This window comes from Neoarius graeffei, chromosome 3, assembly GCF_027579695.1.
Source record: "Neoarius graeffei isolate fNeoGra1 chromosome 3, fNeoGra1.pri, whole genome shotgun sequence".
In the NCBI taxonomy this organism is placed as follows: Eukaryota; Metazoa; Chordata; class Actinopteri; order Siluriformes; family Ariidae; genus Neoarius; species Neoarius graeffei.
This window is the reverse complement of record NC_083571.1, coordinates 88,419,326-88,653,770: the sequence shown is the minus strand read 5'-3', so window position 1 is coordinate 88,653,770 and position 234,445 is coordinate 88,419,326. Positions and strand designations below refer to the sequence as shown.

Genomic DNA, 234,445 nt, shown 5'->3' with positions numbered 1-234,445 from the left:
TTTTTTGAGCTCTTTAGACTATGCAAAATAGCTGTGGCACTCCCAGTGAGATCTGCCTCTTGTGAGCGGAGTTTCTCCACTTTGAAACTGGTGAAGACCTACGGTACCTCCGATCCACCATTAGTGAGGAGCGTCTAAGCAATCTTGGTGTGCTCAGCATTGGATCCAGAAGGTCCAAGGCTTTGAACCTTGATGCATTTGTAGACCGTTTCTCAAGGAGTCACAATCGCAGAATCTTGTTGTTGTAGTGTTTCAGCCTGCTGTGAATGCTATAGGGTGATTCTGAGACCACTGTATGTGAATTTATTTTTTCTTTCTATTTTCCCCCCTGCTGTACATAAAGAAAGAGTGAGATGATGACAGTGTGATTTAGATAAAGATAGTGATTGTACATTCAAGTCTCATGCTGTGAAAAAGAAAATTAATTCATGCTGTGAATTTAAAAAGTGTCATTGGACAGATAAAAGGTTCATTGTATGCAAAAATAGAAATCTTATTTTACAAAAAAGAGAAACATGGTTTTAAGATTTATTGAGCACAATTTATGTTTAGGCTATTGAGACAGAATGTTTATCTCATTGTATTTATGCTCAATGTATTTTTTTGGTTTTAAATAAACTAAACAAAACATTTTGAACGCTTAAATATTGCCGTTTTTTCCTTATGTGCCCCCCTGAAAAAATACTGGCCCCACCTCGGCCCCCCTAGTAATTTTGGTCTAGAACCGCCACTGGAGGACGCCATTTTGTAGCGCTGTCCGAAACCTTAATGAGGATTATTTACACCCTGTATAGTGCGCTCAAAGTATCCTACGATGCATCACGAAAAGTAGTGCACTAACCAAGCAATATATACACCATCGTGGATTGCGGTCACGCTGAAAGAAATCAAATTAAAAGTCTTAAATTTGATTTAATAAAAGGCAGCGGCGGGCGGCACGGTGGTGTAGTGGTTAGCGCTGTTGTATAACGCTTTTAACAATAAACATTGCCGCAAAGCAGCTTTACAGAATTTGAATGACTTAAAACATGAACTAATTTTATCTCTAATCTATCCCCAATGAGCAAGCCTGCCATGACGGTGGCAAGGAAAAACTCCCTCAGACAACATGAGGAAGAAACCTTGAGAGGAACCAGACTCAAAAGGGAGCCCATCCTCATTTGGGCAACAACAGACAACATGCACTGTAAAAAATGTAACTTGCAAAATTGTTGAGTGAAAAAAGGATTCTAAGTTGAATGAACAAATTTCCCTTCTAATTGTTCAAGTAACTAAAATAGTTGAGACGCCTTTCCTTCGCCACAAGTTCATAGGAATTGGAAAATTAAGTTAAGTGAACTTATATATTCAAGTGCTGATTGACGCCCCTTAACCAATGCCACTGCGCATGCGCACTTCACAAGTTCGAAAGTTTCAACGGTCAGGTGGAGTGAGAAGTCCGTGGAAACTGACACGAGACGTTGTATAGGAGTCTAGACTAAGCTTTCCTCAACAGAGGCCAGGGAATTCCCTCCTTGTGTCGGTATTTGTTTCTGTTTGTGTAAAGTGAAGTAGAACTTAAGTGTTGAGAGGTTTGTGTTAACTAAGAAACGTAATGCACACTAAATCTCATCATCTCTAGCCACTTTATCCTGTTCTACAGGGTCGCAGGCAAGCTGGAGCCTATCCCAGCTGACTACAGGCAAAAGGCAGGGTACACCCTGGACAAGTCACCTGCATAGACACAGACTACCAGTCACACCTACAGTCAATTTAGAGTCACTAGTTAACCTAACCTGCATGTCTTTGGGGGGGAACTGGAGCACCCAGAAAGACCCTCACCAGCCACAGGGCTCAAACCCAGGACCTTCTTGCTGTGAAGCAACAGCACTAACCACTACACCACCATGCTGCCACGCACTAGATCATTGTTAAAAAAAAAATAGTCAAGCCAACCTAAAAATGTAACGCAACCTGCTGCCAAAGGATTTTGAGTAAACTCAACTTAGAACCATGATGTGCCAACTTGCTCTTCTAAGTTAATTGGCATTATTATTTCAATTTATTTCAACTAACCAATTTGTTGGACTGAACTTCTAAAGGCAAGTCAAGTCAAGTCAACATAAAATACTCTTCTATGTGAACTTAAAAGAACGCGTTGTGACTCAGGTGGATAAGGTGCTATGCCATAAATCCAGGGACCTGGGTTTGATTCCGACCCGAGGTCATGTCTCCTGCTCGTCTCCTGTCTCTACACTGTCCTATCCAATAAAGGTGGAAAAAGCCCCCCAAAAAGAATAATTTAGGATAACTTGATGTTTTTTTGTGCCAACTTGCTTTTCCAAGTTAATTGGAATGATTATTTCAATTTATTTCAACATCACAATTTGAATGCACTGAACTTGCTAAATAAAGTAAGGTCAACATAAAATACTCATCTGTGTCGACTTGAAAGAGCAAGTCAGCACAACTATTTGGCCCGGAGTTGAGTTTACTCAAAATCCTTTGGCAGCAGGTTGCGTTACATTTTTAAGTTGCCTTGACTAATTTTTTTTTACAGTGTAACAGTTTTAACATGAAGTCAGTTTCGTTGATGTTATAAACTCTTCACTGATGGAAACTTGAGCGCAAAACTGTTCATGACAACTGCAGTCCTAAAGTTAGCAAGTCAACTGTAGTCCTCAGCCATAAAAGCATTACTGTAAGAGTCCAGAGCGTCCTCCAGGTGTGACTTTCAACTGTCCATATGGGGCCGTCCTCCACAGGAGCGATGTGATGAGACTCCAACCAGACACAGGGCACCAGGATGGATCAGGCAGGTCCGAGGAGCAGAAGAGGTCAGCATCTCGATCTCAGGATTGACATGTAACTCAGAGGGACAGATGGTGTGTGTGTATATATATATATATATATATATATTAGGGTTGGGCGGTATCCAAATTTTGATACCTTTAAACCGTCTCTGTGTTTTCCCGGGGTATACGGTATTACCGAGAAAAAAATAATATTTTGTTTCGGCCTACTGTGTAACGTGCGCCTATGCCTCAAATGTACTACTTAAAAGCAGCATAGCGAATTATGTGCATTGTGGTATGGATTAAGCAGCAAAGCGAATTTTGTGCATTGATGAATGGATTAAGAGATATTTCAAAGCATCACGCAACTCTTCCTTCATCTTGAAAATAGCATTCAACTGTCGTTTACACATGTCTGCGTTGAAACGCCATTTGCAGCACTATTTCACCTACTCCATCAAAAAAAAGTACACGATGAGCAGGATCATACCCTTTCAAGCATGGGAAATAAAAAAAGAAAAGAAAAAGAATCAACCAACACCCAAGTCCGTTTAGACTGCGCGATAAACCATATTCTTCAGCGCAAATGAGGCGAACCTAATTCAAATGCGTGATACCTGCACAAGGCAAAATCATATGGGCCCACGTCATGCCATGGCGGGGAAATTAATAATCAAATGGCCTTACCTTGCTTAAAACGTTGTCTTGATCACATAACTCCTTACAATTATTCCACTTAAATCCATACGGTTTAACACACCCAACAAAGATAGCAAGCGCATTGCTAATTCCCACCAGAAACCGAACAGTTTACGCTACGATGTTTTCTTCCGTTTCTTCAGTAGATGACATTTCAAACATTTATTACCCACATCCCAAATGTCATACGTTATATTATTTTACCTTGTTGTTACTCATGTAACCTACTCAAAACACAACTCATTGGAGAGATCTCGTGGAAGTGGAGTACCCCAGGCTATGGTGTGCCTTAGGGGACATATTAGATTTTTCGTTTGGTTTGAAACCAAAATACTGCCACACTGCCGATGTTGTATTTTTTTTTGCCACTAACTCGTTATCTTGACTTGCCATCTTTCAACCGCGGTCTTAGCCTCTTTTTTTTTTTTTTTAGATAGGACAGTATATGAGCGGGGGAGAGAGAGACGGGATCGGGAAATAACCTCGGGTCGGAATCGAACCCGGGTCCCCAGATTTATGGTACGGTGCCTTAGCCATCTGAGCCATGACACCCCCAGTCTCAGTCTCTTGCGAAGCTTTCTGTCAGACTCCAAAATGTCACGCAGGGTTGCCATGGTAACGACATAAACAACCCTGCACGCGATGAAAACTTCTTTAGGAAATTGATAGAATTAGTGAAAATACGATCACACAGTTATTCGGGATGATCTTCAATTTATTATTTTATATTATGACCTCATGTACTCCATATTTATTTAGATATTATATATTTTTTTAAAATGACGGTAATGAGACCGATACCGTTGGTACTTTTGGATACCTCGGGATACCTTCTTACCGTAATACCGCCCAACCCTAATATTATATATATATATATATATATATATATATATATATATATATATATATATATATGCCATATAGTGTACATGGTAACCATTGCTAAAGAACTTAAAAATAAAGCATACTTGCCAACCCTCCCGATTTCGGCGGGAGGCTCCCGATTTTAGCCCCCGCTTCCCGATCGTATTTGTTAAAAACCGGATAATCTCCCGGTTTTGGGAAATCCCTACAGCCAAGTTCAAAATACTCTTGATTATGTCCAATCAGAATCGTATGAGAAACACTGCTGATGTCAACTGATTTTTAACCAATCAACGAACAGAACGACAGTCACTTCCGTAATGTAGGATTCACCCAGGCTATCCGACATTTTTTACAAGCAGTCATTCATCATGGCCACTAAACCCAATACCAAATGGCAAATTATAAATGCAAATGCCAGGATGCATGGGAGAATGAATTGCCATGGATAAGTAAATGTTCGACCAGCCAGTTACACATTTTAAAGGATATGGGACATGAAACATAAAAGCACGCTATATCAGTTTCTTTCCATTAAAAATATGAATTAATTGCATCAACAAATACAAAATCATCTATTAAATTCAGCAAAATCGTTATATTCGTGATGATTATATGGCATTTCTGCTCGACTTCCAATATGCATTTTTTGCAACCGGAAGAGCCGCTGTCATGTGATCATACGTAACAAAAACTTTCGGGCACAGCACAAGCGGGTAGATGAATGGAGAAGTGGATGACAAGAAAATTGTTTTATAGTCTTTAATGTACATTGGACATCATACATTGGACATCATGGTGTATTGTGCTGCTTATGGTTGCAATAATTCCAATGGGAAATGCCCTGGAGTAAGTTTTTTTGCATTCCCCAAGGACCCGAAGCTGAGGAAAGTGTGGGCTCACCTGCGCATGCGCAGTAGGCTTCGCGCATGCGCAGTAGGCTTGGTAGGACAAATCCAAGAGGTAGGATAACTTTACAGAACACCTGTTGAAAAAACTTTGCACCTACTGTTTCCCACAAACTGTGTTTGGACCATTTCACTGAGGATTCTTTCAACTTTAATACTCAGGTACTGAGCGATATTAATTCATGAAACATGAAACAGGAAGCATAAGGATGAGAAAAAAAAACAGTTTAAATCAGGAAGCTGCGCACATTTGCGCCAGGCTGCACAAATGTGCGCAGCTTCCCGATTTAAACTGTTTTTTTCTCATCCTTATACTTCATGTTTCATGAATTAATATCGCTATATATATTTTTTAAAATCGGATCTGCGCGATTCAGCCATGAAAAAGGCGGCATCCGCCGAAAGGCGCGCTGTTTGCATCCCTGCACGGAGGCCAAGGGACAGGGCAGGAATATTTTTGTTGATATGAGTGATCCGGTGCGATTTCGCGACCCCCCTGTTGAAGACCTCTGCGCTAAGCGACTGAAAGCCGAGGTAAGGATTAGTATTATAATTTTGGGTGTATCAATTATTGATTATCATAATTCTGACTCGTTTCGCCATTTTGAATGTTTTCATCTTGGACTCTGGAAGCATCCAAGATCTCGAGATTTCGAGATCTCAATCAATCTCGAAAAATATCAGCAAAAAAAAAACCTAGCTTGCAATGGACTTTAGCTAGCTCTATGATGAACTTTCAATGTATGCTACAAAAATAATACTTCTTTCAACAGATCATTAGCCTTTGAGCAGAATTGTTTTTAACTTACCAGGAAGTGTTATCCAGCCGACCGCTTTCAGTTTCATGAGGGCTGAATGAACTCTCACTCTCAGAATCGTCTGACCCGTCAGAGTAAAGACAAGATCTATGTTCATGTGAATTTCCAGCTATCGGTTCGAATTGATAGGGTCTAACTTCACATCTCTGTGAAACATCGGGAATGTCACTGTCGATGGTGTCCATTTCGGTAACCTGTTTACATTAGATTCCCAAGTGCTGGCTCCTTGGAAAGTTTTTGTTGCGTCACGGGTCACGTGACCACCTAGCTCATTAACGAATCCTTGTTTTACGCTGATGTATAAAAAAACTTGAATAATGTGATGATTTTCACATTTTTGACGCCCTGCAGTGATTTAGATGGCATTTCTTATGTCCTTTATACATAATTATGCCCAGGTAAAAATCCATGTCCCATATCCTTTAAGGTAAAGATACCTTAAATCAGAATATAATGGGCATTTGAGTGTGAAATTAAACTAGTAATTTCAGAAACAAACTGGACAACTTCTAAAGTGTTTAGTGAAATTTTGCATGACAGAGAATTTATTTGGTGAGTGTATTTGAATAGTGTGGTAGTGTCTTAGTGCTATTTTGAATTTATGTTTGAAAGTTTTAAGTGAATTATCTGGAAAGTGATTGATTTTGATAGAGTTTTGAGGTTTTAAGTGAAAGATTACTAGTGAGTGTATTTTGGTCGTACTAAAATGTTGCATTCGAGTGAATTTCTTTGCGGAGTATATTTTGATAGTATGGTAGTATTTATAGTGCCATTTTTAAACTTTGTTTGAAAACTTTCAGTCAAAGTTTGCAAATGAGCAAATTCCTTCGATGCATTCCGATAGGATTCTGATAGGATTTCTAGTGCTTTTTAAAAATTCTGTTGGAAAGTGTTTAGTGAGAGCGATGCATTTTAGTAGTACTAAGACAGTGCAGTATTTATTTAATTGAGTTGTTACTATTTTGGTTATATCTTAATAAAATTGTATTTAATTTATATATGGTATTATAGTTCTCTGTATTTTTACACGAGCTTACAGAAGGAAAACACATTTGATGCAATCCAATAATACTTTTATTCACTGTGACTATTTTAAGAAATGATAAACATTCTTCGAAAGCATCACTTGTGTTATTTTCTGTGGGTCTCTAATATTCAGGCATGAGATTTTTCAGCTAAAAATCTGATTTAAGCACGTTTCCCTTTCATTGTTATTATATTAAAATTCAAGATGAGTATTATTTCAGATTTTTCACTCTGCGCTCTCTCATGCCTGATACATGAATCCCATAACCTATAGTAATTGAAAGAACAATATCAACAATTCAAAAACTCTTTAATTGTATAAATTTCAAATGGTTTGCAATTAATTGGGATCCACTGGTTTTATCATTTCAACCGCACATCATACCCTAGTCCAGGGGTTTTCAAAGTGTGGGAGAGTCAGCCCCCCCTCAGAGAGCAAATAAACAACAGCGCCCCCCTCTTGCAATTTTTGTTGTTGCTGTACTTAATGTTCCATTCGTATTTTTAAAAAATGGTTGTTGTACACATTTTTCTTTTTCACATTTTAAACATCTGTGCTTTTTAAAGCATCTTGTTTTACACATTTTTAGCATCGTTAGCTAGCACCTCTTGGCAGACAACACACTGTGGCAGTGGAGCATCTTCAGATCCAGTCCATGAAAATCCAAACTTTAAATAATCGTGGTCATACTTCCTTCTTTTTTCAGTCCCCCCAGGATTCCGCGGGCCTTTTTTGTGATTGTTGCGGGCTGAAATGTCTGATGTTGCGGGGGGTTTTCCAAAAAATTGCGATGAAAATTGCGGTGTTTTTTAAGTTTTTGTTGCGATTACATTGCGGGAGGAAGTGAAAGTTGCGAGAAATTGTTGCGATTTTCTCTTTTTGTGATTAAAATTGAGTGATATGTTAAATATTAAGTTATTACTGAAAAACTATTGATTAAAATAAAACAAAGACACTGAGAAATGGTCCTATAAACATCTTTACTAATATAAAAGATTACCAGGACTACAAAAATGCAGAAAAATAGGCTTTACTTATCCAAATGCACCTGTTGGTTCAAAAGTTAAAGTGCAGAGAACCTCACAGCACATGAAGTTACCTTAAAATATAATATAAATGCCTCAGCTTTCATGTAAGAAAAAAAAACTATTAATACTAGTACTGTGTGCAGGCAGTCTCTCCTGAAGACTAAATTAAACAATAATTATAAACTAAGAAAATAAATGGCTCAGGCTTTATAGAAGAAAAAAAAAACAATTTGAACAGAATCTCACAGTATGATGCTGAAGCTGCCTAAACAATGGAAAATAAAATACCATTTTGGCAAAAATGTTGGCATCCATTAATTTCTTGTATTAAGTAAAAAAATAATGTAAAGTGCACACAGTCCTTCACTGTAAACATAACACACTTTCAGTAACAGAATTTAAGCCTACATAAATACTGACTCGCACATGCAGTGTTGCCAGATACTGCTGACCTTTTCCAGTCCAAAATATGTTCAAAACCTGCCAAAATGCACTTGAAACAGCCCAATCTGGCAACACTGCGCGCATGCTGCTTCTCTTGAACGTATACACGTAAGTAAGGCGGAAGGTAGTTTGTCGATGTCACCAATTGGTCAAGTTTGCGGGAAAGTTGCGGTGATTGGATATAATTGCAACACCGCCCTGAATTCGCGGGGATTGGTTGAATTTGCGTTGAAGTTGCAAATCGCAACATCCTGGAGGCTCTGGGTTTTTTTTTGCTTGGTCCAGACTCTGTCTCCTCACTCACTGTAGCTTTAGGTACTAAAAATCGATCCATTTTGTCTCTGGTAAAGGCTAGCTGAAGTTCGCTAAATGTCCGCAATAGTAACTTATTCTGGTTTATTTTTCCTCACTTTGCGCCCCCCCTGAAGAACTCTGGCGCCCCCTAGGGGAGGCACGCCCCACACTTTGAAAAGCCCTGCCCTAGTCCAATTGAAAATGTTGTTCATGCACTTTTCTCCCCCATGAGAATTTTGAAAAGTTGGCAAGTATGATAAAGAAGTAAATAAATAAAAGTCCAGGCAAGGAAAACTCCTGCAGAAAGCATGGATTCATAACAATCATAATTACTTTTATAGCCACCCACCCTGTGTGTTAGGGGCTTTCCGACATGACAGCCCAGGGCCCCCATCTAGTGGTGCCTACAGTTTGTGAAAATGAAACTGCAGGGGTTGCTATAAATAAACCTGACAAACACAATTCATTTGAAATATCTGTACCATAATTAAATCAAATAAAACTAAATTAACAATTTGGCTTAATATGGATACTGAAAATACTTTTTAACGCCCTCTGACCTCATCCCCTTCATCTTGCACTTTATTTATCATGTTTTTATTTTATTTCCCATCCCTATTTTTATTGTTATCTAATTGTTCTATTTATTTTAGGTTTTTTATGGTTATGACTGGTGGAAAATTATTGTTTTTTTAATGAGCTGATGGATATTTGAATTTCCCTTTGGGAATAAATAATACATTATCTATCTATCTATCTATCTATCTATCTATCTATCTATCTATCTATCTATCTATCTATCTATCTATCTATCTATCTATCTATCTATTAAAGCAGTTGCTTTTTTACACTGCGCAACAATTTTTATAGAGAGTGAGGCACTTAAGCTCTCTCCATAAAGCTTGTCCTGATCTGTAAACTCTGTAAAACACCGAAAGATACCAGTCAGATGGGTTATTATCCGGCAGGAATAAACTCTTCAAGTCAGGCACAAAGGGATTTTTTTTTTAAACCAAGAAAGAAAGTCAAGGCATGTTCCCACTGTCATGTTCAGTTTATACTGGTTTTCTATGAAGGTTTGTTAACCATAAGGTTTCACTTTTGAAACTGAAAGCCATTAATGATCAGAAACACCTTGGCAATGTTGGGAATTACTTCAGCAGAAGGAAGTAAATTTCTATCTTCATGTAATAACGTGTCTGGTTATTTTGCATTTGGGACTTTCTCTTTCTGTTTGTGTCCCTTTTCAGACCAACAGTAAAGATACGCCCAAACATATCTATCATACAACCTGCATGGGGCTCTATAAGGAAGTTGAAATGTTGTTCCAGAAAGTGACGTCACAACATGTGCCTTAAGCCACACTCTTATACACTGACTTTGTTTTTTTGCTTTCAGTTAGGACCTGAAGACTATGGACAGCACTACGGATGACGACTGCCCTGTGTGTAGGGGACCTTTACAGAATCCTTCAGAACCAGTTCCTTGCTGTAGGAAAGTGTAAGTAGAAAGTTAATAATATCCTGGATATCCTGGATATCCACTGTATCCTGCGAGTAGAGAGAGATTCTGTGCTCTTCCTTCAATATGAAGACTCCAGCTGAGTATAAAATGAAGAATACTAAAATACAGGAAACATTTAGACAACAATAATATGTAGACAACAAAAGGACGTGTCAGAGAAGCAACACTACTGGGCCATTTTACTGTAGTAGGTTACTGAGTTCTCAGCACAGGTTTAGCCTATATATGTAACTGTATATGTATTGTATATAACCTATTAATAAGCTATATTAAATGTCAGATCAGTTTGCTTGAAATATATGACGTGTCAGTAGCACACATGGAACCTTTGGTGCAATAAGTACATAAAGAAATGGTATAGTTGGTATACTTAAGAGAACAAAAACACAACTTTTATATGCTTCAGTTCAGTCAATAACTTTAGACATAAAATATGATCTTATCTTATCTTATCTTATCTTATCTTATTGTCCAACTATGTGTACCACTAGATGAATTAACAGCTTTAAGATCTTCAAGTATCCTAAAAGTTTACAAAATGCTAAATTTCAGTGTATTTACTGATAACTTTAAGAATTCTTATAGTATAACTTGAAGTGACTTTCCATGACTTCTCAAAGATAACGAAATGCTGTTAAAAAGATTGTTTGCCACTTAAAGTTACTAATTTTAACATTTAAATATACTTAAAGTCCCTACTACTTTTAAAAATACCAATAAAGGGTCTTAAAGTTACTAGTATATTTCATGAATGTAAAAGTTCAGTAAAGGTACTTACATTTACTCCTAAATTTAAGGGCTGGTCTTAAAGGTAACTTAAATACACTCCTAAATTTAAGGTTTCGATTAAATGCAATTAAATTCACATTTTCACCTCGTGTACACATGCAGTACGTTTAAGCAAAAAATGTTTGTTTCTTTGGTATTAGCTTGTAATATTTACTTATAATGCACCCCTTGTGAAAGTGGACTTTCACCAGTAGTTTGGGGAAAAGAAAGAAAGAAAGAAAGAAAGAAAGAAAGAAAGAAAGAAAGAAAGAAAGAAACTTCATGTCTGTTTCATTAAAAAGAATATTGAATATGCTTCACAAACGTAAAACATATTCAGTATTGCTTGGTGCTTAACCCTTTCAGACACGTACACAGGATTTCTTTTCAAAGCTTAAATTCTATTAACATAAATGTGGCATAAATCCTTAATATAATTTTAGAAGGAATGACTTCAGCTTAGGGTTATATAATATCTTGGGAATGATTGCACTGAGTAAGGCGTGACTGAAAAGTTTAAGCATATGACTTCTTGTAAACGCATACAGCAGTTTTTGGCAGGTGCAAAGTGAAAGTATTTTTCGGAGGGTAAATTCCACTGCATGACAAGTAAACATGCTGACAGCGATGGCATCATATCTAATCAGAGTGATCAATTTTTATTATTATATAGTGGTGATAGACAATTGTCCTCCATCTTGAAATAAAATCATTTTATTTCATCTCTCTCCCTCTTTACAGGTTTTGTCAATCCTGCCTAAAACAAGCAATTTTAGCTCGACCCCAGTGTCCCTACTGTAGAACCCCCATAACCAACCGTGCTACTCTTGCCTTTAGGGTAAGACCAGACAAGATTCGATATGGATATAAATATGATATAGATCTTTGTTTTTTTGTTTGATGGTCTATTAGAAATGAATTTTGTCACATAGACTAAAATTCAGCATTGGTTCTAAGATTATCTCCTTTTTTCAAATATTTAACAAGTTACTACTAGGCTGCACATTTAACATTCCTCTGCTCTTTCCTTCAGTCTGCCATACGCACCATCAGACTGTCAGATGACTCCCTTCGGACCACACGAACTGTTTCCCCCAATTTACAAGCGTAAGTTGTGTGCAGATTTATGAACTCAGGATACAGACATGGTATACATACAAAATAAAAACAGTGAAAATAAACTTAAGTAAAAGTTTGTGTACTGTGTCAAAATCTTACTCAATTCATCCATCCATCATCCATTATCTATGCTGGGGGTAGCTGGAGTCAATCCTAGCTGACATTGGGCGAGAGGTGGGTACACCCTGGGCAGGTCTCCAATCTATTTCAGAGATGAACAACCATTTGCACTCACATTCACACTTATGAGCAATTTAGGGTAAATTATGCTTATGCTGTATTCGCGGTAAAATGCCATCTGTATTAAGAGGCGCTTACGTGCCACGCACGTAATACATGCCAGTCCCTGGCAATTAAAAAAAATTTTTTTTTATGACGCAACAGTTTGGAGGGACCAGAAGCAGACTGCTTCAACTTTGGAGCTGCTGCTGACTATTGGGCATCAATGAAAAACCACCACATAGATATGAGTTAGATCTGGATAGTCATGTATTGTAATTGAAAGGCTGAAGCTGAAAATAAAGCTGACACTTGGTGAACATCAACTGGTTGTTTTATTCTTGTCACTAATATAGTTAAATATTAATGATAATAAGTCTTCAGTCAAAAACAATCACAGCAGCTTTTGGAAAAAAAAAATCTCATTAATATGACCAAAAAATGGTGACTTTCAGGGAGGCCTGCAAATGCTAGGAAATGCACTAGAATGCATCTTCGAGCATGTAGAACCCATGAGCTTTCAGGGGCCGCCTTAAGCCGTTATGACTGGTGCCGCTATGCTGATATTTTGGTTTAGTTAGAACCCTGTCATATACAGCAAATGGACTATTTTTGACTAGGTGTTTTCCAAAAAGTATAACATGTTGCAACATCTTACTGTATTTCTCTGCTTATTGGTCTCCAATTACAGTCTCCTCAACCAGCTTCAAGCGGCAAATGCTCGGTCTTCACGAACAGCTAGCACTTCAGATGTAAGCTTGTCCAATCAAGATGATTCAAATGCGCCTGTTCAAGGCACTGGCCCTTCTGTTATCAGACCTCTGAGAAGGCCAGTTCCCACACCAAGAGTCCAAACCCATATTCAGGTAGCTCCTGCTGCACCAGCCACCACCCCAGCACCAAATCCAATCAGTGTCCAAGCAAACACCAGTCCTCAATCAGACCTCCAGCCAGATAACCAGGATTACATGTGAGTTTACTTTATTATTTATCTTCATGTTTAACTTATTGAAAACTAAAACCTATATCACACTATGTGTAAAAGTATTTCGTACTACACTAATGCATGATTTACTTAGAGAGACTGGCAGATTCAAATTACTGTTATGGAAACTTCATCTAATACAGGGTAAATAGCCTCAGTGACATGAATACACACACACACACACACACACACAAGCTACCAGAACAGCTTCACTGGGCCTTGACATAGATTACCAAGTCTCAGGAACTGTACTGAACACCATTCTTCCTAAAGAAATTCCCTCAGTCACATTTTGATGATGGTGGTTAAAAACGCTGTCTAAGGAGCCAGTCCAAAATCTTCTGTAGGTGTTCAGTTGGGTTGAGATCTGGTGACTGTGAAGGCCATATCATTCAGCATAGCACATTATTTACTTCGTTTTCATACTATCCAGTCAACCTCTGGTCAGGATAGAAATGTTTCATCATAGGATAAATGCTACAGTTGTGGTCAGAAATGTACATACAGTGACATGAATGTCATCTTGGATATGAATGTCATGGCAACATTTGGGCTTTCAGTAATTTCTTTGAACTGTTCTTTTTCTGTGGCAGAATGTACAGCATCCGTCTTTTTAAAAAACACTAGAATTTGGTGCACAAATTTTCATTTTCTTTGGGTTTCTGAAATCAACACAGGGTCAAAATTATACATACAGGGTCAAAAATATACATACAGCACACCTAATATTTGGGTAAAATGTCTCTTCGCAAGATTCACCTTGACCAAACATTTTTGTTTACCATGAACAAGCTTCTGGCAGAATTCTGATTGGATATTTCATGACACTTAATGGTAGAATTCAATTAAATTTGTTTTTTTTTTCTTGGCATGGACTCGACTTATAAGCAAGGTCCATATACTTTCAATAGGGTTGAAGTCAGGACTTGTTTTAAGCTTAATGTTAGCCTGCTTTATCCTCCACAACCAGCTCTGATGCATGTTTGGATTCACTGTCCTGTTGTAAGTCCCAAGTCGTGTTCAAGTTTCTGATGGTTTATGCTGAAGAATTCTGAGGTAGTCCTCCTCCTTTATTATTCCATCCACTTTGTGCAATGAACCAGTTCCACTGGCAGCAAAACAGCCCCAGAGCATGATAACCCTACCACCACCACCACCAGCTGGTACAGTGTCCCTCTGTACATGGTGGTCATTGTGGCCAAACGACTCAATCTTTGTTTCATCTGACCATACAGCTTTCCTCCAGAAGGCTTTTTCTTTGTCCGTGTGGTCAGCTTCAAACTTTAGTTAAGCTTGAAGGTGTCAATTTTGGAGCAGGGAGTTATTTCTTGGATAGCAGCTTCTTAGTCCATGGTGATCTGAACTGTAGACAGTGATCCATCAGCTTCCAGTTCATGGCAGGGCTGTGCCATGGTGGTTCCCAGGTTGTTCCTGACCATCCAAACCAATTTCCTTTCAGCTGAGGGTGACAGTTTGGGTTTTCTTGAAGCAAAGTAGCTTGGCAAAGTGACTACACCTCACAATAACTTGGATACAATTGTTTGAACTGATCTTGGAATTTGCAGTTGTTTAGAAATGGTTCCAAGGGACATTCCAGAGTTGTGTATATCTGTGATTTTCTTTCTCAGATCTGCACTGAGCTCCTTGGACTTTCCCATTTTACTGTGTGTTGGTCAATCCAGTGAGTGCTGTAAACAAACCCTTTTTATAAAGGCACAGAGAAGCTACTAGCTGTAGTCAATCATGATCACTAACGGGAAGTTAAGAGACCTCGGCCTTGGCAAGATAAGAGACATTTTGGAAGTTTCAGCACCTCTGAATTAATAATCGAAGTGAGCGTATGTAAATTTTTGACCCTGTATGTATAATTTTGACCCTGTGTTGATTTCAGAAACCCCAAAGAAAATGAAAACTTGTGCACCAAATTCTAGTGTTTCTTTTTTTAAATTAAAAATGTATGCTGTACATTCTGCCATAGAAAAAGAACAGATCAAAGAAATTACTGAAAGCCCAAATATTGCCATGACATTCATATCCAAGATGACATTCATGCCATTGTATGTAAACTTCTGACCACAATTGTATCAGTCAGAATAACTTCGTATTCATTTGTATTAATGCGCCTCTATGGTATAGGTATGAAACTCAAACCCCACGGGCCAAATTCACTCCATTGCCCATAGTACTTCATAAGCATTACTTAATATTTTCACACTGGGTCTGAACTCACACCAGACCCATAATATATTTACTCACATCTAAGAAGGCTGATTACATTTGATGACTATCAGAAATCCAGTGGTTAAAGAAAAAGAAATGGTGCTGGAGAAATGACCAGACAGATGTGAGACTAAGGACATAGTACATGCATATGTTCTTAACAGATATAATCCCACATGAGTTATTTGATATTTTCATTCTTAAGAAAGCAGATATAAGGCCAGTGTACTGTACGTGGACTATATAAGGGTTGCAAGACTATTAGACTATTTGACTGACCTCAGGAGTGGGAAGTCAGAGTTTAGTCAGAGCTCCAAATGCATGGAGATAAAAACATTTTTTTGGGGTCTTTTTCCACCTTTATTGGATAGGACAGTGTAGAGACAGGGAGAGATCGGCAAATGACCTCAGGTCAGAATCGAACCCGGTCCCCAGAGTTATAGTATGGCGCCTTATCCACCTGAGCCACGACACCCCCAGAGATAAGAACATTATTTTTTATCTCCATGTATTTGTTACAGGTGATTTTTGAAATCAGGTGAATCTGGATTTACCTAGGTGAATTAGGTCAACATTCTTAAAAGGATGGGTTTTATTTATTTATTTAGGGGGGGGCTCATTAAAAAAGGGGGGGGGGCTTGGATTTTTTAGGGGATTCATAAAAGAACAAGAACACTTCAACAACCATTCTCTATTCACCTTTCCCCCTCGTTTCTCACTCACTCCACCCTGTTTATATCTTCTATCTTCTAATACCTCTCTGCCCAGAATTACACTTATATACCTGTCTGTCTGTCTGTCTAATTTAATTTTCTCCCCCCCCAACTTTTTACTGTCCTTACTGGGAATCGAACTCCAGACCTTCTGCTTTGAATTCTACTACACCACGGAAGATTCAGTTGCAACAAAGAAATTAAACATTCCACTAGATTACCCAACCCTAACCCTAAATCCTAATTCACCGAGGTAAATCTGGGCTCAGCTAGGTGAATCCAGATTCACCTGATTTAAAAAATCACCTGTAACACATTCAAGGGACAAAAATGTAGGGAAAACAAAACAAAATAAAACATGGATGCATGTTTGTCTTTTGTTAGCACAAAGCTAGCCAGATTTTTTTTTTTACCATGCTATATATCTGCATTTCTTTACCATCTAACTTCCTGTTTTTTGACTGCTCAAACAAGCACAGTAATCAAACAACAAACTTTAATAATCAATAAACAATCATTATTTTTTTCACGGTCCGATTTCCATCAAATCCTGCGCTCTGATTGGTTGGCAAGCGGGTCTGTATCCTACGATACGGACCCCAGTTATGGACTTTGGTTACGGACTTCTGGCGACTTGCTTGTTCACAACAACAACAAACATAGTAGCATTTTTTGTCAACATTTATCTTTTTTTAATAAGATTTATTGATAAGATTATCAAAAATCTTATACATTTTTGCCAGCATTTCTCAGGAGAATAGCATTAATTTTACAGCATGGATAGCGATAACGACAGTGTTCATACCGGTAGCGAAAGTGAGTTTTACTTCTCTGAGGAAGAAGAAATAAAAGAAAACATTTCAGGAGAAAGCTAAAAACCTGTAACTGTTGCTAACGCTGAGCAAAAACATGGCTGAATCCTCATTCATTATCTCTAGCCGCTTTATCCTGTTCTACAGGGTCACAGGCAAGCTGGAGCCTATCCCAGCTGACTACAGGCAAAAGGTGGGGTAAACCCTGGACAAGTCACTAGGTCATCACAGGGCTGACACATAGACAACCATTCACATCTACGGTCAATTTAGAGTCACCAGTTAACCTAACCTGCATGTCTTTGGACTGTGGGGGAAACCAGAGCACACCCATGTGGACAACATGCAAACTCCACACAGAAAGACCCTCGCCGGCCACGGGGCTCGAACCCGGACCTTCTTGCTGTGAGGCGACAGCACTAACCACCGTGCCACCCATGGCTGAATCCTGAATGACTCAATTTTGTATAAATAGGGGACTACATAGGCGGCAAAATGTAGTTTTTTTTTCCTCCCATGGAAGTGCACTTGTATACTGAGGAGGAAGCCATTTGCATTACAGCCGTGAATGAGGATTCAAAATGGTGGCTTGCCTCGGCTCGGTTTTCCCTTTCGGGTGCTCTCGTTTTCTGCTAGAATTTGGTAAAGAAAAAAATAAATATATTATTTACCAGCTTAAGGTCGGTCCGTATGGTGAAATACCGTGACCTTGGCCTTGAATACTGACCTCGGCCCAGAGGGCCTCGATCCGTACTTTCAAGACCTTGGTCATGGTATTTCATGATACGGACCTCCCAGCTGGTAAATAATATATATATATATATATATATATATATATATATATATAAAACAGACTTCATGTTAAAACTGTTAAAATCATGCTATCTGTTATCACGCAAATGAGGATGGGTTCCCTTTTGAGTCTGGTTCCTCTTGAAGTTTCAAACATCAGGATGGGAAAAATTGTGACTTCTGTGACTTTCACTGTGGTATGGGTGTTGGTCCCAGATGGACTGGTTTGAGTATTTCAGAAACTGCTGATTCCCTGGGGTTTTCACACACAACAGTCTCTAGAGTTTACACAGAATGGTGCAAAAAAAAAAAAAAAACATTGAGTGAGCGACAGTGTATTTAATAACTAATACATTAAATTTTTTTGTTTATGGTCCTCCATGAAAATAGCAATGCTCTCTGCATGGGGATGGAGTCATCTTAGAAGAGAGAAGAGACCCCTCCCACTGAGATAGATAGAAATGTTTCATTATCGGATAAAAGTGATCAGCCAGAATAACTTCGTATTGATTTGTATGACACGTCCCTTTAAGAAAACACGTTGATCCAAACAATGCCAGCAAAAATGCCCCAGCATAACAGTCACTGTTTTTTCACTGTTTTAATCCTTTTCAGTACTGTGAAATAATTAATTGCTTCCATTCACTGTTTTCTCTTAGGAACATCTTGAGAACATATGATTGTCCATACTGTCAGGAAGGTGGCCTGGATGATCTGGATCTGCGTGATCACTGCAATAACAATCATCTCAATGACCCCAGACAAGTGGTGAGTAAGATTTAAAAATGCGGCTTAAAAGAGTCTTCGTACTGATGTGCAATGCCATGACCTCTAAGACGATGCAAGAAGAACCCAAACGATAGTGACTGAAATGCAACTCTGTTTGTGTGTTCTCTCACGACCTCTAGGTTTGCCCCGTGTGTGTATCGCTGCCTCATGGTAACCCACTTTACACCAGCAGGAATTTCATTGGCCATCTCAATCTCCGCCACAGCTACTACATTGATGACATAACTGTAAGATCCATACTCCCAGTGGCATACATTTATTGAAATACAGTACTGTACAAAAGTCTTAGGCACATGTAAAGAAATGCTGTAGACCCAAAATGGCTTAAAAAAATAATGAATTGAAATGCTTCAACATAAAAAAAATGCTATAAACAGTAAGCAGTAAGCCATAATAAATGAAACAAAGTCAATATTTGGTGTGAGATGACCCCTTGCTTTAAAAAAAATAGCAGTCTCAGGTACAATGAGTGCAGTTTGATAAGGAAATGAGCTGTAGGTTTTACTGAGCATCTTCCAGAACCGGCATTATGTTTTCTTTTTTAATCTGAAAAGTAGTCTCTTATGTAATATGCTGCACAGATACAAGCTTGTTTTTTTCTGTAACATTTAATTTTTGTGCTGGAAAACGAACATTTGGACTCTAAACTGTTTTTGTACTGATCCAATAATGTAGAAGTCTATCCATTCATCCATTATCTGTAGCCACTTCTGTACCGCTGTCCTACAGGGTCACAGGCAAGCTGGAGCCTATCCCAGCTGACTATGGGCAAGAGGCGGGGTACACACTGGACAAGTCGCCAGGTCATCGCAGGGCTGACACATAGAGACAAACAACCATTCACACTCACATTCACATCTACAGTCAATTTAGAGCTACCAATTAGCCTAACCTACATGTCTTTGGGGTGGCACGGTGGTGTAGTGGTTAGCGCTGTCGCCTCACAGCAAGAAGGTCCTGGGTTCGAGCCCCGGGGCCGGCGAGGGCCTTTCTGTGTGGAGTTTGCATGTTCTCCCCGTGTCCGCGTGGGTTTCCTCCGGGTGCTCCGGTTTCCCCCACAGTCCAAAGACATGCAGGTTAGGTTAACTGGTGACTCTAAATTGAGCGTAGGTGTGAATGTGAGTGTGAATGGTTGTCTGTGTCTATGTGTCAGCCCTGTGATGACCTGGCGACTTGTCCAGGGTTTACCCCGCCTTTCGCCCGTAGTCAGCTGGGATAGGCTCCAGCTTGCCTGCGACCCTGTAGAAGGATAAAGCGGCTAGAGATGATGAGATGAGACATGTCTTTGGACTGTGGGGGGAAACCGGAGCAAACCCACGCAGACATGGAGAAAACAAACGAACTCCACACAGAAAGGCCCCCGCTGGCCACTCGAACCCAGGACCTTCTTGCTGTGAGGTGACAGTGCTAACCACTACACCACCATGCCACCCTAATGTAGAAGTCTCATCTCTCTCATTATCTCTAGCCGCTTTATCCTGTTCTACAGGGTCGCAGGCAAGCTGGAGCCTATCCCAGCTGACTACGGGCGAAAGGCGGGGTACACCCTGGACAAGTCGCCAGGTCATCACAGGGCTGACACATAGACACAGACAACCATTCGCACTCACATTCACACCTACGCTCAATTTAGAGTCACCAGTTAATTTAACCTGCATGTCTTTGGACTGTTGGGGAAACCGGAGCACCCGGAGGAAACCCACGCGGACACGGGGAGAACAATGTAGAAGTCATAAAATAGAAATCTATAACAAAGTTTGTATGAACCCCCCACAAAACGCTGCCTAAGACTTCTGCACAGTACCACAAACGAGAAAGCTACAGTACATTTATAATAACTGTTTGTATTTTGCTTCTTTCCTTAACAGAATATCTACCAGAATGACGATGTTAATCTGCAGGATGCCCTACTGAGGTCATGGCAAATTACATAAATACCATGTTTTCCCCACAAACATGAGGAAAATATTACTTTGTAAAGACTATAATAGCATTAAATGATAAGCAGTGATGTCTGATTGTGTACGATGAAGCACAAAAGCATATAATTAACTGTAGAAACTGATTGTTATTTCATCCATCAGGGAATACTTTAATTATACTCATTAATTAATATTACAGTATTTCATTGATACTGATAATCTGATTAATTTGGATATGAGATATTTCTTTTTGTAAAGGAAGCCTTTCTTGTAATAATATTGGCTAAGTCGAAGCTCCCTGACATGTCTGGATTATATCACATCTTATTTGAATACTTTTGCACATTCAGCAATTACTGCACTTTTTAAAAAAAGCTATTGCTATTAATATGTAGTACTCCTTACATTAACACTTTACATGACCTGTACTTTAAAATGTGTACAATAAAAGTCTTCAAAAAACTTTGACGCGCAAGAGTATATTTGTGAACGTAAAGTTTACCAGCACAACCAAAAGATTTGCTATTATTCATTTCATCTCATCTCATCATCTCTAGCCGCTTTATCCTTCTACAGGGTCGCAGGGAAGCTGGAGCCTATCCCAGCTGACTACGGGCGAAAGGCGGGGTACACCCTGGACAAGTCGCCAGGTCATCACAGGGCTGACACATAGATACAGACAACCATTCACACCTACGGTCAATTTAGAGTCACCAGTTAACCTAACCTGCATGTCTTTGGACTGTGGGGGAAACCAGAGCACCCGGAGGAAACCCACACGGACATGGGGAGAACATGCAAACTCCACACAGAAAGGCCCTCGCCGGCCCCGGGGCTCAAACCCAGGACCTTCTTGCTGTGAGGCGACAGCGCTAACCACTACACCACCATGCTGCCCCTGCTATTATTCAATTTAAAAAATTTCTTATCAGAAATCAGAAGTCATCTCATAGTGTAACCAGATGGAAAATCTACCTGGCGTTTTTATGACATAAATATGATATGGCATTATTAATAACCTCATTTACAGCAACAATATTGATTAGACGTCTTATCACGACCTCTTCCTTATCACAGATCACTGCAAACACAGCACTTTTTCTTCTATTTAGAAGAATATTTCTTACATAAACACGTATGTATGCAGAGTGTGTAACAGCAGCATACACACAAGCGTACAGCAGCAGCAGCAGCAGCTATGGCCTCTTATTGGACATTTCTGTTTGTTTGTCTATTATGTGCTGAGGGACTTTACTCGGTAAGTCTTAAGCAATTTCCTTGTTAATAATTCAAGCACACATCTGTGCAAACAGATATATGAACAATACAGGATTTCTTACTGTACAGTATATCTTGTGTAAAAAAAGGAATCTTGAAATATGCTATGAATAGAAAGCAAATTTATTTATTTATTTCTGTATTTCATAACTGTTGCTTTCAGGATTTTTTAAGTGATAACTTTGCAAATACGATAACTTAAAAAGTCATACTTTCATGAATATAGGTTAATATATAGCTATGGAGACAAAAATAAGAGACCACTTTGAATGCTGGTTACCATTAAAAGTGGGATCTTAATTTTGTCCCATAGCTGTGTCAGGGTGAACCAAATGAAAACCTTTCTTGATACGTGTGACATAAATAAATAACTGGAAGTTTTGTTTTTTTTCCTAGAGGAATCCGAACATTTGTTCAGGGATAAAACACTTGCACTGAATGAAATGGAGATTATATAGAAAAATTATATACATTTGTGCCATAAACAATGCAAAATATGCAAAAAAGGTTCTGATTTGACTCACTCTTGTACATTGCAAAACATGATATAATAATAATAATAATAATAATAATAATAATAATCCTTTATTTGCCTCATGCATACAGCAAGTGAAGATATTTTGAACAAGATATATTAATAAATCTGTCTCAAACGAATCGATGGTCTTGCTATTTAATACTCTCATTATGAGACATACTATTAGATAACCTTTCCTTATTTTGCAGTGTACTTATGTAGTATTTCTTATTACTGTATGAGGTTATTATGAAACAAAATATTATTCAACATATTATCTCAACATTTTTACAGAAGTAAATTTTACTTCTTTCTAGAAAGCTCGAAAAGAAAATGAGAATAAGAGAACAATATGAGAATATTAGAAATATAACTTGATGTCCTGTTTGTCTTGTATTCAGCAAATGGTGCAATAATCTCATACATGTTCAGTAATCTAGAAAGAGCAAATATATATATATATAAGCAGTGCTGTTAAACGTTATAGTGATGATAACGATCTGCTAAAAAAATCATATTATGTCTTTCTCTTATAGTCAGTTTCACCTCTATCAGGTAAGACATTATATCTATATACACCGATCAGCCATAACATTATGACCACTGACAGGTGAAGTGAATTTTTTATTTTATTTGTTTATTTGTCAGGGACCATGTACAACAGAATCTGAACTCAAATATATGAAAAAAGATGCATTGCAACAGAGTATAGCTATTAGCTAATTTCCATCTGTAGTTCCTGCAACAGGTACACACAAGAACAATAGGTACAGTAGGGTAGGGCATGTAGACACAAGCAAAATACTATACACTCGGAAGGGTAGGTAAACATAACATGGCAGAAAAAAAGACAACAACTCGACATCACAACAACGCAAAAAATACAATAGAAAAGGTAGAAAATATAACAAAATAACATAACAATACCCGTCACCCTATTCCCATTTCCTGACATTTATTATCTCATTGCAATGGCACCAATCCCACAGAAAAGCTACTGTAACACAAGCTGCTGAAAAAGTTATAGCTGACACCTTTCTGTTTTCACCAGCATTAACTTTTTCAGCAGTTTGTACTACAGTAGCTCTTCTGTGGGATTGGACCATATGGGCTAGCCTTCGTGCCCCATGTGAATCAATGAGCCTTAAGAAGAAGAAACCTTTATTTGTCACATGCACACTTCAAGCACAGTGAGATTCATCCCCTGCATTTAACCCATCTGAAGCAGTGAACACACACACACACACACACACACACCCAGAGCAGTGTGCAGCCATACTACAGCACCCAGGGAGCAGTTAGGGGTTAGGTACCTTGCTCAAGGGCACTTCAGCCCAAGGCCACCCCCACGTTAACCTAACTGCATGTCTTTGAACTGTGGGGGAAACCGGAGCACCTGGAGAAAACCCACGCAGACACAGGGAGAACATGCAAACTCCACACAGAAAGGCCCCTGCCAGCAGCTGGGCTTGAACCCAGAACCTTCTTGCTGTGAGATGACAGTGCTAACTGCTACACCACCATGCCGCCACTTAGATACCCATGACACTGTCACCGGTTCACTGGTGTAGCTAGTTTGGTAAGTACTAACCACTGCATACCGGGAACACCCCACAAGGTGTCCACAAGATGTGCCATTTTGGAGATGCTCAGACCCAGTTATCTCACCATCACAATTTGGCCCTTGTCAAAGTTGCTCAGGTCTTACGCTTGCCCATTTTTCCTGCTTCCAACACATCAGCTTCAAGAACTGACCGTTTTCTTGCTGCCTAATATATCCCACCCCTTGACAGGTGCTATTGTAATGAAATAATCAATGTTAATAATCAATGTTCACTTCACCTGTCGGGTGACACGGTGGTGTAGCGGTTAGCGCTGTCGCCTCACAGCAAGAAGGTCTGGGTTTGAGCCCCGTGGCCGGCGAGGGCCTTTCTGTGCGGAGTTTGCATGTTCTCCCCGTGTCCGCGTGGGTTTCCTCCGGGTGCTCCGGTTTCCCCCACAGTCCAAAGACATGCAGGTTAGGTTAACTGGTGACTCTAAATTGACCGTAGGTGTGAATGTGAGTGTGAATGGTTGTCTGTGTCTATGTGTCAGCCCTGTGATGACCTGGCGACTTGTCCAGGGTGTACCCCGCCTTTCGCCCGTAGTCAGCTGGGATAGGCTCCAGCTTGCTTGCTACCCTGTAGAAGGATAAAGCGGCTAGAGATAATGAGATGAGATGAGACTATGTGCATGTAATACTTGTCAGCTCCAGGAAAATATGTTTTGATGAGATAATTTCTGGGATGTTTAATATTAGGTTTGACAGAGGTGGACATCGATGATGGAAAAGACTGGGATATCGTTGACATAAATGAAGGTAAGAATGAAAGTGTGTTGAAGTGTATGTCTTTGAAAATAACACAAATACTCTGTGTTTTATAAGCATACCATGCTTGCACTAACTGACCTCAAATTTCTGTGTAACAGAAGCAGGACTTGATCTGGTAGAGGGAGACATAGAGATTAAAAAGGTCAGTGCATCATTTTATGAACCGTTTGTTTGCCAGTTTTCTCTAATGTCTGGCACAATTTTCCTATATCAGTGTTCATCAATGAAAGGTTAATTGGCAGTAGTCTAAATGTCACTCTTCCATGAATAAATCCGTGGTTAACAGGGAGATGGCAAGAACAGCATTTTGGGTGAAGAGTATCGTTGGCCGACCACTGTGCCTTACTACCTGGAGGACAGCTTAGGTAAGAACCTGCCTTCACCTCTTTTTCAATCATTTGTAAAAACAATATTACAAAAACTGATAGTCTAAGAAGTCTGATAGACAAATCCTGGTCTGATAGTCTAATTCCAGTAATGTCACTTTTCCATACATACATAATCATCCTCACCATTTTGGTTGTGTGCAGAGATCAATGCTAAAGGAGTGATCCTAAAAGCATTCGAGCAATACCGACTCAAGACTTGCATTGACTTCAAACCCTGGAGTGGCGAGCCAAACTACATTTCTGTATTCAAAGGTTCTGGGTAAGGAATATCTGGGAATTCACTCACTTTTTTTTTGCACTAGAACCCAGGGTTGTGTGCAGAGAGAGAGAGAGAGAGAGAGAGAGAGAGAGAGAATTCATAACATTTGGTAGATTTTGAAAACCGGATGGAGACCAAACAAACCCCTGGTCCACCTGAAAATAGTGAGCTAAGTTTTGCTTCAAATGATTTTAGATCTGAAGGTGAACCAGTCAGTGTCAAATAGCTTAAAATGTCCTGCTTTGGTGTCACTATAGCAGGAAAGTGATGTTGTGGTTCGTATAGTCAAGTCAAGTTTATTTGTATAGCGCTTTTACCAATAAACATTGTCGCTAAGCAGCTTTATAGAATTTGAACGACTTAAAATATGAGCTAATTTTATCCCTAATCTATCCCCAATGAGCAAGCCTGTGGCGACGGTGGCAAGGAAAAACTCCCTCAGACGGCATGAGGAAGAAACCTCGAGAGGAACCAGACTCAAAAGGGAACCCATCCTCATTTGGGCAACTACAGACAACATGACTATAACATTAACAGTTTTAACATGAAGTCAGTTTCGTTGATGTTATAAACTCTTCATTGATGGAAACTTGAGTGCAAAACTGTTCATGACAACTGCAGTCCTAAAGTTAGCAAGTCAACTGTAGTCCTCAGCCATAAAAGCATTACTGTAAGTGTCCAGAGCGTCCTCCAGGTGTGACTTTCAACTGTCCATATGGGGCCGTCCTCCACAGGAGCGATGCGATGAGACTCCAACCAGACATAGGGCACCAGGATGGATCAGGCAGGTCCGAGGAGCAGAAGAGGTCAGCATCTCGATCCCAGGACCGACATGTAACTCAGAGGGACAGATTTGGGGGGGGGAGAAAACACAGGTTGTTAGGTATGCCCAGTGTCACCTGAATAAGGAGACATGACATTTCCCTGATACTGCGAAGAATATGCACCAAAGAAGACATTTAAATTCAAGTGGCTTTAATTCATAAAAAGACATAATTTTGCACAGTAGAAATGTTGCACAACATTTAATCTTGATTTGGAATGAATCCAAATGATCCCAGAATCAATCTGGGATATCAGGCCAAGAAGAATTAATGCACTTGGATAATAAGGAAGTGAACATATACTATATAGCTGCATATTCATTAAAAAGAATTCTTTAAATCAAGATTGGAACTGAATTACACATCAAGAACTCTTTTAAAACCTTTTAAAATCACACTGATTCATTGATGGATGTTAATGACTTACAAGCAACACTGAATAACTCGCTCATGGGCCCAACAGCACCTCTCACAGTTGTTTGTAGGCAGATTTTCTCAGCACTAGCCCAGAAAGTTAATATGTAACAAGCATGAAATATGACATATCTTCCCATCCTTATCACCATTATTAGGTGTTTTTCGTCTGTGGGGAATCGTCATGTAGGGAAGCAGAGGTTATCAATTGGCAGAAACTGCGATCGCCTTGCAACTGTCGAGCATGAGTTCCTGCACGCGCTAGGTTTCTGGCACGAACAATCCAGAGCCGACCGAGATGATTATGTCAACATCATGTGGGACCAGATTGAAGCTGGTAACTACACTACTGGGCAATCAATTTAATATGTTAAAATCCAACTGGCTTTATATTTGAAATTAATATAAATACTCAGGTGATTATAGAAAATCGTGTGTGCTGACTGGTCGAGAAATTCAGACTACTTCTCGATAATCGCCTCAAGCGACTCGGCAAAATGGCGGCCGATCGCTTTGCCATCATAAGTGAGGAAAAATTACAAATTATGAACGAAAATGCTGTTCCTAAAAGCACTAAAGATGCTATGAAGTTTGGTCTAAACTATTCAAAGGGAAGGTGGAATTGTAATTTATTTTATCTTTTTCAAAACATAGTATTTTATGTGACACAACGCTGCGTGCGGGCGGCACGGTGGTGTAGTGGTTAGCGCTGTCGCCTCACAGCAAGAAGATCCAGGTTCGAGCCCCGTGGCCGGCGAGGGCCTTTCTGTGCGGAGTTTGCATGTTCTCCCCGTGTGCGCGTGAGTTTCCTCCGGGTGCGCCGGTTTCCCCCACAGTCCAAAGACATGCAGGTTAGGTTAACTGGTGACTCTAAATCGACCGTAGGTGTGAGTGTGAATGGTTGTCTGTGTCTATGTGTCAGCCCTGTGATGACCTGGCGACTTGTCCAGGGTGTACCCCGCCTTTCGCCCGCAGTCAGCTGGGATAGGCTCCAGCTTGCCTGCGACCCTGTAGAACAGGATAAAGCGGCTAGAGATAATGAGATGAGATAAATACTCAGGTGATTATAAAAAATCGTGTGTGCTGATTGGTCGAGAAATTCAGACTACTTCTCGATAATCGCCTCGAGCGACTCGGCAAAATGGCAGCCGATCGCTTTGCCATCATAAGTGAGGAAAAATTACAAATTATGAACAAAAATGCTGTTCCTAAATGCACTAAAGATGCTATGAAGTTTGGTCTAAACTATTCAAAGGGAAGGTGGAATTGTAATTTATTTTATCTTTTTCAAAACATAGTATTTTATGTGACACAACGCTGCGTGCGGGCAGCACGGTGGTGTAGTGGTTAGCGCTGTCGCCTCACAGCAAGAAGGTCCGGGTTCGAGCCCCGTGGCTGGCGAGGGCCTTTCTGTGCGGAGTTTGGATGTTCTCCCCGTGTGCACGTGGGTTTCCTCCGGGTGCTCCGGTTTCCCCCACAGTCCAAAGACATGCAGGTTAGGTTAACTGGTGACTCTAAATTGACCGTAGGTGTGAATGTGAGTGTGAATGGTTGTCTGTGTCTATGTGTCAGCCCTGTGATGACCTGGCGACTTGTCCAGGGTGTACCCCGCCTTTCGCCCGTAGTCAGCTGGGATAGGCTCCAGCTTGCCTGCGACCCTGTAGAACAGGATAAAGCGGCTAGAGATAATGAGATGAGATGAGAATGCTGCGTGCATTACATTTCCATGCCACTTCTGAAGTTTGAAATAAATTATTGTTTAACCCGATTTTTAAAAAATAACCACCTGTGTATTTATACTAAAACAATTATCTGCTTCAGGCTCAGTGAATATTGGTGAATAATAATCTCGACTTCATCTTGGTTATTATTCACCAAAATTCACTTCGCATTTAGTGAATAATTGTTAATTAGGGCACCATAGTGGGAAAATGTTCATGTATGATATTCTATGTATTATGTATGGAGTGGTGAGTCAAAGATTCAGGGTAGGATTGTAAACATCCCTAATTTTGTTTTATTTCTTTCTAATTTTACTTTCCTATAATCAACCTTTTTTTGCATCATGGTTGACTCATGACACTGCATTACATGTAGGTAAAGAGCACAACTTCAAAACCTATGATGACACAGTCTCCAGCGCTCTCGGATTTCCTTATGACTACACCTCTGTCATGCACTACAGTAAGACTGCCTTTAATAAGGACACCAAACCGACCATTGTCACTAAGATTCCAGAGTTCCTGGATATGATTGGCCAGCGCATGGAGTTCAGTTCCAGTGACGTGGGCAAACTAAACAGGCTGTATAACTGCAGTAAGTGCAGCCCTTACCTTCATAATTCCTTGCTTATAATATCAGTAAAACACTACCTTGTCGTTAATCTTTGATATTTGTTTTATTACACTCTCTGATTATATTTATGATTTAAAATGTCCTATAATAAATGCATTATTAAAGTCAAGCTGAACTCATGGCCCGAAGGAGAAGGATTGTTCTTCCACCTTCCTCTTTTGATGATTGTGTTTTTGTTTTTTTCTTTCCAGCCACATCATCTACCTTCATGGACTCCTGTAGCTTTGAGCAGCCCAATATCTGTGGTATGATCCAGGGACAGGATGCAAAGGCAAAGTGGGTGCGTGCGAAGAGTATGGCCGGAGGTGCAAGCACTGACCACACTAACATGGGCCAGTGTAATGGTATGAACATTATTTATTACAGTTGAAAACAGTTGTGTAACTTTTATAACTCTTAAACTGTACTCTATTGATCATGACCAACTACTGATAACACTTATCTCTTCTCAGATAAGATTAAACTAGGATGAAAAGTGAAAACGCTACTATTTCGCCTCTTTTTTTTTTTAATGACAGCACCACACGAGCATTTTGATCTTTACAATCTTTAGATATTGTAATGGCACACAACACCAAAAGAGTTTCTTACTGAATTTATGCCGACCCAATGTGATTATGTAACATACTAAAATATTTAATGCTAAAGTTGAGAATTTGCAACCATTTTCATTTATTTAAAACTAATTGTTTACTTTTTTGATCACAGGTATAGGCTTCTTTATGCATTTTAGCACAGCCACTGGGAACCCTGGAGATAATGCTTACTTGGAGAGTCGACCCTTTTATCCGAACAGAGGACATCAATGCTTGCAGTTCTACATGTATAACAGCGGGGGAGCTGATGACCTGCTAAACATATGGGTTCATGAATATAACAATGACAGTCCTAATGGAGTGCTGAGACTCATTCAGACATTCCGTGGTAATTTATTCAGTGATTGATAACTTGATGCATGATTCAGAGTCACGGTTTGAGTGGTTAGAAAGAATTAGGTTCTTCTTACACAAGGTTACAAGTACAAATTCTGCATTGTGGATAAAATATTCTTTTTTGAGACAGGTGGCCAGAGAAACTCCTGGGAGCTCCATCATGTGACACTAGATGCGTCTCAGAAGTTTAGGGTTGTGTTTGAAGGGGTGAAGGGAACGGGCATGTCCAAAGGAGGCCTCTCTTTGGATGACATCAACCTGTCAGAGACAGAATGCCCTCATCATACATGGCACATCCAGAATTTCACCAGCCTCCTCGCTACAACACCTGTTGGCACCAAGATCTACAGTCCCACTTTCTTGTCTCGCGATGGCTACTCTTTCCAGATTGGTCTGTATATTAATGGGAAATCGAGCAGTTCTACCAATATGGCCATGTACTTGCACTTGACTTCTGGTCCCAATGACAGCCAATTGAAATGGCCATGCCCATGGAGACAGGCTACTGTAGCACTGATGGACCAGCACCCAAATATTCAGCAACGTATGGATAATCAAAGATTGATCACCACTGACCCCAGCAAGACCTCCACTGATTGTAAGAACAAAATGAATTATATAGAGTTAAAAACTAACACTGAGTAAAAGCAGAAATAGCTGGACCACACTACCAACTTTGAATAGCTAACTTGTCTTGGATGGAATACTCCTATTCGTATTTTTGAATTATCTAAACTTCTAGGCACAGAACTTGCATGCTAATCTAACAAAATCAGAATTATGGCCTATTTTGACACGTGAGCCAACTGTTAAATAAATGACTAAGAATGACGAGTCCATACATGTCAACCTTTGGTCAATCAAACCTGTATAACCAACCTCCAAAATCCGTATTTCCCTTATAAAATCCGTATAAGATGCAAATTAAAATAATTTACCTAAAATTTGAATGATAATTAACAATGATATATCCCAGTTACTTTTTATTCAATATTAATAACAATAAACCTTCAGAATGAATACAAAGCTCCACAAAGTGTTATCAGCGTAGTTACGAAGGAAATACTTCGTTGTTTGGAGACAGGTTTCACCGAGCGGCTATTATGCACGAGACTTCATATTAGCCACAAAGTCAGGAAAATCTGTTCGTAAAATTACATTATAATGACCAAATACAATGAAAAGTATTTTTCCAGTCTCACCTGTGAAAGGTAATCCCATGTGATCTCGTTTGGACGGTAAATTTGTTGGTACAGTTAAACGCAGCACATGAATGAGGCATCTTTATTCTCGGCTACTAGACGCTATACCAAAGACGGTTGAAGAATCTCCACTTTGCCACATCCAATATGGCGGCGAGGATGACGTATGATTCTACACAGAAGGCGGCGTCTATGTTTATATGTCTATGACTTCCCGGTTGGCGGGATTCTCGCAATGCGGTGTGCGCATGATCAAAAGTGGAACGAAGTCTCGCTACCACAAGATAATGCGCGATTTCATAAGACTCTTTACTGGCTGTTTGTGCTTTCTGTGGTGTACAGTATGTTTGTAAATGTTATGCGCTCTTATCATCGTGGGAATTGATTATAGCTCTAAATAAATATTGAAGTTTTTTTTAAAGAATCCGTATAACTATTTATACGCCCATATACCAGGGGCGTCACTAGACCCAAGACCATACTGGGGCACAAAAGGGGCACAGGAAATGTATGCGAGCGCGCGAAGCGCGCGAGCTAAAAATTTTGCACTATATTTATATTTATATTTTTTATATAATATATATTACATTTTATGTAATATATATATTATATTTTATGTAATATATATTTATATATTGATATTTATATTTAGAAACGGCCTGCTTAAAACTAGTCACTAGAGCTGTAAAACTCAAAATGATTACGAGGACACTGAATCCAGGTCAATCATTTAATAATAACAGTATGAATATTTGCAACATTTGTGATAATAGCAATGTAATACTTATACTGTTGGTAATATTGTAAAAGAACATATTAACATACAATACAACACCGCCGAGTTTTTAAACTCAACCAAGAGTACTTAATGGCCAACAGTATTCACACTTGATACCTTTTAAATCACCAAACATATCTTTGTAAGCACACGCATTTTCAGCATTGAACATCTCTAAACACAATCCAAAAGCCTCTAAAAGCACCACTGTGTGTGTGTGTGTGTTACAAAAATGACAGTGGAATTACTGTCTACTAACCTGTAAACAGTTGAAAAACACGGAGAGATGGTTTCCCCTGCTCTGAATTTCATTGCATCTGAGGGCTGCTGGAGTCTGCGGTCCCCATAGCAACCAAGATGTTACTCATGTCACGCGCACACTTTTTTCACATTGCTTAGTGTGCGCGAGGCCAGCCAAAACTACCAATGTAAAAGCATTGTAGATGGTCTTCTTCGCGCATCGGTTAGCCTACCCCACGTTATGAATTAATTAAATTGCAGCTATTCCCAAGTTTAAAATTCAGAGCGTTTCGTCACTGGATTTTTTTTACTGGGGCACTACAGATCTATACTGGGGCACGTGCCCCAGTAAAATACCCCTGGCGACGCCGATGCCATATACTACGTTTATTGAATCAAATCCATATAAAATACGGACATTCCGTATAGGTTGACATGTATGCGAGTCCAATACTAAAATTACAGCTTGTGGTGAAGTCAAACTCATTTACTAGCATAACAGTGACCCAGTTGCAAGATTAGCTATTTGGGGTGACAAGATGACAGGGTGGTGTTTCTAAACTCGTACATTCAATTATACATTTTTACTAAAGATGTAAATATGTTCCTAATCAATTTGTACTAGTTATTTGGGCATTAAAGTATTGAATTATTTATTTCCTACAAAGACTATTTTAATAATTTACTATTATATTCAGGGAGACTATAAACAAAAATATGAGAAATAAAAGGGTGCAGAAGTTACAAAAAAAGAACTCAATAGCATTAAAGAAGTAGAATTAAATTGAAAGACTTCGAGCCTTTGAAGTTCACCATTTTGTCCAGATGTAACAGTTAACACACCAGCTGCTTAATATTCTGGTTATAACATTGAGTGATGGCTTTCCTTCCTGAAGCTCTGGGCAACGTGGAATATTTCTGGGATGACCCACGGAAGGTGGGCAGTCTGGTACAAAATCCAGACGGCACCTCATACTACAGAGGACCAGGTACTGGCACCAGCTCTTTCATCACACACAGTCGTCTAAGAAGTCGAGATTTCATCAAAGGAAATGTCATCTTTCTCCTTAGTCTAGAAGGTAAATTTGGAGCCAATGTTAAAGAAAACAGTCAACCTTTATTGCTATTAAAATTCACTAATTACAATCCTGTTCGTACATATACCTCCACTCAAATATCACACAGAGCATAATTGTTTTTATCTATCTGCTTTTTTTTTTGGTCAGATGTGACTGGACTTTTGGAGACTCAGCCTGTACCGGTACCACAGCCTGCTGCCTAAGTGGCTGTAAGTGACTATTTAAAAAAAAAAATAAAAATCCATGACCATTTTTGGTATTAATTATGGTTATTTCTTTGCAGAAATGCTCCAGCTGGCTCAATTGATACTGAAAAATTGTCTTGGCATCCAACGGCTATGCATTTAATCCAACTAAATCAGGTGTACAAGTTTTACAATTAAACAGAACATAATTACTTATGCATTTGTCCTTTATTCAAATACATACAAAAAGGAGAAACTTTGTACTCAAAGTCAAATTCACCCATGCTTTTCAGTCAAAAAACCCCCTCCAAACTACTCCATAAGTACTATTTATTAAAGACTAAACAACATACATAAAAGGACATAGAATATCACATCTAGAGACATCAGATGAGAAAGACCACATCCTCAGACACCATGACCTGGTTATTATCTTGCATGCGCTGCAAAAGTAATCGCACCTCCTGCTCATCAAATTCATCAGACTGGCCTTTGTTAATGTGAGTGAGAAGCTCAGGAATCGGTACAGACTGAGACCTGGTCACCCTGAATGCTTTCAAGAGAGCTGCCTTGAAAACCTTCATTCTGAAACAAGGGTCACACCAGAAAATGAGTTCAGAGTGAAGCAGACCATAACCAAAATCATATAAAAATCCTTTGAGGAGTACAAGCCATTTGTTTGATAACATGCATAGTAGTGTACTTTGAAGATTCTATAGTAAAACAAGGGGACGAGGGTGGGGAAATTAAATTAAGGGGGGGGGGGGGCAATTGCAGCATGGTGTTAAAGCTAGATGGCCTTTCAATTTCATAAAAAGGGTCAAATTTCAGGAGGGAACTAAATTTGTCATTGTGACATGTTCATTTCTGTAATATTCCCCCCAGGCCATTCTATGGCTGGGAAGTTATTTAATTTGAGTAGATTCCCTGGCAAAATGTGCATGAAATCACTTGCTTCACACAATCAAACAGACTAAGTCCATGTGCGCATGCACAGGTTTATCTCCTTCTTTTGGGCTTTACAGCAACTGGCTGTTTAAAAAAAAAAAGTGGCCCTACATTCATTAATTAATTGTTCTCATCTCATTATCTCTAGCCGTTTTATCCTGTTCTACAGGGTCGCAGGCAAGCTGGAGCCTATCCCAGCTGACTACGGGCGAAAGGCGGGGTACACCTTGGACAAGTCGCCAGGTCATCACAGGGCTGACACAGACACATTCACACCTACGGTCAATTTAGAGTCACCAGTTAACCTAACCTGCATGTCTTTGGACTGTGCGGGAAACCGGAGCACCCGGAGGAAACCCACGCGGGCACGGGGAGAACATGCAAACTCCACACAGAAAGGACCTCGCCGGCCACGGGGCTCGAACCCGGACCTTCTTGCTGTGAGGCGACAGTGCTAACCACTACACCACCGTGCCGCCCTATTAATTGCTCTATTAAAAGGAAAAAAATAGATAAATTGAGGTCTGTGATTCGAATTCAGTAACTCTGTCCACTAAAAGATGGGGGGGGGGGGGGGGGTGTCAGGGAAAATTCTTTTTAATGACCTAAACTTAAAATCTGAAAGGCAGTCTACCTTTTTTTTTTGGGGGGGGGGGGAAGAGAAGGAGAAGAGAGAAAAGTTACAAAACTCAACCTGTCTTGACTGATGTCAGCCTTCTTCCTTTGGCTACTCCTCTGAGACACTGGCCTGGTTGTCTGACTGGGTTTAGCTACGGTTAAAGAAAAAAAAAAAAAGAAAGCACAACCAGCTTTAAACAAAATGCTGGATATGTAAGAGTAAAAATGATGGAACATGTGTGGTCATGCTGGCAAGTGAGAGAAATCTCTGACTGTTTCCATCCTCTGTGAAGTCATACGGGTCATCAGAGTCTTCTGTCATTGTTGAATCAATATCTTTAGATAGACGAGAATGTTTCCTGTGGGCAGTATCAATCCATAAGTCAATCACATCAGTCTACTACTATTCAATATACTTTAAGCAGTCTATTTTTCTATCCATCTCTCTCAGACCTGATACTTCTCTGGCTTTGGGTCTCTTGGCTCCGAGTCGTATCCAGCTCACCATCTTCAGGAAGCTGCTTCCTCTTATTCTTCTCCAGAATCTAGACAAGCCACTTATAATCAGCATTTGGTTTTAGTAGATATTTTATTTTAAGCTCTTCATACTACAGTATTACCTTTTTGAAGTAGGCAAACTGCATGAGCTCCAGAGCAGCCTCTGCATCTCCCAACTCAATGGTTTTACTCATGCGGGCTTTAGCATGGGCTGTGGCCAACCTGATCATAGTCTCTAGGGCACGTGCTGTGACGGGCATGGTCTGTAGCAAATGTTCAAAACCAAATGATTGAAAGACAGGACATAAAATGTTTTGGATAATTACTAAATCTCAAGTCACAATGAACTACAAATTGTCAGTGAGATCCTGGATACATACCCTTGCCAAGTCATTACTGACTTGGTCACGGCTTCTCAGTTTGGTGTACTCCTCGGCTATGTAGTCCGAAGCCTCCTGAGTTAGAACCGGTTTCACTAGCTTAGCCACATGGATGTATTTTCGGATAAACTCCATGGTGACAACCTTTTCCCTGAAAGTCCAATTTTGATAATAGGTTTACTAAGAGTGTAATTAAAAAAAAAAAATTTATACATCAAACCATATACCTTTTATGGTTTACTACTTCACTGAGGAGACATTTTTGGATGTGAAAGCAATGACATTTAGGCTTACTTTTTCTTCTTGTGCCCATGGAGGACATTGTCCTTTTTCTCATAGATCTGCAGCTCCTGTTTAGTGGCCTCAGTGATGTTTGGGTCCTTGGTGGCAAAAACATCCACGGCGCTTCCTAATGGCATTGCTATTGTTGTACACAAAAGTCTTAGTATATAGTACACCAAGAGACATGTATTGCCACCTGGACAGAATTATAAGCAATTGACAGCTGAAACAGTACAACATATATAAGCTCTACATGCTGATCTCCATATAGCTCCCAGTGTAGTAGAAAATTTGTTTGAATTTTCTGTCATTTTCTCCAACTTCAGGCATTGCCAATTCCCAACTGACTATCTAGAAGGCCAAAGGCTAATTTCACAAGCACTGCTGCTTATGCAGTGTACTTAAAGTACACCATCCTTCCAGGGATGATTATACCCTTTCAAGCTCCTGGCTCCAGAACCCATAGCATCAAGACTCAAACATTCAGTAATAGGGAGAAAGCCTTGACACTTGCACCAATTTCCTTTCCAGCAGGTTCTATTAATTTCCACCATGAAATAGCAGCCTCACCTGCTCCTTCCTGCTCCCCTGGGGGTCTATATCTGTGCATGCGCAACACATGCTCTGAAATCTCATGATCACTCTCCAAATCCATCTGATCCAGAATGATGAAGAGCAAATCAAATCGAGAAAGTAGGGAATCTTGCAGCCCAATATTCTCCATAGGGGTTTTATACTGGTCATACTGGCATGAACAAAAAGAGACAAATACAACCCAATTAAAACACCAAACGCTATCCAATTTATCTAACTGAATGGGGGAAGTTTAAAAAAAAAAAAAAGCTGAAAGCACTACATAGCAAGCAAATTAACATACCCTAAAACTAATATCATCTTACCCTTCCATATACTGGATTAGCAGCAGCCAACACACTACAGCGAGCATTCAGTCTGGCCTGGATCCCAGCTTTAGCTATGGTGACTCTCCCCTGTTCCATCACCTCATGAATGGCTGTGCGATCCATGTCAGACATCTTGTCAAACTCATCAATACACACAACCCCTCTGTCAGCAAGGACCATGGCACCTGCCTCTAACCGGCGCTCACCTGAGAGGCAAACATTGAGAAGCTAGCAAAAGTATATAAAGATTTAAGTCATTTTCCTGGTGAACTATTTTACCCCTCTCTTACAAATACCCATGTCGACTAATGTTTCGAATATTAGAACAGCCCGCATTATACTGTACGTTATGGCCCTTTTCCACTACCCTTTTTCAGCTCGCTTCAGCCCGACACGGCTCGCGTTTCGACTACCAAAAACCAGCACGACTCAGCTCGTTTCAGCCCTGCTTAGCCCCTAAAACTCGCACCATTTTGGAGTGGGGCTGAAGCGAGCCAAACCGTGCCGACTGAGGTTGGGGGCGTGAGCAGACACTCCCCTGTGCACTGATTGGTGAGGAGGAGTGTCCTCACATGCCCACACACGCCCCGCGAGCGCGCTGGGATCTGTAAACACCGCAAACCCGGAAGAATAATAATTATGAATTACGAGAATTTCTGAAGCCTTATGCGCCTCGCCTCATCTATACGCTCTTGCCAGTATCTGTTGGCGTTGTCGGTGACAACAAGCCACAGCACCAAGACCAGCAACACTAACGACTCCATGTCCTCCATGTTTATTGTTTACTATTCGGGTCGTGAGACTACCGCTGAAAAGCTCACTGAATCAGTGACATACAGAGCATCGTGCACGAGTTCGCGGAGCGCAAGGCTCGTCGTATGCCCTTCAAATAATGCGCGCAGTAGGCTATTGATGTTTTATTATGAGCCATGTACAGTATGTCGCCTAATGTTTTTTTGTTTCTGAGTTACATGTTCGTTTGAAGGACTTAATGTACAAAATAACATAGTTGCACCCCGTAGTGTTGAAATTGGTAAACACAGTGCATTCAGTGAGGTTTGCACCGCCCTCCTTTTATTTCTGACTCTTCCTGTCACCGTTGCAACCTCTGAGCGCTCATTCGTATGCCCTTCAAATAATGTGCGCAGTATAGGCTATTGATGTTTTATTATGAGCCATGTACAGTATCCTAATGTTTTTTGTTTCTGAGTTACATGTTCGTTTGAAGGACTAGATGTACTAAATAACATAGTTGCACCCGGTAGTGTTGAAATTGGTAAACACCGCAGTTGCGGACATTTTGTAGCCTAAAATGATGTTATGATAAGCTTTAATAAAGGGCCCGGTCATTTGCCCCGCCCCCGCTCTGACTTGTTCCGCCACTGTCACTGATGTCACTGTTTGCGCTGCTTAACGACATCACGTGACGTCCACCCACTTTCGCTAACTCCACCCAATGTGTCCACCCACTTCCAGCCAGCACGGTTCAGCGCGGTTGTAGTCGAAATGCAACTCCAACAGCCCCGCTCAGCTCGACTTGGCACGGCACGGCTCAGCCGCGTTTGTAGTGGAAAAGCGGCATTAGTCACCTGTCTCTTGATCAGTGGTAACCGCTGCAGTTAGACCCACCCCAGACGAGCCTCGTCCAGTGGTAGGAATGGCTCTTGGTGCTGTAAGCAAGACGTACCTCAGCAACTGAGATTTAGCAACTGATGGGTCACCTACAAAACAAGCACTTGATTCAAATAATTTAGAAGATGCATTAGTTTGTGAAAATTACAGTAGGTGCATCATCCCAATGTTTCTTGTATACCAATTAAGGAATTACAAAGTACATGCAAGCATATTATGCTAAACAAAGAAGGCAGAACAACCTGATAACCTCATCTCTCAACTTTAAGAATCTTTTTGAAGAGTTTCATTTCCATTGAGGTTTCTTTATGAATCAATTCAAGGTCACATTTAAAATTATTTATATATATATATATATATCACACACACACACACACACACACACACACAGTTAGGTCCATAAATATTTGGACAGAGACAACATTTTTCTAGTTTGGCTCTGTACATTACCACAATGAATTTTGAACAAAACAATTCAGCTGCAGTTGAAGTTCAGCCTTTCAGCTTTAATTCAGTGGGTTGAACAAAATGATTGCATAAAAATGTGAGGAACTAAAGCATTTTTTAAACACAATCCCTTCATTTCAGGGGCTCAAAAGTAATTGGACAAAATAAATAATTGTAAATAAAATGTTCATTTCTAATACTTGGTTGAAAACCCTTTGTTGGCAATGACTGCCTGAAGTCTTGAACTCATGGACATCACCAGACTCTGTTTCCTCCTTTTTAATGCTCGGCCAGGCCTTTACTGCAGCGGTTTCCAGTTGCTGTTTGTTCGTGGGCCTTTGTCTCTGAAGTTTAGTCTTTAACAAGTGAAATGCATGCTCAATTGGGTTGAGATCAGGTGACTGACTTGGCCATTCAAGAATATTCCACTTCTTTGCTTTAATAAACTCCTGGGTTGCTTTGGCTTTATGTTTTGGGTCATTGTCCATCTGTATTATGAAACGCCAACCAATCAGTTTGGCTGAATATGAGCACACAGCATGTCTCTGAATACCTCAGAATTCATCCGGCTGCTTCTGTCCTGTGTCACATCAATAAACACTAGTGACCCAGTGCCACTGGCAGCCATGCATGCCCAAGCCATCACACTGCCTCTGCCATGTTTTACAGATGATGTGGTATGCTTTGGATCATGAGCTGTACCATACCTTTGCCATACTTTTTTCTTTCCATCATTCTGGTAGAGGTTGATCTTGGTTTCATCTGTCCAAAGAATGTTCTTCCAGAACTGTGCTAGCTTTCTTAGATGTTTTTTAGCAAAGTCCAATCTAGCCTTTTTATTCTTGAGGCTTATGAGTGGCTTGCACTGTGCAGCGAACCCTCTGTATTGACTTTCATACAGTCTTCTCTTTATGGTAGATTTGGATATTGATACACCTACCTCCTGGAGAGTGTTGTTCACTTGGTTGGCTGTTGTGAAGGGGTTTCTCTTCACCATGGAAATTATTCTGCGATCATCCACCACTGTTGTCTTCTGTGGGCATCCAGGTCTTTTTGCATTGATGAGTTCACCAGTGCTTTCTTTCTTTCTCAGGATGTACCAAACTGTAGATTTTGCCACTCCTAATATTGTAGCAATTTCTCGGATGGGTTTTTTCTGTTTTTGCAGCTTAAGGATGGCTTATTTCACCTGCATGGAGAGCTCCTTTGACTGCATGTTTTCTTCACAGCAAAATCTTCCAAACACAAGCACCACACCTCAAATCAACTCCAGGCCTTTTATCTGCTTAATTGAGAATGACAAAGGAATTGCCCACACTTGCCCATGAAATAGCCTTTGAGTCAATTGTCCAATTACTTTTGGTCCCTTTAAAAACAGGGTGGCACATGTTAAGCAGCTGAAACTCTCAAACCCTTCATCCAATTTTAATGTGGATACCCTCAAATGAAAGCTGAAAGTCTGGACTTTATGTCCATGTCCATTATATAACTATAACCTGAATACGTTTCAGTAAACAGGTAAAAAAACAATTTGTGTCAGTGTCCAAATATATATGGACCTAACTGTATATATCATACAAATCTAACCTATAAGCAGGATGTTGATGTCGCCTCTAATGCGAGTGCCGTTCTCCAAGTTGGTCTCATTGCCTCCCAGCAGCAGACAGAGGATGGCTTTCTTTATGTACTCATGGCCATGGATACTGGGAGCTAGTGATCGACTTAGGTGCTCAAAGACATCCTGAACACACACAATCTACATGTCTACAAGCTTCAAGAAGACAAGTCAGCTCACAGATATTGACCATTAGAGTAAATCCACAAATCTGCAAGGTCTTTTGTTACTTACTTTCGAATGAGTTTTGCAGAATTTTTTGATCTTGGCAACATCATCAGCAGAAAATGTGGGAACAATTTCTTTACTCATCAGCATGACATTGTTGGCTAGAAGTATAGTTCTGTACAAAACAGACATTTAACCTAAAGCTACGGTACAAAGTCTCTAAAACGGGGATTAACAGGAAACATTGGTAGTAGTTCAATTAATAAATCTTCACTTACCTGAAGGCTCCTGAGGTAAATCCTCCTTGTTTAGCAGGTAAACACCGGTACACACCAACTATCTGTACACGATCTCCTGGCTTAACTTTGTCTACAAGATCATCATCAGAAATTATGTCAACTGAACGGGGAAGCTGTCCAGCAGGAGCTTTTTCTGGCATCTCCTGGATGGTCAGACTCTGGTGATCCTTATAGTAGCATAACCCAAACTCTGTTTCCAATGGATTATTCTCATCATCCTATATATTCACACACACACAATCAACAAGCATAAACTTGACATTGTGATTGATTTGACAAAATGACATTGGCAGGCTTTGTTCACCACTAGCATAAGGACACACACCTTGGTGGGGTAGATGGCACTAGAAGGAAATGCATCAAGTGAAGTTAGATCGGTATATTTCCTTTCCAAGGTTTTCTTAGTGGCAGGACAGTAATGAACACTGCGCATGATCTTTGGCCTGACCAGTGAACCTATAACAAACCAGTCAACCCACCCAGATTTTTGAAAGTTACTATAAATTTTACTTAACACACAATCTGTGGAAATATAAAACATAAATTTCTCTTACACTTGGTAACAATACCCTCCACACAAACAAGATTTCCCAGAAACCGAGCATTAAGAGTACGAGGGGAGACATGTTTATTTCCAAAGCTACCCTCAAAACCAACATGGAACTCATCAAACTGTTTAGCATAGGTTGCATCAATGGAGGCTACCAAGTCCTTCAGAGCTCTCTGGAATGCAACCAGCTCACTGAAGGCATTCTTCAGAAGTCTGTAGGAAACAAATCAAAAACCATTCCATTATTTAAAAAAAAAATATTATATATAGCCAACCAAATATTCTCAACAGCTGACAGACATACGAATATTAACACGAAACAATCCAGCCAATAAAACACATTATATAGTCTTTATTCTCACAAAACCTAAAGCAGGGTTACTGACTCTTTAGCTCGCTTTTCGTTTCTTCGACGCAGATCATTAATGTTGATTATGAGCCGAGACTGGCCCTCAGACACCATACTCTTGACTTTCTCATGATACACACCCTGGTCTTGCTGTAAAAGACACTCAAAGTCAGATCAGTGTTATCTGTTTGACATTACAGACATTAATTGTTTCAGTAAAAAAAAAGCCACCATGAAGAAAGATGTAGAAAAGTGATACAACTACCCATGGTGGTCTAATAGGCTTTTTTTTTTTAGATTGAAAATAAGAACTAATTTTCTTGTGTTTACATTGTCATCCAAAAAGTCCAGGTATTCTCTCTGTACTTCTCGTAGCTCAAGATCCTCAAACCCATCATCCATTTTCTCATAACATTACACCTCCAAAACATTAAAAAAAAAAACATTTAGTTCAATACCAGCCAGCCATCAACAACAATTTTAACTCTAAATACAAAGATGGATAATGTTTCTTGTTGTACTCAAGTCATGTGTGGACACACATGAAGAATACTTACAAAAGTACAGCTCATAAAGCACACCATTTGGTACTTCTCTACTACTCAAAGACAGAGACATCATTTTAGACCACAGAGAATGCTAGAGTTTGCAGGTCTAGGAACCAATCATCTGGCTAATTGGACAATTAACTGAAAATGGGCAATGGCATGGATGTTCTTTAGATCCAGTTCCAAATAATACCAAAGTCTACTAGTGCATCTTGAAATATTAGAATATTGTGAAAAAAATCACAAAAAGGTAAACTTTCATATACAGTGTCTTGCAATAGTATTCATCCCCCTTGGTGTTTGTCCTGTTTTGTCACATTGCAAGCTGGAATTAAAATGGATTTGGAGGATTAGCACCATTTGATCTATACAACATGCCTACCACTTTAAAGGTGCAAATTGTTTTTGTTTTTTGTTATTGTGACACAAACAATAATTACAATGAAAAACCAGAGCTGGTTCAACCAATTCACTTCATAAGTCACATAATTAGTTGAGTTAAGATCCACCTGTGTGTGCAAAGTGTCACATGATCTGTTACATGACATCTGCATAAATCAACCTGGAAGGACCCTAACTCTGCAATACTACTAAGCAAGTAACAGGACAACCAAGGAGTACTTCAAACACATGGAAGAAGAGTCTCTAGTCAGATAAAATTTTACTTTTTGGCCATCATGGGAAACACTATGTGTGGTACAAACCCAACACTTCCCATTACCCTGGGCAATTCTGGAGGAAAGCCTGTTTGAATTAGTCAGAGCGAGGAAGGTTCATGGTCCAGCAGGGCAATGAACCTAGACATTTTGCTAAAGCTACACTAGAGTGGTTTAAAGGGAAACATTTAAATGTCTTGGAATGGCCTAGTCAAAGCCCAGACCTCAATCCAATTGAGAATCTGTTGCATAACTTGAAGATTGCTGTACACCAACACAACCCATCTAACTTGAAGGAGTTGGAGCAGTTTTGCCTTGAGAAATGGGCAAAAATCCCAGTGGCTAGATGTGCTAAGCTAATAGAGACATACCTCAAGAGACTTTTAACTGTAATTGCAGCAAAAGGTGGCTCTACAAAGTATTGACTTTTTTTTTTGGGGGGGGGGGTGAATATCTATGCACACCCTAGATTTCTATTTTTTCATGTTAATTTTTTTTGTTATGATAAACAATTTGCACCTTTAAAGTGGTAGGCATGTTGTGTAAATCAAATGGTGCTAACCTTCCAAAAATCCATTTTAATTCCAGCTTATGTGACAAAACAGGGGAAACACCAAGGGGGATGAATACTTTTGCAAGACACTGTATTCTCCATTCATTACATGTAAAATGAAATATTTCAAGCCTTTTTTGTTTTAATTTTCATGACATAGCTTATGAAAATCAGAAGTCCAATATCTCAAATTATTAGAATATTTCATTTCGAGTTTGGGTAAAACAGTATAAATACCGTGTATATCTCTATCTAATTCAGTCCACACAATCGCAATCATGGGAAGACTGCTGACTTGACAGCTGTCCAGAAGACTATCATTGACACCCTCCACAAGGAGGGTAAGCCACCGAATGTCATTGCTGAAAAAGCTGGCTGGAAAAGGTGCACAAGCAACAGGGATTACCGCAGCCTTGAGAGGATTGTCAAGAAAAATCAATTCAAGAACTTGGGAGAGCTTCCCAAGTAGTGGACTGAGCTGGTGTCCATGCATCAAGAGCTACCATGCACAGACATCTTCAGGAGAGGGGCTACGACTGTCACATTCCAAATATCAAGCCATTCCTGAACCAGAGATGACATCAGAAGTATCTTACCTTGGCAAAGGAGAAAAAGAAGCGGACTGTTGTTCAGTGGTCAGACAAAAGTAAATTTTGCATCTCGCTTGCAAATCAAGGTCTGAGAGTCTGGAGGAAGAGTGGAGAGGCATAGAATCCAAGGTGTTTGAAGTCCAGTGTGAAGTTTCCATAGTTTGTGATGATTTGGGGTGCTATGTCATCTGCTAGTGTTGGTCCACTGTGTTTTATCAAGTTGAAAGTCAACACAGCCGTCTACCAGGAGGTTTTAGAGCACTTCATGCTTCCATCTGCTGACAAGCTTTATGGAGATGCCAATTTCCTTTTCCAGCAGGACTTCGCACCTGCCTACAGTGCCAAAACTACAACCAAATGGTTTGCTGACCATGATATTACTGTGCTTGATGGGTCAGCCAACTTGCCTGACCTGAACTCCAGAGAGAACCTATGGGTTATTGTCAAGAGGAAGATGAGAAACACCTGACTCAAAAATACAGACGGGCTGAAGGCCATTATCAAAGCAACCTGGGCTTCAGTAACGCCTCAGCAGTGCCACAGGCTGATCGCCTCCATACCATGCTGCATTGATGAAGTAATTCATGGTAAAGGAGCCCCAACTAAGTACTGAGTGTATAAATAAACATACTTTTCAGAAGTTGGACATTTCTGTATTGTAAATCCATTTTTTTTTATTGAGCTTAGGAAATATGCTAATAATTCAAGATACTGTGTTTGATTTTCATGAGCTATAAGCCATAATCATCAAAATTAAAACAAAAAGGGTTTGAAAATTTCACTTTACATGAAATGAATATAGAGTATATGAAAGTTTACTTTTTTGTATTAAATTATTAAAAAAAAGAACTTTTTCCACAATATTCTAATTTTCTGAGATGCACCTGTATTTTGAGGTACCGGTAGGGAGGGGAAACTAGGGAGCCTGGAGGAAGCCTACAGAGACATGGGGTAAACATGAACAGAATATAAGCACAGAAGGTAACCAGAGCTCAGGATAAAACTGGGAACCTTGGAGCTGTGAGACGACAAAGCTACTGTATGTATCATGCTGCACCACCATGATACTCAAGATAAGTCGTGTATCTATAACAGACTCTATGGTGAATCAGCATTTAGTTCATTTCTCTGAATTCCAATCCTAAAAAAAAATGTTTTATTAAATAAATGTTCTGTGTCTTGGAATGACTGGCTTCATACTCACTACTGATGATATTCACCAAACATGGCATGACATTTAACCAGGAGGGGAATGGGCCATTAGAGTGGTAGGCATTATGAGATTTTGAAATTTATTCAGTGCTGCAAGTAATTTCAATATGGACACACTCGCAAATAAACAAACTTATTTCTTCCTTCAAAACATTCCTGTCACCTCAGCAACTGCTGTTCTTTCCCCAGCTATGCTCCTCTCACCAGGGAAGAGAAATGGTAATTCTAGGAATACAAGACAGCACAAAAGCATCATGTGCCCTTTACTTCACTAAACAGCTCTTGAAACAATTTAGACAGAGTGTAAATTTTCAACTGACTGACTCTTGGATCTATAGTGAGCTAAACACCTCTATTTAATACCTTAGGTAGTGTCCTAATAGGTATGGAAGCCTGTTTCCAGCACCATAACTAGAAATGCACTTGGTAGAGTGCCTACTTCTGCCAAGCCACATATCAACATCAAAGTCAAATCACTTGAACCTAGGACAATACTAAAGCTGTACACCAAATTTCATCAAAATCTGTTCACTACTTTTTGAGTTACATTGGGAATGGACAAAAAAAAAATCCTGGATCCACATATGCTGTCCTGCCAAAAAAAAAAAAATTGGACCACGTTTAGCTTTGATTACAGCATGCATTCACCGCGGCACTGTTTCTATAAACTTATGCAATGTCACAACATTTATTTCATTCCAGAGTTGTATTAATGTTTCACTGAGATCTTGTCTTGATGACAAGAGAGTCAAACCACTGCGTAAAGTGGGTCAGCCTTGGGCTGAAGTGCCCTTGAGCAAGGCATCTAATCCCCAACTGCTCCCCGGGTGCTGTAGCATAGCTGCCCACTGCTCTGGGTATGTATGTGTGCTCATTGCTCATGTGTGCATGCATGTATGTGTTCACTGCATCAGATGGGTTAAATGCAGAGAGGAATTTCACTGTGCTTAAGTGTACATGTGATAAATAAAGCTGTTTTTCTGTTCTTAAAGTCGTCTCTATCACACCCCAAAGATTCTCTCTGGGGTTAAGATTGGGACTCTGTGGTGGCCAATTCATGCGTGAAAATGATTCCTCATGCTCCCTGAACCACTCTTTCACAATCTGAGCTCTAATTTTATGCCTGTGTGATCAGGGAAGAAAAAAATTCACTGATGTGATAACCTGGTTATTCAGTACATTCACGGAATCAGCTGACTTAATTTTATTGCCACATAACGTTGCTGAGCCTCGACCTGACCAACTGAAGCAACCACAGATCACAACACTGCCTCCAGAGGCTTGTACAATGGCCATTATGCATGATGGATGCATTGCTTCATGCGCTTCCCTTCTTACCCTGACACGCCCATCACTCTGGAACAGGGTAAATCTGGACTTATCAGACCACATGACCTTTTCCCATTGCTCCATAGTCCAATTTTTATGCTCCCTAGCAAAGTGAAGCCTTTTCTCCTGATTGCTCTCACTAACACATGGTTTTCTTATGGCCACACAGCTGTTTAGTAGCAATCCTGTGAGTTCTCATACCATTGTGAGTGTGGAAATGCTCTTAATTTCACGATTAAACATAACTGAGTTCTACTGTTGATTTAAAAAAAAAAAAAAACGATTTGACTTCACCAAGCATTTAAATGATCTCTGATCATGGTCAGTCAGAATCTTTTTCCAACCACATTTTTCCATGAAGTTGATGGCTCATCACGATCCTTCCAGGTTATAAGAATGTATTGGACAGTTCTTAACCCAATTCCAGTCATTTAAGCAATTTCCTTTTTCTTTGCTTAATGCAGGTCAATAATTTGACCCTTCTGAAACACAGTAACATCTTTTTCATGACCATGGGATATGTCTTCCAACTTGATATAGTCCATATCTATATCAAGGTCCGATCTTATAATATGACTCTCTTGTGCAATACTTATAATATGCAATACCTCATTCCATAATGTGAAACACAACACATACGCCTCAGGACTGTGCACTTTACACCCTGTGCAATACTTTATAATGTGCAATACCTCACTCCATAATGTGAAACACAACACATACGCCTCAGGACTGTTCACCTTACACCCTGTGCAATACTTTATAATGTGCAATACCTCACTCCATAATGTGAAACACAACACATATGCCTCAGGACTGTGCACCTTACACCCTCACTTTTTTTTTTAATTTTATTTATTATTATTATTAATAATTTATTCCCCCCCCACACGCTGTTTGCACTGTTATTGGAGCTGCTTTTAATCTCATTGTACATGGGTATAGTGACAATAAAGGCATTCTATTCTATGTCTGTTTAAGAAATGAGAAGCTACTCACTGCATCAGTTAGGGTTAAAAGAATTGTTGCCAGCTGAAATGCATTAATCACTGCAGTAATTATCCAATCAAAGGTTCTTATCCATCCATCCATAGCCACGTATCCTGTGCAAGGTCACGGGCAAGCTGGAGCCTATCCCAGCTGACTATGGGTGAGAGGTGGGGTACACCCTGGACAAGTCGCCAGGTCATCACAGGGCTGACACATAGAGACAAACAACCACTCACACTCACATTCACACCTACAGTCAATTTAGAGCCACCAGTTAACCTAACCTACACGTCTTTGGACTGTAGGGGAAACCGGAGCACCCGGAGGAAACCCACACAGACACGGGGAGAACATGCAAACTCCACACAGAAAGGCCCTCGTTGGCCACTGGGCTCCAACCCAGAACCTTCTTACTGTGAGGGAACTGTGCTAACCACCATGTCGCCTCAAATGCTCTTATGTATACGGTGTACATAGCTGGATTTGTATCAAAATCTACAACCCCAATTCCAAAAAAGTTGGGACAAAGTACAAATTGTAAATAAAACAGAATGCAATGATGTGGAAGTTTCAAAATTCCATATTTTATTCAGAATAGAACATAGATGACATATCAAATGTTTACATTGAGAAAATGTATCATTTAAAGAGAAAAATTTGGTGATTTTAAATTTCATGACAACAACACATCTCAAAAAAGTTGGGACAAGGCCATGTTTACCACTGTGAGACATCCCCTTTTCTCTTTACAACAGTCTGTAAACGTCTGGGGACTGAGGAGACAAGTTGCTCAAGTTTAGTGATAGGAATGTTAACCCATTCTTGTCTAATGTAGGATTCTAGTTGCTCAACTGTCTTCGGTCTTTTTTGTCATATCTTCCGTTTTATGATGTGCCAAATGTTTTCTATGGGTGAAAGATCTGGACTGCAGGCTGGCCAGTTCAGTACCCGGACCCTTCTTCTACACAGCCATGATGCTGTAATTGATGCAGTATGTGGTTTGGCATTGTCATGTTGGAAAATGCAAGGTCTTCCCTGAAAGAATCGTCGTCTGGATGGGAGCATATGTTGCTCTAGAACCTGGATATACCTTTCAGCATTGATGGTGTCTTTCCAGATGTGTAAGCTGCCCATGCCACACGCACTAATGCAACCCCATACCATCAGAGATGCAGGCTTCTGAACTGAGCACTAATAACAACTTGGGTCATCCTTCTCCTCTTTAGTCCGAATGACACAATGTCCCTGATTTCCATAAAGAACTTCAAATTTTGATTCGTCTGACCACAGAACAGTTTTCCACTTTGCCACAGTCCATTTTAAATGAGCCTTGGCCCAGAGAAGACGTCTGCGCTTCTGGATCATATTTAGATACGGCTTCTTCTTTGAACTACGGTATAGAGTTTTAGCTGGCAACGGCGGATGGCACGGTGAATTGTGTTCACAGATAATGTTCTCTGGAAATATTCCTGAGCCCATTTTGTGATTTCCAATACAGAAGCATGCCTGTATGTGATGCAGTGCCGTCTAAGGGCCCGAAGATCACGGGCACCCAGTATGGTTTTCTGGCCTTGACCCTTACGCACAGAGATTCTTCCAGATTCTCTAAATCTTTTGATGATATTATGCACTGTAGATGATGATATGTTCAAACTCTTTGCAATTTTACACTGTTGAACTCCTTTCTGATATTGCGCCACTATTTGTCGGCGCAGAATTAGGGGGATTGGTGATCCTCTTCCCATCTTTACTTCTGAGAGCCACTGCCACTCCAAGATGCTCTTTTTATACCCAGTCATGTTAATGACCTATTGCCAATTGACCTGATGAGTTGCAATTTGGTCCTCCAGCTGTTCCTTTTTTGTACCTTTAACTTTTCCAGCCTCTTATTGCCCCTGTCCCAACTTTTTTGAGATGTGTTGCTGTCATGAAATTTCAAATGAGCCAATATTTGGCATGAAATTTCAAAATGTCTCACTTTTGACATTTGATATGTTGTCTATGTTCTATTGTGAATACAATATCAGTTTTTGAGATTTGTAAATTATTGCATTCCGTTTTTATTTACAATTTGTACTTTGTCCCAACTTTTTTGGAATCGGGGTTGTAATCAATTGTTCCATGAGCCATGGCCCACCTTTCCTCAAGATTTAATCAAAATCTCTTCACTACTTCTTGAGTTACATTGGGAACAGACAAACAAACGGAGATGAAAACATAACCTCCTCCAACAAAGTTGGTGAAAGTAACAATGAGAAGATTTTGCATAATTCTGACTTACGTTCTCATAATAATGACTTAACATCTCATAATTATGACTCATTATAATACATAGGGCCAAATTACGTACTCAATTCTGATTGGTCAATCAAGGAGGGCTTTTTTCCTTAACACAGGGCCGTATTTCTGAAATGCTATTGGCTAGTTCGTTGCTTGGTTACTTGGTTAAATTTATAATGAATGGTATTTGTAATTCCTTTGAGATCAAGCACAGAGTTTTCTTGCATTTAGCAATCAGCTTTTGTAAAGAAGTTCCAATAAAATTTTGTAAACCACTTTCAAAATCCTCGTGTCGTGTCGCCGCGTCATGATGAAAGATGCTTTAGAAACTGATTCAAACGTGCAAGATAGCCTTGCGCCCTGATTGGTTCAGAAAACGTGAATGACAAATGTTGTGAACTTGAATGGCTTCCGAAGTATGAATTTGGCCCTATATATTATAAACAAGTAATCATATGGTTCCTCGTAAAATTAAGGATCAATTTCACTCGTGATTTCAAAGTTGGCGGCACGGTGGTGTAGTGGTTAGCGCTGTCGCCCCACAGCAAGAAGGTCCTGGGTTCGAGCCCCGTGGCCAGCGAGGGCCTTTCTGTGTGGAGTTTGCATGTTGTCCGTGTGGGTTTCCTCCGGGTGCTCCGGTTTCCCCCACAGTCCAAAGACATGCAGGTTAGGTTAACTGTTGACTCTAAATTGACCGTAGGTGTGAATGGTTGTCTGTGTCTATGTGTCAGCCCTGTGATGACCTGGCGACTTGTCCAGGGTGTGCCCTGCCTTTCGCCCGTAGTCAGCTGGGATAGGCTCCAGCTTGCCTGCGACCCTGTAGAAGGATAAAGCGGCTAGAGATAATAAGATGAGATTTCAGAGTTTTGAAATTGTCCTCGTTGCTTCGCGACTGGGGCAATTTTCAAAACTTTGAAATCACTCGTGAAATTAATCCTTAATTTTATTCGGCCCCATAGGATTACTTATACTAAACAAAGGACATTTCTCATAATTATAGTGGTTAGCATTGTTGCCTCACAGCAAGAAGGTCCTGGGTTCAAGCCCAGCGGCTGGTGGGGGCCTTTCTGTGTAGAGTTTGAATGTTCTCCCCGTGTCAGTGTGGGTTTCCTCCAGGTGCTCCGATTTCCCCCACAGTTCAAAAGACATGCAGTTAGGTTAACGTGGGGCGGCCTTGAGCTGAAGTGCCCTTGAGGAAGGTACTTAACCCCTGACTGCTCCCCGGGTGCTGTAGTATGGCTGCCCACTGTTCTGGGTGTGTGTGTTTGTTCACTGCTTCAGATGGGTTAAATGCAGAGGATGAATCCCACTGTGCTTGAAGTGTGCATGTGACAAATAAAGGTTTCTTTTTCTATGACTTTCTATTTAACAAAAATGACTTGGTATCCTGGGCAGCACGGTGCTGTAGTGGTTAGCACTGTCGCCTCACAGCAAGAAAGTTCTGGATTTGAGCCCAGCGGCCAGCGAGGGCCTTTCGGTGTGGAGTTTACATGTTCTCCCCGTGTCTGCGTGGGTTTCCTCTGGGTGCTCCGGTTTCCCCCACAGTCCAAAGACATGCACGTTAGGCTAATTGGTGGCTCTAAATTGACCATAGGTGTGAGTGTGAAAGGTTGTTTGTCTCTGTGTGTTAGCCCTGTGATGATCTGGCGACTTCTCCAGGGTGTACCCCACCTCTTACCCATAATCAGCTCCAGCTTGCCTGCGACCCTGTAGAACCTGATAAGCGGCTACAGATAATGGATGGATGGACTTGGTATCGTGGGCAGCACGGTGGTGTAGTGGTTAGCACTGTTGCCTCACAGCAAGAAGATTCTGGGTTCGAGCCCAGCGGCTGGAGAGGGCCTTTCTGTGTGGAGTTTGCATGTTCTCCCCGTGTCTGTGTGGGTTTCCTCCGGGTTCTCAGGTTTCCCCCACAGTCCAGAGACATGCAGGTTAGGTAAATTGGTGGCTCTAAATTGACTGTAGGTGTGAATGTGAGTGTGAACGGTTGTTTGTCTCTGTGTCAGCCCTGCTATAACCTGGCGACTTGTCCAGGGTGTACCCTGCCTTTCGCCCATAGTCAGCTCCAGCTTGCCTGCGACCCTGTAGAACAAGATAAGCGGCTACAGATGATGGATGGATGGATGGACTCGGTATCTTGGGCGGCATGGTGGTATAGGGGAGAGTGGGGTAAGATGAGCCACTTTTTACATTTTTCATCATAACTACATGTTAAAGCCATTTTTGCTTCCAGTCTACACACCATACCAAATTTCAAAGTGTACTGTTACTATCTGAGCAAAAAATAATTGATAAGCTCTTATGGTTAGAGTGATATTACCTCTTGAAAAAAAAATGTCAAGTGGCTCAACTTACCCCATGCACGGGGTAAGATGAGCCACTGTGTGGGGTAAATTGAGCCAACACAAAACATGTTAGGTTAACAAAGTAAACAACTTTTATTATTAGAAATGCAATCAATGAATCAAGTCAAGTCAATCAAGTGGGGGATAGGGCCGTTGCATAGAGAAGGGGAGATGAAGAGAGAGGTGATAGAACGAGATGGGATAGGGAGGGATAGATAGATGGATAGAGAGAGATATATGCGTAGATAGATAGAAAGAGGGATGGTTAGAGAGGGAATGAGAGATATACTATATTATAGAAATTACTAAAACAGTAGAACAGTGCAAAAATAATCTTATTTCTTTCAGTAGGTTAAAACATTGCTAAAACATGCAGCAATCGTTCCATCAATCATTTCATCATTATTCAATGTTCCAAGCGTTCAAATGGCAAGGGAACACCATTTGCCTCTCCCTCCGTGCTGTCTCCCCAACAGTAAAGGGGCGGGGCAATTTTTTCACAATATCCTGTCTTGACAGGACAGCCTTATCTTTCTCTTTGAAGACAAAGGTTGGCTTTCTTGCAGAGCCATGGCATGACCGGCTTCTTTTGAGAAATCTTGCCTCTATTTTGAAGACATTCAATTTGATTATCTGGCCAATGAAGAAATGCACTTTCTTCTTCCCCGTGTATTTTGCCACAACATAATCCCCCACATCTAACAACTGGTCTTCCTCATCTGATGTCATATATATATATATATATATATATATATATATATATATATATATATATATATGTTGTTGTCATATATGACCAGTAAATGTGAAAACTTAAGTGTCATCCATATTGGGTAAGCTCAGCCACCAATGGGGTAAGTTGAGCCAGTGGCTCAACTTGCCCCACATCTAATGGCTCATCTTACCCCATGGCCACCATTTTGTAGAAAAATGCTAATAAAGGGGATTAGGCTAATCAAAATTATTTTTATTAGCATTCATATCATAGCTTAGAAAGCCACTAACTTAACCCTAATGTGTCTAAATATTATTCTACTTTTGTCTTCTCTAAATCATCTTCACTGTGGACAAACATGGAATTGACTTAGAAAGCACAAAAACACATTTTTATAAATATGTCCCTCACCTAGTTTGACATGTGGTGCTCCTCTCCACAAGTGTAAGTAAATGGTCCCGGCCCCCTTTGAATGTGGTCACATGGTCACATTTGTTTACTGTTTCTTAGAAACAGGGGGTGGCTCATCTTACCCCCTGGCTCATCTTACCCCGCTCTCCCCTAATGGTTAGCACTGTCACCTCACAGCAAGAAGGTTCTGGGTTTGAGCCCAGTGTCCGGCGAGGGCCTTTCTGTGTGGAGTTTGCATCTTGTCTGCATGGGTTTCCTCCGGGTGCTCCGGTTTCCCCCACAGTCCAAAGACATGCAGGTTAGGTTAACTGGTGACTCTAAATTGACCGTAGGTGTGAATGTGAGTGTGAATGGTTGTCTGTGTCTATGTGTCAGCCCTGTGATGACCTGGCGACTTGTCCAGGCCAGGGTGTACCCCAACTTTCGCCCGTAGTCAGCTCCAGCTTGCCTGCGACCCTGTAGAACAGGATAATGGATGGATGGATGGACTTGGTATCCCATCATGATGAATTATGAAGTTTTCATAATAATGACTTAGCATCTCATTATTCTGACATAACAAATCATAATTATGAGATATATTACGGCGGCACGGTGGTGTAGTGGTTAGCGCTGTCGCCTCACAGCAAGAAGGTCCTGGGTTCGAGCCCCGGGGCCGGAGAGGGCCTTTCTGTGCGGAGTTTGCATGTTCTCCCCGTGTCCGTGTGGGTTTCCTCCGGGTGCTCCGGTTTCCCCCACAGTCCAAAGACATGCAGGTTAGGTTAACTGGTGACTCTAAATTGACCGTAGGTGTGAATGTGAGTGTGAATGGTTGTCTGTGTCTATGTGTCAGCCCTGTGATGACCTGGCGACTTGTCCAGGGTGTACCCTGCCTTTCGCCCGTAGTCAGCTGGGATAGGCTCCAGCTTGCCTGCGACCCTGTAGAACAGGATAAAGCGGCTAGAGATAATGAGATGAGATGAGATGAGATATATTACGTTTGCACAATCTGAGGCCACGCCCCTTCTACAGGTGTGAGCATGAGCACGTGACCGGGACTGAGTTTCACGGAAGAACAAAATTCCTCTTTACCGTCAACATAAAGATTGGAGTTTTGGGATTATAACACGAAACAAATGACCACATCATCGATTTAGCTAGTAAGTTGTACCTTTTTGTACGTGTTTAACTGCCTTATTGTTTGTATTTTGTGTGAATAGAAGGCGCATTGCTGATGGGGTTAAACAGCGCGTCCTGATCGTGTTTCCCTCGGGGCAAAACAAAGTGTGGGAGATTTATGTTTGTTTGTTTGTCTGTTTATTTACTTACTGTGAAAAGAAATGCGACATGAAGGCTTTACATTGTGTGTTTTTAGCGATGAGTGAGGCCAAAAGCCACCGTGGGCACAGAGAGAGGCACGGAGGGGGCTACAGAGAGAATCAACAACAACAACAGCGGACGCGACCTTCCTCCAACACCAGGTGGGTCCATCAACAACCAGACCCACTTTCACTTTCACCCCTTATGCGACTTTTCTAAACCAATATCCACTTCACACTTTCTTCTGGATTGTTTTTGATCAGCTTTGCCAGCTTCTTTCTATCCTTGTATAACTACTTCAGAAAATGAGGACCAGGAAGTAAAATCCACCCTCATTTCCTATCACAAAAGCAATAAGACTTTTTTTTTCATCTCATTATCTCTAGCCGCTTTATCCTGTTCTACAGGGTTGCAGGCAAGCTGGAGCCTATCCCAGCTGACTACGGGCGAAAGGCGGGGTACACCCTGGACAAGTCGCCAGGTCATCACAGGGCTGACACATAGACACAGACAACCATTCACACTCACATTCACACCTACGGTCAATTTAGAGTCACCAGTTAACCTAACCTGCATGTCTTTGGACTGTGGGGGAAACCGGAGCACCCGGAGGAAACCCACGCGGACATGGGGAGAACATGCAAACTCCGCACAGAAAGGCCCTCGCCGGCCCCGGGGCTCGAACCCAGGACCTTCTTGCTGTGAGGCGACAGCGCTAACCACTACACCACCGTGCCGCCGGTTCCAAATATGCAAAAAGCAATTCTGTACTCTTTGTTTCCATCATATTTCTGACGTATCTTCTCATGCCCCGACAAATATCTCTTATTTTCCACCAGACCATCTGACCAGTCCCAGTACAGCAGAAGAAACCAGTCATCCCAGTCCCAACATGGAAGAAGGACGACTTCAGAAGAAGTACATGGATCAGCGTGTACACACATTTGCTCCCGGAGGGGTGTGTATCTGGAAATTAAGTGTAGACTGGCAGTAGAGATGGACTGTAATATAGAAAAGAATAGAATGCTTTTATTGTCATTGCACAAATGTACAACAAAATTTAGTTCATCACAGGAGAGTAAAGCCGCTGCATACGTACGCGCCGCCACTCTTGGGCACTTCAGCCCAAGGACATCCTATGTTAACCTAACTGCTTGTCTTTGGACTGTGGGGGAAACCGGAGCACCCGGAGGAAACCCACGCAGACACGGGGAGAACATGCAAACTCCACACAGAAAGGCCCCCGTCAGCCGCTGGGCTCAAACCCAGAACCTTCTTGCTGTGAGGCGACGGTGCTAACCACTACACCACCGTGCTTGTTTAATATCCCATTCCAAAACCATGATCATTAATATGGATTTAGTCCCCCTTTGAGCAGTGGGCAGCTATGCTACAGCGCCCAGGGAGCAGTTGAGGGTTAGGCACCTTGTTCAAGGGCACTTCAGCCCATGGCTGCCCCATGTTAACCTAACCACATGTCTTTGAATTGTGGGGGAAACCGGAGCACCCGGAGGAAACCCACGCAGACACGGGGAGAACATGCAAACTCCACACAGAAAGGCCCCCGTCGGCCACTGGGCTCAAACCCAGAACCTTCTTGCTGTGAGGCGACGGTGCTAACCACTACACCACCGTGTCGACTGTAATGATAGTCTCATCTCATTATCTCTAGCCGCTTTATCCTTCTACAGGGTCGCAGGCAAGCTGGAGCCTATCCCAGCTGACTACGGGCGAAAGGCGGGGTACACCCTGGGCAAGTCGCCAGGTCATCACAGGGCTGACACATAGACACAGACAACCATTCACACTCACATTCACACCTACGGTCAATTTAGAGTCACCAGTTAACCTAACCTGCATGTCTTTGGACTGTGGGGGAAACCGGAGCACCCGGAGGAAACCCACGCGGACACGGGGAGAACATGCAAACTCCACACAGAAAGGCCCTTGCCGGCCACGGGGCTCGAACCCGGACCTTCTTGCTGTGAGGCGACAGTGCTAACCACTACACCACCGTGCCGCCCCTGTAATGATAGTGTGTTGAAATATTTAAAAAAAAAAAAAACTAAACTAATTTTTTTTACATTGACAAAAACTTGGTGTTTAATGAGAGAAATGAACTAATCCGTACACGGTTGTAGCTTCCATTTGGTTGCTACTGTAATTTAAAAATGGGTACCTGGCAATACTTAGAAAAACTCAGAAAACTGCAACATGATGTTAATATATTACAATATGCTATCAACGGAAAGGTTGCCACCACCAATCTTTTTTTTTTTTTTTTTTTGGGCTCCCATTACTTATTCTCATTTAATGCATCATCCAGTAAGCTAAGCTGTAACTCAGTTGATGTTTAAAAACACATGTAATTCGTTCTCTGTGCCCAAACCACGCCCTGTGATACTACTTCCGTTTTCTTTTAAGCTGGTTTAACTGGTTGTGTGCGCTCAGGTTGCCACAGAACAATTTAACCTAAGTGTTTCTCTTATGCCATTCTCCAACACATCTAAACATTCTTTCACTGCTATGTGTATTGCTGTTGTGATTTATATATTGGATACAATTCATTATTTTGTTATTTTTCTTTCTTCTGAAAGCTTGTCTGATACTCATTTGTAAGTTTGTATTTGTTTCTCACTTTTGTGTGTTTTCAGGTATTGTGCTGATGTGCGCATTTCTGACCAACATGTTGGTGTTGTTCTGTGTCGTGGCTGCTTACGTGACACTGTCAGGCATGTCGGCTATGAAGTTTGGAGGTGGGGGTTTTGCTGACGTTGTCCTCCCGTTTGAAGGGGCAGAGCTTCAGAAGGTGCGCGACCTTGACATGCAGTTTACGCAAATGAGAGCTCCTGGGATCTACGGTGGCTTGGCTTTCAGTGTCACCTTCGGCGTGATCTCTCTGTTTTTTGTCTTTTCAGGCAACAAGCCTGCCCATGTGCTTTCACGGAAGCTCCTGGTTGGTCAGTTTTTATTCCAGCTGATTGGGGCAGTGGCTTATGTCACTGCAGTGGGCCTGTATCTACATTTTGTGATCAAGGTGAACTCGACGGAAGTGTGTATGTTGCGTGAACGACTTTACGCACGTAACGGACAGACTTGGATGAACTGTAACGTCAGTGGTGCGGATGCAGCTGTGGCATTGTTTGGAATCATAACAGCCATTTTGTATGCCGTGGGAACATTTCTTACGGGTAGAACAATTCAGTATGTGAACTGGTACAGAAAGGGGCGTGCTCGCTACGAAGCAGAGACACCTGAACGACCACGCAATACCCAGGACACACCCCTCCAGTCAGGAGTCTTTGTCTGAGCTTCAGATCAAGAATGAACGTAGATGTTTGCAATTTTTTTTTTTTTTTTTGTGCGTGCGCGGCGTGTTTTTTTTTTTTTTAAACATTTTATAACAAGCATTTGATCAACTAATTAAGCACATTGTTGTAATATCTTTTCTTAAAACTGTATTTGATAAGCGCAGAGTTCACTAGGACTTACTGTGAATCAGTAACTAAGTGCATTTATAACTGTTGAAGTAAATACTAATTGTTAGAATTTATATTCATTAGATCTTAAATTTTAGCTGTTACTTAGAATTCTGCTGGGTTGCTTTGTACCCTTAATGTTGTAACCAGCAGGAGGCAGCATACATTTGTTGTTTACACTTTTTTTTTTCTTTTTTTAAATATATATAAATACTTTAAATTTTTTTTTTTTTTTTTTTTTTTTTTAAATTCTCTGCCTGATGATTAGCCATGACAGACATTAGGCAGTCATAGAGCAGGGGTTCTTAAACTTTTTGCAGTTGGGCACCCTTTCACCTGTTAAATAAATTAATGATAAACAGTATAATTTAAATTAATACAATTTTATAAATTTTATTTGGGGAGCCATAGCCTAATGGTTATAGAAGCAGCTCTGGGATCAAAAGGTTGCCGGTTTGATTCCCTGGATCAGCAGGAATGGCTGAAGTGCCCTTGAGCAAGGCACCAAACCCCCAACTGCTCCCCAGGTTGCTCTGGGTATGTTGTACACCGCTCTGGATAAGGGCGTCTGCTAAATGCTGTAAATGTAATAAACATAATCCACCTATGCAGATGTTAGGCTCGTTATTTAAATGTGTAGTGTTTCATCTATTATTTATTCCTGAACTTTCCACCACATCTGATTTGACACTTGAGTGTTTTTTGAGTTATTAGAACTTTAAACTCATTCAACTGAAGTGGCCAGTCTAATTTCTATAAGAGCTCCAGTAATAAATAAGTAAAATTTGATTTGACTCCTGGCTATGCTTCATAGGCTTACTTTGAGAGCCACTTTTCTAGAGGATGGGTGACTTCTTCTTAACAGAGAATAGGGGAAAACCTGTTTAATCTAAACCCCAACCCCACTAAACACCTGTGGGATGAATTGGAGTGCCTGACCTCATTAACACTCCTGTGGCTGAATGGGCCAATCACTCAATATCCTTTATTTAACCAGGTAAAAAGCTCACTGAGATTAAAATATCTTTTCCAACAGTGACCTGGCCACAAGGGCAGCATAAACAATATTCCAAAAAAAACAACAACAACCCACAAACAGATAGAAATAGACCGGGTACAACATTACAGATAAAATAGTATTCAGTTAAAATGTCATAAAAGCTCAAGGTTAAAAATTCAATTAAAAACAAATAGAAATTTAAAAGCAAGTGTCCATCAGCTTTGACAGTTTCAAGTTCCATTATAAATTGTTCCAGGATGAGGGAGCAGCATATTTACAGTGGTGCTTGAAAGTTTGTGAACCCTTTAGAATTTTCTATATTTCTGTGTAAATATGACCTAAAACGTCGTCAGATTTTCACACAAGTCCTAAAAGTAGATAAAGAGAACCCAGTTAAACAAATGAGACAAAAATATTATACTTGGTCATTTATTTATTTACTGAGGAAAATGATCCAATATGACATATCTGGGGGTGGCAAAAGTATGTGAACCTTTGCTTTCAGTATCTGGTGTGACCCCCTTGTGCAGCAATAAATACAACTAAACGTTTATGGTAACCGTTGGATTAGATAGAACTTTATTGATCCCTTTGGGTGTGTTCCCTCAGGGAAATAAAAATTCCAGTAGCATCATTACAGGATAAACAGAATAGAAATAGAGAAAAACTTCTAAATAAATTAAATATTTACAGTGGTGCTTGAAAGTTTGTGAACCCTTTAGAATTTTCTATATTTCTGCATAAATATGACCTAAAACATCAGATTTTCACACAAGTCCTAAAAGTAGATAAAGAGAACCCAGTTAAACAAACAAAACAAAAATATTATACTTGGTCATTTATTTATTGAGGAAAATGATCCATTATTACATATCTGTGAGTGGCAAAAGTATGTGAACCTCTAGGATTAGCAGTTAATTTGAAGGTGAAATTAGAGCCAGGTGTTTTCAATCAATGGGATGGCAATCAGGTGTGAGTGGGCACCCTGTTTTATTTAAAGAACAGGGATCTATCAAAGTCTGATTTTCACAACACATGTTTGTGGAAGTGTATCATGGCACGAACAAAGGAGATTTCTGAGGACCACAGAAAAAGCGCTGTTGATGCTCATCAGGCTGGAAAAGGTTACAAAACCATCTCTAAAGAGTTTGGACTCCACCAATCCACAGTCAGACAGATTGTGTACAAATGGAGGAAATTCAAGACCATTGTTACCCTCCCCAGGAGTGGTCGACCAACAAAGATCACTCCAAGAGCAAGGCGTGTAATAGTCGGCGAGGTCACAAAGGACCCCAGGGTAACTTCTAAGCAACTGAAGGCCTCTCTCACATTGGCTAATGTTCATGTTCATGAGTCCACCATCAGGAGAACACTGAACAACAATGGTGTGCATGGCAGGGTTGCAAGGAGAAAGCCACTGCTCTCCACAAAGAACATTGCTGCTCATCTGCAGTTTGCTAAAGTACATGTGGACAAGCCAGAAGGCTATTGGAAAGATGTTTTGTGGACAGATGAGACAGAAATAGAACTTTTTGGTTTAAATGAGAAGCATTATGTTTGGAGAAAGGAAAACACTGCATTCCAGCATAAGAACCTTATCCCATCTGTGAAACATGGTGGTAGTAGTATCATGGTTTGGGCCTGTTTTGCTGCATCTGGGCCAGGACGGCTTGCAATCATTGATGGAACAACGAATTGTGAATTATACCAGTGAATTCGAAAGGAAAATGTCAGGACATCTGTCCATGAACTGAATCTCAAGAGAAGGTGGGTCATGCAGCAAGACAACGACCCTAAGCGCACAAATCATTCTATCAAAAAATGGTTAAAGAAGAATAAAGTTAATGTTTTGGAATGGCCAAGTCAAAGTCCTGACCTTAATCCAATCGAAATGTTGTGGAAGGACCTGAAGCGAGCAGTTCATGTGAGGAAACCCACTAACATCCCAGAGTTGAAGCTGTTCTATACAAAGGAATGGGCTAAAATTCCTCCAAGCCGGTGTGCAGGACTGATCAACAGTTACCGGAAATGTTTAGTTGCAGTTATTGCTGCACAAGGGGGTCACACCAGATACTGAAAGCAAAGGTTCACATACTTTTGCCACTCACAGATATGTAATATTGGATCATTTTCCTCAATAAATAAATGACCAAGTATAATATTTTTGTCTCATTTGTTTAACTGGGTTCTCTTTATCTACTTTTAGGACTTGTGTGAAAATCTGATGATGTTTTAGGTCATATTTATGCAGAAATATAGAAAGTTCTAAAGGGTTCACAAACTTTCAAGCACCACTGTACGTATACAAATATAAAAAAAGAATAAGCAATGGGGAAGCGGGGGAAAAAAAGGCCAGCAGAAGAGGTATTGCGCATTATACTGCACATTGTCCAGTATCGCTTATTGTCAGGCTGGGCTACTGCTCCTTCCCGTCCTCTGTCCTTCTGTTACCCCTTCTCCCCCCCCAGAGAGGAGTTGTACAGTCTTGTACAGTCGAGCTGTTGATCAGTCCTGCACACCGGCTTGGAGGAATTTTAGCCCATTCCTCCGTACAGAACAGCTTCAACTCTGGGATGTTGGTGGGTTTCCTCACATGAACTGCTCGCTTCAGGTCCTTCCACAACATTTCGATTGGATTAAGGTCAGGACTTTGACTTGGCCATTCCAAAACATTAACTTTATTCTTCTTTAACCATTCTTTGGTAGAACGACTTGTGTGCTTAGGGTCGTTGTCTTGCTGCATGACTCACCTTCTCTTGAGATTCAGAGGCTGTCCACACGGCAACGGATTCAGGTGAATCTGATAAAATTGTTTATTGTTTTGGCCTGGCGTCCACATGGCACCGGCGTTTTGGGTGCCCAAAAACGATATTTTTTGAGAACGGGTTCCAGAGTGGAAAAATCTGGCAATGGCGCCATTGCGAAGTCGTCTGGATGAGTAGAACGGATTTGTTTACGATGACGTCACAACCACATGACTAGAACAAGCAGCACTCTCGCTGTTTTGTATGAACCACTGCATTGCATTCACTTTTGTATACAGCTTTTCTTTTAAATAAACAAGTAACTGAACCGTTTCTTGAATTTCTTTTTTTATTGGATAAGACTGCTTTTCAAAATGTTCACACACAATATAAAAAGTTATATAAATTATATAAAAATGCTTTTCAAAATGTTCACACACAATAAGAAAATTAAGTTATATAAAACTATGCACACTAATAAAACTAATTTGTACACACAGAAATGGCCAAGCCGTTGAAGTTGTGTCATCTTACAAGTATCTAGGCACCTTGATTGATGACCGACTCAAGTTTGATCTGAATACCACTGCCCTGTGCAAGAAAGGGCAGCAGAGACTTTCTGCACTTCGAAAGCTAGCTAAGTTTCAGGTTGACAAAACACTGATGACGCTGTTTTATAAAGCTTTTATCGAGTCAATTCTTACATTCTCCATTATCTGTTGGTATGGAAATGTTACCATCAGAGAGAAAAATGCACTTTTAAAAATTGTGAATGTAGCTAGTAAGATAGTGGGTGTGAAGTTTGATAGTCTATCTGAGTATTTCAATAAGCAGGTGTTTAACAAAGCCATTCAAATATATGAAGACCCAGGCCATCCATTGTACAATGAATACATTTTTTTGCCATCTGGCTTACGCCTTAAAACTCCAATGGCCTTCAAGCAGAGGTATAAAAATTCTTTTATTCCCTTGTCTATTCAAATACTGAATACACAAACCAGGAAAAGATAATTTTTTCTATTGTAGCCTTTGTCCTCACCTGAATTCTGTATGCTTTTTATATATCCTTATTTATTCATTGAATATTTTATTTTTTACTGATTTTATTTTTATTGTGTTATGTGGTGGTGGTGTGTGTGTGATGTGTGTGACCCTGTTTGCAACCAAATTGCCCATTTGGGACAAAGAAATAAATTGAACTTGAACTTGAAGGCACGATTTCCTCGCGTAGTCGCAGCCATCTTCTTCTTCTTGTTGTGTGTTCCTGTGAGTGCTTCACGCCAGGTAGAGGAAGGGGTTTATGTGCATCCTACTTCTTCTATTGTTCTGGTGTCTCCGATGGGACCGTCTTACAGCGCACGTAGAGGTGTGGCATGTGTATTGCATCGTTTTCAGCAAGCGTTGCGTTGCCATATGTACCTGATATTTTACTGATCCGTTGCCCATGTGGACGCGATATTTTTTTTAATAAAATCTCGTTGCCGTTGTCGTGTGGATGTAGCCTCAGTTCATGGACAGAAGTCCTGACATTTTCCTTTAGAATTCGCTGGTATAATTCAGAATTCATTGTTCCATCAATGATGGCAAGCCGTCCTGGCCCAGATGCAGCAAAACAGGCCCAAACCATGATACTACCACCACCATGTTTCACAGATGGGATAAGGTTCTTATGCTGGAATGAAGTGTTTTCCTTTCTCCAAAAATAATGCTTCTCATTTAAACCAAAAAGTTCTATTTTGGTCTCATCTGTCCACAAAACATTTTTCAATAGCCTTCTGGCTTGTCCACATGATCTTTAGCAAACTGCAGACAAACAGCAATGTTCTTTTTGGAGAGCAGTGGTTTTCTCCTTGCAAACCTGCCATGCACACCATTGTTGTTCAGTGTTCTCCTGATGGTGGACTCATGAACATTAACATTAGCCAATGTGAGAGAGGCCTTCAGTTGCTTAGAAGTTACCCTGGGGTCCTTTGTGACCTCGCCGACTATTACACGCCTTGCTCTTGGAGTGATCTTTGTTGGTCGACCACTCCTGGGGAGGGTAACAGCGGTCTTGAATTTCCTCCGTTTGTACACAATCTGTCTGACTGTGGATTGGTGGAGTCCAAACTCTTTAGAGCTGGTTTTGTAACCTTTTCCAGCCTGACGAGCATCAACAACGCTTTTTCTGAGGTCCTCAGAAATCTCCTTTGTTTGTGCCATGATACACTTCCACAAACGTGCTGTGAAGATCAGACTTTGATAGATCCCTGTTCTTTACATAAAACAGGGTGCCCACTCACACCTGATAGTCATCCCATTGATTGAAAACACCTGACTGTAATTTCACCTTCAAATGAACTGCTAATCCTAGATGTTCACATACTTTTGCCACTCACAGATATGTAATATTGGATCATTTTCCTTAATAAATAAATGACCAAGTATAATATTTTTGTCTCATTTGTTTAACTCATGTAGGAAACCTCATGTAGGATATGTACGAGCAAAACTGGCAAAGTGCTTGGCAATTCTGTGGAAAACAAAATATATTCTTGATTGTAAATCTTTGCATACTCTATATTACTCATTATTTTTGCCATATCTGACTTATTGTGTCGAAGTCTGGGGAAACACCTACAAAACCACTCTGCAGCCGATATGTACAATACAGAAAAGAGCAATAAGGACAATAGACAAAACAGGATACAGAGAACACACAAACTCACTATTCATAAAATCACACATGTTGAAATTTATGGATCTGGTCAAATTCAGAACAGCACAAATAATGTACAAAGCAAGAAATAATCTACTGCTGAAAAATATACAAGGAATGTTTAGTGAGAGAGAGGGGGGATATAATCTAAGGGGAGACCTAAATTTTAAAAAACCAAAGGTTAGAACAAATATGAAAAGCATGTGCGTATCGAGCTGTGGGGTGACTTTATGGAACAGACTGGAGACAGAAATAAAACAAAGTGCAAGTATAAATCTGTTTAAAAAAAGGTACAAAAAATATTTTTAAACAAGTATATTGAAGAGGAAGTATGTTAATGGAGGATGATGAGGGATAAATAGAATAGGGTTGATTGTTATATTAGAACTAACTTAGTATATGGTATATATTTATTTATGGGGATAGATATCTTCATATTTACAGGGATAGGTATGTAGTAGATATTTATTTTTGTAATTATATATTTATATAGATATTTATGAAGTGTATATATGGTATAAAGTATATATATATTTTTGTAATTATATATTTATATAGATATTTATGAAGTGTATATATGGAATGAAGTATATATTTAATTTTGTAACTAAATATTTATATAGATATTTATGAAGTGTATGTGCGTATGTATGTATGTGTGTATATATATATATATATATATATCAGCTGGATAGTACAGTGGTAATGCTCACTGACTACGACGCAGGAGATCGGGGTTTGAATCCCGATCGGGGCAAAACATCATCCAGTAAGGGTCCTTAGGCAAAACCCCTCATGATATATATATATCAGCCTACCTCAGGAATGAGTGAAAACATAACTGATAGAGTCATACCGGCTCAGACGTCGCCCGGGTCAACAAGGTCTACGTCAGTTGCTAGGGAACCAGGGCAAACTGATGAGAAATGGGCTACTGGAACAAGACATCGATGGACGAGGACAGAAAATACGGATTTGCTGGAATGCTACTATACAAGCAATCCCAGAGAGAGGGGATACATGCAGAGAATGTGGGACCATTGGATGCTTCGAAACCCACAATCAAGGCTAACAAAGAAACAGCTATTATCCCAGTGTTCCAACATCCATAATCGAAATCTGCTATCACAACTAGAGATTAATGAAATACAACAACGATGCTATGGCAAGGGGGAGCCAGGAAGACAGGTCAGCGGGGAGATGTCATCATCCCCACAACCAGAGATTGGGTACCAAGCCCCAACAGCTAACAGCCTCAACACAAGAGCTGCTGACCTGAGAAGGAAGATCGTTACCCAACTGGAAACCTGGAGCCCCCGACGAATACTGAAGCTGAGTTGCCAAGTACCTTCAGAAGATCTACTAGTAGATGTGAATGCTGCTCTGAAGACAATCTCCACAAGAACCATCACTGAGACCAACAAGCTGATACACAGTACAGCAACAGTAATCATGGAGATGCTTGGACACAAGGTGGGCTCGGGACATAACAAACAGTATCCACCATGGAAGAGACGATTAGAGGCCAAGATAAAGGCAGCAAGGAGAGAAGTTAGCCAGCTAGCTGAACTACAGAAAGGGAACATGGTGAATAAAGGGGCACCCAGGAAGTACAACTCACTCTCCATACCAGAGGCACTCGAAACTGCCAAACAGCGACTAACAGCTCTGGCCACCCGGTTGAAGAGATACACCAAGGAGGGAGAGGCCAGGAGAATAAACAAGCTGTTCTCCACTGAACCAGCCAAGGTGTACTCTCAATGGCAGGGGAACAACAACCGGTCAGACCCACCAAGAGCTGAGGTGGAAAAATACTGGAAAGACATATGGGAAAGAAAGGCATCACACAACACCGATGGACCTAAGAGCTGACCACAGCAACCTCCCAGAACAAGAACCAGTAACCATCTCAATGGCAGACGTCCAAGAAAGAGTGTCAAAGATGAAGAGCTGGACAGCACCAGGCCCCGATATGATCCATACGTACTGGCTGAAGAAGCTAACTGCACTCCATGAACACCTAGCAGCACAGATGAACCAGCTGCTGAGGGATGGAACCCACCCAGAATGGCTAACCCAAGGCAGGACAGTCCTAATCATGAAGGACCCCCAGAAGGGACCCATCCCATCCAACTACTGGCCAATTACCTGTCTCTGCACAACATGGAAGGCCCTGTCAGGCATCATTGCAGCAAAAATGAGTAAGCATGTGGCTCAATACATGAGCGAGGCACAGAAAGGAATTGGCAGTAACACCAGAGGAGCCAAGCACCAGCTACTGGCCGATAGAACAGTCGCCCGAGACTGTAAGAAGAGACAGACCAACCTGTGCACTGCCTGGATTGACTACAAGAAAGCCTACGACTCAATGCCACACACATGGATACTGGAATGTCTGGAACTGTATAAGATCAACAGGAACCTAAGGACCTTCATACAGAACTCAATGGAAATGTGGAAGACAACCCTAGAGGCCAACTCAAAACCCATTGCCCAAGTCAACATCAAGTGCGGCATATACCAAGGAGATGCGCTATCACCACTGCTGTTCTGCATAGGCCTGAACCCCCTCAGTCAGATCATCACGAAGAGCGGCTACGGGTACCGATTCCGTAGTGGGGCAACAATCAGCCACCTGCTCTACATGGATGACATCAAGCTGTATGCCAGGAATGAGCGAGAAATAGACTCGCTGATCCACACCACCCGGATCTACAGCGATGACATAGGGATGTCATTCGGATTGGACAAGTGTGGCCGGATGGTCTCAAAGAGAGGCAAGATGATCCGGACTGAAGGGATTGACCTACCAGAGGGCAACATAGGTGATATCCAAGACAGCTACAAGTACCTTGGCATCCCACAGGCTAATGGAAACCATGAAGAGGCCACAAGGAAGTCAACCACAGCCAAATACCTCCAGAGAGTAAGGCAGGTCCTGAAAAGTCAGCTGAATGGTAAAAACAAGGTCCGAGCCATCAACATGTACGCACTACCAGTCATCAGATACCCCGCTGGTATCATAAACTGGCCAAAGGAGGAGATAGAAGCCACAGATATCAAGACTAGAAAGCTCCTCACCATGCATGGAGGGTTCCACCCCAAGTCCAGCACCCTGAGACTATACACTAAGCGGAAAGAGGGAGGCCGAGGGCTAGTGAGCGTCAAGACCACGGTCCAGGATGAAACATCGAAAATCCGAGAATACATCAGAAAGATGGCCCCAAAGGATGAACTGCTAAGTGAATGTCTCAGGCAGCAGAACCCTGATGAGAGTGCAGAGGAGGAGGAGGAACAGACAACCTGGAGAGACAAACCCCTACATGGCATGTACCACCGTCAGATAGAGGAAGTGGCTGATATCAAGAAATCCTACCAGTGGCTGGATAATGCAGGACTGACAGACAGCACAGAGGCACTAATCATGGCAGCACAAGAACAGGCCATAAGCACAAGAGCCATAGAGGCCAGGATCTACCAGAGTAGATCAGACCCAAGATGCAGACTGTGCAAAGAAGCCCCTGAAACAGTCCAGCACATAGTAGCAGGGTGTAAGATGCTAGCTGGATCAGCGTACATGGAGAGGCACAACCAAGTGGCTGGGATAGTATACAGGAACATCTGCAACCAGTATGGAATAGAAATACCCAAGTCCCAATGGGCCATACCACAGAAGGTGGCTGAGAACAACAGGGCCAAGATTCTGTGGGACTTCAGCTTCCAGACTGACAAACAGATCCTGGCTAACCAACCGGACATAGTGGTGGTGGACAAAGAGCAGAAGAGGGTGGTGGTGATAGATGTGGCGATCCCAGCTGACGCCAACATCAGGAAGAAGGAACATGAGAAACTTGAGAAGTATCAAGGGTTGAAAGAGCAGCTGGAACGGATGTGGAAGGTCAAGGGTTGCGTGGTCCCCATGGTAGTGGGGGCACTTGGGGCAGTAACCCCCAAACTGGGAGAGTGGCTCCAGCAAATCCCAGGAACAACATCTGAAGCCTCAGTCCAGAAGAGCGCAGTCCTAGGAACATCGAAGATACTGCGCAGAACCCTCAAACTCCCAGGCCTCTGGTAGAGGACCCGAGCTTGAGGATGACATGGATACCACCCCCCCGCCGGGGGTGAGAAGGAGATTTTTTTTATATATATATATATATATATATATATATATATATATATATATATATATATATATATGTGTATATATATATGTATATGTGTGTGTGTATGTATATGTGTATATATATATATATGGATATGGTATGTAGTATATATTTATTTTTGTAATTATATATTTATATGGATAATCATGAAGTGTATATATGGTATATATTTTTATAGGTGTATTAATGTAGTTTGGATTTCGGGGTAGTTAAAAAGGGGTGGGAAATTAAAAAAAAAGTATTGTACTTCTTCCCACTCCTTTTTCGAACAATGTGCGGTGTATTGTAATGTCTTAGCTCTTTATGTTATTTTATTTATTCTTTTTTTGTCACTTTTTTCATTTTCTTTCTTTTGTATGTACAAATAGTTACATACATTTTTATACATGTTCGAAATAAATAAATTCATTCATTCATTCATTCATTCATTCATAACTGGGTTCTCTTTATCTACAACCCTGATTCCAAAAAAGTTGGGACAAAGTACAAATTGTAAATAAAAATGGAATGCAATAATTTACAAATCTCAAAATCCTCAATAAATAAATGACCAAGTATAATATCTTTGTCTCATTTGTTTAACTGGGTTCTCCTTATCTACTTTTAGGACTTGTGTGAAAATCTGATTATGTTTTAGGTCATATTTATGCAGAAATATAGAAAATTCTAAAGGGATCACAAACTTTCAAGCACCATTGTAAAAGCCTTTTTTCCTAAGTCTTTTCTCACTCCAGGGACTAACATCTGTAACGTGTTATTAGAGTGCAGGCTGTGTCGATTTTGTTTCAGACGCAATTATTAAGAAAGATAAGGAGGACGAGCAACTACATTCAAAATCCACTGGGAAGCCTTCCTGGAAAATGGAAGTTATCACCACAGTAAAAGGGAACCAGCTCCCCTGAGACGCTGAGGTTACATATGCTGTAGGTCTGACGACCAGGTGTCCCCATACTTTTGAGCATACATGGTTATACTTTAAGTGCAGTTTGTTTGTCTGAGTATAAGCAGGATTGTGTAAAACTGACTGACCTGATTTCCATGAAACTTGGTGGAAGGGTGTAGCATGGGCCAAGGAAGAACCCACTCAACTTTGGAGTGGATCCGAGTCACGGGTCGGATCCATGAATTTATGTTCAATTTCATTAACGGTATGAGACACAGCATTTGCCATACATCTTAAAATCCAGTAGATGGCAATAAAGTTCAGTAGTGACAAAACAACCAGTGTAGAAATATGATGACTCCATACCACATTCACTGGTGCCAGTAATCCTCTGGGATACACATGAAGGCACATAATTTTAATAATTTTGGAAACATATCCATACACATGAAGTGGTTGCAGTTGCAGATTTGTATATCATCGAAGAGTCGATGATTGTCCTTGGTGGAGGTCTGTTCTCCGAGTGCCCTTTTTGTTGATTATTTGTCCTTTTCATAAGCTTTGGGATATCCCTGGGTAATAAGACAGAAGCTGAGACACCTCAGGTGGAAACTGAGACAGTGTGTTTAGCTTTAGCCACTACTGTAGTGATTAACCAATAGAGGCTTTGCACGGTCACGTGACCCCATAGCAATGGTAGCTACGCCGCCATGACAGAGGGCACGCTTGTAGTGCTTCATTCAGACAAGTTAGTTGTTGTTGATCAGTATGGGAAGGTTTTGCTGCATTTTTGGATGTGCAAATCGTTTTGAACGAAACAAAGACATCACATTTTTTAATTTACCAAAAGTAATTCATCATCAGGGGAAAAATAGAGAAATTTCTAAGTGTAGAACTGAAAATGGGGGGAAAACATTCAGTGGGACTCGGTGTTGAATGGAATGGTCAAAAACCCTATGGTGTGCTCACTTAATTTCCACGAAGGTAAGAATAAAAAAATAATAATAATTTCACAACTGCAGTGTGGTGTTAATTGTTCTACAGTGAACATGAGCAACACCTTCACAGAAACTTAAAATGCATTTACATTCGGGGATCCTTCAGAGCACGTTGTGCGTGTGCTTGGGACCCAGTCATTATGGGAAACACCTGATGCTGATTTGAGCGCAATCAGCCCATGCATGTAAGGACACAGAGGCTTTGTGAAGTATTATCACTGCCACATTTGTTTCTAGCCAGTAGCCACTGTCACATTTGTTTGTTGACTCTGCTTTCAGTTTTGTTTGTGTTTTGTTTTTGTAAATTATATCACGCCTGCTAATAAATGCTCTTCTTGCACTTAGACCTGTATGCCGCCGCATACCTGACAGAATACTTCAAAAAGTCTCTGTGAAAACAGCATGCTCATTGCGCTCAAATCAGCATCAGGTGTTTCCCATAATGACTGGGTCCCAAGTGCGCTCACAACGCAATCCGAAGGATCCCCGAATGTAAATGCACTTTAAGTCTAGGTGAAAAGTAGGCTGTGCCAAGCCGCTGTGTTGCTCATGTTCACTGTATAAGAATGAACACTGCGCTGCAGTTGTGAAATCTCATCTCATCATCTCTAGCCACTTTATCCTGTTCTACAGGGTTGCAGGCAAGCTGGAGCCTATCCCAGCTGACTACGGGCGAAAGGCGGGGTACACCCTGGACAAGTCGCCAGGTTATCACAGGGCTGACACATAGACACAGACAACCATTCACACTCACATTCACACCTACGGTCAATTTAAAGTCACCAGTTAACCTAACCTGCATGTCTTTGAACTGTGGGGGAAACCGGAGCACCCGGAGGAAACCCACGCGGACACGGGGAGAACATGCAAACTCCACACAGAAAGGCCCTCGCTGGCCACAGGGCTCAAACCCGGACCTTCTTGCTGTGAGGCGACAGCGCTAACCACTATACCACCGTGCCGCCCACAGTTGTGAAATATATATATTTTTTATTCTTACCTTTGTGAAAATGAAGTGAGCATACCATAGGGTTTTTGACTTCTCTGTTCAACACTGAGTCCCGCTGAATGTTTTTCCCCCCAATTTCCCCTTCTACATTTAGAAATCTCTCTAGTTTTTTCCACTGATGATGAATTACTTTCGGTAAATTAATAAATCTGATGTCTTGTTTCATTCAAAACGATTTGCACATCCAAAAAGGCAGCAAAACCTTCCCATATTGATCAATAATAATTAACTTGTCTGAATGAAGCACGACAAGCGTGGCCCCTGTTGTGGCAGTGTAGTTACCGTTGCTATGGGGTCACGTGACAGTGCAAAGCCTCTATTGCTAGAGTTTCTATTAACCTCGGTACAGAGTTTGGAACAGCTAAAATTCTCAGGCATGCAAGTTTACTGGGCGGCGCGATGGTGTAGTGGTTAGCGCTGTCGCCTCACAGCAAGAAGGTCCGGGTTCGAGCCCCGTGGCCGGCAAGGGCCTTTCTGTGTGGAGTTTGCATGCTCTCCCCGTGTCTGCATGGGTTTCCTCCGGGTGCTCCGGTTTCCCCCACAGTCCAAAGACATGCAGGTTAGGTTAACTGGTGACTCTAAATTAACCGTAGGTGTGAGTGTGAATGGTTGTCTGTGTCTATGTGTCAGCCCTGTGATGACCTGGCGACTTGTCCAGGGTGTACCCTGTCTTTCGCCAATAGTCAGCTGGGATAGGCTCCAGCTTGCCTCCGACCCTGTAGAACAGGATAAAGCGGCAAGAGATAATGATGAGATGAGATGCAAGTTTACTTATTCTCTTTTCTGATGGGTTTGGAGAAGGAGAAAATGAACAAAGTAGCATTGTGAACTTTCTTCACTGCATTCTTTACATCCAAATAAAGCGTAACTAACAATATCTGCATCATTTCCAATGTGTGGACAGGGAGACTATGAAAACTGATCACATTTGTGATCAAACCCACAAACATTATTCCAAGATAATTAGCTTCTGTTTGAGGTGAATCTACATCCAATTCCTATAAAGCTTCTTTTGTGGCAATTTCTGCTTTTGAAAGCACTATTCCAAATCAGATTGAATTAAATTGAATCTCTGCTGTTAACCATCTGATTCTGAAATCAACAGGCACATGACTTAATTATATACATTTACTCTTGTGAGCTGTGAAATTAATGAAATGTGTTCGATGAATTATTGTTTCACACAGTACTTCCATTAGACTTCCATTATAAGTGAGTGTTCAGTGGGTGGCATGGTGGTGGACTGGTTAGCACTGTTGTCTCACAATAAGGAGGTTTCAGGTTCAAGCCTTATTGCTGACAGGGGCCTTTTTGAGTGGAGTTTGCGTGGGTTTCCACTGGGTTTCCTCCCACTGTTCAAATACATGAAGATTTGGTAAAAATACCCAGCCACTGGGGTTGTACAACTTAGTGCCAAACCTGGGAGGGTTGCATCAGGAAGGGCATCTGGTGTGTAAAAAAAAAAAACTATGCCAAATCAAATATGTGGATCCAGATGATCTGCTATGGCAGCAGATGAAAGATTAAATGAGTGTTCAGTAAACTGTTTTTCTACATGGAAGTACAGCAGTGCTTGAAGGTTGTGAACCCTTCAGAATTTTCTATATTTCTGCATAAATATGACCTAAAACATCATCAGATTTTCACACAAGTCCTAAAAGTAGATAAAGAGAACCCAGTTAAACAAATGAGACAAAAATATTATACTTGGTCATTTATTTATTGAGGAAAATTATCCAATATTACATATCTGTGACTGGCAAAAGTATGTGAACCTTTGATTTCAGTATCTGGTGTGCAGCAATAACTGCAACTTAACGTTTCCCATAACTGTTGATCAGTCCTGCACTGGAGGAATTTTAGCCCATTCCTCTGTATAGAACAGCTTCAACTCTGAGATGTTGGTGGGTTTTCTCACATGAACTGCTCGCTTCAGGTCCTTCCACAACATTTCAATTGGATTAAGGTCAGGACTTTGACTTGGCCATTCCAAAACATTAACTTTATTCTTCTTTAACCAATTTTTTGGTAGAACGACTTGTGTGCTTAGGGTTGTTGTCTTGCTGCATGACCCACCTTCTCTTGGGATTCAGTTCATGGACAGATGTCCTGACATTTTCCTTTAGAATTTGCTGGTATAATTCAGAACTCATTGTTCCATCAATGATGGCAAGCCGTCCTGGCCCAGATGCAGCAAAACAGGCCCAAACCATGATACTACCACCACCATGTTTCACAGATGGGATAAGGTTCTTATGCTGGAATGCAGTGTTTTCCTTTCTCCAAACGTAACACTTCTCATTTAAACCAAAAAGTTCTATTTTGGTCTCATCCGTCCACAAAACATTATTCCAATAGCCTTCTGGCTTGTCCACGTGATCTTTAGCAAACTGCAGACGAGCAGCAATGCTCTTTTTGGAGAGCAGTGGCTTTCTCCTTCCAACCCTGCCATGCACACCATTGTTGTTCAGTGTTCTCCTGATGGTGGATTCGTGAATATTAACATTAGCCAATGTGAAAGGGGTCTTCAGTTGCTTAGAAGTTACCCTGGGGTCCTTTGTGACCTCGCCGACTATTACACGCCTTGCTCTTGGAGTGATCTTTGTTGGTCGACCACTCCTGGGGAAGGTAACAATGGTCTTGAATTTCCTCCATTTGTACACAATCTGTCTGACTGTGGATTGGTGGAGTCCAAATGCTTTAGAGATGGTTTTGTAACCTTTTCCAGCCTGATGAGCATCAACAATGCTTTTTCTTAGGTCCTCAGAATTCTCCTTTGTTTGTGCCATGATACACTTCCACAAACATGTGTTGTGAAGATCAGACTTTGATAGATCCCTGTTCTTGAAATAAAACAGGGTGCCCACTCACACCTGATTGCCATCCCATTGATTGAAAACACCTGATTCTAATTTCACCTTCAAATTAACTGCTAATCCTAGAGGTTCACATACTTTTGCCACTCACAGATATGTAATATTGGATCATTTTCCTCAATAAATAAATGACCAAGTATGATATTTTTGTCTCATTTGTTTAACTGGGTTCTCTTTATCTACTTTTAGGACTTGTGTGAAAATCTGATGATGTTTTAAGTCATATTTATGCAGAAATATAGAAAATTCTAAAGGGTTCACAAACTTTCAAGCACCACTGTCATGCTTTAAGAAATCATCTCAACATATTTTCCATTCATGGATCATTTTGTCAACATGAAAATAGCCATTGTATCACTTCTAAGACAATATCAAAGAAAAAGAAAAAAGACGCAAGTAAATCCACATACAATACAATGAACATAATAAATATTAAAGCTTATTTAAGTCAACCAGAAATAATTTTAAAATGTTTGGATGACATTATGATGTCAATCATGTTTGGATCCTTTCTGTAGTCAAGATACAGAAGAAGATACAATCTCAACTTCAGGGGATCCTCACACATGCCGTGGAGTGATTGATATTGTTTGCATACTTTTCTGGCTACAAGCTTCATGATTTTGAAGGCTGCCATCAGATTGGCTCTCAGCACTTTCACCTATATGTACCAGTTTTTCTGGACGCTGCAACATAATGAGTATTGGACTGAAAAAGGTTCACAGAATCCTACTTTTTAAAGTCAATAAAGATTGTTGTGTGATGCAGTTAGTGGTGAATGAACAAGATTGTCTCGTCCTGTGAAAGTAAGCAGTTCTGGGGCACTTGTTTTGATAAAATGTGCTTAGCAAAGCTGCACTATATAGCCAAAAGTATGTGGACACCTGACCATGACACCATGATGCTTTGAAGAAGAAGCCAAACCATGAAGCCTTTATTTGTCACATGTACTGTACACGCAAGCACAGACTAAAACACATTGAAATTTAACCTCTGCATTTAACCCATCTGAAGCAGTGAACACATACATGCACACACAAGTGAACAGTGAGCACACACACACACGCATACCCAAAGCAGTGGACAGCTACAGTATGCTACAGTCCCACTTTGCTGTATTAACCTTCACTCATATAGAAAGGCTTTCCAGGTGCTCAAGGGCACTTCAGCCCATAGCTGCCCCATGTTAACCTATCCGCATGTCTTTGAACTGTGGGGGAAACCGGAGCACCCAGAGGGAACCCACACAGACACGGGAAGAACATGCAAACTCCACACAAAAAGGTCCCCATTGGCCGCTGGGCTCGAACCCAGAACCTTCTTGCTGTGAGGCAACAGTGCTAACCACTACACCACCATGCTTGTTTAATATCCCATTCCAAAACCATGATCATTAATATGGATTTAGTTCCCCTTTGCTGTATTAACCTCCACTTATATAGGAAGGATTTCCAGGAGATTTTGAAGCATGGCTGTAGGGATTAGTGCTCATTCAATCACAAGAGTTTAGTGAGGTCTGGGGTGCAGTGCAAGGATATAAAGCCATACTAGACGAGTGTGCTTCCAACTTTGTGGCAACATTTTGGGGAAGAACCACATATTAGTGTGATGGTCAAGTGTCCGCAAACTTTTGGCGATATTCTGTAGTGTAGGTGTGCCTTATAGGACAGAAGACATTTTGACAGCAATGAATTCTGACATGTCTCTCCTAACAACAAAAAAAAAGGGCAACCACTATTTTTACCCGGTGCAGTGAAATCTGTTGCAGTGTTCATTTTTAAAACTGTGTGACATTTTAAAAACACACTTTCTAGTTCTGTGTGTTTTTTTAAGGGGGAAAAAAAACCCAGAGTCATGACAGGAAACAAGAAGAAATATTTCTGCATCGTTCAGTCCTGTATTTTGAAGCAGCAGTGAAGTTTGAAATATTGTCAATGATATAAATACAGTATGAATATGAGTTGAGTCAGTCATACACTGCAAAAAATGGCCTTTCAAAAATAAGAAATAAAAGATTAAAACAAAGCATATTTGCTTGAATCAGGTGAAAAAAGCTGCCAATGGAACTAGTCAAATTTGACTTGGTAAGATTTCTTAAAGTAAGATGAAAAATCTAACCTGTTTTTAGATGAAATAATTCCAAAATAAGATTGGGGAACTTATTATGCGAGATCTGATTAACTCAAAATAATCAAAATAGTTCTTATAACAAGATCGTACTTCTTACATTTAGCCATTCAAGTCATTTTTATTTATTTCATTTTAAGGGTATTTCACTTAAATTCATGACAAAGTCTTAGCAGTAAAAACTGAATTTAAGATAAATATACTAATATTAGGATTGTTAAATTCTACAACTAAGCATTGCTAGCTTAAAAGATTCTCCTTTTGTGACCTGTAATTAGTAAAATACTCTAGATATGAGACCAGAGACTATCTTGAATCAAGTTGACGACACGTGTAGCATTGCAACAAGTTTATTTTTTTTCCCATTTCAACATTCAAACATTAAAACATCTCTTAAGATTCCACTTCCCCAGGACCTCAGGCACCAAAAAAATAAATTAAATAATAAAAAAAGTCTACGTATTTTGACTTACAGTGCTTACACAACGCCAAAGCAACAGTGCAGTGTACGAGGGGTTTACAAGATCCGGCACAAAAAAAAAGTCTACGCATTTTGACTTACAGTGCTTACACAACGCCAAAGCAACAGTGCATTTTGGGGGCACTGACTATTCATGTGTACGAGGGGTTTACAAGATCAGGCACAAACAAACAAACAAACAAACAAACAAACAAACAAAAAAACCACTGAACTTAACTCACAGCATTCCAAAAAGCCCTCACTAAAACGCCCTCCACTCACTCATAGCCTTTTTGAAGGCACTTGTCTGGTCTAGAGTCTGTACAGCATCTAGAAGGAGCTCACTCTGAATGACTGAGAAAACAGTCGCAGTAAACAGGATATGTAAGGTGGAGTTGAATTGTAATGAAAGATTCAAAGATTTCAGTAAAGTTCATTTATTCCCCAAACAAGCATACTTTGTTTTTTTTTCTTGAAACAAGATGAACCGCATTTGACAAATGTCCAAAATGTACTTACTTGTTTAAAAAAAAAAACTTGTTTTATTTTCAAAGGTGCTCCAAATAAGACTTTTTCAAGACATTTTGTCTATACAAGATTTTCAAGATGGACTGTCTAAAAACTAGCCTTTCTAGCTAAATGAGGTTTTGCTTGTTGGGCAATTATGTCTTATAATAAGGGTGGCTAGATGTTTTGACTTGAAAATAGACAAATAAACTTCCTAAGATTTTTATTTTTTACAGTGTACCTTAAAAGATAGGTAATATTTAACTTTATGACCTAGCTACAAATATATATTTATTTGTCACAGTGCCAGGTTTTCCACAGGGTACAATAAAGCGTCTTCTAATCACCATAACGATGACTCATATCTCTTTCCACAGGTTATACCTCAGTATCTCTTGATACTTGACAGATTGTGTGTTGCTGAGAGCTGATAGTAAATTAATGTATAGTTTCATGAATGAACTTGCTTATTTATAATGAGCTATTAACTACTAATTGAAATGTGGTTTGAATACAAGAAAATATTTCGCACTAGAGCGGTGAACACTGTATTCTGTTTTTTTTTTGTAGGACTCTGAGAAATGCCTGTATTATAGACAAGGGGTGTGTCCCTTAATCTTGACTTCTTTGCTTTAGTCATACTTACTGAGAACAAATGCTGACAGCAGAAGAACACGCGCACATACACAATGTTGGCCAAAGTGCATGTGAGCTGTAGCATGCTGCGTACAGAACGTGTTCCTCTTTTTGTCCACATCTACCCTTCTTGCTTTTCCTCTTCGTTTTGTCAACTATACTGGCTGAATATAGCAGATGTTCCTGTAGGACTGCACACCCTGTAATTCCACTGTCTAGGTAAGCTCTATGTATTGAACATGAATCTGAACTTTGTGTTATTTGCAGTGTTGCTAATATCAAAACAAGACTCCACTAATGCTGAAAGAAAATGTGGTGATATAAGTCTTGATGAATATATGCGTAAAACAATAACCACTAACGAGAAAGGAGTGCTTATGTACAGCAAATGAAAACATACTGTTTCTTTCAACTTTAAAGTGAAACCCATCTTTAATTAATGAGCCGCAATCCTTCACCTTGGAGACGTAAATGGCAGGGAGAATAGAAAGTAAAACATTTGACTGATCATTTTTAGATGCTCTTTTCTTTCCTGTGTTCTCATAAGGTGCGAGCGGTCTGTTCAGAGTAGCTAAGGTGAACGGCTTTGAGTTATACACTCACCGGCCACTTTAATAGGAACTTGTAGTTGATTCTAAGATTCCTGTTCTTGGCTGCAGGAGTGGAACCCAATGTGGTCTTCTGCTATTGTACGCTGAGATGCTTTTCTGCTCACCACGGTTGTAAAGAGTGATGATATGAGTTACCTCTGTGCTCTTTTATCAGCAAGGTGTTTCCACCCACAGAACTGTCACTCACTCGATGTTTTTGTTTTTTGCACCATTCTGCGTAAACTCTAGAGACTGTTGTGTGTGAAAACCCCAGGAGATCAGCACTTTCTGAAATACTCAAACCAGTCCATCTGGCACCAACACCCATTCCACAGTGAAAGTCACAGATATCACAGTTTTTCCCATTTTGATGTTTGAAGTGAACATTAACTGAAGCTCTTGATTTGTATCTGCATGATTTTATGCATTGTGCTGCTGTCAAGGGATCGTCTGATGAGATAACTGTATAAAACAGCAGGTGTATGAGTGTAACCAATAAAGTGTCTAGTGAGTGTACTTCAAACTGTGTATTCATTTCACGACAGACATATTATAACTGTTGTACTTTATGACATACTTCATATCATAATTCAGAGTGTGTATAAGGATGTGTTTTCATGTAAATTTTATACAACCCAATTCCAAAGAAATTGGGACGCTGTGTAAAACATAAATAAAAACAGAATGTGACGAGTTGCAAATCATGGAAATGCTACTGTATAGTTCATTGAAAATAGTACAAAGGCAACATATCAAGTGTTGGAACTGAGAAATTTTATTGTTTTTTGAAAAATATACGTTCATTCTGTATTTGATGCCAGCAACACGTTTGAGAAAAAAAAAAAGAAAATGAAATGTTGACCCATTCTTTGTTGATATCCAGTTTTAGTTGCTCAACAGTTTAGGGTATCCTTTGCCATATTTTGCTCTTCATAATGAGGCAGATTTTTTTTCAGTGGGAGACAGGTCTGGACTGCAGGCAGGCCAGTTTAGAACCTGGACTCTTTTACAACGGAGCCATGCAGTTTTAATACGTGCAGAAAGTGGCTTGGCATTGTCTTACTGAAATAAGCAAGGCCTTCCCTGAAAAAGATTTTGTCTGAATGGCAGCATATTGCTCTGAAACATGTATATATTATTCAGCATTAATGATGCCTTCCTAGATGTACAAGCTACCCATGTCATGTGCACTAATGCACCCTCATACCATCACAAATGCTGGTTTTTGAGTTGTGCACTGATAACAAGCCGGATGGTCCCTCTCCTCTTTAGCCTGGAGGACGTGGTGTCCATGATTTCTAAAAATAATTTCAAATTTCAATTCATCAGACCTCGGGACAATTTTCTACTTTGCCTCAGTCCATCGTAAATGAACTCGGGCCCAGAGAAGGTGGCAGTGTTTCTGGATATTGTTTATATCTGGTTTTAACTTGCATTTGTGGATGCAATAATGAACTGTTTTCACAGACGATGGTTTTCTGAAGTGTTCCTGAGCCCATACAGTGATTTCCACTACAGACACATGTCTGCTTTTAATGCAGTGTCACCTGAGGGCCTGAAGATCCCAGGCATCCAGCCTTGTCTCTTGCATACAGAGATTTCTCCAGATTCTCTGAATCTTTTAAAGATATTATGTACCATAGATGATGTGATCCCCAAATTCTTTGCAATTTTACAGTGAGGAATGTTATTCTTAAATTGTTGCACTGTTTGCCCACACAATCTTTCACAGAACAGTGAACCCCTCGCCATCTTTACTTCTGAGAGACTCAGCCTCTCTGGGATGCTCTTTTTATACCCAATCATGTTACTGACCTGTTGTCAATTAACCTAATTAGATTTTTTTAAATATCACACAACTTTTCCAGTCGTTTGTTGACCCTGTCTCAACTTTTTTGAAACACGTTGCTGGCACTAAATTCAAATATTTTTTCAAAAAGATTTTTCAAAGGTTTCTCAGTTCCAGCATTTGATATATTATCATTGTACTATCTTCAATGAAATATAGGGTTTCCATGATATTAACCTTTTTGTTTATCAACTTTATGGAGCAACTCAGTAGATCCTGTTATTATTATTATTATTATTATTATTATTATTATTATTATTATATAGAGCAGTCCAAAGATGGCAGAAGGATGTGAATTTGACCTGAACTACATCACAGAACGCATCATTGCTGTATCCTTCGATCAGACATGTCCAGAGAAGACCTACCTGCACAACTTGCACAACATCACACAGATGTTGCAGTCCAAACACTCAGACAATTACATGGTGAGGACAAATAATTTTATACAGACACCATATTTTAAATAAATGCATTATTATCTACATTATCTTTTAGAGTGTACAATAGGCCAAATATTTGCTGCATTCACTAATAGAGTCAGTGTTATAAAAAGGTCTTGTGTTTTTCTTGATGGCAGGTTATCAACCTCTCAGAGCCCAGGGATGAGCTAAGGAGGATGAACGTCAGGGTAAAGCCTACAATTCAGAACGCTGGCAAGATACGTATATTTAAAACCTGGTCACTACATGACCATGTGCCTGTTTCATTGATACAGTGTATATGTGTGTTCTCTCAGGTACTGGATGTTGGCTGGCCTGAACAGCATGCTCCATCCTTACATTTACTGTGTTTTATGTGTAAAAGCATCGAGAACTGGCTCAACACACACAGCGAGCATGTTCTCCTTCTACACTGCAGGGTAACCGCTCACCCCTTTTTTTGTTCCCTCTCTTCCAGGTCTTGTTGGCAATCTTCCCTAGTTACCATTAATATTCCACAGATTTTGCTGAATGTTCTCTAATAGACACCTTTTATCCTTCCTACTGTCCAAAAGTTTGAGTCCACAACCAAAAGCAGCTTTTATTTCCTGCACTTATGTTATTGTTTAGTCAAGGCAGTAACGATGCTAGTGCAGTGTGAAGACAACAGTTAGCAACCTGTGTTAGGACCACAGAGATGTTTCCATTTGAATGAAATTACTTCACAGTTTTTATTAATGAGTTTATATTATATTGGTAAAGCACTTTTTCAACAATAAACACAATTGTCATGAAGCAGCTTTTTGAATATAGAGTTAGATCCAGGGCGGCATGTTGGTGTAGTGGTTAGCGCTGTCACCTCACAGCAAGAAGGTCCGGGTTCGAGCCCCGTGGCCGGCGAGGGCCTTTCTGTGTGGAGTTTGCATGTTCTCCCCGTGTCTGCGTGGGTTTCCTCCGGGTGCTCCGGTTTCCCCCACAGTCCAAAGACATGCAGGTTAGGTTAACTGGTGACTCTAAATTGACCGTAGGTGTGAATGGTTGTCTGTGTCTATGTGTCAGCCCTGTGATGACCTGGCGACTTGTCCAGGGTGTACCCCGCCTTTCGCCCGTAGTCAGCTGGGATAGGCTCCAGCTTGCCTGCGACCCTGTAGAACAGGATAAAGCGGCTAGAGATAATGAGATGAGATGAGTTAGATCCAGAATGAGCTGAACAACACAATGAAGAAACCTTAACTCCAAAGGGAACCGATCTTCTTCTGGATGGCACATGATATCAGCTTAAATTTGATATCATCTGAAATAATATGACTGAGCAAATTTTTGGATTTGTTTTTTTTTTAAATAAATAGTGAAATAAAAACAGTATACAGTAATTATAAAATTATACAATACTGTGCAAAAGTCTTAGTCCCCCTTTTTTTCATACAAACTTTGTTAGAGCTTTCTATTTTATGACTTCTACATTATCGAGTCAGTACAGAAACATTTTAGAGTTCCAAACGTTCGTTTTCCAGCACAAAATGAAACGTTACAGAAAAAGAACAGTTTGTATCCGAACAGCATATTACATAAGAGACCACTTTTCAGATTAAAAAAGAAAACATCATAAAGGCTACTGAGTTTTGGTACAAATTAATTAGCAAGTGTGAGAGTCAAAGTGTCCAGAAGAACTGTGGCTGGTTCTGTAAGATGTTCAGTAAAACTTACAGCTCATTTCCTTATCAACTGCACACATTGTACCTGAGACGACTATTTTTTGTTAAAGCAAAGGGTCGTCTCACACCAAATATTGACTTTGTTTCATTTATTATGGCTTACTGCTTACTGTTTATAGCATTTTTTTAATGTTGAAACATTCCATTTTGGGCGGCACGGTGGTGTAGTGGTTAGCGCTGTCGCCTCACAGCAAGAAGGTCCTGGGTTCGAGCCCCGGGGCCGGCAAGGGCCTTTCTGTGTGGAGTTTGCATGTTGTCCGCATGGGTTTCCTCCAGGTGCTCTGGTTTTCCCCACAGTCCAAAGACATGCAGGTTAGGTTAACTGGTGACTCTAAATTGACCGTAGGTGTGAATGGTTGTCTGTGTCTATGTGTCAGCCCTGTGATGACCTGGTGACTTGTCCAGGGTGTACCCTGCCTTTGCCCGTAGTCAGCTGGGATAGGCTCCAGCTTGCCTGCGACCCTGTAGAAGGATAAAGCGGCTAGAGGAGATGAGACATTCCATTTCATTATTTTTAAGTAATTTTTGGTTGGCAGCATTTCTTTACGTGTGCCTAAGACTTTTGCACAGTACTGTATATGCTATAATAAGAGTATTAATCTAGGATCATGCCTACATCATAACATAATGGTGATAATGAATGTGATGTGTGACATGGAGAAAGACAGTGTACTCCATGATACACTGTTAAGTATGTTTAATCAGACATAAACACCTTCTCTCCTTGTTTCTTTAATAGGGAACAAAAGACCGGGTAGGAGTAGTGATTTCATCCTACTTCAACCTTCCTAGCGTCTCTAGCAGGTAAAACTAACATTACACATATTCAAGCTGTCATGTACAAAGGCGAGTCTTAAACTGCTGACACATTTTAAGCAATTCGGATGATATATAGTAAACCAAGCATTTTGCACACAACTGAGAGTACAGCGGTGGAAAAGGTACTAATGAAAAATATTGAAGTGAAAGTGCAGATAATGTGCCAAAATCTTACTCAACTCAAAGTAGAAGTATCCAGACAAAAAAATTATAATCAAAAAGTTGCAGTTTTTAAATGTACAATGCCTTGCAAAAGTACTCATCCTGCTTAGTGTTTGTCCTATTTTGTTGCAAACAAATCTGGAGTGTGCATACAGTAGGTATTCACCTCCTCTCAAAGTCAGTACTTTGTAAAGCCACCTTTTGGTACAATTACAGCTGCAAGTCTCTTGGGGTATGTCTCTATTAGCTTAGCACATCAGGCCACTGGGATTTTTGCCCATTCCTCAAGGCAAAACTGCTCCAACTCCTTCAAATTAGATGGGTTGTGTTGGTGTACAGCAATCTTCAAGCTATACCACAGATTCTCAATTGGATTGAGGTCTGGTCTTTGATTAGGTGATTCCAAGACATTTAAATGTTTCCTTTAAACCACTTCAGTCTAGCTTTAGCAGTATGTTTCGGGTCATTGTCCTGCTGGAACATGAACCTTCATCCCAGTCTCAAACCTCTGGCCAACTCAAACAGGTTTTCCTCCAGATTTGCCCTGTATTTAGTGCCATCCATCTTTCCTTCAGTCCTGACCAGCTTTCCTGTCCCTGCAGATGAAAAACATCCCCACAGCATCCACCACCATGCTTCACTGTAGGAATGGTGTTCTCAGGGTGTTGGGTTTGCGCCACACATGGCGTTTCCCATGATGGCCAAAAATATAAATTTTTGTCTTATTTGACCAGAGAATCTTCTTCCATGTGTTTTGGGAGTCTGCCACATGCTGTTGGGCAAACTCCAAATGTGTTTTCTTCAGCAATGGCTTTTTTCTGGCCACTCTTCCATAAAGCCCCACTCTGTGGAGTGTACGGCTTAAAGTGGTCCTATGGACAGATACTCCAATCGCCGCTGTAGATCTTTGCAGCTCCTTCAGTGTTATCTTTGGTGTCTTTGTTGCATCTCTGATTAATGCCCTCCTTGCCCGTTCTGTGAGTTTTGGTGGGCGGCCTTCTCTTGTCAGGTTTGTATTAGTGCCATGTTCTTTCCATTTTGCTATAATGGATTTAATGGTGCTCCCTGGGATATTCAAAGTTTGGGATATTTTTTATAACCCAACCCTGATCTATACTTCTCCACAACTTTGTCTCTGACCTGTTTGGAGTGCTCCTTGGTTTTCATGTTGTTTGCTTAGTAGTGTTGCAGAGTCAGGGTCCTTCCAGAACAGGTTGATTTATACAGACATCATGTGACAGATCATGTGACACTTTGATTGCACACAGGTGGATCTTAATCAACTAATTATGTGACTTATGAAGTGAATTGGTTGGACCAGCTCTTATTTAGGGGTTTCATATGAAAGGGGGTGAATACCTATGCACACTCCAGATTTCTGTTTTTTTTTCCCCATCTTAATTATTGTTTATGTCACAATAAAAAAAACAATGTGCACCTTTAAAGTGGTCAGCATGTTGTGTAAATCAAATGGTGCTAACTCTCCAAAAATCCATTTTAATTCCAGCTTGTAATGCGACAAAATAGGACAAACACCAAGGGGGATGAATACTTTTGCAGGGCACTTTACTTGAGGATTAAAATGGAGAAAGTACATAAATTCTGTCATTTATTTAACTCACTAAATTAAATTCAGGTCATATTTACTTGTGAAAAATAACTTATGTTTCTAAAACTAATCTTAAACTGTTTGAAGATTAGTTTTTGGTTTGTTTTAAAGTAATTATGCTATTTTACCTGAAAACATCATTCAGTCTCTGGTCATACTGATGACGAATGCTACATAGTTTGCTAATGAATTAATCAGAAATAAAATATCATGTAACTACCCAATATTTACTATTAATATAAATGTATTTAAGTAAGAGTACATGTATTCAAGTTGAGCTACAAAATACAACTGCCTTTTTCCACCTCTGATATACAGAACACACCTTTAATTTCATGTTTTTTCTTTATTTTTATTAATTAAAAGACACTTCAAGTCTTAAAGTAATGATAGATGTCATTTCTCTTTACTTAGTTGAGCGGTTCTTGACATAATATGGATTACTACAGTTGTGCAATCGGGCTATTTACTGTATTTTTATTATTTACCATTTACTGTTTGATCTCAAACGCATTAAGAAGGCAATAAATTACACTCATTAACTTTTGATGAGGCACCTGTTAATTGAAAAGCATTCCAAGTGACTACTTCATGAAGCTGGTTAAGATAATGCCAATAGTGTGCAAAGTGTCATCAAGGTAAACGGTGGATACTTTAAAGAATCTAAAAGATGAAACATATTTTGTTTTTCGTTTAACATTTTTTTGTTTATCACATAATTCCAGATATGTTCCATATGTTATTTCATAGTTTTGATGTCTTCAGTATTCCTTTACAATGCAGAAAATAGTCAAAATGCAGAAAAACCCTCTAAATGAGTAGGGGTGCACAAACTTTTGACCAGTACTGTGCATGTATTGAATCATTGTTCATATTAAGCAAAGAGGTATAGAGAGGTCAGGTAATAACTTAATGCTAACAGGCTACTTGGATGAACTTTGAGCCACAGTTTTGTTTTGTTTGTGGGAGGGTTGCCATGTGATATCCAAATGCCTGCTCCTGACCAGTTTGATAGCTACATGAAAGATCAATAACACACACAACCTTAAACTGATATGTGATACTGACTGTATTACTGCATTAACTATACGATATCTTCACTGATCATGTGATGTTTTAGCTACCTGTATACACATCTACAGGGTCTATCCATTTATTTCACATTGTATAATACGATGTAATTGATTCTCTCTCTCTCTCTCTCTCTCAGTGAAGAGAAGGCTTTAGATTGCTACACCATGAAAAGGTTCTACAGTGATAAGCTGGCTTACCTCATGACTCCATCACAGAAAAGGCAAACATTTCCTCGCTAATTACCACACTTGCATTTCTACAGTGGAGCAATACTCTACGTTTGATTAAAAACAAAAGAAAGAAGGAGGAAGTTTAGGCTTCTCACAGCAGCAGATCAGTCACAAGAGCAAAAGGTTATAAGAGGGCATGTCGGAAATATGATTTGAGGTCACATCATAAGGATATGAACTTGAACACAAGAATATGCATTATATATTTTTTCTGTCATATACTGATTGGCCCTTTTGTTTTTAGTCTAATAGTGCAAATGTATAAAGCTGCACACTCATATATATATATATATATATATATATATATATATATATATATATATATATATATATATATATATATACACACAGTAATTTCACGAAATTGAGTAGTTGTACATGAGCTGATAGCAAGTGGCAAGTTGGTTATAAACCAAGTACAACTAGATTGAGTGGAATAACTGTTTTATTCTATCCATGTTCACTGGATTTTGGGAAACAGAGCATGTTTATTTTTATTTTTTGCAAATTTGAGGAAGAAAAACTTGATACAAAACGTCCGACAAAATCATTCCTGCTTAGAATGCAAGCAGAAAAAGGCAAATCTCATCTCATTATCTGTAGCCACTTTATCCTGTTCTACAGGGTCGCAGGCAAGCTGGAGCCTATCCCAGCTGACTACGGGTGAAAGGCGGGGTACACCCTGGACAAGTCGCCAGGTCATCACAGGGCTGACACATAGACACAGACAACCATTCACATTCACACCTACGGTCAATTTAGAGTCACCAGTTAACCTAACCTGCATGTCTTTGGACTGTGGGGGAAACCGGAGCACCCGGAGGAAACCCACGCGGACAACATGCAAACTCCACACAGAAAGGCCCTCGCCGGCCACGGGGCTCGAACCCGGACGTTCTTGCTGTGAGGCGACAGCGCTAACCACTACACCACCGTGCCGCCCCGCAAGGCAAATCCCTTTAAAAAAAATTAATACACTTGTTTGTAAACTTCTAAAACAATGTTTTCATTGATGAGATGCTTAGCATTTTTAGAAGGAGTCTCCAGTGTCAACCAGATGTAAACTGTTTCTTTAAGTTTTCTTACATGGAGAGATTTGTGGTTTCTCAGTAACATGATATTTGTGTTGTCTTATTAACTTCAACACAGAGAAAAAAGGCTGGTGAAGGCATGTTTACAGCTGTTCTAATGTATATGTGAGAACAAGAACTAAATTGTTTTGCGAATCTTCCACAACATTAAATATAACTGTAAAAGGATGAAACAATTTATTATTTTTAGATAAATTAAAAATAATTGTTAATGTTGGCAAATCGTTGTGTCATAAGAGGCATAAAACATCATGGGATGTACTGTTATAGGAAAATAATCAACTTTTAGGCTGGTATCGGGAAAACTAAACAGTTACTGAAGTGAGATCTACATATAGACATTAATAAATAAAGAGGAAAATATGCACATTTAATTATGACAATGCTTGTGCATTAGTGCGATATACAGTGTAACAGAAGAGCAGCTGTGTCAGTAAGGGTTCGGTTGGACAGATGTACAGTTCTGTGCAAAAGTCTTTGGCACATGTAAAGAAATGCTGTAGACCAAAAATGGCTTAAAAATAATGAAATGAAATGTTTCAACATTTAAAAAATCTATAAACAGCAGTAAGCCATAACAAATGAAACAAAGTCAATATTTGGTGTAAGACGACCCCTTGCTTTAAAAAAAAATAGCAGTCTCAGGTCCAATGAGTGCAGTTTGATAAGGAAATGAGCTGTAGGTTTTACTGAGCATCTTACAGAACCAGCCACAGTTCTTCTGGACATTTTGACTGTCACACTCGCTTCTTAATTTTCCACCAAAACCCAGTAGCCTTCATTATGTTTTCTTTTTTAATCTGAAAAGTGGTCTCTTATGTAATATGCTGCTCAGATACAAACTTTTTTCAGTAACATTTAATTTTGTGCTGGAAAACAAATGTTTGGAACTCTAGATGTTTTTGTACTGACTTGATAATGTAGAAGTCATAAAATAGAAATCTATAATAAAGTTTGTATGAAAAAAATAGTGTGCTTAAGACTTTTGCACAGGACTGTACATGCAGGAAGAGTTTATTCACGGGTATGCAACAGTACAAACATGCGAGGCAAAGGCAGGGTCGATAATCAGGTAAGGATCTTACGAAGTGCCAACAGAGTGTTGGAAGCGATAACAAATCAGAGTCGAGGTAAACAGAAAATAAAGTCGATGCCCAGAGAAGCACAAAACAATACAAGCCTTGGTAAACATGAGATACTGGGTACAACACATCTCATCTCATCTCATTATCTCTAGCCGCTTTATCCTTCTACAGGGTTGCAGGCAAGCTGGAGCCTATCCCAGCTGACTACGGGCGAAAGGCGGGGTACACCCTGGACAAGTCGCCAGGTCATCACAGGGCTGACACATAGACACAGACAACCATTCACACTCACATTCACACCTACGGTCAATTTAGAGTCACCAGTTAACCTAACCTGCATGTCTTTGGACTGTGGGGGAAACCGGAGCACCCGGAGGAAACCCACGCGGACACGGGGAGAACATGCAAACTCCACACAGAAAGGCCCTCGCCGGCCCCGGGGCTCGAACCCAGGACCTTCTTGCTGTGAGGCGACAGCGCTAACCACTGCACCACCGTGCCGCCGGTACAACACATGTGTGCTTGTGGAGTCCTTATAAGTAGGCATATCAGGTCTCATCTCATTATCTCTAGCCGCTTTATCCTGTTCTACAGGGTCGCAGGCAAGCTGGAGCCTATCCCAGCTGACTACAGGCGAAAGGCGGGGTACACCCTGGACAAGTCGCCAGGTCATCACAGGGGCATATCAGGTGGAAATTCAAAGTTATTGTTTTTCTTAATAACTTTTTTTTATTTTTCAAGATATTTACAGAGAAATCAGCAGGCACATAGATGGTTGTATATTGAATACAAAATTTGAAAAATTAGTAAAAACAAATTATGCAAATTAGGATTTAATTTGTATTAATTATGCTTAATTAGGTTAAAACATTCAATCGGCATAGTTTTTTATTCAAATTTTCACCAAATAGCTTTATTTGTGCAATATCAACCTGATCTTAACTCTCATTTATACATCACAAAGAAGGAGAAATCAATGTTAATGATAAAATATGCATAAACAAGCACTGAATGTCATTCACATCTACCATTCTCTATCAAAATAAAAAACAATCAAAGATTATTTCTAATACCCTCTTTGTGCTCTGTAGGCTTTTGTATTTCTAAGTCAGGCCTACTAGTGTTTATATTAAAGAATATAAATGATAATATTCACAGCTCTCAAGGCTAACCTTGAAAAAACTGTGTGAGCCACATGCAATAAACAATTCAAATTAATTGAACTGAAATTGACACTCGCGTTTCTGACTTCTGTTTTTTTTAAATATCATTCTGACCACTAAGCTCTCAATATTTTTCATCAAAACAACTACAGTTAGGGCGGCACGGTGATGTAGTGGTTAGCGCTGTCGCCTCACAGCAAGAAGGTCTGGGTTCGAGTCCCGTGGCCGGCGAGGGCCTTTCTGTGCGGAGTTTGCATGTTCTCCCCGTGTCCGCGTGGGTTTCCTCCGGGTGCTCCGGTTTCCCCCACAGTCCAAAGACATGCAGGTTAGGTTAACTGGTGACTCTAAATTGGCCGTAGGTGTGAATGTGAGTGTGAATGGTTGTCTGTGTCTATGTGTCAGCCCTGTGATGACCTGGCGACTTGTCCAGGGTGTACCCCGCCTTTCGCCCGTAGTCAGCTGGGATAGGCTCCAGCTTGCCTGCGACCCTGTAGGACAGGATAAAGCGGCTAGAGATAATGAGATGAGATGGGAAGTAGGTAAAGCTATGAAAACTCACTTCAAAGTCTCTTGTGAATCATAACATCAAAACTAGCAGATGGAAAATTTTGCTGAATACTTCATCGGAAACAGTGACAGCAAGAGAACATCCCTATAAAAGCTATCTGATTGATATTCACGAGTAATCCAGTCCGAAACTGATCAGAAGAGAGAGAGCCTGAGCTCTTTCCCATGACTCAAAAAGCACCGGCAGTTTCCCGACGTCCCGCGAGCAGAGAGTGTATTCTGTTGTACCAACTTCAACCTGCTGTTACTCCCAAAGTACTGAACAGATCTCAACGAGATACATTTCTTTGGAAAGCGGAGATTATAATCTTTTTAATGATAGTATTCACGATAGAAAATATTCAAGAGTTAAACAATGACAGATCTGGAAACTTAGATGGGCGTCTGCATGGACAATTTTCACAGCATCGCTAGCGAGCGTCTGATATGCCTGTTTTAAGCATGTGCTCTGAATGCAGTCTGATCAGGAACAGGTGCAAAGTAATTAGTCCTTGCGGCATGTGCTGCACGTTCAGAGCGCAAATGACAAACTGTTCTTTAGGTGAGTAAGCACGTTCATGAAGGATGTGTTCAGATTAGTCAGCAAGAAGAGTCATCCCACAACTACACAGAGAGGGATATTAGAGCTGGGTTGCAGTGCATAACCCTGTCATTACAAAGATGAATGCGTGTTTGAGAGTTCAGTGGTGCAAAAAAAAAAATCACAGGGATCTCTACAGACATACAGAAACAGTACAGGCCTGAATCCTGGGACTTTGTTCTACTGTAGTACTTTGCTGTCATGGCTTAGGGTCCATTTATCCACTCAGAGCATATACTTCATTTCATTCAGTCCCATACAAGCTTGCAAAAATAAGATTGAAATGGACTGTCGTAACTACTACTCAGCATTTTAACACTATCACAGAATGAAATCACAGATCTATTATGATCCATGTTCTGTACACGTACGGTACCACTGTACAGTGTGAATATGCTCACATCTCACAGCTATGAAATGCTGCTGAAAACCAACAACGATCTGTTGCACTTCAAGTCTGACTTAAAATGATTTGGAAAACACCTTGAAATGACATAAAACCCTCAGAGACATACAGTGCTCAGTGTAAATGAGTGCACCCCCTTTGAAAAGTAACATTTTAAACAATATCTCAATGAACACCAAACAATTTCCAAAATGTTGACAAGACAAAGTTTAATATAACATCTGTTTAACTTATAATGTGAAAGTAAGGTTAATAATATAACTTAGATTACACATTTTTCAGTTTTACTCAAATTAGGGTGGTGCAAAAACGAGTACACCCCACAACAAAAACTACTACATCTAGTACTTTGTATGGCCTCCATGATTTTTAATGACAGCACCAAGTCTTCTAGGCATGGAATGAACAACTTGGCGACATTTTGCAACATTAATCTTTTTCCATTCCTTAACAATGACCTCTTTTAGTGACTGGATGCTGGATGGAGAGTGATGCTCAACTTGTCTCTTCAGAATTCCCCATACAGTAGGTGTTTGATTGATTGGGTTCAGATCAGGAGACATACTTGGCCACTGAATCACTTTCACCCTGTTCTTCTTCAGAAATCCAACAGTGGCCTTAGATGTGTGTTTAGTCATGTTGGAAAAGTGCACGATGACCAAGGGCATGGAGTGATAGTAGCATCTTCTCTTTCAGTATAGAGCAATACATCTGTGAATTCATGATGCCATCAATGAAATGCAGCTCCCTGACACCAGCAGCACTCATGCAGCCCCACATAAGGACACTGCCACCACCATGTTTCACTGTAGACACCATGCATTTTTCTTTGTATTCCTCACCTTTGCGACGCCATACAGTTTTGAAGCCATCAGTTCCAAAAACATTTATCTTGGTCTCATCACTCCAGAGTATAGAGTCCCAGTAGTCTTCATCTTTGTCAGCATGGGCCCTGGCAAACTCTAGGTGGGCTTTTTTGTGCCTGGGCTTTAGGAGAGGCTTCTTTCATGGACGGCATCCATGCATGCCATTCCTCTGCAGCGTACGCCGTATTGTGTCACGGGAAATAGTCACTCCAGTTTGGCTTTCTACTTCTTTAGATAACTGCAGTGAACTTGCATGCCAATTTTCTTCAACCCTTCTCATCAGAAGACGCTCCTGCCGAGGTGTTAACTTCCGTGGACGACCTGGACGTCTCTGTGAGATGGTTGCAGTTCCATCTTTCTTAAATTTTTGTCCCACTTTTGCTACAGTATTCTGACTGATAAGTAAAGCTTTGCTGATCTTCTTGTAGCCTTCACCTTTGTGGTGGAAATAAATTATTTTCTTTGGGGAATTCTGAAGAGACAAGTTGAGCATCACTCTCCATCCAGCATCCAGTCACTAAAAGAGGTTATTGTTGAAGAACGGAAAAAAGATTGATGTTGCAAATTGTCGCCAACTTGTTCATCCTATGCCTAGAAGACTTGGTGCTGTCATTAAAAATCATGGAGGCCATACAAAGTACTAGATGTAGTAGTTTTTGTTGTGGGGTGTACTCGTTTTTGCACCACCCTAATTTGAGTAAAACTGAAAAAATGTGTAATCCAAGTTATATTATTAACCTTACTTTCATGTTATAAGTTAAACAGATGTTATATTAAACTTTGTCTTTGCAACATTTTGGAAATTGTTTGTGTTCATTGAGATATTGTTTAAAATGTTACTTTTCAAAGGGGGTGTACTCATTTACACTGAGCACTGTAATCAAGACGAATGGGAGACTGAGGACATTTATATACAGTATATATTTAGTATTCCTTGTGAGGTCTTCTTAAATTTCTTTGTTACTGTTATATAGTTCTGATATATGGAAAACAGATATAAGCTTATATGATTATTGGATGGCTTATGAGAGGGTGGCATGGTGGTGCATTGGTTAGCACTACCATGTCACAGCAAGCAGGTTCTGTGTTCAAAACTCATGGCTGATTGGGGCCTTTCTGTGTGGAGTTTGCATGTTCTCCTTGCCCCTGTGTGGGTTTCCTCTGGGTGCTCTGGTTTCCTCCCACAGTCCAAAGACATGTAGGTTAGATCAACTGGCTACTCTAAATTGCCCATAGGTGTGAATGTATGTGAATGTTTGTCTCTGTGTTAGCCCTGTGATAGACTGGAGACCTGCCCAGTTGTACCTCAGTTGTAGCTCTTCCCCAAGTCAGTTAGGATTGGCTACAGCTTCCCCCGCAACCCTAAAAGATAAATGGTATAGATAATGAATGGATGGATGACTTATCCATCCATTATCTGTAACCGCTAAACCTGTGCAGGGTCGCAGGCAAGCTGGAGCCTATCCCAGCTGACTATGGGTGAGAGGCGGGGTACACCCTGGACAAGTCGCCAGGTCATCACAGGGCTGACTCATGGAGACAAACAACCATTCACACTCACAGTCACACCTACGGTCAATTTAGAGTCACCAGTTAACCTAACCTGCATGTCTTTGGACTGTGGGGGAAACCGGAGCACCCAGAGGAAACCCACGCAGACACAGGGAGAACATGCAAACTCCACACAGAAAGACCCTCGTCAGCTGCTGGGCTCGAACCCAGAACCTTTTTGCTGTGAGGTGACAGTGCTAACCACTACACCACCGTGCCGCCCTATGTGCTCATTGTATCATTTTTAATTATTTATATGCTTGTATTGTTGTATGACTATTGTTTTTTACGAGCTTGTTTTTAAGACAAAAACTAATTAGTGCAGTACACTTTATACAAATTCATATATTAAAAATACTTTCCCAGTGTAGCCTTTCTAGTCTGAAATATTGCATGTAGATTGTTTTAGACACATTATTATCACCTAATAGTGCATACAATTAATAGTAATCAAATATACCACGCACTGAGAGGCTCCGGTTGAAATTATAGATTCTCTGAGGTGATGGAAAATAGTACTATGCCAGTCACCAAAGAGAATCCATAATTCATGGTGCCACTCAGTGCATGGTATATTTGATTTATATCCCTCATCAAAAAATCCAAACTAGAAGTGTTAAGATTGAATCTCGGAGTAAACTAACTGGAGGCAGCCAGGTTTGTCGTTTACGTCAGAGCGACCTTCGACCCTGCACATGTGCAATGTTCCATGCTATCGCCTGCCTCGCTAGGCATGCTCATGATACATATATCTACACACACAGAAATGCTAGCGGAGCCATAGCTGTGACTCGAGTCTGCCGTATATCTTGAAATTGTGACATCAGTTCATGGTATATCCAGGATATACCATGACTGACTCACACCATATCCATTTTTTTAAATTATTTTTGACATCACGAGATACATTGCTTAATCAGTGGTGGAACTATTTTGTCATGTGAGCCATCCTTGGCCAATCCCTGCACGGGAATTTTTTGACGAGGAATATAATTTATATTAGCTCTGTTTTCCCTAAAATCATCCTATTCTCTTTATAGAGTCTATGATTAATCAATAGAATAGATAATAATAGGTTTTCAATAAATAGCTTTTGTTTATAACCCTCCAAAAGTTCACAGAAATATTGATGTGACCCGGTCTGAATTTGCCTTAGAGGAAAAGGTCACTGCAAATCAATACAAGGTTATTCTACAAGGTTATCAGCTTTATCCCATAACGAAAAATTTCTATCTTGATGGGAGTGGTCTCTTATAAAATAACTCCACCCCCATTCACAGGGCACTAAGGCTCACTGATGGTTGGACGAAGATGAAAATGATGTGAATCTGATGTGATGCTTTGGTCTTCACAAACACTTGATCTCAGCTCACTTGAACACCTGTGAGCGATTTTAGTCTGACATGTTTTTCACCACCATCAACAAAATGAGGGAATACACTGCGGGAATAATTTTAAAAGAATGTCTAGTACAATTCCAGAGACTCTGTGTGCAAATCCGTGTCAGATATTTAATTTTTCTCTCTTTTTTTTAATGTTTTCATCCAAAGAATGTGCCATATATCTTGAGCAGAATGAAGCCCTTTGTTTTTCTTAAGAAGCATCAAATATTTCAAAGATTTAACCTCTGTGTGTGTGTTTAAACTGAAAGGATTTCATTGCAATGCCATGAGGAGATTAATGGTAGTGTGTGTGTGTGTGTGTGTGTGTGTGTGTGTGTGTGTGTGTGTGTGTGTGTGTGTGTTGTTCAGGTATGTGCAGATGTTTGGCAAGCTCCTGGCCCATCAGATAAAGATAAACTCCTCTCCTCTCCTCTTCCACTGCATCTCTCTGAAGCACATGCCAAGCTTGCACCCCACAGGCAAGAACTACACACACACACACACACACACACACACACACACACACACACACACACACACACACACACACACACAGAGCAAAAACACATCGAAATAATGTATTACTTTCTGAATCTTGAAACATTTGTCTTTTTTAGTATGTGAACTATTTGTGAGAGTATACCAAGACATGCACCTGGTGTGCACAACAGGAATACAGTAAGATGCACACACATTATATATATATATATATATATATATATATATATATATATATATATATATATATATATATATATATATATACACACACACACATATAAATCATGTGGCAATATCATTAAGTGTGCATGACTCTCAGCCAGGTCTCTGTGAGGCAGACAGACAAAGTGTATTTTGCACTGGAACCACCACAGCTTCTCAAAGGGGACATTGTGGTGAGTTAATGACATGCTCTCGGTGGCCACTCACTCATACATTGTTAATGCATCATTTTTTTTAACCTTCCATTTGGCTCGTGTAAGTGGGTGGTAATTCATATTTTCTACAGATTGTATGCTATCACAGGAATGTTGAAAAGAGGACTCGAGAGACTGTATTTCGCTTACAGTTTCACACAGGCACTCTTCATGGACACCCTTCAGTCTTCCACAAAAAGGACCTCGATCTGGCGAATAAAGGTACAAACACTTGAGTAGTGGATGTCTGAAATCATGCACTTCAAAGAGGGAAAATACAGCAGGATGGAGGGACGGGGTGGGGGTATTATATATATATATATATATATATATATATATATATACACCTTTATTGTCATTGTAATGCACAAGTACAGAACGAAATTGTTTGGCTGTCCTTTACCGGTGCACATAACATAAAAGATAAATAACAGATCAATAGTAGGACACATGCACAATAATAATAATAATAATAATAATAATAATAATAATAATAATAATAATAAACAAGTGTTGCCAGGCAAAACAAGCCCTGCCCGGTAGCACTTATTTTTTTGTTTGTTGGTTTGATTGTTTTTAAGTGCAACTAAAGAGCTCTTCAGAGGAGCTAAGCTTTCCTTACAGATAATTATGTAGTAAACCTGTAATATCTATGATTTTGACCTTTTTGATGACCTTGGCATTGACCTTGACCAGGTGACCCTCAAAATTTTGGAGGTTCTATTTGAGACCAATGCCCATCTATCCTGAAAGTTTCATGAAGATTGGTCCAGCCATTTTCCCGTAATGTTGCTAATAAAAAAACAAAGAAACAAACATACAAACAAAGAAACCCCACTGAAAACAATACCTTGCCCCCTGGTGGACTCTGTCCTGGGCGAGGTAATAATAGGAAGGAGTTGCTAGTGACAACAGCTGGAGGTGGCTTGAAAAGGCCCACCTTAAAAAGAGCACTGAAGCTTTGATTATGACGGCACAGAGCCAGTCAGTCCGAGCGAATGCTATAAAGACAAAGATCGACAAGACCCAGGAGCATCCTAGTTGTAGGATGTGTAGAAAGAGTGATGAAATTGTGAACCATCTTCTCAGTGAATGCCCTAAACTAGCTCAGGTGAAATACAAATGCCGCCATGACAGTGTGGCTAAGGGTCTCAATTGGGATCTTTGCAAGCATTTTGGAATTGAGTGTGGTGGTAAATAGTACGAACATAACCCAGAGGCAGTTGTGGAAAACACAAATGCAAAGATACTCTGGGATGTCACCATCCAGACTGACAAGAAGATGCCTCACAACAGGCCTGATATAGTCATGGTAGATAAGACCAACAAGACATGTCATGTCATTGACATGGGGACAGTAGAATCGCCCTCAAAGAGGAGGAAAAGGTCAACAAATATTGTGACCTAGCATTGGAAATAAAAACCCTCTGGAAGATGAAAAGAGTTGGCATCACCCCAGTTGTTATAGGATCACTGGGTAGCTACTGTATACAGACAGGCTACAGAAATATCTGGGAGATATCCATGGTGGACTTAAGGCAAATAGAATACAGAAGACTGTACTATTGGGCTCGGCAAGAATCCTTAGAAGAGTACTAGAATGCTAAGGCAGCTTGTTGCTGCCAGCCCTAGTTTTTCCAGTATATCATTACTGCGAGTTTAAGCATAATAATAATAATAATAGCGGCATGGTGGCGTAGCAGTTAGCACTGTCGCCTCACAGCAAGAAGGTTCTAGGTTCGAGCCCAGTGGCCGACGGGGGCCTTTCTGTGTGGAGTTTGCATGTTCTCCCTGTGTCTGTGTGGGTTTCCTCCGGGTGCTCCGGTTTCCCCCACAGTCCAAAGACATGCAGGTTAGGCTAATTGGTGGCTCTAAATTGACCATAGGTGTGAATGTGAGTGTGAGTGGTTGTTTATCTCTGTGCCAGCCCTGTGATGACTTGGCTACTTGTCCAGGGTGTACCTCGCCTCTCGCCCATAGTCAGCTTGGGATAGGCTCCAGCTTGCCTGTGACCCTACACAGGATAAACAGCTACAGATAATGGATGGATGGATAATAATTTCAAAATATTTTGCACATTCAGGAGATATTGCACATTCCGGGTGTTCATGCTGTTTGAGTGTCCATGTTCAGCACTGTTATGGCTCTGGCATAAAAACTGTTTTTCAGTCTGTTAGTTCTTGTTTTAATTGCCCTGACATGCCTTCCAGAAGGCAACAGTGTCCAGGATGTGATGGATCCTTGAGGATGCTGTGAGCTTTTCTGAGGCAGTGTGTTATATATATTTCCTTTAGGGAGGGTAGAGAGCAGCCAATAATTTTTTGAGGAGATGACCCTCTGGAATGCATTTCTCTGTGCTGCTGAGCAACTGGCGAACCAAGCAGAGATACAATAACTCAGCACACTTTCAACAGAACACTGGTAGAAGGACATCAGCAGTTTGTCAGACAGTTTGTTTTTTTCTGAGTATCCTCTAGAGATGGAGACGCTGCTGTGCCTTCTTAACTGGTGCTGTGGTGTTGGTATTCCAGGACAGATCATCATCCACATGTACGCCCAGGAACCTGAAGTCCGAAACCCTCTCCATGTGGTCTCCGTTGATGTACAGAGGATATGGATCAGACTTTTTCCTTCTGTAGTCAATGATCAGCTCTTTGGTTTTGGAGGTGTTCAGGACCAAGTTATTCTGTGTGCACCACACTGACAGCCTCCAGACCTCATCTCTGTATGCCGCCTCATCTTCTCCAGAGATGAGCCCCATCACAGTTGCATCATCTGCAAATTTAATAATGGCATTACTCGGATGTGTGGGGGTGCAGTTGTGTGCGTAGAGAGTATAGAGCAGAGGGCTCAGCGCACAACCCTGTGGAGAGCTGGTACTGAGACTGAGGGCTGTGGAGAGATGGGAGCCTACTCTGACTCTCTGAGAGAGATCCATCAAGAAGTCTCTGATCCAGAAACAGATGGTGTGTGACAGTCCTAAGTCCAGTAATTTGTTGATCAGTCTGCTTTTGGATGTGAAGGGTAAAATAGAAAATTTCAAAAAATAAATATTTTAAAAAGTGTATGAAGACCTGCCAAGCTTTATACAGTTTGTCTGAGAGCACCACATTTTAACATCAGTGGATGTTGGGATGGACATCAAAAGATCTGTCTCCAATATCAACTGGCTCTCCCTGGAAGTCCTACCCCCTTCTTTCCCGGCATTGCACACTAGCAATGTTCTGGCCCAAGCTCACAGAGCTTCAAAGATTCAGGCATCCCTTTGTTGCAAAAAAAAAGAAAAAAGAAAAGAAAAGGAAAAATCCATGGGGTGGAGTAAGACCCGGACCAGCTTCTCCTATTTAGGTGGAGTTGCCCTGGGTTGTACAATGCTGTATGTGTTAGGGTTAAGGGTTAGGCATTAGGGCTAGTCATATAGGAGTTGGCTCTTATCCAGCTCCAGCTGTTGGACTTCTTTTTCTGCAGCAAGGAGTATCCTGGATGATGCAGTGTCCCTGCTTTCTGTCAAGGAAAATGGGAAATGTTTTGCATTAACCAAAAATAGTCAAAAACGGGGCTTGAAAATAGCTTATGAAAATGAATATTCCTGTTTCCATACAGCCGTGCATACTCTGATTATCTAGTTGGTTTGTGTGAAATGCACAGAGCTGACCATAACCAGGCAAGAGGCTGTGTATCACAAACTGCCATAAAACCCCAGTTGAGACGCATATTCTGAATGCTCTGTATACATGTCCAAAAAATGCTCCTAAAACCTGAATAATATTGGCATGTCCCATGACTTAATCAGCAAATGCTAAATACTGAATAAGGCCAAATTCAGAATAGAGGAGAGTGCACAAAAGAGGGCCTCAGACCCTGGATTATCTGGAGAGATTGTGTAAAGAGGAATGGTTTCAGATGCTCTGCTCTGTATTTCCAGCCTTATAAAATGTTATAGGAGAGACTTGGTGCTGTTTGACTGGCAAAGGAAGGTTGTCATAAGTCTTAAGTCCTGAACCTGGTCTTCTCAGGCAGTCTCCCATCCCAGTCCTAACCAGGGCCTTAAGGTGCACTGGGCAGCACCAAGCTCCATAGCTCTTGGCCTCTTGCCTATACAGGTAGGGTTACAGTGGGGGGCTAGTCCTCTGGTAACCAGGAGAGTTTGACTCCCCACTCGCATCTGTATTGCAGCATGCCTTGCAGGTAGGTACCATTTTTATGATAGTCTTTGGTATGACCCAACCATGAGTAGAACTTGCGATCTCCCAATCAAGAGGCAGACACGCTAACCACTAGGCCAGCTCACGGTCAAAGGGAGGTTGTACAAAGTATTAAATGCAGGGGTGCCAATAATAATGGCATATGTGTTTTTAGTGAAAATAATTATTTATTGATGAGGGATTTGTTTTTCTCTGAATAAATGGATTGTTCTCATTTTTTCAGTGTGAGATGAAGCGACGTCACCAAAAGGTGGCTCTTATCTAACCCATTTTACTAATCTTTACAAGGGGTGCCAATAATTGTATATGGACACCAGTGTTTTAGTGGGAAATACACCACTCATATTTTTCATGCCAACTACATCTGGGACATGGAGAACCAAAACTGTGACATAAATCTCTATATGTCACTTGTGAGGAAATTGATGACTTGTTTTGATAAATTTGGGCACTTTTTGTTTGTGAATGTGTCTATATAATAATAAGAAAATCACACTTTGGCTTGAAGATATGAAGTTTATCTTCTCGTGTTGATAAACTCAGAACACAACATTAAAACAGATACAGATACTGTACCTATACAAACAGTGTATGCATTGTGTTAAACATCCTCTTTTTTAAATATGGGCAGAAGAACAGTACTGCTATCTTGAAGATATACCATTTTCACTAAATCAAAGTTGAATGGACATACTTGGCTGAACCTGTAATCGTATAGAATGTTTATTTTTGAAATATTTGTCCTCCAAATGCATTAAGGTTAGATGAGCACAAACGTCTCATCTCATCTCATTATCTCTAGCCACTTTATCCTGTTCTACAGGGTCGCAGGCAAGCTGGAGCCTATCCCAGCTGACTATGGGCGAAAGGCGGGGTACACCCTGGACAAGTCGCCAGGTCATCACAGGGCTGACACATAGACACAGACAACCATTCACACTCACATTCACACCTACGGTCAATTTAGAGTCACCAGTTAACCTAACCTGCATGTCTTTGGACTGTGGGGGAAACCGGAGCACCCGGAGGAAACCCACGTGGAGAACATGCAAACTCCGCACAGAAAGGCCCTCGCCGGCCATGGGGCTCGAACCCGGACCTTCTTGCTGTGAGGCAACAGCACTAACCACTACACCACCGTGCCGCCCCTGAGCACAAACGTACCACAGATAAACTCTCTAATGCTGTCATGTGTAGTCACATTGCTTCTGTCTATTATGTACGACACAGCTACATTTTACAATCAGTAGTGCGTGAGTTGACAGGTGCAAATTGTGTCCATTACTCTATACTTGATTTGCCTGGCAAATATTGTCCAGTATATGAGTCATTTTATTATTCTGCATTTGTTAGTATTGTACTTGACAGTCAGTATGTTTACATGAACATTAACATTCCACTATGATTCCAAATATGACAATATTCGGAATATGATATGGATCATGTAAATAACATATTCCATTTGGATATTCTGCATTATCTATCCATCGATGTTGGTGCTTGAAAGTTTGTGAACCCTTTAGAATTTTCTATATTTCTGCATAAATATGACCTAAAACATCATCTGAGTTTCACACAAGTCCGAAAAGTAGATAAAGAGAACCCAGTTAAACAAATAAGACAAAAATATTATACTTGGTCATTTATTTACTGATAAATAAATGACCAAGCATTTTGCTGAACCAACTGAGGATGAAATAAAAACTCTACTCGAAAACAAACCCCCCCAAAACACAAAAAAAGCAAATAAATATGGAATGAAACTATTTGATAGTAAGAACATATCTTTAATTTTTCAAGAATTATTATTATAACATTTTCTACAAATTGGGCGGCACGGTGGTGTAGTGGTTAGCGCTGTCGCCTCACAGCAAGAAGGTCCTGGGTTCGAGCCCCGGGGCCGGCAAGGGCCTTTCTGTGCGGAGTTTGCATGTTCTCCCCGTGTCCACGTGGGTTTCCTCCGGGTGCTCCGGTTTCCCCCACAGTCCAAAGACATGCAGGTTAAGTTAACTGGTGACTCTAAATTGACCGTAGGTGTGAATGTGAATGGTTGTCTGTGTCTATGTGTCAGCCCTGTGATGACCTGGTGATTTGTCCAGGGTGTACCCCGCCTTTCGCCCATAGTCAGCTGGGATAGGCTCCAGCTTGCCTGCGACCCTGTAGAACAGGATAAAGCGGCTAGAGATAATGAGATGAGATTTTCTACAAATTGCTACTGTCATTTCGCCGGTTTGTTAAGCAGAAATTATTTTGTTGGATGTTTTGTATAAAATAAAATAAAAATGCTCTGTTTCTCAAAATCCAGTGACTGTGGATTGAACAGTTATTCCACTCAATCTCATTGTACATGGCTTATAGCCAACTCGGTGCTATGTGCCTCGTCGGCTATCAGCTCATGTACGACTTGATTTCATGGAATAACTGTTCAATAAATAATGACACTTACCATTAGCCACGCTGGTGTAAAAACAACCTAAAACATTCAGTAAAAAATAATAGGTTAGGGTTCAGGTATGAACCTATGTCACTCTTATTCATGTGACTTTTCACTTATTTCTTCATGTCCAATTTAAATGTAGATAATTTTTTAAAAATAAGTCTATAGAATATTTGTATGCTATTTTATGATACTTTGCTGAGTCCTCACAGTTGGATATTAAAGTGCAGTATTTAGAAGGAAAGAGAAAAGACGGTAGGTTGTATGTAACAGTAAAACTTTATGATTCTTTCTTTTGAGCTACTATATTTTACTTATTTCCTCTATTTCTAACGTAGATCCCAGATTTCCGGAAGAAGGAAAGGTGGAGGTAGTTTTCTCAGAAGATATGGCAAAAATTCCAGGTTTCCAGCAAGGTATGTTCTCTGATCCTGCCATCCTAAATAGTGCTACTGGATTGAATTAATATTAGAAAGTTATAGTATGAGACATGGAATTGAAACAGCTTTGGTCATGGACTAAGACTGATGCCCTTGTTGTCCAGTTGAGGGACATTTAGGGGAAGGATAAGAAGACGATGAAGCAAGCAACAGCTCCTTTAGCTATAATCATGCTCATGCTTGATTAAAGTAGTTAATTACATCATGTTGTATCAGGGGGATTGTATATATGCGCCTTAGGGTACAAATGTTCATATTTCTGTTTGAAAGTAGATATACATAGAATCAGAAAACATGTGTACATGGCATGGTCCTGTTCTTTCTCATGCTGATGTTAGTTATTCTGTATAAAGGTAGTGTTGGCTGGAAGAACAGCTCTGCGGTTATCGTTGTCTATGACACTCTGGAACCTCTAGTTCACTGGGATTCTTATGAGAACATTACAGCAGGAGGTACTGTAGCCACATACACACACACACACACACACACACACAGACATTTACCTCTTTATTTGAGTCCACAATTTACAATAAATATATATAAGGACACAAATGTAACAGAAGCATTCCAAAGCATTTCTGGAAGTGGCTCTGGGTAAGGGCTTCGGTTAAATGCTGTAAATGTAAACCCATCTACACTCTTACTTCAATTTTCCTGTTCATATTATCCAGAAAATGCTACTATTCAGTGTTGTAGTCGAGTCACTAAACCTCGAGTCAGAGTCCAGTCTTGAGTCCCCAGTGTTCAAGTCCGAGTCAAGTCCAAGTCGTTAAAAAAATTCTGAGTCGAGTCCGAGTCGAGTCCACTATTGATCCAAGTCTGAATCGAGAACAAGACTCCAATCGCACCATTTGATGGTGGCTGTTTTAGCACCATTAACATTAGTTTGTTTCTGAACATGACGTATGAACAGGTGAATGTGCATTCTCTTTGTCAGGGAGCGTGAAGTATTCTGTCAGAGATGGTTGGGAGATGAATGTAAGTGCAGAAGGTGTGTTTATTAATACAAGTGAAGACAGGTAAACAATCCAGAATGACAGGCAAAATCGTAAAACAGTGAAACGGTTACTAGGTCGAGCGAGGCACAAACAGGCTATCGTAGACTCGGCAGAATCAAAGACGAGAAACAGGAAATCAGGGATCAGGAAACCAAACAAGGAAATAAGGCTCAGTAATGTATCAGCAACGCAACTCAATACTTTGCAAAGTAAGTGTGTTTTCAGAGTTTTTATATAGCCGTGCTGATTGCGCCTTAATCCTGTGCAGCTGCGAGTTGTTTACGGCACGCACGAGAGTCCGCTTGGCACGTGCGCTGTCCAGAGCGCGCCTGAGAGTCTATCTGATGCATGCGTCAAGGCACATACAGTGGTGCTTGAAAGTTTGTGAACCCTTTAGAATTTTCTATATTTCTGCATAAATATGATCTAAAACATCATCAGATTTTCACACAAGTCCTAAAAGTAGATAAAGAGAACCCAGTTAAACAAATGAGACAAAAATATTATACTTGGTCATTTATTTATTGAGGAAAATGATCCAATATTACATATCTGTGAGTGGCAAAAGTATGTGAACCTTTGCTTTCAGTGTCTGGTGTGACCCTCTTGTGCAGCAATAACTGCAACTCAACATTCCTGGTAACTGTCGATCAGTCCTGCACACCGGCTTGGAGGAATTTTAGCCCATTCCTCCATACAGAACAGCTTCAACTCTGGGATGTTGGTGGGTTTCCTCACATGAACTGCTCGCTTCAGGTCCTTCCACAACATTTCAATTGGATTAAGGTCAGGACTTTGACTTGGCCATTCCAAAACATTAACTTTATTCTTCTTTAACCATTCTTTGGTAGAACGACTTGTGTGCTTAGGGTCGTTGTCTTGCTGCATGACCCACCTTCTCTTGAGATTCAGTTCATGGACAGATGTCCTGACATTTTCCTTTAGAATTCGCTGGTATAATTCAGAATTCATTGTTCCATCAATGATGGCAAACCGTCCTGGCCCAGATGCAGCAAAACAGGCCCAAACCATGATACTACCACCACCATGTTTCACAGATGGGATAAGGTTCTTATGCTGGAATGCAGTGTTTTCCTTTCTCCAAATATAATGCTTCTCATTTAAACCAAAAATTTCTATTTTGATCTCATCCATCCACAAAACATTTTTCCAATAGCCTTCTGGCTTGTCCACATGATCTTTAGCAAACTGCAGATGAGCAGCAATGTTCTTTTGGAGAGCAGTGGCTTTCTCCTTGCAACCCTGCCATGCACACCATTGTTGTTCAGTGTTCTTCTGATGATGGACTCATGAACATTAACATTAGCCAATGTGAGAGAGGCCTTCAGTTGCTTAGAAGTTACCCTGGGGTCCTTTGTGACCTTGCCGACTATTACACACCTTGCTCTTGGAGTGATCTTTGTTGGTTGACCACTCCTGGGGAGGGTAACAGTGGTCTTTAATCTCCTCCATTTGTACACAATCTGTCTGACTGTGGATTAGTGGAGTCCAAACTCTTTAGAGATGGTTTTGTAACCTTTTCCAGCCTGATGAGCATCAACAACGCTTTTTCTGAGGTCCTCAGAAATCTCCTTTGTTCATGCTATGATACACTTCCACAAACATGTGTTGTGAAGATCAGACTTTGATAAATACCTGTTCTTTAAATAAAACAGGATGCACTCACACCTGATTGTCATCCCATTGATTGAAAACACCAGACTCTAATTTCACCTTCAAATTAACTGCTAATCCTAGAGGTTCACATACTTTTGCCACTCACAGAGATGTAATATTGGATCATTTTCCTCAATAAATAAATGACCAAGTATAATATTTTTGTCTCATTTGTTTAAATGGGTTCTCTTTATCTACTTTTAGGACTTGTGTGAAAATCTGATGATGTTTTGGGTCATATTTATACAGAAATATAGAAAATTCTAAAGGGTTCACAAACTTTCAAGCACCACTGTAGGTGTGACTCTCTTGCACGAAATTAGTACACAAATTAACGTAGATGCATTATCTGCTCAGACATGTTCTTGATATGTGATTTCATCAGTTACACTTTAACAGCAACATTTCAAATCTTATGGGTAAACACAGCATCTTCTCCATCAAATGTAACAACTTCCAATTATGGATGAGACTGAACAATACTTAGCCAACTGTTTTGTTCTCACCTTTGAAAATCCAACTATCCTGAGACCCCTAATGACCAGCCTATGACCCAGGCTGCTAAAGATCAATACAGGAAGTAGACATTTGTACCCCAAATCAGAAATTTGCTGTACAAGAGATTGGTATTTCATAAGCTTTGTTAAATAAGTTTCTTCTAAATATGAATCAAAACAACAGCCTACTTCCAAGATCGACACATTCATCTTACTCTCATCGATGATGACAATATCTGGTCTGATGACATTTATATTGATAAACATATCTGCACTAGACAAGGAGAACATTTGTGGTTTAACAAAGCAGTTTTTATGAATTGAAACTGAATGTAGAAAAATAGATGGTACTTTTTTTTATATAATATCCACAGGTGGCACGGTGGTTAGCGCTGTCGCCTCACAGCAAGAAGGTCCGGATTCGAGCCCCATGGTCGGCGGGGGCCTTTCTGTGCGGAGTTTGCATGTTCTCCCCGTGTCCACGTGGGTTTCCTCCGGGTGCTCCGGTTTCCCCTACAGTCCAAAGACATGCAGGTTAGGTTAACTGGTGACTCTAAATTGACCGTGAATGTGAATGGTTGTCTGTGTCTATGTGTCAGCCCTGTGATGACCTGGCGACTTGCCCAGGGTGTACCCCGCCTTTCGCCCATAGTCAGCTGGGATAGGCTCCAGCTTGCCTGCGACCCTGCAGGACAGGATAAAGTGGCTAGAGATAATGAGATAAGATGAGATGAGATAATATCCACAATCCTGCCATGTCTGGAGATATACAGTCTTTTATAAAAAATTACAACCATTCAGTATTCTGAAGCATTTTACATCTGCTTGCATTAATGATGGCAATTACAACGGGTGTACGAGAATGCTAAAGTAACCTGGTGGAGCTTTGGTTACGCCTGTCTCAGCGTAGGCGCCATGTTGGACACACACACACGTCATGGTCATGGACCCAGCATGAGGATTAAAAATGTGTCTTGTTTCTTCTTTTGAGTTGCTTGAGTCCTTTAACTTATTAGCTGCAAACACACATACTCATGTGTTAATAGTTTGTGTCTAGGTTTGATATTTTCCGCTTATTCCCTCACCACTATTTGCTGTACACTCTCAGTGGGCGCAGGATGTTGTTGTTTACAGGAAATTGAAGCCTTTGACACCAGTGTCCTGGGACTATTTACAGCATCTGTTCGACTAATGTGGAAGAATGGTTCGCTTACAAGGGAGATATGGACCACGTACTTTAAATAAACAAAACAAACACACACACACACACACACCACACACATTGACATAATCATTTGCATACATACAGTATAAGGAAACATGTGGTTTGTCCCAAGTCCTTCAAAAACCTTCTTGAAATGGGTCTTCTTGCACTTTCCCTTCTGGTGCTATATTGTTGGAATGTTCATAACTTTGGCTTTAAGACATGAAATGGCTTTAAGACACAAAACAAAGACATGGACAGATATGCTTTTGTCCTCCAGAGTTACAAGTTATATTTAGCGGTCAACTACAAGAAGGGACTCTGATGTAGAAGTTATTGTGCCTGTTATTTATCATTTATATTTATCACTTTATAGGGCGGCACGGTGGTGTAGTGGTCAGCACTGTTGCCTCACAACCAGAAGGTTCTGAGTTTGAAGCCAGTGGCCGACGAGGGCCTTTCTGTGTGAAGTTTGCATGTTCTCCCCGTGTCTGTGTGGGTTTCCTCCGGGTGCTCCGGTTTCCCCCACAGTCCAAAGACATGGTGGTTAGGTTAATCGGTGGCTCTAAATTGACCATAGGTGTGAATGTGAGTGTGAATGGTTGTTTGTCTCTGTGTCAGCTCTGCAATGATCTGGCGACTTGTCCAGGGTGTACCCCGCCTCTCACCCATAGTCAGCTGGGATAGGCTCCAGCTTGCCTGTGACCCTGCACAGGATAAGCGGTTATGGATAATGGATGGATGGAATTCAGTTCATGATAATAATTTGCTGGGTCCACCAGTCGACACACAGCCCTGCTTCTTATATGTACATACCGTACTACTACTACTGTACAGCCATTATCTATCCCACTTATCCGTCAGGGTCTCAGGGTCACTGGAGCTAATCCCAGCTGACTTCAGGCGAGAGGCGGGGTACATCCCGGACAGGTCACCAATCTATCATAAGGATAAAACGGAGACAAACAGCCATCACACTCACAGGCAATTTCGAGTAGCCAGTTGACCTAATCCACATGTCTTTGGACTGTGGGAGGAAATTGGAGCATGTGGAGAGAACCCCACACAGGCACAGAGAGAATATGCAAACACCACACAGAAAAACCCCAGTCGGGAATGAGCCCAGAACCTTCTTTCTGTGAGGTAACAGTGCTATCCACTGTACCACCATGCAGCCTCCTTCTTCTCCTCCTCCTCCTACTACCAGTAGTAATCATCTCTCATCTCATTATCTCTAGGCGCTTTATCCTGTTCTACAGGGTCGCAGGCAAGCTGGAGCCTATCCCAGCTGACTACGGGCAAAAGCGGGGTACACCCTGGACAAGTCGCCAGGTCATCACAGGGCTGACACATAGACACAGACAACCATTCACACTCACATTCACACCTATGGTCAATTTAGAGTCACCAGTTAACCTAACCTGCATGTCTTTGGACTGTGGGGGAAACCAGAGCACCCGGAGGAAACCCACGCGGACACGGGGAGAACATGCAAACTCCACACAGCTCCGTCAGCCACGGGGCTCGAACCCGGACCTTCTTGCTGTGAGGCGACAGCACTAACCACTACACCACCGTATAATGAGAAGAAGTAGAAGAAGAAGAATGCAACTATAATTGCATGTGACAGTAAATCTGTCAGCTTAAAATACTCATGAAGATATCATTTAAAACCATTAAAGGTCCCATGGCATGAAATTTTCACTTTCTGAGGTTTTTTAACATTAAAATTAGTTCCTCTGACCTTCTTAAGTCACCCCAGTGGCTAGAAATTTCATAATGTGTAAACCAAACTATGCCCAATATTTGAGAATGGCGCGTCAAAACGGCGCGTTGAGAAGCTCTTCCCTTGCCTACGTCAGCAAGGGAGATGATCCCCACGCCCCCCTCTGGATTCCTACCCACTGTATGCATTGTCCGCCCAGTTGTAGTGAGGAGACCATAGAGGACACAACAACATGGCATCACCTAAGCGAGCGAAACATGGAAATTGTGCTGTACATAGATGTGACAACACAGAAAGGAGTCTGTTTTTACTGCCGACGGGAGAGCCCCTGAAGACGCAGTGGCTTAATTTTATTTACTTCAATAATACGCCGTCGAGTCTACCTAAGACGGTGTATGTTTGTCGGAAGCATTTTACTGATGAATGTTTCCACAACTTGGGACAGTACCGGGCAGGTTTTGCACATCAACTGTTACTGAAGCCTGGGTCTGTGCCAAGCATCCCTGCCGCATCAGCCTCAAACACTGAACAAGTAAGTGTATAACTGGTCGTTTTGCCGTGTTTTAAAATCGGTTCCACGTTAGCCTAGCAATGGCTACATTAGCTGTGCAGCTAACTGCTTCCTGCAGTTAGCCAGGTAATCTGTGCTACAAAACTAAAGAGCATGCAGCATCGCTCTGTTAAACTGAGTTTAGTCTGGAAATTGACTGTAACTTATGAGCTTATGTTTTGCCGTGTTTAAAAATCGGTGCCACCTTAGCCTTGCAATGGCTACATTAGCTGTGCAGCTAACTGCTTCCTGCAGTTAGCCAGGTACTCTGCACTACAAAACCAAAAAGCATGCAGCATGCTCTGTTATAATAGCCAATCAAAACAGTTTTTACAAAGACACCCACATTCTTTTTTTTAAGTCACTCGTTCATTTTATTTGTTTGTTTGTTCAGTAAAAACCCAAACATTTGTTGAATTTATTTTATTTCCTCGCGTCGCACCTTAATGACGTCAGCGCGCGGTATTTTTCCCTTCGCGGTTTGTTCCTTCTCTCTCGCCATAGTAAGACACCCACATCCGCTTGTTCTGACCCACTGGAGGTAGCGTCACAGTGCTGTTAGCCAATCAGAGGTAACACGTTTACATGTCATGAATATTAATGATAAGACCCGCCCCCACCCTCTACCCTTCCCCGCCTCCTGCTTCTCATTAGCAAAACGACGCACTGGGAAAAGCGCTGGAATGGGACTTTCTCCCAGGAGGCTATATCTACGTGCCGAGGGTTCATTTTGAGAAAGGCTGCGGATATAACATCCGGAAACCTCCACGAGCCCATTTAAACCATCAACAAACCACCATGCCATGGGACCTTTAAAACAATCCATATACAACACATTCTTTAATAACCTAAACAGCAAAATTATATACAGTTTCAGTTCTGTCTGCATTTTCCTTCTACCATCCCAAATACCCTGATAATAATATATTGCTCATCAACGTGATCATGTGTAGTGAATCCCTGATGTGGGTGGAATACTGAAGCGTGGCAGGCAGGAAATGATGTTAACACAGACGTTTATTTTCGCTTTTGTGCTTGCTTTTCAGCTTTACCAATCTTGTTCGTTTGCACACACACGCGTGTGCTTGGGTTGGGAGAGATCCTCTCTCGTTGCTCTGTCCCTCCTTTCTACCTTCCATCCTCACTACAAAACACACACAGACAACATTAATCAACAACAGGTGTACTGACTTTGCCACTCACCTTCCCTGGCTGCACCCTCCATTCGCAAACCAATGCTTGGCCATGTCCCCATTGCCACATCATGGCAGATAGATATCTGAGTTTCAATTTGCAATGTCATATTCTTCAGAATTTATTTCACCATCACCAAACCTGTTACAGTACATGGCAACAATGAATAGGTTTGTTCAGAGTTAGCTCACTAGCCTAGCACATAAAACACACAATGACATCTTGTAAATAATTCTCCAAAAGTATTTATTATGGAAGTATAGAAAATGTGAACATGAATTCAGCCATTGAAGAGAATGTAACAATTTAAAAATCCCACTTTTTAGAATGGATTTTTTTTTACTTTAATGGCCTCTGTGTCACCATAATCACCTGACTGAATCACTTGACTGAATCAAAATGCTTAACTGTAAACCATTCTGAAGTAAATGAACTGTTGAGAAGAGAAAACAGCCAAGTTCACACAGGCAAGATCCAGTTGGATGAATATGGGACCTTTTATGCACAATTGAAGCTTTAAATAAAACATATACAACTGTGCAGTTTGGATGAGTCTGTGCTGACTGTAGCCTCAGATTCTTGTTCTTGGATAACGGAGTGGCTACTGTTTTGGCCCATCCACCTCAATGTTTGATGCGTTATGTGTTCTGAGATGCTTTTCTGCTCACCACGGTTGTAAAGAGTGATTATTTGAGTTACTAGAAGAAGAGCCTTTATTTGTCACACATACACTCAAGCACAGACTTAAGCACACAGTGAACCTTAATCCCTACATTTAACCCATCTGAAGCAGTGAACACACACACATACCCAGAGCAGTGGGCAGCTATGCTACCGTACAGCGCCCAGGGAGCAGTTGAGGGTTAGGCGCCTTGTTCAAGGGCACTTCAGCCCATGGCTGCCCCATGTTAACCGAACCACGTGTCTTTGAATTGTTGGGGAAACCAGAGCACCCAGAGGAAACCCACGCAGACACGGGGAGAACATACAAATTCAACACAGAAAGGCCCGCATCAGCCACTGGGCTCGAACCCAGAACCTTCTTGTTGTGAGGCAACAGTGCTAACCACTACACTACTGTGCCGCCACAATTGACTTCCTACTAGTTTGGCCAGTCTCAATTCCAGACAATTCAAACCAGTTCAGTTCACTTTATTATCCCAAAGGGAAACTTGTCTTGCAGTCAGGTACACGGAATAACAAAAAAGACACACAACAGTCACAAGAAAGAAAAATGACAATAACAGTGGACAATATACAGTACAAAAAGTAATATACTGTATTTACATACACTACCGTTCAAAAGTTTGGGGTCACCCAGACGATTTTGTGTTTTCCATGAAAAGTCACACTTTTATTTACCACCATAAGTTGTAAAATGAATAGAAAATATAGTCAAGACATTTTTCTGGGCATTTTGAGCATTTAATCGACCCCACAAATGTGATGCTCCAGAAACTCAATCTGCTCAAAGGAAGGTCAGTTTTATAGCTTCTCTAAAGAGCTCAACTGTTTTCAGCTGTGCTAACATGATTGTACAAGGGTTTTCTAATCATCCATTAGCCTTCTGAGGCAATGAGCAAACACATTGTACCATTAGAACACTGGAGTGAGAGTTGCTGGAAATGGGCCTCTATACACCTATGTAGATGTTGCACCAAAAACCAGACATTTGCAGCTAGAATAGTCATTTCCCACATTAGCAATGTATAGAGTGGATTTCTGATTAGTTTAAAGTGATCTTCATTGAAAAGAACAGTATTTTTCTTTCAAAAATAAGGAAATTTCAAAGTGACCCCAAACTTCTGAACGGTAGTGTATACTGTAAATCAACATTGTGCAAATTAAGCAGGCATATTGCACCAGGAACAAAGGAATTTTTAATCTTGTTGCATTTATAAAATGGCACTCTTAGTCTCCGGCCTGAAAGAAGAACTTCAAAGTTACAGTAAAGGGGGTGATTTTTACAGTCTAATATCGACCTCGCCTTTTGGAGGACCTGTTTCTCATAAATAGCCATCAAAGATGACTATGGAGTGCCTATCAACTTACCAGCCATCTTTACAATATGGCTCAGATGATTTTTGTCCTTAGCACTGATGCTTCCATACCAGGCAATAAAAGAAAAAATAAGAACAGATTGTATAAAAGATTTGTAAAACCAATTCTGCCTGCAAAACTTTTGTGTGAAATTGCATGTGAAAATACCAGGAAATCATCCTGTTTCTGATTCATCCAGCTTCTCTGATACCGACAACCATGCTACGTTGGAATGTTTATTCTCACAGCTTGCACAACAAACAGAAATGAATCTTCTATTAATTAAATGTTACTTTTTTTTCCCCTTTTACCACGGTGTCTAATCTCCATGAATTTCACAATGCTACCAGATGTTGTTGTCTTGTATTATTTTGCTGCCTTAACCTGCCTCTGACCTTGATACGGCTGAAGAGAAAACATTTTATTCTCCTATAAATGGTAACTTTGACCTAAGGTGTGGAACTTCCCTTATCTACAAGAGAAAGCATTGTAGAACGCTATAAGGATACAGAGAATACTATAGCTTGCTTTGTGTCCTTCCACTAACGGAGACTCCAAGCCATTTGTATGCGACTGAGTGAACGTTTGGGAGTGAAACATTTTTGGACCCGTTTTGGGCTCCAGACAGAGGAAATAACAGGCTGGATATTTAAAGGCAGCCTGTTTTTCTCTGCCACTCTCAGAAAAACAAACCTAAACACAAGTGGTGTGTGTGCGTGTGTGTTTGTCAGAGGACGGTGATTTACAGTTGATGCACATCTGGTTGTATAAGCCAGTTTTGTACTGCTATGTAATTAGAGATGCCTGATGTTAAGAGAAATCCAGTGCCCTGATTTTAAGAGAGGCAAATGCATCGCAGTACCATATGATTCTGATTCTGATGTACATGTACAATATTAACAGCTTGCTGTCACTCGTCACATTTTGCAACAATGCAGTGGAATACTTTTTTTTTAACATAGTTTTATTCCCTCACTTTTTCCTTTCTCTCATCTCCTCTACAATCCATCCGTTTCTTGATCATTTCTCTCTCTCTTGCCCATACCGTAGGTACCTGTCAACCCTCCCGTTTTTCCCGGGAAATCCCTTATTTTGACTTATTTCCCGCTGTCTTCCCGTTTTTTTATTTTCCCAAAAATATCCCGTATTTTGACATTATATAAAAGTCCCATATTTTCACAATATAAAAAAGTCGGTAGGTCCAGAATTCATGACGCGCCTCTGACAGGAGTTTACAGCAGGAAGTCGGGCCATGAATTCATGTCCCCGTCAGGCATCAGTAATTACAGAACTACGTCCGGAGGCGAGGCTGAACAAGTGATTAGGTCCAGTGTTGCCAGATTGGGCGGTTTCAAGTGCATTTTGGCGGGTTTTGAACATATTTTGGGCTGGAAAACGTCAGCAGTATCTGGCAACACTGATTAGGTCTGAGGTGAAGATGGCGATGCTAATCTCATCTCATCTCATTATCTCTAGCTGCTTTATCCTTCTACAGGGTCGCAGGCAAGCTGGAGCCTATCCCAGCTGACTACGGGCGAAAGGCGGGGTACACCCTGGACAAGTCGCCAGGTCATCACAGGGCTGACACATAGACACAGACAACCATTCACACTCACATTCACACCTACGGTCAATTTAGAGTCACCAGTTAACCTAACCTGCATGTCTTTGGACTGTGGGGGAAACCGGAGCACCCGGAGGAAACCCACGTGGACACGGGGAGAACATGCAAACTCCACACAGAAAGGCCCTCGCCAGCCCCGGGGCTCGAACCCAGCACCTTCTTGCTGTGAGGCGACAGCGCTAACCACTACACCACCGTGCCGCCCGGCGATGCTAATAGCTAAGAAAAACATTAGCCTCTCTTTCTTTGATGATTTCAACAAGTGCGTGGCTGGAATGTTCCCAGACTCTTCCATCACAAAGAAATTTTCCATGGGGAAAACGAAAGCCTCCCAAATAATCAAAGGTAAACTACACATGTTTACATTATGTCCTGGCTAAGACCTCATAAATAGCCTAGTGTAAACTAATTGGTGTATTAACTGTTTTATCCACTCATTGTCTATTTTATTTTCTATCTGAAACTTACCCATTTTAAATCACTCTTGGTTTAATATTTTATATTACTCTTTATTACTCTTTATTACTCTTTCTATCTATCTATCTATCTATCTATCTATCTATCTATCTATCTATCTATCTATCTATCTATCTATCTATCTATCTATCTATTGTTCCGAGGCCATGACTATGGTAAAACCATAATAAATTGCAATGGAATTTAATTTATTGACTGGTTATATAATGACCTTTCTTATTTTAACATAAGATACGTATTTTAGCCCTTAATTTGGGAAATAACTGGTACCACTGAAAGCAAATAAAAATAAATGTATAGTTTATTCACAAATGCACTCTATAAACCATAAGCATATCGAGTTTGGGTCTTGGCTATCACCAACATGCACCAGAGTACAGGAAATCACAAATACTAGATAGAAAATTGCCCCCCATTCAACTACACACCCACTTTTGGTGAAGGGTATGACTTTCCGAAATTTTCCCTTATTTTGAGTTAAAAATCTGGGAAATATCCCTTTTTTTCAAACCTCAAAGTTGACAGGTATGCTCTTGCCTCCTGTGTCATGATCTTACCTTCTTCTTTGTTTCTTTACTACTTTTCTCTGCACCCGCATGTAGCTCCACCCTCCTGTTTACATTCCCAACACCATATTTGGATGACTCAAGGTCGTGTGTGTGTACGTGGGCATGTGCGTTTGTGTGTGTGTGTGGATTGTGGATGGAACTTGTGCTGTGGACTGCTGGCTACTCTGAGAGGAATAATGTTTCCTTAGCTGGGATCCTCCTGTACATCAAGAAAGGCACCACGCAGGGTTACCTGGAAAGAGAGAGAGAGAGAGAGAGAGAGAGAGATTCATATCGTAGCAGAATGGGTCAACGGAGAAACAAATAGGAGGCAGAGAACAAGAAAAAAAGGAAAGTGGAGGAAAGAAAAGACGACACAGGGGAGCTGTTATCACCTCATAGTAAAGAATGCAAGCTGCCCGCCCCCGTCAAGCTGGACAGAGAGAGTGAGGAAGTAAAGAAAAGCAAGAAGGAGAGAGAAAGAGTCCGGGAGAATGGACATGAACCAGCAGGAACTCATGGTTAGAACTTCTCTTCGTTTTTTCTCTGTGGCAAAAAAAAAAAATGCCTACAGCTGATACCTGATTTTCTTTCTCAGCTTTTGTTCTTTACAGCTCTTATCTGCTGATTTCAAGTGCAGCCTGCAAAGATGTTCAACAAGCAACGTTTGTACATTTGTGTATTGATGTGTGCATCACGTCTGGAATGATAGCTCTGCATTATAGCATGTTCTACGAGCTCTGTGGGATTTGATATTGCAAGGAATTGTCTGTGTGAATGTCGAATGCATGTGACTTGTTCAGAATTTTAATGCTGATTTGTAGTGTTTGAAAGGGACATCAATCAAGAAGGAAAGGTTTACAGTGCTTGCATAATAATGCGATAAGAGTGATGCTTTGTGCTTTGGGTAATCTAGTGTGTGATAATTGATGAAGAAATGAAGTCAAATAGTGATTTGAAAAGGATGAAAGATTTCTGCAGAGAACTAATTCAACCTATGTATATTGCAATATATTGTTATTGTTGTTGATGATAATAATAATAATAATAATAATAATAATAATAATAATTTGTTTGTTTGTTCATTATTTTAGGTGTAAGACTTCATAAAAAGTCTTATGTTAGAGACATGTGAGTGTTAGTGTGGTCACTTGGCTACTTTTCTATGACAAAAGCCTTTTGGTATGACCATAAGTCCTGTCAAAGATGACCTCATGAAAAGTAGATTGTTGAGGTGTGTGTGTGTGTGTGTGTGTGTGTGTGTGTGTGTATCACCAGCCAGCTGTGGGTTATCAAGCATCCCTGGTATTTGACTTTCCATCTGTTGAGACTGTTTTTGATGATTTGCTAGTTTAATGAGGTGTGTGTGTGTGTGTGTGTGTTTAACTGCACTAATATCTTTGACAATAACTAATGTATTTACTTCCAAAAACATCTCTGTCCATCTGCTTTGTGGAGCATATCACCAGGGTTGTGTGAATGTTTCATGTTGCAGCATCACAAATTCACTTTGAGGAACACGCAGACAGACAGACACACACCAGCCAACATGGCTCATACTAATTGAGTTATGAGGTGTTGGAGTGAAATCCTAACATTTTCCAAAGATTAGAGGACAAAATCAGAGGAACACGGTTCAGAGAACATCCATCCATCCATTATCTGTAGCCGCTTATCCTGTGCAGGGTCACGGGCAAGCTGGAGCCTATCCCAGCTGACTATGGGCGAAAGGCAGGGTACACCCTGGACAAGTCGCCAGATCATCACAGGGCTGAAACATAGAGACAAACAACCATTCACGCTCACATTCACACCTACAGTCAATTTAGAGCCACCAATTAGCCTAACCTGCATGTCTTTGGGGGAAACTGGAGCACCCAAAGGAAACCCACGCAGACATGCGGAGAACACGCAAACTCCACACAGAAAGGCCCCCGTCAACAACTGGGCTTGAACCCAGAACCTTCTTGCTGTGAGGCGACAGCGCTAACCACAACACCACCATGCCATCCAGTTCATAGAACACCCTTGTCTAATTTGATGATCACAGAACTTCATTATGTGGAGGGACATGTTTACATGGCAACACTGTGATTTTTAAGCTTGAGATTGTATCAGGATTAAACTGAAAGGCAAATCCTACAGTACCAGTGAAAAGTTTGAACGCACCTTTAATTTAATGTTTTTTCTTTATTTTTATCAATTAAAAGACACTTCACGTCTTAAAGTAATGATGGATGTCGTTTCTCTTTACTTACTTGAGCGGTTCTTGACATAACACGGATTACTACAGTTGTGGAATAGGGTTATTTACTGTATTTTTATTATTTACTATTTACTGTTTGATCTCAGACGCATTAAGAAGGCAAGAAACTGCACTAATTAACTTTTGACGAGGCATAGCTGTTAATTGAAAAGCATTCCAGGTGACTACCTCATGAAGCTGGTTAAGATAATGCCAATAGCGTGCAAAGCGTCATCAAGGTAAACGCTGGCTGATTTGAAGAATCTAAAATATGAAACATAATTTGTTTCTTAACAGTTTTTTTTTGTTTGTTTATGACATAATTCCGTAAGACATAGTCAAAATATAGAAAAACCTGTGAAGGAGTAGGTGTCCAAACTATTGGCTGGTAATGGATATTAGAAACCCAAAGACTTGGGGTCAACTATCTTGATTCCTAGTAGCAGAATACATGCCCTGGAATGTGCGGTGTATCCCGACATATGGAAGAGATTGATTTGCTGCTGAGTTTGGAATGCTGTGTGAGAGAGCAGTGTGTAGGTAGTCTCTCGCTGGGTTAGGAGTGGACATGTTGGGGGTTGCTTTTTAACCCTAGACATGTGTGATAGAAAAAAGTGATGTGAGCTTGTGATAAAGAATGAAATGAGGTGAATGCATGTTTGGGTTTGTACAAGCTGCTGGTGGTTTCATGTGAGGCATGGTGCTCCCTGACTGCTGTGTGTGTGTGTAAGATGACATATTAATAACCCTTTGTCAGTGTGTTGACATTGTGTGTCTAGACTGTTAGATCTGACACACAGCATCATTAACGAGGAAGTGTACAGTATGTCAGCAGAGGATTCTGCTCTGACTTGGTTTTCAACACACCTGGACAGCGTACTGTACCTTTAGAAAATGTGTCAAGAAAATGTGTGTTTTTATAGTGGACAGCTTTAAAAGTTACTATTATAAATGTAAATATAACTCACAGAATTTAAACTTCAGGAGAATGAAAAGCAGTTGCTAATCGAGTTACAATCAAACACAACTAGGCCCATTATTAAAGAAGCCTAATTAAACAATTAGGCAATTTCTTTACATTTTATACCACAGAATTTAATTGTAAAATATCAAGGATGTATTCATATTAATTATTAGCAATATGAACTAATATGGCGGCACGGTGGTGTAGTGGTTAGCGCTTGTCGCCTCACAGCAAGAAGGTCCGGGTTCGAGCCCAGCGGCTGGTGAGGGCCTTTCTGTGCGGAGTTTGCATGTTCTCCCCGTGTCCGCGTGGGTTTCCTCCGGGTGCTCCGGTTTCCCCCACAGTCCAAAGACATGCAGGTTAGGTTAACTGGTGACTCTAAATTGACCGTAGGTGTGAATGTGAGTGTGAATGGTTGTCTGTGTCTATGTGTCAGCCCTGTGATGACCTGGCGACTTGTCCAGGGTGTACCCTGCCTTTCGCCCGTAGTCAGCTGGGATAGGCTCCAGCTTGCCTGCGACCCTGTAGAACAGGATAAAGCGGCTAGAGATAATGAGATGAGATACACTCACTGGCCACTTTATTAGGTACACCCATACACCACTCGTTTTATGCAGTTCTCTAATCAGCCAATCCCTTGACGGCAGCACAATGCATAGCATCATGCAGATACAAATCAAGAGCTTCAGTTAATGTTCACTTCAAACATCAGAATGGGAAAATTGTGATCTCAAAGTGTGACTTTCACTGTGGCATGGGTTTTGGTGCCAGATGGACTAGTTTGAGTATTTCAGAAATTGCTGATCTCTTGGGGTTTTCACACACAACAGTCTCGAGAGTTTACACAGAATGGTGTGAAAAACAAACAACATTGAGTGAGAGACAGTTCTGTGGGTGGAAACAAATGCCTTGTTGATAAGAGAGGTCAGAGGAAAATGGCCAAATTGGTTCAAGCTGTCAGGAAGGAAATAGCAAATCATATAATCACTCTTTACAACCATGGTGAACAGAAAAGCATCTCAGCATGCAACTGCGCAACTGCAGAAGACCACATTGGGTTCCACTCCTGCCAGCCAAGAACAAGTTCCTATTAAAGGAGAGAGAGAGAGAGAGTGTATATATATATATATATATATATATATATATATATATATATATATATATATATATATATATATATATATATATATATATCAGACACACAAACCCTTGCATATGTTTGGGGAATAATTTCCTGGTGGCAGGTACTATATGTGTGCTGAAAAGAGATTGAGATGTGATCTGGGCTCTTTTTTTTTATATTTACAAAGAACAAGTATGTGACTTTTACATAATCTCTATATTACTTTAAAAAACAGAGCTATGATTTAAAAAAATAGTGTTATTCTATTGTTGTTTATTTAATGTTTCAAAGTTGCCTCGTTTGCAGGTGCTATCAGGGTTGTTTCACAATCAGGGTAAACTTTTCAGGTCCACAATAGTCCAGAAATCAAACTTCAGATTTTTGTGTTTCTCTGCTGCCAAAAATTAACTTTTGAGATGGAAATGAACTGCACAGAATTTCAGAGCTACAGATAATATACTGGGCGTGTTACTTGTAGTGAAAATACAGAGTACAGTGTATTTCTAAAATTGACTCACTTTCTTATAGTCCATAAGAGTAAGGTATACAAAGTGAAAAACTGTTGAAATGGATGTGATTTTAACCCTTTGATGCAAAACATATGCACACCCCTTCTAATGCACAACATGGGTCAAAAATGCCCCGCATTCATTTTCCAGGTCATTTCATGCTGACTGAGTTTTTCTTTGCTCTATCTTTTGAAATCAATTTATTTTATGATTGAATATTCCAAGTATTCTTTAAATATCTTGTTTTTAATTACCACAAATCATTAATTTATTTTTTTCTTTCCTACTTTATGAACAAAAATACTTTTTATATTACTACACATGGGTCATCCAAGTGTGATTTAAAATTAAATGTCTTAATACTATAATAATAATTTGTTTCAAGTAATTACTTTAGCAGTGAATGGGGCCAGTTATTTATTTATTAACTATGTAGTTAGCTAAGCCAACTACAATAAAATTAGCTAACTAAAGTAGAATATGTCAACAGCTCGGTAGCTACTTGTAACTTTCTGACAAGTAATCTGCTCACTCTCAAGGTAACCTAAACATAATCAATTTTTTTCTAAGGTAATGTTAGAACAATTGAAAAACATTACTTCCATGTATTAGATGGGCAAAGGGCACTGTGCTGAGCTGTGAAATGTCTGACACGAGCACAATTCACAGTTCCCACCAAACGCTGTAGTAAATGCATGCGGGTCGGTTCTGACCCATGTGTGTAAACTTGATGTAGAATTACAAAAGCTGTGCTTGTTCATAACTTAAGAAAGGAAAAATAAAAATGATGATTTGTGCTAAACAAAAACAAGATATTTACTGCATATTTGGAAAAGTAAATGACAAAATGAATTTATTTCAAAAGTATATCATAGAAACACTCAGCCATACATGAAATAACCTGGAAAATGAATGCAGGTCGTTTTTGACCCATGTTGTGCATTAGAAGGGTAGTGATACAAAAAGGGTTTTTATTCAAAAAGTAAGAAAGGAAAAAGTAAACTAAGGATGTAGGATGATCAAAAACAAGTTAATTGAGGAATACCTTGAATACTGAATGATGGAATTAATTTATTGCAAAGATATAGAAGATAAAAACTCAGCCGGGTCACTTTTGACCCATTTTTTGCATCAAAGTGTTAAGTACAAATTTTCAAGTACTGTGCAGTAATGTTTGTATATGGTGGTAACCGTAATACCATCTGAAGTGGTGACGATCCTTGTGGTTTTCTGGAGAGGACACTTTGATGGACGCACATTTCAACAACATGTGAAGCTCCACTGCAAATGTGTCTTGCATCTGTTTCAAGTCTTTTTTTTTTTTTACTGTGCAACAAACAGAGTATTCTGCTTCAAAAGAGACATATTTTCTTAAAAAATCATTTACAACCTCATCATATGGGGACTGTTTTCTGGAGAGGACATTTTTGACGGCCAGAGGATACTGTCAGAGGCACTTCGTTTACAAAAAACTGTAACTTCCACTTAAATATCTTTATATTGTGAATGAAAGTACAGTATACATCCCATAAGTAAAACCTACTTAGTGCTAAAACATGCAATTCTGAATTTCATCTTATCTCATTATCTCTAGCCGCTTTATCCTGTTCTACAGGGTCGCAGGCAAGCTGGAGCCTATCCCAGCTGACTACGGGCGAAAGGCGGGGAACACCCTGGACAAGTCGCCAGGTCATCACAGGGCTGACACATAGACACAGGCAACCATTCACACTCACATTCACACCTACGGTCAATTTAGAGTCACCAGTTAACCTAACCTGCATGTCTTTGGACTGTGGGGGAAACCGGAGTACCCGGAGGAAACCCACGCGGACACGGGGAGAACATGCAGACTCTGCACAGACCCTCGCCGGCCACGGGGCTCAAACCCGGACCTTCTTGCTGTGAGGCGACAGCGCTAACCACTACACCACCGTGCCGCCCCAATTCTGAATTTAACCAGTGAAATCGAAATGTAATAAATAAAGTAGAATTAAATGAAATGACCACAAGGTCAAAACTGAGCCCGCATTTGACTCCTACAAGCATATTTATAAGAACTTATAGTAGACATTAGTGCTGTAGGTAGGGCTGGTGTGTCCCTGTAAAATAGAGTATAAGAAACTCCAGCATATACCGTATATACTAGCCGTAGTTGCAGGAGTTACTTGGTGTTATTCAAAAAGACAACCATGATTGTGAAACAGCTTTTAGAGAGTATATTTAAAAATATATTATTCTTTATCTCTGTCTATTTCACCCCCAGCTCAGCAGACTGAATGTGCGCTGTCATCTGTGAGCAGTGATTCTGGGCTCTCCACTAACTCTCTGTGGACCGGAGCAGCAGGCACTGGACTCCAGAACCAAGTCCAGAAAGGCACTGTTAAGGGCAGCATGGCAGGAGAGCAGCCTCGTGTTCATGTCCTAACCTCTGAGATTGCTATCATGAGTGGCACAGATGAAAGAGCAACAGAGGAAAATTTTCATCATATAGACCCTGCGTTTTACATGAATGGTAAAACTACGAGTGCACAACGAGAAACCAGTATCCTAGGTGATGAGGATGAATGTACACGTTCCGCTATAGTATCAAAATCTTCAGAAACAGGCCTTAATCTTCCTGGTTTGAGTCGATGTGAGTACTCTGGCCAGTCAGAAGATCCTGGAAATGGGATGGACGTGACACGAACTCACACTTGTGCATCGTCTAGCAATGATCAGACACACATTTGGGTGAAGCAGCAACAGCTAGTCTCTCCTGGTTCTTATATGTACACCATGTCAGATAGACTGGAGCAGAAGGTGAAATCAGGGATTAAAAATGACTCTCTGGAGCCGGAGGCAGACAAGGATGATGAATTTGCTTCCCTCGCCTTGGATATTGACCAATCAATTGAGCAGCTGAACCAATTGATCCTAGACCTGGACCCAGAGTTTGAACCTGTACCCACACTGGCTAGAGGTCACATGACCAGCTCAACCTCTGTGCTCACCAATGGAGGTGGACACTTAGTTGGCCAAGCAAAATCCAGCCAATCAGGTAAGATTTCACGTTTTATCAACTAATACATATATAAACTGAAAGTTGACCTGCATTTCCTCTGCATAGCCACTCAAGCATAAAGATGTTTACTTAATGTAAAGAGGCACAACAATATTGTATTTTGTGGCACATGCAGTATTTTTCTAGTGTAGGGCAATTCCATGTAAATGTCCACCTCACCATGCAAAAATAAAGCAACATGTAATACATCAAAACCACTCCCAGAGATATCACCTAGGCCTGTATTTTACAGATGTGAATAAGTTGAACCAATTTGTAACCAACCTAATATGTCACTGTCAGTCTTTCTTTCTTATAATGTAAAACCCAAGCTAAAATCAACTTTGATCATGTACAATTCTATATTATTGCCACAAGCCACAGAAATGTATGCTAAAATCCACAAAACAGCAAAACAATAGCCATCCTAAATATTATTTAAGAACTTTGATAGTTTTAGCTGATATTTAGAGAGTTTTTCAAAGGGTTATGGTGGTTAAATTGCTGATTTTCTAAACATATGCCATGTCTATTTCAGATGCGTCACATCCATAACGGAATTTCGTCACATCCATAACGCTGACTTTTCCTTCCGAAACTCTGCATGAAGTACAAAATATTTTAAACAAAAATTTTTTAATATTCACCTTGGACCCCTCTATCAAATGGATATCTCCATTTCGACATTAGGTTTACAATTTCACAGAGTTTGATAAAAATGTACAGTCACCCAAGAAAAGTGATACTTTTTCTGTCACATCCATAACGCATCTTTTATTGGCATTTTCTGGCATGCCCTAGATGTACTATGGGAATTGTTCTTGTTCTATCACTTCTCCAGTATGGTACAGCCTTAAAATATGCAACACCTGTTTAAATACTGGGAGACAATAAAACATGCACTGGGTCATTTGTTGCCATTTTGATTTCAAGTGTCACGTCCATAACGCTGGAATTGCTCTGTAACAGTACTGGTATCAGATAGCGATATTGCTAAGTTCTGGTAAACAAATTGAAAAATGAATTAAAAAAAATTTAAACATACTTTAACACCTTGAATTAAAGAAACTACAAAAACACATTTCACCAAAAGAACACAATCTTTTAAATTTACTTTTTAGTCTTACCTAGGCTATCTTTGTAATGATCATGTTGTCACAAAAATTGTGTTGTAGAAGGAGCCAATAATGTTTTACAAATGCTCACAGAGTTTGACAACTGATGGTAAAAACATTTACTATGTCTCAAGACATCTAAAACCTTCCTACAGTGCCTTGAAAAAGTATTCATACCCCTTGAACTTTTTCACATTTTTCCACCTTACAACCATGAACTTAAAAGTTTTTTATTGAGATTTTATGTGATAGACCAACACAGAGTAGCACATAATTGTGAAGTGAAACGAAAATGATAAATGGTCTTCAAAATTTTAAACAAATAAAAATCTGAAAAATGTGGTGTGCATTAGTATTCAGCCCCCTGTACTCTGATACCTCTAAATACAATCCAGTGCAATCAATTGCCTTCAGAAGTCATCTAATTAATTAATAGAGTCCTACTGTGTGTAATTTACTCTCAGCGTAAATACGCTTGTTCTGTGAAGGCCTCAGTGGTTTGTTAGAGAACGCTGAAGAACAAACAGCATCATGAAGACCAAAGAACTCACCAGACAGGTCAGGGATAAAGTTCTGGAGAAGTTTAAAGCAGGGTTAGGTTATAAAAAAATATCCCAAGCGCTGAACATCTCAAGAAGCACTGTTCAATCCATCATTCAAAAATGGAAAAAGTATGGCACAACTGCAAACCTACCAAGACATGGCCGTCCACCTAAACTGACAGAGCGAGCAAGGAGAGCACTGGTCAGAGAAGCAGCCAAGAGGCCCATGATCACTCTGGAGGAGCTGCAGAAATCCACAGCTCAGGTGGGAGAATCTGTGCACAGGACAACTATAAGTCATACACTCCACAAATCTGGCCTTTTTAGAAGAGTGGCAAGAAGAAAGCCATTGTTGAAAGACAGGCATAAGAAGTCCCGTTTGCAGTTTGCCAGAAGCCATGTAGGGGACACAGCAAACATGTGGAAGAAGGTGCTTTGGTCAGATGAGACCAACGTTGAACTTTTTGGCCTAAATGCAAAGTGCTATGTGTGGCGGAAAACTAACACTGCTCATCACCCTGCACACACCATCCCCACTGTGAAACATGGTGGTGGCAGCATCATGCTGTGGGGATGCGTTTCTTCAGCAGGGACAGGGAAGCTGGTCAGAGTTGATGGGAAGATGGATGGAGCTAAATACAGGGCAATCCTGGAAGAAAACCTGTTGGAGGCTGCAAAAGACTTGAGACTGGGAAGGAGATTCACCTTCCAGCAAGACAATGACCCTAAACATACAGCCAGAGCTCAAAGAATATTAATGTGTTTGAATGGCCCAGTCAAAGTCCAGACCTAAATCCCATTGAGCATCTGTGGCAAGACTTGAAAACTGCTGTTCACAGACGCTCTCCATCCAATCTGGCTGAGCTTGAGCTATTTTGCAAATAAGAATGGGGAAAAATTTCAGTGTCTAGATGTGCAAAGCTGGTAGAGACATACCACAAAAGACTTGCAGCTGTAATTGCAGCAAAAGGTGGCTCTACAAAGTATTGACGCAGGGGGGCTGAATACTAATGCACATCACATTTTTCAGATTTTTATTTGTTTAAAATTTTGAAGACCATTTATCATTTTCGTTTCACTTCACAATTATGTGCTACTCTGTGTTGGTCTATCACATAAAACCTCAATAAAAAAAACTTTTAAGTTCGTGGTTGTAAGGTGGAAAAATGTGAAAAAGTTCAAGGGGTATGAATAATTTTTCAAGGCGCTGTAGCTGAGTGTGATTTCCTCACAAATTGAATACCTGGCTTTGATCAAGTTGTTGGATAGCTACAGTACTATGCAAAAGTCTTAGGCACACTATTTTTTTTCATACAAACTTTGTTATAGATTTCTATTTTATGACTTCTACATTATCGAGTCAGTACAAAAACATTGTAGAGTCCAAATGTTCATTTTCCAGCACAAAATTTAAATGTTACGGGAAAAAAAATTGTATCTGAGCTACATATGACATAGAGCACTTTTCAGATTATAAAAGAAAACATAATGAAGGCTCCTGGGTTTTGGTGCAAAATTAAGAAGCGAGTGTGACAGTCAAAGTGTCCAGAAGAACTATGTCTGGTTCTGTAAGATGCTCAGTAAAACCTACAGCTCATTTCCTTATAAAACTGCATTAATTGTACCTGAGACTGCTATTTTTTTTTAAAGCAAAGGGTCATCTCACACCAAATATTGACTTTGCTTCATTTATTATGGCTTACTGCTGTTTATCATATATTTTTTTAATGTTGAAAATTTAATTTCATTATTTTTAAGCCATTTTTGGTCAACAGCATTTCTTTACATGTGCCTAAGACTTTCGCACAGTGCTGTATGTGATAGCAAACTGGAGATACATCTAATTAACTCAGTTTGTGGCCAAACACTGGCTGTTAAAAAGTTAGTGATGCTCCTGTACTGCAGTCCAGAAGGAATTAAGTGGAATTTCTCCTTTTAAAAATTATTTTTAGTCAGACTTAAAATTAACTTTATTTATGATTAAGATACATGCAAAAGAGACAAATCTTTCAGTTCAGGAAAGCCTGTGTCACAGTTATTATAGTTTTAACATTTTCATTAGTTTTTATTTTTATTGAGTCTTTCAGCTTGTTTTTATTGACGGTTAGTTTTAGGTAGTTTTACAAGTGCATAAGTAGTTTTATTTTTATTTTGAGAAATTGACTAGATTTAGTTGAGTTTTTATTTAGTTTTCGTGTTAGTTTTAGTTGTTCAGGTATTGTGCAGCAAGCATCTTCTTCCTTGGAGTTTTACAGGAGCCGGCATTACATTACTGCCACCTTCTGGAACTAGTCCTTTACTATCTGAAGGTGGAAATGAAACGAAAATCAAAATGCTGATTTTACCAAGAATTCTATTTCATTTTAGTCATCTTGTTCATTGTAGTTTTTATTTAACTTTCATTTTTTGAAAACTGTCATTTTTATTTCACTTAACGAAAGTATTTTCACTGCTAGTTTTAGTCTTAGTTTTTGTTAACTATATTAACCCTGCCCTGTTTACACGCATTTCAGAATTATATAGAGTAAAAATGTCAAACTGTCAAAGGGTACTGCACATATGAAGGCAAAGACAACAAACAATAATTTGAAGCAGATGGAACAGAGAACATCACCAGACAAAAAGCAGGGTTAGTTTTGAGCACTAGAGTTTAATTCAAACCAATACCATGCAGTATTTCCCACAGATCTGAAATATACTTGGGGTGGTAGCAAGCAGTAATGGTCCACATTACCCGCTAGCACAAAAATGGTCTACTACGTGTGATTTTGGGCCTGGAACCTGCACCACTCGCGTGGATTATATATCAGTGACAACTACAGGTTTAAAAAAAAATGACTGATTTCTTTTTATTTAATTTACTTTTCTTTTTTACTTACAAAGAAGGAAAAGAAACACACTTGCTTTTAAATTAGGCATCTGTGGTTTCTGATAATAAAAAACAAAAAAAAAATGTTGTTGTATCTGACCAGGTGGGTGGAGCACAGAAGTGGCACAGAACTGAGTTCTCAAAACTCTTTATTTTCAGCTTTTCAGCTAAGCCTTTCACACTCTCCCAGCCACACACGCACACACACAAGTCTTCTGGTTGGGGAGAGAGCCCCCTTTCTCTGCTCTCTCTCTCTCCTTTTAAAGGGCGCGGTCACTGGAGAAGACACACAAACACAGGTTAATTCCCATCAGGTGCAGTGATTCCACCACTTACCTTCCCTGACTCCGCCCTCCATTCACAGACTGATGCTTAGCCACGCCCCCGCTGCCACATACCCCCACCGCCCGACTCAGGCCAGGAAGCAGTCCGGCCTGCACCTGACCCCCCCCCCCCCCCCCCGACGGGAGAGGAAATCCGCTATGACCATCTGCACCCCCAGCCTGTGGACCACCTCGAACTTAAACGGCTGGAGTGCCAGATACCAACAGGTGATCCGCGTGTTGGCATCCTTCATGCGGTGGAGCCACTGCAGGGGCGCGTGGTCCGAACAGAGGGTGAACAGGCACCCCAGTAGGTAGTAGTGGAGCCACTTGGAGAGCACCAATTGATGGCAAGGCATTCCTTTTCGATTGTGCTGTACCTGCCCTCACGCACCGACAGCTTCCGGCTGATGTACAGCACTGGACGGTCCTCCCCCTCCACCGCCTGGGACAGAACAGCCCCCAGCCCTCTGTCCGACGCATCCTTCTGCAAAATAAAGGGGAGAGAAAAGTCAGGGGAGTGTAACAGTGGCCCCCCACACAATGCAGCCTTTACCTCCGAGAAAGCCTGCTGGCATTGCTCCGTCCACTGGACCGGATTTGGTGCTCCCTTTTTAGTGAGCTCAGTCAGCGGGCTGGTGACGTCCGAATAATTAGGTATAAACCTACAATTGTAGCCAGCCAGCCCCAGGAACTGTCTCACCCTCTTTTTGGTCTTGGGCCTCGGGCAGGCCGCAATCGCTGCTGTCTTATTAATTTGGGGACGCATCTGCCCATTGCCCAAGTGGAAACCCAGATACCATACTTCCACCCGCCCAATCGCACACTTCTTCGGGTTGGCTGTGAGACCCGCTCGCCTCAGCAACCTAAGGACGGCCCTTAGGTGTTCTAGGTGCTGCGGCCAGTCATTACTGTAAATAATAATATCATCCAAGTAGGCGGCCGCGTAGGTGGAGTGGGGGCGGAGGACCCTATCCATAAGCTGCTCGAACGTAGCGGGCACCCCAAACAGCCCAAAAGGAAGGGTGATGAACTGGTGTAAGCCAAACAGTGTGGAAAAGGCCATTTTCTCTCAGGATAGCGGAGTCAAGGGGATCTGCCAATATCCCTTTTTCAAATCCAGTGTCGAATATAAACGAGCCGTGCCTAGTTGATCAAGCAACTCGTCAATACGAGGCATTGGGTGTGTGTCAAATTTAGACACTGCATTGACTTTTCTATAGTCCACACAGAACTGGACCGACCCGTCGGCCTTGGGAACCAAGCCCACCGGGCTGCTCCAGTCACTGAGGGACTCCTCGACGATGCCCATTTTGAGCATGGCCTCGAGTTCTTCCTGAACCACCTTTTTTTTGTGTTCGGGCAGCCTGTAAGGGTGGCTGTGCACTACTATGCCCGGGGATGTCTCAATGTGGTGTTCTATGAGGTCGGTGCAGCTGGGCAGGGGCAAGAACACATCAGAAAATTCTGTTTGCAACTGGGCGACCTCCGTGAACTGGGTCGGGGAGAGGTGGTCTCCACAGGGGACCGGAGTGGTGGGCGATGTCAATTTTCTTTTCTGAACCTCTGGCCCCAGCTCCACCTTCTCCGGAACCACCGACACCAATGCCATGGGGACCTCCTTGTTCCAAAGTTTTAGTAGATTGAGGTGGTAAATCTGTAACGCCCCACCCCTGTCCGTTCACCTCACCTCATAGTCTATGTCCCCGACTTGCCATGTGACCTCAAAGGGTCCTTGCCACCTGGCGATCAATTTGGAGCTCGATGTGGGCAACAACACGAGTACTTTATCCCCTGGTGTGAATTCCCTAAGGCGCATGCCCCTGTCGTACAGGCGGACTTGACGTTCTTGGGCCTGCTGCAAATTCTTCTGGGTTAGGTGCATGAGTGTGTGGAGTTTGGCGTGCAGGTCAATAACGTATTGAATTTTGTTTTTACTGGTTGAAGGTCCCTCCTCTCAATTTTCGTGTAGTACATCCAGAATTCCACGCGGCTTACACCCCTATAATAATTTGAATGGGGAGAACCCCATGGAGGCTTGCGGGACCTCTCACACTGCGAATAACAGGGGCTCGAGCCATTTATCTCAGTTGCATGTGTCTTCGCTTACAAATTTTCTAATTATGTTTTTGAGGGTGTGATTAAACCGTTCGACTAAGCCATCTGTTTGTGGGTGATAAACACTGGTGTGGATAGGCTTAATTCCCAGTAACCCATACAGTTCGTGCAGTGTGCGTGACATAAACGTAGTGCCTTGATCAGTCAGAATTTCTTTGGAGATTCTGACTCGGGAGATGACGTGGAAGAGTGCTTCTGCTAGCCTAGTAAACTAGACCCACCCGCCTAGTGGACAAAAATATTTTTGCCTAGCGAGTGGGTCTAGCCTCGCACCATATTAACAAAAACACCCCGGGCATCAAATCGTGCTCGCCAATCACAACGCAAGGTTTTTGTTTGGATTCTTTGGGCGGGCTTTTGCAGGAGTGATGACAAAGCTGTGCGATGCTGGAGAAAGCACAGCAGGAAAGATGGCTACCGCTAGTGAACAGCACACGTTTGACTCCACTTTGGAATCAGTTTTAGAAGAATTAGACTTGGAGTTTTCGTTGAAACATGAGCAGGAAGAGGCTCTCCGCTCATTCCTTTTCAAGAAGGACGTTTTTGCTGTTTTGCCGACCGTCTATGGCAAAAGTCTGATCTACCAGCTAGCTCCGCTCGTAGCCAAAAGGATGGGGCTAGTTTGTGCAGTACGAAGAATTAATAAACAGCTTTGAAACATTACTTTTTGATTGTTTCTTATTTTCCCGTTATTTTAAATTTAAGGGAAATTATTTCACCAAACACCACTAAATAAAAACTCTCAAAAACAGTTTAAGCAAACCCTTGGAAAACACTTGAAAAAAAATAAGTTATGTGGTACAGACTCCAAACTTGTGGTCATTATCTCCAAACTTCTTAATATCTAGAACCTGTTTATTAATTAATACGCATTTTGAAAAATTATTTATTTTAAGGTCTCCCCCACTGCTTTCTGTCGCTCTGACTACGTCACAGTCACTGTTGCGCTGATTGGTCAGAGCATTGGCCTATACGCACAGAGACAGTTTGAAAGACAGCGGGTTGTTCCTCCCACGCCCGTCGGAAATGTCTACGGATCGAGGCCAGACTAAATATTCACCTTTAGTCTGGCTTGCCAGGCTATGCTTCTGCAATACTATGTGCTGAGATATTGCAAAGAGGCACTGCTTCCGAATATGGCATTGCATAGTCCACCAGAACTAAAATAAAGCGATATCCTCGTGTTGACCGATCTAATGGCCCGACAAGATCCATCACAATTCTTTCAAATGGGGCCTCGATTAATGGCAGAGAGCGCAAAGGCGCTTTTGGAATGGCCGTGGGATTTACTAACTGGCATTCGCGGCACGCTGTACACCACCTACGGACTTCGCTGCAAATCCCTGGCCAATAGAACCAGACCATTATTCGGGCTAGTGTCTTATCCTGCCTCAAGTGCCCGGCCATGGGATTAAAGTGAGCCGCCTGGAATATAAATTCCCAGCGGCTCTTTGGGATTAAAAGTTGTGTTATTTGTTCCTTAGCCTGAGTGTCAGGGCGGCACGGTGGTGTAGTGGTTAGCGCTGTCGCCTCACAGCAAGAAGGTCCGGGTTCGAGCCCCGTGGCCGGCGAGAGCCTTTTTGTGCGGAATTTGCATGTTCTCCCCGTGTCCGCGTGGGTTTCCTCCAGGTGCTCCAGTTTCCTCCACAGTCCAAAGACATGCAGGTTAGGTTAACTGGTGACTCTAAATTGACCATAGGTGTGAGTGTGAATGGTTGTCTGTGTCTATGTGTCAGCCCTGTGATGACCTGGCGACTTGTCCAGGGTGTACCCCGCCTTTCGCCCGTAGTCAGCTGGGATAGGCTCCAGCTTGCCTGCGACCCTGTAGAACAGGATAAAGCGGCTACAGATAATGAGATGAGATGAGATGAGTCTGAGTGTCCTGCGTCACTCGGTATAACCTATCCTTAAAAATGGAAAAATAGGGGAAGGACGGGGTGGCGTTTGGCTGGAGAGTTTGACCATCAATTACTCTCACTTGGTCAAACGCATGCCGCAGAGTCTTGTCTCTCAACTGCTCTAATGGGAAATCCGCGAGGGAATCCCCGAGAGAGGGAGGAGGAGCATGCTGCTCCTCACTCTGACGCGGTGATGATGTAGATGGCTCTGTGACAGCTGCTCCTGCCAATGCCACTCCAGGACCTCCCCCCGCTGAACTATGGCAGGCCCCACTTTTCACTAAATGCATCATTAATTCCTGAAATCCTGGCCAATCAGTCCCCAGAATTATCGAGTGGGTAAGGCGAGGATTAACCGCCGCCTTTACTCTAAATTTTTCCCCTCAAAATAGAATGTGGACCGACACTAAGGGGTAGTTGCGAACATCCCCGTGCACACACAACACCTTCACCAATTGTGCTCTTCCCAATGCCTCGTCTTGCACCAGGCTTTGGTGGATTGAGGTCTGATTACAGCCGGAGTCCACCAAAGCCTGATACGTATCCCCTTGGATACTCACTGGTATGTGACACGCTCTGGCCCGATCAAGGGCGGTCCCCGGCGTGTCTGGACCACCTCCATCGCTGAGCACTGATGCTGGAGCTGCCCCGGTTCCCCGTAGCATGAGCATACCGGCCCAGGCTCTCTCCCTGCACCGGTGTTCCGGAGATTACTCACCTGAGGGGGGGAAGACACAGACAAGGAAGTAGGAAATGTTAGGGCACCATGGGTGCGGCGGGTTGGCTGGGGTGGAGCCAGCCCCTGCCTCCGCGGTGGGGGAATGGGGTGAGGACAAGGAACAGGGGGAGAGGGAGAGAGAGAAGAGAGGGGAGAAGGGGAGACACACTGTCCTGCCGTCGGAATGGCCGCCATATGGTCCTCCGCCAGCTCAATGGCCTGATCCAGCGATGCTGGGCGATGGCACTGGACCCACTCTGCTGTTCCTTCTGGAAGTCAGGAATTGTTCCAGCGCCATCAGATCGATGATTTCCTCGGCGTCGCAGTTGTTGGCCCTCAGCCACCCCCGGCAGGCATCCTGGAGTTGCTGGCCAAACACGAACGGCCGGCTGACCTCCTCCAGGTGCAGCATGCGGAAGCGCTGCCATTGCTGTTCTGGGGTGTGACCCATGCGTTGGAGGACGGCCCTGCGGAGGTCCGCGTAGACCAGCCGGCTGTTGGCGGGGAGCTGTAGTGCAGCCAGCTGCGCCTTGCCCGTTAGCAGGGGGAGGAGGCGCGCCGTGTGCTCTTCCCCATGCCTCTGCTGCCTGCTCAAAAAGAGCGACGAAGGCTTCAGGGTCATCATGCGGACCCATCTTCATTAGGGTGAGGTGGGGAGGGTCCGCGGCAATGGTGATCGTGGACCCCGCCGACGTGAGCAGGTGCCGGAATCTTCCTGTTGCGCCAGCACCAGGGCTTTGAACCATTGTTCCTGCTCCTTTCAGAGGGTGATCAGTGCCTGGTGCTGGCTCTGTTGGGCTGTGGCGAGGGCATGGACCAGGTCCTTGAAGGGGGAGGACTCCATGTGGCTGTTCCCTTCTGCACTCCATCCCAGGTTTCATCACCACTGTTGTATCTGACCAGGTGGGTGGAGCACAGAAGCACAGCAGGCCAGAACTGAGTTCTCAAAACTCTTTATTTTCAGCTTTTCAGCTAAGCCTTTCATACTCTCCCAGCCACACATGCACACACACAAGTCTTCTGGTTGGGGAGAGAGCCCCCTTTCTCTGCTCTCTCTCTTTCCTTTTAGGCGTGGTCACTGGGGGAGGCACACAAACACAGGTTAATTCCCATCAGGTGCAGTGATTCCACCACTTACCTTCCCTGACTCCGCCCTCCATTCACAGACCGAAGCTTGGCCACGCCCCCGCTGCCACATATGTCTTATTAATTTCTGTTCCTGACACGAAAATAGAATGACCAAATGTATACGGACCATTAATGTCCTTTTCATAATCAGTTAAACAGGACAGAAAAAAGTGCTATTACAAAGCTGAATGTACAACACACATTAGGGCCACTGTAGGTGAAACAAACAGACAGATAAACAAACTGGGCTGAAGAAGGGCGTAATATTCCCAGAAAAAAGTGGAATATTTCTGAGATAGAAGTTGTCAGATGTGCACACGTTGACACGTGCAACAGACTTTCTCTCACACGTACTCTGAACAGCGCGTGCAATAAACTGACTCTCAAGCGTGCTTGGAACAGCGCGCGATTCTAATTACTAACACCTGCCTTGGATTAAGGCGCAATCAGCGTGCTCATATAAGGACTCTGAGGACTCATTAATTTGGCAAAGTACTGCATTGTGAGTCACACATTACCGAGCCTTGTTGTTGTGTTATTCTCCTGGATTCCTGATTGCCGTCCTGTATTTTTGACTCCGATATTGTCTAGCCTGTAGGGCGGCATGGTGGTGTAGTGGTTAGCACTGTCGCCTCACAACAAGAAGGTTCTGGGTTCGAGCCCAGGGGCCTTTCTCTGTGGAGTTTGCATGTTCTCCCCGTGTCTGTGTGGGTTTCCTCCAGGTGCTCCAGTTTCCCCTACAGTTCAAAGACATGCAGGTTAGGTTAATTGGTGGCTCTAAATTGACCATAGGTGTGAACGGCTGTTTGTCTCTATGTGTTAGCCCCGTGATAATTTGGCGACTTGTCCAAGGTGTACTCCGCCTCTCGCCCATAATCAGCTGGGATAGGCTCCAGCTTGCCTGTGACCCTGCACAGGATACGTGGCTATGGATAATGGATGGATGGATGTTTGGCCTGTTTGTGTCTCACCCAACCCTTTGCCTGTTCCTCATTACCATTGTTGCCTACGTTTTGGATTGTATGCCTGTTTGTTGCTTTTCCAATTTCTTTTGTGATAAAGGCTCTCTTCTGCACATACATCCGTCTCCACTTCCATCAACCTGCACCTCAGTATACTTCACCTCAGTGACAGTATGCCTCGCCCAGCTGACAGAATTCATAAATTTGGAAAAATAAACCTCAGAAATTCCAAAATTAAAAAGTAATAAATGTCAGGAATAAAACTTTTTTAAAAAAATACTGGGTTTGTTGTGCATTATAGGACTGAGGGAAGGAGTATATCAGTGTAGTATAGAGATAAAAATTCAGAATTTCCATATTCATGCATTTACATTAAAAAAATTCTGATATTCTCTGAGATTATAAAGTCATCCATCCATTATCCGTACCACTTATCTGTCAGGGTTGCCAGGGAAACTGGAGCCAATTCCAGCTAACTTTGGGCAGGAGGCGGGTTACACACGAGTCACATCTACAATTTCAAGCAATTTTCTATATCACTTATCCATTGCGGATCACAGGTGAGCTGGAGCCAATCTCAGCTGACTTTGAGTGAGGGGCAGGATACACCATGGACTGTCATGGGTCTAACACAGAGACAGTTTCACTCACAGCCATTCACACTCACATTCACACCTAGGGGCAATTTAGAGTAGCCAATTGACCTAATCTGCATGTCTTTGGACTGTAGGCCCCACAGAATGGCCCCAGTCAACTGCTAATCACTACACTATGACACCACCCTGCCACCTAATTAGAAAGTCTCTACTGATAAAGCTCGACATTCATGTGGTTGGCTATTTACATTACATTACATTGGCTATTTAGCCAATCATTATAGCACAACACAGTTCCTTTTAGCAACATAGTACATCATTTATCTATCACTCACAAAAAAATTCTCATTCTTCATACTTATTTGCTAAAATGGGTCACCAGATATACTCGTATTTTGGCGGCTGTTAATATGCCTGGGCGGCTTGCCCAAGTAAAGTCTATCTGTGGGAAACACTGCCATGTGAATGTGAAGGCCGAGCAAAAGGGCTGAGGCCAATGAACCAATTTAACCCAGGGTCAACAAGAACTGAAATTAACTGCAAAAACATTTTTTTTTTCGTGTGTGACAAGAAATAAACTACTATGCTGAATTTGAATCAAACTAAACCTAAATAAAAGGAATAATGGAAAGCAACCCCAAATTCAGGTTTAAATTTGTCAGGAAAGCTAAAGTTGCTTAAAAACAAATAAAGTCAAGTTTATTTGTATAGCGCTTTTAACAATAGACATTGTTGCAAAGCAGCTTTACAGAAAATTAAAGACTTTAAACATGAGCTAATTTTTTCCCTAATTTATCCCCAATGAGCAAGCCTGTGGCGACGGCGGCAAGGAAAAACTCCCTCAGACGACATGAGGAAGAAACCTTTTTTTTTTTTTAAAGATATTTTTTTGGGCTTTTTGCACCTTTATTGGATAGGACAGTGTAGAGACAGGAAATGAGCAGGAGAGAGAGACGGGAAGGGATCGGGAAATGACCTCGGGCCGGAATCGAACCCGGGTCGCCCGCATTCATGGTATGACGCCTTAACCACCTGAGCCACGACGCCCCCGGAAGAAACCTTGAGAGAAACCAGACTCAAAAGGGAACCCATCCTCATTTGGGTAATAACAGATAACATGATTATAAATAACTCACCTCTATAACTGTGTCCTATCTTCACAAAGTATAACTGTGAAACTAGGAAATTCATTATAGTTTTAATATGAAGTCTGTTTTGTTGAAGTTATAAACTGTTCATTGATGGAAACTTGAGTGCAAAACTGTTCATGACAACTGCAGTCCTAAAATTAGGAAGTTAACTGTAGTCCTCAGACATAAAAGCATTACTGTAAGTGTCCAGAGCGTCTTCCAAGTGCGACTTTCAACTGTCCATATGGGGCCGTCCTCCACAGGAGTGAAGTGATGAGACTCCAGCCAGACGTAGGGCATCAGAATGGATCAGGCGAGTCTGAGACCCCGTCCACATGTAGCCGGGTATCTGCTAAATCGAAGATATTTTTCTATGTTTTGGCCTGTCATCCACATGAAAACACATCAAAAACGAATATTTAAAAAAAACTCCGGGCAAAGTGAAGATTTTTGAAAACTCCGTGTATGCCTTTTCGTGTAGACAGAGATAACCGGAGTTTTGCGTTTTAGAACGTCACAATCTGCGCCAAAAAAAATGACGACAAATCTGCCCTGACGTCAAATGTGCGACCTTTGTTTACTGCAGAAGCCAGATTAAGCATGGACTTAAGCTAGCCGCACACTACGGCGATCCACGCGGTACCGAACCGACCCATTTCGGAGCCGACTCCCGACAGGGCACGCACATATCCCCCGACTGTTGACGAGTGCAGTCGCGATTGAAGCGACACGTGACAACTTAATAGCTTTGTGATTGGCTATTGGATATAATTACTGTTAAATCCAACACTTGAAGATGCTACAGGCTGAATTACAAATGACACAACATGGAATATGTAGCGCACTATCTAGGCTGCATGAGCTATTATTTCCAACCTTAAATAGTGCACTTATATAGGGGAGTTAAAGCGATTTGGAATTCAGCCACACAACTTGAGCAGAGTGGCTTTCCAGCCCACTGTGTCTATGGATAAAGCTTCAGTCTATGGAATTACAGTATATACCTGCATTAGGTGCTACCAACACGTATTTCTCGCGCTAGAAATTGTGTTTAATGATGTCACGTGTTATATGCGAAAGATATGATTGGCTATTGCTAGCGACTCTCGCCGTTCAGTCTGGCTCCTGATTAGTTTTTAGAATCGGCTGTGAGATGAGTCGGTACCATCGAAAACTAGTCTTTACGCCTGACTCGCGACTTCAGTTGGCTCGGTACGTTGAAAATCGGCGTAGTATGCGGCTAGCTAAAGAGTAATGGATCGGAGTAGTGCCTTGAAAGCGTTAATTATTGTGCAGGTGCTATTTACATCTTTAATTTTAGAAGCCCAACTACTGCTCCAAGAGCACAGGCGATGTGATTAGGGGGTAGGATTTGGGGAAATAATGCCATCTACAGGTTTGGAATGCTTATGAATGTGATTGAAAACGCAGATGTTCGGTTATGTGTGGAAGGGATTTTTTTCGAAGACGAGGTGGTGTGGATAAAACATTTTTATAAACTGAGGGGGGGAAAATGTTCGGTTTTAAAAATACCCGGCTACGTGTGTACATGGCATGAGGATCAGAAGAGGTCAGCATCTTACTGGTGTCTCAGGATTGATATGTAACTCAGAGAGGGACAGACAGAGGGAAGAGACGGAGGGAGAGAAAACACAGGTTGTTAGGTATGCCCAATGTCACCTAATGAGTAAGAACAGGATACATTTTGCACTGAGCGTAAGCAGGGACTCCAGCAAGACTAACTATGACAGCATAACTAAAAGGGGAGAGCCAGAAGGTAACAGACATAAGGGAGCCCTGGGACATAAAACAGCCAGCCACTTCACCATCAACAAACCTGTGTGTGTGTGTGGGGGGGGATGACAGCATCCATACATCCCAGTTTACCAGAAAACTCTATGCTTGAGGACCCTCTAGATCTACTCTGAATAAAAAACTATTAAACTATTAACAAAAAGCTTGACTAAAAAGATAAGTTTTCAGTCGAGGCTTAAATACTGAGACTGTGTCTGAGTCCCGAACACTACTTGGAAGGCTGTTCCATAACTGTGGGGCTTTATAAGAAAAGGCTCTGCCCCCTGATGTAGCCTTCACTATATGAGGTACCAACAGATACAGTGGTGCTTGAAAGTTTGTGAACCCTTTAGAATATTCTATATTTCTGCATAAATATGACCTAAAACATCATCAGATTTTCACACAAGTCTTAAAAGTAGATAAAGAGAACCCAGTTAAACAAATGAGACAAAAATATTATATTTGGTCATTTATTTATCAAGGAAAATGATCCAATATTACATATCTGTGAATGGCAAAAGTATGTGAACCTCTAGGATTAGCAGTTAATTTGAAGGTGAAATTAGAGTCAGGTGTTTTCAATCAATGGGATGACAATCAGGTGTGAGTGGGCACCCTGTTTTTATTTAAAGAACGGGGATCTATCAAAGTCTGATCTTCACAACACATGGTTGTGGAAGTGTATCATGGCATGAACAAAGGAGATTTCTGAAGACCTAAGAAAAAGCGTTGTTGATGCTCATCAGGCTGGAAAAGGTTACAAAACCATCTCTAAAGAGTTTGGACTCCACCAATCCACAGTCAGACAGATTGTGTACAAACGGAGGAAATTCAAGACCATTGTTACTTTCCCTAGGAGTGGGCGACCAACAAAGATCACTCCAAGAGCAAGGCGTGTAATAGTCGGCAAGGTCACAAAGGACCCCAGGGTAACTTCTAAGGCTACATCCACACGACAACGGCAACGAGATTAAAAAAAAAATATATCGCGTCCACATGGGCAACGGATCAGTAAAATATCAGGTACATATGGCAACGCAACGCTTGCTGAAAACGATGCAATACACATGCCACACCTCTAGATGCGCTGTAAGACGGTCCCTTCGGAGACACCAGAATAATAGAAGAAGTAAGGACGCATGCGCATAAACTATTATGCGTGAGACTTCATATTAGCCACAAAGTCAGAAAAATCTGTTCGTAAAATTACGTTATAATGACCAAATACAATGAAAAGTATTTTTCCAGTCTCACCTGTGAAAGGTAATCCCATGTGATCTCGTTTGGACGGCAAACCTGTTGGTACAGTTAAACGCAGCACATGAATGAGGCATCTTTATTCTCCGCTTTGCCCCATCCAATATGGCGGCAAGGATGACGTATGATTCTACGCGGAAGGCGGCGTCTTTAATGGTCCGGAATAAATTGAATGTTACACGTTGATGGATTAATTTGTTCTTCTACGCCCTTTTTGAGGAATGTATTGTAGGACTTAAACCAACATCTGAAGAGGTGAGATCGCTCCTTTTTTTCCCCCTATTTTTGCTGGCGGGATTGACTCTGCCCTAAGGGCTATTCTCTCTCTCTCTCTCTCTCTCTCTCTCTCACTTTGCACCATTACACAATAAATATTCACAGTGAAAAATATTTTGTAAGCGCGTTTCATGAACCAAGTTATAGGATTTGTTGACAACTCGCATCGAGTTTGTTACACTTCTACCTGGCGTGAAGCACATGTGGTTGTGACGTCATCGTAAACAAATCCGTTCTACTCATCCAGACGACTTCGCAACGGCGCCGTTGCCAGATCTTTCCACTCTGGAACCCGTTCTCAAAAGATTTCGTTTTGGGGCACCCAAAACACCGGTGCCGTGTGGACGCCAGGCTGAAACGATAAACAATTTTATCAGATTCACCTGAATCCGTTGCTGTGTGGACAGGGCCTAAGCAACTGAAGGCTTCTCTTACATTGGCTAATGTTAATGTTCATGAGTCCACCATCAAGAGAACACTGAACAACAATGGTGTGCATGGCAGGGTTGCAAGGAGAAAGCCACTGCTCTCCAAAAAGAACATTGCTGCTCATCTGCAGTTTGCTGAAGATCACGTGGACAAGCCAGAAGACTACTGGAAAAATGTTTTGTGAAGAGATGAGCCCAAAATAGAACTTTTTGGTTTAAATGAGAAACGTTATGTTTGGAGAAAGGAAAACACTGCATTCCAGCATAAGAACCTTATTCCATCTGTGAAACATGGTGGTGGTAGTATCATGGTTTGGGCCTGTTTTGCTGCATCTGGGCCAGGATGGCTTGCCATCATTGATGGAATAATGAATTCTGAATTATACCAGCAAATTCTAAAGGAAAATGTCAGGACTTCTGTCCATGAACTGAATCTCAAGAGAAGGTGGGTCATGCAGAAAGACAACGACCCTAAGCACACAAGTCGTTCTACCAAAGAATGGTTAAAGAAGAATAAAGTTAATGTTTTGGAATGGCCAAGTCAAAGTCCTGACCTTAATCCAATCGAAATGTTGTGGAAGAACCTGAAGCGAGCAGTTCATGTGAGGAAACCCACCAACATTCCAGAGTTGAAGCTGTTCTGTACGGAGGAATGGGCTAAAATTCCTCCAAGCCGGTGTGCAGGACTGATCAACAGTTACCGGAAACGTTTAGTTGCAGTATACTTTTGCCACTCACAGATATGTAATATTGGATCATTTTCCTCAATAAATAAATGACCAAGTATGATATTTTTGTCTTATTTGTTTAACTGGGTTCTCTTTATCTACTTTTAGGGCTTGTGTGAAAATCTGATGATGTTTTAGGTCATATTTATGCAGAAATATAGAAAATTCTAAAGGGTTCTCAAACTTTCAAGCACCACTGTAGCCTGCACCTTTTGATCTAAGTAGGCGTTGCAGGTCATAAAGGACCAGAAACAAAGAAAAGAAAAGAAAACTAAAGACTCAAGACAAAACTAAAACAAAACTAAAGCTAAACCTAATTTTAAATCAAAACTCAATTATCTACTTATCAATAATGTCAGAAATTATTAATAACAATAGTATGTAACAGAATTATTGATTGCTGGCTGTTTATATGCAATATGATTTTTTAAAATCCTATATTTCAGACTGGACCTGCTGTCTTCAGGACATTTTAAACTTAAACACATTTTAATGAGAACCTCTGGTTTACTTTGGAACAACAGAAACAGTGAATATAGACTGTGGGTCTTTAGAAAGTCCTCGAAGATATTTGAATTTGCCCAGTGTGTAAGAAAAATTGACTTAGACTGTTGACTCACTATGTGTTTTCATAACTCGGAAAGCTTATGTTGGCTTGAGTGGATTTACGCACGCACACACTTGTACAATGGACCTCTATGTGGAACCCTGAACAGGTACAGCTAAGGAAAATAAACTCCTTCACACTTGAATGTATCACCGCAGGCAATCCGTACTGTGTGTGTGTGTGTGTGTGTGTAATAATTGCAATTGGGTGTGTTTAACATCTCAGGGTACATCAGCTGTACTATTAAATTATGACTTTCATCCAGTTCTTTCTTTAAACCTGACACAATGGCATTAAAATCCACTCTTGTCATAAACATGCTTAGGAGAATCAAAACCTGTCCCTTTTTATTCAATATCCCATGATGTTGATGCCGCTAAGTCCTTGGAATTTGGGATGAAAACTTTCGATGATATGATATATGATAACCCAGTATGTGCTTGCAGCTTTTCAAATAGGGGTGAGATTAAATCCCATGTAAACATGCATTCAGTTATTGTAATCAGGAAAATTATGTTTTCAGGGCTGCATGTACTGATATGTGATGATATGTTTTTGTTTGTTTTATGTTGTTGGGGTTTTTTTTTCCCCAAAAAACTTGGCATGAAAGACAAATCTGCATTCCAGGGGTGCGTCTTTGTCCTGTGCACTTTGAGCTCGATCATTTTATCTGATTTATGAGCATGTACTTCTTGAATTCCCTCCTTTACTCCACTAGTGGCAGTTGTTATACTCCCAGAGCCATATTATCTATAAATCCATAAGTTTTATCTACAAACACACTCGATTTGTTTAGGAACTTATTTGAAAATATCCAGAATGTTTTATTCAGAATATTTTATGTATAGTAACCTGATCATTCAGGTAATCTGAGTGCCGGTCGGTACTGTAACTCCTTACTCCTGGACTCAGTTTGTGCTCTTGCTCATTACTGAACAAGTTTTTGAGTGAAAACTTGCATTGACTCCACAGTAGAAAGAAATAGAATGGATGTTTATACAGTAACTCTGGAGTACGTCCTGTTATGTGTGTCTCTGTTTGAAGATGTATTGCATAAGAGCTTAGGAATGCATTTGAAGACTTACTTTTCCCCAGCTCTTTGTTTTACAAAGGTATGACATACTGTATGTCACATTTCAGTGAAGGATCTAACCCCCCCCCCAAAAAAAAAAAATCTATGTTCAACTGTTAGAGACTTTTTATTAATAATACTGTGATTATAGTCCATTGTATTTTTTGCTGTTAGATGTTGTCAGAAGCCATGTTCAGCTTAAGGTGTCACATCATTTATAGAAGATTCACAGCTACCATTTCAAGCAATTCACTCATTGTCTATACCACTTATCCACTATGGGATGCCGGTGAGCTGGAGCCAATCCCATCTGACATTGGGTGAGAGGCAGGGTACGCCCTGGACAGGTTGCCAGACAGCTATTCACACACATTCACACCAATGGGCAATTTAGAGTAGCTAGTTAACCTAATCTGCATGTCTTTGGACTCAGGGAGGAAACTGGAACACCCAAGGGAAACCCTCACAGGCACAAAGAGAACATACAAACTTCACACAGAAAGGCTCCAGTCGATCAGCAGGTTCAAGCCCAGAATCTGCTTACTGGGATGCAACAGTGCTAACAACTACACCTCTATGCCACCCTCAAGCAATTCAAATTGTCTTTAATGGAGTGTTAGCACACTTGCAAACATTTGCTGCACTGAGATCAGCAATGGGTGTAGCCCAAAACAAAAAGGACCAAACCCAGGGTCATCTAACATGAGGGGTTACTTCCTTCTTGATAAAGATTCAGGCCAGTCAGAGTCAGTGGTTATGAAATGTGTTTAATATTTATGATATGGAGTCCAGTGGACTGTATGTTAACAAGTTAAATGGCATTGGATTCTGTGGACAGCCAAGGAAAACTGAAAATGCAAGAAAAGTAAATACAGGAAGTATATTAATAACAAATTATGACCCAATTTGAAGTACAGTACCAATCAAAAATTTGGACACACCTACTTATTCATAGGTTTTTCTGTATTTTTACTATTTTCAGCATTGTAGAACAATACTGAAGACAAAAGAAGAAATACTGAAGAAATAAAACGTTTCATATTTTAGATTCTTCAAAGTGTAGGTGCAATAGGCTTATCAAATCAGTCTCATGTAAAAAGGGATCAGTCTCATAAATTCATTAATCATTAATTCAAGTGTCTAATAGTTTATAGCTAAACTGTTAAAATCAATGGAATAACTTAATGGCGATGCTGCTATAGTTTTAGTGAGTATTGTAGCTCTAATGTAATACATTTACTCTAGATCTAGAACATTCATATAACAACCAAATGGGCGAAGACAATTAGAATACTTGTTGGCAGAGGTTGGCACTCAGTGAATGTTGTAGCAATAGACAGGACACAGTTTATTCCAAAGGTACCATTTATTGAAATAGCTGACACGAATTAGCAAACTAATACTGATCAGATATAGCAACAATAGAAGCCAAGGAATAATTCAATATAAATGGTGATACCATGTATACAAGTAATAATCAGTAGTGTATAAAGCAATAGTCAGTAGTAAGTAGAATAATAACCATCAGTAAACAGGATGATAACCAGCAGTAAACAGGGTGATAACCAGCAGTAAACAGAGTAAGAAATCAGCAGTGAATATGATGATAACCAAGGCACTAATGGTGATCAGAAGTAATGGGCTATACGCAAGTGTTACAGTGTAGGGAACAAATGAGTGTAGGGCGAGTGAATGTTAAAATGTGAGAGGGAAATCACGTGTTTATGTGTCTCTGTGTGAGTGTGTGTGTGAGTGTAGGCATGTGCGTGCATGTGCGCAGCTGCACACTAACGAGATGAGGAGGAGCTAGGGAGAGAGTGTGTGCAGGCGCACGACAAGGAGGAGGGGAGTAAGGGAATGAGGCTGTGCGCGATCGTGGGCAAGAGATAGGTGTGGTATGTGAATGTAGTGCGTGAGCCTTTGTGCTAGGCACCACCTAAAGGGGGGATGGGCAACAAGGAGAGCGCATGAGGGAGAGTATCAAAGGATCTGTAACTTAAGAGCTAGTCTCAACTAGGCCTTAAACCCAAACTTCTACCCAACCCTTAGCTACTCCTGAAATCCCAATGTTGAGGGGTGTAGTGCGACAGAGGGAGTTAAAAAGAGAGAGAGAGAAAACGCATGCACGATCTAACTAATACGAATAGTAAACAAAGCAAATCAAACAACACGTGTTCTAAGACCGACTTTCATGTGAATCAAAATGCGTACATTTAAACCATGAATGAATTCAAATAAACAACACTCTTTGCATTAACTAGCCACAGCTAAGACTAACAATTGCCCAGATGCCAGCCTCACTTGAGATCGCTCTTGCTTGGCAACCGAAGGTGTGTCGTCTGTTATCCGAAGACAGCGCGGAATGCAGGTCCAGGGAGAAAACAGTTCTGTTCCTTTTGCTTTTACAGCTTGTCAGCTGAAGATCTTCGGTGTCCTGTCGGTCATCCGATGATCTGGAAGGAATCTTGCTTGTAGTTCGTTGACGTTGCAAAAGAGAAAAGGGATCCGGTTGCCTTTTCTCTTTTAAAATACTGCGTGGGCTGCAGTAACTAACCGGTTCATTTATTATTATAACTATGTGAAGATCAAATACATTGAACTTTGGCTAAAGGCCGGGTATCAGTAGCTTGTTCTTTATTCTTCTTCAGCACAGATGCAACAACGTCTCTTTCACGCATGGGGATCCACCACCAGAGAGAAAGAATTTAAATTCCACCGGCGGTTTTAAAGCACAGTCATGTCGTCACTGTTTTTGGTATCCGGTATCATCTCTGTATCTAATACCATTACAGTGAATGTGAGAAGAATGGGCCGAGATAGAACATGGCATCGAGTACAGGGATTGGTGTGTTCAATGCTGTAACAGTGAAAAGGGAGAAGATGGGCCATAAAATGAAGCAGGAAATTGTGGATATGATGGCTATGGCATGGCAGCCCCCTACAAAAGTAGCCGCCCTTTACCTTGACACTTTGCACACTATTGGCATTATCTTAACCAGCTTCAGGCGGCACAGTGGTGTAGTGGTTAGCACTGTCACCTCACAGCAAGAAGGTTCTGGGTTTGAGCCCAGTGGCCAACGAGGGCCTTTCTGTGTGGAGTTTGCACATTCTCCCCGTGTCTGCGTGGGTTTCCTCTGGGTGCTCTGGTTTCCCCCACAATCCAAAAACATGTGGTTAGGTTAACATGGAGGCAGCCAAGGCCTGAGGTTGGGCTGAAGTGCCCTTGAGCAAGGTACCTAACCCACAACTGCTCCCTGGGCACTGTAGCAAAGCTGCCCACTGCTGTGGGTATGTGTGTGTGCTCATTGCTCACTGTGTGTGCATGGGTGTGTTCACTGCCTCAGATGAGTTAGAAAGGTTAAATGCAGTGGTTAAATTTCACTGTGTGCTTAAGTCTGTGCTTGAGTGTATGTGTGACAAATAAAGGGTTCTTCTTCTTCTTCTTCTTCTTCAAGGATCCAGCTCACACTTCCCAGCAGCTGATGCGTTAAATAGTAAATCACCATTTTTGATGGCATTGCAGGCCTAGAAATTCATATATTTTTTCACCAGCCAGCCAGACTAGTTACCTTCCAAAGTAACTAGCCAAACAGAAAATCAACTAGCCAAAATTTGTTCATGTATGAATTTTACTTCTGTCAAAAATAACACAAAAGAGAGTAGTTACTTCTCATCTCATCTCATCTCATTATCTCTAGCCACTTTATCCTGTTCTACAGGGTCGCAGGCAAGCTGGAGCCTATCCCAGCTGACTACGGGCGAAAGGCGGGGTACACCCTGGACAAGTCGCCAGGTCATCACAGGGCTAGAGTAGTTACTTGTTCATGACTAATGTGCATTTATTTCAAGACCCGAGTATTTTGATACTGTTGTTAAATACATAAATGAGAACAACACAGAGCACCATAATATAATATCAACAAATAATAATATATTGGAAAACTTGGCAACTTGGTGTATGAGTATTGAAAGCAAATATACTTACTATCATGACTATAGCACCCAAAATATGTCCAACATGCTTTCTGTATTTAACCATTTATGAGAGAGAAAGCATTAGGAGCTTCATATTGACTAGGAATCAACTTGAAAAAAATTAATTATTCCATAAAAATCGTATCGCAGCCAAGACCTACCCTGCTCTCACGTTTGCTTATAAGTCCTTTGTCGTTTCTCCTTCTCGTATGCTTTATCGGCGGCCTTTTTCTCCTCTTCAGACCGAGGTTGCTTTGTCCCCGTCTCTGGCGGTTTCTGTACACCTTTCAGAAAATTCCACATCGCAACGTAGCTTTGGCAGATGTAGATGTAAACAACAACAAAAACACGTGTTTAAATGGGCGATAATGTGGCCACATCTATTGAATTTGATAACGTGATGTGGCAGCGGGGGTGTGGCCAAGCGTCAGTCTGTGAATGAAGGCCGGAGTCAGGGAAGGCAAGTGGTGGAATCATTGCACTTGATGGGGATTAACCTGTGTTTGTGTGTCTTCCCCAGTGACCGTGCCCTTTAAAAGGAGAGGAGAGCAGAGAAAGGGAGCTCTCTCTTCCCAACCAGAACACGTGTGTGTGCGCACGCGTGGCTGGGAAGTGATAAAAGGCTGAAAAGCTAGCAATAAATAGTTCATTGAGAACTCAGTTCTGGCCTGCCGTGCTTCTGTGCTCCACCCACCTGGTCCAATACTACATGTGATTACTGCGATATTCAATGAGATGCGTTATATGCATGCGCAGTAGTGAAATAACCGGCACGCGAAAAGACACGGCACGCGCTTAATATGTGGCGGCTTTAGTTGGCGGTGTGTCTGAATCTTCGCTTCATATATATTGTTTATTTTCAACTAGCCAGCCGGGCTGGCTAGTGATAGGAATTACCTGCAAAATGACAAATTAAGTCGCCTCGGGCGACCGGACCACCACGAATTTCGAGCCCTGCATTGATATTCAGCAGCAATGTGCAAACATTATCCAACAATGCAGCGACATCCTAGGCCATAGATCATAAGTTGTAAGATGAAATTGAAGATACTTTGTCAAAGTAGTTATATTTTAAATTCTTTCATCCAATCTATTCCGTATTTCTATGGTTATTCCATTGTAATGGACCAGAACTGGTCTCGGCCATCACGTGAGCGGCCATGAAGGAAAATAAACATCAGGCATGCTTTGTTCAAAACTTCCACATATGACACGGGGATGAAGAAAAAACTCGAGATAGATTTTGACGCCATCACTAATAGTGAGCTTGTGGAGGTTTTGCTGCAGCACACACAGAGTGGCCTGTATGTAAACAGAAACAATGAATTGGTTTCTGGGAAGGGTGAGCTGGCCCCTTTAAAAAGCAGAAAACACAGAACCTTTCAGGTATAATATTGAAACTTGGCACAAAAATTATATTGTCACAGGTCAAACCTATTATAAATACATTACCGTTCAAAAGTTTGGGGTCACCCAGACAATTTTGTGTTTTCCATGAAAAGTCACACTTTTATTTACCACCATAAGTTGTAAAATGAATAGAAAATATAGTCAAGACATTTTTCTGGCCATTTTGAGCATTTAATCGACCTCACAAATGTGATGCTCCAGAAACTCAATCTGCTCAAAGGAAGGTCAGTTTTATAGCTTCTCTAAAGAGCTCAACTGTTTTCAGCTGTGCTAACATGATTGTACAAGGGTTTTCTAATCATCCATTAGCCTTCTGAGGCAATGAGCAAACACATTGTACCATTAGAACACTGGAGTGATAGTTGCTGGAACACCTATGGAGATATTGCACCAAAAACCAGACATTTGCAGCTAGAATAGTCATTTACCACATTAGCAATGTATAGAGTGTATTTCTGATTAGTTTAAAGTGATCTTCATTGAAAAGAACAGTGCTTTTCTTTCAAACATAAGGAAATTTCAAAGTGACCCCAAACTTTTGAATGGTAGTGTATAATATAGTACATTCCTACAGTATATTGTATACAGTAAAATTGATATTATCATATCCTTGTTCAGGCACCACCCCTAAACAAGCACGATTAAAGGGGAACTGAAGGCAAATTTTTTATTATCAAAATTCTATTTATTTCATTTTATTAAATATAGGAATGCATTTCTGACAGCTACTTTGTCACTGCTATAGCAAGTTATGAGTGTTTGAAATACGCTATGTAATATATCAGTCCATATGTCAAAGCATTGACCATAAATGAGATTCGCTGAGACCTGTGCGAAACTTCGTAGGACGGAAGTAAAACGTACAGCGGAAATCAAAGTGACCAACATCTGCCAACGTTGCTAAAAGACACGCGCGCCCGCTTTCAAATGCTGATGTAATCAAGCTGGAAGTTTTTCCTGTGTCCGAAATTGCTCCCTACTCACTATATAGAGCACTATATAGTGGGGACGCCATTTTGTAGTGCTGTCTGAAACCTTAGTGAGGATTATGTGGGAAATGCGCTCAGTATAATGTATTTATCACAAAAATACATGCATGTATTTATTATTTTGAAAACCCACCAGCCGCCTGATCTGGCACGTTTTAATTGTGCGACAGTAATGACGTACAACCCCGATTCCAAAAAAGTTGGGACAAAGTACAAACTGTAAATAAAAACGGAATGCAATAATTTACAAATCTCAAAAACTGATATTGTATTCACAATAGAACATAGACAACATATCAAATGTCGAAAGTGAGACATTTTGAAATTTCATGCCAAATATTGGCTCATTTGAAATTTCATGACAGCAACACAGCTCAAAAAAGTTGGGCCAGGGGCAATAAGAGGCTGGAAAAGTTAAAGGTACAAAAAAGGAACAGCTGGAGGACCAAATTGCAACTCATTAGGTCAATTGGCAATAGGTCATTAACATGACTGGGTATAAAAAGAGCATCTTGGAGTGGCAGCGGCTCTCAGAAGTAAAGATGGGAAGAGGATCACCAATCCCCCTAATTCTGCGCCGACAAATAGTGGAGCAATATCAGAAAGGAGTTCGACAGTGTAAAATTGCAAAGAGTTTGAACATATCATCATCTACAGTGTATAATATCATCAAAAGATTCAGAGAATCTGGAAGAATCTCTGTGCGTAAGGGTCAGGGCTGGAAAACCATACTGGGTGCTCGTGATCTTTGGGCCCTTAGACGGCACTGCATCACGTACAGGCATATTTCTGTATTGGAAATCACAAACTGGGCTCAGGAATATTTCCAGTGAACATTATCTGTGAACACAATTCACCGTGCCATCCGCTGTTGCCAGCTAAAACTCCATAGTTCAAAGAAGAAGCCGTATCTAAACATGATCCAGAAGCGCAGACGTCTTCTCTGGGCCAAGGCTCATTTAAAATGGACTGTGGCAAAGTGGAAAACTGTTCTGTGGTCATATTAATCAAAATTTGAAGTTCTTTATGGAAATCAGGGACGCCGTATCATTCGGACTAAAGAGGAGAAGGACGACCCAAGTTGTTATCAGCGCTCAGTTCAGAAGCCTGCATCTCTGATGGTATGGGGTTGCATTAGTGTGTGTGGCATGGGCAGCTAACACATCTGGAAAGACACCATCAATGCTGAAAGGTATATCCAGGTTCTAGAGCAACATATGCTCCCATCCAGACGACGTCTCTTTCAGGGAAGACCTTGCATTTTCCAACATGACAATGCCAAACCACATACTGCATCAATTACAGCATCATGGCTGTGTAGAAGAAGGGTCCGGGTACTGAACTGGCCAGCCTGAAGTCCAGATCTTTCACCCATAGAAAACATTTGGCGTGTCATAAAACGGAAGATACGACAAAAAAGACCTAAGACAGTTGAGCAACTAGAATCCTACATTAGACAAGAATGGGTTAACATTCCTATCCCTAAACTTGAGCAACTTGTCTCCTCAGTCCCCAGACGTTTACAGATTGTTGTAAAGAGAAAAGGGGATGTCTCACAGTGGTAAACATGGCCTTGTCCCAACTTTTTTGAGATGTGTTGTTGTCATGAAATTTAAAATCACCTAATTTTTCTCTTTAAATTATATATTTTCTCAGTTTAAACATTTGATATGTCATCTATGTTCTATTCTGAATACAATATGAAATTTTGAAACTTCCACATCATTGCATTCCGTTTTTATTTACAATTTATTCTTTGTCCCAACTTTTTTGGAATCGGGGTTGTAAATACCAGCGCGATGGACTAGTCCTTATCCTGTCATCTTTCCAACTCTTCTCTACTCCACGTTGGTTCGAAGTCGTATGGAATAATCTCCATCACTGATGAAGCTGGCAAATCTCGAAATGAATCTAAATTGGAATGATATGGCGATCTGGCTGCTGTGTAAACAGTTTTCAAAATGGCGGCGCTGACACTTCACGTTTGAAGTCTCACACAAGTCTCGTGAAGATCGCGCCGATAAGCGACACCTGCCATGGACCATACGAACTACGTTCAACATGGCTAAAAACCGAAAAGGCTGATAACTGTAATATAATATGCCAGTACGAGTCATGATATAAAGTTAATAAAACCGAAAACGTAATTGAATAACAGGTTAATTAAGAAATAAAGCAAGTTTAAAAATGACTCCAGTTCTCCTTTAAAGAGGGCCCAATACCGTTACCAACATATTATAATGAATGTCACAGGTTTTCACTTTAATCCCTGTAACACTTTATTTCTTACACAGTGACTCAACAATTCTATTCTAAGCTATTAAACTCTATTTTTTTTCTTTGACTTTCTCAGGCTGGAGGAATAAGCCGATTACTAATGCCACTAATGAGCCTGGATCCAGGTGCAGTGATGGAGATTTTTTACAACCATTATCAAAGCCTGCTGCCTACAAATCATCCGAGGTACATACGTACACACACACACACACACACACACACACAGAGAGAGAGCATTATGACTAATTCTACCTCTGTGTAGAGTAAACATCTGGCCTGGCTTTGTGTGTGTGTGTGTGTGTGTGTGTCAGTGTGGAAGTCTACATGGTAGTGACACTGTGGATTATGGGGATTTCAGTTCCAAGACTGACAGTCTGTTATGGGTGGATCTTAACCAATCTTCACTGACACCTGCATTTCCTGTGACACCTCCTACACCTTACGGTAAGTCCTAGCAGATTGTTTATGTTACAGTTGGAGAATTGAGAGATTTGATAATCATGACTAAGACCTGATATCCTGATTAATATACTGTATTAGTACATGAGGTACATTATTAACTGTGTGATTGAGGATTTAATCTTAGCATCTTAATTCAGAAATAATAAACGTATTTAAAAGTAATGTTCAGTTTGTCAGTGAGTGTCTTTTAACTGTAGTAATTATATTTACTGCCATTAGCACTGTCCAGTATTAAGGTTACAAACATAAAAGCTCGATATGCAAACACTTAACTGACTCATTCATGTCTACCCTTACAAAAAAGAAGTTTATTCAAGTGTGCTTCTAGTATACTTCTTTTAAACTAAAAATAAGAGAGTATGCTTTCGGTTTACTTTTTATTTACTTATCAGAGATATACTTAAAGTTATATATAAGTATATTTGGCTTATACTGAAAAGTATATAGAAAAATCTAAGTATATTAAGCCTACACTTAAACTTTTGATCAAGATATACTTAACAAAAGTGTAATGAAGTATTAAAATATTTGTTCCTTATGTTTAAGTGTACTTGCCTTGTAGTAAATTTTGATTTTTAAAGAAAATGAATATGTTCTTAATCCTGAGTATCTGTTGTTATTTTGTGAATTCTTACCTTTATAACTTCATTGTAACTTAAGGTACAAAACACTTAAGTTGTCTACTGGTAGTGTGCATGAGGTAAGGGTTAGGGCTAGAAAACTAATAGTATACCTAGAAGGGTAATTGCAGTATACTTCAAAACTAAAAAGCAGACAAGATGTATTTGACCAGTAACTAATAGTATATTTCCAATATGCTATAAAGTATACTTTTATAAACTAAAAAGTGGACTAGAAGCGCATAACGAGTAAACCAATAGCATATTTCCAGTATACTACAAAGTATACTTTAGTAAACTAAAAAGTGGACTAGAAGTATAAAACAAGTAAACTCATAGTATATGAAGTATGCTTTTGTAAACTAAAGCATGGACTACAAGTATAGAACTAGTAAACTATATAAGTTTACTTGTGGCATACTTGCAGTACAAAATAAAAAATACTAGTTGTATACTCAAAGTTTACTTCTCTTAGACTTAAAGTATACTTTTTATAAACTAAAAGTGGGCCAATTTAGTCCCAAGAAGTATTAGATTAGTTTACTTACAAGTATACTGTAAGTACATTGATATCAGTATACTTGGTACACAAAAGTATACTTAAGGGAATATACTTTAACTTTACTTAAGTATACTTAATAAAATGAACTTGAAGTTTACTTCTTTTTGATAAGGGTAAACCTAACACCATGCTCTGATATTGTTTTGAAGAAGAAGAAGCCTTTATTTGTCACACATATACTCAAGCACAGTGAAATTCCTCCTCTGCATTTAACTCTTCTGAAGCAGTGAACACACACATGCACACACAAGTATGTGATGAGCACACACACATACCCAGAGCAGTTGGCAGCTATGCTACAGTGCCCAGCTGAGAGAGCACTTCAGCCCAACCTTCAGGCCATGGCTGCCCCATGTTAACCTAACCACATGTCTTTGGACTGTGGGGGAAACCAGAGGAAACCCACACAGACACAGGGAGAATGTGCAGATTCCACACAGAAAGGCCCCCATCAGCCACTGGGCTCAAACCCAGAACCTTCTTGCTGTGAGGTGACAGTGCTAACCACTACACCACCATGTCACCTATATATTGTTTATAGATATAGTATGAGGTCAGATTTTTAGAAACCCTGCCCACTGAGGTCTTGTAGTTTTGATGGAAATTGCTGGTCAAAATTGTTTAATGCTTTATTTGGATCACCCAGTTCAGACAATATCTACACATTTCATATTTACATTTTATAGATCCTGTTCTTAAAAAAAATCTTATTAAAAATGTAATCCATGGGGAAGCCATGGCTTAATAGTTAGAGAAGCAGTTTTGGGCCCAAAAGGTCACTGGTTCGATTCCCTGGACCAGCAGGAATGGCTGAAGTGCCCTTGAGCAAGGCACCTAACCCCCAACTGCTCTCCAGGCTGCTCTGGGTGTGTTGTATGTTGATCTGGATAAGAACGTCTGCTAAATGCCTGTAATGTACTGAATAGGGTGGGGTTGGTTGTCACAGCACTTGTAAGTATCTGCTACCCCAAGGGTCTTTATTTTTAGCACCTTCTATATGTTGAATCTCAATGTTTTGGCACAAGTACATATGCATAGCAACATATCAAACTTTCACTTGAATTCCATCTACCATATGTCACGTTCTGCACCACATTTATTTTAACCAACCTAACCTCCATTACTACGCTGTTTGTATCAGATCAATATGTAATAAGCCATTTTAAAACATTAATGCTTCATCTGGGGTGACATGGTGGTGCAGTGGTTAGTACTGCCACCTCATAGCAAGAAGGTTCTGGGTTTGAGTCTGTGTGGAGTTTGCATGTTCTCCCCCTGCCTGTGTGGGTTTCCTCCAGGTGCTCTGGTTTCCTCCCACAGTCCAAAGACAAGCAGATTAAGTCATCTGGCTACTCTAACTTGCCCATAGGTGTGAATGTGAGTGTGAATGGATGTCTGTCTCTTTGTGTTAGCCACCTCTTGCCCAATGTCAGCTGGGATTGGCTCCAGCTTACCCATGACCCACAAGGGATAAACGGTATAGGGGCTTTTCACTGATGTCGCAGATGTTTGTTTATCACGCAGCATTCGCCATATTGTCAGGCAAACAAAGAAACCTAGCTGCGACAGTTAATAATAAAAATCGAGACGACTACAGTCAGTACAAGCTCTCTGAAACAATTAGATCACATTACATCAAAAATCTGAAACATGCAGGCATCACAGAGCCATATATAATTTACCCACAGATGTATTTATTCCATGTGAAAAGTGTACGGCAAACCAGCTACCGGATTTGGGACACTACAATATCTTGAGCTATTTAGCATTTGGGACTTCTAAATATGCTGGAAATGCTAAAGGCTTACAGAAGTAAAGATGCCTACCAATATTTCGAGGCAGGTTTCGTGCCGGAATGTTATGGGAAATTCCTGATAAAGACAAAGACCTTATTATGACAAAGGTTAGCTGAAACGTGGACTTCTAATAGTAATAAACAAACCAGGGCCGAGATCTAGCATATTTTACAGTGTTTAGCCGAGTCTACATTATCAGTACATAAACAGTCTGCTAGTCTCGCCAAGTATTAGGTCTAATAAAATATATCGCGTCCAAAGCCCACATTCAGATATACATTTTAACGCTCATACATTGCCATTTGGCATGTTTTTTGTAGTACAGTAGAGCTGCTAAGTATGACATGCTTGTGTATGTACCAGTAGACTGTACTGAGTAGTGGCAGACCATGCAACCTGTTGAAAGCTTTACTATCGAGACCAAAGTTCTGTCCATGTTACGCCAACTTATGGACTTGTTGAATGTTAACTCGAGCGCGCCGAGGCTAGAACTAGGTCTATGGGATTTTTACAACTGAATGACCTTGAGCTATAAAAAGTGTTAGAAGAAATAACAGGTGCACAGGGCTTTCATATTAACCTGATATAAAATGTTCTCCACACACACGGGAATGTTTTGTTGGCATCCACTTTCCTGTTTAACTGTAGCCCGCCATTTTTCTTGTCTTTCTGGGTTCGCTGGGAAGCGGTGAAAAGTTAAGCCAGGCATTGTTGTTTTAGATCAGGGGTGTCCAAACTGATCCATAAAGGGCCGTGTGGCTGCAGGTTTTCATTCCAGCCATGCAGCAGCACACCTGATTTGGCTTATTCAATCAACTGACACACCCACCCTTTAATCAAGGGTGGGCGTGGCTGCAAGTATTTGACTGTGTGAAGACAGTTCAGTTGATTGAATGAGCCAAGTCAGGTGTGCTGCTGCATGGCTGGAATGAAAACCTGCAGCCACACGGCCCTTTATGGATCAGTTTGGACACCCCTGTAGATGTAACTTCTACAAGTTTATTTGTAGATTACTGAATTGGGCTTACAATTACTTGCGTACACACTTGTGCCACTACTGTGCCAATCATTATCAAAGACAAAGCTTGCCTGGCAATATGACCGCATAAACAAATCCGGAGTTACGATGATACCATGTGAAAGGCCCCTATAGAAAATGAATGAATGACTGCTTAAAGCGAGATGGCCTTTCGATTTCATAAAATCGGTGAAATTTAGTTCCCTCTGAAATTTGGTCATTATGGTATATGTTTATTTCTGTAATATCTCACAAAATATCAGGCCATTCTGTGGCTGGGAAGTTATTTAATTTGAGGGTATTCACTCGCAAATAATGTGCATGAAATTGCTCGCAGACAGAGGAAGTCCGTGTGCGCATGCACAGGTTTTCCTTGACTGTGCACTGACAGTTACATCATCTTGTCGTTAAATGAACAGCTGATCACGCCAATATTTATTAGTTTGGTCCTGGGTTTCCTTTCCTTCGCAGCATAACGTCTTCTCGCTTTCCGTTACTGTAGTCAGTCTTTCATGTTTCATTCGCACACTCACGTCCTCCATTTTTCTCTCCTGTTTCAAATTTGTATCCCACAATGCCTTGCATGAACGGGAAAAGTCCACCACGTGATGCATGACGTAGTATCTTGAATTGGGTCATGGTGAAGCAGGAAAAAATAGCGGAGAATTTAGGGCCACGTGGCCCTAAATTCATTAATTGTTCTATTAAAAAATTTTTAAAAATTGGAAGTCTGTGATTTGAATTCAGTAGTTTTCATTCCACTAAACAAAAATATTTGGGTGTCAGGGAAAATTCTTTTTATGACCTACACTGGAAAAATCTGAAAGGCAGTCTAGCTTTAATGTTTGTGTTTAACATGGCATAGGCTTAGTGGGCTCATTAAATTTCTCCTCTTCTTAGCTTGCAGGTCATATAATCACTGTCTAAACACCTCACATGACTGTTACCAATAGGCTTCATGGATCTACCCTCTGAGCTAGAAAGAACTGAGCCCCAGCCTCACTTCTACATACCCTTCTGTGTTTTTTATTTTTTTATTTTTATGACCATTGGTTGTTCTGTTGCATTTGGTTCTACAAATGTGCAAAACCACTTTAAGACATGTGTTAACAGCTAATAATCTGTAGATGCCAATAATGAAACTTGATATCGATGTCATGTTATCTTTGAATGACAAGTGGCTTAGCCCTGCTAGCCTGTTTATATCAGCTGCTCCTGTTATGAATTATTTTTCTATTTATGTGCATAACTTGCATGCATGAGTCCATCTGAACTACAGTCAGTATCTACATTGTTCATTGTTACAATATTAGCAGTATGTCTGGCAATGATTCTTTTTTTTTCTCCACATTGACAACAGTGGAACAGTATTTATTTATTTATCTTTGTCATAAATTTGGCAGAAGATAAAATGACTGTGATGACCAATCCCATGCATACCCTGTATTCAAAATCTCATATTTCACCATGCTAATAAAATCATTTCACAATGTTCCAGTTATTAGATATATCCATCATCTGTAGCTGCTTATCCTGTCCTACAGGGTTGCAGGCAAGCTGGAGCCTATCCCAGCTAACTATGGGCAAGAGGCAGGGTACTCCCTGGACAAGTCGCCAGGTCATCGCAAGGCTGACACATAAACACATACAACCATTCACACCTACGGTCAATTTAGAGCCACCAATTAGCCTAACCTGCATGTCTTTGGACTGTGGGGGAAACCGGAGCAACCGGAGTAAACCCACACGGACACGGGGAGAACATACAAACTCCGCACAGAAAGGCCCTCGTTGGCCGCTGGGCTCGAACCCAGGACCTTCTTGTCGTGAGGTGACAGTGCTAACCACTACCCCACCCCCTATTAGATATATGTTTATCATTAGTTACTTGAATCAGTAGATACTCTATAACAGTCAGATTGAATGGTTTGATAACCTCACATTCCTTTATCAATAACCCTAAGCTTCTTCTTGGCATTCATTGATTTATGACAATCACTCTATAGGCTGTTAACAACTTGCAGAAAGTTTTTCTGTTTATAGTCTCTAAAGCAGTCTATCTACTCCATAAAGTCACTTTAAAAATAAATAAATAAAGAGGCTGTAAAAACGGTTAGTCATAATATCACATGACAAATACTGTAGCCAGGTAAAATGTAATGACGCATATTACAGTATATTATATAAAAAAAAAAAAAAAAAAAAAAAAAAAAATATATATATATATATATATATATATATATATATATATAAAATGCATGGAAATATGGCTTGCAAATATGCTGCTTGTTCGAACCAACTATAGCTTGTGAGTGAATTAGTAAGTGCTTATTTTGTTTCTGTCTTGTGTTTAACCAGTGAAGGGTGTGTATGACTTTCCCCCTGTGAGTCTCAGCTCTCAGCCCAGCCCACAGCACCTGCTCTCAAGGACACAGCAAGGTAAAGTCAACTCACCTGTCTGCACTTATACAGGAAACAAATAGAGCACTGTAGTATCTATGCTCATGATACTTAACGAACTCGACTCTGTTAGAAAAACCTCAAAACCGTACCCTTCTTGTTTTACTTTTTAGTTCCAAAATCCTAAATGAGTGTTTTTACGAGCAATTATGCACAGACTGATTCAGTACAGTGACTGATGCAGCTGCTCTGGCTTCCTTTGAGACTCCCTGCACTATGTTGACCTGTAGTATCATTCAGAGTCACTGGCACAGAGCCCACTACAACACACAGTTTATGAGTGAGTGAGTCAGTGTGTGTGTGTGTGTGTGCAGATATACATGCTTGCTTGACATGCAAGTGTGAGATAACAAGAACAACTAGAACAAGATCAATAAAATGCTTGTGGGTGCATTTTAGAGAAGTATTCCCCAAACTCTCGAAAATGAACTAAAATCTGTGCAGTCGTGTATAGTTACTAAAATAGCTCCTTCTGCTACAGGAAGTGGCCTTGTGAGCCAGGAAATGGACATCCTGTGCTTCAACCCGGATTGTTTAAGGATGTACATATCTCCGTAAGGCTGTGGATTGAAAACTGTTAAACTAGAGATATTAAAGGGGGAACTGAAGTCATTTTTAAACTTGCTTTATTTCTTAATTAACGTGTTATTCAATTATGTTTTCAGTTTTCGTAACCTTATATCGTGACTCGTATTGGCAACTAATTGCAATTAAATATTATACTTATCGGCCTATTCGGTTTTTAGCCATGTTGAATTTAGTTCGTTTGGTCCACGGCAGGCGTCACTTATCCACGCGATCTTCACGAGACTTGTGCGAGACTTCGAAACGTGAAGTGTCAGCCAGGTGTCAGTGCTGCCATTTTGAAAACTGTTTTCCAAATGAAATATTGCACAAAAATGAATTTAAAAGATGATTACTGCCTACTTTTTTTTTCAAATTTTACTGATTGCTATCAAAACAAACAAAACTTCCGGCTTGATTACATCAGCATTCAAAAGAGGCCGCGTGCGTCTTTTGACAACGTTGGCAGATGTTGGTCACTTTGATTTCCGCTGTAGGTTTTACTTCTGTCCTACGATGTCTCGCACAGGTCTCAACAAATCTCGTTTATGGCCATTTGACATATGGACTGATATATTACATAGCATATTTCAAACACTCATAACTTGCTATAGCTATCAAAAATGCATTTATCAGGCTGTTACTCGCTTTTTTCCCATCCACTATACCGCGAGTTGGCCTAGTGGTTAGCATGTTCACCTCTTGATCGGAAGATTGCGGGTTCTACTCGCGGTCAGGTCATACCAAAGACCATCATAAAAATGGTACCTACTGGCATCTGGTAGGGCACACTGCGATACAGATGCGAGTGGGGAAGTCAAACTCTTGCGGTTACCAGAAGACCAACCCACCCACTCTAGCCCTAGCTGTATAGGCGAGAGGCTGAGGGCTATTGAAACGGAGATCGGTGCCGTACCCATACGCCTCAAAGAGCTGGTTAGTACTGGGACAGGAGACTGCCTGGGAAGACCAGATTCTGGCATGAGAGGGACTTTCGATACATCCACTATACTGTATGTATTAAAGTGAGAAATATGAAGTAGATCAATTATACAAAACACAAACAAAAAGGAAGTGATGAACCTTTGAGGTCCCGAAGTTGTGCATTATAATTTCCTCATGAGGTCAAATAATATGTGACTCCTTAATAACTATTTTAAAAATAAACATGAAAACAGTAGATTAGTACCAACCAGGTAGTCACTAACAGAATAAAATAATTATTTACTGAGTTTGCTGAGAGAGAGAGAGTCTTTCCCTAATAGACAAACTTAAAAGTAAGGAATAATGCCAAAATAAGGACTTAGAGAAATAAATTATTGGTCAACAAATTGTTTTGCTCCTTTAGATAAATCACTGATTGCAGCTGCTTATCCTTTTTTCTCCCCATTTCTTCACAAGCATAACTAACAAGTATAAATTGTGCTTGTAGTAGCACCTTTGTACCATCTGAGGTGCTGTACTACCCCATGCATACCCCTGTCATTTAAGTAACACTTTTTCTATATGCACTCCTAGATATCTTATGAAACATTTCTCTGGTTTGGATAGTTCTTTTGAATATTCAGTAATAGCAGTGCAAGGCTCCATTCTTAAGAGAATATGGGAATGCATCGACCTGATTTTTGATGGCTTTTGCGACTATAGAGAATCCATACATACATATATACATATGTACGAATGACGTCTGTACATATGAAAGACGTGTACTACCACAGGGAACCTGATTGTAAGTGCAAGGCAACGAATCTCAAACACTTGATCACTGGACAACAAAATTTGTATCTTTATTTACACAAGATATATGGGTTTTTATCCAGCGCTTATTTTTAATTTGCTTTCTACAAAATAATATGGGATTATTTACTAACACATTTTACACTCATTGGGAGGTCTGCTTTTAGGCACTGCTTAAATATATATGTGTCGCACCACGGGATTTTTGTACCAGATGCTCTGTTTACAGAATGCATAGAAACGGTGTTGAAAAATGTGCGATATTTTGTACCGCTTTCGCTGGCTGATCCAGCAACTATCAACAAATTATCACCTCAATAGCACCCCTACAGGATACATTTACCACTTTTAACATCCACAACTATGTTGGACTGAGGCTGGTTCTAGAGAACTTGAGACAGGGACTCGTTTTAAATGACTACCGTGTAGTTACTATCCAGAACTAGAAATGAGCCAACACTCGACAGCATCCATTCATTGTACATGTACTGACTGATTCTGAGTCCTGGTCTCCATGTTTTCAACACTGCAAGTTCAGAGGTTAGAAAGGATAAAAACACATTTTATGACTATTTTGTGTCACCAACAGTTCTAGCTTTGTTGGTAACATTTTGGAGAGGTTAAAGTTGGTCCCATGTTAGAAACAGAGCGTCAGTGACTAATATTCTGACAGAATTGGCACAGTGCCAAAAATGAATTTAGCATGGTGCCAACCAATCAGTGAGGCATCAAATTAAATTACCCATACTGTAGCTGTTTTGTGAATCCATAGTAAAAATAGTGTCATTCTGGTCCAAAAATACACTTTAGACCTAGCTGAAATATCATGTACATCATAGACATTTTGAAGGCTTTCTGCTTGGAAAATGAACCATTTTTGGTTGTGCACATGATTTCATGTCAGATTTACAGTAACTTCCCTTGGCACAATTTCACTTCGGTTTGTATTTCCTGCATACGGAGGCTTGGTAGTGTAATGCAGCAGGTAGAACTCAAAATCCATAATCTTAGCATCTTGTATAAAAATCTGGTGGACTGACACATATAAGTGAGTTCAGATATTAAACAGAGGATGTGTACTGAGGGCGGCACGGTGGTGTTGTGGTTAGCACTGTCACCTCACAGAAAGAAGGTTCTGGGTTCAAGCCCAGTGGGCCTTTCTGTGTGGAGTTTGCATGTTTTCCCCATGTCTGCTACCCCTTTTCCACCAAATCAGTTCCAGGGCTGGTTCGGGGCCAGTGCTGGTGCTGGTTCACAACTCGTTCAACTTGCAAGCCAGCTGAGAACCAGTTTGCTTTTCCATAGCTTGTGGTGCTAAGGGGAGCCACGTCATTACGTCGCTGTATACGTCAGTTACGTCGCTGCTTTTGCATAAACCTTGGCACGAATATCGAAGCAACAACAACATGGAGAAGAAGAAGCAGCAACAACAACAATAATGGATGACTTTGCGTTTGTACAGCTGCTGCTTCTCGGTGCTTAACAATGGCGACCTTTCGCGGTCTTGCGATTGTTGTTGGTCTTAACAACTCCACCCCCCCGCTGACGTAAGTGGTTCTTTTCTCTGGCCCAGCAAACCTGGAACCGGTTTTTCTGGCCCCAGAGCCAGTTCTTTGTCAGTGGAAACAGAAAACCTGGTTCCAAACTAAGCACTGGCCCCGAACCAACCCTGGAACTGCTTTGGTGGAAAAGGGGCATGCGTGTTTTTTCTCTGGGTGCTCCAGTTTCCCCCATAGTCCAAAGACATGCAGGTTAGGTTAATTGGTGGCTCTAAATTGACCGTAGGTATGAATGTGAGTGTGAATGGTTGTTTGTCCCTATGTGTTAGCCCTGTGATGACTTGATGACTTGTCCAGGGTCTACCTTGCCTCTCACCCATAGTCAGCTGGGATAGGCTCCAGCTTGTCCACAACCCTGCACAGGATAAGTGGTTATGGATAATGGATGTGCACTGATCTGTTTATTTATTGGAACTGTTCCTTTTTTGAATTCCAGCATTTTTTCACCTACACAGCCAGTATGTTATTTAAAAAATATCACACTCAAGGTCGTGCTGTTCTACTGAATATCAGTATAGCTGTGATTCGGTTGTAGTTTGAGTGCTGTGCTGATATTTAGTACAACAGCACAACCTCAAGTGTGATATTGCTTTTATACAACAGTTCTATGAACAAGAAATTAAACTCAAATTAGTGACATTTCAGACACAATATGGCCAAATGGCCTGTTTATTTTTGCTCTGTGAGTGGAAATAGATCTCAAAGAAGCCACACTCACTTTATAGCAAGCCTTCTGGCTTGACAGTTAACTCACACTGATATGTATATTTCTGTTAAAGGTCGTCTTCTTCTTCTTAGGTGCCATGCCCTCCAGCGTAGGCGATCATGGTCCTTCATTAATCTTTGTTACTCGTTCGATGGATTATTTCAGTAGGACGTCTTTGTAGCCATTTCTGCATGCGGTCCAGATATTTCTCACGTTGTCTTCCTCTACTTCTTCTACCATCGATCTTTCCGGTGGTTACAAGATTTTCGAGCCCTCCTTGTCGCATCACATGTCCAAAGAATTTTGCTTGCTCTCTTCTGATGTTAGTGCAGAGACATCTTTCATTGCTGACTCTTCTTAATACTTCTTCATTTGTTATTCTTGCAGTGTTAGATATCTTTAACATTTTTCTGAAAAATCACATTTCTGCTGCGTTAATGCTGTTACAGTGGTACTTGAAAGTTTGTGAACCCTTTAGAATTTTCTCTATTTCTGCATAAATATGACCTAAAACAACATCAGATTTTCACACAAGTCCTAAAAGTAGATAAAGAGAGCCCAGTTAAACAAATGAGACAAAAATATTATACTTGGTCATTTATTTCTAGAGGAAAATGATCCAATATTACATATCTGTGAGTGGCAAAAGTATGTGAACCTCTAGGATTAGCAGTTAATTTGAAGATGAAATTAGAGTCAGGTGTTTTCAATCAATGGGATGACAATCAGGTGTGAGTGGGCACCCTGTTTTATGTAAAGAACAGGGATCTATCAAAGTCTGATCTTCACAACACGTTTGTGGAAGTGTATCATGGCACGAACAAAGAAGATTTCTGAGGACCTGAGAAAAAGCATTGTTGATGCTCATCAGGCTAGAAAAGGTTACAAAACCATCTCTAAAGAGTTTGGACTCCACCAATCCACAGTCAGGCAGATTGTGTACAAATGGAGGAAATTCAAGACCATTGTTACCCTCCCCAGGAGTGGTCAACCAACAAAGATCACTCCAAGAGCAAGGCGTGTAATAGTCGGCGAGGTCACAAAGGACCCCAGGGTAACTTCTAAGCAACTGAAGGCCTCTCTCACATTGGCTAATGTTAACGTTCATGAGTCCACCATCAGGAGAACACTGAGCAACAATGGTGTGCATGGCAGGGCTGCAAGGAGAAAGCCACTGCTCTCCAAAAAGAACATTACTGCTTGTCTGCAGTTTGTTAAAAATCACGTGGACAAGCCAGAAGGCTATTGGAAAAATGTTTTGTGGACGGATGAGACCAAAATAGAACTTTTTGGTTTAAAGGAGAAGCGTTATGTTTGGAGAAAGGAAAACACTGCATTCCAGCATAAGAACCTTAAAAGTTCACCTGTGAAACATGGTGGTGGTAGTATCATGGTTTGGGCCTGTTTTGCTGCATCTGGGCCAGGACGGCTTGCCATCATTGATGGAACAATGAATTCTGAATTATACCAGTGAATTCTAAAGGAAAATGTCAGGACATCTGTCCATGAACTGAATCTCAAGAGAAGGTGGGTCATGCAGCAAGACAACGACCTTAAGCACACAAGTTGTTCTACCAAAGAATGGTTAAAGAAGAATAAAGTTAATGTTTTGGAATGGCCAAGTCAAAGTCCTGACCTTAATCCAATCGAAATGTTGTGGAAGGACCTGAAGTGAGCAGTTCATGTGAGGAAACCCACCAACATCCCAGAGTTGAAGCTGTTCTGTACGGAGGAATGGGCTAAAATTCCTCCAAGCCAGTGTGCAGGACTGATCAACAGTTACTGGAAATGTGTAGTTGCAGTTATTGCTGCACAAGGGGGTCACACCAGATATTGAAATCAAAGGTTCACATACTTTTGCCACTCACAGATATGTAATATTGGATCATTTTCCTCAATAAATACAACCCCAATTCCAAAAAAGTTGGGACAAAGTACAAATTGTAAATAAAAACAGAATGCAATAATTTACAAATCTCAAAAACTGATATTGTATTCACAATAGAACATAGACAACATATCAAATGTCGAAAGTGAGACATTTTGAAATTTCATGCCAAATATTGGCTCATTTGAAATTTCATGACAGCAACACATCTCAAAAAAGTTGGGACAGGGGCAATAAGAGGCTGGAAAAGTTAAAGGTACAAAAAAGGAACAGCTGGAGGACCAAATTGCAACTCATTAGGTCAATTGGCAATAGGTCATTAACATGACTGGGTATAAAAAGAGCATCTTGGAGTGGCAGCGGCTCTCAGAAGTAAAGATGGGAAGAGGATCACCAATCCCCCTAATTCTGCGCCGACAAATAGTGAAGCAATATCAGAAAGGAGTTCGACAGTGTGAAATTGCAAAGAGTTTGAACATATCATCATCTACAGTGCATAATATCATCAAAAGATTCAGAGAATCTGGAAGAATCTCTGTGCGTAAGGGTCAAGGCCGGAAAACCATACTGGGTGCCCGTGATCTTCGGGCCCTTAGACGGCACTGCATCACATACAGGCATGCTTTTGTATTGGAAATCACAAACTGGGCTCAGGAATATTTCCAGAGAACATTATCTGTGAACACAATTCACCGTGCCATCCACCGTTGCCAGCTAAAACTCTATAGTTCAAAGAAGAAGCCGTATCTAAACATGATCCAGAAGCGCAGACGTCTTCTCTGGGCCAAGGCTCATTTAAAATGGACTGTGGCAAAGTGGAAAACTGTTCTGTGGTCAGACGAATCAAAATTTGAAGTTCTTTATGGAAATCAGGGACGCCGTATCATTCGGACTAAAGAGGAGAAGGACGACCCAAGTTGTTATCGGCGCTCAGTTCAGAAGCCTGCATCTCTGATGGTATGGGGTTGCATTAGTGCGTGTGGCATGGGCAGCTTACACATCTGGAAAGACACCATCAATGCTGAAAGGTATATCCAGGTTCTAGAGCAACATATGCTCCCATCCAGACGACGTCTCTTTCAGGGAAGACCTTGCATTTTCCAACATGACAGTGCCAAACCACATACTGCATCAATTACAGCATCATGGCTGCGTAGAAGAAGGGTCCGGGTACTGAACTGGTCAGCCTGCAGTCCAGATCTTTCACCCATAGAAAACATTTGGTGCATCATAAAACGGAAGATACAACAAAAAAGACCTAAGACAGTTGAGCAACTAGAATCCTACATTAGACAAGAATGGGTTAACATTCCTATCCCTAAACTTGAGCGACTTGTCTCCTCAGTCCCCAGACGTTTACAGACTGTTGTAAAGAGAAAAGGGGATGTCTCACAGTGGTAAACATGGCCTTGTCCCAACTTTTTTGAGATGTGTTGTTGTCATGAAATTTAAAATCACCTAATTTTTCTCTTTAAATGATACATTTTCTCAGTTTAAACATTTGATATGTCATCTATGTTCTATTCTGAATAAAATATGGAATTTTGAAACTTCCACATCATTGCATTCCATTTTTATTTACAATTTGTACTTTGTCCCAACTTTTTTGGAATCGGGGTTGTAAATAACCAAGTATAATATTTTGTCTCATTTGTTTAACTGGGTTCTCTTTATCTACTTTTAGGACTTGGGTGAAAATCTGATGATGTTTTAGGTCATATTTATGCAGAAATATAGAAAATTCTGAAGGGTCCACAAACTTTCAAGTACCACTGTATCTGCTGCCATGTTCATTGTCCATGTTGCACTTCAGTATCTCAAAACTGGCAAGCTGTAACAATCCAACACTCTCTTTCTGACCTTGAAGCTGATGTTCCTGTTGGTTAAAAGCTTGTCCAGATCCATGAAAGCCTTTTTCGCTTGTGCAATTCTAATTTTGATTTCTTTTAATGATCTTCCATCATTGCAAATATTGGCATGAAGTTACTTAAAACTATTGACTTGTTGTAATATGGAACTCTTCAACTTAATCTTGCATGTTCGCAATTCTTATTTTTTTGAGATAACCATGGTGACCATTTTGTTGATGTTAAGTTCTAGTCCTACTTCTTCACTCTTCTCATTGATGATGTTGACTAAACATTGCAAGTCTTCTTCGGTTATTGCAATGAGGGCAGTATCATCAGGGTATCTTAAATTGTTGATGTTCTGACCTCCTACAATGATGCCAGGTAGTTCCCTTATCTCTCTCATAATGTATTCACTGTATAATGAGAATAAATTGGGTGATAATACACACCCTTGTCTGACTCCCCTCTTGATCTTCACAAACTCCCCAAGTTTATTTTCATATCTGATGGCTGCCATCTGCTCCCAATAGATACTTTTAATGATTCTCATGCCTTTTCCAGGGGCGGCACGGTGGTGTAGTGGTTAGCGCTGTCGCCTCACAGCAAGAAGGTCCGAGTTCGAGCCCCGTGGCCGGCGAGGGCCTTTCTGTGCGGAGTTTTCATGTTCTCCCCGTGTCCGCGTGGGTTTCCTCCGGGTGCTCCGGTTTCCCCCACAGTCCAAAGACATGCAGGTTAGGTTAACTGGTGACTCTAAATTGACTGTAGGTGTGAATGGTTGTCTGTGTCAGCCCTGTGATGACCTGGCGACTTGTCCAGGGTGTACCCTGCCTTTCGCCCGTAGTCAGCTGGGATAGGCTCCAGCTTGCCTGCGACCCTGTAGAACAGGATAAAGCGGCTAGAGATAATGAGATGAGATGAATGAGATTAAATACTAATTTGCGTAATTCATTTTTACTAATTTTTCAAACTTTGTATTCAGTATACAACCATCTATGTGCCTGCCAACTTCCATGTAAATATCTTGAAAAATAAAAAAGTCATTAAGAAAAAACATTTGATTTCATTCATTAATAAGACCCATTTTGGACCGTGTGATCCTCATACAGAATATTACGGCAGTTTTCTATATTTTAATTCTGTAAAAAGAATGTTGTTCTGCACTCAGTTCTGAATTCACTGAGAGCAGTTTCAAGCAATTTGGAATGAATTTGAATTTTCACCTGATATGCCTAATACTACTATACTATTACTCACTGTAGAGAAACAGACCTGAGACTGTGAGCGCAGATGTTTGGAGTGCTTGCACATGCCACTTGAGAAATAAAATAGCAAACATATGGACATTGGTAAGAGGACATCCTGACCTCTGACCTTTTGCTCAGACAGGACAGATTGTGAAGGTCTGCAGGATGCTTTGCAAAAAGTCCAAGAGTCATCATGAAGTCATATGTTAATTAATCTAAAGCGTCTCTTCTCTTTGTCCCTCAGCCTCGCACCAGGTGGGGGCAGTCGTCTACCCTCCTCCTCCTCCTCAGACCTTCCCTTGCTCTGTCTCCGTCTCTCCCTCCCTCCCTCTCTTTCTCTTTCTCCCTCCCTCTGTCCCTCCCTGTGTCTCCTCAAAGGAGTCACTCAATGGCACATTAGTCTAGGAAGAAAGGATGGAGTAGTTTTCCATCTGGAGGCTCGTAGATCTCGGCCAACTCGATGACTTCATTCATTTGGGGCATGGACAAATAGAAAACGTGCGCAAGAGAGAGACAGGAGAGAGAGAGAGAGAGAGAGAGAGAGAGAACATACAGTAACTGTGTAACATGCTGTTATTACTTGTGTCAGAAAGCAGACCATAGTGCAGGAACCAAGAGAGTGAACTTTAGGGACTTTCAGTGATAGTGGGAAAGAGACATTTACGAGACTTTACACATAACCACAGGAGTCGGCTTTGTCCTGGGTAGGAATCTCCCATGAAGATTTCCTCATCATGACCACTTCTCTAGGTATGTGTGCAAAAAAACTTATATATATATATGCAAAGTTTAATCTTCTGTTTAATACCCCCCTCTCTGTGTGTGTGTGTGTGTGTGTTTGCATGTTAGTGTATTAGCCATTTGCTGTAGCCGTCTCTGTCACTGTCCATTCAGACAGCAGGCAGTGTAAGAAGATCCTCATCCTACTAGAGTAGATCTCTTCTCTGTTCTTGTCTTTTCTTTCTTTTCTCTTTGTTTGCTCTCGCTTTACATCTGATAACAGGCAGATTCCAAGCCATGGAAATATGTATATTTACAAACAGGCTTTGGAATGTCATTGCGTTCATATGCAGATGTCTCTCCCTATTTACAGTATTTTTGTCGATCCTGATCTCAGCCTCCTCTCGACCTCCCTCCACTGACGTTTGACAAGTTCGTGTGTACAAAAAAAAAATTATAATGATGGATATATTGCATGTATTTTTAGTGCAAGGGTTTGCATTTTTTTTTGAAAACTCTTCCTGTTTTGCCTATTGCTCCAGTTTTGGAGAAGAATTTGTTTGAGGCTTTAACTCAACCTCCAGATAAGGCTGCAGATCTGAGCAGATAGGAGCAGCTTGTAAACACCATTAAAGCATATTAAGACATTTGGCTGCTTGTCCATGCCTCAGTGTTACACTGTAAAAAAAAAAGAAGAAGATATTTTAATGATTACAAATATCTTGAACGGAGACAAATTCAATTAATATTTCTTTTTGGTAGATTCTTTGAAAAAAGTACAAAACTTGCTAATTAATCCTATTTCTTGATTTAGTTTTATTTCACAAAAGCTTTTAATATTAGCTCCTGGCAGATCAATATGCTTATTTCAAGATTTTTAAATAAGAAGAATGCAAAATTATGTCCCAAAATAATAAGACAAATTCAAGCTTGAAATTAATAAAACTGTTCAGACTTCACTTGCTATCTATTTTTTATACTGCCCAAAATACCCCCAGAATCCAGAAATGGTTTTCCATTCTATCCATTATCTGTAGCTGCTTATCCTGTGCAGGGTCACGAGTAAGCTGGAGCCTATCCCAACTAACTATGGGCGAGAGGTGGGGTACACCCTGGACAAGTCACCAGATCATCACAGGGCTGACACATAGAGACAAACAACCATTCACACTCAGATTTACACCTACGGTCAATTTAGAGCCACCAATTAGCTTAACCTGCATGTCTTTGGACTGTGGGGGAAACCGGAGCACCCAGAGGAAACCCATGCAGACACGGGGAAAACATTCAAACTCCACACAGAAAGGCCCCCGTCGGCCACTGGGCTTGAACCCAGAACCTCCTTGCTGTGAGGCAACAGCGCAAACCACTACACCATTGTACCACACCAAAGATGGGTTTTCCCCTGATATTTCAAACTATGAAATCCATGTTGGGTACCGTCCAATCACACCACTGTCAAAGAACCACCAGATATAATCTGGATTTCTGCAAGACTTTGAAAAGATATCTCTGGATTCTTGGGGTTTTGGTGCAGTGTGTACCAATTTTATTTCTTAAAGTCTATCCATGATTTAAAGGCCTTTGGAATTCCTCACATCATACATAGACCCATTTTCACACCAGCCAGTGCATTTTTGTGGAAAATATTCAGTTTTATTTTTCTTCCCCTGTCTTTTTGTGGCTCTCTATGGTACATAATGTTCACTCAGATAAAATTGTTTTCCCTTAAGAGAAAGAGAGTGAATGAGGTTTGACTGGGTAGCTACTGTAGATATCTGGTTTAGCCCCCACACTGTTAGAAATAGGGGTACAGTAGGAGCCCATTTTTCTCCCTCAATGTACGAGCTACACTAATGTACCTCCTATGGCTCATTATTAGACCTCAAGGTAACTATGTGTACCTTTTTAGGGCAAAAAAAAAAAAAAAAAAAAAATATATATATATATATATATATATTTATATATATATATTTATATATTTATATATTTTTATATATATATTTTTATATATATATATATATATATATGGGGTGGCATGGCGGTGTGGTGGTTAGCACTGTCACCTCACAGCAAGAAGGTCCTGGGTTCAAGCCCAGCAGCCGGTGGGGACCTGTTTGCGTGGGTTTCCTCTGGGTGCTCTGGTTTCCCCCAAAGACATGCAGGTTAGGCTAATTGGTGGCTCTAAATTGACCGTAGGTGTGAATGGTTGTTTGTCTCTGTGTCAGCCCTGTGATGACCTGGCGACTTGTCCGGGGTGTACCCCACCTCTTGCCCATAGTCAGCTGGGATAGGCTCCAGCTTCCCTGTGACCCTGTAGAACAGGATAAGTGGCAACGGATAATGGATATATATATATATATATATATATATATATATATATATATATATATATATATATAATGTGTGTGTTTGTGTGTGTGTTCCCAAGCAGTATATAAAGGGTACAAATAAGTACCTTAGAGCAGGGGTTCTCAATCTTTTCTGCTTCAAGGCCCACCTATTTATACTTGTAATGAGTTGGGGCCCATTAAAAATGATCTCCAATTATTTTGGCTCATCTATTCTATTAGAATCTAATAATCTATTGTAAAGTGTATCAATGAAATGCAACATCACTCCCTGTTACAGATGGGAGCGCAGGAATTAAATAAATTAAATAAAAGCAAACTGATTTTAATTGTAGGTATTGTATTTAAAACTCTATGGATGTTCCAGAAGCCAAACCATGCATGCAGGGCATTCTCAGTCAAAAGGGATTAATGATCCAAAAGTGGAATCTGGTCGATTAACATGAGAACTTATTGCCATGTTTGTGTACAGCAAACAAGCAAGTTATTAAAACCAAGAAGTGGATATAGGAACCACTCAATGGGATAGATCCTTACATGTTCTCAAAGAAGGATTTTTCCTATGAGTTGGAAAATTATCCACCATTGAGTTCCCTGACATCTCAAACTACCTGGTGCTGCAGACATTGTTCTACACGGACAATCAGATGAAAACCTGGAAGAGCATGGAGGCGTACAACTTTTTATATGTGGCTGGGTTAAAGATCTGGGGATCAGGACATGACAAGATAGACGGCGGTAGACGGATCTAAGTGCAGGAAGAGTGTTTATTAGCAGGCGTGATATTTCCAAAAACAAATCACAAACAAAAGCAGAATCATAAAGCGGAATATTTCAACAGCATTATAAACATGGCTAGAAACAAACGTGACAGTGGTAATGATAATACTTTGCAAAGCCTCCGTGAAAATAGCGTCCATATCTGCGCGTGCTGATTTGAGCTCAACTCAGTATCAGGTGTTTCCCATAACGACTGGGTCCCAAGATTGCGCAGAACATGCTCTGCGAGCGCACGTGGCCGCTTGAGCTATGCCAGACTCAAGTGTGCAAAGGCGTGACGGTCAAATGTTCACCTGCTGTGTGACCACAACTTTTAGCTCACATGTATATCGTCATGCCACTAAAATGCCTCAATTTCATCGATAACCCATCGCAAAGTATCGTGAGCTGTAGTGTGACCGTAGCTTAATGAGGCGGATGTGATGTCGGATGCAGCCCAGGAATTGTACCCTACTACGAGTAAAAATTAGCTTCAACTTGAAAAAAAAACCCTCATGGCCCACTAGATGGCGCTTCACGGCCCACTAATGGGCCGCGGCCCAGTGGTTGAGAAACACTGCCTTAGAGGGTACTGCCCTAGTGACGAGCCATTGTACCCCTCAAGGCACAATAATGTACTTTATTTTCTGAGAGTGCAGTGTTTTAGCGCCACCTTCATGTGGTTTAGCCCGATGTTTAAATGTGAAAAAGATGATCAAACTTGTCTCTATGATGGATCATTCTAGATTTAAAGAGAACAGAGCTTTTTAAAGGAAAGTCTGAACTTGAAGGTTTTAACTGGATTTTTCATTTGACTTATGTAAGCTAACTTAAAGTAGTTGAAGAAACTCTGACTAGCAAGCTGAATCAAATCAAGGGTTTGTATGTTTAAATATATGCAGTTCAATAGAGCAGTTTCAAAGGCAGGGGCGGTCCGACCGGGCAGCCGCCCGGGGTGGCATCACGGGGGGGGGGGGGGGGGCGGCACGAGCGTGGGCGCGAAAAAAAAAAGGTCCCCCAAAAATACCCCCCGAAAAAAAAAACAAGACGGGCGGGGGTGTGTGTGTGAACATTTTGGATGGGGAAGCCCAGTACCAAAGTTGCACAGGTGACGTCATCAGTGTGTGTGTGTGTGTGCCTAACTTGTCATAGCCCCATAATATGCACAATCCTGCCAGCGGAACGTTGTACTAGTCATCAAAAAGACTTTACTACCATAGTACTACACTACTATGACATTACACAGAGTCTTAAGTAATACATTACGACTTGATCATTGCCATTCTGGTAACAGCAAATTTATAACGCGCCGTGTCCGCGACGTACAACACACGACGAGAAATGTTTAAACAACCATGTAAAAATGTTAACATTCTGTTGGCTAATACAGAGCCCAACGCGGGGGGCGTGAAAAAAAAGGTCCCCCCAAAAAAAAACCCGAAAAAAAAAAAAACCAAGACAGGCGGGGGGGGCGCCAGCAGGGGGTTTCGCCCGGGGAGTAAATCACTCTAGGATCGCCACTGTTCAAAGGACATTCTAAAGATGCGATCGTCATTCTAAGAAACATATTATGGTTCACTGGTAATAATTCGATGCGATGTTGAATTCTCAGCTTTAGTACCGTTTAACATGACTAATCGCCAGTAATAATTTGGAGCGATTTTTAATTCCTCTTGTCTTTAGTATGTTCAATCGTGTCACATATCAGATGTTAAACAAACACAAGCAATAATCCTTCCTCCAAAGTACGATGAAAAGCCAAACTGAAGCGCTTCACAATTCAGTGATGGGGCTAAAACACCTGAAGATGGCATACTTGTCAACTCTCACGACTTTGCTGTGAGACTCACGATTTTTTGCACTGAATCATGCTCTCACGCTTCTGCTATCAAATTCTCACGATTTTTCAGAAAAAAAAAAATATATTCATGGAAAACAAAGCATTATCGATGCATCAGTGCATGCAATGCCCTCTATGTACACGATATTGTGTTTCCGGAAGCCCAGTGAAAGAGCTTTTGAAAGGACATTCATGATTGGTTGACTGCAAGAAGTCGGCCAATGAAATTGCGTCTTACTTTGTCTTCATCATTTCCACGTTACCGGTGGGAAAGACACACGTGGCAAAAATGAGTGACAGCGAATAAGTATCCTGGTATTATTTTGGTAATAGATATATGTGTGGAAACAATTTTTGTGTTAAATGTGTTATTAATTTGTATTTCTCTGTATGGGTTCCTTAAGTGATCACACTGGTACTGTTGTTGGTTATGAGTTCAAACCTTGGTTTAGAAATGATTTGGTGGCAACACAAATTGTGTTTCCTGTTTTCCTATGAAGTGACATGCATATGTAGTTTTGTGGTGAAATCTTATTGAAATGTGATCATTGCACATCTTTCATTTCATGATCATGTTGAAATGTGTTATTGTTTCCCTGGCATTGGTTTGTTAATACATGTGGTGTCCTAATGAAGCCTTTGTTTCATTAATTGTAACAAGAAAGTGAAAACTAAATATTCAACCTAAGGCCATCAATCCCCTCTTAAAGTTGGCAAAATCGTTTTCGGCTAGGGGGCTTTGCTCCCTGGACCCCCCACTGGGGCTTCACCCTGGACCTGACTGGGGCCTGCAGCTCCTGGACCCCGGCTTTCTCACTTCTTTTTTCATTTTGGGGTTGACAGCTATGAGATGGGGCTAATACACTGGGGGCTAAACCACCATAATTCCTACTGTACATAAGAACACTAGAGACTGAAATCAGAAAATCAGAACCTCCTAGCATTAGGCACTGAAGTGTGTGCTGATCTCCTGTATCTACTCGCCTGATGGCTGACTATGCTAGAATGTTCTCTACAGATCTTTCCTTTACTGCTGGAATGCCTGGGTTTATATGTATCTGTGTGAAAAGAGATGTAGGAGTCCTCAAGTGTCTCAGAAGCACTTGGGAACACGTTGCTTTCAAACTTAGATGGTGCTTAACCAGACAGAAGTCATTTCCAACTGAATGTCCAGTTTCATCATCGAATATCATGAGAATTGGTGGATCCTAACGCTAGATGTTTAAGTACATATGTTAATGTAAAGCTTTGCTCTTTTTATTACTATCCCCGCTGAGTAGTGAGATACAGAAATAAGGTCAGTGTTTTCCACACATTCCGTTTAAATCAGAGAGAAAGTGCAAAAACATATGGTTTACACCAAACACACTGTTCTCTTAATGTGCTTTCACTTAATTAAACCAGTGAGGCTGTTTTTCAGCCTCCTTTTGGTGAAATAATGCCTTGGTTCTGAGCATGTGACATTTTAAACTGGCATTTAGAAGGAACTCTGAGGAGCACAGTCTAACGCTACTGAGAATTTGTTAAAGAATGAGATGCACATTTAAATAAGACCATGTAGAAGGGCTAAATACTGCTAAAGATAAAGGATTAGGAGTATTATATTCATTTGGAGGGTATAGTTTCGATTTTGGAAGATATTGGTATAAATAATACATAATTGGTATACAGTCATGCTTGAAAGTTTGTGAACCCTTTAGAATTTTCTACGTTTCTGCATAAATATGACCTAAAAGATCATCAGATTTTCATACAAGTCCTAAAAGTAGATAAAGAGAACCCAGTTAAACAAATGAGACAAAAATATTATACAGTACTTGGTCATTTATTTATTGAGGAAAATGATCCAATATTACATATCTGTGAATGGCAAAAGTATGTGAACCTTTGATTTCAGTATCTGGTGTGACCCCCTTGTGCAGCAATAACTGCAACTAAACATTTCTGGTAACTGTTGATCAGTCCTGCACACCGGCTTGGAGGAATTTTAGCCCATTCCTCCGTACAGAACAGCTTCAACTCTGGGATGTTGGTGGGTTTCCTCACATGAACTGCTCGCTTCAGGTCCTTCCACAACATTTCGATTGGATTAAGGTCAGGACTTTGACTTGGCCATTCCAAAACATTAACTTTATTCTTCTTTAACCATTCTTTGGTTGAACGACTTGTGTGCTTAGGGTTGTCATCTTGCTGCATGACTCACCTTCTCTTGAGATTCAGTTCATGGACAGATGTCCTGACATTTTCCTTTAGAATTCACTGGTATAATTCAGAATTCATTGTTCCATCAATAATGGCAAGCTGTCCTGGCCCAGATGCAGCAAAACAGGCCCAAACCATGATACTACCACCACCATGTTTCACAGATGGGATAAGGTTCTTATGCTGGAATGCAGTGTTTTCCTTTCTCCAAACATAACGCTTCTCCTTTAAATCAAAAAGTTCTATTTTGGTCTCATCCATCCACAAAACATTTTTCCAATAGCAAACTGCAGACAAGCAGCAATGTTCTTTTTGGAGAGCAGTGACTTTCTCCTTGCAACCCTGCCATGCACACCATTGTTGTTCAGTGTTCTCCTGATGGTGGACTCATGAACATTAACATTAACCAATGTGAGAGAGGCCTTCAGTTGCTTAGAAGTTACCCTGGGGTCCTTTGTGACCTCGCTGACTATTACACGCCTTGCTCTTGGAGTGATCTTTGTTGGTCGACCACTCCTAGGGAGGGTCTTGAATTTCTTCCGTTTGTACACAGTCTGTCTGACTGTGGATTGGTGGAGTCCAAACTCTTTAGAGATGGTTTTGTAACCTTTTCCAGCCTAATGAGCATCTTTTTGTGAGGTCCTCAGAAATCTCCTTTGTTTGTGCCATGATACACTTCCACAAACATGTGTTGTGAAGATCAGACTTTGATAGATCCCTGTTCTTTAAATAAAACAGGGTGCCCACTCACACCTGATTGTCATTCCATTGATTGAAAACACCTGACTCTAATTTCACCTTCAAATTAACTGCTAATCCTAGAGGTTCACATACCTTTGCCACTCACAGATATGTAATATTGGATCATTTTCCTCTAGAAATAAATGAGCAAGTATAATATTTTTGTCTCATTTGTTTAACTGGGTTCTCTTTATCTACTTTTAGGACTTGTGTGAAAATCTGATGATGTTTTAGGTCATATTTATGCAGAAATATAGAAAATTCTAAAGGGTTCACAAGCTTTCAAGCACCACTGTATATAATATATACTAATATAATACAATATTGGTATAATAATACTTTTGGTATTCAACAGCTTGAAGACCAAAAGGTCACTGGTTCAATTCCCTGGACCAGCAGGAATGGCTGAAGTGCCCTTGTGCAAGGCATCTCACCCCAACTGTTGTACGCCACTCTGGATAAGAGCGTCTGCGAAATGCCTGTAATGTAATGCATGAATTGCATAGGGGTAATTATTGCAAGGGGAGCAGTTGCCAGTCATGTTGCTATGGGCTTGTACATGGGCATAAACTATGCCTGGTCATGTAACTGTAGTTTGTGTCTAGATCAGTGAATAATCTTTCATAAGAGTGGTGAAAGATGAGTTTGGGGAATCATGAACATTTCTCCTAGAAAGCATGTTTCACTGGTCTGTCCTTTAGTATAGTAGGAGAATGTATTTTAGACATTATTCATACATAAGTCTTTATTTTTACTCTTATATGTAACGATTAAAAATATTTTATAAGTAACAGAATCGATGATGGCTATGCTTGTTAAACACAGACCGTTCTGTTAGGTCTGATGACGTTATGGAAGAAAACGCTTCATCATGAAAACGATTCATAGCACTACAAATAATTCAGGAATATTTTACTAGTGCGTCATATTATTGCACTAACCATTACGCAGGTCAAGAAATTTTCTTGTCTCTCCTCTTGTTTACCCTCTGTCTCTCCTCCCCCCACTCATTTTCCCCAGCGCAACTTTGATCACAACAGCTGAATAGTTTTCAAGTTGGCTCTGTGTGTGTGTGCATGTGTGTGCCCGTGTGTACATGTGTGCGTGTGCGCGTGCACATTCCTGCTGTGAATGGTAAGCTTGTTAAGCCTGTAACACTAAAGTCGTTCTTTGTCTTTCTGGCATGCCAGAGGTATAATCCAGAGACTTTGTTGTTGGAATAAATATCTGACACTCACTTACTTTTCAGTGCCATCTTCTCAATGCCATGAGTTTTATATAACATTTTTTATAACGTGTTGTCTAGTCACTTCCTAAAAATAGAAAAAAAATGGAACTCTAACTCTCTATGGGCTGGATATATGGAGTCAGTTGTGAGTATTATATTCTCGAAAGCACAGAGAGCCCTTTGTGTGCATCGTTCTCATACCAAACAGTAGAAGAATCCCAAAAAGCAAAGACCCACAACATACAAAATACTTGATTTCTCCAAGTTGGACAAAAAGTACCAGTCAAAGGTTTGGACACACCTTCGAACTCAATGTCTTTTCTTTATTTTTATTCAATAAAAGACTCTTCATATCTTAAAGTAATGATGGATGTTGTTTCTCTTTACTTAATTGAGCATTTACTTAAATGACATAATATGGATTCCTACAGTTGTGGAATCGGGCTATTTACTGCATTTTAATTATTTACTATTTACTGTTTGATCTCAAACGCATTAAGAAGGCAATAAATTGCACTAATTAACTTTAGACGAGGCATAGCTGTTAACTGAAAAGCATTCCAGGTGACTACCTCATGAAGCTGGTTAAGATAATACCCATAGTGTGCAAAGCATCATCAAGGTAAACGCTGGCTACATTGAAGAATCTAAAATATGAAACATTTGGGGTTTTTTAACACTTTTTTGTTTACCACATGGGTGGTGTAGTGGTTAGCACTGTTGCTTCACAGCAAGAAGGTCCTGGGTTCAAGCCCAGTGGCTGACCTTTCTGTGTGGAGTTTGCATGTTCTTCCCGTTGTCTGTGTGGGTTTCCTCCAGGTGCTCTGGGTTCCCCCACAGCCCAAAGACATGTACAGTGGTGCTTGAAAGTTTGTGAACCCTTTAGAATTTTCTATATTTCTGCATAAATATGACCTAAAACATCATCAGATTTTCACACAAGTCTGAAAAGTAGATAAAGAGAAACCAGTTAAACAAATGAGACAAAAATATTATACTTGGTCATTTATTTATTGAGGAAAATGATCCAATATTACATATCTGTGAGTGGCAAAAGTATGTGAACCTTTGCTTTCAGTATCTGGTGTGACCCCCTTGTGCAGCAATAACTGCAACTAAACGTTTCTGGTAACTGTTGATCAGTCCTGCACACCGGCTTGGAGGAATTTTAGCCCATTCCTCCGTACAGAACAGCTTCAACTCTGGGATGTTGGTGGGTTTCCTCACATGAACTGCTCACTTCAGGTCCTTCCACAACATTTGGATTGGATTAAGGTCAGGACTTTGACTCGGCCATTCCAAAACATTAACTTTATTCTTCTTTAACCATTCTTTGGTAGAACGACTTGTGTGCTTAGGGTCGTTGTCTTGCTGCATGACCCACCTTCTCTTGAGATTCAGTTCATGGACAGATGTCCTGACATTTTCCTTTAGAATTCACTGGTATAATTCAGAATTCATTGTTCCATCAATGATGGCAAGCCGCCCTGGCCCAGATGCAGCAAAACAGGCCCAAACCATGATACTACCACCACCATGTTTCACAGATGGGATAAGGTTCTTATGCTGTAATGCAGTAGTTTCCTTACTGCAAACATAATGCTTCTCATTTAAACCAAAATTCTATTTTGGTCTCATCCATCCACAGAACATTTTTCCAATAGCCTTCTGGCTTGTCCACATGATCTTTAGCAAACTGCAGACAAGCAGCAATGTTCTTTTTGGAGAGCAGTGGCTTTCTCCTTGCAACCCTGCCATGCAGACCACTGTTGTTCAGTGTTCTCCTGATGGTGGACTCATGAACATTAACATTAGCCAATGTGAGAGAGGCCTTCAGTTGCTTAGAAGTTACCCTGGGGTCCTTTGTGACCTCGCCGACTATTACATGCCTTACTCTTGGAGTGATCGTTGTTGGTCGACCACTCCTGGGGAGGGTAACAATGGTCTTGAATTTCCTCCATTTGTACACAATCTGTCTGACTGTGGATTGGTGGAGTCCAAACTCTTTACAGATGGTTTTGTAACCTTTTCCAGCCTGATGAGCATCAACAACGCTTTTTCTGAGGTCCTCAGAAACCTCCTTTGTTCGTGCCATGATACAGTTCCACAAACACGTGTTGTGAAGATCAGACTTTGATCGATCCCTGTTCTTTAAATAAAACAGGGTGCCCACTCACACCTGATTGCTATCCCAATTGATTGAAAACACCTGACTCTAATTTCACCTTCAAATTAACTGCTAATCCGAGAGGTTCACATACTTTTGTCACTCAGAGATATGTAATATTGGATTATTTTCCTCAGTAAATAAATGACCAAGTATAATATTTTTGTCTCATTTGTTTAACTGGGTTCTCTTTATCTACTTTTAGGACTTGTGTGAAAATCTGATGATGTTTTAAGTCATATTTATTCAGAAATATAGAAAATTCTAAAGGGTTCACAAACTTTCAAGCACCACTGTAGGTTAGGCTAATTGGTGGCTCTAAATTGACTGTAGGTGTGAATGTGAGTGTGAATGGTTGTTTGTCTCTATGTGTCAACCCTGCGATGATCTGGCGACTTGTCCCTGGTGTCCCCCGCCTCTCACCCATACGCAGCTCGGATATGGATAACGGATGGATGGATGGATGGATGTTTAATTCCATCCATGTTCCATATGTTACTTCATAGTTTTGATATCTTCAATATTGTTATACAGTATAATGGAGAAAATAGTCAAAATACTGAAAATCCTATGAATGAGTAGGTGTGTCCAAACGTTTGACTGGTACTTGTAGATCTGAACTGTTGGAAGATTGTTTTAATATTTTTTATCATTCATGCCTTAATTCTGTGTACATTTCTTGCTTTTTTTGTCCCTATAAATGGCTTACACCAGGAAACGATTCTGAGTGGACTTTAATCAGCTTCTTACTGCAGTCGGATTTTTTTCCAGGCTGTTATCTCATCACCTCAGTGTTTGGTGAAGCTCATTTTATGTCCTTACTAAACAAGATTGCATGCAATAATACCATAAAATGAAATGATGATAGAAAGTAACTAATAACCCAAGTTTATTGGCAATCCATGGTGGCAATTCCTGATGCCAGGAATCTACCAAAGCCATACTTGGTGTCCCTATTTTTAGCTGCCCTTTAATATTAATAGTACTCCTAATGATCTTAGTGTTTTAATGGACCTGTTGTGAGTAATGCTGCATTCCAATTAAACTTGTAACTCTGAATTTTCAACCTCAGACAAGAAAAACAAAACACCCCCACCCCCCCATCCCCAACTCTGAATTCCTACTTGGAAACTTGGGATGGTCTTCTCAATCCCAAGTTCAGCAAGTGATGTCAAATCAACATGGCTGCTCACAGCATCAACAATCAAGCATGAAAGTAGTGTTTCTTAATTTTAAATGATTTGTACTGTATATACAAATATTTGCTTTCGGTGAATCAACATACTGATATATTTGATTGTTACATCTGTAACAATGACTACACAGCTTGCTGTGTCGAGGAGGGAAATATACATCACTCACAATGTATGCTAACAAAAGTCAAACACAGAGACCTTGAAAAGGATGTAATTCCAAGTTATGACTTCCCACTTCCCTATTCGAATGCAGCATAATCACATTTGTCCTCCGGTATGAAAAATTCATCTTCCCAAGGTTAAGCCAATGACTGGTCAGTCTCACAGGGTCATTTATCATCCTTATGCTTGAGTCTGATTGTTTATTAAAATAATCGATTTTAGTATTTTTGACAGACTATCAAACTAATGCCTATTCCTTCTCCTTCATATTATCTTCCATGCATCCTTCTCAAGTTCAGTTCCACTAGACGACCCTACAAGTTTCAGACTAAATAGCACTTGGGATTTCAAAGCTTTTGGGTATACACTTTGAGGTTTTGGGTTTTTAGGGTGAGTCACTTTTCTCCAGTATTTCCATCTGGGAACTTAATTTTAGTCACTAATTCTCTTTGCTCCTAAATGGCTGTTTATTCTACGTACATATACTGTAACCATGGCAAACTGTTATTACACACTGTTGATGGTAATAGTTGGGATACGTTGTTCCATCTTTCCACCACTGTAACCTGCTGCCTGATGTTTAATTGGACCTTTAACATGTGCATTTAACAGCCCATTGCACCATAATTATATCTACCAACTGGTGATGTTTACTATCAATTATTGTCGATTGTGTGAAATATTGTATATTAAGTATTGTATACAATTAAATAATATTAGCTGGCATTGAGTGGTATATCAGATATATTCCATTCAGCTAGCATGATATTGAATGAGTCAAAGATGAGTTCAATATCATGCTAGCTGAATGGAATATATCTGATATACCACAAAAAAGCCGTTATTATTCCATCCATCCATTATCTCTAGCCGCTTTATCCTGTTCTACAGGGTCGCAGGCAAGCTGGAGCCTATCCCAGCTGACTACGGGCGAAAGGCGGGGTACACCCTGAACAAGTTGCCAGGTTATTGCAGGGCTGACACAGAGACAAACAACCATTCACACTCACATTCACACCTACGATCAACTTAGAGCCACCAATTAACCTAACTTGCATGTCTTTGGACTGTGGAGGAAACTGGAGCACCCAGAGGAAACCCACACAGACACGGGGAGAACATGCAAACTCCACACAGAAAGGCCCTCGCCGGCCACTGGACTCAAACCCAGGACCTTCTTGCTGTGAGGCGACAGTGCTAACCACTACACTATTATTATTATTATTATTCATCTCATCTCATCTCATTATCTCTAGCCGCTTTATCCTTCTACAGGGTCGCAGGCAAGCTGGAGCCTATCCCAGCTGACTACGGGCAAAAGGCGGGGTACACCCTGGACAAGTCGCCAGGTCATCACAGGGCTGACACATAGACACAGACAACCATTCACACTCACATTCACACCTACGGTCAATTTAGAGTCACCAGTTAACCTAACCTGCATGTCTTTGGACTGTGGGGGAAACCGGAGCACCCGGAGGAAACCCACACGGACACGGGGAGAACATGCAAACTCCACACAGAAAGGCCCTCGCCGGCCCCGGGGCTCGAACCCAGGACCTTCTTGCTGTGAGGCGACAGCGCTAACCACTACACCACCGTGCCGCCCTATTATTATTATTATTATTATTATACTGCACAATCTTTTCCAATTTATTGATGTCCAATTTTATGTTTTTCTCTTGTAAATACACTGTGTGCACAATTATTAGGCAAGTGAGTACTGTACTCTGACCCTACCATTATTTCAATGCATATTTTCCAACCCCAAGCTATATACACTTGAATGCTAATTGGATTTAAGCATTCTCAACTGGTATTTATTTGTGTAATGAGGGAGGGTGTGGCCTAAAGTCATTTACACCCTATATTAAGGTGTGCATAATTATTAGGCAGCTTCTTTATCTCAGGCAAAATGGGCCAAAAAAGAGATTTAACAGACACTGAAAAGACAAAAATTGTAAAATGCCTATCAGAGGGATGCAGCACTCTTGAAATAGCTAAGCTATAGAAATGTGACCACAGAACAATCGAACGTTTTGTTGCAAATAAGTAAACAGGGTTGCAAAAAAACGTGTGGAGAAGAAAAGACACCAATTAACCGCAAAAGACTTGAGAAGGATTAAACATGAAGCTACCAGGAACCCAATATCCTCTAGTGCCACCATATTCCAGAACTGCAACCGACCTGGAGTGTCCGGAAGGACAAGGTGTTTGGTGCTCAGAGACATGGCCAAGGTAAGGAAGGCTGAAACACGACCACCACTAAACAAGACTCACAAGCTGAAATGTCAAGATTGGACCAGGAAATATCTGAAGACAGATTTTTCAAAAGTTTTATGGACAAATGAAATGAGAGTGACTCTTGATGGACCAGATGGATGGGCCCATGGCTGGATAACTAATGGATACACAGCACCACTTCAACTTAGGCGCTAGCAAGGTGGAAAAGGAGTACTGGTATAGGCTGCTATTATTAAGAATGAGTTAGTTGGACCATTTCAAGTTGAAGATGGACTTAAAATCAACTCCCAAACCTACTGCCAGTTTCTAGAAGATACATTCTTCAAGCAGTGGTACAGGAAGAAGTCTGTATTATTCAAGGAGACCATGATTTTTATGCAGGACAACGCACCATCACATGCATCCAAGTACTCCACTGCTTGGCGAGCCAGCAAAGGCCTTAAAGATGACAGAGTAATGATGTGGGCCCCCTTCCTCACCTGATTTAAACCCTATTGAGAACTTGTGGGCCATTCTTAAATGTGAGATTTACAGTGAGGGAAGACAGTACACCACTCTGAACAGCATTTGGGAGGTCATGGTTACTGTTGCACAAAAAGTTGATCGTCAGCAAATCAAAAAACTAACTGATTCCATGGATGGAAGGCTCATGGCAGTTACTGAAAAGAAGTGTGGCTATATTGGTCATTGAATATTGAAATGCCTAAAGTGTTTATTTGTTAATTCTGAGTTGTCTATTTGTTACACTTACTCTAAAAATTGAAATAAACAAGTGAGATGAGAAAATTTGAGCTTTTCATTTAGTTGCATAATAATTCTGTACACTAAATGTTGCCTAATAATTGTGCACACTTATATGTATGTTCCTCTGAGAAAGCCTAAACTCCCTTTTCCTTTGTTAAACATTCGGGTTTTAGGTTTATTAACAATTTCGATTGACTGAGAGCAATGTATTTGTTTGACAATAAAATTAATCCTCAGGAATACAACTTGCCTAATAATTGTGCACACAGTGTATGCGTGAAGAATATTTAATGAAGTTTTGGTAGCTTTTGGGGTGTTCATTGCGTCTTTTTCTTTCCCGGCGAACAAAAAAATGCTTCTGTGCACGTGCAGCAAATAACTTTCTCATTGGATATTCGCATCAGCTCCGACGTATGACGTCATGTTGTCTTGACAACGATGCAATATCATAAACCATATTCAACACTCATCCTCCATTGGGTAGAGTGACGTAATACACGTAAGATAAGCAATATGCTAACAATATTGCATGCTATCAAACCAAATGAATGAAACCTGTGAGAAGGGAATAGAATATATGTTTTGATTCCATGAAAAAAAGTGTCCTGTATGCATAATAAATTTGCATATTGTGTGATTTGTGTTCTGTTGTAGCCCTGCGGTGACCTGGCGACTTGCCCAGGGTGTACCCCGCCTTTCGCCCATAGTCAGCTGGGATAGGCTCCAGCTTGCCTGCGACCCTGTAGAACAGGATAAGCGGATACAGATAATGGATGGATGGATGGATTTTCAGTTGTTAACTCCATCACCATGACAAATTCCTTGTAATTCACTTGTACTCCTCTCATCTCATTATCTCTAGCCGCTTTATCCTGTTCTACAGGGTCGCAGGCAAGCTGGAGCCTATCCCAGCTGACTATGGGCGAAAGGCGGGGTACACCCTGGACAAGTCGCCAGGTCATCACAGGGCTGACACATAGACACAGACAACCATTCACACTCACATTCACACCTACGGTCAATTTAGAGTCACCAGTTAACCTAACCTGCATGTCTTTGGACTGTGGGGGAAACCGGAGCACCCGGAGGAAACCCACACGGACAACATGCAAACTCTGGACAGAAAGGCCTTTGCCAGCCACGGGGCTCGAACCCGGACCTTCTTGCTGTGAGGCGACAGCACTAACCACTACACCACCGTGCCGCCTTCGCTTGTACTTACTGAATAAAAAGATTTTTGATTCCGAACAGAAAAACTGCTCATATTTATGGAACATTATTCATGAACAAGGACATGGAGAGGATTTAGAGAGAATTTGCTTGGCTGCTGTTTAAAGCGTGTTGTCCAGGTTGTTGTTTTTAGAAGCACTCGGTGGAGGAGAGAAATAGTGTGGAGAGCCTCCTCTGTGTAGTGTTATGTGCACTATGTCAGGAATGTGTGTGTGTGTGTGTGTGTGTGTGTGTGTGTGTGTGCAGGTGTGTGCGTGCAGCCCACAAGACATCAACAGTTAGGACAAATACAGTCAATCTCATGCATTCACTTTACAACTCTTAATTGTTTAAGGGTTGTTGTTTTTTTAACTCCTCGTAATAAGATTAAATGTGTTGGCAAGTTGATTTGTTATTGAGAAAACAAACCAAAAAAAGACACACTGTCCTAACTGCATGAGTTTAATATATTTTAGAAGTGTTTTTATAGAGCCAGAAATCAGAATTACATACTGTATATTGCAACTTACTAAATGAAAAGTTATTCACTGCATGAATAATATTTGTTTTGTTCCCTGCCAGAATCACGAGGCTATATGGATAATATGACACATTCCTCCGTGTCATCAGATGGAGACCTGTTTCACTCCGAAGTAACATCGAGGCCCGCCCCCTACCAGAGAGGGTTTGGGTCCATGCAGTCCATGAGCACCTCAAGTCCACTCCCTAAGATTGACAGGTACTGTCACTCAAACTTATTGACCTTGCACTAATCATCACATTTCATTTACTGCACATCTGGGAAAACAAACTCACACTGTTGGGGGGGGAGTGTGGCTGCAGGAGTCAAACCTGATTCCACTTGTTTAATCAGTTCCTCTTGGTTTCAAATTAACTATCAGCCGTGCCTCCTGTTTGGTTTGTATGAGAGCCTGCAGCCACACACGCCCTTTATGGACAAGATTGAAAACTCCTGAATAAAGCAATAAATAAATAAATAAATCTTAACTTGAAGGCAGTGGCGGCTGGTGAAAAAAATTCTTGGTGGGGCTGGTGTGTGCCAGTAGATTTCCCTGCCTAGTCCAGTATAAGCATTCAAACGAACAGTCAGAAAATGACAACAATTCCACAATAATAATTTAATTTCCTTCTCAAAATCAGCAGTTTCACAGATAAAGTAAATTAACAATTTACAGCTTTATTAGGCTCCATTTATGCTTTGGAAAGGAACGGTATCAAATACAATACAATACTCAAGTTCTTGAGAGAAGTTTACAGCAAGGGTATGATTTCAGCTGAATCTATACAAATCAACTGTGTGTGTGTGTGTGTGTGTGTGTGTGTGTGTGTGTATTTGAATGAGTGAGTGAGAGAGAGGGGGGAAGGTTTCTAAGGTGAGTGTGGGACTGGGGTTTACATTAGACCGTATCAGCGGATCATCAGATTAACGTTTTTAAAACAATTAGTGTGCACACAGCAACGCCAATACACGGATACGCTCGGCTCCGCAGGCATCCTGCGCTCCAAATCACTCCGCCCTGAACAGCGAGTGCCCTCTGGAGGGTGCGCACTCCGGCCCTGCGCAGCTCACAGAGCGCGCGAGTGAAGTGCACAAGCAGTGATTCGGGACTGAGCCGCTGTGTGTGTGATCTCAGTGCATGTCGGGCATGCGCGTCACTTACCACTTGCAAGTGGAAGGATGGCAAGCCTAAAGACAATCATAACTACACAATGGGCAGTATTTGCATCAGTATTTGCAGTATTTTCATACTTTTATACTCTTTAATGAAAGGTGATACAAGGCGGAAGTCCGCGCCGTTTTTCAGCAGTCGCGTCACATGACCAACGCCAGCGAATCAGGAAGGTGGATGTCACAGTGACGTTGTCCAATGACGACGCCAGCTAGAGCTCAGCACAGCGTATCCGCGTATTCTCAATGTTTACACAGCACCGGACCAGACACGATTTGGATTGAATACGTGGACCCTGGCGGATTCCCGTTTCCCGGCGTTTCCAGGCGGTTTAATGTAAACGGACAGTGCATCTGCGAAGAAAACGAGACAGATACGGTCTAATGTAAACTTGGCCTAATAAAAGTGATTGTATGAAAAGAAAGAGAGAGAGGTGGTGTGTGTGTGTGTGTGTGTGTGTGTGTGTGTGTGTGTGTGTGTGTGTGTGTGTTTTGTGTGTGTGTGTGTTTTGTGTGTGCACGCGAATGAGTGAGTGAGAGAGAGGGGGAAGGTTTCTAAGGTGAGTGTGGGATTGAGTGATTGTATGAAAAGAGAGAGAGAGAGGTGGTGTGAGTGTGTGTGTGTTTTGTGTGTGCACGCGAATGAATGAGTGAGTGAGTGAGAGAGAGGGGGGAAGGTTTCTAAGGTGAGTGTGGGACTGAGTGATTGTATGAAAAGAGAGAGAGAGAGGTGGTGTGTGTGTGTGTGTGTGTGTGTGTGTGTGTGTGTGTGTGTGTGTGTGTGTGTGTGTGTGTGTGTGTGAGAGTGTGTGTGTTTTGTGTGTGCACGCGAATGAGTGAGTGAGAGAGAGGGGGAAGGTTTCTAAGGTGAGTGTGGGATTGAGTGATTGTATGGAGAGAGAGAGAGAGGTGGTGTGTGTGTGTGTGTGTGTGTGTGTGTGTGTGTGTGTGTGTGTGTGTGTGTGTGTGTGTGAGAGTGTGTGTGTTTTGTGTGTGCACGCGAATGAGTGAGTGAGAGAGAGGGGGAAGGTTTCTAAGGTGAGTGTGGGATTGAGTGATTGTATGGAGAGAGAGAGAGGTGGTGTGTGTGTGTGTGTGTGTGTGTGTGTGTGTGTGTGTGTGTGTGTGAATGAGTGAGTGGGGGGGGAGGTTTCTAAGATGAGTGTGGGACTGAGTGATTGTATGGAGAGAGAGAGAGGTGGTGTGTGTGTGTGTGTGTGTGTGTGTGTGTGTGTGTGTGTGTGTGTGTGAATGAGTGAGTGGGGGGGGAGGTTTCTAAGATGAGTGTGGGACTGAGTGATTGTATGGAGAGAGAGAGAGGTGGTGTGTGTGTGTGTGTGTGTGTGTGTGTGTGTGTGTGTGTGTGTGTGTGTGAATGAGTGAGTGGGGGGGGAGGTTTCTAAGATGAGTGTGGGACTGAGTGATTGTATGGAGAGAGAGAGAGAGAGAGAGAGAGAGGTGGTGTGTGTGTGTGTGTGTGTGTGTGTGTGTGTGTGTGTGTGTGTGTGTGTGTGTGAATGAGTGAGTGGGGGGGGAGGTTTCTAAGATGAGTGTGGGACTGAGTGATTGTATGGAGAGAGAGAGAGAGAGAGAGAGAGGTGGTGTGTGTGTGTGTGTGTGTGTGTGTGTGTGTGTGTGTGTGTGTGTGTGTGAATGAGTGAGTGGGGGGGGAGGTTTCTAAGATGAGTGTGGGACTGAGTGATTGTATGGAGAGAGAGAGAGAGAGAGAGAGAGAGAGAGAGGTGGTGTGTGTGTGTGTGTGTGTGTGTGTGTGTGTGTGTGTGTGTGTGTGTGTGTGTGTGAATGAGTGAGTGGGGGGGGAGGTTTCTAAGATGAGTGTGGGACTGAGTGATTGTATGGAGAGAGAGAGAGAGAGAGAGAGAGAGGTGGTGTGTGTGTGTGTGTGTGTGTGTGTGTGTGTGTGTGTGTGTGTGTGTGTGTGTGAATGAGTGAGTGGGGGGGGAGGTTTCTAAGATGAGTGTGGGACTGAGTGATTGTATGGAGAGAGAGAGAGAGAGAGAGAGAAAGAGAGAGGTGGTGTGTGTGTGTGTGTGTGTGTGTGTGTGTGTGTGTGTGTGTGTGTGTGTGTGTGTGTGTGTGAATGAGTGAGTGGGGGGGGAGGTTTCTAAGATGAGTGTGGGACTGAGTGATTGTATGGAGAGAGAGAGAGAGAGAGAGAGAGAGGTGGTGTGTGTGTGTGTGTGTGTGTGAGAGAGAGAGAGAGAGAGAGAGAGAGAGTGTGTGTGTGTATGTGAATGAGTGAGTGAGTGAGAGGGGGGAAGGTTTCTAAGATGAGTGTGGGACTGAGTGATTGTATGAAAAGAGAGAGAGAGGTGGTGAGTGTGAGTGTGTATGTGAATGAGTGAGTGAGGGGGGGGAAGGTTTCTAAGATGAGTGTGGAACTGAGTGATTGTATGAAAAGAGAGAGGTGGTGTGTGTGTGTGTGTGTGTGTGTGTGTGTGTGATTCTAAGGTGAGTGGAAGATTTCTGTGTGAGAGAGTGACTATGAAATGAGGTGTGTGTGTGTGTGTGTGTGTGTGTGTGTGTGTGTGTGTGTGTTCTGAGCTAGGTGTATTTCTGTGAAACGAGAGAGAGAGAGGGAGTGAAACACAGTGTTGACACTCTTGTTGTGAATACAAACTATGACAAGAAAGATGTGATTATTGTCCAGTATGAACCAAAAGTCTAGTTTTGAACATCACCTCTAACCAGAGAGAGAGAGAGAGAGTGGGTGTGTGTGTGTTCCTGAGATGAGGGTAAGATTTCTGTGTGAGAGAGTGAAGGATTTGAAGTTACTGTCCAGTTCAGAACTGAGAAAACAATAATAATAAAGAAAAGTTCTGATTCTGACCTGAGACCTCAAGTTTATCACCATAGCAACCAAAACTTTCCCACATCTTCTGTAGCAGGGGCGAAATTTCCAGCGCCCCAAAACCATTAAATTCCGCGATGCTGATTGGCCAAATGTTTATGATTTTTCCCAAGCAACCATGCACGATTGGCTATTTCGCTGCACTTCTGGGGCGCTTTGACGAGCGCCTAAGAAGAGAAATGATACGAGTCTGTCGGTGGAAATTCACTGTTGAATGAGAGTCAGTTGGTGGAAATGTTGTTTAAATAATTCAGATTGCATGTAGGCACACACTATTAAGTAAAACTGACATTGATTTTATATATATATATATATATATATATATATATATATATATATATATATATATATATATATATATATTTCCCCCTCCACATCTGGGAGGGCGGCGCCCGAGCGCCCCCTATGGGCCAGCCACCACTGCTTGAAGGGTACTTGATAGAGTGCATACCTCCACCAAGCCCCATATTTGGATTTGCATCAAAATCTAATCAATTGTTATTTGGCCTATGACTCACCTTTCCTTAAAATTTCACCAAAATCCATTCACTACTTTCTGAGTTACGTTGGGAACAGATGAAGAAAAAAATCCTGGCTCCACATACATATTTGGATTTGCATCAAAATCTAATCAAGTGTTCATTGGCCCATGGCCTACCTTTCTTCACAATTCCATCAAAATCTGTTCACTACTTTTTGAGTTACGTTGGGAACAGGCAAACAAACAGATGGAGGTGAAAACATAACCTCCTCCAACAAAGCTGGCGGAGGTAATAATAACATTTATTAAAACATGAAATGAGGTGGCATGGTGGTGTAGTGGTTAGTGCTGTCACCTCACAGCAAGAAGGTCCGGGTTTGAGCCCCGTGGCCAGCGAGGGCCTTTCTGTGTGGAGTTTGCATGTTCTCCCCGTGTCCACGTGGGTTTCCTCCGGGTGCTCCGGTTTCCCCCACAGTCCAAAAACATGCAGGCTAGGTTAACTGGTGACTCTAAATTGACCGTAGGTGTGAATGTGAGTGTGAATGGTTGTCTGTGTCTATGTGTCAGCCCTGTGATGACCTGGTGACTTGTCCAGGGTGTACCCCGCCTTTCGCCCGTAGTCAGCTGGGATAGGCTCCAGTTTGCCTGCAACCCTGTAGAACAGGATAAAGCGGCTAGAGATAATGAGATGAGATGAAAACATGAAATGGTTTATTTACAAACACAATTATCCTCATGATTAAAGGTAGACTGCCTTTCAGATTTTTCAAGTAATAATAATAATAATAATAATAATAAATTTTATTTAAAGCGCCTTTCAGGGTACTCAAGGACACTTAACAATAAAAGTGTAAAAATAAAATCAAGCAATTATAAACAATTAGAAATAATGAAAAATAAGATGAATAAAACGAAGCAGGACAGGAATATATAACAAGTAAACTATCAATAAAAAAACATAAAACAATAAAATAGCTGGACCATTCTGACATTAAAATAATAAAACCGATTAAAAAAAAAGTATCTATTAAAAGGGAAAAGCAAGAGTAAAAAGGTGGGTTTTTAATTGTGCCTTAAAAGAAGAGAGAGAGGTACACTGCCGCAATGAGAGGGGGAGAGAATTCCAGAGTTTAGGCCCAGCTACAAAATAAACACCAAGCGTTTACTCCGGTACACCCCAGGTGATACACTCAAGTTGCGGTAACCAGCGGCAGGAAGCTAGGTCAGGTGGAAAGTTTTAGGTCCAATGTAATACGTTAACGCAAAAAGTAAATCCGAGATGTAAAATAAATAAATAATCTAACTAGTAGGCCTACAGACGACTAGACTAAGCTGACAATAAATCTATAGGCAATAGCGAACATAAACGCAATTTCACACAATTCCAGGGAGCAGCGGCAGCCAAGCGCGCCAGCGTTCACTCACAAATAATTTTCCCCGACACCCAATTATTTTTGCTTAGTGGGCCGAAAGCTACTGAATTTGAATCACAGACTTCTGATTTTATTAGTTTTTTAATTTTTTAAAATAGAACAATTAATTAGTTTAGGGCCATACGGCCCTAAATTCTCCGCTATGTTTTCCTGCTTCACTATGACCCAGTTCAAGATACTATGTCATGCATCACGTGGTGGGCTTTCCCCATTCATGCAAGGCATTGTGGGATACAAATTTGAAACAGGAGAGAACAATGGAGGACATGAGTGTGCGAATGAAATGTGAAAGACCGACTACAGTAACGGAAAGCAAGAAGAAAAGACGTTATGTTATGAAGGAAAGGAAATGCAGGACCAAATTAATAAATATCGGTGGTCAGCGAGCACCTCGGCGTGATCAGCTGTTCATTGAGCGACAGAATGATGGAACTGTCAGTGCACAGTCAAAGGTAAACCTGTAGATGGCTGTAATGCAACACTGGATGCCAGGCGCCGTAAAACCCAAAAGACGAAGAAGAAGATGATAAACCTGCGCATACGCACATGGACTTCCTCTGTCTGCTTGACTGCGTGAAGCGAGTGATTTCATGCACATAATTTGCGAGTGAATCCCCTCAAATTAAATAACTTCCCAGCCACAGAATGGCCTGATATTTTGTGTGATATTACAGAAATAAACATATATCATAATGACCGAATTTCAGAGGGAACTAAATTTCACCAATTTTATGAAATCGAAAGGCCGTCTAGCTTTAAATATTCTAAATGGCCTAGCATAATACAATTATTAATATCACAGCACCGTTAAGTTCTCAAATCTGATTGGTTAGGACATTTTCTATAACAGCATTCATTGGACAACAATTCTGGCTGTAAGCTTTATAGTATTAATCTGTTTGTTCTAATACATTATCTTTTTTTACAGAAAGAGCTTATTCACAGGGACTTGTATGGCAGACACTCTACGTACACAGATTTCATAATGAACATGAATGAACCTGATGTACACTGAACTCAGACATCTGTATTATCTATGCATTATACTGCACTGTATTGTGAGTTTGGATTCAACTCTGAACTTACACTGATCTATCCTGTCCTGTATTCTGATATTCTCTATTCTCTTCTGTCCATCCAGCCCCGTTCCAGCTCACTCATGGTTAGACAGTGGTTCTAACACCCCCTTGAGTTACTATACACCCCAGCCTTCACCTCCACTCTCACTTTCCACGCCGAACGCCCACAGCTCCCCTCGTGCCCTGCCATCCAGTTTTGATGTAGGGAACTTGGAGCTTAGTCTACTGGAAGCAATGGAGGGTCTGGAATCTCTGGGCTTAAATGGAACCCAGCCACCACTTTTACCTCAGAAGAGGAGAGGGATGGATGGAGGAGAGCTATCCCTGAATTCAACATTCAGCCTCAGTGGAGGTTTCAATAACAATGAGTCACCTATAGCATCTTCTCCTAGTCCAGGTAAAATATGAAACATTTTGCACCTTCTCTAACCAACTTGAAAAAGAATAGATATCATCTTTTGGTCATTTCAGAGTAATGGTGGTGTAGTGCTTAGCACTGTTGCCTCACAGCAAGGTAGTTCTGGGTTCGAGCCCAGTGGCTGACGGGGCCTTTCTGTGTGGAGTTTGCATGTTCTCCCTGTGTCTGCATGGGTTCCCTCTGGGTGCTCCAGTTTCCCCCACAGTCCAAAGACATGTGGTTAGGTTAACATGGGGCAGCCATGGCCTGAGGTTGGGCTGAAGTGCCCTTGAGCAAGGCACCTAACCCACAATTGCTCCCTGGGTGCTGTAGCATAGCTGCCCATTGTTCTGGGTATGCGTGTGTGTGCTCATTGCTCACTTGTGTGAGCACGTGTGTTTACTGCTTCAGAAGGGTTAGATGCAGAGGAGAAAATTTCACTGTGTGCTTAAAGTGCCATTTCACCATTGGATGTATTCTTTGGCATAAAATACAATATATTTTGACAACATATATAAATGGTATCACTAGATAGAGAAATCTTTTAGCTTCAAAATGATATATCAAACATAATTTTTTGACAACGACAAGTATATTAATTTTGCAACCAAAGTCACCTACCCTTTTAATTTCCGCGCGTGATGTCATCGGCAGGTTCCCCTTCTTGTGTACCACGTGACGTGGCACATATTATCAGCAATGGTGGATAGAACGCGATAAAAATAATACCAATAAATCTAGCTAATACCAATAAATCTAGCTAACTGAAAGATTAACTTAAAATTTTTCACAATTTCTTTGGCCCCCATATACGAGGAGAAATGACTCTCACTTTGGGGGTTTCCTGGTCTAAAAATAGACCGACACGTGGTACACAAGAAGGGGAACCTGCCGATGACATCACGTTTCACTACCGCGTGGAAATTAAAAGGGTAGGTGACTTTGGTCGCAAAATTAATATACTTGTCGTTGTCAAAAAATTATGTTTGATATATCATTTTGAAGCTAAAAGATTTCTCTGTCTAGTCATGTTGTCATAAAATATATTGTATTTTATGCCAAAGAATACATCCAATGGTGGAATGGCACTTTAAGTCTGTGCTTGAGTGTAAGTGTGACAAATGAAGGCTTCTTCTTCTTTAAACTCAGGCTGGACAGAACTGCGTTTTACAGCCTTCAAGTATTTTTTACCTGAATACTCAGAACCAGCCTTAAAATATATTTATGGTTCATAAATAACAAACAATCTTAAAGGGGAACTGAAGGCAAATTTTTTATCATCAAAATTCTATTTATCTCATTTTATTAAATCTAGGAATGCATTTCTGATAGCTATTTTGTCACTGCTATAGCAAGTTATGAGTGTTTGAAATATGCTATGTAATATATCAGTCCATATGTCAAAGCAATGGCCATAAATGAGATTCGCTGAGACCTGTGCGAGACATCGTAGGACGGAAGTAAAACGTACAGCGGAAATCAAAGTGACCAACATCTGCCAACGTTGTCAAAAGATGCACGTGCCCTCCTTCGAATGCTGCTGTAATCAAGCCGGAAGTTTTCCCTGTGTCCGAAATCGCTCCCTACTCACTATATAGGGCACTATATAGTGGGGACGCCATTTTGTAGTGCTGTCAGAAACCTTAGTGAGAATTATGTGGGAAATGTGCTCAGTATAATATGTATTTATCACAAAAATACATGCATGTATTTATTATTTTGAAAACCCACCAGCCGCCTGATCTGGCACATTTTAGTTGTGCGAAAGTAGTGATGTAAATACCAGTGCGACAAACTAGTCCTTATCCTGTTGTCTTCCCAACTCTTCTCTACTCCACGTTGGTTCGAAGTCGTATGGAATAATCTCCATCACTGATGAAGCTGGCAAATCTCGAAATTAATCTAAAGTGGAATGATATGGCGATCTGGACGCTGTATAAACAGTTTTCAAAATGGTGGCGCTGACACTTCATGTTTGAAGTCTCGCACAAGTCTCATGAAGATCAAGTGGCTAAGTGATGCCTGGCGTGGACCATACGAACTACATTCAACATGGCTCAAAACCGAAAAGGCCAATAAGTGTAATATAATATGCCAATACGAGTCATGATATAAGGTTAATAAAACCAAAAACATAATTGAATAACAGGTTAATTAAGAGGTGGCATGGTGGTGTAGTGGTTAGCGCTGTCGCCTCACAGCAAGAAGGTCCGGGTTCGAGCCCCGTGGCTGATGAGGGCCTTTCTATGCGGAGTTTGCATGTTGTCCACGTGGGTTTCCTCCGGGTGCTCTGGTTTCCCCCACAGTCCAAAGACATGCAGGTTAGGTTAACTGGTGGCTCTAAATTGACCGTAGGTGTGAATGTGAGTGTGAATGGTTGTCTGTGTCTATGTGTCAGCCCTGTGATGACCTGGCGACTTGTCCAGGGTGTACCCCGCCTTTCGCCCGTAGTCAGCTGGGATAGGCTCCAGCTCGCCTGCAACCCTGTAGAACAGGATAAAGCGGCTAGAGATAATGAGATGAGGTTAATTAAGAAATAAAGCAAGTTTATAAATGACTGCAATTCCCCTTTAAGTGTTTGTATGATATATTGATATTATGTAATATAATAGTTGTAAAGGTAGCTCTTGATGCTATTTTATAAGCAGTGCTAATTTCTGTTCATAGAGATGGCAAAGAACAGAAACGGTCATCTTGCTCCAACACGCCTTAGGGAACTGCTGACCCCCTACACCCCCTCTCACTCACTAAGGCCTTCCAGCAACAATTTATTTGCTGTCCCACGTACCAGACTTTCCACCATGGGGGGCCAGTCCTTCAGTACCATTTCCCCCAAATTCTGGAATTCTCTTCCTCAATCTCTCCATGACTGCTCTTCTTTCTCGACTTTCAAATCTCAATTAAAGACTTATCTGTTCAGTGAACATTTCTCTTCCTCTATTACTGCTTAGTCTTTTTTCTTCTCTCCTGTAAAGTGAACTTAGGATTGTGAAAGGCAGTATGGAAATCTAACTTATTATTATTAATATGATTATTATTATTAGTAGTAGTAGTAGTAGATAGATTATTTGTCACATGCACAATCGTATAAAACCATCCATCCATTATCTGTAGCCGCTTATCCTGTACAGGGTCGTAGGCAAGCTGGAGTCTATCCCAGCTGACTGTGAGCGAGAGGCGCGGTAGTGGAGTTTTTGTGATGTATTCAGCACATAATACCACTCTTTGAAGTGCTTTACAGTCTTAATAGTAGTAGTTGTAGTAGTAGTAGTAGAAGAAGAAGAACAACAACAAGGTTATTCATCACATGCTTGTGAAATTCCTCTCTGCATTTAACCCATCTGAAGCAGTGAACACACACATGCACAATGAGCATGTGTGAGCAATGAGCTCACACACATACCCAGAGCAGTGGGCAGCCATGCTAAAAGCGCCTGGGGAGCAGTTGAGAGTTATATGCCCTCGCTCAAGGGCACCTCAGCCCGAGGCTGTCCCATATTAACCTAACCACATGTTTTTGGACTGTGGGGGAAACCGGAGCACCTGGAGGAAACCCACGCAGACACAGGGTGAACATGCAAACTCCACACAGAAAGGCCCTCGTCAGCCGCTGGGCTCGAACCCAGGACCTTCTTGCTGTGAGACAACCATGCTAACCACTTACATCACCGTGCCGCCCAGTAGTAGTAGTAGTAGTGTAGTAATACTAGCAGTAGTAGTAGTGTGGTAGTATAGAAGTCAAAAGAACTGAAGACCAAAAAAAGGCTAATCATGTTGTTTCCACATTCAACAGATTCATTCTCCAGTAAAACTGACAATGTGAAATTTGTTCAAGACACATCAAAGTTCTGGTATAAGCCGGATATCTCCAGAGAGCAGGGTGAGCATCCATCATGATTTCATCAATATGTCTTCTTTGATAGTTTTGCTTAACACTGACGAATCTTCTGAATCATCTCTCTTGGTGTGCTGTAGCTATCGCAGTGCTGAAAGATAGAGAGCCCGGCGCCTTCATCGTCAGAGACAGTCACTCGTTCAGAGGAGCATATGGATTAGCCATGAAGGTGGCCACGCCCCCGCCTTCTGTCCTACAACAGAGCAAGAAAGGTGCAGAGGCTGAGAATACAGAGCATCTTATACACACCAACACACCATCCATCCATCCATCCATCCATCCATCCATCCATCCACCCACCTAATTCTTTCCAAACATTTCACGTGTGATTTAAACTTCAAGCATCTTTGCCTTTGAATTGAGTCAAATCAAAGGATACAGGACACTTCGTCCAACGACCATTTCATCCAATGTCATTTCATCCAATAGTAGTTAAGACATTTCGTCCAAAGCCTTTTTCATACGCACTATCAATTATTTTATATTTCAGGTATTTGTTTGTTCGAAAAGAGGAGGAATTCTCAACGGAATTTGACCGAAGTAAAACACATTTTTGCAGAGTGTAGTTTAACCACCCGCCACTCGCCAAAGGCGAGTTGTGAAATCTAATGGTGAGTAAAGATCACCCCAGACTCGCCTTTCTCGGTGAGTGTGTTCAAAACGATGGGTTCCTACCTAGAATTCATGTAAAATCCAAGAAATATTTGACAAAAACTCCTTCCTTGCGCAGGACTCTCGGGCGCGTGCCGGACTGCGTGCGCGCCTTATTAAGACTGGCTATATGATGAATTAAATGACTTCACTGGTCTCAAAGCTCGGAGAGCAGCCTGTAATGGTAAGGGTTGCTCGTTTGCTTTACAAAAATGTTTTCCTCTTCGGTCAAATTCTATTGAGAATTCTTCTTTAGGATTGGTGTAAAAATATACAGCAATTTGTCGCACATATTGTCACCTCACTATCATTAGGCATATGTTTCCATTTACTACAGGGAGGCAGTCATAAACCTGCTTAATGCACTCCCTTAAATGAATAAAATACTATTTAATAAAATATTGAAACATTTTACCGATTGAGGCTGTGTTGGCATTATTAAGACTGGCTATATGATGAATTAAACGGCTTCACTGGACTCAAAGCTCAGAGAGCAGCCTGTAATGGTAAGGGTCTACTTGTTTACGCCCCTTACACCGCTCTTTTGTGTCGAAGCACTTGTACTATGGCACTCGTTTGCTTTACAAAAATTGTTTATTTCCATTTATTATGGGGAGACAGTCATAAACCTGCTTAATGCACTTCCTTAAATGAGTTATGGTTTGTTTATATCTTGATCTTGTTGCACATATTGTCACCACATATAAAATAATTGATAGCGCGTATGAAAAAGGCTTTGGACAAAATGTCTCAAATATTGGACAAAATGGTCATTGGACGAAGTGTCCTGATCCCAAATGAATGAATGAGCTGTGACTGAGATCTGCTGGTGTTATTTTGCCACAAGGTGTTGTTCTATGTACAGTAATTTGTGTGTGTTTATATCAGAGCAACTTCCTAAACTATTTCCCTCCTTCAATCAGAGGAAGGAAGTGCATGCACACACGCAGGCGCACACACGCACGCTCGCGCGCACACACACACACACACACACACACACACTGCATTTAACAGAGTAACACACTTGCATCATCAACCACATATACAAAATATCTATATCCATGTTCAGAGTTTTTATGGGAAGAGTGGGGTGAGGGGTTGGAAGAAATCACAACTAAACTCTTTCTAAAGCTGTGTGCAGGAGCCCCAGAGATTTTACAACAGTTACAACATCTCGTCACCTCTCTGCTCCAACATCCGATCACGCAGATACTCTACCATGATGTACTTCAGCAAAGAAAACAAGAACATTAATATTTTTATTCTTTTCAGTCCAAAGACATGAGAATAATAGTAATGTTAGCTAGTTTTCTTTTAAAGTGGTCAAGATGAGGAAAGGTGGAGCAGAGCCGAGAAGATAAAAGATAGATAGAAGAGTCAGAAGAGAAGATAAAAAAGACAAAAGTTATTTTCTACAAAGCTGAAAAGTAAAAACAAAACCTGAAGATAATTTTAGGCTTTATATTCCCCAGAGTAACAAAAGTTATGGCTATATTATTTAATGTATAATTTATAATAACAGTATTAAAGGACCCATGGCATGGTGGTTTGTTGATGCTTTAAACGGGCTCGTGGAGGTTTCCGGATGTTATATCTGCAGCCTTTCTCGAAATGAACCCTCAGCACGTAGATATAGCCTCCTGGGAGAAAGCCCCATTTCAGCCCTTTTCCCAGTGCGTCGTTTTGCTAATGAGAAGCATGGAGGCAGGGAAGGGTAGAGGGTGGGGGCGTGCCATGGGGGGAGGGGGAGGGGCTTGACCAAGCTGCGGGCATGCTACCTGTGTGTGAACAGTAGCAATGGCAGGTCAAGCAACAGTCCAAGCTTTTGCTTTTGAACTGGAGTCCGACCCCGAAGCAGAAGCGCAAGCAGTTGAACAAACTGTAAATCACCGACTTCAGCAGGACGTATCAGAATGGTGAGTTTGAAATGTTATGTCTGGAAACGGGAATTATTGGGTTGGTTATGTACTGTCCCAAGTTGTGGAAACATTCATCAGGAAAATGCTTCTGACAAACATACACCGTCTTAGGTAGACTCGACGGCGTATTATTGGAGTAAATAAAATTAAGCCACTGCGTCTTCAGGGGCTCTCCCGTCGGCAGTAAAAACAGACTCCTTTCTGTGTTGTCACATCCATGTACAGCGCAATTTCCATGTTTCACTCGCTTAGGTGGTGCAATGTTGTTGTGTCCTCTATGGTCTCCTCACTACAAAATTGAAGTGACGTATCTATGGTGGCAACTTTTGAGCTGGGCGGGCAATCCATACAGTGGGTGGGAATCCAGAGGGGGGGCGTGGGGATCATCTCCCTTGCTGACATAGTAAAGGGAAGAGCCTATCAACGCGCCATTTTGACGCGCCATTCTCAAATGTTGACAAAGGGTGGGCATAGTTTGGTTTACACATTATGACATTTCTAGCCACTGGGGTGACTTAAGAAGGTCAGAGGAACTCATTTTAACATTAAAAAACCTCAGAAAGTGAAAATTTCATGCCATGGGACCTCTAAACAAGTGTTGCCAGGCAAAACAAACCTCGCCCGGTAGCATTTATGATGAATATGAAGGAAGATATCGCGAAAAAAATAAAGTACCCTATAGGTACATGTGGCTACTGCTTATAAAAAAATTTTTTTCTGATACCATGTCCATACAGTAAAAAAAAAAAATAAAAATATATATATATATATATATATATATATATATATATATATATATATATATATATATATATATATATATATACTCTATGAGGCAGTAGCCACAAAAATGAACAGTTTAAAAATCACAGAAGTAAAATATACTAAGTGTGTGCTGTCGCCATGACCCAAACTCTTATTTCATGGAAATGGCCCGGCGCTAGAGCTCAGTGGAACTCACTTTCCCTCTGTAATAAGCATAAACATGTCTGAAAGCAATTTCTTTAGTCCATTTATTTCGAATGGTGAACCGAATTGTATACACTCACCGGCCATTTTAATCAGAACACGTGTATGCACATGCGCAGTGTACGATTGTTACACTCTTACATTCTTACAGTACGATGACATAGTGGCTAGCGCCTCTATATGAGGCAGTAGCCACAACAAAAACGATTTTGACCTTTTTGGTGACCTTGACCGGATGACCCTCAAAATGTTGGAGGTTCTATTTGAGACCAATGCCCATCTATCCTGAAAGTTTCATGAAGCCATTTTCCCAAAATATCGTTAACAAACAAACAAAGAAACCTGACCGAAAACAATACCTCGCTCTGCTTACTCTGTAGCGAGCGAGGTAACTAGAAGGGCACTCGGTTGAGTGCATAACTCCACCAAGCCACATAACATTAACATCAAACTCAAATCACTTGAACGTAGGATAATACTAAAGCTGTACACCAAATTCCATCAAAATCCGTTCACTACTTTTTGAGTTAAGTTAGGAACAGATGAAAAAAAAATCCTGGATCCACATACATATCTGGATTTGCATCAAAATCTAATACATTTTTCCTTGGCCCATGGCCACCTTTCCTCAAAATTTCATCAAAATCCATTCACTACTTTTTGAGTTACATTGGGAACAGGCAAACGAACAAACAAACAAATGGCAGCAAAAACATCTCCTCCAACAAAGTTGGCGGAGGTAAGTGTTATGAATTTGTCAGCAACTACACTGAAATGAAAGAGAAAAGGTATGTACAGTTAGCGTTAATATTTATCCACCAACAGGTCCAGAGAGTTAACGTACCAGTCTTAAAGTGAATTTAATGTCCCTAAACCCCACTTTTTTCCTTGTACAAGGCAACAATCATTATGTTGATTAACCATGTGTTTTCAAACCATAGCCAATCCAAAAGGCCATAAATTAACAGAAAATCAATAAGATCAGTCAATTTTCACGGAATCTGCCGAGACTGAACCGGTGCACGACGTCACATGTATAACAATCCAGGTATCAGTTTCGTTCAGTGGTTAGATCAGTCTCGATATACAGTGGTGCTTGAAAGTTTGTGAACCCTTTAGAATTTTCTATATTTCTGCATAAATATGACCAAAAACATCATCAGATTTTCACCCAAGTCCGAAATGTAGATAAAGAGAACCCAGTTAAACGAATGAGACAAAAATATTATACTTGGTCATTTATTTATTGAGGAAAATGATCCAATATTACATATCTGTGAGTGGCAAAAGTATGTGAACCCCTAGGATTAGCAGTTAATTTGAAGGTGAAATTAGAGTCAGGTGTTTTCAATCAATGGGATGACAATCAGGTGTGAGTGGGCACCCTGTTTTATTTAAAGAACAGGGATCTATCAAAGTCTGATCTTCACAACACATGTTTGTGGAAGTGAATCATGGCATGAACAAAGGAGATTTCTGAGGACCTCAGAAAAAGCGTTGTTGATGCTCATCAGGCTGGAAAAGGTTACAAAACCATCTCTAAAGAGTTTGGACTCCACCAATCCACAGTCAGACAGATTGTGTACAAATGGAGGAAATTCAAGACCATTGTTACCCTCCCCAGGGGTCGTCGACCAACAAAGATCGCTCCAAGAGCAAGGTGTGGAATAGTCGGCAAGGTCACAAAGGACCCCAGGGTAACTTCTAAGCAACTGAAGGCCTCTCTGACATTGGCTAATGTTCATGTTCATGAGTCCACCATCAGGAGAACACTGAACAACACTGGTGTGCATGGCAGGGTTGCAAGGAGAAAGCCACTGCTCTCCAAAAAGAACATTGCTGCTCATCTGTAGTTTGCTAAAGATCACGTGAACAAGCCAGAAGGCTATTGGAAAAATGTTTTGTGGACGGATGAGTCCAAAATAGAATTTTTGGTTTAAATGAGAAGGGTTACAGTATGTTTGGAGAAAGGAAAGCACTGCATTCCAGCATAAGAACCTTATCCCATCTGTGAAACATGGTGGTGGTAGTATCATGGTTTGGGCCTGTTTTGCTGCATCTGGGCCAGGACGGCTTGCCATCGTTGATGGAACAATGAATTCTGAATTATACCAGCGAATTCGAAAGGAAAATGTAAGGACATCTGTCCAGGAACTGAATCTCAAGAGAAGGTGGGTCATGCAGCAAGACAACGACCTTAAGCACACAAGTCGTTCTACCAAAGAATGGTTAAAGAAGAATAAAGTGAATGTTTTGGAATGGCCAAGTCAAAGTCCTGACCTTAATCCAATCGAAATGTTGTGGAAGGACCTGAAGCGAGCAGTTCATGTGAGGAAACCCACCAACATCCCAGAGTTGAAGCTGTTCTGTACAGAGGAATGGGCTAAAATTCCTCCAAGCCGGTGTGCAGGACTGATCAACAGTTACCGCAAACGTTTAGTTGCACTTATTGCTGCACAAGGGGGTCACACCAGATACTGAAAGCAAAGGTTCACATACTTTTGTCACTCACAGATATGTAATATTGGATAATTTTCCTCAATAAATAAATGACCAAGTATATTAGTTTTGTCTCATTTGTTTCACTGGGTTCTCTTTATCTACTTTTAGGACTTGTGTGAAAATCTGATGATGTTTTAGGTCATATTTATGCAGAAATATAGAAAATTCTAAAGGGTTCACAAACTTTCAAGCACCACTGTAGAATCATGTTTTGGAGAGAATTCTGATAGTGATTGGGATTCTTATATGTCGGATAAAGGGGCAGATGATTATCAAGGATATTCCGGAGTAAATGGTTATCTTTTCGAGCCCCCAAGACGAGAAACTGCCAGTTCACTCAGTTCCTGACAGTCTTCCTTTGTAGCACACGTGAGATGGAGAGCTGGATTAGACAGAGAAAGAGATGTGCAGAATGCAGTGTTTACCTTTCATCATGTTTTTCTGAACAAAACTAAAAACAAATAGAGTCTTGCAATATTGCAATCTGAGAGCATTTAACACGTTTCAGTTAATAATTAATGATTGCACGCTTGCATTTTTCTTCCTGTTAAAGTGCATCAGATATGATAAGATCAGATGTCACGAGCGTGTAAATGTTGCTCATAATTCTGCGTCTGGTGCAGTGTCTGTGTGGGGGTGAGATAATAGGGGAATCGACGAACTGTCCAAATGTCAGATCAAATGTCATTTATTAAATAAATGGGTTTCTTTTTGCTCCAATAATTCCCATGTGGTCGTTCTGGTGGTGATGAACACTTGATGAATCAGATTTATTATTAACTGGTGACACGAAATCTGCCAGACTCGTTTGCACAAACCTCACCCACTGTCGCTTTTGTTTAGTGTCATTTCTCGGAAATTTGTGAACTGAATGTCCCGTTGTTTATACACAGTTGTTTATACATGGATTTGAACATCCAAACACAACTCGGAGCTTTCCCATTGTTATTTTTGTAAGATTCCAACAACAATATCCAATTTTAGCAAGAAAACAAGCACGGAGTCAGATGAACCGAAATGACCCAGATAACCAGGGTTCGATGCGTGACATCATGCGAGATTAGCCCTGAGGCAAGGCTGCCTTTTTCCGGGATCTGGAATCCACGATTTATCGATAGTTTTGTTTGATAATAAAATAAAAAATAATTAATATTATCCCCCCCCCCGCACTTTATTAATTAATTTTGGTCGTTACTAATAAAAGAAGAAACCTTTATTTGTCACATGTACACTTCAAGCACAGTGAAATTCATCCTCTGCATTTAACCCATCTGAAGCAGTGAATACGCACACACACACACGCGCAGCAGTGGACAGCCACACTACAGCACCCGGGGAGCAGTCAAGGGTCAAGTACTTTGCTCAAGGGCACTTCAGCCCAAGGCCGCCCCACGCTAACCTAACTGCATGTCTTTGGACTGTGGGAGAAACCGGAGCACCCGGAGGAAACCCACGTGGACACGGGGAGAACATGCAAACTCCACACAGAAAGGCCCTCGCCGGCCCCGGGGCTCGAACCCAGGACCTTCTTGCTGTGAGGCGACAGCGCTAACCACTACACCACCGTGCCACCCTGAGGTCATTCATTCTGTGAAAAAACAGATGTCAGTCAGGTGGCCCTAATTTAAGGATGAAGCCAGCACATGTTGTACATCCATTTCTCTCTGAAAACCTGAGAAACATGGGTCGTTCCAGACATTGTTCAGAAGAACAGCGTGCTTTGATTAAAATGTTGATTGGAGAGGTAAAACGTATACTGTAAAGAAGTGCAGAAAATGATGGGCTGCTCAGCTAAAATGATCTCCAGTGCTTTAAAATGGACAGCAAAGCCAGAGAGACATGGAAGAAAACAGAAGACTACCATTCGACCAAATCTGTCAAAATAAACCATAACATTTATGATTTTGTTTGTTTGCTTGCTTCAGGTGAACTCACTAGCCAGATTTACTGCAGTTATAATTTTTCTGTAGGTTACAATGACATTGTTCTCAAATTTGCATATCAGACCACGATGATCGCTTTAAGCTGTTGAGCCTATTTTGTGACTTTTGCAACTAATACATGACCTGGGCGGCACGGTGGTGTAGTGGTTAGCACGGTCGCCTCACAGCAAGAAGGTTCTGGGTTCGAAGCCGGCGGGGGCCTTTCTGTGTGGAGTTTGCATGTTCTCCCCGTGTCTGTGTGGGTTTCCTCTGGGTGCTCTGGTTCCCCCCCCACAATCCAAAAACATGCAGGTTAGGTTAATATGGGATGGCCTTGGGCTGAGGTGCCCTTGAACGAGGTACCTAACTCCCAACTGCTCCCTGGGTGCTGTTAGCATAGCTGCCCACTGCTCTGGGTATGTGTGTGTTCACTGCTTCAGATGGGTTAAATGCAGAGAGGAAATTTCACAAGTGTGTCATGAATAAAGTTGTGCTTTCTTTCTTTGGATTGTTTCTATACAGAAGTTTTAAAAAGAAATATTATAAATTTGATGCTGTGAAAACAACTTTGAATGATGGATGCAATCAGAATTAGCCTCCAGCATGAGCTTGTAGGTTTAGGTGTACTGTTTGTAATTAATGCCAAACCCTGTGTCTGACTGCAGTGGGGGATCTGACCAGTGAGCTTGTGCGTCACTTCCTGATCGAGTGCACACAGAAAGGAGTGAGGCTGAAGGGCTGCCCAAATGAACCCTACTTTGGTATGTGTATGTGTGTGTCTGGCAGGTCCATGTAGGTGGAGGATTTTTTTTTTTTAATTCTTACTAAATTTTACACCATCACCTCCCTCTAGTGGACAAATGTTGCACTTGTTTATTTCTATATATGCATCATCATCATCATCACAGAATGCCTTTCTGTCTCGACTTCCAGTTGAGTATTGTGTTATTTGAATATGTTCTTTAATTGTTTCTAGGAAGTTTAACAGCTCTCGTGTGCCAACATTCCATCACACCACTGGCCTTACCTTGCAAACTAATCATCCCAGACAGAGGTACCCAGTGTGTGTGCATGTGCATGCCTTTATAACAGATTTGAAGCATTCTTCAGCCTTAACATTATAACCATTTGAGTCCCTCCACCACTTTCTCACTAACAGACCCTCTGGAAGAGTTGAGCGAGTCTCAAGGGCAGACATCTACAAACTCAGCCACCGAGTTACTGAAACAAGGAGCAGGTTTGTAAGCTCTTGTGAAGCTAAATATACGTGTGTCTAGATAACACTGCAACACTTTTTTTTACTCATTGAATAAAGACTTAGTATTCCTTTACATTACAGGCATTTAGCAGACACTCTAATCCAGAGCGACATACCTAGTCTGCATGTATTTTAGAAGACATGAGGAGAACATGCAAACTCGACACAAAAAGGCCCCCATCGGCCATGAGTTTCAAACCTGGAACCTTCTTGCTGTGATGCGATAGTGCTAACCACTACAGTACCGTACTGCCAAGTGGTTAGCACTGTCATACAGTGGTTCCAGCCTGTGGAGTCGATTCTATGTTGACCTGCACTGTGAACTTTCTACAGCTTGTTGATGCGAGCGCTTTCTCACAACCTGGGAAAATTTTCTTCAGTGCACTGGTTCTGTAGTTAATTTAATTAGGCACTGCATCTAGTGGTGTGTGTCTAATAATAAATGTAAAAAAAAAAGAAAAAGAAATGTAATTTTTGCAACATGGTGCCAAAAAGATGGAGAATAGCACACAGTGACTCATTTATAACTGACCTCAAGGGCTGGATCTAAACTACTGAATTGAAATATTCACATCTTCTCAAATCCTTGACTTTGTGTGTATGCATGTGGTAGTCATGCAGTACGACGGCATACTAGGGTCATTGTTGCATTACTACCATCTACAGGTTTACCTTTGACCGTGCACTGACAAATGTTGCACTTGTTTATTAATCATTCAGTCGCTAAACAAACAGCTGATCACACCGAGGTGCTCGCTGACCGCCGATATTTACTAGTCAGAGTCCAGTCTCGAGTCCCCAGTGTTCAAGTCCAAGTAATTAAAAAAAAAATTCGAGTTGAGTCCGAGAATAAGACTCCAACTGCACCATTTGACGGTGGCTATTTAAGTGACATTAACATTAGTTTGTTCCTGAACATGACGTATGAACAGGTGAATGTGCATTCTCTTTGTCAGGGAGCGTGAAGTATTCTGTCAGAGATGGTTGGGAGACGGATGTAAGTGCAGAAGGTGTGTTTATTAATACAAGTGAAGACAGGTAAACAATCCAGAATGGCAGGCAAAATCGTAAAACAGTGAAAGAGGCAATAGGTCGAGCGAGGCACAAACAGGCTATCGTAGACTCGGCAGAATCAAAGATGAGAAACAGGAAATCAGGGATCAGGAAACCAAGCAAGGAAATAAGGCTCGGTAATGTGTCAGGAACGCAAGTCAATACTTCGCAAAGTAAGTGCGTTTTCACAGTTTTTATATCGGCACACTGATTGTGCCTTAATCCTGTGCAGGTGTGAGCCGTTTATGGCACGCACATGAGCGTCCATTTGGCGCACGCGCTATCTGGAGCACGCCCAAGAGTCTATCTGATGCATGCGCCAAGCCGCACAGGTGTGACACTCTTATACAAAATTAGTACAAAATTAATGCACTGTATAAATATCTTATGCCAAATTATTATGGCATGTTACAAAAAGGTGGCACAGTGGTGTAGTGGTTAGTGCTGTCGCCTCACAGCAAGAAGGTCCAGGTTCGAACCCCGTGGCCGGCGAGGGCCTTTCTGTGCGGAGTTTGCATGTTCTCCCCGTGTCCGCGTGGGTTTCCTCCGGGTGCTCCGGTTTCCCCCACAGTCCAAAGACATACAGGTTAGGTTAACTGGTGACTCTAAATTGACTGTAGATGTGAGTGTGAATGGTTGTCTGTGTCTATGTGTCAGCCCTGTGATGACCTGGTGACTTGTCCAGGGTGTACCCCGCCTTTCGCCCGTAGTCAGCTGGGATAGGCTCCAGCTTGCCTGCGACCCTGTAGAACAGGATAAAGCGGCTAGAGATAATGAGATGAGATGAGATGTTACAAAAAATAAAGAAAAAAATCCGAGTCCTTGTCTCCAACTTACGAGTCCTAATGCAGTTAATGCACGAGTTCAAGTCCGAATCATCAGTGCTCAAGTCCAAGTCAAGTCACGAGTCCTTAAAATTAGAGCATGAGTCGGATTCGAGTCCGAGTCCTGGACTCAAGTACTACAAGCCTGGCTTGTGGTTTGTAAAAACTCTATAAAACTTTTAAAGATGGGTTTATGTAACTCCAGTGACCTAATCTTGCTCTGAAAGCAGTGTTTGAATGTGTCAAACGTCCCAACCTTGTGTATTGTGTGTGTTTCAGCATGTAATGTATGGTTCCTGGGCAGTGTGGAGCTGGAGTCTCTGACAGGTGTACAAGCAGTACAAAAGGCCACCACAGTGAGTCTTAGTCAGGATCCTCCAGCCACCTCGACTATCGTTCACTTCAAAGTGTCTGCACAGGGCATCACACTTACAGATAACCAGAGGAAGTAAGTCTCTCACACACGAACAAGATTTTCAAAGTTGTGAAGAAAAAATAGTGGAGGAAAAAAAAAATCAATCCACATGTGTGTATGGGTTTTTTAATCATTAATCACATGCACACACTTGTGTCATTCAGCTGTTCCTTTATATTTACATACAGTTTTTCATAAGTATTTAAAAATTACACTTTGACTTCCTTCGATATCTTTTGTTTCCAGATTGTTCTTCAGGAGACATTATCCTGTTAATACAGTCATATTCTGTGCTCTGGACCCTCAAGACAGAAAGTAACTATCACACACACTTACATCTCATGCATCTACAGCATACAGCATGTACTCAGTGTGTACTGATGTATTCCAGCAAGTCTCACTTCCTGTATATTTTATTTACAGATGGACGAGAGATGGCTGTTTGGATGCAAAGTAAGTCTTCCTCCTCTTTTTCTTTTTTCTTACTCTGATTCTTATTAGACGGGCGGCACAGTGGTGTAGTGGTTAGCACTGTTGCCTCACAGCAAGAAGCTCCTAGGTTTCAGCGGCTGGTGAGGGCCTTTCTGTGTGGAGTTTGCATGTTCTCCCCTTGTCTGTGTGGGTTTCCTCCGGGTGCTCCGGTTTCCCCCACAGTCCAAAGACATGCAGGTTAGGCTAATCGGAGGCTCTAAATTGACCGTAGGTGTGAATGTGAATGGTGGTTTGTCTCTGTGTGTCAGCCCTGTGATGACCTGGCGACTTGTCTAGGGTGTACCCCACCTCTCGCCCATAGTCAGCTGGGATAGGCTCCAGCTTGCCTGCGACCCTGTAGAACAGGATAAGCGGCTACAGATAATGGATGGATGGATGTTTCTTATTAGCTCACACGGCCATAGGACGATGAGCTATTGCCATTACACTGCTTCCGGCATCCATCCGTCTGTCCGGCGTCCATCCACAATTCACAAAAATTGCTACTCCTTCCCGAATTTTTGGACTATTTTGATTCTGATTGGAAGCTCTAATCGGTGTGTACAAAAGTTACTCTTTGGTTTTGTGATTTCTCATTAGTATGATGCTAATTAGGCCAATTAATGAACTTTCAGGAAACTCGCTACTCCTTCCTGAGTTTTTAATGGATTTTGATTTTGATTGTTTTGTTTGGAAGATCAAATCAGTGTGTACAAAAGTTACTCTTTGGTTTTGTGATTTCTCATTAGCAAGTTGTCAATTAGGCTGATGAACAAACTTTCAGGAAAATCACGACTTGTTCCTGAGTTTTTAATGCATTTTGATTGATTGTTTTATTTTGAAGAACTAATTGTTCTTCACAAAAGTTACTTTTTCATTTGGAGATTTCTCATTAAGAAACTGCTAATTATGCTGTGTGATGAACTTTCTGGAAATTAGTTTTTCCTAGCAGAGTTCTCTGTGGGTTTTTATTTTGATTGTTTTATTTGGATGATTGTGAGTCTTCACAAAATTTACAAGTGGGTTTGTTGAATTTTCATTTACAAGTTGCTAATTTAGGGTGGCACGGTGGTGGTTAGCACTGTCACCTCACAGCAAGAAGGTTCTGGGTTCAAGGCCAACAGGGGCCTTTCTGTGTGGAGTTTGCATGTTCTCCCCGTGTCTGCGTGGGTTTCCTCCGGGTGCTCCGGTTCCCCCCACAGTCCAAAGACATGCAGGTTAGGCTAATCGGAGGCTCTAAATTGACCGTAGGTGTGAATGTGAGTGTGAATGGTTGTTTGTCTCTATGTGTCAGCCCTGCGATGACCTGGTGACTTGTCCAGGGTGTACCCCGCCTCTCACCCATAGTCAGCTGGGATAGGCTCCAGCTTGCCTGCGACCCTGCACAGGATAAGCTGCTACAGATAATGGATGGAAGTTGCTAATTCATTACTTACCATTCATCCATGGCTGTGTATTCTACTGTTGACAAGATTTTTGCATGCTATATATACAACCCTGATTCCAAAAAAGTTGGGACAAAGTACAAATTGTAAATGTGTGTGTGTGTATTTACATTTTAATGTGCAGCCGTCCACAATTCACAAAAATTGCTACTCCTCCGTGAGTTTTCAATGAATTTTGATTCTGATTGTTTTGTCTGGAAGATCTAGTCAGTCTGCATAATAGTTACTCCTTGGTTTTGTGATTGCTACAGCCGTGTGAGCTACTGCGTCGCTGACACTCTGGTTTTGTACTGTATAACAAATGTTAAATATATAAATTCAAGTACTCTTTTCCTTGTGTGTATCTGTGTGCATACAGGATCTTTGGTTTTGTAGCGAGGAAGAGCGGGAGCAGCATGGAGAACGTGTGTCACCTTTTCGCTGAGCATGACCCCGAGCAGCCGGCCAGTGCTATCGTTAACTTCGTCTCTAAGGTGATGATTGGCTCCCAAAAAGCCAAATAAAGTCAAGCGTGCTCTTTTCCCCAGCCATTTTCATATTGCAGTCTGGATTGAGAGGCACATGGCAACTGTTTTCTTCCAACTTGTGGACATGTGGACTGGTGTCACCAACAAAAATCAACATTTTGTACCTATAAAGGGGACATCAAGACTACTGCAAACTAATAAAGACTACAAACAGACTGTTGAGGACTAGAGCATGGCCTTTGCACCTTAAGGCCACACATATGAGCTTGACGGCCTTGAACGCTCCACAGGATGCTCTATGCCTTTTATACAGATCGTCCGATAGAGGGCGTCCTATCATCTCAGCTTAAAATAACTTTAAATTACCAGCTGTGTTGCTTGCAAAAAAGAAGCAGCATGTGATCTACATACCAGAGTTACAGTCTTTACTGTGCAGACGCTGCAGGTTGTGTGAGAATGCTTTCCTGACTTCGTTTCCAGGAAAGTCTTGATTTGAAAAATCATAAAATGCAAAAAACGTTTCGCAGCTCTGTTTCGTTTCTTGGTGCTTTCATGATAATGGCATGCAGCAAACTTGAGTAAAATGCACTGCTTCTTGAATTAAACAGAAATCCTATAAGTGGTATTGAATCATTAGTTTTGCTCTGCCAAAGGTAATTCACTCAAACGTCAAAAAAATAGTTTGTTTTTTTTTAAATAGTGTGATCAGTGTTTAGATACATTTTACAGATAATCTGGGCTGCTAAATGAGGCAAACTGTTTAATATCCATTGAAAAAAAGTAGTTTTTATAGAAGCTTGAACAGCCCTCTATTTAAAAAAAAAATCTTCTTGAAACTGGACTGTAGCCTGACTTTTTTTTTTTTACAAAGCCTCTCTGTTACTGCCATAAATTACATATGAAATGTTTTTACTTGGCTATTTAAATTCTGATATTAATAATTAGTGGCATTTGGCATATTCTATTGGTAAAATATGTATCATATGCATCATAGCTCATATTTTGTTTATGCTTCTTTTATGGCTTGTATTCGGCAGTGCTTGATTATAAATTGTCCATAGAAACACTCTAGTGTGCTTGGAATTTGATTACTAAATCAATCGAGTTTGTCGATTGAATACTGACTAACTATTTTTAAAATCCATTTATCAACCTGGTAAGATTCCTGATCAATCATGTTTAATGTAAGTGCAAATATTTATTTTTCAGCATTACGTTGCATTATGATCTGTTTAGAAAATCTGTGTATTCATCTCATAAATCATAATCAACCCACTGATCTGAAGGATTTTCTTCCTTGTCAGTGAATTTCTCAACAAAAATAAAACTCCTTTTTCCATTTCTGCTCCTAGATAACCACATAACCAGTACATTCATTATAACTGAGAACTTATAGTGCAGCTTCCATACTGTGTATTATTTTTTATATTTGCTCAGTTTTCTTTTTGAATGTAATGTGCTCATGTGCTTTGAAGACTGTGTGTTGATTTCTGTTTCACTTTCTATATGTACCTTCTGTCAGCTTTTGTATGTTTTTCCTCTCTTAATGCAGAAAGCTAACTAGTTGATGAAGAAAATTATTGTCAGTATTTTTAGCAACATTATTGATTATTGGTTCTTTCAGCCTTGTTAAGTCTCCCCCACTGCACTCCCCCACAGTGATGATGATGAATTCTAGTTGCTACTTACTGGGTATAAAACACAAGTTTACTGACTTTAAACAGCACCTAATCAACATATACAGTGTATTTATTCTGTAAAGAAAACTGCAAGATGCTTTATGTCAAATAGATCTAGAACTTAGACCCCAGGTTTTAACACATACACATTTTTTTTTTTCAGTATGAAGGAATGGCAAATACTTTAACCTTTTATCGCTTTCAGTTTAAATATCTCTCTCTCTCTCTCTGATAATCTCCACCCAGGTGTATTTCTTGTAAATGATGTATAAATACAATATGACTGCATCCTATATTCTTCTTATATAATAAAAGCAATTTGACAATCTAGTGTCATTTGGCAATACATGAAAGCTGACATGTTTCAGTCAAAACCAGCAGGTGGCAATACATAGTTAACACACACACACACACACCATTGAAAAAATTAGTAATGCAGATGAAACAATGCTATGAAACACCGAAATCTAATGCTAACTTCAGTATCCAAAGAGTAAGCTTTTAGTTCTTTGATTTACAACTTTTGTGATTTCAAAAAAAAAAAAAGCTTTCCTTGTGGGGACCTGCCAAATGTCCCCACAAGATCAAAACGGTCAGATATTCATATCATTGGTCTTTCTCTCTCTCTCTCTCTCTCTCTCACTCTCTCTCACACACACACTGTTTAAAATATAAAATTGAAATGAGTCCTAAAACATACAACCCCAAATCAGAAACGTTTGGGACGGTATGGAAAATACAAATAAAAAAGAAAGCAGTCATTTTAAAATTTATTTTGAATTGTATTTCATTGCAGACAGAATGATGAATCATGTTTTGTCTGGTCAACTTTATTTAATTTATTAAAGGTAAACTGCCTTTCAGATTTTTCAAGTGTAGGCCATAAAAAGAATTTTCCCCGACACCCAATTATTTTTGTTTAGTGAACCGAAAGCTTCTGAGTTCGAATCACAGACTTCCAATTTTATTAGTTTTTTTAAAATAGAACAATTAATGAATTTAGAGCCACATGGCCCTAAATTCTCCGCTGTTTTTTCCTGCTTCACCATGACACACAAGTCATTGTGGGATACAAATTTGAAACAGGAGAGAAAAATGGAGGATGCAAATGAAACGTGAAAGACCGACTATAATAACGGAAAGCAATAAGAAAAGACGTTATGTTATGAAGGAAAGGAAACACAGGACCAAACTAATAAATGTCAGCGAGCACCTCTGTGTGATCAGCTGTTCGTTTAGCAACAGAATGATGTAACTGTCAGTGCACGGTCAAAGGTAACCCTGTAGATGGCAGTAATGCAACACTGGATGCTAGCTGCTGTAAAACCCAAAAGAAGAAGGAAAAGAAGACGAAGCAGCTAAACCTGCACATGAACACACAGACTTCCTCTGTCTGCTTGACTGCATGAAGCGAGTGATTTCATGCATATTATTTGCTAGGGAATCCCTTCAAATTAAATAACTTCCCAGCCACAGAATGGCCTGGGGTTTTATTTATTTATTTATTTTAGATATTACAGAAATAAGCATATATCGCAATGACCAAATTTCAGAGAGCACTAAACTTCACCGATTTTATGAAAGTGAAAGGCTGTATAACTTTAATATACATCCATTCCTGTGTTTCAGACCTAAACCCATTCCAAGAAAAGCTGGGATGGGGCAATTTAGGGCTAGTAATGCGGTAAAACAAATAATGATGTGATTTGAAACAGCTGATTGTAATAACGATTGGGTACAAAATCAGTATTCAGGAAAGGCCTAGTCTTTGAGGATCAAAGATGGACCGAGGATCTCCAGTTTGTCAACAAATGCATGAGAAAATTATTGAAATGTTTAAAAACAATGTTCCTCAAAGAAAGATATATAGGAAGGAATTTGGATATCTCACCCTTTACGGTGCATAATATCATTAAACAATATTAAAATGAATCTGGAAGAATTTCAATGTGTAAAGGGTGCAAGCCAAAGCTGAACACTCGTGATCTCTGATCCCTCAGATGGCACTGCATCAAGAACCATCATTCATCTATAGCTGATATAACCACATGGGCTCAGGATTACTTTGGCAAACCTTTGTCAAGCACTACAGTACAGAGTTACATCCACAAATGTCAGTTAAAACTTTACTGTGCAAAAAGGAAGCCTTACATTAATTGTGTCCTGAAGCGCTGTCGACTTCTCTGGGCTTGGAGGCATCTGGGATGGATCATCACACAGTGGAAACATGTATTGTGGTCAGATGAATTAGTATTCCAGGTCCTTTTTTTTTTGCAAGAAATGGACGCCATGCGCTCTGGATCAAAGACAAAAAGGACCATCCAGACTGTTACCAGCAACAAGTCCAGAAGCCAGGGTCTGTCATGGTATGAGATTATGTCAGTGCCCTTGGTAAAGGTAACTTAAACTGCTGTGATGGCAGCATTAATGCAGAAAAGTACATTGAGATTTTGGAGCAATATATTCTGTCTTCAAGACGACATCATTTCCAGGGATATTTCAACAAGACAATGCAAAACCACATTCTGCACACATTACAAAGGCATGGCTGCAGAAGAAGAGGGTGCCTGTCGCCTCTGTCCTCAATAGAGAATGTGTGGTGAATATTGAAATGAAAAACACAACAAAGACAACCCTGTACTGTTTCACACCTTAAGACCTGTTTGCAGGAAGAATGGGACAAAATAACACCTGAAACACTTCACCACTTGGTGTTTTCAGTCTCTAAACACCTTTTAAATGTTGTGAGGAGGAATGGCAAAATTAAAAAGTGATCAATCATTTCAAATAATGTGCTGCTGTGTTGTTTTGAGTGCAATACAAGTCAGAGATGATTTACAAATCATTGTTTTCGGTTTTAATTTCAATTTCAACATACCATTCCAACTTGTGATTTGGGGTTGTAAATAATTATAGACAAATTCAATTCCTTTAAAAGGGAGACAATCATTTACACTTACAACCCCAATTTAAAAAAAAAATTTGGGATGTTGTGTAAACTGCAAATAAAAACAGAATGTGACAATTTGCAAATCATGGGAACCCTATATTTCATTGGAAACAGTTCAAATACAACATATCAAATGTTAAAAGTGAGAATTTTTAAAAAAAATATATGCTTATTTTGAATTTGACATCAACAACATATTTCAAAAAGTTGGGACAGGGGCATGTTTACTACTGTGTTGCATCACCTTTACTTTTAACAACACTCTGTAAACATTTGGGAACTGAAGAGACCAATTGCTGTAGTTTTGAAAGAGAAATGTTGTCCCATTCTTGTCTGATGTACAATTTCATTTGCTCAACAGTTCAGGGTCTACTTTGTCATATTTTGCGCTTCATAATGCGCCAAATGTTTTAAATGAGAAACAGGTCTGGACTGCAGGCAGGCCAGTTTAGCACCTGGACTCTTACTATGGAGCCATGAAGTTTTAATATGTGCAGAAAGCGGTTTGACATTGTCTTGTTGAAAGAAGGAAGGCCTTCCCTGAAAAATATTTGTCTGGATGGCAGCATATTGCTCTGAAACGTGTATATATCATTCAGCATTAATGATGCCTTCCCAGATGTACAAGCTACCCATGTCATGTGCACTAACGCCCCCTCATACCATCACAGATGCTGGCTTTTGAACTGTGCACTTATAACAAGCCGGATGGTCTCTCTCCTCTTTAGCCTGGAGGACATGGTGTCCATGATTTCCAAAAATAATTTCTACTTTTTATTTGTCCAGACTTCAGGACAATTTTCCACTTCACTCAGTTCATTGTAAAAGAGCTCGGGCCTGGAGAAGGTGGTGATGTTTCTGGATATTGTTTATATCTGGTTTTAACTTGCATTTGTGGATGGAGTAATAAACTGTTTTCACAGACAATGGTTTTCTGAAGTGTTCCTGAGCCCATACAGTGATTTCCACTAAAGACACATCTACTTTTAATGCAGTGTCACCTGAGGGCCTGTAGCCCTTAGCAAAAAGAAGTTTATTCAAGTGTACTATGAGTATACTTATTTTTTACTAAAACTGAGGAAGTATACTTGAAGTTGACTTTTTATAAACTATATTTTATATACTTAAGAATAGTATAGTGAAGTATACTTGGCTTATACTGAAAAGTATAAACAAAAGTCTAAGACTAAGTACATTAATACTAAGACTTACACTTATACTTTAATACTTAAACTTATACTTTAGTATACTTTTTACGTTTTTCTGCCACAAAGTACTAATACTTAGTATATCTTGCTCCAAGTGCATAATAAGGTCAAGTCATTGACTCATGCTTAACATTTAATTTATATATTAATATAATATAATGCTGGAGTTTAAAACTTTACAGTATGTGTGCTCAATTGCATTATTTTTATGTACCTTAAAATCATACACAAAAACAGAAGAACTTTTGACTTGACTTTATTGATCAATTTCTCCAGTAAGGAAAGACTTGATTTCGTAGATCTTTCTTTTTGAAATGTTTGAAAATATATCAAACTTGTTTTCAACATTCTGTCTTGTGATTTTGTAAAATCACACTCTTGTGTACATACAGTATGAGTAAACTTTAAGAATACATTAAGGAAGTATATTTCCAGTATATAAATAGTAAGCTACAAGTAATATGCCAAGCAAACTTAAAGTATAACAAGTAAACTAGTGAAATAACCAACATTTATAACAGTATACTTAAAGTATACAATAATAAACTAAAAATAGGGACTCAAAGTATCTACTAAGGGGCGTTGTGGCTCAGTCGACTAAGGTGCCATACCATAAATCTGGGGACCTGGGTTCGAGTCTGACCCAAGGTCATTTCCCAATCCTTCCCCCATCTCTCTCTCCAGCTCATTTCCTGTCTCTATACTGCCCTATCCAATAAAGGTGAAAAAAGCCCCCAAAAAGAAGTCTATAACTAGTACAATGGCAGTATATCAATAAGTGTACTTGTGGTATACTTAAAGCATACAAGAGGGATATAGTGGAGCAGATAACTAAAAAAATCCTTCAAATGGTGACACAAGCATGAAATTTTGCACAGATACCCTCCTGGATATACTCTTTCAGATTAGGATCCTGGCCACGTGAAAATTCAAGATGGCGACCTTTTTTCAAGATGGCCACCATCCGTATCTGGCAATCTCACACCGAGACCATATATCTGTTGAAATAAACATGCTTTTTCCATTTAAATGAACTTTAAGTCATGGGATTGTGATCATGAACTGTTTCCCACAATCTACCATGTCATTCAAGATTTAAACAAAGAAGACCTCCAAGTCCAACCTAAACTATCGGAGCTAGGAGAGCCCAGCTCTGCCTGCTCCGTATCCAGCCACAGACCAGCAGTGGCACTGGGCACAGCCCAGTTATCATGGGGCCACCAAACCAGGCGAACCTGGCTCCAGCCCCAGAGAAAATAAAGAAGAGAAGAAAATGTTGTTCTATTATGCGCAATCAGTGAAGATATCCAACAAAAAAAAAATTAATTGCATTGAACTGCATTGAAAAGAAAGCAACAGGATTCGATTTGTTTTACTTACAGTGACATCTATAACTTCTATGTTATCTTATCTCGTATCTGTTACTGCCCTCTAGTGTTATCTTAATATCTACATTAGTAATACTGTTACACAATCTTATACATATCTTATAACTATAAAACACTTATGACTAACTTAACTCTAACACTTAACTCTAACACTTAACTCTAAAACACACTTAACTCTAACACTTAACAACACTTAACTCTAACACTTAACTCTAACACTTAACACTTAACTCTAACTCTAAACACTTATGACTAACTTAACTAACTTATTTGCAACTATATAAAAAACCTTTAGGCTGTAGGAAGTCACAATAATCCCAAAAGTGATGGTCTGACAATGCATGCCATCCACCAAAAGACAAACAAAATCAATGTGCAAAATTTATCTACAGTTCACATTTGCAGGAGCAGAGTGCTGTGCACACAAGGCCCAGCCTGAAGCACTTGCATCTACCACGGCAGCTGGTTTTGCAACCACATTTGGTCAGTTGCTCACAGCTCTTGGCTATGGGAGCATTGGCCGTCCAGAAAACGTGCCACTGTTCACCAGACTTCTGCCATCCCCAGTCAGCAGGACTCTCAGGTTCAGGCTGACACAGGGTTGCCTGGCCCCACACACAACCGGCCTGGTAGGCAGCACGCTTGGTATGTTGGAGAAGAGCGGCTTTGGTTGGCGGGATGGCCTCATAAGGTCGTTGTTTCCTGGCAAATAATTCGAGCCATTTTGGGCACCACATTGAAGGCTAACCTTCTTAAATTTATATCAGAGATAACAAAATCTGTAAAATTAGCATATAAGAGCATAAACATGGTTCACTTGGAAAATTAAATTAAGAAAAGAGGGAAAATAACAAAAAATTGTCACATTCGGGCAGCCATCTTGGAAAATGGCGGCCATCTTGAATTTTTGGCGTGGCCAGGACCCTTTTCTAAAAGAGAGGACATTAATGGCCCTTTTCCACTACCCTTTTTCAGCTCACTTCAGCTCGCTTCAGCTCACTTCAGCCCGACACGGCTCGCGTTTCGACTACCAAAAACCAGCACGACTCAGCTCGTTTCAGCCCTGCTTAGCCCCTAAAACTTGCACCGTTTTGGGATAGGGCTGAAGCGAGCCAAACCGTGCTGACTGAGGCTGGGGGCGTGAGCAGACACTCCCCTGTGCACTGATTGGTGAGGAGGAGTGTCCTCACATGCCCACACACGCCCCGCGAGCGCGCTGGGATCTGTAAACACCGCAAACCCGGAAGAAGAATAATTATGAATTACGAGAATTTCTGAAGCCTTATGCGCCTCGCCTCATCTATACGCTCTTGCCAGTATCTGTCCGCGTTGTCGGTGACAACAAGCCACAGCACCGAGACCAGCAACACTAACGACTCCATGTCCTCCATGTTTATTGTTTACTATTCGGGTCGTGAGACTACCGCTTAAAAGCTCACTGAATCAGTGACAGACAGAGCATCGTGGACGAGTTCGCGGAGCGCAAGGCTCGTCGTATGCCCTTCAAATAATGCGCGCAGTAGGCTATTGATGTTTTATTATGAGCCATGTACAGTATGTCGCCTAATGTTTTTTTTTGTTTCTGAGTTACATGTTCGTTTGAAGGACTTAATGTACAAACTAACATAGTTGCACCCCGGAGTGTTGAAATTGGTAAACACAGTGCATTCAGTGAGGTTTGCACCGCCCTCCTTTTATTTCTGACTCTTCCTGTCAGCGTTGCAACCTCTGAGCGCTCATTCGTATGCCCTTCAAATAATGTGCGCAGTATAGGCTATTGATGTTTTATTATGAGCCATGTACAGTATCCTAATGTTTTTTGTTTCTGAGTTACATGTTCGTTTGAAGGACTTGATGTACTAAATAACATAGTTGCACCCGGTAGTGTTGAAATTGGTAAACACCGCAGTTGCGGAGATTTTGTAGCCTAAAATGATGTTATGATAAGCTTTAATAAAGGGCCCGGTCATTTGCCCCGCCCCCGGCCCGGCTCTGACTTGTTCCGCCACTGTCACTGATGTCACTGTTTGCGCTGCTTAACGGCATCACATGACGTCCACCCACTTTCGCTAACTCCACCCAATGTGTCCACCCACTTCCAGCCAGCACGGTTCAGCGCGGTTGTAGTCGAAATGCAACTCCAACAGCCCCGCTCAGCTCGACTCAGCTCGACTCGGCACGGCACGGCTCAGCCGCGTTTGTAGTGGAAAAGCGGCAAAAAGCATATTTGTGGAGAATTTCATGCTTGTGTCACCATTTGAAGGATTCTTATGAAATATGCAATTAACCGCTGCACTAATATACCTAGTATATAGATGAGTGTACTTGTTGTATACTTTAAGGTGTACTTTTGCAAATTTTAAATTAACTTTAAAGTATACTTTTATAAACTTGAAATGTTCCAATTTAGTCCAAAAAAGTATTAAATTTGTATACTTTCTAGTACACTAAAAGTACATGGTCTGTAGTATACTTGCTACACTTATACTGAAGCATACTTAATAAAATGAACTTTAAGTATACTACTTTTTGCTAAGGGATATCCCAGGCATCCAGTATCAGTTTTCAGCCTTGTCTCGTGCATACAGAGATTTCTCCAGATTCTCTGAATCTTTTAATGATATTATGTACCATAGATGATTTGATCCCCAAATTCTTTGCAATTTTACATTGAGGAATGTTATTCTTAAATTGACTGCCCACGCAGTCTTTCACAGAGCAGTGAACCCCTCCCCATCTTTACTTCTGAGAGACTCCGCCTCTCTGGGATGCTCTTTTTATACCCAATCATGTTACTGACCTGTTGCTAATTAACCTCATTTGTTATTTTTAGCATTACACATCTTTTTCAGTCTTTTGTTGCCCCGTACCAACTTTTCTGAAATGTGTTGCTGACATCAAATTCAAAATGAGTATATATTTTTCAAAAAAACCCAATAACATTTCTCAGTTTCAATATTTGATATGTTGTCTTGCAAGAAAAGATGAATATCTACATTGAAAACACTAATGATGGACCAATCCATAATAACACTGCTCTCTCTCTCTCTCTCTCTCTCTCTCTCACACACACACACACAGAAAGAGAGAGAGAGAGAGGGAGAGAGAGACTCCCTTTCTCTGGCTTTGTTTATTCATTGCCTTTGTTGCCTCTTTTCAAGTCACAGCATGCTTGACTAAAAGTGAAAGATTCATAATCTGGGCTTTTTGATGCTTTAGATCTTGTGTGTATGAAGTGTGCCTCTCAAGAATGGAGGTGTTTGAGGTGTAATGAATGTCTCTCACACACATACACACACACACTGCTATAAACATTGTGTGTGTGTGTGTGTGTGTGTGTGTGTGTGTGTGTGTGTGTGTGTGTGTGTGTGTGTGTGTGTTTGGATTAATGCCCAGCTGGAATTTTTCTTCAGCATGAGGAAGTATGAAATGAGCTCAGACTAGAGTTGGTACTGACAAATTGCATTTAGTCTGTTTAGTCTGTTTTGAGTGTGTGTGTATACATGTTCTTAGGGATTGGGTTAGTGTCTCAGACAGAGAGGTGTTAAGTTCTATCCTTAAAATGCTGTGAATTTTGGACAGTAATAACAGGCTGGATGATATGTCGTACAGGATACAAATATTGTGATAACTTGCATCACAGATGTATCACAATGGACTGTCCCTAATACTTTTCTAACATTGACTAATGACATCAGTTTGAAGTAACAAGTTTTAAAGTCTTCAAGTATCACTATATATTCTTCTCATAGACTGGGACATTGTTATGTTATCTCTTGTGTCTCCATATGGAACATGTGTATTGTGTTTGGGTTGTGTATGCATGATGTACGTGATGTTTGGGGGTTGGTGACCTCTGTGTTTAGCTTTAGAATGTAGAAATTAGTTCTGCTTAGAAATCTGAGGTTGGGGGGTTGGTATATGTATATGTAAATGGGTGTCCAGAGGGGGTTCATGTTAACTTCTGGTGCCTACGTGAGCTATGGGGGTTGGTGTGTATAACTTGAGCATGCATTGTCATGTCTAAAAAACAACTTTTTTTTTTATATAGAATTGTAAAGTAAGCCTTGTCAGGGAAATTAGGTGCCATTTTGTTTTTAAAAGGTGCAGTGGATACTGTTACATCGCTCCTAGCATTTCGAACCCAGCTCCACTTGTATTTTTCCACACTTATCAACATGAATTCAACAGTTAAGATCTTGTTGTATATCTAATTAACTGTTAATCACCCCCTATCCACCCACACACACTTCTTTGTCAGGTCATGTCATATCCCAATCCTGTGGGTGTGTGTGAAACAGAGAAAGTGAAAGAGGGGTTTGGATGCATGACCTCATCAGGAAAGGAAACTTTCCCACAGTCTTCACACAAAGCCTGCTGTCAAAAGGTGAACAGAGAAAGAAAGAAAGAAAAGAAATTTAACACACCAGATGAAAAAAGCACTTTCCTAATCTCAGTGCAGAGTCACTCTCGAAACGATAATTCAAACCAAATATTTAACAGTGAAGCAAAATGATGGACAAATGAAAGGATTGGTGAAAAGATGCTCAGTTGTCTTTTTGGCACGTGTGAATGTTTGAGATGAGCATGATGCTCTGCAATGAACTGGCATTATATCCAGGGTGAATTGCTGCCTCACAAACTATGTTCCTGGGATAGGCTTTCTATCGACTCTCACCCTGACAAGGATAAGTGATTACTGAAGATGAATGAATGATATTTCATCATATGAAAGTTGCATAGAACTATATTGCTCTCTCTTAATCATCTAAATTAATACAGGGGAATAGATGTAGTTTTCAACATGTATCTAATAAAACATAATTGAAGGAATTAAACAGCAGGATTTCCAATGTAAGTTTGGAGTAAACAGGTTTTCTGTTCTTTTCTCATACAATAAGTACATTCCCATCCAATGTACTGTATTCACACATACAATGCAACATCACCTCACTTAAAGCTAGATGGCCTTTCAATTTCATCAAAATCAATGAAAATTAGTTCCCTCTGAAATTTGGTCATTGTGATAGATGTTTATTTCTGTTATATCTCAAAAAATAAAATAAAATACAGGCCATTCAGTGGCTGGGAAGTTACAGTGGTGCTTGAAAGTTTGTGAACCCTTTAGAATTTTCTATATTTCTGCATAAATATGACCTAAAACATCATCAGATTTTCACACAAGTCCTAAAAGTAGATAAAGAGAACCCAGTTAAACAAATGAGACAAAAATATTATACCTGGTTATTTATTTATTGAGGAAAATGATCCAATATTACATATCTGTGAGTGGCAAAAGTATGTGAACCTTTGATTTCAGTATCTGGTGTGACCCCCTTGTCCAGCAATAACTGCAACTAAACGTTTCCGGTAACTGTTGATCAGTCCTGCACACCAGCTTGGAGGAATTTTAGCCCATTCCTCCATACAGAACAGCTTCAACTCTAGGATGTTGGTGGATTTCCTCACATGAACTGCGCACTTCAGGTCCTTCCACAACATTTCGATTGGATTAAGGTCAGGATTTTGACTTGGCCATTCCAAAACATTAACTTTATTCTTCTTTAACCATTCTTTGGTAGAACGACTTGCGTGCTTAGGGTCGTTGTCTTTCTGCATGGCCCACCTTCTCTTGAGATTCAGTTCATGGACAGATGTCCTGACATTTTCCTTTAGAATTCGCTGGTATAATTCAGAATTCATTATTCCGTCAATGATGGAAAGCCATCCTGGCCCAGATGCAGCAAAATAGGCCCAAACCATGATACTACCACCACCATGTTTCACAGATGGGATATCTTATGCTGGAATGCAGTGTTTTCCTTTCTCCAAATATAACGCTTCTCATTTAAACCAAAAAGTTCTATGTTGGTCTCATCCGTCCACAAAACATTTTTCCAATAGCCTTCTGGCTTGTCCACATGATCTTTAGCAAACTGCAGATGAGCAGCAATGTTCTTTTTGGAGAGCAGTGGCTTTCTCCTTGCAACCCTGCCATGCACACCATTGTTGTTCAGTGTTCTCCTGATGGTGGACACATGAACATTAACATTAGCCAATGTGAGAGAGGCCTTCAGTTGCTTAGAAGTTACCCTGGGGTCCTTTGTGACCTTGCCGGCTATTGAGGTTTTTCACCCACGTGACCAAGTCATGTGAGGCTGCCATTTTGGACGTCACGGCTCGAATCAGTTTGAATGCGAGGAAGGCGACAAATGAAAAACATAAAAGAAAAAGGAGCAAGATGCAGAAAACACCTTCACTATCCAGCGACGTAGGGCATTTACAGGGCGAGCAGAGGGAGAGGTATTTGCAAAAATTGATGTTAGCAGGCTTAGAGAACGACGTTTACCTGCTTCCACTAGGATTGTTCACTGACGTACGGAAGTACACGAAGCCCTCGTCTTTACCCGACTTCGGCCCACATGATCTGTATACCTATGTCGTTAAAAACCCATCGCCATACACAGGTATTGATCTGAAAGCGTATAAGAGTTTGGATGCCTACAAATATTTTGTGTCAGGCTGGGTAACATGCCTACATCAGTGGGTCGTCCCTGGAGCCGGTGGTCGCCATCTTATTACAGCTAAGGTTTGTTCACATTTTCATTTACTTTCGGTCCTCAGGATAAACAAAATGTTATGAAATGTCATTGAAATAACTTCTTAGTCTGTTGAGACATGGCCCGTTATAAATTTGCTGTTACCAGGCAATGACCAAGAACTGTATTATTAGGGTCGGTGTCTGTGTCGGTGTGCAGCTAGCTGTTAGCACTAGCTAATGTCAACAACACCGTAGCTAGTATGTTACTGTAGCAATGTTTACGTTCAGTCATTTGGATGACTGTTAAAACCTTTCAGTCTCAAGTTTTTCCTTTACTGTATTTACTAGTTTACTGAGCTAGCGTGCTCGGGCAAGCTGGGAGCTAGCGCGCTCTGGCACCGGAGCGCGCTAGCTCCCAGCTTGCCCGAGCACGCTAGCTCCCAGCCTGCCCGAGCGCGCTAGCTCCCAGCCTGCCCGAGCGCGCTAGCTCCCAGCCTGCCCAAGCGCGCTAGCTCAGTAAACTAGTAAATACAGTAAAGGAAAAACTTGAGACTGAAAAGTTTTAACAGTCATCCAAATGACTGAACGTAAACATTGCTACAGTAACATACCAGCTGCTATGATGTTGACATTAGCTAGCTTGACCTTCAAAATGGCAGACACCGGGGTGTCACGTGACCCTGTGATGTCAGGTGAAAAACCTCAATTGCATGCCTTGCTCTTGGAGTGATCTTTGTTGGTCGACCACTCCTGGGGAGGGTAACAATGGTCTTGAATTTCCTCCATTTGTACACAATCTGTCTGACTGTGGATTGGTGGAGTCCAAACTCTTTAGAGATGGTTCTGTAACCTTTTCCAGCCTGATGAGTATCAACAACGCTTTTTCTTAGGTCCTCAGAAATCTCCTTTGTTTGTGCCATGATACATTTCCATAAATATGTGTTGTGAAGCTCAGACTTTGATAAATCCCTATTCTTTAAATAAAAGAGGGTGCCCACTCACACCTGATTGTCATCCCATTGATTGAAAACACCTGACTCTAATTTCACCTTCAAATTAACTGCTAATCCTAGAGGTTCACATACTTTTGCCACTCACAGATATGAAATATTGGATCTCATCTCATTATCTCTAGCCGCTTTATCCTGTTCTACAGGGTCGCAGGCAAGCTGGAGCCTATCCCAGCTGACTACGGGCGAAAGGCGGGGTACACCCTGGACAAGCCGCCAGGTCATCACAGGGCTGACACACAGACACAGACAACCATTCACACTCACATTCACACCTACGGTCAATTTAGAGTCACCAGTTAACCTAACCTGCATGTCTTTGGACTGTGGGGGAAACCGGAGCACCCGGAGGAAACCCACGCGGACACGGGGAGAACATGCAAACTCCACACAGAAAGGCCCTCGCCGGCCACGGGGCTCAAACCCAGACCTTTTTGCTGTGAGGCGACAGCGCTAACCACTACACCACCGTGCCGCCCGGAATATTGGATCATTTTCCTCAATAAATAAATGACCAAGTATAATATTTTTGTCTCATTTGTTTAACTGGGTTCTCTTTATCTACTTTTAGGACTTGTGTGAAAATCTGATGATGTTTTAGGTCATATTTATGCAGAAATATAGAAAATTCTAAAGGGTTCACAAACTTTCAAGCACCACTGTATTTAATTTGAGGGGATTCCCTAGCAAATAATGTGCATGAAATCACTCACTTCGTGCAGCCAAGTAGACAGAGGAAGTCTGTGTGTGCATGTGCACGCTCATGTCTTCTTCCTTTACTTCTTCTTTTGGGTTTTACAGCAGCTGGCATCCACAGTGTTGCATTACTGCTATCTACAGGTTTACCTTTGACCGTGCACTGACAGTTACATCATTCTGTTGCTAAATGGACAGCTGATCACACCGATCAGGTGCTCGCTGACCACCGATATTTATTAGTTTGGTCCTGTGCTTCCTTTCCTTTGCAACATAACATCTTTTCTTCTCGCTTTCCGTTATTGTAGTCGATCTTTCATGTTTCATTTGCATCCTCCATTGTTTTTCTCCAGTTTCAAATTTGTATCCCACAATGCCTTGCACAAAGAGGGAAAGCCCACCATGTGATGCATGATGTAGTATCTTGAATTGAGTCATGGTGAAGCAGGAAAAAAATAGCAGAGAATTTAGGGTCACGTGACCCTAAATTCATTAATTGTTGTATTTTTTTAAAAAAAGCCTAATAAAATTGGAAGTCTGTGATTCGAATTCAGTTGCTTTCAGTCCACTAAACAAAAATAACTGGGTGTCAGGGAAAATTCTTTTTATGACCTACACTTGAAAAATCTGAAAGGCAGCATACCTTTAATTCACACTTAGACCTTAATTTGACTTTTTTTTTGCAATTTTTTTTGTCCGATTTTGATCTTTTCAGGTGCTGTTACCTGATGCTAGCCTGGGAAATCCCATGCTGCTTTGCACAATCGTTCCGATCTGAAAAGACAGTATGGAAACTATGGTCTAAAGGCTCGCCTGAGTTAGGGAGCCAATCAGAGAGTGGGGAGGGGGGGAAAGACGGTGACGCGTACTACTCGACAAACGGAAGCTTGTAGTTTATTTGGGACTGTTTACGGATCACATTTAACATGGCGGCGAGCGATATGAACCAAACTTTCGATCAAGCTTTAGACACTGTTCTGAATAGTTTAGAGCGAAAGTTTGTTTTAAAAAAAAGAACAGCATTTGGCGTTACAGTCTTTCGTTGACACGAAGACAGATGCCTTTGCCTTGCTCCCAACAGGGTTTGGTAAAAGTCTCATTTACCAACTAGCCCCCTTAGTGGCTAAGCAGATGGGGTTTAGCCAAACCCCGGTCGTTGCGGTAGTCTCGCCACTGACTGCCTTGGTGGAAGACCAGGTAAAGGAGGCAGGTGATCTCGGGATTTCTGCGGCACAGCTTGGTCCAGAGCAGGAAAATGCTATCAAGAGTTGCCTCTTCGTCGCTCTAACTACATCACCGGGTACAACTGCCATGATTGGCCATGGGCTACGTATACGCCAAATGATAGACATTCGCAACGTCCAATAAACGGCCGTTGACAATCGTAAACCACACCTCCCCTACGAGAAATTCAATAGGCGGATTCCAGACCATATTTCACTTGTGATATGGTCTGGTGTTAACCAGACTAACCTGATGCTGCCAAATAACGTTCTATTTATTTCATTCTTTTTGCTGTAGATATGATTCAAAATAACTTCCACTTCTGCCTCATCAGTTTGTCATATTCACTCTTCTGTGAGCTTTGTCTTTTATGGAGTTTTGTGAGCGTCACTAAATACAAATGAGCTATGCTGTGAACAAGCTTTCACTAACATTTTATAAATTTAGCTCAGTGTTGTTGAAAGGATATTGTGACCTTTTGTTCAGTCCAGTGACTATCTCTCTCCAAAACATTCATTTTGTCACAGGTCCTTTTCCCTTTGATGATTGGCTAATATAGAAGTGGGCATGCAGAGAAATGTGGAGAGCCAGTCAGATCGCAGCCTTCAACATCCTGAAGCTTGTGGCTATCCAAGTGTACAAAACATATCAGACGCACCATCCATCCATCTGTAGCCACTTATCCTGTTCTACAGGGTCACAGGCAAGCTGGAGCCTATCCCAGCTGACTATGGGTGAGAGGCGGGGTACACCCTGGACAAGTCGCCAGGTTATCACAGGGCTGACACAGAGAGACAAACAACCATTCACACTCACACCTACGGTTAATTTAGAGCCACCAATTAGCCTAACCTGTATGTCTTTGGACTGTGGGGGAAACCGGAGCACCCGGAGGAAACCCACGCAGACACGGGGAGAACATGCAAACTCCACACAGAAAAGCCCTCGCCGGCCACTGGGCTCGAACCCAGGACCTTCTTGCTGTGAGACTTACCATGGTCTATATATTATATCCAGTGCAAAGTGACACTGACAGTAAGATGGTGAGGTTTTGTCTATTCCAAGAAGATATTCATGCTAATTCAGAAAATTCAAGTGCAGCTTCTGGTGTGAGGAATACCTTCGCCCCATTCTTGGAAAAATATTAGAAGGTGGCATGTTTTAAAGGAGACATGCCTTACATTTCATCTCATTCTCATTATCTCTAGCCGCTTTATCCTTCTACAGGGTTGCAGGCAAGCTGGAGCCTATCCCAGCTGACTATGGGCGAAAGGCGGGGTACACCCTGGACAAGTCGCCAGGTCATCACAGGGCCGACACATAGACACAGACAACCATTCACACTCACATTCACACCTACGGTCAATTTAGAGTCACCAGTTAACCTAACCTGCATGTCTTTGGACTGTGGGGGAAACCGGAGCACCCGGAGGAAACCCACGCGGACACGGGGAGAACATGCAAACTCCACACAGAAAGGCCCTCGCCGGCCACTGGGCTCGAACCCAGGACCTTCTTGCTGTGAGACTTACCATGGTCTATATATTATATCCAGTGCAAAGTGACACTGACAATAAGATGGTGAGGTTTTGTCTATTCCAAGAAGATATTCATGCTAATTCAGAAAATTCAAGTGCAGCTTCTGGTGTGAGGAATAACTTCGCCCCATTCTTGGAAAAATATTAGAAGGTGGCATGTTTTAAAGGAGACATGCCTTACATTTCAATTATTTTATATTATTCCTCCAAGATGCTTTTGTAAAGTTTGCAGGACAAAAATTCCTTGGTTCTTTTCTCTCATGTTGCTTTAATATGGTATGAAAACCTGATAGGATAAGACGGGCTGATTTTGCAGTTGTGCTTTTAAATATCTTTGCGTTGATTGTCTAACATCTTTAAACAAGAACTCGGTCATCCATGGAGTTGTTTTGCTACTTTCTTCATGTTGTTTTTCTGAAGACATCCAATGTATATATGAAACAAACGTTCCCAAAACTATATACATAGCTTATATCATCAGATAAGTGACATTGCCAACCTAACCCAAATGAGCAACAACTAACTGGCTGAAGTGGTGGAAAAGGACTCTCAGTAATAATAGTTTTTTTATGGGAGCTTGCCTCAGTGCATCACAGCTATAAATTTATTTAAAAAAAAGAAGAAGAAAGAAATCCAATATCATGGCCAATTCAGATAATGTGACTTAACAAACTACGTATGTCAAGCTACATGTTTTATCTAATTTTAGCATCATGGAAAGAATGTTAATGTTAGCCAACAGGCTAATGTTACTTGAGGGCTTTGACTGGTCATGAATGTGAACTAAGGTTCAGTTCAAAAGGAGAACTTGTCAGAAATGAAGGTGATGGACAGAGGTAAAAGCAGCAGAGAGTTTAATTAGGCAAAGCTAGCAGACAAATCCAAAATGATAGTCAAAGTGAGAACCAAACAAGAGTCATCAGATGATATATCCCCCAGCCCCCATATGAAACCCCACTCCAAATTTTCCTAAGTTGAATTGGTTGCCATGGAAATGCGGGGGGTGGCAGAAATCCCAAAATGTCAAAAGGCACGACTCCTTTAGTCACTTAACATAACTGAGGTTTCGTGAAAAAATTCCTAATAATTTTTGAGTTATGCTCCGGAAACTAAAAGGCTGTATCCCCCCGCATTATATGTCGGGATTAAAAACAGGCAAGCTACAAACAGGCAATCAGAAGCAAAGAGGAAAAATCCAAAGTACAAAAAACAAAACAAAACCAGCCTATCAACACAAATATCAAGCAGCTTGGTCTAGTCAGGCAGAGATACACTGAGCAGTTACGCAGCACAGTAGATCACAGACAGAAAACACTACCTAAGGTAGCCTTTGAGAAAGGCTACATGAGGTAGTGTTTGAGGTCAACCAATCAGAGCATGGGTCATAAATAACTCTGCGTACTACGTCACACCGCGGGAAAACCGAGCATTTGTCAAGTTTATTTGTATAGTGCTTTTAACAATAAACAAACATTGTCACAAAGCAGCTTTACAGAATTTGAATGACTTAAAACGTGAGCTAATTTTATCCCTAATCTATCCCCAATGAGCAAGCCTGTGGTGACGGTGGCAAGGAAAAACTCCCTCAGACAACATGAGGAAGAAACCTCGAGAGGAAAGAAGAAGAAGAAGAAACCTTTATTCATCACATGCACACTTCAAGCACAGTGAAATTCATCCTCTGCATTTAACCCATCTGAAGCAGTGAACACACACACACACACACACCCAGAGCAGTGAGTAGCCCAGAGCCCGGGGAGCAGTCAGGGGTTCGGTACCTTGCTCAAGGGCACCTCAGCCCAAGGCTGCCCCACGTCAACCTAACTGCATGTCTTTGGACTGTGGGGGAAACCGGAGCACCCGGAGGAAACCCACACAGACACAGGGAGAACATGCAAACTCCATACAGAAAGGCCCTTGCCAGCCGCTGGGTTCGAACCCGGAACCTTCTTGCTGTGAGGCAACCGTGCTAACCACTACACCACCATGCCGCCCTAAACCAGACTCAAAAGGGAACCCATCCTCATTTGGGCAACAACAGACAACATGACTATAACATTAACAGTTTTAACATGAAGTCAGTTTCACTGATGTTATAAACTCTTCACTGATGGAAAATTGAGTGCAAAACTGTTCATGACAACTGCAGTCCTAAAGTTAGCAAGTCAACTGTAGTCCTTAGCCATAAAAGCATTACTGGAAGTATCCAGAGCATCCTCCAGGTGTGACTTTCAACTGTCCACATGGGGCCGTCCTCCACAGGAGCGACACGACGAGACTCCATCCAGACACAGGGCACCAGGATGGACCAGGCAGATCCAAGGATTTGTCCTTCATCTGTCATATTTGGACATCATTTGTCAAAGGTGATAGAAAGTGGAACATCTTGTAAGAAATCACGACATAAAAATGGCAAATTAATTGACTTTGCCTCTAATATTATCTGAAATGACAAATGCCATCTATTGATCACAGTCGTTACGCACTACCAAAACGTTATCAGCAAACATATGTCTTCCTAGATCCATATTAAATATTATATTATCTCTCAATGCTGCTGGGAGCAGTGTTGAGCAAACTTCATAAATCAAGGGTATATTTAAATATAAGAGACCTACAGTTATTTTATATATCCAGTTTACTGTAACAAGGGCAACAGCCTTATTTTTCCTTTTTGGGGGGGGGGGGGGGGGGGGTTTAAGAACTTGTAAGGTCTTCCCAAATCAGTAGCCTATCTTGCTAAACATCTATGTATACAGTACATGATTATAAATTGAATTAAGAAAAACACATAGATATATAATTATCATCAGACATTTTATTTGAATATCAACACATTGTCATGTGAAATACTACCGACAACAGCTTTTGATATTGTTGAATCAATACATAAATTATCTATGAAATGTATTCGTATTTTTATTTGCACTTTCACTATTTTTTAAAATTCAAACGTGAGATGTTCTAAGTTCGGTTTTCCTGCAGTGTGACGCAGTACGCAGAGTTATATATGGCACATGCTCTGATTGGTTGACCTCAAACACTACCTCAGGTAGCCTTCTGGAAGTAGTGTTTTCTGTCTGTGATCTACCATGCTGCGAGCAGTTACTTTACATTGCAACTTCATCTTTAAGGTTTTATGGTGGTTGGCAAACCAACTTAAAGGTGCATTACTGCCACCAACTGGGCTGGAGTGTGGAGCAGGTGATATAAGGGGGGCCTCCCTCCAAAAAAACCCCACAATAAAAAAACAAACATATATATATATTCTTTGAGCTATTTCTGTAGCTTTCAGAAAATTGATAATATAATGATATATCTGACTTGATGCTTCACAATGTAACTGTGAAACTGAGAGTCCTTTGATACTGAGCTGTAATGAGGCTGTGATCAGGAACAGGTGTGTATGTGTGTGATTAGAACTTGGCAGCTGAGATCAGTGAGGTGCAGGATGGGTGCTGTAGTCCATGGCAGCCATATTTGAAGGCCGCTGTGAATTCTGAGAAAGAGTTTCGAGTGTTTGAAGAAATACTATTACAACCCCGATTCCAAAAAAGTTGGGACAAAGTACAAATTATAAATAAAAACGGAATGCAATAATTTACAAATCTCAAAAACTGATATTGTATTCACAATAGAACATAGACAACATATCAAATGTCGAAAGTGAGACATTTTGAAATTTCATGCCAAATATTGGCTCATTTGAAATTTCATGACAGCAACACATCTCAAAAAAAGTTGGGACAGGGGCAATAAGAGGCTGGAAAAGTTAAAGGTACAAAAAAGGAACAGCTGGAGGACCAAATTGCAACTCATCAGGTCAATTGGCAATAAGTCATTAATATGACTGGGTATAAAAAGAGCATCTTGGAGTGGCAGCGGCTCTCAGAAGTAAAGATGGGAA

General features: G+C 41.0%; 5 protein-coding genes across 6 annotated transcripts; 4 read left to right on the top strand and 1 right to left on the bottom strand.

Moving 5' to 3' along the window:
* Window positions 1-5,681: 5,681 nt before the first annotated feature.
* Window positions 5,682-21,138, top strand: LOC132882965 (E3 ubiquitin-protein ligase RNF138). The gene is made up of 8 exons (XM_060916082.1): window positions 5,682-5,779; window positions 10,255-10,356; window positions 11,890-11,986; window positions 12,182-12,255; window positions 13,178-13,456; window positions 18,668-18,776; window positions 18,917-19,024; window positions 20,666-21,138. Exons 2-8 carry the CDS (start codon window positions 10,271-10,273, stop codon window positions 20,729-20,731), a joined length of 819 nt encoding a protein of 272 aa, XP_060772065.1. The 5' UTR covers window positions 5,682-5,779; window positions 10,255-10,270; the 3' UTR covers window positions 20,732-21,138.
* Window positions 21,139-21,917: 779 nt separating this feature from the next.
* Window positions 21,918-33,711, top strand: mep1ba (meprin A subunit beta a). Its single transcript, XM_060916081.1, has 14 exons — window positions 21,918-21,977; window positions 23,051-23,069; window positions 24,814-24,873; window positions 24,984-25,027; window positions 25,172-25,250; window positions 25,416-25,533; window positions 26,930-27,108; window positions 28,869-29,087; window positions 29,318-29,470; window positions 29,835-30,050; window positions 30,189-30,656; window positions 33,175-33,357; window positions 33,505-33,566; window positions 33,641-33,711. The coding sequence occupies exons 1-13, from the start codon at window positions 21,918-21,920 to the stop codon at window positions 33,558-33,560; spliced, it is 1,854 nt and encodes a 617-aa protein (XP_060772064.1). The 3' UTR covers window positions 33,561-33,566; window positions 33,641-33,711.
* Window positions 33,712-33,928: 217 nt separating this feature from the next.
* Window positions 33,929-42,632, bottom strand: mcm3l (MCM3 minichromosome maintenance deficient 3 (S. cerevisiae), like). The gene is made up of 17 exons (XM_060916080.1): window positions 42,561-42,632; window positions 42,268-42,380; window positions 41,886-42,094; window positions 41,657-41,787; window positions 41,311-41,549; window positions 41,099-41,207; window positions 40,837-40,990; window positions 38,760-38,891; window positions 37,168-37,376; window positions 36,839-37,013; window positions 36,281-36,407; window positions 35,987-36,137; window positions 35,729-35,869; window positions 35,562-35,653; window positions 35,382-35,467; window positions 35,185-35,260; window positions 33,929-34,127 (listed from the first exon to the last, which is right to left on the bottom strand). The coding sequence occupies exons 1-17, from the start codon at window positions 42,630-42,632 to the stop codon at window positions 33,929-33,931; spliced, it is 2,415 nt and encodes an 804-aa protein (XP_060772063.1).
* Window positions 42,633-54,877: 12,245 nt separating this feature from the next.
* Window positions 54,878-59,244, top strand: si:ch211-191a24.4 (uncharacterized protein LOC100150331 homolog). 2 transcript variants are annotated; one of them, XM_060916078.1, is made up of 4 exons: window positions 54,878-54,998; window positions 55,214-55,319; window positions 55,998-56,116; window positions 57,813-59,244. In XM_060916078.1, exons 2-4 carry the CDS (start codon window positions 55,216-55,218, stop codon window positions 58,466-58,468), a joined length of 879 nt encoding a protein of 292 aa, XP_060772061.1. In that variant the 5' UTR covers window positions 54,878-54,998; window positions 55,214-55,215; the 3' UTR covers window positions 58,469-59,244. The 2 variants fall into 2 exon arrangements, with proteins under 2 accessions (XP_060772061.1, XP_060772062.1); XM_060916079.1 differs by lacking the exon at window positions 54,878-54,998 and adding an exon at window positions 55,038-55,122.
* A 19,650-nt stretch (window positions 59,245-78,894) lies between these two features.
* Window positions 78,895-214,273, top strand: tns3.2 (tensin 3, tandem duplicate 2). Its single transcript, XM_060917613.1, has 27 exons — window positions 78,895-78,957; window positions 81,444-81,605; window positions 81,758-81,808; window positions 81,917-82,039; window positions 84,054-84,118; window positions 87,115-87,198; window positions 96,269-96,378; window positions 96,517-96,577; window positions 96,720-96,795; window positions 96,909-97,038; window positions 103,797-103,874; window positions 104,252-104,350; window positions 123,541-124,314; window positions 152,609-152,718; window positions 152,844-152,976; window positions 159,349-159,429; window positions 187,144-187,300; window positions 194,179-194,513; window positions 198,307-198,393; window positions 198,489-198,620; window positions 207,037-207,132; window positions 207,348-207,425; window positions 207,531-207,608; window positions 209,786-209,954; window positions 210,168-210,236; window positions 210,345-210,374; window positions 212,196-214,273. Exons 2-27 carry the CDS (start codon window positions 81,456-81,458, stop codon window positions 212,338-212,340), a joined length of 3,501 nt encoding a protein of 1,166 aa, XP_060773596.1. The 5' UTR covers window positions 78,895-78,957; window positions 81,444-81,455; the 3' UTR covers window positions 212,341-214,273.
* Window positions 214,274-234,445: the final 20,172 nt, after the last annotated feature.

What these genes read in the sequence shown, in the direction of transcription:
- LOC132882965 (XM_060916082.1), top strand. Translation starts at nt 10,271, where the DNA reads ATGGACAGCACTACGGATGACGACTGCCCTGTGTGTAGGGGACCTTTA. An exon ending in GTTTCCCCCAATTTACAAGC is followed by an intron (nt 12,256 to 13,177) that starts GTAAGTTGTGTG and finishes CTCCAATTACAG; the next exon opens with TCTCCTCAACCAGCTTCAAG. An exon ending in TCAATGACCCCAGACAAGTG is followed by an intron (nt 18,777 to 18,916) that starts GTGAGTAAGATT and finishes CACGACCTCTAG; the next exon opens with GTTTGCCCCGTGTGTGTATC.
- mep1ba (XM_060916081.1), top strand. Translation starts at nt 21,918, where the DNA reads ATGGCCTCTTATTGGACATTTCTGTTTGTTTGTCTATTATGTGCTGAG. An exon ending in CAGCAAGACCTCCACTGATT is followed by an intron (nt 30,657 to 33,174) that starts GTAAGAACAAAA and finishes TCCTTCCTGAAG; the next exon opens with CTCTGGGCAACGTGGAATAT. An exon ending in CTTTCTCCTTAGTCTAGAAG is followed by an intron (nt 33,358 to 33,504) that starts GTAAATTTGGAG and finishes TTTTTTGGTCAG; the next exon opens with ATGTGACTGGACTTTTGGAG.
- mcm3l (XM_060916080.1), bottom strand. Translation starts at nt 42,632, where the DNA reads ATGGATGATGGGTTTGAGGATCTTGAGCTACGAGAAGTACAGAGAGAA. An exon ending in TCAGTAATGACTTGGCAAGG is followed by an intron (nt 35,870 to 35,986) that starts GTATGTATCCAG and finishes CATTTGCTACAG; the next exon opens with ACCATGCCCGTCACAGCACG. An exon ending in CAAAGCCAGAGAAGTATCAG is followed by an intron (nt 35,468 to 35,561) that starts GTCTGAGAGAGA and finishes TACTGCCCACAG; the next exon opens with GAAACATTCTCGTCTATCTA.
- si:ch211-191a24.4 (XM_060916078.1), top strand. Translation starts at nt 55,216, where the DNA reads ATGAGTGAGGCCAAAAGCCACCGTGGGCACAGAGAGAGGCACGGAGGG. An exon ending in CGACCTTCCTCCAACACCAG is followed by an intron (nt 55,320 to 55,997) that starts GTGGGTCCATCA and finishes ATTTTCCACCAG; the next exon opens with ACCATCTGACCAGTCCCAGT. An exon ending in ACACATTTGCTCCCGGAGGG is followed by an intron (nt 56,117 to 57,812) that starts GTGTGTATCTGG and finishes GTGTGTTTTCAG; the next exon opens with GTATTGTGCTGATGTGCGCA.
- tns3.2 (XM_060917613.1), top strand. Translation starts at nt 81,456, where the DNA reads ATGGCAGAAGGATGTGAATTTGACCTGAACTACATCACAGAACGCATC. An exon ending in AACACTCAGACAATTACATG is followed by an intron (nt 81,606 to 81,757) that starts GTGAGGACAAAT and finishes TCTTGATGGCAG; the next exon opens with GTTATCAACCTCTCAGAGCC. An exon ending in CCTACAACAGAGCAAGAAAG is followed by an intron (nt 198,621 to 207,036) that starts GTGCAGAGGCTG and finishes GTCTGACTGCAG; the next exon opens with TGGGGGATCTGACCAGTGAG.